At 37.1% G+C, this 288,358-nt stretch overlaps 1 protein-coding gene and 2 long non-coding RNA genes across 4 annotated transcripts; 2 read left to right on the plus strand and 1 right to left on the minus strand.

Annotated features, from left to right (window-relative positions):
* Nucleotides 1-51,507: 51,507 nt before the first annotated feature.
* LOC125934443 (teneurin-2-like) lies at nt 51,508-140,211 on the minus strand. The gene is made up of 2 exons (XM_049647818.1): nt 139,918-140,211; nt 51,508-61,984 (listed from the first exon to the last, which is right to left on the minus strand). The coding sequence occupies exons 1-2, from the start codon at nt 140,141-140,143 to the stop codon at nt 61,692-61,694; spliced, it is 519 nt and encodes a 172-aa protein (XP_049503775.1). The 5' UTR covers nt 140,144-140,211; the 3' UTR covers nt 51,508-61,691.
* LOC125934446 (uncharacterized) lies at nt 95,830-114,696 on the plus strand. 2 transcript variants are annotated; one of them, XR_007461401.1, is made up of 3 exons: nt 95,830-96,728; nt 103,019-103,128; nt 113,027-114,696. It is a non-coding gene; the product is annotated as an uncharacterized LOC125934446 (long non-coding RNA). The 2 variants fall into 2 exon arrangements; XR_007461400.1 differs by lacking the exon at nt 113,027-114,696 and adding an exon at nt 111,414-111,661.
* LOC125934447 (uncharacterized) lies at nt 122,352-141,660 on the plus strand. The gene is made up of 2 exons (XR_007461402.1): nt 122,352-123,156; nt 140,821-141,660. It is a non-coding gene; the product is annotated as an uncharacterized LOC125934447 (long non-coding RNA).
* Nucleotides 141,661-288,358: the final 146,698 nt, after the last annotated feature.

Genomic DNA, 288,358 nt, shown 5'->3' on the forward strand with positions numbered 1-288,358 from the left:
CATTTTGTGTAATTAAAAAAAATTGCAAAGAATATGAACATTCACCATTAGTTAAGGGTTAAATAAGACATTATTCATTAACGTAATCTAATGCTATACATAAAAGGAATATAAACCTAGTGATGTATTTCTTCCCTCTAATTTTGACATGACCCTCTCTCAGAAAATATTAGATGAAAAAACAAGTCAAAGAATGATAGGGATTTATTAAAAAAATGATTAGATGCAGCAAAGTGAAGGAAGAGAAGGAAGAGTTTAAGCTGGCCTATAGAGGGTTCTCAGAGTGGAAGAGATTTTTTTTTTTAAGAAAAGGAAGAAGCATGCATTGTTTTCCTCTCGCCGCCCCCCCACCTTTGTTATAACTGAATTTTTAAAACAAAAACCCGAGGACCAGGAGCTTAAGAGGTTGACCCATGGATACATGTCAGTAAGTGGCAAAGAAGTCATCAGATTCTAGGCAAACCTGACAATGACACTATGAGTATGATCCTTCTCTGTAGCTGCAGTGTCCTTCCAAGAGAACACAGACCAACTCTCTTCCACTGACTTACCCAGCTTCACAAGAGGATCACAGAAACTCATATTCAGAAGAGGAAAATTAAATTATTATAAAGTAGAGTAAAAAGAAAGGATTCATTAGAGAAAGCCTTTTCACACCTTTCACCAACACTACGTATGAAAGGAAGAGATCATTTTCTTTCCCTCCCATTTCTGTGTAAGAGGAAAGGTGAAGACCATACCACAGAACAGCAACTTATCTGCTGATGAAATAGGGAACAAAAGTACTTTGCAATTGATTGTCCTCATTAGAATACAATAAAAAGGGATTTGATAGTAAAATAAAATAAAATAAAGGGAGTTGATAGTAAAATAAAAACATAGCTGAATAAGCCCAAATTACACTTAAGGGAAGCACATGCTGATAAAGTGTGCAAGATGCACAATAATATGTTTTATACTTATTTTGATGAATGACTTCTAAAAACTATCCATAGAGTTATAGAGAAGTTTTACTTCAAAAATGGAGAGTTGAGAGACTGTTAAGAATAGAAAATTATGATTAGTCATGTCTAATGTAGAGATAGGTAACGGCCACGGGCAAATGTTAAATTGCCTTAGAATATCACTTTGGACCACCCCCACCAGACAAACAAACAAACAAACAAACAAACAATCTCTGCTAGTAACATTACTTTTTGGTATATGGTTTGCATTATGGCAGAAATTGCCTTTTGGCTGAGCTTGCAAAAGAGTTAATACTCAGGTAAATGTTAGATTAATACATAGGAAGCCCAAAGGGCAATTAACTTTCCATGAAAGAGATCAGTCCTGGAAAGATTATATGCGTGGGTGAGCATGCAGCATTTTCAAAGCAGCCAGTTCTCAATTACATCTAGGAATGGGGTGGGAAATGGATGCCTCCTGGGTCAATGGCTTGCTAGGAAGTTGAGGAGGGGGTTAACAAACAGTGGTTTGGAACATCTGTATGCTGGTCAGGAAAAGCTAGCTGGAGTCCTCTGTGTGATCAGGACTAATTACAAATGACCAATTAGATACAACCAAACAATGCTACTGTTCTAATTTGGCACAGACTGCTGATTTACTTGGGCACCTGGCTTAATATGTAAGCACATTGTAGATGCTTAAAAGGCTTGAAGAGGGGAGGAAAATGAAAGAGGAGAAAACCAAGGTAAGGTCATCTAAAAGCAGAGTAGAAGGGGTAAAGAAGGAAGAAATACGAAGGAAGATGGAGATATAAGACATAAGGAAAACAATTAAAAGCGGGAAAAACGTCTGCCCATGATTAATATTACATGAAACTTTTTCTTGTCAGGGAGTTGAACAGTCACTACATTATTGAAGAGAAAATATTCTCAGTATTTCATTATTTTACATTTCCCCAATAACTACAGATATTACATATATGACTAATTTGGATAGGGAAAATGAACACATGCTCAAGAGCCACCATACCCTATTCCTAGATTCACAACAACCGTGGCAGCACTCTTGGTATGTAAGCCTGAATTAAGCCTCATAATCCTTTTCACAGCAAGGACTCGGAAAGCCATTTCCAATGGGCTGCAATTGGCACACTACATTGACGCTATCTCCCCTTTCCCCATTAGGATCACTGTCTGACTTCTACATTTCACTTAGCATTGAAGCTTTTATCTCAGGAACCTCATTGTATTATGGAAATTCTATTCAATAACAAAAAAAACATTCATTTTCATTAAATTGTTATAAGTAGAATGATCTCAATATATTATTTAAGAGACATGAAAATATGACTGTGTTATCTATAGTTATCTCATTAAAACAGGATCTGGTTATAACATATAAAGAGCTGGGTGGACATTTTTTAAAATAAAATCTATTTACTGCAAATAAATTATGTCTGAAAACCAGACAGTGGTAATTGGGGAAGGGTTAGAGCTACCATGTAAAACAGGACTTTTTCCCTAGTCACAAGAGATGGTCCAACATATAAATTAAATTAGATAATGCCTTTATACTGTAACTGAATTTGAATTGGCAGTAATGCATTATAGATAAAATGTTCTATCTTTTTAAATGTGGCCTTGGTAATGATTTAACATTTTATTCTTTTCAAGAAAAATATAGGTAGTTAAGAATGCTTCATGACTCTGAAAGTGGTGAATATTCATGAAATGCCATTGAATTCTTTGTGACTTAGTCTAACAGGAGTAGCATAAGGAAGAAGAGGGGTAATGTTATTAATAATAATATTTCCATTTCTAGACAACTTCCATTTGCCAATCTTTTGTGTATTTATATACAGTGTATTATTCATTCATGCATCGACTCTAAGAAAAGGGTATCTTTACTCCAGTTTTCAGAGGGAGAACCCAGCCTAGGAAGGTTAAGTTAGTCTCCTAGTATCACAATAGAAAGAGACAGGATTCATTTCCAAGTGTTTTCACCACTTGATTTTAGTGCCCTTAGCAGTTGTTGAGTCATCAAATCATCGCTCAGAAAACAACCCATAGAGATTATTCATGTTTGTTAGCCACAAAAGCCGGTAGAGCATCTTTATAAAGCAAACCATCTCCTTTCCAAGTCTTCCAACTCACCACAGACAGATGTCCTATGATTTGAGAGCTTCTGATCACATTTGCAAAAAGTTCTCAGCCTACCTTATTTCATCAAGATATAACTCAAGTCTCATTCTCTCCATGAAACCTAACTCAATCATTCTGCCTCCTGTGAAAACACTCAGTGCTGACATACATACAGTACATATATAACACCTTACTTGGTTGTTTTCTCATAATAATGCTTGACATAAAACACTTTCCTCAGAAACCATTAAAAATGTTCTTTTTTTCAAGTTTCATTTCATATGTTGATTGCACCACTGCACACCTAGAACCCTCATATTGGCAAATTGTTTATGTATGTGTATGTACGAAGCGACTACCATGTACTTGGTTTGGAACATGCAGAAGTAAGAGGGAGAGGCAAAAAACATTCTGTAAGGATGAAATGACATGAGAAAAGCTGCATAAGAGGAATATCTTGGGGATTCAAGAAAAAAAAAATGCATAGTTCATTCTGGTTGGAGTACAAATTTCCTGAAGTTGGGAAGAGGGATTTAAGGCATATTATAAATAGCCTAGATTATCAGGTAGTTAGCAGAATATATTTTCTATGGAGGAATTTTTATACACTATATTAATCTGCAGAATATTTGTAAGTAATGATTGGTAAATGATATTTTGGGAGACACTATGTTTAAGCAACGACTTCTTTGTTAGAACTCTGAAAACTTCCAAGGCTCCTGGGTGGTTCAGTTGGTTAAGCATCCAACTCTTGATTTTAGCTCAGGTTATGATCTGAGGTTTCATGAGATTGAGCCCTGCATTGGATTCCACACGGACAGCACAGAGCCTGCTTGGGATTCTCTCTCTCTCCCTCTCTCTCTGCCTCTCCTCTGCTCATGTTGTCTCTCTCTCTCAAATAAAGAATTAAAAAAAAAAAAAAGGAACTCTGAAACTTCAATGTGTTGAAGGTATTAAATACATAGTATTCTCCAAATTTCTCTGGTCATACTATACTTCCCCCTCCCAATGATACAATCCATAGGACACATAATGGGAAAGTGGTCTAATGGAAAATTGTTTAAAATAATAAACAGGTGATACAATAAGTAAGACACACATGGAAGCCACATCTTTATTGGAGCACCTATGTATATGGCCACCATGTCAGTATTCAACCACTGAATATGTTCTATGTAGCCAGGTGGTTCTATTTGCTATCTTGGTAACTTTTGGACAAGAGAGTAGTTAGGTCAAATGTCATATTCAACTCAACCCTCAAACTAATCTAAATCTTATCTATAGTTTTCTTTTCTCCCGAGAAGGTCAGAAAAATTCACAGAACTTGATCTATTTAACAACCTTTTTTGTGTGTGTTTGAGTAGATATTGCCAACAAATAATAATATATTCTAATGTCACCTACTTTGTTAATGTGGAACGCTGAACTAGATGTCCTGTCAATACATCTGGAGTCTTCGTTATACTAAACCTGGATACAATTCAGGGGTAAGACATTTTCTGTTGTATATTTCTTAATGATTTTTAATGTTTTTTTATAATTGTTTTATGAAGTTCAAAAGTTCAGTAATAGAACAAAAAATCATTTTTTTGTGATTATTAAAATACTAAATAATGATTTATTTAGAAATAATTTGTCTTGCATATTTTGAGAATAGAATATTAATGAAAAATATTATATCTTATGGTTTAAAAATGTTTCCATGTATTATTAAATTTTTGATGATCTTAATGCATTACTATAATTTCAAATAGGTTTTTATTTAATAACTGTTTATATATTTTCAGAATATCTAAAAGGTGCCCTGTCCATCATGTTAATTAAAATTAAAACCATATTCATATAAAAATTTTTCCTTGGCAAAGAGATAAAGGGATTCCAAGGCAAAATAATTCAAAGTATGTTATCACATTGATAGTTCTGTGGTTCACATAGATATCTTTTTAATTTTAAATAAGCATATTTGCATTATTCCTGGATGGTTCAGAGATCTGGTCTATATTGTACCTTTTGCAAATACAATGATTTAAAGATTAGAACGTTTTTTCTAATAAAAAGGCAAGATCATAATGCGTATTATGGTATTTTATACCAAAAAAATTCTTAGACTTTATCTTATTATTTTTTGAATTACATTAATATTCATATTATCTTCTCACTTTAGACGCTAGAGATAAATGTACAACTAAATAGAAAGACTGTTTTCTGGAAAGATACTAATAGTACAAATGTTCCATTGTTCTATGTTCAAGTATTAATCATACTCGGGCTTTAACTCAGGAAAAAATAAGTTCAGTAAAAAATATTACTTAATTTGCTTCAACTTCCAGTTAGAAGCTCAAAAAATTTAAGAACATCAACCAAAAGCATAAAAGGAGAAATATTCTTCAGAGGAATAGTATAAAAGGAAAGTGTCTAAATACTAAGTCAGACTCACAACCTGCTACTGTTACCCTTCCTGAGTCTAAGTTCTGAATTTAATTTTAGAGCCTTATTTGGTTATTCTCCCTGTAATAGTGCCTAGAATAATACACTGTGCACATTAGCCATTAAAAAAATGTTGGTTCAAATTCTAAACTGAGTAGAAAGCTCACACAGTTTCTGGAACATAGCTACAATATGTAATCTGTGGTAAATTGATTTGAAGCCAATCAATATCTTATAAATTCACTTTGGGGGCAAAGACAATGAATTATTTGTTGTTAATAAAAATATTGTTAAGGGGGAAATATGGGAGTTCATGTGCCTATTATTCAAAATTCATTCAGTGTTTATTAGCAATATTCAAATAATCTTTTAGGAAGTAAAAGAACAATGTATTTTTTTCCCTTGGCAGAGTAAAAGAAAACAGAAATTTACTAATCTATGTGTTACGTTTTAGAACCACCTAATGGATTCTGAGATTCCCCTTAAAACACTAAGGCATTAATTTGTATTTATTTCATTTATTGACAGGCTAACATGAGATTCAGTCTTTGTCCAAAGGCTCATAATGTGAAAGTTTAAACTTCAGGGGCCGGGGAATGTTTGTGAAGGATTTTGCTCTATCTAACCACCTTGACATTTGCTGAATATAAAGTTTCATTTTTTCCCCTCTTTTACAAATAATTCTCAGGAGTGTTGAGGAAATGAGGGGGAAAGGTAGCATTTAAAAGTTAACCAGAATAGAAAGGAAAAAAATGTTTTTCACTTATGAAAAGCAGCACCAATAATTATTCAATGAATTTGGAAATCAACTCCAGCAGAGAAGTATATGAGATTCCTGCTGATATTGGTCATCTGAGAAATAATGATTTATTGCTGTTTGGTATATGCTTACTTATGTGAATACAATTTTCCACTGTGGAATCAAAATAAAATAAGTGTTCCAACTGCTTGCAAGGTTTCTTCAAAGAGACGAAGAGAAACAAATTGGGCACTAATGAGTACGTTTAGCAAAACTGATTCACTCTGTGACTGTGAAGTGTACAACAAGCAGAAGAAAATATTCAGTAGGGTTACCTTAACGCGTTTTTATTTTTTAAGTGCAGAGAAGAAATGATAAAGGCTGTATCTATGGAAATGATAATTTAGAGCGATATTAGAAACCATTGCTTTTCAATCTTTTGTTGCTTCATGCTGCAAAACTCAAATGTTTGTAATTCAGACTTAAATACAGAGAGCTCATGTCTATGATGAGCTGTTTTGTGGGTATAAACCACTCACTGTGCTTTTCAAAACTTGAAATATCTCATAAAAAATCTATGGTGGCGAGTGAGTAACTGAACAGGGGTAAAAGTTTATTTCCAGGGCAGCTTTTATTACATTAGAATGTAACTTCTATATATTCTCTCTTGTCTTGGTCATTATTTTCCTCAGGTGTAGATATACACTTAAACTTTCAGTTCACAGCAACATATAACAAAAAATACCCTAGAATCATAGCTTAAGTGTCAAGTGGTAATGATTCTCACTGTAAATAACATAAATGATTAAAATTCTTACTTTATTCTTATGATATAGTAGTGAAAGTATTATTTGCAGGCATTCTGAATGGAAAAGGGAGGAAAATCGAGTTTATCCTGTACTTTGTACGTTATGATAAAAATGGACATGGATATATAAATCGATACATATAAATCCCTAGCGGTGCATAGGGATAGAAGTGTGTAGGTAAGTATCCATATGCATTTCAATAGCAGGTGCGATCTATTTTGCAGAAAACTGTAGCTAGGTAAGGAGGAGAGAGAAATATAGAGATGCAAAACACGTGGTTTTTTTCACCCAATCTTCCGTTTGTAAAGATATAATCCCATTTTTTCAAGTAATTTTCTTCACTTTATACCAGATTTTTAATGTTTTTTCCCCTTGTTTTTCTTAAGAGCTGGGATATGATTTTGTCCCAGGTTTAACATTCTACAGAAACTCTCCTGCCATCTTAGCCATCAAGTTAAATATAGGGGAACTGACCTCATCTACTTTACAATTCTCTTCTGAAAATACCCTTCTTTTTCATAGGCTGATAAAACTAAGCAATGAAATGAGGTATGCCATTTGCCACTGCATGCAATGACTCAGATAAAAAGAAATTAGTAAATGTCTTAATAACCTGCAACCTAAATGTTATGCCCTCACTATAAAAATTTCATAGCAGTATTATGGCCGGGTGAACAATACAAATTTGTTTTATATTGAAATGTTTAATTTCTTGATTTCTGCGAGGCTTTAGGTGTGGGACTCCCCTCAAGTAAAACAGAAGACAAAAATACACTTCTCAGTTGTTTAGATGTTGTTTCTATATATAAACCACCCAACAACATATTTTGAATCATTAAAAAATCTTGAGTTTTTCGGGTCCAGCGGAGTGGTTAGCTTGTTTAGGAAGACTGAAAGTATGAAATAGCAGCAGATTACTTATTTCCACTTGCTATTACCTGTACCCTTGGACACCGTGGACCAAATTATCTACTAGGTGTTGCAGGGCCCTGACGTTTGTAGGCGAAATGAATGATTTGACTGGATTTGAAATGGTTTTGTTACAAGACACTTTTTGAGAGCTGTCATGTTAGAGTTTAACTGATATGTTATTAATGGGAAAATGTCCATTTTAAACCCCCTAAAGCCCAAACCTGTTTTGGGACGATGTTTGTTTGTTTTGATTTTTGCTGCTAGGGCAGCCCCATGGGGCCACTTAATAGGCTGCACCACCTCTCATTCTCTCTGGTTATTCTAGTTGTGATGGTACTTCCAGCAGAGAATAGCTAAAATTAACAGACAGTAAACCAGACCCCCTGCCATCTCCAGAGGCCCAAATGCCAGGAATCTCAGAGAAAATTGTCAAAAATTTCAGATATTAAGGGAAAGGAGGAGAGCACAAAAGAAATTAATGAATGGTCCAGTCTAGAGAACTAGAGGAGACACTTAAGGGAGGCCTAAGTGTTTTTGTGACTATCTCCATCTGAAGGCTTTCAGTTGATGGGTCAGTTAATGCTGATTATCTTACTGTGTAAGTTACAGTGATCATAAAGACGCCCATTTCACAGATAACAAAATTGTGACTTGAGAAGTAAATGGCAGGATCAGGATTCGATCTTGGTAGATTTTTACATACATTATTATTATTATTAAATGTAAATTACACCATGCCACTCTGACCCCAAAAGCCCTCCAGTAACCGCTTTATCTATTAAAATAAAATTACAACTCCTTATACATCATGGCCTTATGTGATTTTGTCCCTATCTCCTCAACTGTCTCATCTCTTACGTCATTCAGCTCAGTCAGGGTTAGAGAATTTTCTTTCCCCTCAATCAATACTCCACATCCATTCTTCTCAGGAAACTTGGGCATGTTTTCTTCCCCCTCAGGTTTGACCATGGCCGCCTCCTTCTCATAATTTGCCTCTCTGTTCAAATGATATCTCGTCAGAAAGGCTTTTCCTGACCTTCCTGAAGAAGATCTCCACTGTTCTACTCACACATTACCATAGTGTATTTTCTATTCTGCAGTCCTCACTTGTGAATTTTGTCTTGCTCATTTTCAGTATCCCCCCGCTAGAACTACATCCCAGGAACACAGGGACTGCCTTGTTCACACCTATGTCTGGAGCACCCTGAAGGGGGCCTGGCATGGAGTAGATGTGCAGAAGGCAGTTTGGGATGGGTTAATTTAGTCCTCACAACAATATTTTGAGAAACATAGGAGGCAAGCTTACAAATGAATTCTCTACTATTCAAGCCACAAGCTTGCTGCATGGAGAAGAACAATTAAAACAAACCCAGAGGCAAAATCATGACCACTTTTCTATAAACTGATGCTAGACCCTCATCCCTGCCAGGAGCAGTCTTAATGAGAGGCATTGATTCTGAAGGAGAAAATGGCTGATTGCAAAGCAGGTAAAACTATGAGAATGCGTTCAAAGATATTAACATCATAGGATTTCCATTCAAAAATTCCATTTATAGATTTGCCAGGACAGGGAAAAAATACACAAGTGCATATAAATACTACTTGGAAATGTAGGTGGATTTAACACCTAGAGGACATTACTGATGAAGAAGGATTTTTATTAGTGATGGAACATATTATCAGTTAACTACCATGAGCATGAGGGAGTCCAAAAGAACACAACACAAAACTGCCTTGTTTGAGGCCCTGTCCACCATTAAGAAACAGAGAAAACGTTTTCTTCTCTATGCACTGAGCTCAGCTTCGACTGAACAAGTATTCAAGGTGGATATCATTTTTAAGGGCAACCAGGGATAAAGATAATGAACCCCCCCCCCACCCTGTTCAGGGTTTTATACTAAAACAAGGCTACTCAATTTCAAGATAAAATCGGATACATCATTCAAGACTTCAACATGACAGCACAGTTAAAGCAGCCCAGGCAAATTAATCTTTTTTTTTTTTTTTTCCTGCAAAGGCACATGTGAAATTTCAAATTTTTTTTTTCTCAATTTTAAAACTTCTTTAAGTAGTCAACTGTGGATGAACATATATGAATAAAAAAAAAAAATTAGTTGTTACCCTGGCTCACAGGTCTGTTAACACATTTCAGGTACTCAACAATTAGGTGCTACTGATTACGAACATACTTTTTAAATGTTTTTAATGTTTATTTTTGAGAGAGAGACAAGCCACGAACAGGGTAGGAGCAAAGAGAGAGGGAGACACAGAATCTGAAGCAGACTCCAGGCTCTGAGCTGTCAGCACAGAGCCCAATGTGGGGCTTGAACCCTTGAACCATGACATCATGACAAAGATCTGATGCTCAACCAACTGAGCCACTCAGGTGCTCCATACCAAATTGTTATTTTTAAAAATAGAGGCAATTAGCATCTTTAAGAATTTCAATCATTAAAGAATTCCTTAAAGAATTTAAAGGATTTAAATTCCTTAAAGAATTTAAATCCTTTAAATTCTTTTATTTTTAAAACATTTTTTAACGTTTATTCATTTGAGAGACAGAGTGTGAGGAGGGAGGGGCAGAGAGACAGAGAGAGAGAGAGAGAGAGAGAGAGAGAGAGAGAGAGAGAGAGAGAATCTGAAGCAGACTTCAGGCTCCAAGCTGCCAGCACAGAGCCCAATATGGGGCTTGAACGCATGAATTGTGAGACCATGACCTGAGCAGAAGTTGGACACCCAACTGACTGAGCCACCCAGGCACCCCTAAATTCTTTAACTTTTTAAGGAATTCTTTAAGAATTTCAATAACCTGTAAAAGTTTACCAAAAAAAAAAATTACTGAAATGAAATGTGGTTGTGCCAATCCAAAGCACAGACTTTAAGGCCCTTGGGCCTTATTGCTTTAGAAGCTGTTGGGATCCATTTCCTACTAATCATTTCAATGTAGCCATCATAGTAAGAGTAACTGCTTTTTCCAAAAGCCCTTAATCTACTGGGGAGATAGCATTATCTCTATTTCTATACCATTTCATCTTCTCCAAGAAAAAAGCATTTATTCAAATTTCAGATGTTTAGAGATTTGCAAAAATTAATAGTCATAGGAAAAAAAAAAACAGCACAGAGAAAATTTTCAATTAGTGTATGTGGATGGAAAAGTATAGAGTACCAGATGTTGAAACCAGAGGTTGGCATAGTTGATTCATTCTCTCTCAGTCTCTCTTTCTTTCTTTCCTTCCTCCTTTACTCATCCCTCCTCCTTTCTCTCTTTTTTCCTCTCTCTCTTTAAAACAAAAATTGAAACCATGAAAACATCCCGCCTGAAGGTTGTCCTTTCTCCACTCCCATTTCTCACAGAACTCCAGCTGGGAAATGACAAGGAGAACACATCTGCCCGCGTGGTTTTTATTCTAGGATCCTGAAAGGACAAGCTATTTTTGTGACTGGTGGAGCTTTTTGTAGTGAAAGTGATCTTTGAAATAATCATTTATGTATCAAAATAAATCTACAGCATACATGCCTTTTCTAGAATTCAACTCGCTGCCAGATCTCCAAATTCTCAATGAACATTTGCTGACAAACTCTCAAAGTAAACACTTCCAGGTACAAGGAACAAATAGTTCCAATTGTATGTACAACTGCTCACGCTTTGATAGAGTTGACAAATCGGCTCGGTTAAACACTAAGTTAATAAAATACAAAATGGTTCCCAATCATGTCAAAGCAGTTAAAACAATAGCTGTGATAGGAGACATGATCAAAATGCTTATGTTTAGGTATTTTTAAATGAAATGTTCGCAAGATTGTTTTAAAAAGTATTATTTTGAATAGCAGTACACATTACCTGAGGTGATATTGTAGTGTTGTTTTTATACGGTACAGCAAATATTAGGATTTTAGAAATCTATCTTACTGGAAGACTTGTAGAATTTAATACTCATAGTAACTAGCTATTTATGTCACAAAGGTACCCAAACACTTGCATAATTCTTGGGAAAATCATAATAACAACAATTGGGGATAGCAATAATAATAAATGCACTTTTAAACATGAATTATAAGCCAGGTAATGTATAAAAAAGTAAAATACTACAGTAATGATGAAGCTTGATAATTTTAGATTAGGCTTAATAGTTTCCCCAAGATCATACAGCAAGATAGTGGACAAAGTGGATTTGCAACCAAATCAGTCTGACTCTAGAGACAAGTACTATTGGCTAGAATGTGTTCCTTAATAGAACATTCTCTGTAATCTCTTTGTAAAACCACAGCCCTATGACAATATTTTTCTTATGCAATATTTTCTTCTTCAGACAAAAATACCACACTGCCAAAAAGCTATACGGGGCAGATAGATGAGGAGTATACAAAATGCAAAGAAGTTATTAGTAATAGGCCTTTTTTACATAGTGGGGCTAAGGTTCACCTCCACTCATGAAGATATAACACGTCAACATGAGAGCTGATGTAAGAGTAGTGGAGAATGGTGCTCGATTACTTTAGTATGTAATTTCTCACAAGGAAGAATTTAAATTTTGGTTGATGAAGTAGTTGAACACATGTGTTGGGCAAAGGAAATGAGGAAAGTGGATGACTGGAGATGCCCAGAATATACAGAAAAACAAGCAGCTTTGTTTTGTAAGTGTTTTCCCAAGGTGGGCATTTGCATTATTTCTCCCACATGACTACTAAGTCTTTCATAGCATGGCCATTCTGTAAACTCGTGAAGCCTTTAATAATGTTTAAAGAAATCCTAAAATAATGCTGACTCTGGGCTCCTCTCTCCATTAGAGTGAAAGATATAAAATCTCACACCTACCGCAAATGACCAGTAGACTCTCAGTTGCCTGTTAGAAGTGGTGTTTACAAGAGTCACTGAGGGAAGCAAAGCCAACATGTTTGGCTGACTTTGGGGAAGAGATCAAGAGAAAAGAAAACTGAGGCGCCCTGGGGGGCTCAGTCGGTTCAGTGTCGACTCTCAATTTTGGCTCAGGTCATGCTCTTACCATTGGAGATGGAGCCCCAAGTTGGACTCTACGTTGATAGTACTGAGTCTGCTTGGGATTCTTTCTTTCCCTCTCTCTCTGCCCTTCCCCTGCTCCATGTGCGCACGTGCGCACGCTCTCGCTCTCTATGAAGATAAATATACGTTTTTTTTAAAGAAAAGAAAATGGTGCCATTTTAAGCAGGGAAGGATGTATTTAGAACCCCTGAGACTTCTGGAGGATTTGGGATTGTGGGCCAGAGTTAAAAGGCAAGATTGGAAATAGGACATCCACTAACAGTACGGAAGCTCATGAAAGTCTGAGTGATGTGGATTTAAAACCACTTTTAAAAATGTAGATTAACTAGAATGTTAGAGATTGACTTCAGTGCACTCCTCAGGGACATGGTGTCCAGAGTCAGCACCAAGGGAGTCCCAGATCTTGAATTTATTTTGAAGCCCCTTCCATTGCTAGCCACAATGGTGAAGGGGAAGGAAGCAAAGAAAAAGCTTCTATTACCCAAGACTTTTGAAGGTTTTAAGGTTGTAGGACAAGGGAAAAACAGGATGGCTCATTGCTCTGTTACTCCAGGTTTTCCTTGTCCTTCATATTACGAAGGATAGAGTCCTAAGATTGGAAGTCTAATAAAAAATCTGAGAGGAATGTGATATGGGCACAAACGACTAGCTGCAAAGTATCCCCAGTTCCTTCTCTTGACCTCTTGCATATGGCAGGATTTCGAAAGATCACACTATCCTTAATAATAGTAATAACAATGCTAAGGACCTTTGCAACTAACAACAGGTGGCTGAGCATTTGCTGACTGCCAGGCACTGTGACAGGGATTTCATCACTGAATCTGCACCACAGCCCTGTGAAAGGGGCGCCATCATCACAGACAGGGGCAAGAGCACTGCTGCTCCAGAGCTGAGGAAACAGACACAGTTCCCAAGTTCATATAGTTACAAAATTGTAGAATTAAGGACTAATAAAATATAGTACCTGTACTTTATTTCTACATAAAATGCACAAATGCTCAGGAAGGTAATCTAAAAGTGTCTAAGAGGGGAAAAAATGAGACACATATCGGATATCAACCGCTGTATGTTATGTAAAGATTAAAATACTAATATTGAAGTGTGCATTAGACTAGTGCCTGGCATACAGCAAACACTTATTATCATTATTAACCCGTCTACTCCACAAGGCCATCCTAAGAGCCAGGCGCTATTTCCACGTTTTTAGAGATGAAGGCACAATGACCTAATAGGTCAAGACACTTGTTGACTCCAGAGCCCAGCTTTTTCCATCATGCCCTCCTGTTTGTCAAAAAGACCAATTCACTTTTTTTCTTTTAGTTTATTGGATAATTTCCTTTCATTGCCCAGCTTGTTTTATCAGTCACCAGAATTACAGTTTTATACTGCCCTCATCTGTCTTGGGAGGAGTTAAATGGTATTTAGAAATATACATACTTACAACTCTTATATTTACATTTGCAACACTTACAAATAGATTTTTCAAACTACAGAGCAGGTATTATAACCAGACATATAAAGCCATCTATATTCTTCCTGGACATTAACATGAAACTGCACTGTGCAAAACCTTATGATAACTACATTTCATTGGCAAATATTTATTGCAGTTTTGATATTCTTACAATAAAACAGCTTAATCTATCATTTCAACTAGATACGAATTCATGATTTTTTTCTGTAGATTATACTTCTTTTATGAAACATTATACTCCCAGAGCTGAGAGTATGAGGTTAATAAAAAAACTGCAAGAAAAATATTTTCAATAATTTTGGAATAAGAAATATGATAAAAACTGTACAAGTCTCCATGCTCAAAGACGAACAGATTTTTTTTCACATAAAATACCAGTTTCAAATAATCAAAACATGACTTTCACAAAACCAAACAAGATGTAATTTTGTATTTCTGGGGGAATATTAAGAGCCTTTAAAAGATGTCTACTTTAATTGTACTGTGAGGTGAAGCATTCTTCAAGGATTGCTCTCTCAAAATAACTGTCTGGATAAAGTTCTGATCATAACAATTAAAAATAAAAGAGAAGAGACTGCAGTAAATTATAAATATTGGGAATCATTTAATAACTTTAGTTTTATTATAAAACCTAAGTCTGAACAGAGTCTCTTCAAAAGTGTCATGGGGTGACTTTTTTCTAATATGGAGAAACGTGATTCATTAAGATGGCTATGAGGAGGCCACATTGTGAAGGAGCTCACGGTTTGTATGTGAGAAGGGTTGGTTGGGGTGGTCATAGTGGAGGACACTCAAGTTGTTTAAAGTACTCTGGAGATACTGCAAAAGAGATTGATTTACTCTTCCTGTGGGAGGGGGCAAGAACAACTATAGAGAAAAGGTAACAGTTGCATAGGTCCCTGAAGGATGCATATGAATGTATTAAGTATATTAGGTAAACAAATTCAAGAACATATGAAATGAGGAAAACTAAGAAAATTAGTGGGGTGCCTGGATGGCTCAGTCAGTTAAACCTCTGACTTTGGCTCAGGTCATGATCTCATGGTTCATGAGTTCGAGCCCTGTGTTGGGCTCTGTGCTGACAGCTCAGAGCCTGGAGCTTGCTTCAGATTCTGTGTCTCCCTCTCTGCCCCTTCTCCACTTGTACTCTTGCCTCCCTCTTCTTTCTCTCTCAAAAATAAATAAAACATTAAAAACATTTTTAAAGAAAATTAAAAAAAAAAGAAAATTAGTAGATGTGCTGGCCACTGGCCACCAATGGGGGTATGTCTTCTGGGGTACATGGAGAGAAGGAGATGTTTGAAAGAATTATTATCCGTTAGACAACTCATAACTACTAAAGGATTTGTACTAAAGAGGTATAATCCTGAGTACTACAAAGAGACAAGGGGTTTAGCACAGCTAACATTAGTGCAGGACACTTAAGAATTGGCAGTGGGGAAGCAATGATTTCACCCCAGTAGACAGTCTCCAATGGGAAGAGAGGGAGAAATGTATGTCCCACATGAGAATCTAACAGTTACCTGTGGATTTCAAAACACTTCAGATTGAACTTCACTTATGGCTGAGGCTCAATGAAAATGATTCCAGAATTGCTAACATAAAGCAAAACACCTCCTAGAGATGGATGTGTCCTGTTCTCTGTGCACATCAGTAAAGAAGAGCAAATGGACTGTCCTTTTCTACAGTGCACATCATGGGAATGGTTCGGTGGTAAAAAAGAGCAAATGTTTAAGGACAGTTATTAAAAGAGGAATTATTAACTTTGTAATATTTCAAGGAGGCATTTTTAACTCTAGGCACATCAATCCTTCACTGTCTCTCTCCCTGATCTGCATAAACACCATAATTGACAGCTTGTTAACAGTTCATTAAGAATACTAAAACCTTGTGATAAACAGCAGCCTGCCAACAGCACGGTGGATGGAATATGTAGCCATGCATTTTATCCACCTCAGAAATCAGCCTAGTTTACCAACAATAAGTCCAAAAGGTGGCTTAGCTAATCGATACGTTCATACAGACAAGCACTCAGACATCATGTCATAAAGCTCTCATTAAACACTGGTTAGCAGTTAATTTATGTCTTTCAAGCTAGCTAACTTGGCTGAGGAAATGTATCCATGATCGCTAAAAATGCTAAAACAATGTCATTTAAGTAATTTCAAGTATTAAGAATACCCTCTGAATCATAGGAGGGTATTGAAAAGATAAAAGAAAATGTGCGACGCAAAAAAAAAAAAAAAAAAAAAAAAAAAGCAACGAATAGAAAAGAAATGTAGTTTCCTGTGAGCCTTTCTTTTCTTACTGGTCCAATATGGAAAATTTTCATGATTGAAGTTTGAAATATACTGTACAGGAGTCAACACAGAGAAATCTATTTGTGTTTTCCTGGTAAGAGTGCATCATAAAACTACTGGATGTTGTCCTTCCTTATCTTTGGATGAAAGCCTGATTATAAACTCATTTTAGTTGAACAAATCTTTCCGGACTCCCTGCTGAGCAGGGCATTTAAACTTTAAAGCTGAGAGGTCTTCATTTTCTGGACCCTGACAGCGTGTTCCTTGCAGCTCTGGCACCAGGATTCACGTGGATGCATTAAGATTCATGGGGGCATCTCACATTAAGGCCTTTAGCTGTTCCACTTTACATTTTTCTTCTGGAAAAGCACATCAAACAGACTATTGCTATCAGTGGCATGCATCCTAGTAACTCCCTATTCTCCCCACTGGCGTTGTCTTTTCATAGCAAAGGGAAATGTGAAATAAATACAGAACCATCATAGAGAACACCCTAGCATGGACAGAGACACAGCCTGGTAACGTATTGCAGCAAAGCCCTTTTGCAATGTAAGATATTGAGAGTTGAAAATCCCTTAAAAGGGTATGTACATATCTTTCCACCATTAGCTCTGAGCTACTGAAGTTCCTAAAGGCTCACAGCTTAAGCCATGGACGTATTGATTTGCTTGAATAAATAGGATCTCCCGGGATGTTAATTGGAAAAAGTGAAAAATTATTATGTTGAGCTGCATACTGTGGGCTTCTAAAGTAGTCTGAATATTATGAAACTGCTAGCCGTGTGTGTGTGTGTGTGTGTGTGTGTGTGTGTGTGTAATTTATTTACTTTCAGAGAGAGAGAGAGATAGAGAGAGAGAGAGATCATGCATGGGTGTGTGTGTATGCAGGCACAAAGCAGAAAGAGAAAGAGAGAGAGAGAGAAAGAGAGAGAGAGAGAGAGAGAGAGAGAGAGAGAGAGAACGAATCCCAAGCAGGCTCCATACTACCAGTGCAGAGCCTGACATGGGGTTCGATCTCATAAACCATGAGATCATGACCCGAGCTGAAATCAAGAGTTGAATGCTTAAATGAATGAGCCACCCAGTGCCAATAAATAAATAAATAAATAAATAAATAAATAATCAAAGAGCATATTAGGTTACATCCAAATGGGACAGAATAACTCTTCTAATCATCAAACTATCATTACCACTATCATAAATGCCAAACAAATATGATGATTACTGCTTAAAGTCATGAGTATACTCTATCAATGGAGCAGGTAATTATAACATTCCTAGGAATACTTCCAAAAACACAGTGTGGTACTTGAGAACAGTGTGTTAAGGAGTTTTATATGCATCAGCTCATAATATTCACAATAATCATCTGCAGTAGATTCTCCCATTATCTCTACTATACATAAGGAAACTGAATCTCCCAATGACCTGTTCACAGAGTTCACAGACCTAGTGGAAGGGGAAGAACCATTTTGAACCCAGACTACTGGTCTCCAAAGTCTATGCTCTGGATTAGCACATTAAACTGGCCATTGAGTAACTCTCCCTATATTCACTGAAGCTTTCGCTAGAGTTACAAATAGGGATCACCTGTTGAACAGACTTCACTCCTTTTAAACACAAGAATGACATCAGGTAAGATGCCATCCCAATACTAGTCTGAACTCTAGTTAAATAGAGCTATAATAGACACTTAATTTTAGTTGATTGAGAGCAAGGTTAATTTGTATACAGTGGAAGTGTTAATTTTGGTTTAAGTGACTACTCTGTCAGAACAATGTTTTTTTTTTTTTTTTTTTTAAATTTTTTTTTCAACGTTTTTTATTTATTTTTGGGACAGAGAGAGACAGAGCATGAACGGGGGAGGGGCAGAGAGAGAGGGAGACACAGAATCGGAAACAGGCTCCAGGCTCCGAGCCATCAGCCCAGAGCCTGACGCGGGGCTCGAACTCACGGACCGCGAGATCGTGACCTGGCTGAAATCGGACGCTTAACCGACTGCGCCACCCAGGCGCCCCTCTGTCAGAACAATGTTTTGCAACACAACCACTGATACTCAAATATAATTATCTTTATTGTGATTGTCAGAAAAACAACACTGAATAGCATGAATTAGTGGCCTAAATCAGACTATTTCTTTTGAGGTGTCAACAATGTTTTGTTGTTTTTTTTTTTTTGGTATGACTTTACTTAGAGACTATGTTTTATCATAGGCATTATTACTGTTTAACTGTGACCTCAAAATACTTATATGATTTCATAAGCCTTTTCTAATTCTGAAAATTTTGGCCCCTAAATGTGAAGGCACTTTCTGATCTAATTAATTTAGATTAGTCTTGAATTTCAAAAACATCAAGAGACATCTATCTTTTTCCATAATGGTCTTTAAACCATAAAAAAATTAATTCACTCATTTGTTCAACTATTTTTGCAACTAATATTTTCAGCATGTACAACATATGTTCTAGGTATATTAGTAAACAAAGCAAAGATTCCTGCCCCAGGACATTCTTCTGGGGACAAACAGCAGAAATATTAATAAATAAATGAGTTACAGAGTAGGTTCAAGGGTGATAGTTCTATGGAAAAAAGGCAAGGGATATGGATGGCAAAGCAGAGGTGGCGAAGGAGTTAAATTTGTACATACAAATTTTTCAGAAGGTAGCATCTGAACTTGAAGGAGATAGTACAGGACATGAAGATATCCAGGGGAAGAACATTCCAGACAGGGAAAACATTGAGAGAAAATTCCCTATGTTGCAGTGGGTCTGGCTTGTTAAAAGATAGTGTGCCTGAAAAGGAGAGAGGCAGGGAGGACTGGTAAGGGTGATGTCACAGAGCGTCTGGGGTCCCACTGCAGAAATACTGCAGACAGCTATATCACACCTGGGCCACACTTACAGGTACTCATGGTCCTCACAGTGGAACAGAGAGTCATATAGTGGTCTACATGAGTATTTGATTTGGTCCCAGGATGATTTAACAATCTAACATGATTCAAAATCAGAGAACTTTTCAAAAATTTAATGTGAGGATTCTCCAGAGGAATAAGAGAATCTGATAACCCCAATTTCATTCTTATGGGGCAACAGCTGAAAACTTTTCACTGATGTGCGTTCTAGGTTGTGAAAACTCTTAGTTCTAGTGTTCTTATTTGCTAAGTGAGTGGCCATAGTTTGTAGGATGTAAAATTCTGTACTTACTTACATTCTTACCTTTTTACTCTCTGTCTACTATTTTAACTACTATTTTTCCTTAAAAATTCAACTTAATTCAAACCATCTCCATGAAATAAAAAAAAAAAAAATGCCATTGAAATGTCCCAACCAATGTTCTCTGTGGCTGCAAAGTCCTGGCTGGTGTACTATTGATAGAGCTTGGAATGAGTCTCCTCTTGTTACTCATAACTTGTCCTTCAACCTGATCTCGATTGCAATGAAACCTGGGTTTTTCCTCCTCAAATCTTTCCAGCCTTATAACATAGATATTTTCATTCATAGTTTACCTAAGAGAAGTTGCATAACTCATCCAGAGAAACAAAAAAAGTGATGTGAAAATTTAGGATTGTAAGTTAAACTGTCTGGCTTTTGAATGAAAGCCATTTCTATGGTGTTAGGCATGGAATATGTAAAAAATATATAATGTAACTTTATAAAAGCCATCTCTTTGTTTCAGTCATTCATATTGAGCAGGACTTTTCAGAGCACTAAGCAAAATGGAAAACAATGCTTAGGAAATTTTATCTTTGATCTACAAAGATAGGTATCTAACCTAGCCATCAACATATTTAAATGATTATCTCTTTATATTTGTATATATATCTTTCAATTTATATATATATACATATATATATATATATGTATATATATGTATATATATAGTGCATTTATATATAAAATTTTAAGTTTGGATTAACATAATTATCTACATTATTTAATTTCTACAAAATGTTTTATTTTATTTAATAATAACTACTCTGAAGCAATTGTAATTTTAAAAAAATGACACAAGTGTGTTTACTCATACATATATAGGATGACTCGTATTCATTCTTGATATCAAAGGTCAGCATATAATTTACTCTTCACCCTCATCACCAATTGATGTTACCAATTTGATTTCCCCATTCTTGACTTTCCAAAACAAAACAAACCATAAGAATAATTAACTTTTTCCTCCTGTTAAAAATGCATTCTTAACATTTTTTATAGAAAAAAAATTATAGAAAAGAAAAGTACAGATTGAATCCAACATTAATCACATAAAATTTTGGAAGAATCCAAATCTCCATGCCTTCCAAATAGTCACAGATTATATTTATGCCCTGCTTCTTGTTCTGGATATGGTTGGATGGTCAGGGATTTGTTTGCCAAACTTGGCTTTTCTCATGTTTCACTGTGGAATAAAACATAATTAGTCTTTGGTTTACCAAATGGAAACATTAATATAGCATTAAAGCCATCCTTTCAAAGTGGCACAATCAGTGAGTTCGATGATCACCTTCATTAGGGACTATGGGTACAAAGTATTGTAGTGAAGAGTGGAAAATATTTTGATTCTACATGTTTCTATAAAACAGTTTGACCTGATAGGGGTGAGGGTTAGGATGCACATGGATGAACACAAATATTAAGTGATACATTATCCAATGCAAATTAGTGCAGTAAAATAAATACAAAAATGCCAAATGAAAAGTGGGGTCAGTCTTTGTGCACAAAGGGAAAAGGCACACATATTATCAGAGAAAAGACGAATAAATGCCAACTCAAACAAAGGTACTGGCAGTACAGCCACATCCAGCCAGGGTACCAGTGTCATATAGCTGCCGACCACATCCTTGCAAAGTCAGACAGACCTACTTCAGACCCAGGCTCTCCCTCTTATGGCTGTGTATTGGTTGGAGAGTTGTTTGACATCTCTGAGCCTTTATTTCCTTGATTATAAAGAGGGAATCATTCCACGTATCTTTAGAAATGCTGAGAGACTTAAACTGGATAACACAGAGAAATCACTTAGCAGAGTGATTCTACGAGAGAATGAGAGAGAGAAACAAGTAAGTGCCTAAGTTCCCTAGGCTGGAAAAAGGATACACAAAAGGCTTAGTGCCACAGGAAGGCAATGTGAATGGATATGATCAATATTTAAGAGACCCATCTGGCAGTGTGAATTACAGAGGCTCCACTGGCCTGGGGAGAGGGGTGCAAGAAGATGGGCTGGGAGGGTGGGTGGGAGAGACCTTCAGGGGCAGAAAAAAATGATGAAAAGGGACAAGGATAAATAACTACAGAGATGTAAAAGAAGGGGTGATCTAAAAGACTCTGCTGGGAAAGAATCAGCAGGTGTTGGTGATAAATTGGAAGTGGAAGGTGAAGGAGGAAAATCAAAAATAACTCCCAGATAAGAGCTTTAAGGAGCTAGAAGAACACTGGTGACAGTAACAGAAGGGAGGGATTGATAGGTGTCCTTCTGTTACCTTCAACTTGAAACACCCAACTGATAGACTTATCAGGAAGCTCTTCTAAATTTGTAATTATAGTTAATTAAAATTAAGGACAAGGCAAAGGGGCTGAGGCATCAATTAAGACACTAACACTGCATTTTCTTATAGATTTGCTTTGAAATTTGGAGATCAATTTAGCAGTCCGTGAAAACAGTGACTACAAGAGAAGCAAAAAAAAACCAAACAAAAAACAAAAAAAAAAACACCCCACTATGCTTCATGATCAAATGACAATGCTGCTTGAGAAATAAAAGGGATCTGTTACATGTGGCAAATTTCTATAGCATACTTAAAGAAAAATATTGTGGTTTTCTGCGTGGATCTGGTTAGGAGTAGGGATGTTAGTACTCAGTTTTATTGTACTACTCTATATGATCTCAGTAATCATTAAAACAAAAACAGCAGGAGAATAATTCTCATACAAGAGTAGAATCGAGGCGACTTCACAGTTGTACATGTTTTGGTAATCCTGCAATAAATTTGGCCTAATGTGGTGTTGTGCCAGTATTTGCATTGCCAACCACTGTCATCAGAAGCTTTTTAGAGGCATCTGACAGTCCGTTTATCTTGCAAATCGTTGCGGGAAAAAAAAAGTAACGTTATAGTTTAAGTTGCTTAAAAACTACTTGCAATTAGGAGCCCCAAATGTATGTAAATCAAAACAACCCCAGCAATGTTTTCAGGATTGCTGTAAATGCAATACATGGATGAGAATTTACAGTGTTCCATAACCAGGGAAATTGTGATACCAGATTGCATTTACTTTTATCTTACCCAAAGTAACATTATCTTCTGCAACCATAAAGAAACTGCGCTATCATATAAATCTATTTAAAGGAACTGGCACCGTTACAATAAAGACATCCATACACTGTGGTTTATTCTCCGAAAACTACCCAAATGCTAGTGTCTAACAACAGACTTTGGATTTCTTCTTGAATTGCCACTAAGCGCCCCCTCACGCTTACACACATATCTCTCAAACTATATCAAAAGCAGGAACAAATTTCCTAACCCAAACTGAAAAGTCCTTGGCTCTCCAAATGACTATAAATTGCATGGCTAAGTGCATATGGCCACAGGGCTGTCACAGTTACTTCTCCTGACAATTCATCATAGCATACTAATTCTATAATATCATTACAGCGTCTCTTCTCACTGTACTGATCCAGCCAGTTAATTTAATCAACTAATAATAGATTCAGAAATGGATGCAAGGGGCCCTAGCACTTCAAATTATATTACTAGAGATGTACCTCGGTAAGGAGGATACATTCCTTGCCATTCAACATAACCTCCAGAAGTTAGGTTTGCCTAATAAGGTAGGTGAAGTTACCTGTGAATATTTCAGTTGGAAAATTAGAACGATGTAACTTTCTTTCAAAATCAATACATTTTTGTTATTGAAATATATTAACCAAGTCAATAGGAGAAAAACGAAACTCTTTGTAAGTGCAGGGTTTATATGGGGTATTAATAAGACATATGAAACTCGAAGTTTTGGTATAAGTAGGAGAAATCAGAATTCTATGATTAACTGCAAAATGAACCATTCAAGGATGGACAATTAATTTTATTAAATTTTAATCTTCTCTGCAAATGTCAATGATAATTAGAAAACATTATTCTTTAACATCACAGTCCATCTTGCATGTCATGAAGAGTAATAACTTAATTTATTATGAAGAAAAATAGCCTGAAAATGCTAGAAAACATAGAACAGGTAAAATAAATGTCACAAATATCCATATATAACTTATTCAAGTATACAGTAAAAGCTGTAGTATTTTTGTAGAACACTATTTGAAGGAATAATAGGACTTCCCTTTAACGCCTTTGTATGACAAAAGAAGTTGCCTATCTATCCTACAGTTAGACAGTGACTGACAGAAAAGTTCGAGTGTGGTAGGTCTGTCAGCCAACTTTCCATCTAGATTTGCTTTGAAATTAACATGTGGATTAATTAAATGCTACTCACTTGTCTTGGTGACATTTTTTACCTGTGAAGACATGTAAGGAAGGAGAACCTGCTGTCAAAGAAACTTTTATAACCAGAGAGTGAGGAAGTCACCACCCACTTGAAGGAAACTTATAATATGTTGTCCCTTTAAAACATTAACTGATGTTTTATCAAGGTGGTATCTCCCATGTAGGTTATTAGTATTGGAATAGATCTGATCCTTCCACTGATTTTTCCACTAACAGAAAGGATAACTCTTGTTTAAAAGAAATGCTTATTTATTTATTTTGAAAGAGAGAGAGAGAGAGAATGAGAGAGAGAGAATGAGAATCAGTTAGGGAGGGACAGAGAGAGAGGAAGAGAGAGAGAATGGCAAGCAGGCTCTACGTTTAGCCCAACATGGGGCTCGATTCCAAGAACGCTGAGATCATGACCCGAGCCGAAATCAAGAGCTGGACGCTTAACCAACTGAACCACCCAGGCGCCCCTGAAAGGGTAACTCTTGCTTTTCAGTATGGAGCAATGTTCTCACAGGGCCTGAGATGAAATAACATACACCAGAAGCATAAGTGCTGGGAATGGACGTAGGATGGATTAAATTTTGTCTGCACCTCTTATTTTGTATTTCAATTTTTAATAATTTAAAATCGAGACTGCATATAAAAATCTGTATGTCTGTCTTTTATGGCAAAGTCAAGAAGTGGGACACTCACTCACCAGTTAACTAGGATCCCTAGCACTTCCAAATGGTTCCATAAATCAGTGGTTGAGTGTTTACCACTTTTCACCTCATAAAAAACAACTTTATCCATTTATGTCACCTACATTATCTACAGATCTGCAAGCTATTAAAATTTCCAAATTCTCCTTAAGCCAATCAAACTTTTATAACTTGATTCTTCTAATGCAAGAATGTTTATAACACATGTATTTATTGTAAGATTGTTACTTCTCTCTTAAAAGATCCTTTTAGATTTTCTAACTGTGATGATAATTTTACAAAATAGACTCAAGTATGCAGAGATATTGACCTTAAAACTCCATGTGGAATTGCTTTTATCATTATCAGAAAATTTATAGCAATATGTATTTCTACAGAAAGTCAGTACCTACCTTCTATGAATTTTTCCTCTTTGTTAAAAAAAATTGAGAAAACTGCCATCATGATAATGCTTCTGTATTGCTATTTTGAGAAACAAGTGTAAATTCAGTAAAATGTCCACCCAATGTCACCCTCTGCTAAATGTGATTCAAATCATGTTTGCCTAGCCTAAATGCGAGGCATCTCCATGAGCACTGATATAACAAAACAAATAATTTTCCTTTCATCAATATACAACAGCTTTGTTCATTATTGAGAAACGTTAGGTGGTAAAGTATTGAGTGCTATGCATTTTATGCTTAAATCAATGTACTGTCTTGCAGTTATGCCACCTAATGTGTTTTTAAGTCATCCGCTACAGAGATCAATGTGATTCTTATTTGATATTCAGTGTTAAGTTCAGCCTCATAAATTTAGAATTGCACTCTGTTATTTTGATGGTTATATATTAACCACGTACTGAAAGTTTTATGATTTTATACTCAGCCTGGCTGTAAATCATACCGGTTCCATACGTGAAGCATAGGGTCTGGCTTCATTTTTATTGCTCTGCTCAGAAGGAAATGGATGGATGGCTGGATATTTGAGGGAGGTAAACCTACAATGTGTTTGGGTAAATACCTGAGGTCTGTGAGCATTAAAGGCATGGCTCAGAAAATTTGAATTAGACAACTCATTGCAACCGGCCTCATAGGCATGGATAATAATGAAATAGCAAGGTGTCAAAATTGGCAATCTTTTATATTAGTACCATCACTAGGAGGGGCCTTGACCTCTTATAAGTTCATAGGGCTCACTCTGTGGTGAGTGAATCTGACGAACATGGCTCCACCTGCATAAATGTAAAGGGAATGGCCTCACAAGGAGAGACAGAGTTGTATCATACTGTTAATCTGACAACTATACCTTATTTTAGGGCTTAAAAAATAAGAACAGATATGAACATTACTTCCTTTAAACAATAAAATGGGTTGTAACAGTGGAATAAATTTATCCTGTCATACAGCTACTTCTTATTTATGTAAAATTGAATCAATAATGATCATCAAAACCAGTAAAATGATAAAAAGAAATCCCACAGTAAAAGTTTTAAAAAACATGCCAAAATGGTGCAAAACTCAATGCAATAATAAAAACCTTCTTTCATATACACAATATTCCTCGGCTACAGTATAGATATTAGTCCAGTGTAGATTTTTAGTCATTAAATTCTATTGCAGGTTGTGAACATTTGGCAGGACTTCAAACACTCAGGCTCTCTGAAGATGCTTATTTAATCCCTTTACTGTATTTTTGTCATAAACTGAAGTCACTTTTTTTCTTTTGGTGGCATATTTTCAGACTCTGCACTCATTTTCCTAAGTTAAACATGCAACATCTTAAAGTACGACTAAACTGACAGACATGACAAAACATTTCAGAGGGAATTATGCTAGGCTGGGCCAAAAGTTTGATCAACCTTGATTTAGCAGCATTTAGCAGAAAAGTAATGGTCATTTTTTTTCCCCAAACCATTGGGGAGTACAAATTGACTGACCTTTCTATTTTCCCTGGAATGGTATTTCCTTGATTTCTGATTCAAGGGAGAAACATAGTTAAAAGGTATTTCCTTATTTTTTTCATTGCTTCCAAAATTGATAAGAGACCATCTCATTATGACAAAAAAGTCTGACCTTACATACAAACCTAGGTGGTAACAAGTCACCCAGCAGTCACTTTTCTTACTGAAAGGCCATCTGTGAAACTTTTTGTGGGGCTTTCAGAAATCTTTCAAATAGGTTTGAAAGAAGAAAAATAAAAAACATGTTTTATTTGCAAAGTTTTGCATTTCGTTCACAGAACTGACACTGTGTCAGTGGTTCTCCAACTAGAGTGAGCATCAGAATCACTTGAAGAATTTATTGACACATGGATTACTACCCACTCTCCCCATCACCAACCCCTGTTTCTAATTCAGGAGGTCTAGGGTAGATGCATCTTTAACAAGTGCCCTGGTGATAGACTTGAGCCCCTGGCCTGCGGATCACACTTTGAGAACTACTACTACAAACACTTCTCAATAACTCCAACTCCTCTCCCTCTGTGAGACTCCTTTGCAAAACAAAATTTGGTCAGGATGTAAAAGCTTTGGAAATTATAAAAGCTTGCTGACCTGGAGAGACTCAGGTCACCTGCTAGTGCAAAATAAAGTTTCGATATAGCTTCTAGGAGAACATTCAAGTCCCATTACACTCAAAATCATAGAGATTTATGTATAAATCAAATACCCACAAAACATTTCTTGGTCAACCTTCTGATAATACCTTTTAATGAAAATACTCACATTTAGGAGTGAAATCCTTTTCTGGTATTTACATTTCTATATTTTGTCCTTTTCCATATATATATATATATATATATATATATATATATATATATAGTTTAATCAATAGTAATTTGGTCAAAACAGACATTTAAATATGAACATATTATAGATGTGTAGATATTGTAAACAGACCACCTAATAATCAAGCTATAAAAAGTTAATTCCTCATGTTTTCAGGTGCATTTGACACATTGAGGATTATTCTTGCCAAATTGTTTGAGTTCTGACATAATTTAGTAGACTGATAGAGTGAGTCATTAATGTCTTCTAGATTATTTTATAATTTTGACTCTTCAAATCTCCTTGAACTCCATGGAGAAATCATTCATTCTCTCTGTCTCTTTCTCCACCTCCCCCCACACAAACACACACACACACACACACACACACACACACACACACACACACACAAATGGGATAACAAGTATTATAGCTGTCTAAAACTAATAATTTAGATCATATTCTTGATCTTGCCTCTGAAACTGATATTCTGTCTCTTCAGTTGAAGACTGAACATATTCCAGAAAGATTAGACTTCTATTTGTATTATATGATTAAAAGGTAAAGAAACATTTTCTCAAATACTGTGTATTTCTAGGGGCAAAAGAATTAATAATTGATATACTAATTTTAAATCTACTTTCCTAGGTTATGAGAAATAGCCACATTTATATAAGTATATACTCATACATGTAAAAGTAAATATAATTTATGTTATAATTTTACTTTAGTTTTGATGACTTACATCACCATGCTCTTCTACACTTTCTCAGCCTCAGAGAGTTCAAGTAGGTTGCCCAACATCACACAGTTAATCCCAGGGTGGTTCAGAATCCATTTTTTCTAGAACACCCACTCTCATTCATTTCATGACACTACTTCTCTAAATTGACTGAATCTTCTCATGTAATATATACTTTTAAAGAATTTTCTGGGGAACACAATATTAAAACAAAGGAGCACCTAGCCAACTTTGGTTTTCAAATACTGGATCATTTGGATGCGGCTGGAGGTTCACAGCTGCAGTCTCCAGTCAATCATACACACACATTGCTGCCATTCTTTACAATACTAAATATGATGCACTAAAAATGTACTTTAAAATACCTAAAATTAAAAATTAATGAGCCCTTTTGTTTAAGAACCCAGAAACATTCTAAATTCCTTTTGAGCCCATGGTCAACCTCTAACTTAAATAAGTAAGAATGACAGGGAAGTTGCATTCCTCTCAGGGATTCTTTCTAGAATAATTTTAGGCCTGCTTTATGTATACCAAGGAGGCTGTCAGTTTATCTGACCTTCAAACACACTGTGAACTCTATGGGGAGAATCTTTGGGAAATCAGGGACTGTTCACTTAAAATGAATTTAATCTCCACCCCCACCTTTCAATACAAAAGCTGAATTCTCTATAATAGTTTACTTCTTATTTGGAACCTTTTGCTAATTTTTATAACTGAGTTGGCAGAAAATGCAGATATGATAAAGACATTGCAAAGAAGAGTTGTACGTCTATACCACAGAATGGAATAAATCAATTCATCGAGCATATGGCTTATTAGGCTTAATAGCTCTTTTCCAAGATGATTCTGAGCACCATGTTTTGAAAGATAAGGTAGTGGGTTGTTGTTTTTGGATATTTGCCTTCATAAAGACAGGCCATCTGTCCCAACAAGTGAAAAGAGTCGAATGCTTTGATTGCTATTTTCCTAATCAACACCAATTCTAATATATTTTACCACACTGATTAACCAGATCTGACATTGTATCTTGGAGATGTTTGCTAGTATCATCACTGAAAGAATTTCCTGCTGTCCACAAATATTTCTACATACTCCACGCTGAACATGTAGGAATTTTACAGCTGTAAAGAAGAATGAAATCTTGCCACTTGCAACAACATGGATGGATCTAGAGGGTGTAATGCTAAGTCAAATAAGTCAGTCAGAGAAAGATAAATACCATATGATTTCACGCATGTGTAGAATTTAAGAAACAAAACAAATGAACAAAGAAAAAAAAAAAAAGAGATGAACCAAACAACAGACTCTTAAGTATTAGAGAACAAACTGATGGTTTCTGAGAGGTGGGTGCAGGGTGGGTGAAATGGGTGAAGGAGATTAAGAGTACACTTATGAGGAGCACAGAGTAATGTACTGAATTATTGAATCACTATATATTTTACACCTGAAACTAATATAATATTATATGCTAATTATAATGGAATGAAAATAAAAATACATAATTAAAAAAAGGGAAATGTAGAAAATTTATTTTCTTTAAACTTTTAAAAAATGTTTTATTTATTTTTAACACACAGAGAGACAGAGCATGAGTGGGGATGGGGCAGAGAGAGAGGGAGACACAGAATCTGAAGCAGGGTCCAGGCTCTGAGCTGTCAGGACAGAGCCAGACGCGGGGCTTGAACTCATGAACCATGAGGTGATGACCTGAGCCGAAGTCGGACACTCAACTGACTGAGCCACCTGGGTGCCCCTGAAAATTTAATTTCTAATGGAAGGGAGAGACCATGCTAAAGCAATGCTGTTATACTATAATGAAAACATAGAATTTATACTTGGTTTAAGTGGGGGATGAAATTAATATTAATTACAAAGTTTGAACCCCCAAATTATTCTTTGATATTTTCCTTGTGACCTAATATTTTAATTTAAAAACACTAACCAAAGCAGAGGAATTTCAAAACCACAAGAAAATTCCACTATGAAATACCAACGTCAGTGTTAGAGATTTCATCAAAGATCACTCCTACAACTATGTATTTTCCTTATCATCAATGTGCTAAAACAAACAACAAAGAAATGGCATAAGCACATTTAATGCCACCAATATATTAAAATTTTACTTAAAAGTGTTTTCTCTATGTAAAGGAATTATATTCTCATTATTTATCAGAAAAACAGAACAACATGTAGAAATCATCCATTATTCTCTGTGTATGTGTAGCACAGTTAATATTTTTGAACCATGCTTCTAGCCTGCTTTATACATGGGTTTATCTTATTTTTTTTTGAAGCTTAATTGGTTCTATAATGTGCATGCCAATTTTTAGACTGCTTATTAACTTAACAATAGATGGGTGAGTACTTGCCTATGTTATTAAAATTTCACAATTACTTTTAAAATTGGCCCTTCAGGATATGGAAGTTTCTAGTGTTGTTTTTGTGACTTCTGTAAGTTTATCCACTTTTTTCTGCCTAAATCTTTCCATCTTATTTTCTTGAGCACTAAAAGCTAAAAGTTCCATCTTTTTTCACCCCACACAATCAATAGTTACTCCTTGTAAAAAGAAAAAAAAAATTAAAAAATAGGAGGGGTTTAATTACTTATTCCCTAATTCTTTTCAAATGACATGTCTGAGGTTCTTCCTAGGTAGGTAGATAGGAGTTCATTTTTTTTTTTTAATATTTCCCAAATGACTTGTGAGTAAAGTTGTCTTTCAAGCTCTATGCAACGAAATTACTTCATTATATTAAGTGATAGCACGCTCTATGAAATAATTACATATATGTTTTTTTTTAAATCATATATGAATTAGATTTTTGGAAAAACACATGGAAACCATGCCTAAAATACTATTTCTTGGCAGATACCTGGCCCAAAAGTAAGTACTTTAGCACATCTCTAACACACTCAATAAGCTTGCTATTATTAACTAAAGACTGCATTTCAAGTACATTATGGCATCACTTGAAGTAATAGCAACTGAAATGTACCTACTTAATGGAATCGATCTTTCATAAAGACTGCAGTAAAGTATTATCAGAAGTCACTTATTGAACTTTATTCTCAATGATATAATAAAAAGTAGCATGTCAGGAATAAAAATGTCATTTGTCACCTGAATCTCTGGCACCTCAGAAATGTTATCAAGAAGTAGGGGTATTCCTTGAGAAATACAATGAAAGTAAGGATTACTCATCTACTAAAGCTTCTCGCCAAAAGATTCCGAGTTCATTCAATACTCAGACTCAAACACTGAAGTCACACATATACATACAGATTATTCTTGAGAAAGAGTGATATTTATTGCATTTCTTTTTCCAAGCACATTCCTTAACAACTCCAGTTCCAAGATTCCCCTGGATTTGGGGAATTGAAACAATTCTAGAGATTATACTTTCATGGAGACTAATTTATTTTCTCTATGGTGTTTCTCCAGTTTTTCTCCCGTATGTTTGGTTTTCATAATAAATTTGTTAGATTTGATTCTTTGAGTATTGCAAAGAGATCACAATCGACCATAATGGAAATAAAGGGATTCAATGGAGTTTAGATCTTTTCCCAGAAAAATAATGAGGGTTTGATAAAGTCTGACTCTTTGAATGAATTACTGAATACCAAAGTGATCAGAATGCAAGCACTAACAACTCTTTTCACTTATAGTACCTCAGTATTAAACGGGATGGGTTTTCTCTCCAGGGGGAAGGTCCAGTTAAGTAAAAGTCAAAAATAAATGCCCCTTGGGCCAATTTCCAGCAATTTGTGCTTTTTGTTTGTCCTACAAGGAATTTTCTTTCATAAATTTAATTAATTCAAATATTAAAAGACTTTATGACTTTAAAACATATGTTAATTTCTGTCCTTTTATGAAAACCACAAGATCTGGAAAAATCAGATGCTAAGTTGTCAAAGTGGCAACAATCAACCAAAGGCATGTCTCCTTTAACTGGTATATATGTTTCAGCTCTTTACTGTTCCCATCACCTGCAGAACACATGCAGCAAATGTATTTATAACCACCACACATTCAGTCATTTATATTATCTGCCTGGTTCCTATAAGCATTTGAATTTGAGACTACTGTTTTTAAGTACCCTATATCTCTATAAATCAGTCACCACCAGCCATCACTGCTATAGTGATATTCCAACACAAAGACAATAGTCCTGGAAAAGAAGATGAACTTGAATGTCCCAGAAGCAAGGGCAAAGTAGGTGATATATTTCAAATGTGTATAGAATTAACCTACCCTCATTTCTTTTGTTTGCTTATTTGCATTCAATGTTTTCTCAAATGAATTGCTGGTGTGTATTTTTCTTGAATGTTTAATTAATACTGTAAACAAACACCTTATTTTTTTATTAAATTATTAATCAACAATTACATTTATCTGGCATCAGGAAATCCTATATTCTGTCCACTGTCAAATGTCCATGTGGCTCAGTGGCCTGGCAGTTAAAGTGGCAATAAAAGGACATATACACAAGATAAAATAAAAACTTAAAGTAGGTAGGTACCTTCAAACCTACAGGAAGTCATTCCTCAGGGAGGCAGTAGGAAGCAAAAAATGTAACGAAGAACCAGAAGTCATAAGTGTCTAGATTCTAATGTTGCTTATGTAATTACTAAGTGTGTGATCGTAGATAAGACAGCCTTCTTGGATGGCAGTCAGTTTCCTCATTTGTAAAATACTTTTCGCTCACAGTTTTATGAGGAAAAAACTGTGCTCATTATAATCTAAGACATTTTGTGAACTATAAATCAAGAAATAATATTGATGGTAATAGTCTTAAAAATCCAACTGATAAAGTAAGGATGGTGGTTTCCTGCTGATATTCATTTTCTTTTTATATTTCAAGGATTTGACCAGGCCCTGAAATATTCAATCTATTGTACTTCAGCATATGCAGCTAAGCATGCAATTGCAAAAAATAATTGAGCTCTTTAAGTCCATCGATAATACTTAATTCTATGAATATTCATGTGGAGAATAATGAAATTTCCACAGGCTGCCTAATGTCAGTCTGTAAAGAAGGAAAAGCTGATTTTGATTTGGAAACTAAAGCAAACCCATCATTAAACATCCTGGATGAGAACTGACAAGGTGAATTACTATACACTCTAAGCAAACTTTACAAGTTTAATTAAACAAAAGTCTATTCGTTTTCTGCAACCTCATTTAGAAGCATTTATTTAGGCACAGCATTTCTACTTAGAGACTTGGCAAGCCACTATCTTTGACTCAATTACTAAAGAAACTCTAGGCACACTCCCAGACTTCTTTAAAGGGTCCCATTTGTATCCTGTGTATTCTTCTCTAGCTGAAATTAAAATGAGAGTTTTAACAGCACATGACAACCAACACTTTAGGTCTAAAGATGTAAAAAGGCTTAGTTCTTGGTTATCTGAAATCCTGGATTACCTAGCAAATCAATTACTTTATCTTTGCCTCAACAGATAATGTTATGAAATGGGAAGACCCAAGCCAGTTTCTCTTTTGGGCTGGTTGCTGGCATCGATCTGGTTTTTGTGAATTGCACTCCATCTAAGGCCAAGGTTTGTGGGGTTTACTTCCTGGAATTACAAGGTAAGGCTGAGTTAGGAAAAGAGAAGCAGAAAACAATTCTCGTGGAGCTTTGCTGAGTCCTTTGCAGAGCACACTGTCAATAACAGATGTCTGTGAAGCCTTCACTTGCTTGATTTTAAATAGAGTGTAATAGCCTGGTATTACTCAGATTACTTTTATAAAAAACATACAAGAGCTCCATGGGAAGGCTCATATTATGTGACTACCGATTGAAGAAATGGAAAGCTGCTCAATGGTTATATCATTTAATCCTCACATGAAGCCAAGGGGGGCAGGGTGAGTGGCGTGTGGCAAAGAATGTCTATTTGTAGAAACTGAGGAAGAGAAGGATCACATAGGCAATACAACTTGACCAGGAACCCAGAGCTACTCAGCAGCAGAATGGGGGTTTGAGCCCAGGGGTAGGTAACCCAGTGTGCTCTTGACACTGTATCATTTAGAGATCACGCATGAAGCCAAGGGTCAAAAATCACAGGAGCAGTCAGACTGGAAACAACTCAAATGTTGGGCAACTGGCAAATGGATAAATAATAGTACTTGTCAATAATAAGGAATGAAACACTGATATGTTCTGTAACATGCATAAACTTTGAAAATATTATACTAAGTGAAGGAAGCTAGTCACAAACACTGCAGATTGCACAATTCCATTCATATGCAATGTCCAGACGAGGCCAATCCATATAGACAAAGTAGGTTGCAAATGGCTTGGGGTTCTGGCAGTGGGGTGGGGGGGTTGTGGGAGCCACTGCTAATGGTACTGGGTTTCTTTTGGGGACGTGATAAAAGGGTTCTAAAATTGTGCTGTTGCACAACTCTGTATATCCTAGAAGCCACTGAATGACATACTTTAAATGAGTAAATTGTATGCTATGTGAATTATATTTCCATAATGCTGTTACAAAAAAAAAAAAAAAGTTAGAGGCACAGCATAAGAAGTATGAGCAATTGTTAAAGGGCACCAAGAAGTGAAAAGATAATACCCCACACCCATACACAGGATCACCATACATTTCACCAATCAGCAATAATGAGTTTCCCTTCACTGGAGGATGTGATGAAAAATACACGCAAGTTTCACGCAAAAGCAATTGTGACAAACTTGGGAGGGAGTCGCTGAGGACTTGCTGACCAAAGTGGTTAAAAGGACTTCCTTCAAAGGTTTCTCTCTCTTGAAGGGGCTACACCAGAGCATTATCAGTTTCACTAGCTTGAACTCACCCCGCTTGAGGCGCAAGTGATAGTCAATCATAATATTTGCCTGCAGGAATCCTGCATTCACTGTAATGATAGGATCTTCTGATCTTACCCTATGCTGATGGATAGTCAGTCATTTTTCATAACCCCAAATCACCATCATTAGTTCTTTCTCAGGGAAATGCACCAGGAAATTCTCCAATTTCAGAGGCCTTTCATCTCCCCTCATGGCTCTCAAACACTACAGTGCCTCTCTCTACTACTCTTCTCTTCTACCCATCTTCAAGTTTAATGACTTTCTCTTGGCCTAGAGACAAGAGGAAAGGCACAGATGGTACATTTTGAGAGTTAAATTGGTTTCAAATTTAGGTGTCATTTTCTTCATGAAAGGTAAGTAAAGGATGGAAATAATTTACAATGCTCTATGAAACCATTATTTTTAAATAGAAGGAAACGACTGGTGAGGGCATCGTGTTTCACATGTTTTAAAACATGTAGCTGTTCTCATGAATTTTGCTTAGAATTGAAAAGGAAATTTTTTTATAAGAAAATGATTTTTTTGTTTTGTTTTAAACAGTAGGAGTATTCTCTGGTAAACAGATTCAGCCAAGGAGAGAAGGAGGTTAGTATTATGTCTATACTAATTTCAAAGTCACCACCAACTTTCCGTGCTATTCCCTAGTGCAAGTTTGTACATCTTTATAATGCCTTCAGAATAATTTATCACATAGTAAAGATTTTAAAAAATCATTATCCTTTTGATATAAAAATCCTTATACTTCAACTTTAATATGTTCTTTTTGAAGAAGTTGCCACGTATATTTTACTCCTCAGAGAAATCAACAGCAGAGCACAAAGCAAGGTTTTTAAGATCTTCCAATCCCATTTAAAAGAAATTATCAAAGTTTTTTGTTGTGTCTATTTAACATGACACATACTTTTGGGTACAAAATATGAAGCCCTGTGCCACCCTAACACAAAACCAAAGTTGGTGGAATCATTAGAAGGAATGTCCAAACACTTCAGCTAATGGTTTAAAGTTAGCTTAATATTTAGAAGTAGTTCTTGCCCATGGCAAATATATTAACAGAGCATGAGTAAGCTATGAACAACACTGATTTATGTTTCTGTCATTAGGGTACTTCAGACTGTCCTTTATTCCCCAAAATCAAAGGTGGCCAACACTGAAGCTTGGTTTGATCTTTGTAAAAGCAGTTACAAAATGCCCAGATGTCAGAGTATTATTCTCTCAATCTCAAGGATGTATTCTAAGACAATTTTATTAACCAAAGGTAAAAACCATCTCACACACACACACACACACACACACACACACACACACGCATGCACATACATACACACAATGTCTAAGCTGGGAAATCTTTGAAGGAAGGAACTCGAACCACAACCAAATCCATTCTCCCTTGTTCTTTGTAAAAGGTTTACCTCAAATCCACCAAAAGCTGTGCAATTTGGAACTTTTAGGCCTTCCTTTGTATTAACTTTAAGGAAATGTTCCTTTTATGAGGCTCTCAGAAGACTTCAGAGAGAGATCAAAATTCAGTCAAATGATCACTTTGCAGCCCAATCACACTGAATGACTGCATTGTCTGAGCATGGTCACCCAAGGGTGGATTAAGCAACAAGGCTGCTGGTCTCAGAGTTCTGATACTTCTGGCTCTGAAAGAGGCTCTTTAGACCCTTTGTAAGCTACAGAGTAGTGTTTGTTTGAAAATCTTTTCTGCTAGGAGAACCAAAAGGCATTAAAAATAGTAATGGCTATTTATTGAGTATTTAGCATGTGCTGGGAATGATAGTATGCCTTTGGCTCATAGTAGTATCCCACCATGTGCACTGGAGAACTCCCTTTTGGTGGAGAATGGAGAAAGAGAAAGAGCACATCTATGGTTCAGAGAGAGTGTGGGGTGGGGAACATGAATCTGTTCATATGTTAGATATGGAGTTTCTTCCTAATGCTCCTCATATGTGTGTATCCATGTAGTAAATATATCCATGCTTGATATATGTTTACATTATTATGTTGTGTATTATTGTAAGCATTCAACTATTATACATACTTCTCACTATATAGGGTTGCACATACCTATGCACTGTGTACTTTAAATCCAGTTGAAGGAGTTTTTCAAGGCTGATTGTTTCTATATATGATTATAATGTTACCTCTTGGTTGAGTATAGGACTAAGGAAGTATAATAGATACATTAGCTTATATAATCTCCACAATTGTAGAATAGTTATTTATATTCTTTAGTGTTATTTTACCAATGGCAAAAGAGAATCTCAGAAAACTTAAGAAATTGGCTGACTACCCAGCTTTAAAAGGGAAGAGGTGGGATTTCAAATCCAAGTCTGTTAGAATCTAAAACCTGAGCTTAACTACCTATCTCTTTTTTTGACGTTTATTTATTTTTGAGAGAGAGACAGAGTGAGTGAGAGAGAGAGAGAGAGAGAGAGAGACTGAATGAGAATGAACAAGCAGGTATGGGCAGAAAGAGAGGGAGACCCAGAATCTGAAGCAGGCTCCAGGCTCTGAGCTGTTAGTGCAGAGTCTGATGCAAGGCTCGAACCCATGAACTGCGAGATCATGACCTGAGTCAAAGTCAGACGCTTAATCAACTGAGCCAACCAGATGCCCCCTAACTAATTCTCTTATTTTAAAGAGTGGTAGTGCCAATCTTGTCTTACTTTAGGAGAATTACTAAAAAGCTGTAAAAACCGAGGACATGTTCTATTAAAGAAAAAAAAAAAAAAGGAGGGCAGAGCCATTAACTATGTATTTGTTGGAGTGGAGAGAACATACTCTCTAGAGAGTTAATTGATCTCCACCTTAGTTTCTCTTCTACCACTAGGGAAATGACAAAGATAATCTCCAGTAGAACTGAAAAAAGTCAGAACCACCTACAACAAAACTAATGTGTTAGCGGTTTTTTTTTTTTAAGTGTTTTAATGTTTATTTTTGAGAGAGAGAGTATGAGCAGGGAAGGGACAGAGGGAGAGGGAGAAACAGAATCTGAGGCAGGCTGCAGGCTCTGAGCTGCCAGCAGAGCCCAATGTAGGGATGGAACTCATGAACTGTGAGATTATTACCTGAGCCAAACTGGGACTCTAAACCAACTGAGCCACCCAGATGCCCCTTGTTAACAAGTTTTTTATCTATCTATCTATCTATCTATCTATCTATGTTTGTTTTTATTTAAATTCCAGTTAGCTAACAAACAGTGAGTGTTAGTATCAGATGTACAATACAGTGATTCACCACGCCCATACAACAGCTGGTGCTTATCACAAGTGCAATCCTTAATCCCCATCACCTATTTCACCCATCCCTCCGCCAACGTCCTCCTTTCTGGTAACCATCAGCTTATTCTCCATAGTTAAGAGCCTGTTTCTTGGTTTGTCTCTCTTTTTTTATCCCTTTACTCATTTGTTTTGTTTCTGGAAATCCACATATGACTGAAATCATATGGTATTTCTCATTCTCTGACTGACTTATTTCACTTAGGATGATATTCTGTATTTCCATCCAGATCGCTGCAAATGGCAAGAGTCCCTTCTTTTTTATGGCTGAGTAATATTCTTATATATATTATGTGATTCTCACACACACACACACACACACACACACACACACACACACACACCACTTCTTGATCCATTCATCAGTCGAAGGATACTTTTGCTCTTTCCATAATTTGGCTACTATAGATAATGTTGCCATAAACATCAGGGTGCCTGTATCCCTTTGGATTAGTTTTGTTTGTCTGTTTATTTTGGGAATAAATGCCTAGTGTGCTATTGTACTACTGGGTCATAGGGTAGTTCTATTTTTAACTTTTTGAGGAAAGTCCATACTGTCTCCCAGACTAGCTGCACCAGTTTGCATCCCACCAACAGTACAAGAAGGTTTCCCTTTCTCTGCATTCTTGCCAACATCTGTTGTTTCTTGTGTTGTTGATTTTAGCCTGAGTTTTATGTCATTTCTCAAATTTTGGAATGCCAGTGCTCTGAAAGGAAAATTCACAACCACACCTTAACTTGGAAAGCCAGGATCTTCTTAGAAAAACATTAATAATTTAGTTTTAAATGGATCATTGAAGCCTATTATCCAAAATCTGGTGCAATTTCTGAATGACTACATAACTACATTAATTGAGGGCAGGGGCTTTGATTAGAATTCACTTTTGAAGCTTGCAGAGGAGTTACATTTTTAAGTTAAGCACTTTAGCTTTTTATTGACAATACTTTACACTATCTCCTTTAAAAAAAAATAAAAACTTCTTGTTTTACAATAATGCCCTAAATGCTATAAAATGAGACTCTTGCTTACTGTCCATGATTCTCAGTAAACATAAATCCTAGAGTCCTGATTTGAGTAATTCTAAGCATCAGTCCCTCTCCCTACATTTCCTTGCTCTAGATCAAGTTTCTCTTGGACAGAATATGATGAAATTGTCATTTCTTATCACTCTCTTTAAGCTGAAAACTCCAAGATACTCATAGTAAGAGACCTGTTTAGATCATTTACCTGTATATGAGACATTAGCACATGAAATGCTAGGTCTTTACATGTGTACAGGGTATAATTCTTGATCTCTGCTTTCATTTTCTTTGCACTCTTCTCTCCCTTAGCCATTCTAATCAAGCATCTGCAACTGCCTCACTCCAGAATGCTCCATCACGTTATCAATGTCAAATCCAAAGACCTCTATTCATTCTTCATTGTAATTAAACACTTCGTAGCTTATGATATAGTTGAACTTGCTCTTCCTGATATCCTCCCAGGAAGAGAACAGATTCACCCTTCTTTTTTTCTGAGCACCTTTTCTTCATCAATTCCTCAGACTGTCCCCTAAAAGGCAGCATTTCTAAAATCCTGTCCTTGGCCCTAGTCACTCTGAACCCCCTGTCCCAGACATCTTACCCCCGACACAGCCCCACTTATAGCTGATAATTGAGATAGGGTGATAGTTTCCTTATCTCTGTTCCTAGGTTCATACTCTGCCTCATTTTCATTAGAACACTTCCAAGTGCCTATTTCATATCCTCATACAGAAGTCCAAGAAAATCTATACTCAATATTTTCCAAAACTGAACTTATCTCCCTGACAGATGTTCTCCTTTTCCTGCCTCTGGGTCATTTATTGACTTTCTCCTAACCTACTTATCCCAGTTGTTGTCCTTAGAATAACCCGTGAATCAGCCCACTTCTTATGAACCCATCTCTGCCCACTCTAATCAGTTGTTAGCCATTGTCAAGGCCTGGAAACTCTGCCTTCACTTCCTTCTCATCATTCTCACTGCCCTAGATGGGACCATTATTGACTCAGACTTCTCATTCCTCTTTCTGGCCCAAACCTTCCTTCTCCCAATACATATTTACATTTAGAGAGATTTTTTTGGAAAAAGAAAATCTAACCAAGTCACTCCTTTGTTAATAAACTCCACTGGACCCTACTTGCTTATAATGGTGAAGTCAAAATGCTTTGCCATGCAATTCTGTTTTCCAAAATCTGGCCCATGGTGATCTTCTCAGTCTTCCCTTTGTTTACTTACAATTTCTCTCCCAGTGCACTATTCTCTTCTCTATTATGAAGCTGGTCTTCATTCCCTAACCATATAAGTATATTCACAGCTCTGAATCTATAGTTGTATTGTATCGTCAAATCAAGATGTCCCCATTCTCTTTCCTGACTGGAACAATCTCCTGCTAGCTTCAAAGCCCCGCCCCAATATTAACTACTCTGTAAAATCTTTACTCATGGAAAAGTATGTATTATTGCCTATAATAATGTTATTGCTCATATTAGATAGTAAGCATTGCATTAAGACCATTCAATCTTTCACTCATTTGCTTTTCACAACAAATCCATGGGCAGATACTTCCATTTTATCAATAAAGAAATTCAGGCTCAGAGAGACAAAGCAATTTTCCATGTCCCAAGGGCAAGGAAGTGGCAGAACTGAGCTTTAAACCAGACAGTCTCATTTCAGAGAATTGTGCTTAATTACTGTGCTATTCTACCTCCTATCACCATTTAGGTCTTTGTCTTCCTGCTCGGATGTGAGTTACTTGGGGGCAGGGATTATGTGAAATTTATCTTTGTATTTCCAGTTCCCAGCATGCAGTAGATATTCAATAAATGTTTGATGACTTGTATTCAGGATGAGTGGTGCTGCCGTGTTCTCCGGTAGTTAAAGGTGCTAAGCACTGCAGACTATGATTGGGTGTCTTGCATGGTTTGATCTCATCCCACATCTTGCTCTGCCCCTCATTCTGCTCTTTCTGGCTTATAATTGGCTTTGATCCCTTTCACAGCTCCTTTTATCACAAATTCTGTGAGTCTGGGATGGTTGCATCTCCATATTTACTGGATTAGACTTCTTAATTAACATTTAACTCCCTTTCCTTGAAGAACAAAATGAAAGCACAAATGAAATCACCTTTTTAAATCCCTTTTTGATATATAAGGCAGACCTCCCACTTGTGACAGGTTCCCAGAAAAGGAGGATGACCACTCTAAATGAAAATGATCTAATCCCCATTACTTTTACAGCAGGATCAATGTAAGAACAGGGATTTAAATTTCTGTCCAATGACCTGATAGCCAAGGGTTATGAAGGAGACATCAGAAATTATGTTGAATCACTTGCATGTGATAAATCTATAAATTTTAAAAGCAGCCTAAATTGATTAAATATGGCAACAAGGAGAACTGTTTTAAAAAACACTAATAGAAGAATGATCAGTACTATGCATGGAGTGTATATCATGTGCCAGGCACTTTGCTAACCATTTCACATACTTCACCTCATTTAATAATTATAAGAATAAGGGCAAGGTACACTATCATCCCCATTTTAGCAAAAAAGCAGCAAGTGTTTCAAGAGCTTAGTGGTAACATGGCAAGGGCTGATAAAAACAGAGCTAGGTCTCAAACCCTTGTCTTTCTGACTCCAAGAACCCTTTACTTAATAGTCATGCTACCCTGCCCTCGATGTGTCCAAATCACAAATATGGTATTGACATCTAGTGAGATATGGTCTGTTGGTCACTGCCATAAAGCTGGTTAGTGACAGAGCAAGGACAAGAACCTAGGTCTCCAGACTTTTTCTTCTAAAGCCTCAAGCCTATTATTATTAACCAATATTAATATAACATGAAATGCATATTTTTTTGTATTATCTTCATAATACTTTTTTTTTTACAGGAATAAACTCAAAGTTGAAAAAGGTCATGATCATGGATATAGGCACAGTTTGTCTAGGGGAGACAGCAATAGAAATATTTCATATTTTTAAAGCATTAAGCCCACTTAATTGAACCTGGAGAACCTGCTTTTTTGATACATATTTCAGAAAATCCAACAAGGCATATAAGAACAGGTTGTCATTACTGTGTCTTCAAAGTGCAGACATCCCTCTTTCTTAACTACTATTTCAGCAGAACATTACTGTGCAATGTATTATATGCTATATATATTTCCTTAGAAGATATGAAATGATCTTCCTGTTATTCACTGTATGCCTAGCTCATTGGTTCATTCACGCACCAGATTATTGCCTAGTCAGAATGAGGAGGGTTGGTTTTATATCAGGCCATGGACACACATAGACTCAAAACATTTGATTCTTAATCAATAAAACCTATCTTTCATAGGTTCCATATGTTGCTTTATAAAGTGTATTGCAATGACCTATAAGCCACTATTGTTATTTTTTATTAATTTGATGCTTAAGATATGTTTTTCCATTTGTGAAACAAACTTTATTAAATCAAATATACAAGGACTCAGGTCTCCTAGCAAGTATAGTTTTATCAAGTGACTTTCCTAATCCGTTATCCTAATCTGTTGCCTTTCTATTTTCCTTTCTCCTCCCTTCCTTCATTTTCTTGACTTCTCTTTTATCCTCCCTACCTCCCTTCTATAGTTTTATGACTCAATCAGACAAGCAATATTCTATATAATGTAGAAATATACACAAATAAGATGCAATCCCTATCATCAAGATTTCCTACTGTTTATTATAAAATGGTTCTCCCTTCCCCATACAGGAAATATTGTACACGGTCTGTACTTTCCAAGAACAATTATTTCTATTTTTTTAAGTTTATTTATTGAGAGAGATGGGGGGGAGGGGCAGAGAGAGATGGAGAGGGAGAATCCCAAGCAGGCTCTGCACTGTCAGCAGGGGCTCAATCCCACAAACTGTGAGAATGTGACCTGAGCCCAAATCAAGAATTGATGCTTAATCAACTAAGCCTCCCAGGCGTTCCCCAAGAGCCATTTCTTTTTAATAAGGGGTGAATCATGCCTTCTCCAGAACCACAAGCTGACTACTATTTTAAATGAGAGAAATGGATTGAGAACATTTCTTTAGGATCAACAGTAAACTACATACTGGGATTAAACCATACCTCTCCTGGTGTTTATAATCCTATCATCAAGGATTGAGAAGTTCAAGAGATCTACCTCTCCTTACCTCTTAACATCCAAACTCCTGTCCTCACTATTCATAACCTTAAATCCTTTTTATGTACTTTATCACTGAAAAAAATCTCAACCACTTCCCCAAATTTTTCTTTCACATCCTTGCTCCAATAGAAATCTACTCTCCCTAAGGACACTGTTCCCCCTGGAGTGTGCTCAACTGGTGTGGTTCTTCCTTGTTGTGCCCTCATACCACCAGGACTGCAGATGTGAAAAAGGGATTTGCTCCTTGCCACTAGTAGAACATGCTCCCTCAATGTTCTGCAAATATCCTCAACTTTGAGACTCTTGCCATCTGATTATAACACACATTATCCCTCATTCACTGATACCATATCTCAGCCCTGCCATCATTCCTCCTCTTTCTGGATATATTCAACTCTTGGCACTCCTTCACTTAACATTTCAGTGGCTACTTCAGCACACACATAGGTGATCTTCTAGTACCTTCATGTTCATTTCTTTGAACTGCTTTTGCCTGTTCTTATCTTCCATCCAGATTCAACTACTCATGCTCATGGTCTTACTTTTTCATTGTTGGTATCTACAACCCCTCTTCAATCTTAATGTCATGCGATTTACTCTGTAATCACCACTGCCTATCTTCCTAGCTCAGGGGTATGAGAGACATGCCCTAACCCCATTAGTCTTTTGAGGCCAACGGGCACCTTCAATCAATTTATTTTATGACCTACTTATTCTATCATTTTTCCTCTAATCTTTAGCTTAACTTTCATGGTGAATTGTAATCATTCTATTTACTCCTTGTACTCACTTCCCCTCTATTGTTTTATGATATTTGGTATTGGCTTGGTAAAAACTACAGCCTTAGTCAAATCATACTCTACCTACTTTGTGTCTGCACTTAATAAAGTGTTGAACAAAATACACACACACACACACACACACACACACACACACACACACACAGACACTGACCATGAAGAGTAGTGAAGAATAGTATCCTCACTCTGTTAGTAACTTCTTCACACTTCTCTCTTTAACACCTCCCCCTCTATCCTCTGTCTCAGCTGATGACCATCACTGAAAAGACAGAAGCAACTACTGGAGAAATTCCACAGAATCCATCATGTATATACCCATCTACCATAATCTGCCCTCTCCCTTTACAACAGATGAACTTCCCATGCTCTTGCATTTATGAAAAAAAAGATCTTATCCTTTCATCTTTTATGAACAGATCTTTCATTCCCTAGTGGATCATTCTCACCACCACACCAATATATAGTTATCTCTTACTTAAGAAAAAATAAACAAAAGAACTCTTCTGACTCCTTCTGGCAGTTGCAGCAAAACATACGGAAATTGTTGTCTTTATTTGTATCTTTAGTTCTTGTCATCCTGTTCTCTATTAATGCCACCACATTCAGTCTTTCACCACTTTCCACTGCAAAATTTGTTTCACGTCAGTTTCAGTTAATAGAACTTACCATTTCAGTTGGCAGAAAATCCATACCTCCAGTTGCTCAGGCCAAAGCCTTAGGCATCATCTTCTATTTTTTTTTATTTGTTTGTTTATGGTAGTAAGAGCAGAGAGCTTGAGCTCTGCCTTCTTAACAAATTCTTAAGTGTACAGAACAGTATCATTAACTATAAAAACAATGAACTTATTTGTCTTGCATAACTGAAACTTAATACCCATGGAACAGCAAATCCTCCCCTCCCTTTTTTCCTCCCCTCATCCCCTGGCAAGCACTATTCTATTTTCTGATTCTATACCTGATTAGATACCTCATGTAAATGAAATCATGCAGTGTTTGTCCTGTGATTGGCTTATTTCACATATCATGTTTGTCATCCACGTTGTCACATATGTCAGGATTTCCTTATTTTTTATGGCTGAATAATATTTCACTGTATGTATATGCCACTTTTTCTTTATTTATTCATCCATCAGTGGACATTTAGATTGTTTCTACATGTTGACTGCAGTGACTAACATGCCATAAATATGGGATACACATATCTCCTTAGGATCCTGATTTTCATTCTTTTGGGCAATAGCCAAAAGTATGATTGCCAGATCATATGGCAACACTATTTTTAATTATTTGAGGAAATGTCATACTGTTTTCTACAGAGGTTACAGCATTTTCTATTCCTACCAATAGTGTATAACAGTTCAAATTTCTTCACATTCTTGCCAACACTTTTTTTTTTTTTTTGCTAATGGCCTTTCTAACAAGTGTGAGATGATATCCCATGGTGACTTTTATCTGTATTTCCTTGATCATTAGTAAAGTTGACCATATTTTCATATACTTTTTGTCTTGTATATCTTCTTTGGCAAAACTGAAATCTTTCCTCTAAGAACAGAAATAAGGCAAGAATACCCACTCTTAACACTTCTATTTAACGTAGTACTGGAAATCTTAGCCAGAGCAATTAGGCATGAAAAAGAAATTAAAGGCATCCAAATTGGTAAGGAAGAAATGAAATTATCTATTTGCAGATGACATATTCTTATATGCAGAAAACTCTAAAGACTTTACAAAAATCCTGCATCAAACAAATGAATTTGGCAACGCTGAAGGACACAAAATCAACATGGAATAGTCAGTTGTGTTTCTACACACTAACAATAAACTAAGTGAAAGGAAAATTATGAAAATAATTACATTTATAATAGCATCAAAAATAATAAAATACTTAGGAATTAACCTAATCAATTAGGTAAAAGATGTATATGCTGAAAACTACAAAATTTTGATAAAAGAAATTAAAGAAGACAGAAATAAATGGCAAGACACCCCTTATTCATGGACTGAAAACAATATTGTAAAATCATCCTTACTACCCAAAACAGTCTACAGATTCAATGCAATTCCTCTCAAAATCCCAATGATAATTTTACAGTAATAGAAAAAAATCCTAAAATTCATATGGACCACAAAGAACACCAAAATAGCCAAAGCAATCTTGAGAACAAAACTGGGGCCATCACATTTCCTGATATCAAAATATAAACTACAGTAATTAAAACATTACAGTATTGGTGTAAAGACAGACATATAGACAAATGAGGCAGAACAGAAATAAACCCACACAAATATGGTTAACTGATTTTTAGCAAGGATGCCAAGAATATACAATGGGGAGAGGCTAGTTTCTGTAAGAAACAGTGTTGGGTAAACTGGATATCCATACACAAAAGAATGAAATTGAACACTTATGCTACACACAAAATCAACTAAAATGGATTAAAGATTTAAAAATAAGATCTGAAACTATAAAATGCCTAGAAGAAAAAAACAAAAAAAATCATGGCATTAGTCTTGGCAATATTTCTTGAATATGATACAAAAATCACAGGCAACAAAAGCAAAACTAGACAAACTGGTGGGGGGGGCACATGTAGTGGCTCAGGAGGTTGAGCATCTGAATTCAGTTCAGGTCATGATCATGTGGTTCATTAGGTTGAGCCCCACATTGGGTTTGCTGCTGTCAGTGCAGAGTCTTCTTCGGATAATCTGTCCCCCTTTCTCTGCCCCTCATCTACTTGTGTGCTCTCTCTCTCTCAAAAATAAATAAACATTAAAATAATAAAAAAAAAATACCTAGACAAATGGGACTATATCAAGCTAAAAAGCTTCTACATAGCAAAGGAAATATCAACAGAATGAAAAGGCAGTCTATGTAGTGGGAGGATATATCTGCAAGTCATATATTTGATAAGGGATAATATTAAAAAAAGAAACAAGTCCTACTACTCAGTAGGAAAACAATAATAACAACTAAAAACCAATAAACCAACGAACCAACCAACCAACCAACAAAAAAAACCAGATAATTACAAAACAGGCAGAGGATTTGGGAGTCATTTTTTACTTCTCTTTTTCACACACTTCCCAGCTAATATATCTGAAAAAACTACCACCTCAACCTTCAAAATATATTGAGAATCAGACAATTTATCATCACAACCATTGGTCCTAGATACTGTCATCTCTTGTCTTGGTTACAATAGCCCCTTAACTGGTCTCCTCACCCTTGCCCCTTTCGCTCCATTCTAACATAATAGCCAGAGTGATATTTAATAGGATATTTAAATAGGAAATCAGATCATGTCACTCTTATGCTCAAAACTCTGCATGGATATCCATTTTCCTCAGAATAAAACCACAAATTAAAATTATCTATGATGCTTTACATGACCTAGCTCTGCCTCTGTCCTCACGTCCTACCTTTCTTCCCAGTTTGCTTTCTGATGCAATCCCTTTGATTTCCTTAAATGCACCACGAATATTCCTGAATTAAACTTTTTGAATTAGCTCTTTCATTTGCCTGGGAGGCCACATCCCCAGAAATCTGCATAGTCTTTCACAACTTAATTCTTTGACTCCTTTAAGTTTTGGTTTGTTCAAATGTCGCCTTTTCAAAGAAGCCTTCTCTGACATTCCCCAGTCTATTTAATACTGCAAAAGTACAACCACATACTCCTATTTTAATTCTTATAGCATTTATCAGTTTTTAGTATAGTGTTTTATTTACTTCTTTCTTTCCCCTTCCTTCTTTCTTTCTCTCCTCTCTCCCTCCTTTTCCTTTCCTCCCTTGCTTTCTTTCTCTCTCTCTCTCTCTCCATTTTTATGGTCTTTATCTCCAAGTAAAATTTAAGTTTCAAGAGGGTCGTAATCTCTAGTTTGTTACTGATACATCCCAAGCACAATACATAATAGGTACACAATAAATATTTTCAATGTAGCAAATGTTTATACTTGTTGTTAATCATTACTTAATATATTTAAATTGCCTTAGAGATCAGTTTACCAGTCATATGGGGAAGCCATTCTCATTTATGTTCCTGACCTACTCTCTGTTTTTAAATTAATTTATTTCTCCCTGAAATGGATAAGTTCTTCCAGTTTTTTCCCCTTTAATTAAAACAGCAGTAATGGAGAGGGGAAAAAAAAAGATTTTGGATTGAGAGAATATGCAGACACACCAAAATTAGAAACCATTAGGAACCCCTAACGAAAATTATATAAGCAAAAATGGATACAGAACTACCAGGTGCAAACCAGTATGCCTTCAGTCTCTTTTCTTTGTCTTCTATCCAACTATTAAGAGCTATTCAGAGGTTGCTCCTGGCCGTCTACTCTTATTGCTCTGTCTTTCTCCTTATAAGCTCAACTTCCAGAGATAATCTATAAACCACTATTCTGATGTTCATTCTCAAAGTGATGTCTCCAGTTCAGAGCTCTCCTCTAGGTCCCATTCTTAACAATTACATAATTATTGACATTGACTTTCTATTTGAATGTATTGTGTTACATAGCAACATCCAAAATGGAACTCTTGGTCAGCCCCTCAATTCTATCCTTTCCAAGGATTCCCATTTTAGTACATAAGTATCCATCCAATTGCTAAAGACAAAAATCCTTGATATCTCTTGTTCATCATTTCCTACATTCAAACCATCATCAAGTTCTGTATATTTTATCTTTCAAATGAATTTCAAATCATTTGCTTCTCTACCTTGGTAAAGACTATACCATTTCCCCAAAGGCTACACAATTTCTCCCAAGTTCCAAAAGAAATGGATAAATGAAATGCTACAGAATTCAGAGGTGTGGGAATTCACATATAGTTAAAGAGACTAGAAGGGTCTTGATTCCAAGTCTAAGAGGACTTGGCATCTTAGATAATTCTTTGATGATAATGGGAATATTATTGATGTGTAGATTTGGGATAGCAGTCAAAGCAAAGGCAACAGTACAAAGACTCAGAGGAGGAAAGAGTATGCTCTAGAAAAAATACACAGCCCAGTTGGACTAGATCCGAAAATATATTTAGAGGAGAAGTGGGAGCAAGGGCTAAAAACATAAAATTGGACTATATTGTGGAGGGCGTGAAATACCACAGAGGGACAGATTAAGTTGATTTGTATACTTCCTGCCTTCCCAATGTGCCTTTTTGTTCATAGCCATAAATGTGTATCAGTGGAAGTGGAAGACAGCTTGTATTCTCTTAATTATTCTGCATTTCACTAGGGTCTTTTCCATTCTGCATGTACAAAGGGATGCTCCAGAATATAGAACTTTTTCTACTCTTTTATTTCTATAACATCAATTATTAAGCAACACTCTACATTAGTAGAGCCATATGCTTATTATAATAGTAATTGCTTCCACATGATTATTTTCAGAGACTTTTCTTTATGTACTGAGATATTTATCTTTCATGCAAAACTACCTATTTTGTAAAAATACCAATAGCTGGGATACCACTGTGTTTATGATTACTATCCTCATTGAATCAAAGGCACCATATAGATGGAGAAAGTTTTAAGAATATTTAATACATCATTTACTCGATTCTATCTCCTCAAGGTGCCTTGCAGATTGTCTTAGCAGATGTGAATTTCCTTTTATCATGTGGAATGCAATTCTGTCCTTGGTTTGTTATAAATTAACAATCTGAAATAAAGTCCCACATTCTGAACAACAGTTAAAATATTTAATATGTCTTATCCTACAAAGGGCTAGTTGTTTCCCCCCCCCCTTTGGTCGATGCAATCATTTTAAATAGTTTTCTAGCTTTAGACTGATGAATTAAATGGATTTCTGAGATCTCCAGGTCAAGCCTATGTATGTATATATGTACGCGTATGTGTGTACGTGTGTATACACATATATGATGTTCCACCCTATAGGAAATAAGTTGCATAATTTTGAGAATGTAACCCAGTGATTTTCACACCTGTAAATGAACATTTTCAACTATATTATCAAGAACAAAGTACAATAGGACTTATTCTGGGATTACTGTAGGCATCATAAAAAAACTAAAAAAAAAAAAAAAAAAAGTGAGCATAATCCAACATCTTCTCATCTGGAGAAGAAATACAAAACATAAAATAAGACATATAAACATTCAATAAACACATGGAAAGTCACTCAGCCTCACTCATATTCAAGTAAATGAAAAACAGAATAAATATATTTTCATCAAGAAATAGAAAAAATATTGGGAGAGTTTCCAGTGACTCCTGACCAATACTGTGTGTGCCCACATGATGCTAACACAGTGCCGGAGCAAGGGGCAACTTTCCTGTTGGGAAACTAGTGGAAGAGAATTACAGTTTTGGATAACCATGTATGTCTAAGTTTTTCATGAATTTATTATAGGATGAGAATTAGGAATGTGCACTGGAATTTAGCTATAAGGATTTTATTCATCACATTGTTCTTTACAGCTTCTAAAAATAAATAAATAAGTGAAAGAAATTTGAAAAAAGGTATTATGCTAAAGGAGCACTATGTACCCCTTAATTATTATGGAAAATACTGAATGTCATGGGAAAATGATTATATTTACTAAAAAAATTAAGGCTACATAGGGCATGCAAATTGTGATGCCAACTCTGTAAAAATATTGATATCATGCACACATATATTTTCATATATTTTACAAGCTTATGTTATGTGTTTTACACATATGTATATTCCTATATCTATGTATTATATATTAATATGTTAATATATGTAACCATATAATATATATACTTACTATAGACATCATAAGTATTTTTTTTTTCAACGTTTTTTTTTTTTTTATTTATTTTTGGGACAGAGAGAGACAGAGCATGAACGGGGGAGGGGCAGAGAGAGAGGGAGACACAGAATCGGAAACAGGCTCCAGGCTCCGAGCCATCAGCCCAGAGCCTGACGCGGGGCTCGAACTCACGGACCGCGAGATCGTGACCTGGCTGAAGTCGGACGCTTAACCGACTGCGCCACCCAGGCGCCCCTAGACATCATAAGTATTAACAATAAAAATTTGGCCTTCAATAATTGTTAGTACTAAAATGAAAGGTTGGTAATGTTGGGATTTATTTCAAGAGTCCAGATTGCTAGGACTCTTTAGAGAGCAAGGAAAAGGACATTACTTTGTATCACATCCTATGGGACTTGGCTAATCTATGTATTCTTATTAAATAAGGAAGACTGAAAGTACCAAAACTTAGTACTTATTTTAAAATGTTAGACAAAAATGAGGCACCATCTGAGCATCCATTTGTTGATTTTGGCTCAGGTCATGATCACAGGATTGTGGGATGGAGCCCTGAAGAGGGCTCTGCATTGAACATGAGCCTGCTAAGATTCTCTCTCTCTCCCAGTGCCCCTTCTTTTCAGCTCACACGCTCTCAAAGTTAGACAAAATTAACAAAATATACTCTAAATTTTAAACATGAGACAATTAAAATTAAAGGATGAACTTGATGAAAAAGAAAGCGTGAGAGTAATACAGACAGGTAGAAAGCTTGAAAGAAAAATAAATATATTCACATCAAATCTGGTTTTTAAAAGATCTGAAAGATAAAAATACAAGTATAGGGATGAGAAGAGAGACCCAAATGAAGTTACAGAGATTATAATAAAGTATATGAATACAGGACTCCAGAAGCAATAAGGATATAGAAACAGAAAGAATCTTTAAGAAACTGTTAATCAACTACAACACACTGAATGTTCCTATAAAAATAATGTTATGACCTATCTTCCTTGTATATAGCACTATTTGATGCTATTATTTAATCATTTGATTAAGTAGTATCAATGCTGGGTTATGGCTGTTGTAACATGGTATTGTATGCATAAGCATAACAGATAAATGTCAAGAATATTTCCTATTCTCCAAGAGCTTCAAATTAGATGCTTTTCAAATTTTAGTATTTTAATTATATCCAACATTCATATGCTAGTTAGGGGTTAATTTCTCCACTTGAAATACCAAGAAGCAGGAATCAAAATCTCTGTAATCCAGGGATTGATTTTTTAAGAACTTCTACCTGGATTACTGTTTCCTTCTCTGATATCGCCACTTCTAATTTTGTTACCTTTCTGTCCAAACATCTGTGTGTGTGTGTGTGTGTGTGTGTGAGTGTGTGTGTGTGTGTGTGTGTGTGAGTGTATGTGTGTGTATGTGTGTGTATGCATGTGCGCTTTAATTAGATACTTTCTAAAACAGAAAAGTCTCTGCTGAAAGAAACTTTCAGTAATTTTCTCATGCCTTCTTGGTCAGACCTTATTTCCTTAGGGTAAAAGTCAGCATTCTTGATCATCTGATCCCTACATATCTACTGATATATTTCTACTGCTGTCTAATAAAAGTCACTATGTTCCCATTAGTCTGACTAGAGTTGGAATTTTATGGAAAAAATATTCCTGAAAAATCATCATCATTTTTACATATCTTCCCTTATTCTCCAGCTACCATACAAACTTTTTAATTCATTTGGAATATCCATCATCTAATTTCCACTCGTATAAACTCTCTCATTTATAACCTAATTAAAACTCCACTCTTCAAAGCTGCCCCTATTATAACAGTCTGCTGACATATGCAATGTTTATTTTCTTATTTCCCTACCGAGAGTAGATGGAAATTTCTCTATAAATGTACAGAGGCGCTTGTTTTCTTCAATAAACAGTAAAGTACATATTTTTATCTATCCATATAAGAAGTGAAAGTTGACACAAGGAATTGAGAGAAGAAAATAGAAACTCAAAAAAATAATAAGGTATGATCAGTACAGATAGCTATGAACAACAAGAAAGACAATCTAACAGGTTGCCACAAGATAATGGATTATCCACATATTCCAAGGGGAGTCTGGCTCCTTAGACTTCATCTCCTGGGAAATAAAATGTCTAAAACAATATTCACTTAACATTTTGTCACAAGCCCATATCAATATAAAACTTTTGGCTACAAATCCAATGTATATAGTTTTGCATTTATATAATCTATCATTTATGTGTGTTTGTATATATACTAATATATGCATGATAAAACATACTCAAAAATAGAAATTTTAAAGGAGAAATGAACAGAAAAGCAAATACAAACAGAACTTTTCATATCTTTCTGTACCCCAATGAGCCTTGATGCTCAAATCAGATTTTGAAAACCTAATCCCACTAATTTTAACAAGAGGGCAGAATGAAATAATAAAGAAATGAGCTCACTGATGCTGTGACTGATCCTAAAGTCCTGAGGGCAGAGGTCAGGGCTGGGAATGGAAGAAGGACATAGAAGAATATATTTTATGTTTTGCAAATAAATCAGCCTTCCCACCAAATCAAACACCATATCTCTGACAGACCCAGGAGAACTGGGTCTGAGAACTCCCAGGAGGCAAGAATTCTTATGAGGGAACAGAGAGAAAGTGGGTACTTTTAGGTGCATTCTGACTTGAGTGGATAGGAAAGCATAACTGGAACAGTAGCCTCGAGTCTTTAAGGGGAAGGCACATTGGTCCTAGAGGGCCAACAGAGGTCAAGTCAAAAGAGGGTCAGCGTAGTCCTCCCTTCTCTCTCACCTCTAAAACTGTACAGTACCAAAAGTTGACAGTACTCAATTGGGCATTTTCATATATGGCCTTATGTTGCCATCTCCCTGGACTCTGATCAATTTGTATTTCTTGATGTCTGTCCTTCTCAATAATAACCCTCATCCCAACTGAACTCCCCCCGCCATGAACTTAAGCAGACACAGACATACAAAGACACATGCTATGGTCTTGTGTAATGCTGACTATCTAGCAGCCCTTCCTTAAATCTTTTCAGAAATAAAATAGGAATCCTCCAAATTAAAGTGTCTTCTCATCTGAGATTACTTAGCTACTTTTCATCAATTCTAAATAAAAACAAGAACATAGTTTTATCAGCATCATGTATGTGTGTATTTTAAAATATACATATTTCACCAATATGCATAACTTTCTAAATACCAATTTTCTTTCTTTTTAAAATTCATTTCAAAGATCTTTTAGGATCAGTGAATGTGTGGTAGCATATTTCATGCATAGAATAAAGAAATACATTCCAATCCTCTTCCTATGTCTAGATGCTCTATGTAAGTCCATGACCCTCTTTTTTATGTTTGACCCAAGGAGAGATATCGCTGTGGTGTCAGTCTTTTCCTATTCCCCTCAGGCCAGGGTAAATGTCCATGAATGGAATTCTCAAAGAATGCCAACTTGGATATTTCAGCCCCTTCCATTAGTAAACATGCTTGAATTTCAATTACTTTTTCTCCTTCACAAATACCCTTGGGATGCTAAGAGAACTGGCAGTATACTACATTGTGTGTGAGCAAAAGCCACCTCTGAATAACACTCAGGAATCCTGCTGATACACTTGTAGAAGAGCTTTTCTTAGTTTGTGGAGCACTGTTCCCAGTTCTTGTTCCCAACTCAGCATTATCCAACATCGCTCCAAGTCCTTCTCTTTTGAGGCACTGGAGGTCTTTGTATATCACTGCATTTTTCTCTTCTAGCCTTTGCTTTATTGTCTTTCACGTCATTGTAACAGACTCCATAAACCATTTGCCTGATCAAAACTGAGCATAATTAGAACAAAGTCATTTTCCTCCTCTTTAAATGGCATCCTCCTATAAAGCCCTGGGGTTTTCCTCAATCAGCTGAAATAGCTAAAGTTTTTAAAGTAGGTTCTCCCTCCATCTATTTCCTAAAAGTCCACCCAGATACTTTTACATTAAAATAGCTTTCAATATATGTGTTGAAATCAAAAGTTCTGACTTTAATTTTTTAGCACTGCAGAAGATAGGGATGGCGAATCATCCACTCCCCCTCCCTTCCCACATGCATATAATTATTTTCTTAATTTTGAAATGAAATTTATTTTCATTTGTATGATTTCATCAGAATACCTTAAAATTACTTCAGAAATATGGTAAAGCAAAATTAAGCCCATTTTACAGGTGAGTCAAACTTATTAAAAAAACAAGCAACATCAATATTTTAAACACATGTTAAATTAAGCTAACGTTGTTTCTAGCTTTCTTTCTACCATTTTCATCATCTCTGGTTGCCCAGAATTTTGTATAGAAGTCAAGGTTGGTAACTTGAGTGCTCCAAAAGCTAAGCATACTTTAAATAAGTGGAGTACATTGAAGGGAGCTCAGGTAAATCAGATGACATGGGCCCATCTGGAGACACTATGGTTACTATTTCTAACCCAATTCATCCTGAAGGAAAGCTGGACAAGCATTACTGGACCTTGTACATTTCAAGAGAAGCCAACAATAAAAACTTCTACTTAAAATTGTTGGTTAGTAATGTCAAATTTTTTAAACATTGGGATGACCAAATAAAACAACTCATGAACTACAGTTCATAACCTCTAGGTTAATGACTGTTCTGTGAATCTCTTCCCTCGACCTTTGATGCCTTTAACATTCCTCAAACTGAGTTTAGGGAAACTGGGAAGGGCAATCTTCAAGGTAGTTCTTTTGGCTAGTGCTGAATAATACTAAACATTAAATCACAAGTAACATTTTTAGCTTCAGGTATAAGCATTTGTACATAATACCTACATATCTGCAATTTCTATCCTGCTTACAAATCTATTACTTGAAACTTTCTCCTTCCCCTCACTGTGTCCTAGTTTCAGAATGGGTAAATGAAATGTCTCCTTACTTGGCATACACCTTTGCAAATGCTTTTTGCCTCACATTTTATTTTGCACAGGTTCATCCGGATACAGTTGTCTGTAGAAAATTTATACTATCAACTTCCTTGGCTTTAACCCATTTTATTTACAGCTTTAATACGTGATTGCATCTCTCTCCCAAATTTAAATTTAATTTGAACCTTGACAAACAACAACTAAACTAAAAAGTGACTGAACAATAAGCAAAAAAGTGAAGAGTTTTCGGAGTGAATAGGCTTCTGGGGGTGAAGTGACAAGAACAGTTTGCCTCTCACCCAGTGACTGCCTTTGCTGCATAACTGAAGTGAAAGTACAGATATCAGGAACTCAGCAGCTTAAAACCAAATGATTATCCACCAAGCCCAATGTCTCCCCGAAGGCCTAGAGATTACACGTGTAATAATCAGGCTGCCCTTGCCAAAAGTAAGGCTTAGTGCTTCATTTTATTTATTGTATTTATTGAATGGAGCCATTCCTTGATAGCCCCCGGGAGCATTAACAAACATGAAAGCAACCACCAAAGGAAAGAAAGAAATATATAAATAACTAAAAACCATGCCACTAAAGTTTATAATCTGGAACATGCAGTACTGACACTCTTTCAAGTCCTCTGTTCTACTTTCAAGTAACGTAAGCATTGCTTCCATTTGCCAAAAACCTAAATCTTTAAAGTCTTGGACAGGTCCCTCTGCAAAACTTATCAGTCCCTCTTTTTAACGTACCAAGCGATGTGACAATGTGATATTCCTAAATTCTGCATCTGGTTCTACATTATTATCAGTTGTATTTTAGCATTGTGATAACCATATATTTAAGACTCTCATTAACAAACTTTTTGCAAAATAAGGTGCCTCTAATATCTGAACTTTTAGGGAATTGAGCAGATATTAAAATCATAGCATCCTTTCATATAGGAGTAGACCAAGAATCTTTTGACAGGTGATATTTTTTTCTCCTGTCTTTTATTTTTCAATCCATGGACGATTCATTTCACATTCCTTACAAATATTACTCTTTCAAATTTGCAAGCATAAAAAAAGAAAGCTTAAAAACACAATTTGGTATTCCAAATTGTCATCAAAATGGATTTTAAGTTTGTTTTGTTTTCTTCCATGTTTTTTGTTTTCTTTTGTTTTGTTTCTAAGGAATCGAGACAGTATTTTTTTCCATGGAAGGTTTTTTCTATAAAGTTTGGCTGGAAAAGAAATCATCCCTGTATCAACATCGAAAGCACAGTCAAGTATTACTATATTTCTGTAGCTCATTTACTATTCTTATTCCCAACTTTAAGAGCAAAATATGAGCCTTTGGCTATAATTATCTGGTGCTTATAGTAAGTTTTTACATCTGTTCCAAGCATTCTCTGTAAATTTTATATGTGCAATGATAAGGAAGAAGAAAGGAGTACAGTGGATTATAAAACACAAAATAAATTCAAGAGTATGCAAGCATAATAGAGTGGGGCAGAAAGAGAAACCTGGTAGCAGGTCTTACATGTGCATACATATAGGCTACTCTAACGAATTTATCTAGGGGCTGAAGAGAAAAGAAGACTTAAGAAACTCACCTCACATGATGAATGAACGCACTGCGGTTGGTGGCAATAACCTATAGATACTGTTCCTGGTTTTAAAGAAAAATCCTTCCTCCCCTCAGAGTTCTGTCTTCCGGACTCAATTAACATGCAGAGAGTACCTGGGTGTGTTCAAGCCCTCAGGAAGAGACAGGAACACTGCAGACCTCTGCCAACAGGACTCACAATCTAATACAACCTATGTTCCCCAAACACACTTTACACAAATCCATTATGTGCCAAGAGCCAGCTTGTTTTATAAATGCATTTTGCAAAATGCAATGAAATTAACCCAACATTTGTATTTTCAACCTCAAAGTACATTATGAGAATTATAAATTTCCCAATTGACAAGAAATGAAAATGAACATTGTCTTTATTTACTTTGGGTGGAAACAGAGAAGGTAAAGGGAAGGCTAATCTTCTTCTTTATCCAAGGCCAGATTTAGTTTTCTCTAATTTCTGGCTCTCTGTTCCACAGACAAGCTTCTTTCCTTTGAGTTTTCTTTTTTCTTTATGGATTTCTAATAAAATAACTAAAACTAGAATTATGTTGGAAAAAAAACCCACTCAAGGATATTTTTAAGTCCCCAAGGTGAAGATATTGCCTAAGGGAGTCAAGAGTACACAGACCGAATTTTTTACAGTGTGTGCTATTCTGCATTTTTAAAGAGGCAATTAGTTATTCTTGTGTATTAGTGACTGCCCCATTTTCTCCATAACTCAGGTGATACAAAGGGCCTAAGAGAGGACATACTTTAAATGGGACATTTATTACCCCAAAAAAGGGATGATTCTAATTTAAAGTCACTGAGAAAGCTATTTCTATAGATGCAGTCAAATTACACAGCAGCAAAAACTTGGCCTTGCTGTTCTGAACTCTCACTGCCATTTCTAACTATGCCATCTTTAACTTAAAGACAGAGTCAAAGAACCTGATAAAACCACATGGGCCTGAGAGCTGTATTTATTTAAAGCAAGTAAAGCCAACACAATGTTAACTTGGTGGCCAAACTGAGTATAAGATGCAAGGCTGTGAGGAAAAAGGGAAAAAAAAAGGAAAAAAAAAAAGAACAAATTTATCATGTGTTCAGTGTGATGGGACTTTCAAGTTACCAGGTTACTAGTAGATCATTTTTGTCACAGTAGCATGAAGGAAGAACTCTTGGTAGGAAAGGCTTTTATTACACGAGTCTGAAGGTTGGTTACCTGTGTCACACTATAGAAAGAGAATTTGGTTTTAGAGATCTGCTTTTGCATTCTAACTCTGCTTAGCAAAACCACAATTGGAATTTTTAAGTGCAATGTTTAAATAAGCACTGTGAACATCGAGTTACCCCCAAGATCCCACCTTGAAAATGAAATGAAAATATATGGGAGACAAAGAAAAAATTCATTTTGTGAGCACCTATCTTTAAAATCTAAAATTGAATCCGAGAGCTTCCTTCTCAAAGTATAGATTCTTTAACTTCCTCTTCAGGAGAGGCATACCTAAAAGGTTATTGATTTGGTTCTGAAGGACAGCGTGTTTATTACGGAGGAAGCCATTGCAGGGTACAAGTGTGAGAAATTAATGATGGCTTTGTAAGTGTCCACGCTGTGGTGTGGAACCAGTGGGGCAACTGTCAATCTATATGATAATACATTCCCAAACTTCATAAAATCAGTCATGTGAAAATGCATTGATTTCTTTGTGAGCTAAACAGAATTTGTCAAAGAGAAAGAACAAGAAGTTTACTGAAGTTAACACCTCAGCCTGCAGAGTGGCTCACAACTCACTTTTTATTTGCTTAATGAGTTTATGATGGGATGTGCAAAATCTCTTATTTTTATTTTTGGCCCCAAATGAGAACAGAACATGCATTATGTACATCTTGGGAATATGTGGAATGCTGAAAATTTTTTAAAAAGAGAGAAAAGGACATACATTTTATCTGTACATTTTTAAAATAACCCTCTAACGCCTAAGCTTGAACTCTGGCTTCCTTACCTCTTTTGTGCTCTGCCAGATGCAGGCACAAAAGAGTCTCTCAGTACTTTCAAGTACAGATTTCTTTATGCAATTCTGACTGCGTTATAACTAGCATTACAGGAAAATCTCGAGACACTAGACTCAAGGGTTTATTTTTTACCCATATATAGGGATTTATATAGACTCCCCAAAGGTGGAAATTGTTCATATATGATGCCTTAAAGAATACTGGAAAAAAGAGACTACTTTTGGTCTACCAAATACATTATTAATTATAAAGTTCTCCTACCCATAACAGTTCTAGGTAAATTCAAGGCAAGCGTTTTTTGCTCCCTTTGTTTCACTAGAAAACTCTTTTTATTAGGTTTTTAACATGTATATAGATTTTAAAAGAGAGGGTGCAGATTCTACCAACATGTTTAAATTTTGTAGAGATGGTTCCCACGAGACCAGTGAGAATACCACCGTGGAAGATTTGCCAAAAGACCTTGTTAAAATGTGCCATATATGCTTGGATAACAAGTGATTTTATTTATTAAGCAATCAAACTACTTCCATTTAAATAGTATTGGACACACACAGACTTGAAAAAGTACATCAGTAAATGGATTCAATGTATGCCTTTATGAAAACTTCCAAAAGTAATTTCCTATCCGATAAGTGCCTTAGAGTGTTGAATGTGCCAAGTGTCAAAAATTTTGTTAAAATTCAAAATGAGTCAAGTACAGATTTTTCCTTGAGTGTGCACCTTGATTAGCTACATGAACGGAGGCATAAGTAAGACACATCTCCTTGTCCCCACTATAGAATAAATTATTTCCGAATTAAACACAAATTAAAATGCAACAGAGTGACATCTTTTTGGATATATGCGACTTACCCAGGAAATGATGTATTTTCAACACAGTTTTGAGATTAAACGATATTTAGCCATGCTTTTGCATTCACAACAAGCTGTCCGCCTGTGAATTTCTTTTTCTTCTTTTAAATGGAAGAAAATACTTAAAGCTGCTCTAGTAGAAGTTTATAATATTTTACATAAACATTCTTAACTGATCTGTTGGTAAACAGTTTAATGGTAATTCTTTCCGCAAACACACAATATATTCATAACAAATCGCATAGCATTTGATGTTTTCTTCATAAATCAACTGTACCTAATGCAATTTATCTTTTAAGAGATGTTTTTGACTAAACACAGTTCTGAGTCACTAAGAAATCCAGAAATAAGCACCTTATCTCTTTAATGACTTGCCGAGGCTTCCCTATATTTACTGCTTAATGATCGGAAGCATTTAATTTTCAAAGTTTCATTAAAACCCATCTACAAAGCTGATGGATAAGCAATAGTGATTTGTGACAGAAGATGTGGGAAGCCATTAACCTACATAGGTACCAAGGAGGAAAGTGAACACAGAAGAGAATACTTTTTTGAAGACAAGTCTCTTCCTATTTGTCATTATTAAACTCCAGAGCATCTGTTCCAGGTTTGATCTTCAATACGGATATGAGGCATTGCCGCCTGGAAATGAAAGTCTAAGATAAGGTAGGATTCTTAAGAGATCTTCATGAAAAAAAATAACCCGGGTTGCCATTTACTGGGAAGGGGAAATCAATACGAAGACCTAGAAACTTGTGGCAAGAGGACATTTTCTAGGTATAGGTCATAGTTTATCAAGTTGCCTCTTTTGCAATGTAATTTACTTGCTAATAAGACCAACTGACTATAGCTGAATACTGTGTTATCATCAAAATGTGATTTTAAAATTCTCTCCTCATTTCTTGTGTGCTTGAGGTTTGCCGGTTTATTTTTCCCGAGCTCAGAGTGGGTAGACAAGGTCGATTTCAAAGAAAATGAATGGTTTTGTACTCCTCTTTATTAAAACACAGACATCCCAAACGCCACATTGCGCCATACCCAGAACATTAAAAGGTATTTAAGAAGCAGGCCTACCGTTCTCATCATCTGACTTATTTTCGTTGTCAGAATCGGTCAAAGTAAGGGCTGAGTTCTCACGACTGGACAGGCCGGAACTGCGTCTGGATTTTATCCCTCTCCCCCACAGTCTGATGGCGTGTTCTGGAGACATCCCTCCCTCTGTGTCGGAGTCGGCGTCAGACCCTGTGCTCAGAGAGTAGCCCTGATGAAGGATCCCCATGTCAGAACAGTAGCCACTTCGGTGTGGGGAGGGCTCACACATTCCCAATTCCGCAAGGGTGAAGTTAGTTCCTAAGGTGACAGCAACAGAGAGACCGATTATAAATTGTGAAATGCTTTACAAAGTTAAAATGTATTCTTACAAAAAACAGATGGATGCTTTTCCCATCCAAAAAACATATCAGATTCCCATGTTATACAGGAATATATGAGCATGAGTATTTAGGATATTGGGATACATTTGAGAACAAAAAAGTAAACATCTAAGATTAACTTTAATCCTAGGCCAGAATGCTCAGCTTTTGCTTCAAAAATGTTACAGCATTTACTGTTGTCTAGGTAGCACACGTAGCTGGAAAAAATACTGGATTTAGAATAATAGCTAATATATACCAAGTGCTTTCTTAGCTCTGGGCATCTTTTGGTTTGCAACTTTTATTTTACATTTTTATAGGTGACAATAACTTAATGAAGAAGATAATATTATGTAATCATTTTGTAAGGAAACTGAGGAACAGAGGAACAGAGAATTTAAGTGACTTACCCAAGGTCACACATCTAGATTGTAGCAAAACATGGATCTGATCCTTGAGCAGTCTGTCTTCGTGTCAAAGAACCTTAATCCTCCAATAAATGTGAGTGGTGGCCAGGAGACCTGGGTACCAGTCCCAGCTTCCCACTGGTAAGTCTCATTGTGGCAAGTCTCTTACTCCTTGAGCCCCAGTTTTCTCATCTGTAAAATCTGGGTATTAATCTCTTAAATTCCTCTCAGGATCACTGTGTATCTTCTATGTGATAATACCCACCGAACTCTTTTTTTTTTTTTAAATAAACTATGTAGTGTATTATTTAATTCAGCGTCTGAGGGATGAAAAGTCAGTCCTCATGTTTTTAAATGATATTAAACAATGTCTGTTTGCTCACACAACTTAGAACCACAAGTAGGTTTCAACTATGGAGCATGAATGTGTGCACAAATGGGAAGCAGAAGCAAAGAGGCATTTATTGAACGTTTATATGTTACCAGTGTTGGGCATGTGGCCAGGCAGTTGATAGGCTTTCAATCTCATTTAAATCTCATAATAGCCCAACAGTTTAGGTGTTGAGCATTTTACAGAGAGGTTAAATACTGTGTCCAAGGTCATGCTTAGGCAAGTGGCAGATCCAAGATACACCGCTAATCTGCCAATTCCAAGCCTTTGCTCATTCTACAAGGTGAAATGATCTCAATCAAAAACCAGCCTGTAACATTCTGGCACAGTGAATGCTCTATCTATGTGTGTGCTTTACTATTACAGCTTCTTAAAAGACATTTTAAGGTTTCAATGAAAATTAGATGGAGTCATGCAGTACATTCTATTTACTGACATATGAAGCTGATATTTCTTTTGTCTTTACTCAAGCTATGGACAATGGGGGAAAATGCACTGAAGAAATGCACTTCAATGCTATAAGTGAAAAAAACCTTATAAATAACACCAAAGCCATGGTTTATGTTATGTACATTGATTATATTAGGGCCAGTCCCTATCAATCATATCCCCAAACTTATGATATAACTTAACTCCTCTATGATACTCCAAATACATGATGTTATTTCTTAGCTTTCATTTTTAAAAAGCCTTCAACAGCTGTTTGTATTAACCTAGTGTGACTTTGTACTAGACATATATTTTTATTCTGAGGTTTTACTTTCCGTTCTTTACTATATGTTGATGTTCCACAGCCTTCCTTAGCTGTGTAAATGGGACCAAACCCAATTTTATACATAAATGTCTCTGAAGAGTGAAACCTATTCATTGGAGAGCTAACCCAAGCAAAATTTCCTGTGGGAATGGGGTAACTTCCTGCTACCTGGGTAGGAAAGAGGGACATCCTTACTGCCACCAGCATGGTCCCAAATGCTGTTCTGCCCAGTGTACTCTGTTTCAGTTTACATCCTCGGTAATTAGGTATTGTCTCATAATTGTACAGTAAAATGTATATTTCCATTTTGGTAGTCTATAAAACAAAAGTTAAGTTCATGTATGTCTGATATTAAAATACTTTTCTATTTTTATTATCTCATTCTTAAGTAAACTAAATATTAACATTCTCCCATCTTGTTTTTAGAGCTCATGTTTGCTCTGGACAGGCATGAAATATAAGGCTTCCTTTACCTTCAATAAAAGAAAACAAGTCAAACTAAAACATACATGTTTTTATTCCACATGTGGGAATTTTAAGCTATATGATTCCATTTGAAATGGAGTGTGTATGCATTAAGGCAACTTTCCTGATGGTTTTCCCACACCTCATTATCTGGAACAAGCTTCAAAGACCTCCTCAGGAAAAGAGAAACATCTGTGAGAGGAAAAGAAGCCTCAAGTTTTCAGAGCATCCCATGTGCTTTTCAATCTTGAAGTAATAGGCAATAAGCCTAGGGCATGGAAATACATGGAATAAATATAGTCTCCCTTCTTTGGTTATCAAATTTACTTGATGATAAGAAATTAAAATATTATTTTTCTGTTAAAACAAACTTGAGATCATCATAAATCAGTTAAAATTTGCATAATTTTTTAAAGTAATCACAAATGTTAGAAAAAAGTAGAGTTCAAGAGTTTCAGCTTTAAGCATACAGCCCCAAAGCCACAAACAAACAACACTGTAAAGAAAATTGGAGGTATTGTACTCAATTCACCAGGAAAAAGTAACCAAGTTCACACTGGCTTACAGGAAGCCAGATTTTCCTCTAAATTCAGAAAAATTTTCCTGTAGACTCCTCAAAAATATTACCTTCTAAACTCCTCATCTTCATCTTCCAGTAGGACCACAGTCCGCCAATGTTACCCATTTCTCACAATTCCTAGTTAGGTGCCTTTTGTCCTCAACTAACTCAAAGAATAGGAATCCTATTCTAAGTATCTGGGACAGATTCTGGACCAAGCCTTTCCTAAGTGAGCTGGCTTAACATATGAAGCCAGTGAGCCACATACACATTGGAAAGGAAAAGCTGATCTATCATTTATTAAATCATTCAGCAAATATTTATTGTTCCTGGTGCTGTGATAGGCATTGGGGATATAACAGGGAGCCTTATAAAAATGGAGCCCATGACATTTACAGTATAATCGGGAAAGAGGCATCAATCAAAGAATCACATAAACAACGTACAATTTATAGAGTGATAAATACTATATAGGAAAAGGACAAGGAGCCATGAAAGGTCATCCTGTGGTCCAACTGTTCATTCTTTTACAGCTTGCCCAACAGATGTTCATCTAGTGGTGGACTCACTAGTTGGAGGGACCATGAATTTGCTCCATGAGGTTATCAGGCCACCTTCAGTTTGCTCTTACCATACCATTCCCAAACATTCCTCTATATACATTGATTTCAGACAAACATTTTTCATGTAGTTCGTCTTACAGTACAAAACCTTCGTGTCATACCCTTCAGCTCAGAATGTAAATAGTATAGGGGAATTTTAACACCATGCCAACTTATTGTTTTGCACTTACTTTGCTCATTGATGGAAGGTTGATTTTGCTTTAATTCATCTTGTATAATTATGTCTTTATTAAGCTCCATGGCAGCTTTGAATGGAAGAGAGAAACTAGTCATTGTGTGATTCTCCAAGCTAAGATTTCTAGTGGAAAACAGTCAACATTTCTTTCCTTCTTTACTTTCTTGCAGAAAGATAGAAAGAGTCATAATATTTCAGTATTCATGAAATACCTTCCATCTTCCTCTAATCTCTCTGGTATCACATTAAAGTGGGAATGTAGATAATGTTTCAAACTCATTTCATTTCAGGTATATGTTTTATGGTTGCTACTAATAAACTTCCCAGTGTGGCCTCATACTACATTATCAAGGCCAAAGTCACTATTTCTATAGATGAATGATTGCACAAAATCTGTTTTTACATCATGGAATTTTAGTATAATTTAAGGTGTTGGGAGAGAACCCCAATGTCTAAAAATTGTTAGGTGGATCAAGATAGCAGAACACAAGTGTTTAAAAATAACTTTCTTGAGAAGTCTCTTTTACTTTAAGTTGTCTTTTTCTTGATCATAATCTCAATGTGTAACCCAGATCCTCTCCAAAACTTTTTTAGGGATAAATTTGCAATAGATATCAAGAGTCATCCATTGACCAACTAGTTGTGCTTGGGGACACAATTCAAAGGAAAGATATGCCAGCACATTGTGATCATGGCTTTATTTTCTAAGTTTTTACCAACTTCTCACACTTTGAAATAACCTTTAACTAGGAGAAGCACATATGTCGCTAAGTCAGAATTATCATGTCATGGTAATACCAGGGAATACAAATAGCACTGGAAATGTCAGCATTTGAACAGATTTTCTACTATGAGGGCAGGAAGATAAAAGTTAACTGTAGTAATAGAGGAGTACAATATAGAAAACTTTTATTATCTAAATATTCACTATGCAAGTCCCCTGAATTTAAGAGATGAAATTCTACACACAGAAGAGTTACTATGAAAACATGAAAGCAGTCACTAATGATCACTTATAAAATTAATCCCCCCCATCCCCATCCACTTACTGCTAGCATCTCTTCTCATATCAACCACCATAGCAACGTCTATGTCATCAGGTAGTTAGTGATAACAGAAAGTAATATGGTGCCAATGTGAGATTAAGTTGTAAAGCTTGTGAAGATGCAGATTTCCATGAAGTCAATAAAAGTGATGCTAAAAAACACTAGGATCATAAGCAAGGCCACATAATTACCATGATCTAACATAATTAACCTGTTAACAAGAAAAACTAGAAACACATGTTGGCATGGTGGATTCTTCAAAAGATGACTTGACAGACTTCCAGTTCTGGATCAAGATAAAATTCCTCACTTCTCTCTACTTCTCCCACTAGGTGCAGCTAAAAACCTCTGAACAGTACATATAAAAACACATAAAAAGAGTTTAAAAAGGGTTGAGAAGAAGATAGACCTATTAGGATCCTAAGACCTGAGGAAGGATATGGTTGTGAGTTCCCTGGAGTTTCTTTTTGCCTTGTATATCCCAGCCCTGGTGTTGGAGAAATCTGCAGATTAAAAACACCAGTGCAAGCAGACAAAGTCCAGAGTAAAGCCTACTGTAATTAAGTGTCCTCCCTTACCTCCACAAACACCCCAGGATGGAATCGAGTGGTAAGCCAGAATTTCATTCTTAACCAGTAGGAATAAACCTTCCCAGACACCCCACACAAAGGTGTTATTGGTGGCTATAAGGGGATCCTGGACTTCTATCTCCACCCAGTGGGGTGGTCATGAAGCACCCCTTCCTCTCCCTGCTGGTGTCAGAGAAGAATTAATGTTAAATTTCCTTTCACCACCACTGAAGGATTTGTGGGGGAGCTGTAGTAAAGAGGTGCCCTTCTCCCTCTAAACCAAGTTGGTAACTTCAGAGTCGTAGTGAAAAGTCTGAAAACCCAACTCAGCTCAGGGGCAAGAGGGCATCACTTCTCAATCCATACGCCTTGCCTTGTCAAAGTAGGCCAAGTGAGGGACTTGGACCTTCCCCTCCACCTGGCAGGCAAGCCTCAGTGTCTCATTTTTCCCACTGGCTTGGTAGCAGAGGAGGCCTTCTGAAACAGAAGATTTAAATAAGAGCCAGAGTTTCAAAACGTAATAGCCAGGATACAATAAAAAAAATCACTCATCATACCAAGAATCAGGAAAATCTCAACTTGAATGAGGAATGATAATTATTTAAGTAAAAGGTTAATGAGCAGTCCTTATGAAAATTAATGAACTCATCAATTTTTTTTGCAAAATTCAACTCTGATTATGATGCAAAATTCAATGTAAAGTGAAAGATGTATAATATAGTCATGCAATTTTGCCATAAAATGTGTATATTATGCCTCCCACAAAAATTGTTATTCTATATCCTTTTGAATAATTATAGCATAGTTCGAATAATAAATTGTATTAAACATAAAATCAAATATACTTTTGATAATCAGTTTTATTTTCTGAAGATAAAGCTACAATAAATTATCTTTACTATTTAATATGAAATATTGATTCTTTTAAAAAATTGAATCCATTTTTAAGTGCCTTTTTCTAGCATCATTTATCCTAAGACAAAGAAAATCTCTTGTAAATAAACATGGGTCACTTTTCCTGAGCAAATGTTAGAGTCTACATTTTCAAGTCAGAAATGAGTATAAACTCCAAATTTTCTAACAAGTGTTTAAGAAAAGGATATAAATTGCAATGTTGTAGTTCTTTTTTATCACAGGAAATGAAGTAATTTTATCCGATGCCTTAAGCTTTTTCAGCAAAAAGTTATCAAGAAAAATATAGCAATTATAAGTGATAAAACATAACTTTTAATTTTGATCAAAATGTATCAGCAGATTACTACCTTATATGTAATATCGATACCTTACATTGAAATTTGAGCAATGATTGATATGCACAAGCTAAAAAGAATAATCACTTACCAAAAATTTGCCAATACTATCTAAAATATTATTTTCAAAGTCTAAAATCTACATATCTGTATATGCATTGATAAAAATTTTGAAAACTAGTGAAGAAACTACTTATGAATTTTAATGTTTTATACTTGTGTATACTAAAATTCTTCACATAAACTCCTTCTTAATGCCCTTCTAAAGTTCATCTGATTTTACATATTCAGATATTTTCCCAAATGTTGACAAAACTATTCATGAAAAGTCCTGTGGCTTAAAACTACAGAGTAGGTATACATGCATTATTACTCATAAAAAAAATTAAGTCAACTATTTAGATTTCAAAAATGCACTTTAAGAATAATTTTTTTTACATATAGCACTAAAATGTTAATATTTTGAGATTTCTAAACTTTCAGATGAATTATGGGCTAGATGGGTGATGGGTACTAAAGAGAGTAATTGTGATGCACACTAGGTATTGTATGTAATGAATCATTGTATTCTACCTCAGAAGCCAATACTGCACTGTATGTTAACAAACTAAAATTTAAATAAATAAAAAAAGGGGAAAACATCTCCATCTAAATGCATGATGTGTCACAACTTTCACAATTTTTAACTAGAATCATCCCCATGTCAATAAACTCATTCTAAATCAAGGAAACATCAAAATGGTTAGTGACGACAGGAGAGTTTCCAATATCCTCCGTTTCTCTGTAAGCTTTCTCTGTGACTTCAAAGTGAAAGGTGAATGCAGCATTCTCCTCTGGTATGGTGGCATTTTCACTGTTCCGAACTGAACAATGCCCAAATTGGAAAACCCAAAGCAGCTACAACAAAAAGTTCTGCAGAGCAACTGCCAGTTCATAAATAGAAATGAAATACCCAGTAACCTAGCTAGTTCGAGACTCCTTTCTGCTGATGAAAATTTCAACAAAACAAAACAAAACAGAAAACCCAATTCCGGTATTAAAAACTATGTAAATCAGTTGTCCTACGTAACAGCATTACAAAGGTGTATAGTCATCTGACCTCATGAGACTCTGCCTCTTCAAACAAATTGCTTTTAGAGAGAGAAAATAAATAAATAAATACAAGTCAATAGTGAGTTAGCAGTAACGGTCTGGCTGTCCTATGTTTGAGAACAACTACCAGATTAGCTTACATTTACTGAGGACCTCATGGTGTGGCAGGCACTGTTCTAAATGCGTTCACATGCAATTTTCAAATTAATTAGGACAGCAGCCCTATAAAATTGTCACTAGGTAGGCTAGGGTTAAAGTGGAAATTCCTGAATTTGTTTAAAAAAAAGTGCGTGTTGAACATAAATTCTTAGAATTATTTCTTCAGATGAGTCCCCATTTTATGCATTTATAAAATAAACATAAAAATAGCATCCACCTTCATAGGGTTGTTGTGAGCACTGAATTAGACAACGCAGTTATAAAAATGCTTCTTAAAACATTGCCTGCCACAGAGTAACCTTACAACAAATATAGCTATCATGATGATCATCAGCTTACAGAAGCAGAAACTTTATTTTTTTTAAGGGTTAACATTTTCTATTTTCTGAGTTGATTTTACAACTCAGAAACAATATTTGGAACAATCAATATTTACAAGTTTTGGAACAATCAATGTTTCTAGGAATCTGCTCATTTCATCTATATTTTCAAATGGACTGATACAAAGTTATCAAGTATTTTTGAATCCTTTTAAATTTTGTTATACTTGTAGAATATTGTCTTTATTTTCATTTTTGACATTACTTATTTGTGCTTTCTTTTTTTAAAAATAAAAAATGAGTATAGTTGCCACATTACATTAATTTCAAATGTATGGTATAGTGATTCAACATGTCTAGTGTTATGCTCTCCTTACCAAAAATGTAGCTACCATCTTTCACCATACACTATAATTATATCATTGACACTATTCCCTTTTTGTACCTTTTATTCCCATGATTTATTCGTTCCATAATGGGAAGGTTGTATCTCCCTATCCTCTTTCCTCATTTTGATCATCCCCTCTACCCCTTACCCTATAGGAACTATAAGTTTATTCTCTGTATTTATAGGTCTGATTCTGCTTTTTGTTTGCTTATATTGTATGGGGGGCTTTTAATTCACACATGAGTGATATCATATGTCATCTGTTTATCTCAGTCTGATTCATTCATGTCCTCTAGACTGATATATGTTGTCACAAATGGCCAAAAAAAAAAACCAAAAAACAAAAACTCATCCTTTTTAATGGCTGTATAATATTCCTGTGTGTGTGTGTGTGTGTGTGTGTGTGTGTGTGTGTGTACACACCACATGTTCCTTAGTAGAAATACCACATGATCCAATAATTCTACTACTGGGAATTTACCCAAAGAATATGTAATCACGAATTTTAAAAAATATATGCACCCCTATGTTTATTGCAGCAGTATTTATAATAGCCACGACATGGAAACTACCTAAATATCCACCAATAGATTGGTGTATTTTCTTTATTTTAACTGGATTTTCACCAATGACTGCTTTTGTCTTTCAAAAAACACATTTTTGCTTTTCTGATTCTGTATGTTTTTTAGTTTATTACCTTCTACCCTTATATATACAAATTATTCTTTTCCCCTCCTTTGAGTTTATTCAATGATTCTTTTCCATACCTTTAAAATTTGAATCTTTACATCATCAGTATTTAGCCATGCTACTTTTTTATTATGAATATTTCACACTATAAATTTTTTTAAGCACCACTTTTACTATATTTGTCAAGTTTTGATTCATAGCATTTTCATTGTTGTTTAGATATAAACATTTTACATATCTATTGCACCTATTTATTAAGTTTCCAAATGTATTGTGATATGTATTTATTTCTGTTTTTGACTTCTAATTTAATTCTGTTTGCCTAGAGAGCAAAATTTTTATGTTACTAAACCTTTGAATAATTTTGAAACTTGTTCTATAAACTGATAAACTTTTTACAAGTATTTTCTATGTATCTAAGAAGAACACATGTTCTCTAATTACTGAGTGCAAGGTTGTATATCTGTCAATTCAACTAAATTATTAATCATGTGTTCAATTCTTCTATACGGTAGTAATTCTTCTCTATGATTTGCTGTTTGCTTGTCTTATCAATAAATGAAAGATGTATGATAAAATTTCATACAATAATTGGTGTTTCTTCCCATAGTTGTATCACTATCTGCTATTTGTCTATTTAAGGCTCCATTATGCTAAGTGTATATAGGTTTAGAATTATTACAGATTTCTGATAGATTGAATATTTTATTATTAATATACAGTGACTATCTCTAATAAACATTCTTGAAATAATATCTGATTTTAATATCAATTATATTTTAAAATGAATTTGTCCATTTCATCCAAATTACTATAGTTTATGACAATACCTATGAATATGTGTAGGATCCATAACAATATCCCTTATTTAATTCTTGATTTGGAGTATTTGTGTATTTTCTCTTTTATCTTGATCATTCTTGCTAGGGATTTATCAATTTTATCAGTTTTTCAAAGGACCAGCTTTTGTATTCAGTATTTTCTTTTATTGTTTATTTTCTGTTTCTTTGATTTTTGCCCTTGATTATTTTTCTTTACTTAAGTTCAGGTTTTATTTGCTCATTCTTTTCTAGATTCTTGAGCCTGAAACAGGCTCCAAGCTCTGAGCAGTCAGCACAGAGCCCGACAGGCTCGAACTCACATACCACGAGATCGTGACCTGAGCCGAAGTCGGACGCTTAACCGACTGAGCCACCCAGGCGCCCCGGAAGTGTGTAATTTTATTTCCACATATCTGGATTTGTCGAGATTTCTTTTATTGATTTCTCACTTAAGTACTTGATGGACAGAGAACAGATTCTCCAGAATTTCCTCTTGAAAGTCATTGAAACTTACTTTGTAGCTCAGAATATAGTATATGTTGCTGAATGTTTCACTGTAAGATAAAGTATATTTACAGTTTTATGTAGTGTTCTATAAACGTCTATTTGATTGAGAGGAATAACAGTGTTGTTCTATAGACCTTTACTAATAATTTTGGTATAGTTCTTCAATTAGTTACTGAGGAAAAGATTGAATCTGTAAGGAAGTATGTTTTTTCTTTCTCTTTATACTTCTGTCAATTTTCCCTCCATTGCTTCCTCCCCCTCCTGTACCTCTCCCTCTTGTCTTTTTGAAACTGTTATTAGACACATATAATTTTACCTTTCCAGGGTGAATTAACACTTTTATCAATTTCAAATATCCATCTTTTTCTTTTGTAATACTTCTAGTATTAAAGCCTATTTTCCTGATATAAAATAGTCAAGCCAGCTTTCTTAAGTTTACTGTATGCAGTAAACATATCATACATCTATTTCTGTTCCTTTACTTTCAACTTCTCTGTGTCTGTATTTAAAGATATGTTTTTGTGGACAGCATGTATTTGGGACTTGGTATTTATCTGAGAATCTTTTCCTTTTAATTGGTGGTACAGCCCATTTATATTCATGTAATTATTGATGTGGCTGGATGTAGTTTCATCATTCTGCTCTGTTTTTCCTATCTGTCCCTTTTTTGGTCATTCCTTTCTACTTTCTGTCATTTTCTTTCCTAGCTTCACTTGAGTTAATATTTTTTTAAAAAATTCATTTTAGTTTTTCTATTGATTTTTAAGCTATCTCCTCACATAATTATTTAGTGGTTACTTTAGGGATTACAATATGTATGCTAGGTCAGTCTATTCTGAATTCTGATCTTACATGCTGTTCCTTCAATTTCTGTGAATTCATAATTCCTTTATTCTAAAAATTTCTCAGCCATGGCCTCTTAAATATTTACTCACTTGTAAACTCTTCATTCTCTTCACTAATTAAACTAAGTATTATCCTCCTTCTCTCTACATGTCTCTATTATATTTTTTAATCTCTTTTCTTTCTGTGCTGTTTGTTGCTAATTTCTTCTTGCTATTTTTTCCAGTTGACTAATTCTCTCTTTAATTGTGCCTGATCTCATATTTGCTGTATGAACTCAACTATTATTTCAAAAATTATGTATTTCATTTATAAAACTTATATAGCTTTTTAAGTATTTCTGTTCAGTTTTTCTATTATCTTCTTACTTGCTAATTTGCATATTATACATAGTTAAAAGTATGGATCTAACAAATCATGTTTTAGAACTTCAAAGATCAAAACTGGTTGTTAATTGATTTGCTTGCTCTTAATTATGAAGGTCTGTTTTCATATGAAATTAAGTATATTTATTTTAACTGACATTGGTTTAATTTTCAGAACTCATAAGGGCCTCAAATGAAGATTTTTTCCTTCCTGAAATATTTGCATTTGCTTCTCTCTAAGACATGTGGTACTATTATCGCATATCTCTTTCAGGATTTGGTTAATGCAGGAATCTTAGTTTCATGTCCTCCTTCTTGTTCTAAGTCCAAGGTCCAATCTCCTAAATGCAGGTCTGATATCAGTGCTTACTCTCAGTGAAGACCCACCATGAGCATGCAGTTCAATCTTCAGATTTCTGGTTTTAGCTCATTTTTTATTTTTATTTTGTTTTCATTTAGCTGCTTGGAGATTTATCTTATTTACTGTGAGGACTATATTATTGTTGTTTGGATCAGGCTACTTAATATTCCTATGTTTCAATTATCTCAGTTATAAAATGGAGGAAATTATAGCACTGCTTGCCTCATATGGTCATTGTGTCAACGACACAATGGAATATTTAGAATATTCCAGAATAAAATCAAAAGTCAATAAATATTACCTATTATTATTATTACTATTATTACATTACTAGTAAGTATAAAAATATGAAATGATGGGCATGATTCCCTTTAAAAATTTTTTCTACCTCTATATAAACAGAATACTCTCCCAGTTAAACGGCATATATTTAGATATATTTAATGTTTATTCCATTAAGTAATATAACATTCTGCTTTCGTAAAGGAAAACAGAGAATACTTGCTATGTCAGTAGAGAAGCTACCAACATTAATTAAAATTTTGACAAAGACATGACATTTGCATTCTCAGCACTCATGAAGGTCCCTGTCTCCATCATGGACTTTGTTTTGAAAACATTTTGACTTTCCCATCACTGAAGGATTATTCTAGATCTCAAGAGTTAATTAACTCATCTACAGTCTGACATCTAATGAGATAGATAGATTGCAGTCTACCATCAGGTGAATATATGTATAGCAGACATTTTCCTTCAGTAACTAATCAGAGTCTACTCTGTAACCACAAATATTGGGGAGAAATGTTAATGATATACTCTTATTTGTAAATCAATTCCTTTAAATCAACTGCTTCATTACCAATTACGATTTCGATACTTGTCTAAAACCATGTTAAGCATCCCACCCCAGAGCTTGTAGAGAATGGCAAGACCATAGTTTCCTAGTGCCTGTTAGCATCATTAAACAGGGAGAGGATAATTGAAACTGAATCAAGAGTATTCTTTTTCTTCCTTTCCCACCTTGCTTCCTGTGTTCCAAACACATGTTGTAGGTTACAAGTACATGTAAAGCCTTAATTACATTTAGCATCTGGCAGCTGTTGACTTACAGAGAGTTGTTGAGTCACATAAACTCAAAGTCAAAAGGAAATTCAGGAATAGAAGGCAGAAGCTTGCTCAGTGGAGTAAAAAAAAATCTTATGTTATCACAGCTGAAATACTCTAACCATCAGCACTATTATGTTCATGGTGTGAGTGGGTGATGCTGTAACTAATCAGTTTCAGCAATATCAGAGACTAACTCGCCACTAAAATACATCATTCCCAATGTAGTTAGAGCCATCAACCAAAGGACCTTAGAAGCATTGCTTTTAATACGAGATGGATTCACGCAATGGAGACAACAGCTTTACAAGGATTTCAGCATATCTAGAGGCATCAACTGATGACTTTTTTTAAAAAAAGATCTTCCAACCACTCAAAAGTGTCACCAAAGTTAGATGTGCCAAGTAATTTAGTTCTACACTGTTTATTTTGGGAAGAAATAAGTCTCTTGAGAACTAGCAGTAAGAGATAGAAACCTTTAATACTGGACACCATTTGCCACACATTGGCAATTATATGAGTAGAGAATTATCAGAAATAACAGGTGTGGTCTTAAGAGAGATAGTCCTCAAAACGTAAATGTCAAGTTATAAAAGCATAATAAGAAAAATATAATGAGTGCTATATATTGTTTTTAGACACATATATACTAACAAGTTAAATTTGGACTAAAAAAACATACACCAAATTCTTCATAGCAATTATTTCAGAGAAGAATGCAATGGGGGTGGGGGGGTGAATAGAGGGAGGAAGAGGATTTGAAACAAATTTGACAAAATATTAACACTTGTTAATTGCAAGGGATGAGTGTTTATTGTCTGTACATTTCTGTGATTTAAAGGCTTTTCTCCCCCCTAAAAATTAAAAGAATCTAAACATATAAGTCTTGGACCAGTCTACTTATATCCCATTATTAAACATATTTACAAATCATATTTTTTTCTATTAAGTCATGTCATTCAAAATTTTCATGGTTACATTTTGAAATAAACTACAAAGAAAAGCCTCTACTTGCATGCCAGGAATAAAGTTATGAAGCAAAAGTAAATGCAACCAATGGATAAGTAAACTGTGGTACATCCATACAATGGAACATTTTCAGGAATAAGAAGAAGTAAGCCATCAAACTGTGAAAAGACATAAGGGAAAGTTAAATGTATATTACTAAGTAAAAGAAGCCAATCTGAAAAGTCTATATACTGTGTGATTCCAACTGTATGACAGTCTAGAAAAGGCAAAACCATGGAGACCGTAAAAAGATCAGTGGTTGCCAAGGATTGAGCAGGGAAAGATGAATATGTGGGGCACAGACAACTTTTAGGGCAGTGAAAATACACTGCATGATATTGTAATAATGGACACGTCATTTTACATTTGTCCAAACCTATAGCATTTATCGCATCAAAGCAGAACTTTAATGTAAACTATCAACTTTAGGTGATAAAGATGTATCATTGTAGGTTCATCAATTGCAACAGATGTTTATTACTCTGGTGGGGAATGTTAATAATGGAGGATGCTATGCGTGTTGGTGGGGGTGGAGGGAGGAGGTATATGGTAAGTCTTTGTTCCTTCCAGTCAATTTTGCTGTAAACCTAGAATTGCTCTAACTAAATAGTCTTAATTTTTTTTTTAAAGAAGTAAATGCAACCAAATCATTATATGACAGATATATAAACTCATGTACTTTTCTCCCTAGAAGAAAGACTCCAGATCTGTGTGTTTTAAAAATACGCCAGAAACACATAATCTAGAACTTGAATCCCTATTCCACCACTTATGGTTTAATGATGTCCAAGTTAATTCCCTGACCCCTGATCTTCAGTCTCCACATCTATAAAATAGGTTTAATAATATCTATATTCATAAGGCTATGGAGACAGCTAACTACGTGGGAGCAAACACAGGAATACATGAGAGGAGACATAAACATAAAAGAAGAAAATCTAGGCAAGTAGAACAAAGATAAAGAGCCTCATTCATTCATTCATTCATTCATTCATTCGATCACTATGTATAAAGTGCTTACTAGCTGCTAAATCTTGTTCTAAAGCCTTGGGATATATCGGCAAACAGAAGAGATATGTATCTCTGTCCTTATGAAGCTTATATTTTAGCTGGGACAAATAGAAAATAAACAGTTGACATTATGAATAAGTTAAGTGGGGGCCCCTGGGTGGCTCAGTTGGTTAAGCAACCGACTTGGGCTCAGGTCATGCTCTCGCTACCTGTGGGTTCGAGCCCCGCATAGGGCTCTGTGCTGACAGCTCAGAGCCTGGAGCCTGCTTCAGATTCTGTGTCACCCTCTCTCTCTCTGCCACTCCCCCACTCATGCTTTAAAGATAAAACATTAAAATAGTAGAAAAAAAAAGAATATGTCAAGTGTGTAGTGTCTTCAAAGGTGTTAAGTGCTATGAAAAGAAAACACAGAAAGTAGAGTGGTGAAAGTCTTTTGTATTTTGAATAATTTGATCTGGTAAGGCCTCATTGAGAAGATGACATTTACACAAAGACTTGAAGAAGTTGAGAGAGTCAGTCTTTCCAATACCTGGGGCAAAAAGGAAACCATCAGTGTAAAGGGCCCAGGCAGGAATGTGCTGGTAAGTCCCAGGAGTAGCAAGAGGAACTCTGTGGCTGGAAGGCAGTGAGCAAAGGTGCCATCTTATAAGAAGGGGTCAGAGGGTTAAGGACAGCTGAGCCCCAAAGGGTTTGGGAAGTGATATTAAGGACATTTATTTTTACTAAGGACATTTATCATTTGGGGGGAGAGAGGTGATTTGTCCAATTTTCATTGTTAAAGAATTGCTCTACTAGGTTAGAATACTTAAGGAGGGAACAAGGACAGAATCAAAGGGACCACCAGAATGCATTTGTGAGAGACGATCACAGCTCATTCCAGGTGCAAGAAGCAGAACGGTGGGCAGGGCGGGATTTCCTAATGGACTGCACATAGGATATGGTAGAGAGAAGTTGAAAGTGACAATATTTTTGAACTGAAAATCAGAAGGATGGAGTTGCCATTAATTGTGATGAGGAAGACACACACAGAGAGCAAGTTTTAATCCTGAGTATCTGAGTTTGAAATGTGTATAGTGCATACAAATTGAGATGCTGGGTAGGTAGCTGAATATGTAAAATATATAGATATTTGAATGATACAGATTTGGGAGTCATTGGCTTGTAGATGCTGTTTAGTGCCATGGAGCTGGACAATAATATCACAGTGTGAAATAACTATACTTAGAAATAAAAAAGAATAAAGGACTGAACACTGAGTCAGTTTTACATTCAGAGTCTGGAGCAAAGAGGAGGAAGCAATAAAGGATTATGAAAATGAACAACCAGTGCTGTAGGAGGAAAGCCACAAGCATATGCCAGAATAGAATCTAAGTAATGAAAGCATATCAAAGAGGAAGAGGTAATTAACTGTTTCAAGCACTACTGATAGATCGTTATGAGAACTGAGAATGTGGCATGATGATACAGAAACATGGTAATCATTGGTGACATTGTCAAAATAAAAGCAAAAAAACAACAAAAAAACAACCAAACAAAAACAACCAAAAAAAAAAAAAAGAAAAAAAAACACAAATAAAACCAAAACCAAAAAAGAAAAAAAAAAGTTATGTGGAGGGGTACATGTGATAATCTTATTGGATTGTGTTTATAATAAAATAGGGGAGAAGAATCAGTGGCAATAAGATAGACACATCTTCTGAGATGTGCTACAATAAGGAGTGAAGGAATATGGTGGTAGCTGCTGGGAAAAGTCGGTGAATAGAAGCTGGGGAAAGTCTCAGCATGTTTGTGTGCTGGTGGGAGTGGAAGAATAGTTCATTTAGGAAAGAGAGGTGGGAGAATTCTTGAAGCAACATTCTTGAGTAGACCAGTGGGAATCCAATCTTCCACAGAAGTGGGGGTTTCACCTGGGATAAGAGTAGAGATTGTTCATTTATAGTGACAGGCAGAAAGCCAGAGCATGTGCACACAGATGGTGGGAGTGGGTGGATGGTTGATATGGATTTGACAGTTTTCCTTTGAGGATGGGGAGGAGGTGCTCGGGGTTAAGGAGAGAGGAGAGGAGATGAAGCTGCCATCTAAGAAGCAAGAGACAAGGCACAGATCAGACAGTATGTACAACTGCAGAGCAGAATTAAGGTACCACTTGAAATTTAATAAACTTCGAAAACTTCGGGAGCAAATTTATTACAGTGCACATGTAACAATGAACTCATCATTCACTAGGGCTGCTTTGATTCATATAAAAAATTAAATTATGGTGACTATATTCAGTCCTTAAAAATGAGAAAATATTAAATGCAATGTAAAAACACTGTTCTTAAAATGAATGGTTCTTACGTGAGGGGGAAAAGTAAAGCAATTAGGGTGATGTGTTATATGCGGACCATATTATCCCTTAAAGGGTAAGTGGTAACTATAAATTCTGAATCCACAGAAATTAATTCATATTATATTGCAAACTTCTACTTTTCATCAGATGGTTGTACCTTTTTTTCTGACAAGAAATCTTTCTCTCAAAACATTGAAATTCACTTTTTTAGATCCATGAATGAATGTAACAAAAAGGCATGTTAATTTCAAACGACCCAGGGCCAGCTTATATAGTAGGCACAGTAGACACAGTCACTAGAGGCCATAATACCTTTAGGGGCCAAAAAAATTGTTTAATTTCTTTTAAAATCAGAAAAAAACAACCTTTAGCTTGCAGAAAATGTTCTTATCTTTAACAGTAATATGTTGGTTTTTATATTACGTAGTTGTAAACTACAATATTAAATATTTTTCAGGGAGGAAGAGGCCAACAAAGGCAGAAATACACAAGGCCCAAGAAAGCCATGGTGCAGCCCTGCCCCCTCCATGAAATCCTTACACATAGGGAAGGCCAATATCACAATGAACCAAAACACGGACCTCCTTAAAGGATTTTAAAAAGAAATGTGGATTGTGCTCTAATAGCGTTATCCTGAAACGCACAAAGAACATCTTCCCGTGCACAGACATCAAATGCTCTGGCCACTTGGCTGTTTTAGAGCCACAGAAAAAGTGCCTGGTCTTCATTTTCAGGTGTTCTGGCAAAGATACACCCAGAGTTAATATCATCCTGCCTCTTGTAATTAGTGGAACAACTGTTTAGCCATTACTGACAATTTCCTTGGCGATCCTCATTTTCCCAAGATGTGTCCCAGAATCCAGTGACTGTACCACGTCTCTCTTCTATTTGGTATTCAGAGAGCACGTTTATTGAAGATTTTCAAAGCTAACTGCCTTAGGATTCCACATCATCCGTGGTAAGTTTGCAAGAATTACCTCCCCTGAGCAGCAGGAAAGCAGGGAGGTTCCTGAGCTTTCCAGAAATCACAAAGTGTATCTCTGACAGAGCTGAAAACTGAGATGCATCTGTCTTGCCTCTCCCTGCCTTTTTGTTTTTTGTTTTTTAAATCAGGGGTCACTCCTGGTAGACTGCTTCCTTTTTACAAAGTCAACTTTTCCCAGCAAAACTGCTACTTCTCTGGAATGATGGGCAATGAAATCCAAAGGGACACTTAATTGTCCTCTATTGAGATGTTTCTCTTTGCTGAGGTTTTTCCAGGTGCTTTATGAAAAACATTTGCACTACCTGGCACTTTGTGAGCCTTCATCTGAAAAAGAACCTTTCCCTTATTAAGACAGCTTCACTTTCAAAGGGGACATCCGTTTTGTTTGCTTGCTCACAGGCCGTGAACAGGCCACCAGGGAAACTGCCGCTTCTCTGGTGGAAGTCCCACATGCCTATGTCACAAGGGGTTAGGAGCCTCATTAATTCCTGGGCTCTCATTTCAGGTTGTTTAGGGATCAGCAGCAGATTATTATTTCAAACACTTATTTCTTGCTTCAATTTCCTCTCTCTTAGAATTGGCTCCAAATCATTTTCTCTTGTGTACAGTGTGCTCAATCTCCATTCGGATAAGAAAATCAAAATAGTCCTTTCAGAAAACCTATCCATCAGCATTATCAGGAACACACCCCACAAAGGCTTTGGTTGACATGCCTGCATATCTGGCAGGTTTTATGCTTCTTGGTACTTCAGTCTCCCTCAGAATCATTGTCATTATGTGGCTCACACAGACCCAAGGGCACCCAGCGTTTGTGTTTCAAACTGATTAGTTCAATTCAGTTCCACAAAGAGACAAAAGGGTATGCTAGGGACCAACCAAAGATAGAGAGACAGAAAAGCTGTGTCCCTGCTTTTGGGGGATCTCCAATAGGCTAACAAGTAAGACACACACACAATTACAGTATCCTGTTGTGTTCCTGGTAAATTTATTTTTTACTCTACCTACATTGGTGGGTGTGGGAAGGCAGATGCAGCGGGGGAAGTAACTATTTCTTTTTTCTCCAGAAAACCTGATTCTGAGTGGCAAACATATAATCTTGGGTAAGCCCCTTAATCCCTTGACTCCTCAGGTTTTCTTTGAAAATAAAAGGATGGGATCAGAAGGGTTGGCATCCTTCATTCAGTCACTCAACAAACATTTATGGCTTAATATTTACCAAGTGTGTAGTTGGTATTAAGACTGGTTATAAACACATTACATATAAAATCTCATATAATCCTCAGAACAAAGCTAGGAGGAAGGTATTAGGCTCAAAGAAAGAAATAACATTTCTAACTAAGGCCATGTGATGATGAGGTAGAAAAGCCCTGATTTATGCATTTCTATTTTTGGCTCCAAAGCCTGGGTGCTCTCTTACATGTCATGCTTTCTAGTTGAATCTAAAGACTTTCAGCCTTAAATTTCTTTGACGAGGGGCACCTGGGTGGCTCAGTCGGTTGAGCATCTGACTTCAGCTCAGGTCATGATCACATGGTCAGTGTGGAGCCCGCTTCATATCCTCTGCACCTCTCTCTCTCTCTCTCTCTCTCTCTCTCTCTCTCTCTCTGCCTCTACCCTGCTCACTCTCTCTCTCAAAAATAAATAAGCATTTAAAGAATTTCTTTGATTATGTAGTATTTCTAGTGAAAGTCTAGTCATCAGTCACTTTTCCAAATTAGGATACTAAGAGGTGGGGAGTGGGAGATGGGGCTCCTGGAAGAATCTGTAGAAAAAAGGCAAAACAGGAAAGTAATTATTTTATAAGAGAATGGCTTATGAATTCCTACAGTTTATGTTCACCCAACTGTTCAGATCAATGAAATACTATATAGATTATAAAAGTGAATTATTTCTTTTAACCCCATTTTGTTGGAAATATATGAGACAGAAGTACAGACATAAGGGATCCAGTGTAAGGAAGTAGAGAATTGAGCATCCCTTGGTCATAGTGAGTGACTGATATGTGACAATAACATTGGCTTGTTGACTTGTCAGCCTCGCTCAACACACCAGATCCTCCTCAGCAACATTGGCTGATGCTTACTACCACAAAGCCAGGATGTAGTGTATTAGCTGCTCAACGAACATTTGTTGAGTTAATGAATTAAATGAAGTTAGAGAGATAAAAGACAGAGAAAATGTACCAGTGTCATTCATTAAGAATGTATATTTTATCTGCAAAAAGTGAAAGCTTGACCTCATCTTTGCCAATTTTGATGCCTTTGATTTCCTTTTTTGTCTGATTGCTGATGCTGGAACTTCCAACACCATGCTGAACAACAGTGGTGAGAGTGGACATCCTTGTCGTATTCCTGATCTCTGGGGGAAAGCTCTCAGTTTTTCCCCACTGAGGATGATATTAGCTGTGGGCTTTTTATAAATGGCTTTTATGATGTTTAAGTATGTTCCTTCTATCCCAACCTTCTTGAGGGTTTTTATTAAGAAAGGATGCTGAATTTTGTCAAATACTTTTTCTGCATCGATTGATAGGATCATATGGTTCTTTTCTTTCATTAATGTGATGTATCACATTGATTGGTTTGCAAATGTTGAACCAGCCCTGCATCCCAGGAATGAATCCCACTTGATCATGGTGATCTTGTACCCCAATGTTTATAGCAGCACTTTCAACAATAGCCAAATTATGGAAAGAGCCTAAATGTCCATCAACTGATGAATAAAGAAATTGTGGTTTATATACACAATAGAATACTACATGGCAATGAGAAAGAATGAAATATGGCCTTTTGTAGCAACGTGGATGGAACTGGAGAGTGTTAGCTAAGTGCAGCAAGTCATACAGAGAAAGACAGATACCATGTGTTTTCACTTACGTGGATCCTGAGAATCTTAACAGAAGACCATGGGGGAGGGGAAGGAAAAAAAAAGTTAGAGAGGGAGGGAGAAAAACCATAAGAAACTCTTAAAAACTGAGAATAAACTGAGGGTTGATGGGGGGTGGGAAGGAGGGGAGGGTGGGTAATGGTCACTGAGGAGGGCATCTGTTAGTATGAGAACTGGGTGTTGTATAGAAACCAATTTGACAATAAATTTCATATTTTTTTAAAAAATGTATATTTTATCTTATTCTCTGCACCCCTTTCTTCACTGTCCCTGACATTTCTACCTATTTTATAAATCTTAAAATACATATGGAGCACTAACACAGATAAAATATGTAAAACAGCTTTCTGTTTAATGCTTTCAACATCTTGGCAGTGCTATGTTTATAATCGTTCTGAGAATTATATCTTTATATATATATAATTATATCTTTATATAAATAAATATATATATACATATATATATATATATATATATTTACATATATAAACAAAACAACCTAGTCACTGCCATCATGTGGTCACTTAGACAGCCCCAAAGCCTTAGACCTTCTGAGACGTCTATGTAAATATTTGTGTATTTTTATTTCTCTGCATTCTACCAGGTTTTATTTCAAGCAAGAAATTATCCACCCCTCCCTTCTTTTTGCACATCACAGAGCCAAGTTTCCTGTGTTACACCGATTTCAAAATGTTCAGCACCATTTATCCCTTTTTTATAGTTCATATAAAGACATGGCTCCAAGACCTCAAATAACAAAAAGTTTATTTATGTATTTATTTTTGCATGGCATGCGCTGATGAGCTAGTCTGCTCAGCAAGCATTTCACAGATTAGACGCATGAGTATGGTTTCAGGCAAGGCTCCCTCATGTTTCTGCGCATTGGCTGATAAACACTTCAAAGTAAACCGCTCATAAATATGAAATGAAAAGCCGAGGAGTCGTTATGCACAGCTTTGAGATACAAATCTCTTTATTCCCTTCTGAAGTGGGGTTTGATTGACATAATGAGTCATAGATCCTGTCCAGGGACACACTGCCTTTTCCCCTTTTCTCTGGAGACAGGGAGACTTTAAAGAAATCCACTTTAGAACTTGGTGATAGACAGCTTACTTGAAAAAATAATAAAGTTGAATCCTATATTAAATAACTTATTATTTTGTGTTAATGCTGACTTTGACAACCATGACATATGTCAAAGTTTCACTACACATCAGAAAGACATTATTAGCTACAACTCTTAAGAAAAAGATTGCCAAATTTGAAAAAAAAAAAAAAAAGAAGAAGGAGTGCCATTATGTCTTTTGTCATATATATTGTTGCTATACAGACTCTTTCTCTGGTAAGAGAAAATCACTACTTAAATTAATTCAGAGAAGAAATCTAAAATCCTGTAAGCCGAAAGGCTATGGGGAGTAATGAAGGGGGATAATTATTGTGGAAAATTCATTTTATAAATAAATATCTTCCAAAAAGGAAAGGATCACGCAGTGTAACTTGCTATGAAAAATAGGTTGAAGAACAATTGGAAGTGGAGATTCAATTTAATCTTGCCCACAAGTTCTTAATAATTATCTGTTTGCCTGAAAAAGATAAAAATTTCAACAAGGTCGTACAATTTTCCACTAGATCGTATTTTGTAAATTCAAATGACTTACAGAAGCTAGGTAGTTAACATAAAGGAGCTAAGTCAGCTTATTGGTAAAGGCCAATAAGGAGCAGTGGGGGCCTGCAGAAAAAGAAAGAAGGTTTTGATAAGGTAGCTGTTATTCAGCTCCAGTAGATATCTGCCATTCAAAAAGATAGAACTAATGTTGCCCAATTTTGCATTGTTTTTAGAAAAGCCTGAAATCTAGACTCTATATGATATTTATTTATTTATTTATTTATTTATTTATAAATAATGGCCACAACATGTAATTAAAAAAAAAAAAAGTACAATTCAAATAAAGTAGGTCTTTGGGCTGCTAGACTTTAGTTTCTGCTCTAGACTTTCTATACTGATTAAAGAAGATTTTATTAAGAAATAAAAGAGGAGGGAAAGAGAATAAAAACCTTAAATCAGAGAATGTTGAGACAGGAAGGGATTCTGAACTAATCTACACCAGTGGTTTTCATCTACCTGTCTAGGATCCCTAGGGATTCTGTTGAGAGCCTGCAGTGAGTGAGAAGGACCTGTTTAGAGCTGTCCCTTCCCCCAAACCCCTTCGAACGGAGCAGTTGAGCTTTTTTATTTAAACCATGATGTGGGCCAGAAAATTTTTGAAAACAGCTAATGGGACCATGCCCTCATTTGAGAGTTACCAAGTTACCTACTATCATTCCCCTACCAACATCTAATTGGCTCAGGGTTCAAGATTCCATTAAGTTTCAGGGTCAGATCTCCTTTAATTATTTGCCTAGAGATTTAGTTTGAGAGTCACAGATTTAGTTTGAGAGTCTACTAAAATTAGGAGACAGTTTTCTTTTTTTTTTAATTTTTTTTTTAACGTTTATTTATCGTTGAGACAGAGAGAGACAGAGCATGAACGGGGGAGGATCAGAGAGAGAGGGAGACACAGAATCTGAAATAGACTCCAGGCTCTGAGCTGTCAGCACAGAGCCCGACGCGGGGCTCGAACTCACAGACCGCGAGATCATGACCTGAGCTGAAGTCGGCCGCTTAACCGACTGAGCCACCCAGGCGCCCCGACAGTTTTCTTTTTATGGTAAAGAACCAGATTCTAGAAGGTGGTCGTCCAGCCAGGAACTATCACTGGGCTCCCATGGCATCTAGGTCAGACCATATCTAGTTCTTGTCAACCAAGTGAAGCAGAAGTGATGTGTGTCATTTAACCCTGGAGTTTAAAAAGCAAATGATCCTCCTCCATGTCTTCTTTCCCGTATGATGCAGAAGATCTAGCAATTATAGATTCAAGATGGTAGTGCCACTGATGAAAGACACCTTGTCCCCACAGTCATCACCTGGAGGAGATGAGCCCAGTCATCAGCATTACTGATTTCTGGCTTCACAGGAATGAAAAATAAATTTTGATTGTGGCTAATCCTTTATATACATTTGAATTTCCTTGTCCAAAAATCTATAGATTTAACCAAAATAATGCAGTCAATATTGAATTGTTTGATGTTGTGTTTTATGGGAAACATCCACAACTATGAGATCCAAAAGATAAAATAGCCACTTTCTCATGGGAACTTGTTAATAACAATAGACTACTATTTAGTCAGACCTATTTTGTAGGAGCAGGAAAATGATATGACCTGTTAAAGGACATGGATTTGGGCAGTAGAAAAGCAGGAACTCAGATTCAGATTCTGGCAGTTCACAAAGCTCTCACAGCCCTACCTATGGTAATTTCTGTTGCAATGTCATGAGTTGGTGACTAAGATTTTATTAAAATCCTTACCAGTCCAACATAATAAAATTTAACATCATTCTTACATGTCAGATGTTAAATCTCTAATTACTTGTATTATAAATTTAAAAATAAAACAACTTTGACTAATGTACCTCCAAGTAAACATTTGGAAATAAAGAAATACCTCATCAATATGTAACATTATACTGTATTTCAATACTAGCAATTTATCTTTCAATAACAGCAAAATGTTTCATGAGATGTTTTCATACATATGAGAAAAGGGATAATAGCATAACTTTTTAATAGAAAGAAAACAACAATTACATAAGTTAGCATCTTAAAACTGTCAGATATTAAACCCTAATACAAGCCAAAATAAAAAAGGAGATATGCTATACCTATATGTGTACATGTACATATACAGTACATATAGTCATACAAATAATAAGGCAGTTGAGAAATTGGAAACGTTAATATACACATCCACAAGAATAACAAGAATCCTCTTTGATTCATCTCCAACTTCTATTAAGACCCACAACCAGATCATTCTCAAACTAAGAGTGATCATGCAACATAGTGCAAAGGGGCTTTGGAGTCAGACTAAATGAAGTTCAAATCCTCCAGATTTGTAGCTCTGGGACCCTGGGTCAATTTCCTGGCTTCCCTAAATCTATATTTCCTCGTTCATAAAATGAGGATGATAATATCTATCTGTCTTCAAAAATACAGACTAATGCCCACATCTAAGGAAACTAAACCTAGACCTTCAGATGATGAACATAAACCATTATAAAGTTAGATGAAAACTAAACCATTGCTTCCTGGGACTGGAGTGGAGAACAAAAATCCTTTGGAGTTGACAGAAATATTCTAAAGTTGTATTGTGGTGATGGGAGTACAACTGTGTTAATTTACTGAAATTCATGCAACTGTACACTTGAAATGGGAGCATTTGTGATTTGTAAATTATACCTCAATAAAGCTGTTAAAAATTAAACCAGTTGCATGCAAGTATTTCTATGTGTGTAGCTGAAGGTTGCACCTGTCAGACCCAGAAAATAACAATAGAGTCAACACTTGAGATTTACAGAATGTGGAAAGAACTATTTGAAGCTAATCTACTACTCTCATGTGAATTGAAAGGAGGTAGGATCTCTGGCTATGCAAAGAAAGCAAAATTATTGTAACAGGGTGACTTCTATTTTGATTCCATCACAAATTTTAGTGGCTAAAATATTCCTAGAATAATAGTTTACTCATTAACTTTGCTTTGAAAATCATGAAGGCACAGGTCTCCTGAGAGTCAAACACCATGCTAACCGTGAGGGGAAAAGAATAGCCTTCCTAAGGATAAATCTATACCAGAATACTTTTCCATCTTGAGGTGTTTTAATCCTCTAGACTGAAAATAGTTTGATTAAAACAGGCTGCACTGGGATCATGCATTCTGTCTCAGTCCAGGAAGAAACAGCTGTCAGTCACATCTCTGTCCTCCTCCTCTAGTCCCTGGAGGACAACGTAAGCAAGCTGTCTCCAGGATAAGCGCTCCTCTGAGAATTGGCAGCTCCTCATGGCCTGCAGCTGAAAAGCAGCCATTCTGCTCATTCGTTCTATTAGCCCTTTGACTTCCCTCCTTCATGCACAAATATAAATATAATGCTTAAGTGAATGATTACTACTGTCCCCAAAGAAATTTCAATTAAACACTTGGAATCCCTAGGAATGGTACCTAGGGAGATTCCCCAAAAGAGCTGCAATTTGTTATGTATTATTAAGTCTGGCTTCGGATTATAAATCTTCTATTTTTTCTTTTCATGTTAGCTGGGGCTTCCAAAGAACCACCTCCCATATGATTTGAACAATTTTCCCCAAACTCTAAGCAGGACAGGCATAATGGAGTTATTCCTGAATAATAAACTCCTGGTCTGTTAAAAAGTTTAAAAGGTGGATGGGAGGATTTCTTTGTCTGCTACTGGAGTATGGGATGAGATAATCTTTCTTCTCTTCTCAAAAAGAGTGGAGGACATTAGGAAATGCATGGTGAGTATTGGGGTGGATTCTTTCAGGGAGTATTCAGTGTTTCAACCCACTACAATCCTACAGTATTGTATGCATGGGAGCTGATTACTAGAATTTAAGTTCCATGAAGGGAGTATTTTGTGTAAATGACTTTGGTGTTCTCAGTACCTACAACAGTGCTGGCTATACAGACAGATTTTCTACACACAAATCTAAGTGGAAGGAAGGGAGGAGTGGAGGAGGGGAGGAAGGGCAGACTTGAATAGAAGTCCCTTGATAACTAGGACAGATGTTTCTGTTCCACGTCTGGCAAAATTTCATAAAACATTCCCTTGGGCCACATTTACTATTGTATTATTTTGGAAGAATTTACCTAAGAACCAGATATTTGATAAAACTTACGTTATGCTATCCTTTTTCTGATTGTTTGTTGTGTTTTATTTACTGTGTTTTGTTCAGCTGAATTAAATGATCAGAGCTAATTAGACTATACTCAGAACAAAAAATTCATTTTCCAAAAACAAAAAACAAAAACAAAAACAAACAAACAAAACAAAACTCAACAGAGTCAGTGGATTGTCAAATAACATTCTCTCCTATGATGACATTCTATGATTCATCTTCTTTTGGTGTGTCCAAATACAGTTTCTAAAGAAATCAAGAATATTAGTTCCTTTCCAGTACTGTAGCTTATATCAATTTTTTAAAGTAATATTAAAAAAAATGAGAGGCCACTGAAAAACCTTATTTCTACCAAAGGCAATGTCTGTATTAATAACTCTCTTCAAGTCTTCATTCTCCTACTAAAGAAGCAGTTTCAAATCTTCAGCAAATAATGATTAAAAAAACTTCAGTTGAGAGAAAATGTAAATAAATTTTCTCATTTTAATTCCAATTTTCTGTTATCTGCAATTGTTCCTGGTCTCCCAACTCAACATAATGAATACATAAATAATAAATGATTGAAGGTGAGCTTTTTGACATTGTGACTACACTTTTGTCCCCTAACAATGAAAGCTATGTGCTCCCAGCACTTGGTCATGGGCTAACTGATATGTGCAGCCACCAAAGCTGGAAGGGAGGGAGGGTCTGTGAACATTGGTTTCTCACCTAGTAGTGATATCAACACGTGCTACCCTGCAAGCAGACTCTTTACTCAACTCATGGAACCCTTAGTGATGCCTGCTTTTGAACAACTGACTCTAAAGCTAAGAGAAACATCTCTTAGGAATCAAGTTTCTGTGTCCTCTGTAAAATACTCATCAGTAATGTAGCAAGAAAATGCTTAAGATAGCTGAAATTCTCTTTTTACCATCAAAGGAGGCAGCATTTCTAGCCCTTCTGTCTCATGGCCTGGGACACCAGAAGGACAAAGGAGACGTGTGACAGGCTGATTTTAGTTCAAAATGGGCACTGTTTACCTACCTCGCACCCTGATATAAAGGCTGCAATGTTCCTTTTCTTTCTTCTAGCTCAGGATTGAGGATTATTACTCCAAGAAATTAGAAAGCAGACATGACATCTTAATCCCCTCCAAGTTTCTGCTGTGCCCAACCTTCCAGGATGTTTTTCCTTGTCACCAATGCCGAAAATCAGCAAGAGGGAAGAGGAAGGAATGAGACACTGAGTTATGAGAGCCAAAGTTCCTGGGCAATTGCCAGGAAGGTTAAGGCAACACAATCATATTAATGACTTTCTTTGGGAAACCTCTATTTTCATTTTTAGTATCACTTGAATGGATATATTCTTGGTGATTCATCCAAAGCTGTGGATTTTATTTTCCTCTAAATAAAGGAATAATCAATCAATAATAAATAATTTCCCTTTGTACATTTGAGTTCCAAGCAGAGACGAATTTCTTTTCAAAATTTCTTGATTCTACCCAGTGAGTCTTAGATTAAAAATAGCAAATGTGGGGCGCCTGGTTGGCTCAGTCAGTTGAACGACCGACTTGGGGTCAGGTCACGATCTCACGGTCCATGAGTTCGAGCCCCGTGTCGGGCTCTGTGCTGACAGCTCAGAGCCTGGAACCTCCTTCAGATTCTGTGTCTCTCTCTCTGCCCATTCCCTGCTCATGCTCTGTCTCTCTGTCTCTCTGTCTCAAAAATAAATAATAAAACATTATTTTTTTTTAAATAGCAAATGTAATTTGGATGGCCATGCCCTCAGCCAACAAAATGCTTTACTAAATCAAAGTTTCTTCTCTCTGCAGTTGTATATATACATACATGTATGGTGCGTGTGTGTGTGTGTATATATATATATATACATACACATATATACATACACATATATACATATATACATACACATATATTCTTGAAGTAGTTGAATTCTGGTTCTAGTTTTGCAGCTACATAAATAAATAAGGTCAGATAAGTCACTTTACTCAATATTAAGATGATGAACTTAAATAATAGTTTTTAAGATTCCTTTCAGGCCTAAAATTAATATATTTTATGATGAACGTAATTATTACAATAAATATTTGCCTCAGTGATACTGCCATCCCATGCACTCTGCAATATGACATTTCTTACAAAGATCTGCCAAAAGGCAGATCACTGTGACACAAAGTTTTAAGAAAAATGAAACCAAAATACAATTATCTCAGACAATTTAATTAATAATGATCTTATTAAGGAACAAATTCCTTTATTAATTCATTTTCTAATTCAACAAATGCATTTAGTTATCAATTCTAGTTTGATTTCTATTTTCCTTACACCCAAGTAAACTGAAAAAGAAGGATTCCTTCTCCTGAACTACAACAGAAGCACAGATTTGTCATAGTTAAATAACTCCAATTCTAGAGGTCCTAGTAGGTAAAGCCAAACATCTGGAAGCAACATATAAAATTCATATAGTTAATAAATGAGAATGAAACAAAGTATGGCATTTCCTTATTGTGTGGAAGAAACATCAAGTTCTCAATGGCCAACCAATACTGTAGCTAAATTAAAACACAGAATGGAGGACTTCAAATCATATCTAGATTTTGCTTTCTAATACTGTTCTCAAACAAACAAAACTAACAATTCCCTTTGCAGAAATGGCTGACTCCAAGGCTGGAGCAGAAAATACACAAAAGCCTGGAGTATCCTGTAATATCAGAAAGTGAGAAAATGCTGAAAACAAAATAAAAACCCACAATGGTGGGTGTATGTCCCAGGGACTCAAGAGCCAACTAAGAACTCTCAGGGGCCAAACTGGAACACTATGGTCAACAAAGTAAATCAAGTAGTACTGACTTATAACCTAAAGTATAAAGTAAGTACCCAGGAGTCTGTATTGACATAAATGAAAAATGAATAAATAAATAAATAAATATAAAGAGAAACAACTCTCTCAAAACAGAAGGATTCCAAGTCATTTATGTGGACACTCTGCACTCAATGAAGTGGAATAGAACTTCTCACTCCCTAAGTGTAAGGTACTTTCTTTGAAACACTTCAAAAGAAATTCGTGTGTAGTACCCTTCTTTTAAAATGTACATTATAGAAAGGAAGACAAAAACAATAATTTTATAGTGAAGTACTTTTAAAAACACTAACTCGGTCAAATAATGATCAGGGTTAATATTAACAGTGATAAGTCATGTTGAAAGAATATGCTCTTGGGGCACCTTGGTGGCTCAGTCTGTTGAGTGTCTGACTTTGGCTCAGCCCATGATCTCACGGTCCATGGGTTCAAGGCCCGCTTCAGTGCTGACAGCTCAGAGCCTGCTTTAGATTCTGTGTCTCCCTCTCTCTCTGCTCCTCCCCTGCTCGTGCTCTCTCTTTCTCTCTCTCAAAAATAAACATGAAAAAAAAAGAAAGAATGTGCTTTTGATATGAGATGATGAGAAAGGCACTTTTACCTCTATATCCCTCCTACTAAAATACATTACCACACTCTAATGAGGAGAAAAATATCGGACAAATCTCAACCAGGGCTGTTCTATAAAATACCTGACCAAAACTCCTTAGAACTGCCAAGGTCATCAAACATAAGGAAAGTCTGGAAACTGTCACAACCAAAAGAAGCTAAAGAAGATAGGACTACTAAATATGATGTGGTATTTTGCATAGGATCCTGGACCAGAAAAAGGACATTAGGGGAGAATGGAGAAAATCTGAATTAAGTATGAACTTTAGTTAAAAATAATGTATCAGTATTGGTCCGTTAATTGTAACAATGTGCCATACTACTGCAAGATTTTAATAATAGGAAAAATTAAGTATGGGGTATACAGGAACTCTGTACTATCTTTGCAATAATTCTATAAAATAAACATTTTAAAAGCTTAAATCCTTTTAAAATAGAAAAGTTTATTTAAACATTTTGCTCCAAATGTGTTCTACTATGTCATTCTATCCAGGAAAAAAAAAAAAAAAAAAGAGAGAGAGACAAATAAAAGTGATAGAAAAGTGGAAAATTATCAGTATTTAGGGAGATGAAGTGGAGATACTATTTGGTTAAACATAAATTTTACTTTGTTTCTTTCATTCTTTCTTTCTTTTTTTAAACCACAGGTAAATTAGCCAAATAATGTCTCAACTGTAACTTAGCCCCCAATCACAGGTGCCACTCTTTGGTTAAGAATAAGAGATCTATAGGTTATCTTAAACAATTACATGATTACTCCTTCATGAAATTTAGGACAGAATGTTCCTTCAATCATCTGAAATGTGAAATACTTCATAAAAGTTCATGTACTATCTTCATATGAATCATTTAACAGGGTAGTAGTAACCAGATGACTGAAATGTTCACAAAAAATTCAAGAAACAACAAAAAAAAGCAGTTAAATTTATTCTTTGCTGAAAGAGGTACATGGTTCAGTTTAAAAATATCAAATAAATAAATCTAGTGATATCGTGACATTTTGAGGGGAAAAAAATACTTCAGCAGGAGCAAGAAAGGAAAGATAATTTACTCTTAGGACAAACCAACAGACTAATTGTTTGACTAATAGATACTGAGCTAAAATGAAATAAAATCCTATTTCTAATTTTAAAACATAAAAATGGAAGGAAAAAAAAAAAACCATGCAATTAAATTAGAACAACTCAAGGAGGAGCTTGCCATGACCTGTTCAAGAAGAAATGGCACACACCTATCACTTATCTAAAGTTAGACCCAAACAAGAATAGCAGAGACCCAGGAAGCTCACTGACAATATCTTCAGGGATGGCCTCATACTGAATAAGAATCTGTAGTGTGTCAGCAGAACTGCCTCCATTTTGCAAACAGAGAGGGAACAGAGGAAAGATGAGGAGTGACAGATGAGCAGGTTCCCATTTCTACATCCTTCTTACTTGCCTTTTTTAGAACCTTGTTGAAATAATCTTTTTTTCTTAAAAAAGCCTATTCAGGAATATTTTAGGTTATAAATCTTGACAGTATTTACTAACAATTTTTAGAGCACATAAGTTTAATAATTTGCCAATATAATTAATATGGCTTATGCCATTGTAGCACCAATCCACCAACAAGCACTACATTATTTCGACAGTGTCATTCTCAAAGTCTATATTCAGTCAAACTTTATCAAAAATATACTATGTGCTATAGACTGAATTGTGTCCTCCCTCTCAAATTCATATGTTTAAGCCTGGATCCTCCATGAGCTTAAATTAGACACAGGGCATTGAAAGGGATGGCTAAGTTAACATGAGGTCATAAAGGTATGGTCCTGATGCAATAGAACTGGTACCCTTAGAATAAGATGAGACACCAGTGGTCTCTCTCTGCTATGTAAGTACACAGCGAGAAGGTAGCTATCAGAAAGGTGGAAACAAAAGCTCTGAACCAGAACCCAACTCTGCTGGAATGCTTATCTTAGCTTCTCGCCTCCAAAGTCCAAGAAAATAAACAAGTTTCTGCTGTTTAAGCTACCCAATCTATGGCATTTTGTTATGACCATTTAAGGTAACTAATATTATATAGGCAACTTAGAGTGGTCTCTATGTAAGTGGGGTTTTCTTCCTTCTTTTCTGGGGGGGAGGTGGGTTCTCTTCCTTCAAGGTATATGGTAAAATTGTACTTCCTAAACCTCTCTTACAAATAGGAAAAAACACCTGATATATTTCAACCAGTGAAATGTCATCATGACTGACATTTGTTAATTTCAGTGAGCATCTTTAGTAAGAAATCAAGCATGATTCTCCATTTTTTTTTTTTTTTTGCCTCTGCAAATGCAGTGTTCCAGATGTTCAAGTCTTTATCAGCTATATGAGTGAGGACCATGAGAAGCAAAGTCCCTAGTCAACCTACAATGGACACAGTGTGATTTAGAAATAAACTTGTGGGTTTGTTTTTATGTTTATTTATTTTGAGAGAGTGACAGAGAGTGTGCAAGTGGGGGAGAGGCATGAAGAGGGAGAGAGACAGGGAGAGGGCGAGGGAGAAGGAGAGGGAATCCCAAGAGGCTCTGCACTGTCAGTGCAGAGCCTGATGTGGGGCTTGAACTCACGAACCATGAGCTCATGACCTGAGCCAAAATCAAGAGTCAGACGCTTAACCAACTGAGCCACCCAGACGCCCTTAAACATGTGTTGTTTTAAGTCACTGACACGTTCCGTTGCTAACTGAAAGCAAACTTAGTTCTGCAGGGGAAAAAAAGTAAAGAAAAGAAGCAAGCAAACAAACAAAAAAACTTAGCCCTATAGGAGGGAAAAAAGAAAAGCAAACAAGGAACTTTGTAATTCTCTCTTGTAGCTCATGGAATAACCACTGCAAGCATATATATTACAGATACAATACTAAATACAAATGATTAACCTTTGTAACAACCTAAAGTGTTTCTAACTATCAACTGATATGATAACCTACTGGGAAAGCACAAAATGTTATTTTTGCATTAACATTTTATTAAAAATATCTATCCAGATCCAAGATAATTTTGGAATAGCATTTCAATTTCATCTCATCTTGTTGAACATTATTTGCAAAGTCTTTATTATTTATAAAGGTAAACAGAAGATTAATCTTACTTGATTTATGATAAAACATCCTGACACGTATTGAGATTGACATTCAAATTGGTCATATTTGGGGGTGCCTGGGTGGTTCAGTTGGGTTCAGCATCCAACTCTCGATTTGGGCTCAAGTCATGATCTCACGGTTTGTGAGTCTGAGCCCTTCATCAAACTTTGCACTGACAGTGGGGAACCTGCTTGGGATTCTATCTCCCTCTCTCTTTATGCCCCTCTCCTGCTTGCACTCTTTCTCTCTCTCTCTCAAAATAAATAAATAAACTTAAAAGAAAAATAAATTGGTCGTATTTTGGTGTGAACCTTTTATATTCCCAAGGTTAACTTAGTCTCCTTCCTCATTGCCACTTTCTGACATCACCTCACCATTGTGAACAACCTACGTCACCCTCAGTGGCCACATTATTTTGTGACATCAATTCTTTACACAATGAGCTTCCTCTGCCTTGAAGTTTTTGTATCCCCCCATTCACAACTGGATGATGACTATTCATTCTATAAGATTCACCCTGCATGTCAACTGCTCTGAAAAATCTTGATCAAAATCTCCACCAAAAATTACCTCCTTCTTTACATTCCCAAATCACTTTGTGGCTACCTTTATTATAGCATGTATTCCCCTTAATTATAATTTACCTGTTAATGTGTCTGTTCATTTTATTTTTAAATTCTAAGTGAGCTGAAAACATCTCTCACTTACTGAATTAATGTAGCTACAATATACTTGTGGAATGATTGGGTGAAAGTGTAAAATTAGAAATTGTTTCTGCCTGAAAATGTTGGATACTGAATAAAGTATACTCATGTTCATAATGTTTAGTTTAGTTTTTTTTTTTCCTTAATTGTCAAAGGGAAACAGGTTGCAAGCTCACCTGCTTTTATTTTTCTTGTTTCTGTTCTGTTATACATGCTTTTATAACACAGGAAGTTTAGGTATACTAGCATTTTAATTTGCTGGACTATGCTTTGTAATCACTGATTAGAAAGAATACAAGGAGACTTAGAAGTCTCTACGGTTCTGTCCAAATTCCCCTTTGCAAACTTCTGATATGATTTATATTCCTCAGGTAATAAAGGAGCTTTCCTCAACTTTCTTCACAGCCAGGCTACTGAACCTCTTCATTCTCCATCTGTACCACTCCTGTGGGCAAGAACAAAAGCAGAAAAAAAAAAGCTAGGGAACAGAGATGCCTTTTCATGCTCTTAATCAAAGGTCTGTAGCTGCCTGAACTTGGCCTACACTCCAAGCAGCTCTCCCAAGTAGGGACAGTCCAGATCAGCTGGCTACAGTGGCCAGCAAAAACAGAGGAACTACAAATTACTGCACCCACTCTATATCCTAGTTCTCCACTCTGACAAAACAACAACAACAATGACAACAACAAAAAACAAAAACACACACAGAAATCAAAAGGACCGACATCAGATGAGAGGGTGGAGAGACTATTGTGGGTGCAAGTACAAGTTTACATCTGTTGCAGTTTGGGAGTGGGGAGAAATGTATTGAAAACTCTTTAGGGGGCAGCACTGCACAGGTGTTGGCATTGGTAAGATGGGGGTTAAAATTAAACTCCATCACTTGTGAATGTCAAGAAGTTACTTCACCTGATAAGCCTTCATTTCTTCATTTCTGAAGGTGAAGGGATGGTGATAGCTCCCCAGTTATGCTTGAGTTGACTCAGAGAGGTGTTGAACACAGCATGTGGCACACGGATCACACCTCACTCCCACTGAGGCGTATATGTGTTATTTGGCCCCTTAGATGAATATACAGGATCAGAGCCTTTGTTATTAATAACCATTGGCATTAAACTAGCGACTAATAATAGTTTCATTGGTTTGATTTGTAGGGATAATATAGGAAAATAGCTGGGATAGAATTTGGAAGAGGAGAATTTGAGGCATGGCTTAACCTCTAAGTAGCTGTATTATGATTCACAAGTCTGTCTTCTAGTTTCAATTTCCTCATCTTTACACTAAAGGGGTTAAAGCAATTGGTCTCATGTATAGCACTAATGTTTGACTCTCTTGGATAAGCCAGATTCTCTTACGTTGCATGCAAAATGAAATAGTGAGAATAATGGAGGTGGAAGGGAGAGGGCATGTTCACAAACAGGTGTCACACAGCAGAAGGGTGCTGGTCAACCAAGTTAAAATAGGCAAGCAGTGTTCACAATAACTTGAGAGGCTCTAATTTGGCAACACACAAGTTGAATTTCTATTCAACAATAGATTTTATCACCTTTCTCTTCTGTTACATTTTTAACCTCTAAGCCCTGCACAAATTTTGATTTCAAAAGACAAAGAGGGCTTTGGTGACAACTGCAAAATGCTTGCAAATCATTGCAATTCAATTCAGTGCCTTTTTTAAGATATCAGCAGAGATTTCCACTACAAATAACATGCCCATGTATCATAAGAGGAGCCATTACTATGAAAATGAAATGTACCGACAGCATGTTAGCACAGAGTTACAGGGCTAAAAGAGATTATAAGCACAACGGAAGAAAGGAATCAAAAAAAAAAAAAAAAAAAAAAGGGAAGGGAAGGGAAGAGGAAAAGGAAAGAAAAAGGAGAGAAGGAAAAGAAAGGAGAGGACAAGCCATTACTGAATGGGAATTCCTAGAACAGTAAATGAATTGTCTGTTTGGCCAAGTCTAAAAAGTGGCACTTAACTCCAACTTTCAGAGAGAGATGGGGCTCACGCATATGCTACTTATTAATTTTATACCATAAAATGTATGTGAAAATAAATTGATTTTATTTTCAAAAGACAAACTTTTAATATTAACATTGAAGGCATATTTTAAAGTTCCTCAAGTACCTTTAAGGAATTTTAAGAAAGTTTCACTGTTCTTAAATAATTCAAATGGTGGCTATTGGTATGTTTAAGGTTAGTTGATGTTTTTAAGTTTGGTTAAGATCATGGGGCCAGAATGTAACTTCTTGGGCTATAATGCAACTCCATTATTTTGTTTGTTTAATTCCAGTAAAGTTAAAATATAGTGCTATATTAGGTTCAGGTGTGCAATAAAGTGAGTCAACAATTCCATACAACACGCAGTGCTCATCACTTAAAATGTACTCTTAATCCCCTTCACCTATCTCTCCTATTCCCCTACTTGCCTCTTCTCTGATAACCACCAGTTGCTCTCTATAATTAATAGTCTGTTTTATTGGTCTCTTATTTTTTCATTTGTTTTGTTTGTTAAATTTGACACATGAGTAGAATCATATGGTATTTGTCTTTCTCTGACTTTTTTCATTTAGCATTTTACCCTCTAGATTCAACCATGCTGTTACAAATGGCAAGATTTTATTCTTTTTTATTACCGAGTAATATTCCAAGGTGTGTATGTGTGCGTGCGTGTACACACACACATACACACACACACACACACACACACACACACTACATGTTTTTATCCACTCATCTGTCGGTGGACACTTGGGTTACTTCCATATTTTGGCTATTGTAAATAAAGCTGCAGTATACATAGGGGTCCATGTATCTTTTCAAGTTAGTGTTTTCATATTCTTTGGGTAAATACCCAGTAGTGGAATTACCAGACCATATGGTAATTCTATTTTTAATTTTTGAGAAAGATCTACACTGTTTTCCATAGCCAACTCTGCTCTTTTCTGACTGTGCGAACTTCAGCAAGCTTCATCTTAGCTTTCTCATTGTCAAATGGAGATAATCAAAGTATTCCATTCACAGGTTTTGGTGAAGTAATAAATAAAACAATTCATAAAAGCACTTGACATAGTAGGCACATAGTACGTAGTCAATAAATATAAGCTGTAATTATTAGTAGAGCTCAAAACACTTTAAAATGCTATATATTTTGTGATAAAATATGTATGCACATCAACTCATAATCAGATTCAGAAAAGATAAAGTATATCACTGACTTAATAACTTTATTATAACTCCATTGAAACTATTTACTCCAACACAGCCACCATATAGAGTAAAGCCAAGGTAACCATTGGACTACTAAGTCTAGAAGGTGAGGTGTGACACAGATTTTCTAAAGCTCCTTGATTTTTGAAGGGACCAAGCTTATTCCAGCCTTGCTCTTCTGAGTCTTACCTTTTTAAAAAAGTTTATTTATCTGAGTGATACAGTGAGCATGCCCATGTGTGAGCTGGTAGGGGCAGAAGAGGGAAAAAGAGGATCCCAAGCAGGCTCAGCACTATCAGCACAGAGCCTGATATGGGGCTCCAACTCACAAACCTTGAGATCATGACCTGAGCCAAAATCAAGAGTCAGACACTTAACCAAGTGACATCCCCAGGTGCCCCTAGAGTCTAACTTTTAAAGACATTATCTTCTCCACCATGCAAGTGTATCTACATCCCCCACCATGGAGCAAAGGGGCAATAATATCAAATATATCCACACAACCACAAACTAGAAACAGTCTCCCATCTCTCTCCAACCCCACTGGAAGTAGTCTATCCAGTGCTAGCACCACGAAGCAGCCCTGAAAGAATGTGCCTTATATTACCTGGTCCAAGGACACAGAAAATAGTGATAACTCCCAAACTCTTTGCAGTTATTTTTTAGTTAAAAGAATCAAAGAGGTTGGGAGAAAGGATCTCTGGTAAAAAATGTCTAAAATATTTATTTTTCTAATAAAAATAATGATCTTTATATTAATAATAACAACAACAGCTACCACTTAAAATATATACTAGGTATGGGGTGCTTGGGTGGCTCAGTCCATTAAGCTTCTGACTTGGCTCAGGTCATGATCTCACCACTCGTGAGTTTGAGCCTCACGTTGGGCTCTGTGCTGATAGCTTAGAGCCTAGAACCTACTTCAGATTCTGTGTCTTCCTCTGTCTCTGCCCCCAGCTTGCTGTCTCTCTGTCTCTCAAAAATAAATCAACATTAAAAAAATTTTTTGGGGGCGCCTGGGTGGCTCAGTTGGTTAAGCGACTGACTTAGGCTCAGGTCATGATCTCACGGTTCGTGAGTTCGAGCCCCACGTCAGGCTCTGTGCTGACAGCTCAGAACCTGGAGCCTGCTTTGATTCTGTGTCTCCTCTCTCTGCCCCTCTGCCTCTGGAGCTCTGTCTCTGTCTCTCTCTCAAAAATAAACATAAATTTTTTTTTTCAAGTTAAAAAAAAAACTAGGTGTTTCTTTTAATTTTTTTTAACGTTTATTTATTTTTGAGACAGAGAGAGACAGAGCATGAATGGGGGAGGGTCAGAGAGAGGGAGACACAGAATCCGAAACAGGCTCCCGGCTCTGAGCTGTCAGCACAGAGCCCGACGCGGGGCTTGAACTCACGGACCGCGAGATCATGACCTGAGCCAAAGTTGGCCGCCCAACCGACTGAGCCACCCAGGCGCCCCAAACTAGGTGTTTCTTTAACAAATTTATCTAAAGGTTACATCATTAAACAACCTTACAGTGCTTGTAGGGGTCCCACAGCTAGAAATTGATGATACCATAGCCCTGAAGCCACTAGGATGTTCCCTGTCCCATTTTCTTTGATTTGCCCTAATAATCCATTAGGAATTCAGCCTAGTTTTCTTGTTCCTCAGCAAAGGCTTTATCCAATTACTTTTCATCTCCTCGTCCATTTTACTTACTGCCTCTATCACTGATACAAGAACTGCCTCTATCACTGATACAAGATTTCTTTTATCTTTGTTAATGACCTATTGCTTCATTTTGGAGTTTCTATTGCATGCACAATTATTTCTGGAGTTTAAATTCACATCCATTTCGTCCAGAGTGTCACATTGCCTTAAAAAAAAATCCTCACCTGGTTTTACACTTGTATTTGCACATAACTCAGAAGATGAGTTTGTCTCCTCAATTTGGGACTCAGCCATGCCTATATGCAGTACCTTCTATTCCTGGCTTCCTTGATAAGTGTGTCTCTATAGAATATTATTATTTTACTGCAATGTGTAGGACATGAAATATACAAGATAACTAACTGAATCAACAACGCTGAAAGACTATTCATAACTACTCAGATGTTCAGTGCTTCCATTTTCACTGTTGAGCTAATTAGTTTTTTGTGTGTGTGTGTGTGATTAGTGTTTATGAACTCAACCCAGTACAAGCAAATAAAATACTGCACAGGATATTTCTGAAGTGATAGGTCACATTAAGAATCCTATGGAATGAATGCAAGCTACTCATGGGGATGGAACTGGGGCAAAGCCAAACGTCCCGTGCCAGATAAAATGAATTCTCCTCTCCCGACCATCTCCCCTGCAATACTGAAGCCTCTGGTTCAGTTGTCACAAAGCTGTTCTCCAGGGAACAAAGCCTGTTTCTGTTGAGGCGGGTGCAGCTACCAGCAACGGAGCCCTCACCATGATTCAAGTGCAGTTTAGACGTGCTAGAGGCAAAGGAAGCAATTTTCACGAAGAATAGCAGGAGCTATCTATACAAATGTAGAACAACATAAAAAAGCATAAAAGGTATTGATAATTAATTTAAAATACCATAAGGAAACCATAGCTAGAGTGAGGGGAAAAATAGAGCCTCAACAAAGACAAACAGAACTGCTGAAGCCATGAAAGAAAGTGCCCCAACACTCTGGACTGCAATTGCAACGCCCAAATTTTTTCCTGTAATTATGGTTCTACTTATCCCATCTTAGATTCATAGAAAAACTTGAGTGGATAGGGAATTATGTCATGCTGGGAATATAGAAATAAGTTCGAACAAATTGCCCATTTGTGATTATTTAAATAAAACATCATAATTGGAATATGTTGGTCGATAAAGGCAATTTTTTTTCCTTCTTTCTCTTTTGTATAAGAACAATACACTAAATGCTATCTTGATTTTTTTTAACTGCATTTCTGTAAATACAGTATTTAATGCCAGGTGCCCCCTCAATTTTACATTGTGATAGGCTACATAAAAGGAGGAGTAAATGCACTCCAAGTTGTTTTCCACACCACTTGGGCTCTGACAAGTCATTAAGAACATTCTCTGCTTGTGTATTGTCTTCCATGATAATTATATGCAGCTTGACTCAGTGGTACTCACATATAATGGGTCTCACTTTTACCACTTTTATTTCAACTATGGTTCACTTGTTACTTATGTTTATATTTGCTGCTTTCACAGACTCTTTAAAAATATATCTCCCAAACGGAAGAGGTTCTCCTTCTCTTTTACCCCAAAACAAATTATACTCCCTTTTGCTCCCAACAAAGAAAAGATAGTTTTTGGTTATCGAATAATGATAGAACTTTCTGTACTGAGTTTTTTCTCAGATGTGCCTAAAGAGGTGTAGATGCCCTGCATCATCACTTCTGCAGGCACACACATGCATCCAGGAAGGTTAAAAGGGCTTGGTCTTATATCCTTAGGCACCATCTGTCTTTCAATCCTGAAAAAGTCCCTAGTTGACAGGATTTTGCAGCTTTTAGATAGATATTTTTGAAATAATTTCTTATTTCAACTAGCATTTGGTAGAATCAAATGAGTTATTTTCTTTTCATAATATCCTTCAACAGATAATAAATGGAAAGCATGATGTAAATGCCCACTGTGAGCAAAGTTTGGGTCTACACACTGGAGGAGACCTGAAGAAGAATGCAGTCGAAACCCTGCCCTCAAAATTAAGGTGAAGACATAGATAAAAACATATGAATGTTAAAAGTGCCAGAAAGATGCTGTGGAGCCTAAATGTTATAGGAACGGTGAGAAAGCAGAAATGATGGTGGGTAGGGGAAACACACGCCACAGCTGACCCTTTGTTCTCAGATTTAGACAGGAGCATGAAGGAATTAAACCACCTAAGCCAGCTACTATTTTAGGTCTTAGATCTTGTTGGCCAATGCTTGGTGAGTGGAAGCAATAGATGTCCATAGATGCCCAGCTTCTGCTTGAATCTCTCCTGTGACAGGGAGATCACTCTGTCACAAACTCTACTTCTCTGCATTTTGAAAGCTATTTCCTATGTGGCATTGGAACTATGTGAATATTCTACTTCTACCCCAGAGGTTACACAGTTTATACCTATGTGGCCAAGAGCATGAGATCTGCAGTAAGAGATAATGGGTTCAAATGCAGACCTTGAAGACAACTCTCTGGTGTCCTCTTTCCATGATGTTCTTGTATACCATAAGGTAATAATAATGTTTAGAGAAGTGACATGCTCAAGATCTCATATCTCATTAATGACAGAAATATAGTAAGAACTGAGATATCTGAAAAATCTGGTGACTTTGTCATTATGAAACAATTCAGGAAAATTCTAAGCTTTTAGCCAGGAAAATAACATGTGTTGTTCCCCCTCCGCCATAACAAGTAGTACCACAGGATTTAAGGTAGATTTTAATATTCCTAATGATTAACTGACTCAAATTCTTGGTTAGAAATTAGGGATATGAAAAACTAAACAAATTGTCTTAATGAGAAAGCAGCTCATTCAAACCAACAGTGATCACTACTCTAAGTAAGAACCCATGATTTCCATTCTCCATATTTATTTTTCTTCTTTCCATTTCCATTTTCAAAACTGAAGTTTGGCCATTGGATATACACCTTCTAGATGGTTTAATTCAGTAATTTCCTGGTAGATTCTTCCTAATTCCAAAGTCTACTCACTCCTACTTCCTCCTTCACACCATTCATCAAACTGTTAACATAAAACACAGAATAGAGTATGATACCTCCCTTCTCATGAACCCCAATTATCTATAGGACCATGTCTAAACCTGTTGGCAAGCTACTCAAGATTTTTTCGAGTAGGCCCAAATCTACTTACCCAAATCCTGCCTCAACTCACACTGAGAGGGTCTATTGTTGCACAAAGTCAATGAACACTTACTCCTTATATTCCAAATGGTCAATGAAGTTTAGCTATCATAACATTTATCCTGGAAGGCAAAAGTTCTTCCATAACAATTGTCATTTATTTATTTAGTCAACCAATGTGCATTGATCATTATTATAGACACTAGGGATAGGCTAACAAAAAAATAAAAATAAAAACAGACCTAGTTCTCAATGAATTTCTCTTTTAATGGGGAAACAAACAAATAATAAATAAATAAATAAATAAATAAATAAATAAATAAAATATATACTTTGTTAGATACTGAGAGATACTAAGAAGAAAAATAAAGCAGAAAGAGAAGATACAGTATACTGGAAAGGAGGGTTTGAATATTTAGGTTGACAACTTACCGGATGATCAACCAGGGAAGATCTCAGTGTGAAGGTGATATTTGAGCCAAAAGCCAAAGAAGGTGAAAGACTGCTTCAATTGTTTTTCAAGGGAATTCCAGGGATAGGAAGGGATAGCAAAGGCAAACGCATTGCTGTGTTTTGTATTGTGGAAAGCCAGTATAACTAGTTCAGATTAAGAGGGGAAGACACTAGTAAGAAAATGAGTCCCAGATTCACATCTCTGTGAAGAGCATTTAGGGGTTTGTAGATCATATTGAGGATTTTACGCTTTTCATTGAATGATGTGGAGGACTATTGGAAGGTTTTGAGCAGAAGAATATGTCTGATTTATTTAAAAAAACAGGGTTACACTTGATGCTGAGACAAGAACAACTCCGTTTTTACTTTGAACCTTGGCAGAAAGAAAATATGTCATCCCACTACATCTAGAGACTGTATCTGGAAAACCTTTGGATGCATCCATTTTTATCTATCTACACCCTCACTAGCTTAGCCTAAGCCACCATCATGTTTTATCTAATTTAAAACAGTATCATCATAAATGGTTTTCCATCATTAGCTCTTGTCCCCACTTAATCAATTCATTTTGCAGAAATTAAGATGATCAGTTTAATATATGAGGCCCTGCAATGACTTACCTATTGATTTAGAATATAACTTAATTCCTCATGGCCTGAAATGGCATATTGAATTGCTCTATTTCACCATGTTCTCCCTCTCTAATATCATCTCTGTGGCATTCTGAGGTATTCTAGAATTCTTTCCCATCTTTAGACCTTCACACAGTTGTCCCTCAACCTAGAGACTCCCCTTCCCCTCAGTCTTTTGAAATGATAATGCCTTCACTTTGTCCTAATGAAGTTGAAATGATAGTGTGTCAGGGAGGCTTTTTCTGAACATGCTATCTAAAGTATGTCACTCTGAGGACACCTGGGTGGCTTAGTCAGTTAAACGTCTGACTCTTGATTTCAGCTCAGGTCATGATCTCAGTGTTCTTGGGATCGAACCCCATGGTGAGCTGTGTGCTGACAGAATGGAGCCTGCTTGGGATTCTTTCTCTCCCCTTCTCTTCCTCTCTCCTTTCTCAAATAAACTTAAAAAAAATTAAAGTATGTCACTCCCTACTGTTCTGTTATAAACCATTCATTCATTCATTCATTCATTCAATTGATATTTATTAAGTGCCTATGTACCAAATACTATCTTATGTACCATTCTTTTCTCTTCATTGCTTTATTCTAATCTGTGACTATATTTCATATTCAATTCCTGCCTTCCCAACTGGACCCCAAACTCCATAAATGTAGGAGCCATGTGTGTTTTGTTCACCATGGCATTTTTTTTGTGATATGTGACAAGTAATCAAAAATATTTGTAGAATACATGAATAATGTTATTCAGAATTTGTTGGTTTCTCCTTTAGGCTTCTACAGTAGAAATTAATTCATTAAAATTTCATATCTCAGGTAATTATCAATAGCTCTTTCTTCAGTAGGATGTAGCTAATCTGAGATATAAACGATTTCTTTATCATTACTGTTTCTTTCAAAAAGCCTAGCTTAGTAGTTTCATAAGTATAAACACTTCTTGAATTGAAATGATGACTGAGTAGAGCTTTGAGGTTTTCCCCAGTATCTCAACTTGACTTTATTCTGTTTTAAAAGGGTATGTATAAAATTACTAAGATTATTGGTCAGTTCCAGAAGTATAACAACAAAGCAGATGCACTTTCCATGCTTCAAGTCTAAGGGCTTCCCATTATAATTTCAAAAAGTACTGAACTATGGCCTCTAAAAGCCTATAAAATATATCCGGCTTTCTTCACCAAATTCATCTCGTAGGATAATTTTCCTCCCTCATTCACAAAGGTCCAGCCACATTGGTCTTTCTCTAATCATGAACTACGCTGAACACCTTCCCTCCTCAGGCTGGTCCACTGACCATTCCTCTACCCAGAATGCTCTTCACCCCGATCTCCACTGCACAGGCTTCTGCTTCTCCTCCAAGTTTCAGTTCAAATGTTACCTTTTCAGACAGGTCTTTGCAGAAAGCTCAGTCCTTTACTTACTCCTCACCATAGTGCTGTTTAAGTTCTCTATTATTTTTTTTTCCTTAATACCACTGAGATTATCTTATTTATTTGTAAATTCATGGTTGATGTCTCCACCATAGAATATAATGTTCAATGCAGCACAAATCTTGGTTTGTTCACTGTTACTTACCAACTTCTGTGTCTAGATCAATGCCTGGCACATAGTTGAATGTACACAACAAGTATTTGTGGAATGAATGAATTCGTGCATGCATAATGAGCATACTCCATTAGCATTTATTATAAATAGTTGGCCAATGTATAGCTCTTGAACTGTGTGTAAGCCAAAATCCACAAGACATAATTAAGAACAGGAGTAGAACAATTCTCAACTCTAATCTGGAAGTCATATAAGCGTTCCTGGATGAGATGTTACTTAAGGAAGAGTGGAGATTTCCTGAAGTAAAGGATGATGGACTCTAATCTGGGCAATTAGTTACTAGATTTGAAGAATTGGGCTTTTCTCCTCTCTAGGTCTCTAAGAACTAGCACACTTCCTGGCTCAAAGAAAATCTACAATAGATGCTTGTTGAATTGATCTGAAATTAGAACAAAAACCTGCACTAGGACATTTGCTGCTATAAACTCCGGCATCACTCAAACTATATTTAAACCATGTTTACTTATTTATAAGTATCATTTAAATAGATGAATATAAATTCTTGTCAGCTAATTTCCAGTGATTTACTGAAATGCTCTATTTCAAAATGTCAAGTGGCCATTAGCAGTAAACCTCCAAGAATTTATCTGCCATAATATTCCTACTTAAACATTGTCATTGCATTACTTCATTTTATCGGTTTATTTTAAAAAATCTTTCTGAAATCATTGAAAGTTTCTAATAGCAATTCATTTTCAATTTAAGGTGATTAAAATACATAGAGCAGAAATGGAAGGGAAACCCTCTACAGGGATACTAAACATCATTATACCTAATTGCCAGTAGGGGCTGCTAAAGCCAGGCATGTACTTGAATTCATAAGAGTGAAAGGCACAATTTTTGAAATTTGATATCTTATGCCAAATTAGGGAAATTCAGTCCATCTCAACCCTTCTGGAGAGTTAGAGAGAAGTTATTTGGCACCTCACTAAATTCATCTTGTTTCCTTTAATCAGTAACTTATTTCAATCATCTTTCTTAAGATATATTTACCTTGTCATTCCAATATGATTAATATCTCAAAGCATTACATATAAAATGACAAACACAGTCATATTTATTATCTTTCTCTTTTATGTTTATTTATATAATTTTCTTTGGTTCTATCCAAACACAGCGTGAGCCAAATAACTGTTAATTCTCCTATTTAGGTCTTTTTAAATGAGCAGATAAAGAAGGATGGAATCCTATACACTCCCATATCTGCAGTTCACACTTTTATGATTAAATTAGAGTTCTCCTGGGAGAATCTCATGTCCGTGATTATGAGCTCAAAATGTATAGGTTAGAGTATTGAGAGAAAATACCTATCCTTCTTTAAGTAGAGACTTAATTGGCAAAGAAGAATCACTGCTTCTGAGGAGTACAGATTGTGAGATAGAAAGTAATCACATATGTGTCTCTGTACTGCTATTTGTAAATTTTAAACCTTAACAACAGTGTGCTCCTCTCCTAGAATGCATACAGCTCTATCACTCAAAACTAAGTTGTACAATTGAAAGGTGAATGAAAGCTACAAAGGACTCATATAATGGCTAACATTGAGTTCCTACCATGGACCAATCACTGTTTTCAGTACTTTCCATAGTCTATGTCTAATCTCCACAACAACACTTCAAGGTAAATATTATCTTCACTTCACCATGAAAACCTGGACTTACAGTTGGGTGACCAACTTACTCAAGGTCACAATCTAATAGTATCATAGCTAAGAAGAATTCAAACTTAGATCTCTCAGACCATTATACAAAATGTTCTCTAACTTGATCTTGCATCAGAATAGTCAAGTGGGCCTGTTAAGACCCAAAACACTGGATCTTATCTCCATAGTTTCTGATCAGTTGGCCTTGGGTGGGGCCTGATGATGTGTACTTCTTTCAAGTTCAAAAGTAATGATGTTGCTGATCCCAGACCACATTTGGGGAATTATTGTCCTACATCATGCTCTTGGTTAGAATGTCAAGTCCTGGTAGTAAGATTAACTAAATACTGGTCTTATTCCAGAGTTTTGTATATAGTTAACATGAAATTTAAAATACATCAACATAACATTTATCAAAATATTTATAGATGTTATTTCTGGAATTTCAGTGAGTTTTAGCTTCGTTATACTCTTGTAAATTATTTGACTTTTAAAAATTGAGCACATATAATTTTTATTATTGGCAAATAGAAATCTGATTGCATTTTGGAAAAAAATAAAACAAACAAACAAAATCCTCAAAAGTGTGACATTTACAGAGGTGGTAGGATCTCAGCACCTTTCCTAGGGAGAATATACATACACACAGACACACATAGTATATACATACACACAATACATACACAAGTAGGAGCGTGCACATGCGCGTGCGCACGCACACACACACCCTAATCTACAAAAAAAAAAAAAGATAAAACCTTCAGTTTTCAGCCCAACCTGCTTAGTTGTCCCCAATAAATTCACTGTTTTAAATCTTACTTTCCTTATCTGTAGATTCAGAAGATTGGGCTAGAATCATAGTTAAAGGACTTTTAAAAGACTGGATAGTCTCAAAAGTTTAGTCCAGCTCTATATGCTATACTAATGTAAATCCTCCTTTCAGAATGTGAAGGAGAAAAAGGCCAAATATAAGTCACTTTTCTATGTGAGGGTCATTTAGATGAGACCAGAACAAACTGAAGGGTGTTGGACAAGGTGCTTAAAGTTGCGGGGCCACTTGGTCAAAATGCTTCCGCTACAGTTTTACATTTTTAAATGATATCATATTACATAATGATAGCACATGGCCATTTCTATTCTGCAAATTATGCCAGCTAAAGGAAATACCCTGGTATTTATGAGATGCTTAGTGCATCTGTCACCATGACCTTATGGCCCAAATCAAAGTGATCGGAGCTATTAAAATGATTTCCCTATTTGGCTGAATTTTAAAGACTATAGTTTTGAAGTCAGTGGCAGATGACCTACTAATGGTATTTAATGGTTCTCTCAACAAATTGTGAAGTACCTTAAATGACCCACTAGTTAAGTACATAAAAGGAAAATTCCAGCTTGAAACATCAAATCTTTCATTCCCTCCTGTTTTTCTTTTGGACAACAGCATTTTATTTTCCACCTTCAAGGAGGAATGGGGAGAGTAACAAAGGGAGTAAAAAGGGAATTAAAATTTCTTGAGCACTGATCTAAACATGTGATATGAACCATGGTATCTGATCTTCACAAAACCACAAAAGAAGAAAATTTTATCTTCATTTTGCAAATGAGGAAAAGGTGAAGAGAATTTACATAACTGAGGTCACATAGCCAGGGAGTACTGCTGTGAAATTTGAATGGCATCTATCTGAATCTAGAGTCCAAGTGTTTTCATGATGCTTCCCAGAAAGAGAAAAATGCTGACATTATGCCTCCATGATGTAGGTGGGTAAAAGGGACAAGATGGGACCCGGAATCTGCTAAAGCTGGGATGTAACACGTGGTGAGCCCTTTAGACATGCTCTTCGGGTTTCATGTTTGTGTTAGTTTATTTGTTTTTTACAAATGTTTTTCAGCACTTAAATAAATGAGCTCATGAACAAGTAAATCAAAGAGGATCGAGAAGTTATAAAAGCCAAGGCAAGAGATTCAATGTCCAGGCAGACTTTAAGGGGAAATAAACAAATAAAGGGTTAAACAGGAAATGCCACCTTGAGCTGAAATACAAGAAAACCATAACACAAAGAAGGCACAGATAACAGAATAAATTGCCCAAACTAGCCTTAGCTGCCTTTATTTCCTCTACCTTAGCAAACAACCTAATCATGGGCCTGGAAAGGAACAAGCAGTTGTCTGAGGAACCAAAGTCAAGGAAAGTTAGAGCAGACAAATTCCTGCCAAAGAATTTTGTCACCCTGGGAGTTGTGATAAGTCCTACAAGGCTCATGTCTGCAGAAGGGGAAAAAATGTCCCCACTCTACATAACATTAACTTCAGTATAACTTCTGGGTGATCCCTGCCTATCAGCCTCCACATAGAAAACAGGAAAAAGGCAAGAGAGAGAGACAGAGAGAGACAGAGACAGAGAGACAGAGAAGCTTGAAGAATAACTCCCATTTCTTTTCCCATCCTGGTGTGAATGTCCCTAAAATGCCCTATTATTTTTTTTTTTTTGGCCTGTTTTGATACATTGACCAAATAAATGAGCTTCCATTTTATTGTTGAATTAAATATTTTTCATTTTGTGAATATGGATCACAGCTAGAACTGTAATATAATTTCTGGTGAAGAGCATCAATTTTTTAAAATACAAGTCTTTTTGACTTATATAGCAATTTTCTAGTCTCTTCTCACTTGCAAGAAAGTTCCTTTGAAAATGGAGAATTTATTTCAGAGGACCTAAATAATCAGGAAGTAGGAACTGTTTATCCTAAGGAGGAGAGTTTAAAGAACAAAACAGGGAATCAGCATTGCAGATGGGTTTCAGATGTGTTTTTGTCATTATAGGAAGAGGTCCCTCTGAATATAAAAGGGATACTTGAAAATGAAGGTCTAAACAAACCCCAAAAGAAGTTCTTCCTATAGTGCTACACCCTGAGTGATCTGCCTCTGAGTCCACCCAAAGACAAGGCAAGAACTGGGATGTGTTTTAAGACGGGATTCATCTTCATATTTAAGAATCTGTTGATCCAGGTTTTTTTCCTGAATGAAGTCCATTTCCTTTTTTGAATCCTAACTATATTTTGATGTTTTGGTTTTTGTACTGCCTAGAGCAGTTTTAATGCATCATTTTTTTTCATACATATTTTAGTTCCATTTGACTATAAGCCTATCCATTCAACAAACATTTTATTGAGTATCACCTATGTGCCAGAAGACAAACACTGTTAAGATAGAATGAAGACTTGTATCTTACTTGATTTTGATTTTTCTTCATATGATTTATCTTCACATGATAAAAAGAAAATAACTTCTATTTCCTAGAGCTTCTGTTCGAATCAAATTAGATAATACAAGCTTATGGCCTGAAATATAGTAGTGTACAACACATTTTAACTATCATTTTTGCTAGCGGAGAGCCTACATATAATTCTAAATTATTTTCATAGTAAGATTCTGTAAGGCCTTTAAAACATGCAGATGGGTAAGTTGAGTCTGCTTTCGGTTTTCCCTCCATGACTTTCCTAGGCTGTATGGGTAAATGTAAATAACATAATTACATTTATGTAATGATCAATAATGATCATTGCTAACATGGCCTAAGGACTCCTAAATGCCAGGCAACAAGTGCCTCTGCATGTGGTTTTTTCATTTGACACTAACAACAGGCCAATATAAAGTACAGATGGTCCCTGACTTACAAGGGCTTGACTTAATAATTTTTCCACTTTCTGATGGTGAGAAAGCATTCAGTAGAAACCATACTTGAAATTTTGAATTTGGATCTTCTCCAGAGACAGTGACCACGAGGGGTAAAGTGCCAACACACTTATAACCATTCTGTACCCACACAACCACTCTGGTTTTCACTTTCAGTACAGCATTTGAAAAACTGAATGAGAAAGTCAACATTTTATTATACAATAGGCTTTGTGCTAGACGATAGTGCCCCAAACTGTGGGCTAATGTAAGTATTCTGAGGATGTTTAAGGTAGGTTAGGTTAGGCAACGATGGTCAGTGTATTAAGTACATTAAATGTATTTTCAACTTAGTGATATTTTCAACCTAATACGGGTTTATCAGGATGCACCCCCATGGCATCTCCATCCCGTGAGGGAGATCTGTATTATTAATATCTCCATAAAAACAAAAATAAACTGTAACTTATGGAAATTTTCTAACTTGCCTATAGTCTTACAGCTAAAAAGCAAAACTAGGAGATGTGACCTCATGGTAAATACACTTACTACATCATCTTTTACAACAGTGAAACAAAATTCTGCCTGTCCCACAGAAATACTCTAGGTCTAAATCTCCTTTCACTGATTGCTCCTTAATGAAGTGAAGTCACCACTCTAAATTCACCAACTGTATACAAATCGATAAATACCTATTTTTAAATGTCTAAACGTGTATGGGTTGGCTAGTATGCATGAGTGCACATATGTGTTCCCCACAGGGAGCTGCAGTGTGGGAACTGACATGGATGTGGGAACTGACCTTAATGGACAAGATGACTTTACAAGGCATAGCTAATCATTCTACTGAGAAAATACTTTTTCATTCATTCTCCAGTTGCTCTTTTCTTTTTCAACTTCATGGAAGACAACTGTAAGTAGTCTCAAAAATGCAATTTACAATTTAAAAAAAATTCACTTTCTAAATAAGTCTCACATGTACAGGTCTCACTTGTTAGATTTCAGTCACTTGTTAGAAAGCAGTTGATAAGTTGAGGACACACAGAAGAACACGGGATATCACAAATAGCCAAGGACCTAATTTTCTCAACTGGCGACTAAGGCTGTGTGGGGAGAGAAGGCGAATGTTCCTTGAAATGAGAAGCCTGTAAACATGATTTCTAAATAGAAATTATTCTTTTAGGTTCAGCTGCCATTGGAAAAATAGGCCCTATTCTAACAATACATCCGCAGAGGCCTTAAAGTTAATTACAGCCTTATATTTACTCTGGCTCTATTATACAGATGAAAAGAAGATGGTTTAATCACTGAGGAGGTTTTAACGTGCATTTATCTCATTTTCTTCTTGCTGTGGGGAAAAAACATACATTTGTATTTTATAAAAATAATGAACTATTTCATCTACTCTTCAATTATATGGCATACATTAAATGAATCCAAGTTATTATAGTCACCTAATATATGCAGTAAAGCAGTTTTTTGTTTCTCTAATGTGTAACATACCTAAGACTTCTCCATTCTGAAATGGTTAATTTCAAAGTTTCCCAAGGTCTCTCCTCTGAGCCCCATTACCAACATATGATTGTCACTGCAACATGGCTTTACTGACACATTGGTGTTAAAAGGCAGTGACAGAGCCAACAGAAGAGAACCGAAGCCATTTATATATACTGTAGAACTACTCTGACAATCCAAAGGAACACGCCATCTGCATTCTGTGTTGCTGCAACCTACTGAACTGTGGGTTTGCAATTTCAGAATTCAGAATGTCATGCCTGGCTCCACTTTAGGGAGCTCCCACAGCTGCTACTTTTGCTTCCCTGCCTTCAGAATTCTGATGCTGAAGTTAATATGTGAGGACATCCTTGTGTAGTGATGGAGACATGGCAGTAGGGCATGCTAGAGTACCATATATTTTTATGTATTTATTTATTCAAGCTGTGTGGCCTTTTCTTCCCCCCTTTCCCTTTGCAACTTATCAACCTGAGCCCTCAGATGCTCACACCCACACAATGATCTCAGCAGGCAAGAAGCAAAAGCAAAAGCAAATGCACTTTAGGAAAGAACAGGAAACCGACACTGAAATGGCCATTACTGGGCATTTCAATTTTACCTGTGGTTTCAGCTTCTGCTCAAAGTGCATGCAATGAATGTGGCCTGATTACCTTAATTCAGTGATATCGGCAATAATCACAATGACAGGCAGTGCCTAAGAGATTGCCCTTGACAGCAGAGTCACAGAAATGGAGATATGGAAAATTTCCGTTGAGCACAACACACAAAAGGAATAATGGAGAGATGCTCAGGGATCCATTTCCTGGTAGAAGGGTAGATGGTGACAGAGCTGAATTCACTTTGTGATTAACAGTAGGGTTGATGAGTGGATCTTTCACTGGTATCTTCTAGCATTTTCATTCTCAATTCTATGGGAGGATAAAGGAAGAGCTGAGATATAAAACGACCACAGAGACAGTTTACTGCTGATTTGGCTTAGCATGGGAAAAAGAAACTTCTAAAAAATGAGTAAGAATCAAATACGAAAATAAAATCAACTGATTTTAAAGGCAAAATACCAAGGACTGTTCCTGGAATAAGAATCATGAGCCAAGGGAAAGGATCCTTTCAGGTTACATTGTTGACCACTAAGAGGAAGGAGATTTTCTGCCCTTGATGACCATGCCATTTTAAATTAAGGAAGCCTAGGGATGACTGGGTGCCTCAGTCGGTTAAACCTCTGACTTCCACTCAGGTCATGATTTCAAGGTTTGTGGGTTCGAGGCCCGCATCACACTCTGTGCGGACAATTCAGAGCCTGGAGCCTGCTTTGGATTCTGTGTCCCCATCTCTCTCTGCTCCTCCCCCACTTGCACTCTCTCTTTCTCTCTCAAAAATAATAAACACTATTTTTTTTTTTAATTAGGGAAATCTACTGAGCTAAGGGGTTTATAGATGAGATAAAAGTCAAGGGTTAAAGATATCCCAAGTCATTGACATAATGGGAAGAATGGCCTAAAAAAATCACCAATGGATCATGAGAAGACAGATATAAGAAGACATTGATAGTAAGGAGTGTGAAGAAGAAAGGGGGAGGGGATGCATCACCAGATGGCACTCTTTGTTTTAATTGATTAATTTACTGTGGCATTCTCAGAAAGGCATCATTTGCCACAATGAAGCACAACAATTTATAGGCTGCTTTACCTCTGGCCTACACAGGTATGACACATCAGAATTCAGAGTGTGATTAGCACATCAGAATTCAGAGTGGATGAAATCCATTTGTTCCAGGCTTTGCTTCATTGCAATATCTCAAAAAATTCTTAAAAAAACTTTTAAAAGATAGGAAACTATTAGCTGAGATTAACTAACTCCACTTAACCTGATACCCCTACAGAATTGACTAGAGTTAACTTAAATAATACACGCAGGAGTGTACATGTGTGTGAGTAGGTGTAAATGTGGAGATATACTTGTAGCTATGTGTATTCATAGACATATACATAAATATATGTGAAGGTGTGTGTATATCCATCTCTAACAGAAAATAATACACAGTGAGAGGTTCTCCAATGTACCTCTGATCCCTTCACAGAAAGAAATGAAGAGACACCTAGTTGTGACTCAGGATCCAATCTTATCTTCCGTTTCATTGATTGCCTTTAGTCTGCATCATTTGCTGCAGGGTCTTGGTCCTAATACTGCAACTCCTTGTCTGTGACTCTCTACTGGAATGGCCATTTATTTGTATCAGATTTGATATGTCAACTAGAGTTTGGGCAATTCCTCCATCTGTGATTTTCCACAATTCATTCATTCATTCATTCCTTCACTCAGCAAGTATTTATGAAGCATGCAATAGGTGACAGGCACTGTTCTATCAGGCCCTATGGGCGGAGCAGTGATTAAGAGATAAAAACAGAAACAAAAACAAAATACAACCCCCCACCAAAACAAACAAACAAACAAACAAAACAGAACTGTGCCCTTATGGAGTTTATATTCCTGTGGTATTTTTACAAGTAAAAAGCATGAAGCCTGATAAAGGGGTACAGGGGGTGAGTGGCAAGGGGATCCCATGCAGTTTTTCAGTTTTAAGGAGTAGGCAGGTCTGTACCCAGGGATGGTCTGTTCACTTCAGCTGTGCCCTCTATTTGTTAGGCTCTTTGTCTTTCTCTGTTTTTCCCTCCTCTTTGCTTGGGAACAGGAGGTATCGTATAGCTTGTGCAATACTAATAGGAAGGGTCCATTTTTAAGTTTATTAGTACTTGAAAAAACATCATCCCCACTCTGCCGGTTACTGACTTTGTAACAGTTCTCTAAACAGTTCTGCATTACTCTTAAATGTTCCTTTCAATAGCATATTCATCCTGTGAGGACCTTCATCTGAGCTAAACTTAATCTCAATTCTGTGAAGATCTCAAAAATCTGCTAACAGAAAATTACGGCATCATATGCTGGTCACCTTACACGTTACCACTTGTCAAAGAATGAGACATAGAAAGCCAAATTAATGGAGAAAAATGGTCATGTTCTTTAACTACCTATGAAATTATTGGGGCAGACTGGTTAAAAATAAGTTAACAACCATATGGTACCATCTTACCTATTAATTTTGCAAAAATTATAAAATTGTGATGTAATCTGATGTGGCTCAGCTTGTAGTTGAATTACAACGGTACCTAAATTACGGGTGGTAGTGTAAAATCATAAAAGCCATTTGATCATTCTCTTTCACACATTAATCCATTTCTGGAAACTCATTCTAAATACATATGCAGTTGTTTATTGAATATTATCTATTTTAGTACAAAATGACAATGGTCTAATTACTTACTATGCAATGAATGGTTAAGTAAAATTTCATACATCAATTCAGTGTGTGGCATTTGGTGATTAAAAAGGAAATCGTTGAGGGTATATAAGTCTGATGGATAATTGGAAAAAAGGATGCAAAAGTATAACTATTCTATGTAAAGATGTACCCACATGGATGAGATGAGACCTAAAATAAAAATGGAAAACTAAAAATTTGATTTGGCAAGATGGGTAATATACAAATGTATATGTTATTAATGTATATTAATATTATACATATAATGTACATAATAATAATTTATGTACCAAAATAATTTCAGGTACTAAAATATTATTATTGCTCTAATATTATCACTACTATTAAAAATATAATTTTAGTGCTTGATGCAAGAAAATTATTGACCAAGCCTATGAAATTGTATTAGATGGCAAATGTCCCACTTTTTGCTAAGTGTGTCATGTCATCTTTAAGATGACATCTATCTCATCTTATGTAAAGATTCCAGGGCTTCTAACTATATTAAATCACATATTAAACATATTTTCTCATTTCTCCAAATTCAAGATTTTAATTCTCTTTAATGCCCTATTTTAATTGGAATGTTGCTAAATCCGTTGACAGTCTTACCAACCATTTTAACAGCCTTTTAATTTGTCGTCTAGAAAATTATAACTCTTCATTAACTTTGGGAGACACAGCATTGCAGTTGTGATATATCATTCCTCATTTTATTAACAATCTACTTAATGAAATTCAGGCTTCGAGCAGATGATGGTGATAATGTAAGCACTTGCCCTGGATTTTTTTTTTTCCTTTAACAAAATTAAGAATTTACTGATAAGCATAATAGGAGAACAAACATTCAATTCCTCAGGAGTGCAAGAAGTAAAATCCTAAAGACAGAGATTTTTGAGTCCTCATATGTATAATTAATATCCACAAATTGTTTTCTAAAATGTTCAATGTCTTTACAACGCCCTTTGCCACTGTAAGGTAATACTGAAAGGTTATGTCAGTCCCTCAATATTTATAAACATAAGTCACTTGGCTCAAAAATGGGGGATGACATAATCTGGTAGAGGATCTTAGTGAGCATGAAAATGACAATGAGGGCAGAAAGAAAGTGGAGAAGAAAGGACATTCCTTTGAGGATAAGTCTGGAGGTCTTTACTCTGAATAGCATTCACCTGCCATTGTACATTTAAATATAGTTGTAGTTCTCACTCAACAGATTTCACAAACTGTGGTATTAGTAACGTGAAATTAAAGACTAGATGTATTCAAAGATCTAACAAGTCAAGTGAAGAGCTGGGACTGAGTCCGGTCAGAAGCAGAGATAGACAGGGAGAGTGATCTGAGAGGGATCTTATCTTAACGATCAATGGTCCCTTCCTTGGCCTCATTTTAGGAGAAAACGGAGGCTTACACAGGGTAAGTGACATGTCAAGGTGACAAAGTAAATTAGTGTCAGAGTCCAAGTTAGGGTCAAGGCTTCATGAGGACAGTGTTGGCCTCTCACCAGGGTCCTGTCCGGTAGCATATATGCTCATGGCTTAGCTGCTGAACCCTCTACAAATGTCATGCTTTATCCTGCATCACCTTGGCAGCGTCATCCAAAAACTAGAGATGGTTATGAAAGATAGTTTCAGAGGGAAAAAGCATCTCTCATGAGTTTTTTTTTTTTTTTCCTTTTGTTCAGGTTTATGTAGCAAACATTGTAACACACTGAGATTAATTTTCACATAAGACCTATTTTTCCCATGGGAATCAGATATCATTTCATTTTTTGTTCCTTTCTCATATCATGACACTGCCCTCCCTAGGGATGATTTGTTGTATAGGTGGAAAGCTGCCCACAGACACATTCAAAATGAGACAGAAAAATCGAGCAAGTCTTGCCTTTGTCTCTTGACTCCATCTTTTCTGTTCTGGGCATTTGTGTATTTTGGACCGAAATTCAGGAGCTCCTTTTGAAATAAGTCTAAACAATACCTTACAGTTAAGGTAAATGGAGACTAATAGTACAGCAGATTACTAGATGGCCTACGGTATTTATTGTTCATTGTTCTAATAGTCATTTGATTAAAATACACCACAACCAGTCCCAACCAAATCACTTAACTCTATGCACAAACTCTTTAAATAATTTAATGCACATTTAGCATACGTGATTTTTGTATATGTTCATGAACATAAATATATAAACTTATTTATGTATTTATAAATTTATAATTTTTATTATTTTAATATATGCACTTTGTTCTGTGATTTATATAACATACATATTTAATATGTGTATATTTATGCACATATGCATATGTATATAACTACATACATGTGTATGGTCAAGTGAAAAAATTAAGAGTATATTCATGCTACCATTTCAATTATTGTAGGATTTAGTAATTATGATGCCATTGCAAAAAACGTGAAGTCTAAGAGGTAGTCATTTGACCTTTTAATCCCCTTTAATTGGACTTTAGAGAAATGAGACATAGGATCCCTACAATCATAACGTTTAAAATTGGTTTAACAAAACATCATTGTAACAATATGGTACACTATATAGCATATGATGTTGGGATAAGATTTGTAAGGGGAATTTTATTTTAAGAAGTATTTGATTTCTGATGCATGCCTAAAACATTTAAAATTGTATTAAATTACAGTTTGTTATTTTTTCTCTTGACATTAGCATAATTTACAAGACTCACAAACTTATTCTGGGGACATTAGTGTCATGCACAAAAATTTATGTAGAATGATGGTTAGTGAAGCACCATAATAACCAAAAATACACAAAAACTAAAATTCTACTGGAAAAAAAAAGATTCAGAGGAAAGGATAGTGTGGATATATCCCCGTGACAATGACATACAGTTAATGAAATCTTATTCCAGAAGAATATTTCAAGAAAAAAAGAAAACATTCATGATGTGATAAGTAAAAAGAACAGAGTACTAAAAGTACACATAATTCCAATTTTGAAAACACATTACATATATGCACAAGGAGTTGAAAGGCCAGAAAATAAACACACTAAAATGATAATAACAACTGCTGTCCAGACATAAGATGATACGTTGTTATAATTTTCTTCTTTATATATTTGTCATTCTCAAATTCTTTACAATAGAAATGAATTGTTTTTATAATAAAAAAGAATGCAATCCAAGTAATTTAAAAAGGCTCTTAAAGGCTGACTCCCAAATTATCCAAAAGCCCAAGTAGCAGCCTGAGCCCTATTCCCCTTCTAAATGAAGCTTGATTATATCACTGTATTCAAAAGTCCAGGGTTCCCCAAAGGCTGGGCCAAACCAGGCACTAATGAATTTGCTATTTTCTAAAAATATAGTGAAATGAAGACAGACTCTAGTAGTGAGCACTGTATGTTAAATACTCTAATCATTAACAATACAATTAATTCAATTAAAAGGATACTTAATAAAATAAGAATAAATGGGGTTTAAACTAAGTCCCTCTCTGTCTAAGGTTCATTCAGGTCTCAGCGTAACAATTATTTACATTTAGTTTAAACTAATTTACTGTTATTATCATTTTTATTAATGTCATCAATTTCTCTGATTCACTTTCACACATTCAAGGGGAATCAACAACACTAATTTTCCAGCCTATAATTTGTAAGTAACAACCAAGCCTGGTGTACATCTCTCATATGAATTTAATTTTTTTCTTTTTTTAGTTGTTTTGAGTTCAGTCCTGATCAAATGAAATTCAGAATGCTATTTATTTTTTTCCTAAAACACAAAACCTCCTACTCAAGGGTCACTGCAACTGTATCAAAGGAGAAACTAATTAATGTGTTTATTAAGTTTACTCGGAAATAAACACATGTATGCAAAAGTGAAAATGCTTCTTTCTCTTTTTCTTTTTTTCAAACAAGTGCCAGGTGATAGCAACTATATACACAAACACTGCATACTCTAAGGAGGACTTTCTACAAATATTTTTAAAGGCTCCTTTTGGCTCTGAATAAAGTAATATACTGGGACTGCCACAGGAGCATGAGTCGGGCTGTGAGAAGCCATAATCCGAGTATGCTAAGAAAATGTAAGCAAAAAATTGCAAATAAAACTGCTTATATTCATGTAACTTGTTTGGCGACAGCCATATAGCATAAGGAAAGCTGCTATAACTCATAACAGCATCTTGTAATAAAACAGCTCTATGCATCCCTCTCAAACTGTTCAGTGCTCAGAACTCATCAGATGGCTGAGTAAGCATTACACTTTGGGACAGTAAATCTGTTTCCAATATGGTGTACATTCACAGATAGGCGCTTTAGTATTCATCCTAAGACACTTCCAGCTAAGTACTCATAAAGAAAGGGTAATCATATATTTAAATATCGGGATGCTATTTTCTCTGTCTATTTTAGTAATCTAGTTCACACTAGAGCAAACCTAAATGGATCTTAGGAAACCTTTAGCAAACTCAACCCTGACTCACAGCATAGAATCTCTACCTATAATGGTCTCCAGGAAACCTTCCCTTCTGCTCCCATAATATTCTGTGCTTCTGTGTGCCATGGTAGTTTCTGTGTGCTACTAGCATTATATGGCTGTTTTATCTCTGTGGATTTCCTGAGTGCATGAACTGTACCTTTTCCATGTCTGTATTTCTAGCTCCTAAACAAAACCAGAGACAAAGCCAGACATAGGTAAGGGTTTGATGATTGACTCAGTGATTCCCCATGGTTTAAAGTGACTAGTCTGGTTTGAGGTCCTGAATCCTTTCCACAGTCCGAAGGTTTGCATAGCAGTCAGAATAAAGCAAACAGCACATGAGGTTTTCAAGCTGTTCACAGATGTTCATTTTTCTGAGGGATACATCCTGGTTTGAGCTTTGGAAGAGACTGCTTCTCTTCTGCTATCAGAGATAGGGAGAGTGGCTGTCTTACGTGCCTCAGGTAAGAGACACAAAATGGGAAACTTATTAGGGGAGACAGGAACATTCGCTCAGAAAACTAATTTTTTAATTTAAACCTCCTCCCATACAGATAAAGATTTAAGCCCTACACAGTTAGATCCTTTAGAACTCCAGGCAATTCTAAAGGTAAATTTATTGAGTGGTTAGGTCGATGTCAGATGAGCGTGAGCTCTGTTTAAGCAGGAACGTACACACCTCCCTGCCCCCACTCTCACCTCCATGGTGAGATTTTACTTACCCTTGATTTTACTTTTTTTACCCAAGACTTACCCTTGATTTTACTTTTGCATGTCTGCTCCCAGGTTGGGAACTGAGAACACTGTGATCTCAACGTTAAGTCTACTCCATGGAAGATTTCTGTCTTAGAAAAGGAACACTGCAGGCAGAGCCTCCTGATGGCATATTTACATGTGGGACTCTGGGAGATGTGGGCCACAGAAAATGCTGCTTTACCATCCAGTGGAAACTGGAATTCAAAGGGGAAGGCATTAACCTTGGATGCACAGAGAATGGCTCCAGTGAAGTGTGAGGAGAGAGGAGACTGGGTGTGCCCTGGTACCTGGAAGATCTCACGGTTTGGAAACTCCTGGGCTCAGTCTCCTGGGCTGGACCATCCCCCAGGAGCTCCCTGTTAACAAATGAATGTGTGTGAGCACATGGCATTGTGAAAGAGAGTTGTGGAGTTTACAAAGTAATTTGTCATAGGTATTTCAGCCACCATGACAGTTTGGTGGTAACAAATACTGCTTACAAAAATTTTCCTCATTATAAACTTCACCCCACAAATCAAACTTTGGAGTAGGTACTAGAATGCGGACTGTACCCAAGAGTGTACTTCATCCCAGGGGGTCTTGTCTAAGACCTGCCCAGAATCACATGGCTCATCTGTCCAGCAAAGGCTTGAAGCCGTGTCTCCCTGCTTCAAGTTCTGTCCTGAATTGCTGAGCGGTTGGAAAATCTGAGTTGCTGAAAATCTGTGTGAGGGAACAAGGGAAGCAGGAGGCAGGAGGTGAAGAGATGGGTACTTGGCTTTCTCCAGAGGCAGGGAATCTGACTTACCCTGATTCACCCTATCTATTCACACAGGTAACAGCAGGAGAGAAACACAGGGATGAAGAACTTGAGGTAAGGATGGGTGAGGACTTATCAAGGAGGCTGCAGCAGTCAGAGAATGGTCCCGCCCATCACTTAACAGGGGTGAAGAGGTGAGAGCTATCTCCTCTGGGTTCAGAAAAAGGAAAGAAAATAGTAAAAGAGAAAAAAAAAGTGAGGAAGTGAGGAGAGCTAAAACCACGGTTTTGGTGTTTAAATAATACTTGCATGAATACTGCAGAGCAAAGGACAGAGTTTCCACCTCATGTCTTCTACTTTATCCTTGGTAAATATAAACAGACGCTTTGCTCAGTGTAAACTCAACTTCGTGACTTTAGGGGAAAGAACAATGAACTTAACCAGCAGCTGATTTAGCTGGATGTATTCTGAACCAGAATCCTAACTCTAAACCTAGAAGCTTATGTGACCTTGGTGACCTCAGAGGCTCTCTAAGCCTGAGTTTCTTTATCTGTTAAATGAGTGGTTTGAAACAGATGGTCCCTAGAGGTCTGTCTGGTTCTGATATTCTATGTTCACAGCACTTTTGAGAGACTTACCATACCCTCATCATCTATGGTTTCCAGAGAAATAGCATCTGTCACATCAATGACACAGCATTTGTATCCCTCCCTTTATTTTTCTTCTGCTAAGGTGTTTTAATCCTGACAGTATAATAGAATAAATCACAGCCATCAGAGATGGGAGTGACACTGGCCACACACATTCGAGATAAACAGTCAAAAATCACTCACCCATGTCTTCCCCTTTGCCCACAGCCTCTGCTGTCTGACAACACTAAGGTTGAACTATGATTTCCATCTGGCTGCTCACATCTGAACACCAAAATAACCCTCTGCATTGTCTTAATAGCTGTAATGATACTCTGCTTTCCAGCAGCCTGTCCAGACCATCTCAATATTTGGATTTGATTTCTTCCCTCCAGCAAGTGTTGAAGGAAGTATGGTTGTTATAGAGTCAATCAACAAACATTACTTAGCACCTACAAATAGCAGCACTAAAGGTAGACTGCTTAGGTTTGATTTTCTTTCCACCACTTATGTACAAGCTGACTGCCCATGGGAAGGGTAACTAACCCTTCAAAACCTTGACTGTCCTTAAGCATAGTGATGACTTTTATTTATGAACCTCATAGGTATGAGACACATAGTAATCGTTCAGTAACTTTAGCGATTAACATTACTGTTACAAGTCCTTTGTCTCTATCTTAGACAAGACAAGGACATTATTACAGTGGTACAGAACTGCAGAAACAGATGAAGGTGATAAAGAGCTTCAAAAAGACAGAGTTCTCAGAATAATTGGCCTGGGGGCTAATAAGTCACATCAATGGATGATTTTCAAAATGAACTCTTACCCCTTCTTTGCTTTGTTTTCACAATATTTAACTTTGGCTGGCATTCCTGCTTCTATCTGGGAAAGCTATCTGTGAATGAGAAGCTATGATAGTCCATACAAATAGCGATAGGTATGTTTGTGTAAGACAGAGGGTATTTTGGTCTTGAAAAAAAAAATATTTTTCCCTCTTAAGAAAAAAGGACTGTGACACACCTGAATTAAACCACCTTTAAAAAGCCAAGGAATCACTGTCCATTAAGGATGACTGAAGAGCAAGAAGTCAATAATACTCACTGTGCCTTCCAAGGGAAGTGGCATGGGGTAGGAAGCTAGTGGAGGGTACATGGTCTAAGATAATGGAGAAAAGGATTGGACCCACTGTTCTGGTCGGAAAAGCAAGACTTAAGGATAAGGGCCATGATCTGACTGAAACGTGCTTTCTTCGTGCTCCGCAAGACATCCATTGCTCATATCTGTAACTCTCAGCAAATTCAGTTCAAGGAGTGAGCTTATTGCCTTCAGTGTATAAATGAACTCAGAGACTCCAAGTTTCTGTCAGACACACTTGAACCACCTCTAGGAAGTGGAAGGCTGTTTCCCCTTAAAGTATTCCTGGAGGGCTTTTACCTGTTCTTCCTGCTTACACTCTTCCTTAGGATTTGTTTCTGAGAAGTCAGGGACTTCTTTGTACCTTAGTAACATTCTACTGCTCTCCAGCTGAAAAATCCTCAAATGAATTCCCACTGTCCCCTTAGCTCTGATTATCATGATCTTTGTATTTCAGTCTTTCCATTTTTAAAATGGGGTGATAGTGAATTGATACATCTAAGGTCACTGAAGAATACCCAGTGTTTCAAAAGTATGCAATGAGGGGTGCCTGGGTGGCTCAGTTGGTTAAGTGTCTACTTTTGGCTCAGGTCATGATCTCACAGTTTGTGGGTTCACACCCCACATCGGGTTCTGTGCTGATGGCTTGGAGCCTGGAGCCTGCTTCAGATTTTGTATCTTCCACTCTCTCTCCCTCTGCCCCTCCCCTACTCATGCTCGCTCAGTCTCTCTCTCTCTCTCTCTCTCTCTCTCAAAAATAAACATTAAAAAAGTATGCAATGAGAAGTATTATCATTTAAAAAAAAACAACAAAACTCTATGAAAGAAGATTCCTTCTGTTCATTTCATCTCTGACCCAGCCCTTTATAAAATATGCTGAATCCCTGCCTTAGCATGCTGAATCCTTCTAATTCTGTTAAAGACTAAAAGCAAGTAGCTTACAGTATTAAGCTACTACATAATTAAACATTCTATGACAAATCATTTTCTTAAGATGTAAACTGAGGTTGAACAAAAGCAAGTTGTTCACACAGATATTAATTCTAGTTCTTACAGCTTTGAGATCAAGCCATTTGAGTTTCCTGGAAAGGGTTAATAAAAGACTTTATAAAGGTCTCTGAAATCTGAAGCTGAAATTACAGCATGTGCTATTATTACTGTTTTTGTTAGTCACCCAGAAAACAAGTAAGATATGTGCTTAGAGGATATAAAAAAGAAACAAAATGCATGTTGGCTTTCACTCAGAGTTTGGCTAAAAATACATTCTGACATGCAGTGCACAGGCATGTCCTAGAAAGCTCTCATGGTACCGGGGGCTGCCAAGAGGCAGCTCTGGCTTTGTTTGGCAACAAAGATCACTTGATCATGCAGAGAGAGTAGGGGGTCTAGCAAAGTCAGCTTTGAGTATAAAAACTTGCCTTCCAGTGCTCCTTCCCAATCTACTGTAGCCAAACTGAAATAACACAGATGCCCTATGAGGAGGTGGAAAGGGGGTAGGAAAGGGTGTGGGAGAAATTTTGGACCAGATATGATCCCTCCAGATTCTAGTGTATGATGGGAACCTCTGATCAACAAACATGTATTAAATGTCTCTGTGAATGGCACTGTAGCTGGTACAAAAGGGGAAGGAAAGATGAATGAGGCACTGTGTTCATCCTCGAGGAACTTAAAGGGCATATTTACAGCTTGCTATTCTGCACAGAGATCTAATGTGATGGCTTCCAAGGGGGAGAAACCAATATCATGTTTCCTAGGCATGTAGTGAGAAATTGCACATGAACTAAAAGCAACAACAACAAAAACAACCAACCATGGAACTCTATATTTTTGCAACTTTCAGAGAAATCTAAAAGTATTCTAAAATTAAAAGTTTATTAATTAAAAAAAAAACTAACCAGCCAAACAGAAATCATAATGTTTCTTATGTAAAACAAAATAAAAAGCAAATCACAAACATTCTAAAATTTAGTAAATTTAGTAAATCTGTAATGCAAGCTCAGCACCTTCTTGTTAAATCAACCATTTCCCAGTGAAGATGTCCTATGCTGGCAGTTTTGGGAGCTACATCTCCCAGATAGACAGTCTTGATTTGGCCTACATAGTGTACCTCAAAATTATTTAGCTGCCAAAGGTCTTAACACACTTTGCCCTGAGAGCAAAGGCTGAGAAGAATTCTTGTGAATACACTGTATTTAGGAAGTGATTCAAAAGAGAAGTAAGGGACGGGGTGAAAACAGGACAGGAGGGAGAGCCAATATAAGGAAGAGTGATAGACTTGTCCACCGCTGTGGGTACCTGGTATTGATGGTGCTGGAACCTTCCAAGGAGCCTTCGGCTGTGTTTCTCAGGATGAAGGAGAGAAGCATATATCATCAGCTTCCTATCCATTGACTTCTGAACCCACTGATCAAGGTGGCTCTATGGGTGCTAATTCTGGGATTGCTTATATTTGACTGTCTTCATCCTCAAGGGCATTCAGCAACTTACTGTCAGAAAATTCCAGGGTGAGGAAAAAAGCCAGCATGCTATGTAGAGCTTACTTAACATGCTCCAAGAGTACATTACAACATTTAAAACCTGAGGATTTTATGGAGAAAAAGATCCAGATTTCTCATTTTCTTGAAAAGTTGTGACATCTAGAACACTAGACTTGAATTCTCCAAAAGCACCAAACTTCCACAGCTGAAAGGCACTGCCTGAACACACACAATCCAAATTGGGACAGTATCCCCCATGATACACAGTTGAAAACACAGCTTGCTTCATTCCTTAACCTTACTGGTGTTCTCTTATGAATGTTGGACTTTTCACACTTACTTGAACTATTCCTAGACTTAACAAATATTCACAGTGAAAAGCAAGTAGGGACCCCCCATTAACATGGTCTTTCCTCACTGGCTTCACTTTCAAAATAAACATACTTTGATGGTGTTTCTTCCAATAGGCTTCAAATCACCATTACTGCTTTGATGGTGAAGATGTTAGATCCATTGATATAATTAATTGATTACGTGCTACATGCCAAGCCAGATGCTCGAATTAAATCCTCACTTTTAATGTTTAACCAAATGTCAGATAAGAAGTAGGAAGGCTAGGGGCACCTGGGTGGCTCAGCTGATTAAGTGTCCGACTTCGGCTCATGTTATGATCTCAATGTTTGTGAGTTCGAGCCCCACATCAGGCTCTGTGCTGACAGCTCAGAACCTGGAGCCTGCTTTGGATTCTGTGTCTCCCTCTCTCTCTGCCTCTTCCCCACTCATGTTCTCTCTCTGTCTCTCAAAAATAAATAAATGTTAAAAAAATTAAAAAAAAAAAAGAAGTAGGAAGGCTAAAAGAATTGGTCCACTTGCTTCTTCTGACTCAGAACAAAGAGGTGGATGCTGGCAACCGAGGATGTGCAATACTTGGGACACAGTGAGCAGATGCCTGCTCATTCCTGGTTTGGAAATCCTGTGTAATGAGCTCCTCATTACATGGCATTTACTAAGCAAAACCCTCTAAGAATTAGGAAGCTTGACTGAAACTAGAATTATGGGCTTTTGAGTAAAAAGTGAGATTCCAAGTCACTATGCTAAGCATGAGTCCCTGTATGTTTGAAATGCGATCAGTTACCAAGGAAATGGTTATACTCTATATAGAGTTTGTCCAGTTACACTCAATCCCTTGAGATGTTTATATAAAAATATTGATACCCGAGTACAACCCCCCAGTGATTCATATTTAATTAGTCCTGGGAAGGGCTTTAGCATGGGAACTTTTCAGAACTCCCCAGAAGCATCTAATGAGGTTCCCCTGATTCAGAGACAGAAATGGCAGGGTGCTGTGGCCACATTCACTGTCCCCTCACTGCTCAGCTAAGACAACTCAGCACTTTGCTGTAGGCTCCCTGCTGTTCAGTCTCTGGGTTTGTGAAGCAGAAAGTGTTAAGTGGGTCATCTCCAGGCAGGGCTTTTGCATCACATACAAATGGGGGTCAGAATATAAACATTCACCGAATTGTCACTGTAAACTAAGAAGAACTTGAACCCAAGGCTGTCAGGTGAACAGAGGTATTTTTAAAGTTGGTAGTGTCACCTGAATTTGCAGTCATTTTGAGAAGACTTTGTTTTGGCTATGGATATTCATCCTGAAGTTGACTGGATTTTTTTTTTTTTTGAGGACATTAGAAGTAGTATTTCTCCTTTCTATCAATGTTCCAGCAAACAGATCCATAGAAATATATTTAATCCACTGGAATTACTCTCTAAATAAATTCAACATTTTAGTTCAAAGTGCTACAAGTAAATTCTGTGCTTTAATTCCCATACGTGAAATGGACTTTAACTGTACAAGGACGAACTGAGAAACATGTATTATACAGTCAAGGTGGCTGTAGACGTGGAGGGATTTAAAAGGAAGTGTTTCAAACTATTTTTAAAATAAAATGCATCCCACTGGGATAGCAACTGCCCAATGCCTACTATTCATAAATCAGGGTGAACAAAGAGAAGCTTCACATTTTGTGGCTCTGGCCAAAGAAAAAGACCTAAAAAGGAAGGAGGATAACAGGTTCAGCTGGGAATACAACAGAGCCCATCTGATTTGTTCTCTTTTTTTTTTTTTTTTTTTTCTTATTCCCAAAAAGACCATTCTATCTTGGAAAAAAATGCATTAAAGATAATGCTCATTGTAATGTTGGGAAAATACTCCAAATATTATAAAAGACTGTTGGACATTATTAAATAAGTCTGTGTTGCACTTATTTTTAATATCTATGTGCACACTCAGTATTTGTTCTGATGGCTCCCAGCAGAGATTTATTACTAAAGTAGATCTGACTTGAGGTTGAGTGGAAAGGAAAGCAGTCAGTGCAGGAGGAATATTGAGTATCTTGGTACAAGGGAGTTTGGCTGCAGCAGAGAGAGAGAAAGAGGGCTTGTGAGATATGCATGCCAATTAAGGTGCTCAAGAAATGAACACAAATTCATTTTGGGTACACACCAGCCTCCTCCTCTTCATACGTCCCTGGGGATGCTTCTGGAATTGCCAGAGCTGAAAATTAAATTATAAACCTAAAACATGACACTGAAAATGTAATGTCTCCTTTGATAATATCAGTGGGATGATTCATCAGTGGGTGGGGCAGCACCACTCCCAGACCCAGACTGTAAGGCATAGTGAGTCCGACTTTGGCAATTACTCCATTTCTCCCAGCAGTTTCTCTAAAGCTTCCAGTTGGAATTACATCCTGTCACAGATCACACTGCACCAAAGGCCTCCTACACATATGACACAGTAGGTCTCCACAGAGGCATAACCGCAGTATGTGGCACCAGCGTGGAAAATCTGATAGTATTACCGTGATACTCACAAAAAGCAAATGTTCACGCAATTCAATATGTGAGCGTCAGAGTGCATTGCAGAAAACTCTTGCAAGCTGGCATTTCACAATGTGGGATTGGATACTGTCATGATGGACAGACACACAACCCACATGTTTAAGTTCCTTTCTGAACTGTGCTTTAAATTCTTTTTCTTGGAACAGGAAACAAGCCACTAATAAGAATAAATTCTCTTGTAGTTTCATCCATGAGTCACTGCACAAAACTGCAGAGCACTTTGTTTATCTCTCTAGTCACAGGAGTCAGAAATCCATGGGCTGGGTATGCTGAGTCACCCATACAGAGGATAGTAGTAATAATAACAGCTTGTGAAGGGCCACCAGAGATCAGATGGCAGAGGTTTCACCGAAGAAGTGGTCTATACATTAAGCCTTGTGTGAAGAAAATATTTGGAATGGGCAGATATGTATTCTACAAAGAAGAAATGGACATAGGAAGTACACACTATATTTGCTATCATTAGAGCCTTTGGGGGTCGGGTATGTAAAGTCAATGACTAAAGGGGAGAACTGGTATAAGACAAAAGGCAAGAGATGTGGCCTGTGGCAAAGAGGAATGTGAATAGACTGGCTACAGGCACTGGATTCAAAATTTTTAAGGCAATCTATAAGCCCAGCTAAGTATATCTAGGGGCTAAGTATGCCTGTGTGCATTAACTTTGTGATCTCTGATTTAGGGGTTCAAAAGGAGGCCAACTCTGAGTAGGGGAGTGGGAAATAAAACTAGTACTGTTTTATTTATTTATGCCTGGAAGAGTCGGTCAAGTTCAGACTGAGTAGAGGATGCAAAGTAAGTCCCTCCCTCCCCACTCTGTTTGGAGGATCTTCTTCTTTTTCCTGTCCATTGATCAGCTGTGCTCCTATGTGGGCTTCTTATTTCTTTCCTTGCACATTTTTCCTGGATGATCACACTGAGTCCCATGAACATTATTAGCTGTCAACTCCTGAATCTCTATCCAGCACAAATCTCTCAGCAGAATTTAGAACTGTACATTCAACTGCCTATTAAGCATCTACATGTGCATGGCCTAAGGGCACCTCCAACTCAAAAGGTCCACAGTTGCACATACTAACTTTACCCACACATCAGCTCATCCCCTGTTTCAAAACCCCAGTGATTAGTACTAACATTTGGACAGTTGCCATAACCAGAAACTTCAGTCCTTGAATCTTCTTCTCTCCCTCACCTTGCTTGTCCCATCAGTTGCCAGAAAGTTTTGATCCCACATTCTAAACATCCTCAGCTTGGCTAGTCAAGTTATCAATCGGCAGAAATAAAATACACACTCACTTGTACACACACACATATGCCCCCACACACATGCTATGAGCTTTTTTTATTTATTTAGCCAAAGACAGAGAACAAACAAGGTATTGTGATCATGTGGAAAGGAGGTGGGTAGAGCATGATGCTTTTTTTTTTCTGTATTTTACTTGCCCTGTATCCATAGGAGGTAGTCTGCTGCTGATGCTACTCTTTGCATAAGCAGGCACCTAAAAATGTTGAGGGGAAAAAAAAATCCAAATTCTTGTAACAATGTTACATTTTTATGCTTAGGCTTATGTAACCATTCCAGGAGAATTTGAACTAACAATCTATGCACTTACATCTAAGGGCTTATTTACAGGCCTATGTAACCATTCCAGGAGAATTTGAACTAACAATCTATGCACTTACATTTAAGGGCTTATTTACAAACATTGACCTTTCCTGTATCTTTAAGTAAACTCAACATCAAAAAGGTAATATTCTCTTTGCAGGAGAAGAAAGCAGTCAATGCCCAAGAGTCCCAAAACAATATAGCTGCCTCTAATTTTACAGTGTCCTAAAAAGTCAACAATCTTTGTAGCACAACATTTTTCAAACCATCTCCATTATTCCAGTTCAGACTATTAAACTCTCTTGCCTCAATGAAACACACTCTCCTAATCTACCTCACTGAGCATCTTGTCTCTCTGTAATATATTCTGGAAACAGAAGCCAGAATTATCTCTTCAAAAAGCCTTCATGACCTGGTTTTACGCTACCACTCTAGCTCATTTGTCCCCACTCCACATTCAGCTAACCTGAACTTTTAGATTCTTGGAATGACCAAGTTCTGCCATCTTTGGACCTTTGCATATGCCTTATCTTTTGCCTGAAAACTCCTTCTTGCCACTCTGAGCATCCAACTCCTTATCCTTCAAGTGTATGAAAGGACGTCACAATTTCTGAGATTCCTGATGCACAATTCTGAGTTAGATGCCACTTCAGAACCAGACGCTATTTTCTTTTGTGGCGTTTATCAGAAGTACCTAGGTACATGTCTATTATATCTTTCTTCTCCAAGATTGCCAAGCTTTGTGTGCTTACAGACCATGTTTGCATTATTCGTTACTATATTCTATAACCTAACACAGTTGCCTCATGGGTACCACAAAATATATTTAATTAGGGTAAAGGGGCAAAAACAGAGTGATGTTTTAGAAATGCAATACTATCTATGATACAAAAAAAAAAGTATCAGGGAAAGGACTAAGGGAAGGAGGCAATTTAAATGTTGAAGTAGTTTTCCAGTCTTGAAATGCTGGACGCTTAACATGGAATGAGGAAATTAGACAAAAAGATAAGAAAGAATAACCATCATAATCTGGTGAATATCAATATAAAGGAAAAAAAAAAGATAGAGTCTTCTTGGAAGACCAAAATGTAAGAGTTGTGAAACTAGTTACCAAAAGCTAGGATATAAAAATGGAAACAGACTTTGAGGAAAAGACAATTAAGTTTCTTACTGGACTATTTCAAAAGACATACTCCAGGAGCAGTTAGAAAAGTCTAAATGGACCTTGGGAAGACCATTTATCTTAGACTTGAGCATTAGCAGGGTAGGGAGCATTTGTTATGAGGCCAGTTAGTATTCCTTACCCACTCCTGATATCAGAACCCGACTTTCCTATTTGGAATTCATTCCACCAGCTTTAGGAGGCACTTACCACAGCTATCTCCAAGCACAAAGTAGGCTTAAGTCTAAAACATGACCAGGTAAAATCCGAGTGACACATGCCCCATTTCTCTGAATCTGACTCTTTCCAGTGATGTTACAGAGGGCAGAGAATATGGGAGTGGGGTTATCATCAGACATCTTCAAATACATATCTCCAAGGAATAAAGACAATTATAGAGAATGAGAAATAAGAGATGGTATGTGTAAGCATTGTTAGATTCTCCAGTGATATAAGACAAAGCATCATATTTTTTGCATAAGCTCATTTCAGCAGGAATATTGTCTTACATTCACTTGTAACTGAAAAAGCCTTGCAGAGTGGAAACAGTGAATGTTGAAGTTATATGAACTAGAGTGTTACAGAGAAAGTGCCGTGGAAAAGAAAAAGCGGAGGGATAAGGGTGAAAGTGGAGAATTACCACAGAAAAAGAGCAGAAAAAGAAATACAATTCAAAAAAGTTAGATCTACAGTTGAACGCAGAGTTGACAATAGAGAACTGTTTAAAGGACAATAATTGGGCAAACATAAAGAGCAGAGTTTGAAAAATATATATTTAATCCTAGAAGAGCAATAACTACAATAAAGAAAATCCAGAGAAGACGGAATCACTAGGTGACAAGGACATAGAGTGATGACAATGGATTACTTTTCTCTAGAGTTTATATGGATAAAGTCTTCTCTTAATTAAACCCAGCCCTAAAATTCACGTTTATATGCCATAAAATGAACATCATTAAAAAAAAGCTTGTATCCAATGACACTGCCTTAGAGCATCTTTCTTTCTTTCTTTCACTTGTAAAATTGTCTGACTAGCAACTCTCTTACAGTATGTTGAAATCAGCTGACAGTTGTTAGATGGTATCTTTCCTTCCTTTCTAAAAATAAGAAAATAATGTATGACTTATGTTCATCTTTGGTAGCAAAAGTTATGGCACATAGGGAGTCAAACACGCTCTATCAATGACTGGAAGAAAACTTCTGGATTTGAAGATGTCAGAGTTTTTACAAGTCATAAGAAACAAATCTGAGGCAAAAAATATTTCTCTTGCATGAAATATTATGAGAGGCGGAGACCAGATGATGACCACTTTTGTTGGCAACAGGCTTAAAATGACAATCATGATAACCACCAGCATTTATTCAGTGCCTATTAAAATACTGGCAGCATCCAAAGAATGATGAATGCATAATCATAATGATCCCAATAACTATAATGGTGGGAACTTTCACGGAGGGGGAAAATAGGATTTAGAGAGTCTATGTTCTAGAAGTGGATCAAGCTCACACTAATGGAACCCATCAGTACTGGAATACAGTTTAGCTGTGGGTCTGCATTCTTAACTGCTCTCCCCTATGCCTCTCAAAGGAAGCTAAAAGGATTCAAGTTAGTCAGCAAGGAGACAATGGATCATATTACACTGAACGGTTATAGATTCTCTTTTCCTAAAAAGAAAAAAAAAAAAAAAAAAAAAAAAACAAAAAAAAAAACAAAAAAAAAAAAAAGAAACATTTTTTTATTCTTTTTTTCTAAAAAAAAAAAAAAAAAAAAAAAAAAAAAAAACTCAACAACACAGCCAAAAAATAAGAAGCAGCATTTTATTCTCAGCTGAGTTTATGAAAAGAAGTTCTGCCTAGAGGTGGGAGAATAAATGAATAAATTAAAAGCAATCTTTTCAAGGTACTTTTTAGCCTTCCAAATACTCACCTGACAAACTTTTGAACTTCACTAAAACTTAAAACATGTTCTTTGTAGGTAAAGTTCTAGGGTTTTCAAAACAGAATCTTTCTAACTGTTGCTTTGGGTGCAGTGGAAAAATAACTACTTTAAGACAATGATACAGGCAGAAATGCTCACAGGTTTCCCGAGTATTTCAACAACTCTTCTATACACTGATTGAATGAATTCAGATAACACTTTAGCTTACTAGTGAGTTTTTAACTCATTAACACAGGTTAAATTTATGCTATGCCAAATTACACAGAGTAAAACATATTGCCCGAATTATTTTAAAGACCACAAGAAAGAAAATTGGCTTATAAACTACCAAAACCAAACTTAGCCTAAAATGTATGTGTTTATGTCTTTATGGATTTTTTCAGTGCATCAAAGGGTAGGTGAAAGTGATTTCTGTGCTAGAACCGATTGAGAGAACTGATGGAAGCATATTTTCAAAAATCCAATCTTCCCCCAATTCTTTCTTCAACCTTGACCCAAAGAGACAGCCCGAGATGCAGAGAAAGAATTCAATCTTGGCCCCCTCTCGAGAGACCTGAGAGCTACTAACTGGAAAGAAAGGCTTTTTGAGCCATGAGAAGCCTGGCTGAACTCTCTGGCCCACTGGGCCTTGCCTAGCATAGAAACCAGTCAGTTCTGCTTACCTGAGCAATATCATTTAGATAGCAACACGTTTCTTGGTTAGTGTTCCAGGTTGAGAGGTTGTGCAAAGAGGTGATGACTATAGGCGAGGGCCAAGAATCGGTGCAGACAGCCTAGCACACATTCTGACAGCAGGAACTTTTTCCTACAGCAGTGGTGGAGAGCTAGTATAAGTGGGCAGGCTCGCAGGGAGTCTGGGACAGCCATGGAAATGGAGGCAAATGGGTGAGAATAGGAATATACATCATCAGAGCTGGTGGTCTTGTTCATTGTACATTCAATCAACGTTAGCAGCTGTAGTTCCTATAGTCAGAAATGTTTAAAGGTGTCGATATTTAAAAATTTTATAAACTGAACACCATAGCTTTTGACTTAGGCTTTAATGTCTTATTTTTGTTTATTTATTTACTTATTTGGGAGGTGATCAAACACAGTGGCTCAAGTTCCAAACATAGCTCTTGAATCCAACTTCCTGGATTTAAACGCTATCTTCATCAATTCCTACATTTATGACCTTGGGATGATTTATTTAACCTCTCCATGCCTCAGCTTCCTTATCCATGAAAAAGGGGATACTAATAAAATCCACTTCACAATATTGTTTTGAACATTATCTGAATCAATATAAGCAAAATTCTCATACTGACATCTAACATATAAAAAGTGCTCAGTGAACATCAGCCATTATTCTTTTGTTGTTCTTGTTAATCATGTTTAATACACCTGAAAATGGTAAGACATAGAGTGTGGACCAGAGTCACAGGCACATAAATATGCAAAGCAGAGCTCAGCTCTAACTTTAGGCTCCCAAGCCACGGGGAAATGTCTTGTGTGTCGTGCTGCTCTACACCCTAACGTCAGGGTCCCAAAGAACAAGCTCAGACAATCTGCCTGGGCACTTGGCTGACCTTCATTATTTAAAGTGGCATCTATTTCACAGGTTATCCTGGGGCTAGGTCTAACCAGAGATCAGACCACTGGTCAGTTTTGTCAGGTGCATTAACTCTCAGACTACTAGGGTGCTATTCAGTGCAGAATTAGTCATTTACTAATTACTAATTACTCCAATGGCCATAGACCTAAGGTCAGCATTTTTCACCCTTCACACCAGGAGGATCCAGAATAATAGAGGCCAGACAGGTAATTTGCATTGTCTCTCCTTAGCAGCAGAGGCTGATTCTGTGCTGAAAGCAAGCAAAGAAGATATAATTTGATGAGAGCTTCCAATAAGATTCTCATGGGAACATCTAGCCTATCTCTCCTGCTGGGATCTGGCAGCTTCTTGCCTTTGATACTTGCAGATACTTGCAGGGGAACTGGACAGGGTCTGACCCTGGCCCCACATCACTTTTACTAGCTGGCAATTCTTTTCCACTCTGAGCAACGGAAGAGTCATCCAACTGTGTTTGCCAAACTTGCTTGAATGTGAGAAGCATGTTTGTTTTATGATCAGTGTCTTGGGTTTTAAATAAGAATACCACAGGAGATGATCCCACCATGATCCTTGCTAATGTATCTCTAGGCTAATAAGTTCTGAAATGATCCTGCTCTTTGATTTCATGAATAAGAAAATAAAATGAGAAATGCATGACATTTAAAAATTATTGTTATTGCTGAGAGTAAAATTTATTTTAACCCTCTCTGTAGTAGCTAAGTTTCACATTGAATGTGATGCTCACCAGATTGTATCTCCTGTTCTTCCTCTCTTTAAATATGTGCTTATTTACTTCCTGAGTTCAATTTTAGAACCCATCAAAGTAGATCCACTCAGACTCTGACTACACTTTCATGCATAAATTCATAGATGTCTTCAGAAGGAATTGCACTTACATATGCAAATACTTTCCAATGCCTTTTCATTTCTACTTTTGGCCTGCACAGTTTTTAATTCATGCAAACACATTACACAAACAAATATGGGCTCAATAACAACACACGGCATGTGTGAATTGTTAATTGCAAAGCTATGAGTTTGATATGGCCAAGCAACTTCCATTATTATCAATGGAGAGGAACAAGATTAAACAGGAAGAATAAAGGTATATTTGAACATAAAATCCCAAGCATTTGATTTCATTTTATGTAAATATTAATAAGGGAAAAGGTGACAGGACAATCTACAATTCAACAATAATCTAGGATCTACAGCTCACTGCACAATGATCCAGAAACCAGGATGCACCTTTAATGAGACTAAGGAAAAAGGGTCTACATTTCAGCACAGAATCATAAGAAACAAGAGTGTATGCAGTAACACTATAAATAAAACCAAAAATACAGCAGAAAATGAAAGGCTTTCAACCATGCTGAATGTGCATCACCTTTCAGAATATTTGTATTTTGTATTAGAGATGCTCTTGGAAATAACAAATAAGGGTCCTATTATTCTATACTGGAAATTTGAACACTCCCTTAATTAATTAAGCTGTGATTTTTCATATTTTCCCCCAATTCCCACTCATGCACTTTGGGGTCAGGAGACAACTCAGTGAAATAAAACATTTGTTGAAGTTACTCACAGATCAAAGACATGTGATACAGAGCAATTTTCAAGTAACCCACCCCTTGTGTGAAGTGTGCTTTATTTACATGAAGATAACTCAGAAAATGAGAGTGTAGATTAAATAAAAATTGTATCCTGCAAAGTCTACAATTGCAGTGAAAATACAATTTTAACTGTTTCTATGCTGAATTTTTAAATATTCTGTTAAATATAAAAACTGGAGGTAGGCTATGGGAGCATAGGAGAACATGTGTTTTAGAATAACCACTGGGTTAGGTGTGTGTGTGCGCACACATGCATGTGTGTATGTATGTGTATTTGTGTGATGGTATGTGTGTAACAGAGAGAAAATACACATGCATGGTGTTTTCTACCAGGAATAGAATTTCAAAGCTGCTATGACTGAATGTTTGTGACACACACCCCTTCCAAATTCTTATATTGAAACCTAATCCCCAGTGGTATTTGGAGGTGGGGTTTTGGGGAGGTGATTGAGTCATGAAGATAGACCTTTATGAATGCGTTTAGTGCCCTTATAAAAGATGACCCAGAAAACTCCCCCTGCCCTCTTCAGCTATGTGAAGACACAGGAAAAGACAGCTGTCAATGAACCAGGAAGCTAGCTCTCACCAGACAATTAAATATGCTAGCACATTGGACTTCCTATCCTCCATATACAAAATAAATTTCTATTGTTTATAATCTACCAGTTTATGATCTTTTGTTACAGCAGTCCTAAAGAACTAAGACACAAGTTGAAGTATCTCATGAAGTATCTCATTAGCTGTTATAGTCACTAACAGAACATGAAACAAGAAATAAAGAATCAATGTGATAAACAATGATGCTATAATCTAGCAGGCAGGGCCTCCACCCTTGGTACTGGTCAAGTGAACCTTCCCAGCTCATTCACTGTGTTTTTGTGTATTCACTTGTGATTTTGCTAAGCTGTTAATGTAAATCACACACGACAAGGCTGGTACACAAAGCAAAAGACATGGAGCTAGTGAGTCAACGTAGCCATACTGCCTCTCAGCACTGTTTATGCTTTAGTCTATATATCCATACATTTACAGCAACCCCTGACAAGTGATGACAAACTTCCGCATGGATATTGGATATGAAGAGAATGCCAACTGTTAGCACTTGAGAAAAATATTCTCCTCCCTTAAGAAATCAAAATACTGTAAGACAAATAAGATTTGGTGTAAGTAGCAGGGAGAATTATATATGTGGAATTGGTTAAATAACATACATCAGTTCACCTATGCTCTGAAACACCAAAAGACAAATGCATAACTCAAGATTAACACCACATATGAGGTGGGAAGAAATTATATATTACACAGGACAGGGGAGGTTTGAATATGTTATAATCAATTTACCATTTGTTCAAACAGAATCTGAGAAGCTCACCGTGTAAAACAGTAGAAATTTGAACTCTTGGAAGTTTGTATCGGGGCGGGTTCAAGGGAAAGGAAAAAGAAAAAAAACAGTTTAAAAACCACAGCTAATTTTCTGTTCCTGAGGACAGGGATTCAGAATGGACTCAGGACTACTCCTTATGGAGCCCAGACTTTGCTGTACCTTATTTCATCTATCAAAACCTGCTACTGTGGGGCTCCAAAGTAACCACCAAATTGTCAAGGGATACAGTGTCCAGGACAAAAAAGGAACTTCTATAATTCCCACAGGATTCTGATACAGGTCAATGAAAGAATTGTTCTCTTACACTAAACTCTAATGGGGAGATGATGCCAGCAGGCTGTGCTTCGGTTTTTACCAACCTCAGTGATCGACGCACAACTGTACAAGTCAAAAATGTAAGGCAGCTCAGAGCAACTCAGTGAAGTCAGCTCTACATACCTTGTCTTGGAAACTCATCTGACTCCCGGTGAACGAGGTCTGTGACTCGGTTTCCATAGTGCATCCTGCTGTCGTGGTCATAGGCCTTCAGAGTCTCACTGGAGCTATAGGACTTTTGCGTGGGCACACGGCAGTCTTCGCTGTCCAGGGAGGAACTTGTGTAGCGGCACTCTTTGCCACACCGTCCCCTGGTCAGAGAGCGATGTCGCCTGTCCTTTACGTCCATTATCCCAGATCTGACAGAGAGCCGATGCTTTCAGAAAAGGGAGGCCAAAGTTTTGGTACTTTTCACTTGGCCACCTAAAAACATCAAAGGAAAACAACAAGACTGTGATTATAAGAAATGCTGCCTTCAGTTTTGACTCATGCTCTGACTCAGATAAAAACATAAAAAGGAAATGTGGTCAGAGCACACAGTCTCTTTTTGCAACTTAATATATATTGAAATAATCAGCCTAAATAGAATGACTTGATACAGTAAGTTAATTATTTTGCTGTTTAATAGATTTTGAGAAAAAAGAGTAGTGAAATAATTCATGTTTTGATTTCCCTATGTGAATACAGATGACATGATAAGTCTGTCACTACTGCAAGATTTTACTATGAAGCAGTTCAAAGCAAAACTGATTTTACCCATCTTTAATTATATTCTCTTTTTGCTAGAGAGGGTTTGGGGTAAAGCAAATATCAACATTAAATAAATAGAAGTGAAAGAAAGGTGTATAAGGCATAAATACATGCTACTGAAGCTTTGTGATGGTACCAAGTCATATTTGACTAATATGCAATTACCTAGTTGGGTCTGAAAAAAAGTAACATAAGCCATTCTTCACAGGCAAACAATACTCTTCTGATTTCTTTAATGAACCTTCAGCAAATTCTAATCAGTTTTTTTCTTTGCAGAACTGTGTCTTAAACACACCCGGTCCCTCCCTTCCTTAGTCACCTACCAACAGAGATCATGCTCACAAGAAGTCTAACTGGTACCACCACCCGATCATCAACCTACGCCTGCACATGCTGTTCTCTTCATTGCTGGGATATCTGCTGCTAAGAAGAAAAATGGGGAAGAGCACTGAATGCAATAGATAAGCTGATGAGAAGGAACCTCTTTAACATATGAACTGGCAACCAGAGAGCCCTTCAGTCTGTCACTTGACACCCTTAGCCTGAAAGTGTATGCTAAACATCCTCAGAAAACACTAGCCTTCTGCCTAGCAAATATGACAAAATAGCTTAGATGCCTCTAAGTTTCAAATGATAGGCTCTTACTGATTTCATTGGCCATGCAAAAGAGCATGGACCATAGGGCGAGGGCCTGGACAGAATGGACATACACAAAATTTCATTAAAATGGGAAATACAACCCAGACCCAGCATAATGATTTTTCTCCAGGCTACTGTTGCTCACTACCTCTTCAATACATTAGAAAATATTAGGTGAACAGATTTGTAGCTTAGAACCCTCTGCTCTTCTTTGGCTATTCACCACATTGTAATGGGATGCCTATTTATACCAAAGAAATAGCCTGTATGCATAGTAATGTGCATGGAATCTGTCCCAGGACAGCAGAAGCCAAATTATCCTTCTCTTGTCTTTATACAGTAAGAATCCCTTCTGGATCTCATAAACGCTCCTACTTTATATTATTTATATACTTTAGCAAATACTGCCTGTTATCATGGACAATTTTGTTTGAAAATCGGCAATTAAAAAGAGAGTACACCTGCTCTGAACACCAAGCACAGTGGTGTTGCTGCCACAATCACTCATAGGAGAGCGAATCCTTAGTTTCCTGGAGCCTATAGTTCCTGACCCAGGAAGCTGAGAAACATCTTTGAGAGTCACCTATCAAGACCCCAAGACCTGCTTGAAGGACACAAATACTCAATGTTGGAATGGAAGTTTTTGCTGCTATGTAGCCAATCCAAGTACCTTAACATTAATGCAATTTCTAGATGCCAAAAATCACCTTCCCTAGTTTAAAACATGTGATCTCAACACCTTGGAATTCATATTACAGACTGGTTAAGAGCATGACCACTGAAGTCTTGATTGGATGAAAATCTTATCATGGTGACCGATTAGCCAGAGCTTTTATAAAATTACTCATAAACTTTTAAGTTCAATTTCTCAACCAGTTAATATGGAAAATAACAGAATCTGTTTCCTAAAGTTGTCATAAAAATTAAAATAAATACTGTGGTAAACCTAATACACTAACACATGGTAGGGACTCTATAAGAAGTAGTTATTTTTTTCCCCTCTGAATAATTATTTTTTTCTTAGCCAAGTAGTTATAGACTTGCATAAGACAGAGGGTGGCAATAATAATATAAATGCCTAAAATTCAAAGTTCTCATTATAAATATCAATACTTGAACTGCACACAGATTAAAGAAGACCCTCAGCACCTATTAAAAGTATACAAGACTGTGCCTACCAACACTGTGGAGCCAGTGTTTCTTTGGGAAATTGGCTGTTTTGAGTAAATTTTATGATTTCTCTTCTGCTTCACTGTAAATTTTTTCTTTTTACTTTTTAATGTTTTTGGTGTTCCTGACTCAGGAAATCCTATCTCCTCTAATTTGTATTGTGTTTTGGAAAGTGGGCTGACTTTCTGTATGTGGTTATGTGATTTTATTTTATATATTAAAAAAAAATCATGTTCTAAGTGGAAGCCTAAATGCTTATTATCTATTCATAATGTACAAGAATTTCAGTGGGTGGACATTTTGACATTCGGTTGTCCAGTGATCTTTTCCTGATAAATTCCTCTTTCTTGGGTATTCCCTTGATAGTTAAGTTTGTGAGCAATGCCATCTCTGGACAAATGAAATTTACATATGAGGTAAAAAATCGCAAATCTTAGTGAGAGAAAGTTAATTTCTTAATGAACTGAGCAGAGTACACAGACTGTTGGCCAACAGACATTTTGCACTCAGCCTGCCTCTTATTTAAATTTTTTTTAAATTTTTTGTTTATTTTTGAGAGAGAGACAGAGACAGAGACAGAGTGTGAGCAGAAAGAGGCAGAGAGAAAGGGAGACAGAATCTGAAGTAGATTCCAGGCTCTGATCTCTCAGCACAGAGTCTTATGTGGGGCTTGAACCCATGAGCTGCGAGATCATGACCTAAAGTCATACATTTAACCAAATGAGCCACCCATGTGCCCTGAGCCTACCTGTTATTTAAAAATTAGTTTTCAAGATTTAAAAAGACAACACAGGAGAATTTATACTAAACTTGGATCTCCTGCTTATCATGAAAATTTGGCAGTCTAGAAATTTCTGCTTCCAGAAAGTTGTAATAAACATATTTTATCTATTCTTCCCACTAGGTACATTGAAAACCCCTGGATATAATATATAAAACAAATATAAGAAGAATATGAGAGGAAAAAGAGAAGGCAGACCAACTAGGGCCTTCAGAACTCATGAATAATACTGTGGCAAGTTCCTGAAATTTCCTTTTGCCCTGTATATCCCAGACTTGGAGCTAAAGATACTGGCAACCCAGAAACATCAATAGGCACAGACAACAAAAGCTCCAACAAAAGCAGGTTGCCTCTCGCCAAAGGATTAACAAAGAAAAGTCCAACAAGAAAGAAAATGTTGAGATAGTAACCACTTGCCTCTAGCCAAACAACATGGCAAACACAGTGGTCTGAATCCCACTTTCACCAGCAAAAACCAGAGGAAGAGCCTAGATTTCCACAATGCTGAGGTGACAAGGCATCCTCATCTCAAACAGTGCTTTCAGAGACAGCTAAGAAGGCGGCCAGGATTTTCATCTCTTCCAAAAAATAATGAGGCCATCCTCTCCTCCTAGGGAGCTTGGCCTTCCATCCCCACTGAGAGTAGTAAGATGCCACTCTCCTCTGCTGGAGTGGCATAGGAGGAGGCCTAGTGGAGAGTTAGGACCTTCACTTTCTCTAGCAGTAATGAGTCCTTCTGCCTCTTGTTGGTAGTTGTTAGTGTCACTTGATATTGGTAACAGTGGGAATAATAAGGAATAATGAGGCACTCCTATCCCTAACACCAAGGGTAGTATCAGTGGGAGCCAGAACTCCTCCACTGCCTCCCCACCCAACAGCTTCTAATAAGGAGCTCCCTGCCCTTGGGTATTGGCAGAGACTGAGTGAGGAACCTGCACTTTTATTCCAATCTAGCAGTAATGAGGTGGGATCTCTCTTCTGACAGAACAGTGTCAGAGGAAACCAACAAAAACAGAAAACTTAAGTAAGACATAGAATCTCATAACATGATGACACCAAATGTGTAGGTTTCAACAAAAAGAAGAAAAAAAATATACCAAGAACTAAAACGATCTTAAGCTGAAGGAAAAAGCAATCAATAGATGCCAACACTGAGATGACAAGACTTATTAGACATAGATTTTAAAATAGCCATCATAAAACTCTTCAGTGAGCAATTACAGACACACTTAAATGAAAAATATAGAGACTCATAAAAAAGACAAGAAGTCTCAGGAAATGAATAGAAGATATAAAGAAGACTCTAAAAGAAATTTTTAGAACTAAACAATTCTAAATTGTTTAGAATTATTATTAATTATTATTATTAAATTATCTAAATATATACAGTAGATGGGTTCAAGAGCAGAATGGAGGGATGAAAGAAAGAATGAGGAAATTTGAAAATTGGACAATGGAAATTACTCAAACTATACCACAGATTAAAAAATAGCCTAGGGAAAAAATGCAAAGAGCCTTAGGGAGCTGTAGACCTAATATTTATGTCAGTCTCATTATGAAAGGGGAAAGAGAGAGGGCTGAGAAAGTGCTGAAATAGCAGATAAATACACACAAATTTGCAAAAGACATAAAGCTACACATTCAAGAGGCTGAACAAACACCAAAGAGAATAAATCCAAATGCATCCGTATCAAGACATATCATGGTTAAACTTCAGAAAAGTTAAGACAGAGATAATTTTGAAAGCAGTGAAAGAAAAATTACCTTAATACAGAGCATAGCAATTTGAATGAAAATGGTTTTCTCATCAGAAACCATAAAAATCAGAAAGAAATAGCACAATGTTTTTCAAATGCTGAAAAAAATTGGAAGTTTCAATCCAGAATCTTATAACCAGTAAAGATATCCTTCCAGAATGAAGGATAAAACATGGCATCACAAATAAAGAAAAAACTAAGATAATTTATCAATATCAAAAATAGACACACAGATCAATAGAAGAGAATAGAAAACCCAGACATAAACTCATAATTACATGGTAAATTAAACTTTGACAAATAAGGCAGGAATATGCACGAGAAAAAGTTTCTTTCTCAACAAACAGTGTTGAGAAAACTAGACAGCTACACACTGGACCACTTTCTTACCCCATATACAAAAATAAACTCAAAATGGATTAAGGAGCTAAATGTGAGACGTGAAGCCATAAATATCCTAGAAGAGAGCATAGGCAGTAATTTCTCTGACATTGGCCCCAAAACATCTTTCTAGATATGTCTCCTAAAACAACGAAAACAAAAGCAAAAATAACATATTGGACTGCATCAAGATAAAAAGCTTCCATACAGCAAAGGAAACAATCAACAAAACTAAAAGACAACCTACAGAATTAAAGAAGATATTTACAACTGACATATTTGACAAATGGTTAGTATCCAAAGTATATAAAAACGGAGACAACTCAACACCAAAAAAGCAAACAATCCAATTAAACATGGGAAGAAGACATGAACAGACATTTCTCCAAAGAAGACATATAGATAGCCAACACAAATGAAAAATGCTCAACATCACTCATCATCAGGGAAATGCAAATCAAAACCACAATGAGATATCATCTCACACCTACCAGAATGGCTAAAATCAAAAACATAAGAAACAAGTGTGGCAAGAATGTGGAGAAAAAGGAATACTCGTGCGCTGTTGGTGAGAATGCAAACTGGTGCAGCCACTGTGGAAAGCAGCATAAAAGTTCTTCAAAAAATTAAAAATAGAACTACTCCAGTAATCGCACTACTGTATATTTACCCAACGAACACAAAAACACTAATTCAAAGTGGTACATGCACCCCATGTTTATTTCAGCATTATCTACAGCAGCCAAATTATGGAAGCAACCTAAGTATCTATTGATAGATTAATGTATAAAGAATATGTGGTATATAGGTATGTATGTATACATACATGTATACATGTATACATGTATGTATACATATATATGTATATGTACATATACGTATATATGTATATATACACACATACATATATATGTACATATACATATATGTGTGTATATATATAATGGAATATTATTCAGCCACAACAAGAATGAAATCTTGCCATTCACAACTATGTGGATGGAACTAGAGGGTATTATACTAAGCGAAATTAGAGAAAGACAAATATCATAGCATTTCACTTACATGTGGAATTTTAGAAACAAAACAATGATCAAAGGAGACAGAGAGAGAGAGAGAGAGAGAGAGAGAGAGAGAGAGAGAAAGAAACTGAAAAACAGATTCCTAACTATAGAGAAAAAACAGATGGTTACCAGAGGATAAGTGGGAGGAGTGAAATAGGTCAAAGGGATTAAGAGTACCCTTATCTTGAAGAGTACTAATATATGAAATTGTTGAATCACTATCTTGCACACCTGAAAGGAATTTAATACTACATGTTAACTACATTGGAACTCAAATGAATGAATGGATATATTTTTTTAATTAAATGCCTGGAGAGAAAGACAGATACCATATGTTTTCACTCATGTGGATCCTGAGAAACTTAACAGAAGACCATGGGGGAGGGGAAGTGGGAAAAAAAAAGTTACAGAGAAGGAGTGAGGCAAACCATAAGAGACTCTTAAATACTAAGAACAATCTGAGGATTGATGGGGGTGCAGCAAAGGGAAAGTGGGTAATGGGCATTGAGAAAGGCACCTGTTGCTATGACCAATGGGTATTGTATGGAAACCAATTTAACAATATATTTAATAAAAAAATAAATGCCTGGAAACATTTAAAAAAAACTAAGATAATTTACCACCAGCAGACTTAATTCTAAAAGAATAAACAGTTCTCTAAAACAGAAAGGAAACAATGAAAAGAGAAATTTTAGAAATAATAAAAGGAGAAATCAGAAAGGAAAAAAAGACATGGTAAGCAAAACTATGAGTAAACCCTGTACATTTTCTACTTTGGAGTGCTCCAAATTATTTTCGAAGGTTAAAATAAAAATTATAACACTGTATGATGAGGTTCTAAATGCATACAGAGAACATATTTATGAAATTATATGATAAATGGGGACGGTAAAGTGACATAAAGGGAGGAAGGGTTTCCACAATTCACTCAAACTGGTAAAATGATGAAGGTCATTAACTGTGATAAAATATGTAAGTATAATGTAAAAACTAAAAAAGTTATACAAAGAGATGTACTCAAAAACACTTTAGATAAGTCAATATGGAGTTTTAAAAAACATTCAATACTCACAGGAAAGTAGGAAGAAGAGAGAAGTAAAAAATAAAACAAAAGAATAGAAAACAAAACATAAAATGGCACACTTATTCATGAAATAGCAATAATTACATTAAATGGTAAGTAGTCTAAATATACAAATTAAGAGACAGAGATCTGCAGACTAAATTAAAAAAATACGACCTAACTCTATGCTGTCAACAAGGTCACTTTAAATATAATGGTGTAGGCATGTTGAAAGAAAAACTACAGCAAAGATACATAATACAAACATTAAAGAAAACAAGAGGGTTTATATTAATATTATTTAAAGCAGACTTTACAGAAAGGAAAATCAGCGGAGACAGAAAACAAAATTATGTAATGATGAAAGGATAAATCCTCCAGGAAGAAACAGCAACTCTAAATAGGTATGTACCAAAAACCGAATTGTAAAATATGTGAAGTAAAACATGATAGAACTGAAAAAAAAAAATAAATGAATATACAATTACAGTTGGAGATTTCAACACTGGAGTCCCACTGATGGATAAAGCAACTAGACAGAAAATCAAGAAGGAGACAGAAGAATTCCCCATGGCACAAAAAAAGACACTCAGATAAATGGAACAGAATAGAGAACCCAGAAATGGACCCACAAACGTATGGCCAACTAATCTGTGACAAAGCAAGAAAGAATATCCAATGGAATAAAGACAGTCTCTTCAGCAAGTGGTGCTGGGAAAACTGGACAGCAACACGCAGAAAAATGAACCTGGATCACTTTCTTACATCATACACAAAAGTAAACTCAAAATGGATGGGTGAAACACATAAATGTAAGACAGGAAGCCATCAGAATCCTTGAGGAGAAAGCAGGCAAAAATCTCTTTGATCTTGGCCGCAGCAACTTCTTACTCAACATGTCTCCAGAGGCAAGGGAAACAAAAGCAAAAATGAACTACTGGGACCACATGGAAATAAAAAGCTTCTGCACAGCGAAGGATACAATCAGCAAAACTAAAAGGCAACCAATGGAATGGAAGAAGATATTTGAAAACGACATATCAGATAAAGGGTAGGTATCCAAAATCTATAAAGAACTTATCAAACTCAACACCCAAAAAACAAATAATCCAGTGAAGAAATGGGCAAAAGACATAAATAGACACCTCTCCAAAGAAGACATCCAGATGGCCAACTGACACATGAAAAAATGTTCAACATCACTCATTATCAGAGAAATACAAATCAAAACCACAATGAGATACCACCTTACACCTGTCAGAATGGCTACCATTAACAACTCGGGCAACAAAAGATGTTGGCAAGGATGTAGAGAAAGAGGATCTCTTTTGCACTGCTGGTGGGAATGCAAACTGGTGCAGCCACTCTGGAAAACAGTATGGAGGTTCCTGAAAAAATTAAAAACAGAACTACCCTATGACCCAGCAATTGCACTACTAGGTATTTATCCAAGGGATAGAGGTATGCTGTTTCAAAGGGGCACATGCACCCCAATGTTTATAGCAGCACTATTAATAACAGCCAAAGTATGGAAAGAGCCCAAATGTCCATCGATGGATGAATGGATAAAGAAGATGTGGTATATACACAATGGAGTATTACTCGGCAATCAAAAAGAATGAAATCTTGCTAGTTCCAACTATGTGGATGGAACTAGAGGGTATTACCCTAAGCGAAATTAGTCAGAGAAAGACAAATATTATATGACCTCACTCATATGAAGACTTTAAGACACAGCACAGATCAGCACAAGGGAAGGGAAGCAAAAATAATATAAAAACAGGGAGAGGAACAAAACATAAGAGACTCTTAAATAGAGAAAACAAGCAGAGGGTTATTAGAGGGATTGTGGGAGGGGGGATGGCATAAAAGAATCTACTCCTAAAGTCATTGTTACACTATATGCTAACTAACTTGGATGTAAATTAAAAAATTAAAATAAAATTAAAAAAAGAAAAATCCCCCAAAACATTATCAATCAACAGGGTCTACTCAACATTTATGGAATATTCCTTTCAATAACAGCAGAGTATATACCCTTTTAAGTGTCTCTGGAATATGTATCAAGAGAGAACACAGCCTGGGCCATAAACAAAAATTAAAAATTTTAAAATAGGCCTTTCGAAGATGGCGGCGTAGGAGGACGTGGGGCTCACAACGCGTCCTGCCGATCACTTAGATTCCACCTACACCTGCCTAAAGAACCCAGAAAACCGCCAGAGGATTAGCAGAAGGGAGTCTCCGGAGTCAAGCGCAGACGAGAGGCCCACGGAAGAGGGTAGGAAGGGCGGCGAGGCGGTGCGCGCTCCACGGACTGGCGGGAGGGAGCCGGGGCGGAGGGGCGGCTCGCCGGCCAAGCAGAGCCCCCGAGTCTGGCTGGCAAAAGCGGAGGGGTCGGACGGACTGTGTTCCGACAGCAAGCGCGACTTAGCGTCTGGGAGGTCATAAGTTAACAGCTCTGCTCGGAAAGCGGGAAGGCTGGAGGACAAAGGGAGGGAGAGCTGCTGAGCCCCCGGACGGCAGAGCTCAGCTTGGCGGGGAACAAAGGCGCCAGCGCCATCTCCCCCGCCCATCCCCCAGCCAAAATCCTAAAGGGAACCAGTTCCTGCCAGGGAACTTGCTCGCTCCGCGCAAACACCCAACTCTGTGCTTCTGCGGAGCCAAACCTCCGGCGGCGGATCTGACTCCCTCCCGCTGCTCCTCCTGAAGTGGATCACCTAAGGAGAAGCGAGCTAAGCCTGCCCCTCCAGCCCCCGTGCACCTTGCCTACCCACCCCAGCTAATACACCAGATCCCCAGCAACACAAGCCTGGCAGTGTGCAAGTAGCCCAGACGGGACACGCCACCCCACAGTGAATCCCGCCCCTAGGAGAGGGGAAGAGAAGGCACACACCAGTCTGACTGTGGCCCCAGCAGTGGGCTGGGGGCAGACATCGGGTTGGACTGCGGCCCCGCCCACTAACTCCAGTTATACACCACAGCACAGGGGAAGTGCACTGCAGGTCCTCACCACGCAAGGGACTCTCCAAAATGACCAAACGGAAGAATTCCCCTCAGAAGAATCTCCAGGAAATAACAACAGCTAATGAACTGATCAAAAAGGATTTAAATAATATAACAGAAAGTGAATTTAGAATAATAGTCATAAAATTAATCGCTGGGCTTGAAAACAGTATACAGGACAGCAGAGAATCTCTTGCCACAAAGATCGAGGGACTAAGGAACAGTCACGAGGAGTTGAAAAATGCTTTAAACGAAATGCAAAACAAAATGGAATCCACGATGGCTCGGCTTGAAGAGGCAGAGGAGAGAATAGGTGAACTAGAAGATAAAGTTATGGAGAAAGAGGAAGCTGAAAGAAAGAGAGATAAAAAAATCCAGGAGTATGAGGGGAAAATTAGAGAACTAAGTGATACACTAAAAAAAAAATAATATACGCATAATTGGTATCCCAGAGGAGGAAGAGAGAGGGAAAGGTGCTGAAGGGGTACTTGAACAAATTATAGCTGAGAACTTCCCTGAACTGGGGAAGGAAAAAGGCATTGAAATCCAAGAGGCACAGAGAACTCCCTTCAGACGTAACTTGAATCGATCTTCTGCACGACATATCATAGTGAAACTGGCAAAATACAAGGATAAAGAGAAAATTCTGAAAGCAGCAAGGGATAAACGTGCCCTCACTTATAAAGGGAGACCTATAAGACTCGTGACTGATCTCTCCTTTGAAACTTGGCAGGCCAGAAAGGCTTGGCACGATATCTACAGTGTGCTAAACAGAAAAAATATGCAGCCGAGAATCCTTTATCCAGCAAGTCTGTCATTTAGAATAGAAGGAGAGATAAAGGTCTTCCCAAACAAACAAAAACTGAAGGAATTTGTCACCACGAAACCAGCCCTACAAGAGATCCTAAGGGGGATCCTGTGAGACAAAGTACCAGAGACATCACTACAAGCATAAAACATACAGACATCACAATGACTCTAAACCCATATCTTTCTATAATAACACTGAATGTAAATGGATTAAATGCGCCAACTAAAAGACATAGGGTATCAGAATGGATAAAAAAACAAGACCCATCTATTTGCTGTCTACAAGAGACTCATTTTAGATCGGAGGACACCTTTAGATTGAGAGTGAGGGGATGGAGAACTATTTATCATGCTCCTGGAAGCCAAAAGAAAGCTGGAGTAGCCATACTTATATCAGACAAACTGGACTTTAAATTAAAGGCTGTAACAAGAGATGAAGAAGGGCATTATATAATAATCACAGGGTCTATCCACCAGGAAGAGCTAACTATTATAAATGTCTATGCGCCAAATACCCGAGCCCCCAGATATATAAAACAATTACTCATAAACATAAGCAACCTTATTGATAAGAATGTGGTCATTGCAGGGGACTTTAACACCCCACTTACAGAAATGGATAGATCATCTAGACACACAGTCAATAAAGAAACAAGGGCCCTGAATGATACATTGGATCAGATGGACTTGACAGATATATTTAGAACTCTGCATCCCAAAGCAACAGAATATACTTTCTTCTCGAGTGCACATGGAACATTCTCCAAGATAGATCATATACTGGGTCACAAAACAGCCCTTCATAAGTTTACAAGAATTGAAATTATACCATGCATACTTTCAGACCACAATGCTATGAAGCTTGAAATCAACCACAGGAAAAAGTCTGGAAAACCTCCAAAAGCATGGAGGTTAAAGAACACCCTACTAACGAATGAGTGGGTCAACCAGGCAATTAGAGAAGAAATTAAAATATACATGGAAACAAACGAAAATGAAAATACAACAATCCAAACGCTTTGGGATGCAGCAAAGGCAGTCCTGAGAGGAAAATACATTGCAATCCAGGCCTATCTCAAGAAACAAGAAAAATCCCAAATACAAAATCTAACAGCACACCTAAAGGAAATAGAAGCAGAACAGCAAAGGCAGCCTAAACCCAGCAGAAGAAGAGAAATAATAAAGATCAGAGCAGAAATAAACAATATAGAATCTAAAAAAACTGTAGAGCAGATCAACGAAACCAAGAGTTGGTTTTTTGAAAAAATAAACAAAATTGACAAACCTCTAGCCAGGCTTCTCAAAAAGAAAAGGGAGATGACCCAAATAGATAAAATCATGAATGAAAATGGAATGATTACAACCAATCCCTCAGAGATACAAACAATTATCAGGGAATACTATGAAAAATTATATGCCAACAAATTGGACAACCTGGAAGAAATGGACAAATTCCTAAACACCCACACTCTTCCAAAACTCAATCAGGAGGAAATAGAAAGCTTGAACAGACCCATAACGAGCGAAGAAATTGAATCGGTTATCAAAAATCTCCCAACAAATAAGAGTCCAGGACCAGATGGCTTCCCAGGGGAGTTCTACCAGACATTTAAAGCAGAGATAATACCTATCCTTCTCAAGCTATTCCAAGAAATAGAAAGGGAAGGAAAACTTCCAGACTCATTCTATGAAGCCAGTATTACTTTGATTCCTAAACCAGACAGAGACCCAGTAAAAAAAGAGAACTACAGGCCAATATCCCTGATGAATATGGATGCAAAAATTCTTAATAAGATACTAGCAAATCGAATTCAACAGCATATAAAAAGAATTATTCACCATGATCAAGTGGGATCCATTCCTGGGATGCAGGGCTGGTTCAACATTCGCAAATCGATCAACGTGATACATCACATTAACAAAAAAAAAGAGAAGAACCATATGATCCTGTCAATCAATGCAGAAAAGGCCTTTGACAAAATCCAGCACCCTTTCTTAATAAAAACCCTTGAGAAAGTCGGGATAGAAGGAACATACTTAAAGATCATAAAGGCCATTTATGAAAAGCCCACAGCTAACATCATCCTCAACGGGGAAAAACTGAGAGCTTTTTCCCTGAGATCAGGAACATGACAGGGATGCCCACTGTCACCGCTGTTGTTTAATATAGTGCTGGAAGTTCTAGCATCAGCAATCAGACAACAAAAGGAAATCAAAGGCATCAAAATTGGCAAAGACGAAGTCAAGCTTTCGCTTTTTGCAGATGACATGATATTATACATGGAAAATCCGATAGACTCCACCAAAAGTCTGCTAGAACTGATACATGAATTCAGCAAAGTTGCAGGATACAAAATCAATGTGCAGAAATCAGTTGCATTCTTATACACTAACAATGAAGCAACAGAAAGACAAATGAAGAAACTGATCCCATTCACAATTGCACCAAGAAGCATAAAATACCTAGGAATAAATCTAACCAAAGATATAAAAGATCTGTATGCTGAAAACTATAGAAAGCTTATGCAGGTAATTGAAGAAGATATAAAGAAATGGAAAGACATTCCCTGCTCATGGATTGGAAGAATAAATATTGTCAAAATGTCAATACTACCCAAAGCTATCTACACATTCAATGCAATCCCAATCAAAATTGCACCAGCATTCTTCTCGAAACTAGAACAAGCAATCCTAAAATTCATATGGAACCACAAAAGGCCCCGAATAGCCAAAGTAATTTTGAAGAAGAAGACCAAAGCAGGAGGCATCACAATCCCAGACTTTAGCCTCTACTACAAAGCTGTCATCATCAAGTCAGCATGGTATTGGCACAAAAACAGACACATAGACCAATGGAATAGAATAGAAACCCCAGAACTAGACCCACAAACGTATGGCCAACTCATCTTTGACAAAGCAGGAAAGAACATCCAATGGAAAAAAGACAGTCTCTTTAACAAATGGTGCTGGGAGAACTGGACAGCAACATGCAGAAGGTTGAAACTAGACCACTTTCTCACACCATTCACAAAAATAAACTCAAAATGGATAAAGGACCTGAATGTGAGACAGGAAACCATCAAAACCTTAGAGGAGAAAGCAGGAAAAGACCTCTCTGACCTCAGCCGTAGCAATCTCTTACTCGGCACATCCCCAAAGGCAAGGGAATTAAAAGCAAAAGTGAATTACTGGGACCTTATGAAGATAAAAAGCTTCTGCACAGCAAAGGAAACAACCAACAAAACTAAAAGGCAACCGACGGAATGGGAAAAGATATTTGCAAATGACACATCGGACAAAGGGCTAGTATCCAAAATCTATAAAGAGCTCATCAAACTCCACACCCGAAAAACAAATAACCCAGTGAAGAAATGGGCAGAAAACATGAATAGACACTTCTCTAAAGAAGACATCCAGATGGCCAACAGGCACATGAAAAGATGTTCAACGTCGCTCCTTATCAGGGAAATACAAATCAAAACCACACTCAGATATCACCTCACGCCAGTCAGAGTGGCCAAAATGAAGAAATCAGGAGACTATAGATGCTGGAGAGGATGTGGAGAAACAGGAACCCTCTTGCACTGTTGGTGGGAATGCAAATTGGTGCAGCCGCTCTGGAAAGCAGTGTGGAGGTTCCTCAGAAAATTAAAAATAGACCTACCCTATGACCCAGCAATAGCACTGCTAGGAATTTATCCAAGGGATACAGGAGTACTGATGCATAGGGGCACCTGTACCCCAATGTTTATAGCGGCACTCTCAACAATAGCCAAATTATGGAAAGAGCCTAAATGTCCAAAAATTTTAAAATAATTGAAATCATACAGAGTATGTTCTCTTAGCATAATGGAATCAAACCTGAATCAATAAAAAGAAGAAAATCTCCAAACACTTGAAAGCTAAAAAAACACTTTCCTAAATAATTCATGGGTGAAAGAAAGATCTCAGGTGAGATCAAAACATACATTAAAGTGGAGGAAAATGAAAATATAACATATCAAAACTTGTTAGAAACTGCACAAGCAGCGCTGAGAGGGAAATTTACAGAACTAAACACATCTACTGGAAAACAAGGAAATCCTCAAATCAATAATCTAAGCTTCCATGTCGAGAATCTAAAGAAGAAAAAAATAGACCCAAAATAAGGAGATAATAAAAAGCCACATTCAATGGAATTGAAAACACAAAAACAATACAGAAAAGCAATGAAACAGGTTTGATCATTGAAAAAATCAATAAAATTGGCAAACTTCTTGCAAGACTGACAAAGAAGACACAAATTACCAATATCAGGAATGAAACGGGAGATCACTAGAGACCCTGATGACATGAACAAGATTCTTAAAGAATACCACAAAGAAATCTACAAAAATAAATTTCACAACTAAGATGAAATGGACCAACTCCTCAAATAACTAAGTATCCCAACTCACCCAATATGAAATACATCATTTGAATAACCTTGTAACTAGTAAAGATATTTAATTGTATGGTATATTATGTGTGTATATATATGGTATAATATATACACCATAAAAAAACAGGGTTTATTTTGGGGATGCAAGGATGGCTCTGTATTTTAAAAATAATAAATGCAATCCACCGTATAAACATATTTCATAAAATGAGATACATCATTTGAATAACCTTGTAACTAGTAAAGATATTTAATTATATGGTATATTATGTGTGTGTATATATATATGGTATATATATATATCATAACAAAACAGGGTTTATTCTGGGGATGCAAGGATGGCTCAGTATTTTAAAAACAATAAATGCAATCCACTGTATAAACAGGCTAAAGAAGAAAAATCACACAATAATATCAGTTAACGTAGAAAAAGCATAGGGCAAAAATCCATATCTACTAATGATAAAAACTCTCAGAAAAACAGGAATAGAGAAAACTTCTTCAAGTTGACAGAGTTAACAACAAAAAAACCTACAGATAATGTTACACTTAATGGTGAAACACTAAAGTCTTTCCCCTACGAATGAGAACAAGGAAAGAATGTCTGCTCTTATCACGTATTCAAAATAGTGCTGGAACTTCTAGCCAGTGCAATAACTTAGGAAAAAGAAATAAAAGCCATATAGAGCAGACAGAAGGTACATAACTGTCCCTGTTTATAGATGGCATGGTTGCCTATGCAGAAAATCCTAAGAAAACTCCTAAAATAAATTAATTCAGTGAGATAATAGGATATAAGATAAACATACCAAAAAAAAATGAATTGCATTTCAGTTTACTAGCAATGAACACACGGGTACCAGAATGTAAAATATGATACTATCTTTTTTTAAAAAAGAGAGAAATCCTTAGATGTAAGTCTAACAACACATATATAGAAATTAAAGGGTAAAAACAGCACAACAGTGATGAAAGAAATTAAAGATGTAAATAAATGGAGAAACATATTATGTTTATGGATTGGAAGAATCAACATAGCAAAAAAACAAAAAAACAAAAAAACAAAAAAACAATTTTCCTCAAATTGACATACAAACTGAATGTAATTCCTATCAACTCCCAGAAAAAATTTTTGTAGATAGAGACAAGATTATTCTAAAGTTTATATAGAAAGGAAGAAGAACTAGAATGACTAAAAGTTTTGTTTTTTGTTTTTTTTTTTTAATAAGAAGAAAGTAGGAGGAATCAGTCTACCCAATTTTAAAACTTTCATAGCTGCAGTAATCAATCCTGTGTGACACTGGCAGAGGGACAAACACATAAATTAAAGAGAACACCATAGAGAACCTTGATACAGACCCACCAATAATACACCCAATTGATTCTTTTTTTTTTTTTTAATGCAAAAGCAATTCAACAGACATAAGATAACGTTTTCAATAAATGGTGCTGAAATAGTTGGACATCAGTAAGCAAACCCAAAAACAAACAAAGAAAAGAGCCTTGACTTATTTTCCTACTTACAACAAAGATTAACTCAAAGAGGCACCTGGGTGGCTCACTCTGTTAAGTGTCTGACTCAGGTCATGATCCACTCAGGTCATGATCCAGCCCCATGTCAACCTGCATGCTGGGCGTGGAGCCTGCTTGAAATTCTTTCACTCCTTCTCCCTCTGCCCCTCCCTCACTTGCTCTCTAAAAATAAATAAATAAATTAATTAATTAATTAATAAAAACTCAAAATGGATCTAGTTACTTAGATATAAAGCATAAAACTTTTAGGAAAGGCTTAGAAAAAACTATAAAACTTTGGAAGTAGAAAGGAGGAAATCTTTAGACTTGACACCAAATGCATTATCTATGAAATGAAAAATTAATTAATTGAACTTTATCAAAATGAAATACTTGCTCTGAAAAAGATCCTGTTAAGAGTATTAAAAGACAGTCTACAGACTAAGAGAACCTACATACAAATCATAAAACTGGTAAGAGGTTAAGTATTGAGAATACGTATGTATTTCTCAAAACTGAACTGTAAAAAATCCAGACAATCCAATTAGAAAATAGGCAAAAGACAAGAAGCAACATTTCACCAAATAGGACACACAAATGATAAATAAACACATAAAAGGTGTTCATCATCATTAGCCATTAGAGAAATGCAAGTTAAAGCCACAATGAGATATTACTACAGCCTTGTCAGAATGGCTAAACATTTCTTTCAAATATAAAGTAAATAAAAATAGTGACAACACAAAGTACTGACAAGGATATAGAAAAACTGGATCTTCATGCACTGCTGCCCTAATGTAAAATGGCACAGCCACTTTGGAAAACAATTTAGCTATTTGTTTATTCTCCTATGTGTGTGCACACCACATCTTCATCCATTCACCTACTGATGGACATTTAGTTTGCTTCCTTATCTTGGCTACTGTATATAATGCTGTGAGAAGCAGGGGGGTGCCTAGGTCTTTTGGAATTAATGTTTTCATTTTGGTGAAGAGATAAACAACTAGAAATGGAATTGATGGATTGTGTGATAGTTCTATTTTTAACTTTTGAGGAACCTCCATATTGCTTTTTGTAGTGGACACACCAATACAATGGTGAATAAGGGTTCCCTTTTCCCCACATCCTTGCCAACACTTGTTACTTCTTGTCTTTTTGATAACAGTCATTCTGACCAGTGTGAGATGATATCTGATCATGGTTTTGATTTTTCTCTGATCGTTAGTGATGATGAGTATTTTTTCATGTGGCTACATGTCTTATTTGGAAAAGTACAGTTTTTAAGAAACACTGAATGTGCAATTGCTATAAAACCCAGCAATTGTCCTGCTGGGCATTTATCACAGAGAAATAAAAATTTGTGTTCACATAAAAACTTGTCCACAAATTTTTATGGAATAATGTTTATTCTTGATAGTCCCAAAGTAGAAGCGACCCAGATGCCTTTCAATGGGAGACTGGTTAAACAAACTCTGGTATATCCATGATATGAAATCTTTCTCTGCAATAAAAAGGAATGAACTATTGATATACATAAAAATGAGGGTGAACCTACAGAGAGTAATGCTGAGTGAAAAAGCCAATCCCAAAGGTTATATACTATATGCTCCATTTATATAACATCCTTGAAATGACAACATTATAGAAATGAGAAGACATCAATGGTCTTCAGGGTTAAAGAGGGTGCGAGGGTGTGAGAGAAGTGGGTGTGGCTATAAACAGATAATAGGAGGAATCCTCTGGTGATGGAAATGTTCTGCGTCTTGCCCTGCCTTAATGGAGTCAATATCCTGGTTGTGATATGGTACTACAATTTGGCAAGATGTTGCTAGTGTTGGAAATTGACTAAAAGGTACTAGGGGATGTCTCTGTACCACTTCTTGAAATTGCACATGATTCTACAGTTGTATCAAACTAAAAAGCTTAATTTCTTAAATTTTAATCAGGCAATCGGGAAAACTTGGGCTCACACTCCATATCATGGAAACAAGTACCTAATCTGTGAGGTTACTCATTATTAGTATTATTAGTACTATTAGTATTATCATTTTACCACTCCTTTTGATTTTATCACCATTGTGCTTCACTTACTTGAACCCCCCCCTCCCTGGAAAATACAGGTTGTTATGTTTACGACTTTTAGTATAAAGAAACACCATTGTAGCCACTAGGAAGGACCACAAAGAGCCAGTTACACTGTGAGACGAAGCATTTGCTGACATATATTTCTTCTTAACACAGTTCTAAAGTAATAGAATATCGGTTTTAATCCAAATATGGCTATATATCCATCCTTTATCTAATAAAATGCATGTATTTCCTACTGTGGACAAGCACTCTGTGTATAGCTGTCCTTGAAAGTGAAGGTCAACAATTCATGTGGGGAAATGCAAGTTTAGAGACTGATTTTAAAAAGTAATTAAAATTGCCTTGAAGCAGTAGGAAAGATGGTAACCAAAATTATAAATCTTTTCCCCAAGCCTCTGCTTTTTCCGGCACTGACAAATGGCAATCATTGGATGGCAATGCCTTTGCCAGCTCGTTACTGCTATGCTGAGGTTTTATTCCGTTACATTCCACATTTCCTCCCTTGAAGAGTGTTCACACTGCTTTTTTCATCAGTTGCCTAAGTGGGTTCCATCACTTTCACAGAACAGACTACAGAGATCTTGCCTGCAAGCCTTTGTCTAATTAACTAATCCTATGAGCTGTAACACAGTTCACTATGAACTTTTCAGATTATCCTTCTACGTAAAAAGGTTGACTTGTTAATCACTGACAGACCATTTGAGATGTGTGCGTGTGGATGTTATTGTATTTGTGTGTGTACCTGTGTATGTATGTATGTATATGTGTGCATGAATGATGGATGCAAAGGTGAATTTTAAGGATGTCCAATGGAGAGCTACTGTGTCCCTGTTATAACTAATACTGTAGGCAGTTGATTAAACTTGCCTCACCCTCATCATCATTGGTCTTGGATCACACCCTGGGCATTGTTTCACTGTGCTTAAACATTTGTATCTCATGAAGTGACTGGAGACCTTTGAGAGGTGTGGTACCAGGAAATGTCCACATGATTTGGAACTCTGTCAATTCTGAATACAGATTAATGTGACCACCTTTCTTTCTCATTTCAAGTTATGATACATCATTGAATAAGTTTGTCTAGGAGGGAGTGGGGGAGTCAGTACATGAACATCAAATAGTCTTGTTTCCTAATTTGAGCTGGTGTCACAGGTATATTAGAAATCCAATAAAAAGTTTCATTATGTGAGCATGTTTGTACTTTAAAAATATATTTTTTAAAAGCCCAATCAGAAAACTCCTGTAGAATGTCTTTCTTCCTTCCGATAACATGTTAATTGGACTGACTACTTGTTTCTTAAATATTGTAGGAGCCATGTTTCTATGTTTAAAAAGATATAATGGATAATGCATGATCCTTTTATCCTTAACTCCTTTGCCAGTTTTGCCTATTACCCAAATCAGAAATGCTAAGTCAATGTAAAAACAGTGCATTCACAGATTACTTTCCTGTGTATTAGAACTCCTTTGTGAAAGTGGTTTATTTTAAAATCTTTAAGGCACCAAATGCAATGTAATATAGAACCTCAAAGATAAAAGAGAGAGAGGCTGACACAGGGGAGGGAGTTAGAGACCCGCTCACTAACCCACACCACCACCCCCAAATAGAACTCCCATGGGCAGAATGTAAAAACCAGAGTGTGTACTCAAATATTTACAGTCTCTGCTCCTAGAAACATTTAAAAACAAGTCTGAACATAGGCATACTCCAACAGTTCTAGAGACAGAATATCCCTGTGACCTCTGGGTGGACTACAGAATATCTAGTTTAAAATCTACAAAAGTAGAAGACAGTGCCCTAGTAATTTAATGCACTAGTAAATAAGAGGTCAAAAGCAATTTGCTTTGTGTTCCCCTGTGCTGTTATATTGATATGTCTGGGGATAAAAAGCCAACTCTGGTTAATGTCCAGAGCAAGAAAGGATAAGCAAATTCACAATTGTGTTTTGCTCTCTAGCTTCAGAGCTACATGTTGCTGCTTTTAGAATCTGTTGGGGTGTCTGGAATCATGTGCACAGGAGATGGTAAGAGAAGTACCAAGATTATCTTCTGTCTATGAATTTTATAAATTGTGAAATGCAAAGACATCGTGGGAGCCAGCATACCCCATGAACAAAAACCATAAAAGGGCAAAAACATACCCTTACAAGTCTAGAGATTTGCCATCATAGCACAAGCTCATGTGTTTATATTCTTACTTGAATAGCAATGAAAAATCAAAAATCTATGTCAGATTGGTATTTAGTCTAATTCCGTGCCTTTTCCCCCTCTCCCCTCCAAACTGTTTAACATTCAAGAAAGTCAGCACGGTTATACCTCCTGCTAAAATTTCAATATGAAATGTGCAAGTTTAGTGAAGTCTTTGCCTCCTCAGCTCCACCTTCCCCACATGCAGACCCCTCTGCTCTCTTCCCATTTTCCTATGTGCCTCCTGAGATCAGAAGTCGAACAGATGGCTGTACCTTAGGCACTGGCTAAGTTACCGTAACCGGAAAGACAGTCCCTCCCCTCTACTCCTCCCTACCATGCAGACAGAGCTCAGAAAGGCAGTAGAGCAGACACATGAGCCTGCAGACTCAAAACCTAATGAAGGAAAGAATTGAACACTCTCTTCTCATCCCGTTGAGTGTGCTCTTCTCATGCATGAGACTGAAAGCAGCACCAGATAATCAGAGGGTGCAAAGGATGTTGGGCCACAGGTTTCTAGGCAAAACACTGAAGTAAAAACATTGTCAACTCACGATCTTATTTACTGAATGCCTACAAAGTGTTAGGGCTTGAGTTAGCTTCCTTATGTAAGTTAGCAATAATTGCACAATCCTGCCATATAGGTTTCCTTATGTGTGTTTTACAGGAGAAATGGGGACTCAGGAGGTTAAGTGACTTGCTGACTCCATTTATCTAATAAGTGTTCATGCTGAGATGGGGGCTGAGAGCTGTCTGACTCTGAGGCCTACCTTCATTAAAAAAATAATAACTCAGAGAAAAGGGCAGTCTTGGGACATTCTGCCATGTCCCTTTTAGATATTGGATTTGTAGTTGTCTGAGAATGCAACGTAATTGTCTCATGAAAGTCACTAAGCATATCATAGTCCTGATGTACTCAATAAGGAAAACATCTGATCAACTGACCAGTATGTTCTTCTATACGATGAGCAATGGAAACAAAGGAGAGAGACATTATGGGAAATCTCATGACAAGCTGTAAGGGACAGACCTCAGTTTCCACATCTGGAAAAGGAAAATAGCATGGCTACTTGGAAGTGTTAATGTGAAAATGTCAAACCGGCACATGTGAATCCCCTAATGAGAGATGCTCAAATTGTGACAGACTTCACCACTGTCACCATCATCCTTATCACTACCCTCGATCATCAATATTATCTAGCCACTAAAAATTATAGTAACTGTTACTTAGTGATCCCCAAAGTACAAATTAAGTACTACTATTCCAAACAACATCTGTTAGGGTTAGTATCATAGCACTTTCTGAGGACAGACATATAGATACTAATAATCCCATTTGGTAAGCAATCTTTCCTGCATGAAATAGTTTCACTAACACTGAAAATGTGAAACTAAGATGGTCTATTACTACCACCCATTCTTTAGCAAATAAATGCACTTTGCCCCATATTTAATTTTAAATTTAATTTTAATTTTTTAAGGTTTATTTTTGAGAGAGAGAGAGAAAGACAGAGACAGAGACAGAGCATGAGTGGGGGAGGGGCAGAGAGAGAGGGAGACAACAGAATTTGAAGCAGGCTCCAGGCTCTGTGCTGATAGGGCTTGAACTCAGGAACGGTGAGATCATGACCTGAGGTGAAGTTGGATGCTCAACTGACTGAGCCACCCAGGCGCCCCTGCCCCATATTTTAAATAGACCACATTAAGTTCATCACCAAAATGATAATACATATAAGGGGAAAAGGACACACAAAGGACTAGTTGTTTATAATGAACTCATTAGCTGTCCAGAAAAGTAGATTCTGGTAACTGGGAATGTTGTCTGCAAGAACTAAATGTTGGACATAGAGATAGAGGCTCTGAGGAATTGGGATAAGTCTAAAGTATTCTGCCTAATAAAGAGAGATCCAGAAAGCTCTTAAGGGAGTACGTAAGTGCAGGAACTGGACGCAGAGAAATCTAGACATCATGTGAGGAAGGATGTAAAAGAGGCATATTCAGAGAGGGAGAGGAGGATGTGATTCTCCCCTGGGGACTCTCAGAGTAGAATGCTGGGTAACATTAACCCTTTGTGCCCTATGCCCGCACCTAAAAAAAAAAAGATTAGGGGGAGGGCATTCACAGCACAATCTACAATCACCTTTTTGTTATAAATTTGATTGCACATGTGTGTGAGGATGAAGTCAGTACTTTCTATTATTTTACTATTATGAAGAAGCAGATAGCATTCATTGAGGATTTACTTCAATTACATGGTATGAGAAATGAGGTAAGAAATTCAGAAAAGGATTATAACAAGAACAGTATTTTGGTCTGTATCTGAGATGCTTACTCCTTGAGGGCAAGGACCTTGGCTCCTACCTGTAATCTATCTCCAGGAGCTGGCAGAGAACCACTGTCAAAGAACACTCAAAAAAGCTCTGTTAAAAATAGCTATGCATTTACATAGAGGCATCTGAATAAAAAAAATAGGATAAGTGTTTAAAAGGGCTTTGGCCATTTTGGTCTTTCTTAGTGTTTAAGTGTCCTTAACATATTTTTCAAGTCTATTGTTAATTTGCATGATTTACATGAGAATTTTCATATGAATTTTGTGACATATTCCCTTCTGCTTCATCAAACAAATACAATGTAAGTGTTCTCTTTCAAGATAGCCTCTACTTCCTTAACTAGGAAACAAAATACAAATACTGCTTTGAAAATTTTAAAATAGTACTCAAAGAATAGGAACTAGCCCTATTATGCAGAGAAGTCAGAATCAATGGTCTACCTTTGAAACATTTTTTCTGATTTGGAAAGTATGTGCAGAGTCCTAGCATGACTCTATGTCAGGAGTCAACAACATTTTCTGTAAAGATCAAAATAGTAAATTATTTTCCTCATCACAGGGTCTGTCACAACTAGTCACTACCACTGTAGCACAAAGGCAGCCTGAGAAAATTCTTAATAGGCATGTTTGTGTTCCAATAAAACTTTATTTCAAAAAACACCCAGTGAGCCTGATTTGACCTTCAGACTGCAGTATGCCAACCCTTGCTAGGTAAACAGAGAGTAACCAAAAGAAAGAAGTCTGGAATTCTGGCCAATTATCAGCTTGAACCTAACCATGTTCACCAAGGATGTCTCAGATGAGGAAGATTTCCTTACCAGAAACTTCCCAACAATGTTGAAATAACAGAACAAGATATTCCTGGTGTGGCAGCAATAACCACTACAATATACCTAGAGAAAAGTGATTTTATTTAGGTTGCTGATTTGAAATTGATACAGCGTCTTAGGCCACAAGCCAACCAAAGCTGGGCATCTCTTGAGAAGATAGTCTTGTAGTTAACTGCTCTCATGACAAAAGTCTGAAATTTGACCTTTTTGCATATGTGTTTAGATCTTGCTTGACTACTCTGGCCAATTATTATTTTGCCAATTATTTTGTGGCATTTAGATTTGTCAGTGAATATGAGACACAGTGAAGATGATATTAAATTATTTCTTATATTACTCTTCCTCTTGTTTTATTGGCCTCTCTTATTCTGCATGTACGAGACGAGACAGAAGATGATAATCAATTTACCAAACGGCCAAAAATACTGAATGTGGAAGTTTCAAGATCCCAAAGAATACAAATCCCCAAAAGAAGCTCATGTTCATTCTGGCTGAAAAGAATATTTATTAAGAAGTAAGGAATGAGAATTTGGGTAATAGCTTAAAAGTTCATTTATACAAACCTCAACTGAAAGGACTCTTTGTAGCCTGTGCTTACTATTGTAGTTGGTTTGTAAATCAATAGGTGACTTGATACAGAAGATTAGAAAATGCAGAGCCCAATATAAAATTTTGTGCAAATTTAAAAATAACTCAGTAACATCAATCTCAAAATTATGTACTTGCATTCCTGCATTTCCTAATGATCCCTCAAGGTATACGATTATATTTTTACAGCCATTAGCACTGCCATTCACCAGAACCATAATGGTATAATCACTCAGAGGTTCAAGGAAATGAAAGTCTCTCACATTTGCCTACTACCCTCTGTTGTCTAATATAGTATCAAATGTTACAACAGTGTAAACTCTTCCATACATGCAGATAAAAGCCTCTGCGGGAGACAGCCGTGATGAACTGCCTAAAATATTGAGGTAACTTCTGATTTTTGAGAGGGGAATGTTCCCTCCCAAAGCAATTACCAACATCCCTTGTGCTATAAAATGTTTGTGTTCTACTACAACTGCCTAGAAAGTGAGTCTAGCTTCTTCCAGGCCTTTCATTATAAAACTGGAGGGTCAATCTTTTGGAGGAAAGAATAAAGGCACAAAAAAGTCATCGAAACCCCTAGAAAGACATACACTCTTTAAGTCCTGGTAATGAAAAAGAAACCCATGCTTGGTAAGTTAGTATTGGTCCTCAGTGGAGATTATGAGAAACCCTAAGTAGTCAGGATTGTAGGGAACAGCAGCTAAGGACCCAAAGCACAAATGGACGTGTAAAAAAAAAAAAAAAAAAGAAGGGCACACACCAGAACTGAATGCCAACAGATTCTATCAAATGCTTTCCTGGATTCACCAGCAGCATGATAAGCTACTTCCTATGGAAACTCAAATACAACTTTCTAAGACTTTATGGAAACAGTAAGATTTTACAAAGTACCAGGTTGATTTGGCCAACAGGACCATTTGATGACAGAGAGCAGAGACAACTCAAAATAGAGTTAAAGAGGAACAAATACAGCACCATGCATCCTATAAAAACTCAACTGAAGTGACTGCAAATGGGATTAGACTATCCCTACTTATAAAAGGTCACACATGTATCAGGGCACATTCACATTTTATGATTTAACATGAGTTTCGTACCAAATTATCCTTAACCTATGTACCCAGATATCTGAGACCTTTTATTTACAAAAATGAAAATGTCCAAATTACTGCACCATGCTAGGGACTCCATATCCTCTATGTCTTCAAAAACCACAACAACCATTTTATTTAGGTACTCCTATCTTCATTTTATAGATAAGGAATAAAACAAGAACATTAGCTTAAGATTATAGAGCAGAGGCCAGATATGAATCCATTTACTTGGTTTTAAACACAGATTTCACCAACAAATGCCAGATCCTTTTGTTTCTCTTTCATGTATTTCACTATTTTTTTTTTTTGCACCAGGTTAAATTTCTACAATGTGAAAAATGACCCCAAATTTCAAGAACTTAGAAAGTACTACACTGTATACACCTACCTCTCATTCTTATCTAAACTTTGGAAAATTAAATTTTATCTCCAGTAGGAAGACACTTCAAAAATAAATGAATGATTTTCTAACTCTTAATCAAGGTTAAATTCCATGACCTCTCTTTCTATGTTAGCCCCCTTTCCTTTATACCCAAGTGTTTTGTGTGATTTGATAAAAAATTAAATGTGAATTAAAATTCACTCCAGGGGAATTTTGCACCTCTCCTTCAGGTGACTAGTGACAATTTGCAATCTCACAATCATGATAAAGGATCATTGTAATAAGGAGAGCTGAAAGGAGAGGGTCAATTGGTTCAAGCAGGAAAAGAGTCAGACATTCGATAACTGGGACTTCATTTAGTCTCTATGCTTTTTCCTTAGCAAGTACTTACCTGCTCCAAAAATGTATGAACTTTACTGAATGTTGTGGATAAAAAACAAGTAACAGATGGGCTGTTGCAAGGATCTCACCCACTCTTCAGAAGCCAGGCCCAAGCACAGATCATGGATATAAGTTCCTTGCAACGTCAGTGCCATAGAAAGATAATATAAGGACCACATTATAAAGGTTATGCAATCCCCATATCTGAAGTTTGACTGGAACAAAAGTGACCATATCGCTCAAACTAGGCTAATCAGAATAGACTATCTTCTCCAGGAATACAGAAATATTTCGAGATAAAGGAGACACTGATTAAAATGGGATGGCTTCAAGTAGTTGTATCTGCAATGTACATACTTGGAAAATGTGAGATCAGAAACCCCTACTCATAAACAGATAAGCAGTTGCAGAAAAAACAACAGTTTGCAGAGTGAGAGAAGAATAAAGACGCTTTACAGAGATGTAGGACGGAGAGTCTGCACAATTTTCCAATTCCTTGTTCTAGTATCTTCCAGGCCTGGGTATAATTCTTCACTTGGATTCTCAGAGACATCTGTATACTCTTAGAATAAATCTCCCATTTCAGCTTAAACCAACTTGAATTAGTTTCATTTATTGGGACCCAGAAAATTCAGTTTAAGAAACCAACACCTGGGGGTGCCTGGGTGGCTCAGTTGGTTAAGCATGCAACTTCTGCTCAGTTCATGATCTCAAAGTTCATGGGTTGGTGCCCCATGTAGGGCTCTGTGCTGACAGCTCAGAGCCTGGAGCGTGTTTCGGATTTTGTGTCTCCATCTCTCTGCCTCTCCCCCCACTCATGTTCTGTCTCTCTCTCTCAATAATAAATAAACCTTAATTTTTTTAAAGAAGCCATCACCTGTACTTACATAAAGTAAAATTTTTTGATAATACCATAACACAACTTTCATCTCCAATATGCTAGCATCTTACTAGCAAAAAACATTTAAAATGGCCATGATGCTCACCCTTCCCTTTGTTTATCCATACTCTGTCTTCATCTTGTTGGGAAAGTTTTCACCATCTTCCATTGTACTTGGCTCACATACGAGTTAGCTGTTTGAGATAATAAAATCTTAGGCTGCAAAAGCTATTTAACCCATTTGCTATCTCACCCTGCACATATCTTGGGCATCCAGATGCCTCAGTACAATTTGATGATGCTAACAAGTCTGTCTGCCAGTTTCACTTGCTAAGCAAATGTCAACAACATTAAATGTTCACACTATGTATACCACTAACGAAATAATATTCAGATGGAAAAAAATACATGGCAACACTCTGAATAGGGGAAGACATATAGGAAACATACAGGTAAAAACATCTTGACTTAGTGCTTGTTTGTATCCTTCATAAGGAAGATCCTACAGTGTGGCAATTCCCTACCCAAGACCCCAGGGAGGGCTTGTGTTCCTTTGCAGCTGTTGGGGGAATTGGAGGATGTGACACACAGTCCATGGGAAAACAGCCCAGAGTTTAGGAAAAAACACACACTACTCAACTGTCACATTTCCTAAATCACTCATGAATATATTTCCATATGCACTAACAGTGAGATTATTTCAAGGAGGCCCCATCTTGTCTACCACATCAAGATTTACAAAAAAAGAGAAGCTGAGAATGTGGGTGGAGGTGGGAGAGAATGTGTCCCCTGGGCCAGTAGCATGGGTTCACAAGCCTACCATGTTCAGGCTAGCCCTAAAGCCAAGGATCAATCTTTCCATTCCTTCTGCAAAAGAAACAACAATATCTAAAATATAAAAACACAGTCTCTTTATTTTCAGACCAATCCTTCAGCAAAATAAGCCTTTGGGAGAACATGAGACCTTCAATTTTGAAACTAAAATAGACATTCAGGCTACTAGGAATTCTGTGTTTGACCTAGTCCCAGCCACCACAGATACAGTACAAACTAAGAAAATAATTTTTATTCTTTACTGCAAAATAATTCCCTAGCATTTCTGAAGTTTTGATAAATCAGGAGAGCAGATACCAGAATGGTGAAGGCTGACACATAAGAGGGTGTTATAGAAATATTCAAGAATTGGTAATATACGATTGATGGAAAATTTACTATTTTATCATATGGGGAATCACCAGAATATATATTAAAATCTAAGTAGGATGTGTAAAAATTGGTGGGTGGGTAGAATCTACAGAATTCTACTCTGAGGTAGAAACACTGAATTGTTTACTTCAATCTGCTCATTTTCCTCCAAGATAATATGCAAGAGTTGAGACTCTGACTCCATACACATGGATTTGAATTCCAGTTTGAATTTCCTTTGTTATCTGTGACCGCTGAGCAAAATTCTTAGTCTGTCTTAGTCTCTCTTTCCTGTTCTGTGAAAAGAGGATGATAATCCTCACTTGACTAGGTAGTATTATAAGGACTTACAGAGACTGTTGCACAAAATACTATACAGTGCCTAACACAGAGTAAGCACTCATACATTCTAGCAAGTCTACATTAATTTGTTCATGTTCTTAAAATGGAAGAGGGAAGTGAAGTGATTTGCCCAAAATCACAACAGGACTGTGACAGACATTAGCATAATACTATTCAGGAAATCTATAGCCTTGTATTATACTCAGAAATGTCCCCAGAGTATCTTTCATAGTGTATATATGAGACTAGGAAATATATCTCCTTTAACCCCTTTTTTTCACCAACGTTTGCTAAGCAACTATTGTGTCTGCAGCAATTCTGCCCCTTGATCCTCCACCCCTTACCTCTCCTATGCTATCCTTTTCTATTCTCACCCACTACCAGGGTATACACATTTTATCATCTAGGAAAAACAATGGAAAGAGTTGGCATTTACACACCGTTGCCTCTATGGCCTGCCTTGCTGAGTTGCACCATTTTGGAATCTCACAAACCCATGAACAGCACGCTTCTTGAACTCACTGGGTGCCAAAAGAAAGGGGAAACGATGAAAAAAAAAAAAAGAAAAAAAGAATCATTATTGACAGCTTCTTATCTCTCAGACAATGAGATAGGAGCTTCTTTTGGATTACTTCTTTTTTTAATTTTTTTTTATTTATTTATTATTATTATTATTATTATCATTATTATTATTATTATTTTGGATTCCTTCTTCCAATAACCTCAACAATCCCATCCAAAGATGCCCCTATTTTGAATTTGGAAATTAAATTAAACATCCCAATAATATTTTCTTAAACTTGATTCCATTTTAAAGTTGATGAACCTTGGGCCCCTGGTCCAAAGTCAAACAGCTCATGAGTGGTGGAAACTGGTTTTGAATCCAGTCTAACTCCAGAATAGGAGCTGTTCAACTCTCCCAATGGAGAACATTAAAGAAATTGGAGGTCCAGGGGACTTGGTTGTTTACCCAGGTTGTTTATTCTTGGTTGTTGTGTGTCTTTCAAATTGGAGCAATTACAGGGTAACATTTTAAAAAAATGAGAATTTATTCAGGACAGGCTATATCCATACATGTTCCAGGAAAGTATACATGCACACACACACACACACATACTCCATGGGGAAGATTAATCAGACAAGGTTTTTGAAGGATATAAATATTGAGGCTTTAATATTTCCATTCATTATTTGTGATCCGCATCTGCCACAAAAGAGAAATCTTCCACCTAGGAAAACTATCTACTCCTTCCTCCTGGACTTAATTCAGGCCGTCTCTCTACCTGAATGGGGATGTCAATGATAACAGTGAAGACAGTGACGGCAATCACTGTAACAAAAGCTACCATTTACTGAAAGCTTACTTTGCATCAGAACCTATGCTAAGAGTTTTATGTGTATGATCTCATGTAATGCTCAATAGCAATGAGGAGTAATAACAACTGTTCTCCCCAGTTTACAGATGACAAATCTGAGATTTAAATAGGATAAGTAACATATTTAAGGCCACACATGCAATAAGGGGCAAAGATAGGACCAACTGCCAGGAATAAAAACCTCTATGTATTGTACGCCACACACTTCACTGTCCTTATCACCCTTTTCACCTAATGCTGGTGTTCTTCAACCTTAGTGAATATCAGAATCACCCAGGCAGCTTGTCAAAACAGACAGCTGTCCCATTCTCCATTTTTCAGTAAGTTTGGGATAGGGAGAGCACAAGAATCTGTATTTCTAACAAGTTCCCAGGAGATGTTGATACTGCTGGTCCTAGGATAATACTTTAAGAACGACTGACCTAATAAAATCTTTTGTCCTTGTACCTATCAATGGGACAATACCAGTACCAAACTCATAGAGATCCCGGGAGGATTTAAGACTTAGTGTATGGAAGGCTCTTAGAGCTAGTGTCCCAGGCAGAGTAAATGATACACACATTATGATGTTGGTCTTTATTGTTGTTTTTATTGTTCAAGGCTAAAGACAAATTTTCTAAACAATCTAATCAGAATAATTTTCCTTTCTATATCTTAATATTGCCTTTGTGCCATTGCACACCAGTGATTATATTTTATTGTATGTTGCATGTATAGATATTTAACTTTGATGATATATTGTCAACACTACAAGTCAGCAAATATGCCAATTTAGACTGTTTTCCTGTCCTCCATAGTGCCTAGCATAGTGCTCCACAAGCATACATTAAATTGTTTGTGGCTTAATAATGAAATAATTCAAAAGCAGAGAGTGAATCTAGAAGCGATTTAAATTATACTATTAGAATCAATTTAGCAGAAGATTTAGTAAGATCCCTTAGGTCTCCTGATTCAGAGTCTAATGCCAGCCCTTAGTTTGTTGCACAGACCTAGATATAGCCATGGAAGAGGAGATAAACAGCCAATGTAATTACAGTGACATAATGGTTACACTTTTATAGCTGAGGGGAGCAGCAAATAGGATTTTAAAAATCAAATTAAAACTGTCATTCCACAACATTAAGTTTCCAGAATTTTCATTTTTTAATATTAATGATTTTTTTCTTCAAAAAGGAACAAACAATGCTAATTCTACTGCTACAATACTGTTAATGAAGAAATAAAGAATAATTTATCATTGCATAATTAACACAGTACAGTTAAGCATGTTTCAATGATTTTGTATAATGGCCTCTCATAACTAGATGATACTTGTTAGTCATAGTGGGGAAGGAAAACTATCCAAGGAATCATTAATGAAGATGGATAAACTGACCAGGTTTTTATTTTACTCTTTTATATAAAGTGTTTACAAGATTTTTGTATTTTGGCACTGTTTTATTCCTGAGCCTGTAGGTGACCAGATGGTTAATAAAATATTTTAACTGATTCAAGAAATGAAAGGCTAAGGAATAAAAGGCTAAGAATGCAACCCATGCAAGTCAACAGGCTTTCTTCTTTGCTTCCAAATGGTACCAACTCTTAACTTTGCAGGTGCATGAGACTTTGAAGATAGCAGAATACTGTTATCTTTAGCCATCTATAATACCTTAAAATTATCAGAATTAATGACGAAATTTATCGGAATTTTCTGTTTAAACCATTTTGGGAGTCAGGAAGTATGAAGAGAGGAAAAAATCAAAACATGAGTTAAAGGTGATAATACACATGATCTTATAGCTACTTTCTTTTAATAGTGTTCCCAAAAATAGACTTTTGAGTTATTGATGGTTGTATCTATAGGAAACGCTGCAAAAATTTCAATACCTACAACAAACACCTTTCAACATTCAATCAAAGCAGGTGCATATTCAGGTTTGACTTATTATGTGGTAGGGGGTAAATAGTTGTGGTGGACAGTTACCTTTTGCCCATTGGAGAGGTTTTCAATAAGTGATCTACATGGCCACATCCAGCCTGAAGATACATTTATTTGACTCACATATTACTGAAATCCTATTTTAGTGTTCAACATATGCAATTTGAGAAATTACACTTATAAAATATATATTTCCAGCTGCTCTTTAGAAATCAGTTCATTGAGCAACATTGAACCCATTACATACAATCTACAGAGCAGTGTTGAGGGCTGTCCCCTTTCAGCAGGGACTTGTGTCTCCAGATCTCTAGATTTACATATTTTCTGTTGTATGACACTCGACCCTATTTCATCATTTATATTACTGCTTGACCCCTATTGACATTTATATTTGTTATCCTGATCTACTATATCTCTAGCACAGTGGTTCTTATGGTCCCCAAACCAGTGGCATCAGCATCACCTGTGCATTTGTTAGAAATACAAATTCTCAGCTGTATATCAGACCTACTGAATCAGAAACTCTGGAGATAGGATCTACCACTCTGTGTTTAACAAGCCCTTCAGGTGATTCTGAAGTCCATTTAAGTTTGAGAATCATCTCTTGCATATCCAAGCCTTAAGATGCGTATTTATTCTTGGCTTGCTTTCATTTCCAGAAACCTGTGAAGGTTCAAAAATAGTGGGGACATTATTTTTGTTGTTATCATTTGTAGCAAAAATTTCATTGCACAAATTGAAAGAGAGGAACAGAGTCATCTCATGAGTAAAGCCATAGCCTTCTAATGCTTAGGTTTTCTGTATTCTAGCTGAAGTGTGTTTTTTTTTTTTTAATGTTTATTTACTTTTGAGAGAGAGAGGGAAAGAGGCATTGAGAGAGGGAAACACAGAATCCAAAGCAGGCTCCAGGTTTGAGCTGTCAGCATAGTCAGATGCAGGGCTTGACTTATGAACGGTGAGATCATGACCTCAGCCAAAGTTGGATGCTTACCAGAATAAGCCACCGAAGCATTCCCAGTTGAAGTTTTATAGAGAGTTAGGAATATCAAGTTTCATCCATGTCTATACATATTCCTAAAAATCTTTTTAATGTTTATTTTTTGAGAGAGAGACAGACTGAGAGCAGGGGAAGGGCAGAGAGAGAGGAATACACAGAATCTGAAGCAGCTCCACGCTCCGAGCTGTTAGCACAGAGCCCAATGTGGGGCTCGAACTCACAAAATGCGAGATCATGACCTGAGCCGAAGTCGGCCATTCGGCCATTTGTGCCACCCAGGTGCCCCTATACATATTTCTAAACAGCAAGGTGTTTTTCATGATAGAGAGAAGCTAAGGGAGGAAGGAAGAGCCTGGTTTTGATACCATGCAATTCTAAACTGCAAAGTTCAAGACCAAAATATTTTGTAAAACTTACACCTCACTTCCTCTACCTCCTCAAAAGCTAAGCACAGACCCAAGGGCAGAGGATGACAAAAGAGTATGGACAGCAAAAGAGTGGTTTATTTGGTAGATAGTAATGCAACAGACTACTACAGTATCTGACCACATCTCTGAGCAGCTCAACTGACATCAGCAGCCACTTTTCTCTGGACTTTTTGTTTTATTAGAAAATTTAACCTATATTTTTTAAGGGCCTTTCATTTGAATTTTATTTGCAGCTGAACACATTCCTAACTGGTATGGATACCCCATCCACCATACACATAAAAAAAGATAAAAAACATTTCATACAAAAACATATAAAACATACTCTCTTCAAATTATGGTTAGTAGAAGACTATGGAATTTCTGCCTTTTTTTCTTAAAATTATCAGTATTAAATTTTCAATAGTGTTCTTTGTCTTTTGCTTTATGAAATATGGAAAACAAATGGGTGTGTATCTCCCTTCACCTTAGATTACAATTTCATTAATTTTGACCACATAAACTCTCAGTTTTCATGTTTCAAAATGTGACAGTATAATCTTGGGAATCCATATAAAAACTTATTCTCTGTTAGCCAACTTGACAATAAATTATATTAAAAATAAATTAATTAAAAATTAAAAATTTAAAAGATTAAAATAAAAAAAAAACTATTCTCATGGATCTTAACTCTTACTCTCTCTGGATCTTTTCTAGCTCCTTTTTGTCATTCTTGACAAGTTTTAATTACTACATTACTTTGTACTTCTCTGTATTATATATATTTTCTATTTTAGTTATGACACATTTATATCACACTAGTCCATTTAACTACGGTATAAACTTCAGGAAAGAGGTAATGATTGAGAACCCTTCTTTGACTCATTTTCTAATGTTTTTATGAGTTTTCTTTGCTTAATTTTCATATTTTTCTATAATGAAACTTTTCACTTATTTTAGTTGTGATTTCTTTGCTTTGCCTCAATTAATTTGGCATTTCATCCCCAGAAAATATTAGATACTTACAATTTGATTCTTTTCTTTCCAAATAATTTATTCCTCACCAATTCTTGTCCTAGCAAAACAAATTAGGATATAACCAAGTCTTAGCTACAGAAATAGGTGTTGCAATACTGTTTATAATAACCAAATGTTTGGAAACAATCTGCTATCCAAAAATGGGAGAATGAATTAATCAACTGTAGTACCTCAAACAATGCAATATTTTATAACCTTCAAATGGAATGGAATGATATGTATCTGTATATAAATATAGCTAGTGGAAAAAGCAGGGTACAAGGCATTACATAGGGTCTGATTTTATTTTATGGTGAGGTAATAAAGGAAAGTTGTATTATCTTTTTTGCATATTCTATTTTATCTGTATAACCTAATTTATTGATATAGTGCCTTAAGCTCTTCCATCAAAATCTTGATCTATATGTCTGTCAAATAGAAAGATCCCATCTCAGCATGGTGATATATGAGAAAGAAGCACAATTTTTAACTCTGAGAGTATTGAAGAAAAATGTAGATATCTTTACGGAAATGTTTTCAAAATATATGGAAGGATTAATGGAAAATTGCATGTTACAATATTCAGCAAACTTCCTTATCTTCTCACACAGTAAAACTCCCTAAAAGTTGTTTTACCACTTGATCTCCCCCAAATCTCACACCACATGGTAGCTACTCCACTTCTCTCTTCTTTCTCCTAGAGCCCTCCAAAATGTCTCTCCCTATCTCTGTATTAGTTTTTCTTTTCCTAATGCCCCCTCCTCTTCCTAGCTACTTTTTCACTAAGTAAATCAATCTAAAGATAGTATTCTCTTTCTGTTTTGTGTACTACTATCTCTACAAATTTTGGTACAGAAGCAGTCAAACAAAAGACCTCTCTTAACAATGTGGCAGGAAGGGGATTGGAGAACAAAGAATAAATTGAATTGGTTCTTTAACACCTGTATTATACTTTACTAATGGTCCTTATGTTACATTTTACTTTGAGGTTAATACAGTATTTTCAGACCAAATTACAACTTCTATAAGCATCTATTACCTTTATAATCAGTATTAAAAACAAAACAAAAAAGCAAAAGTAAATGCCAAGAGAAATTACCTACCAGTTTCCATTATTCCCCCTGTTCTATTAAGAGAAGTACTCATCGTCTCCACCCTTTGTTTCTTTGCTTTGGGTGAGTCACTCACAACATAACATGCTTGACCAATAGATTTTATTTCTCAACAACTGGAGACTTGTTTTAACTCTGCAAAGTTTTCAACTCACCCATTGTCAAGGGTCACTAACCCCGAATGCCTATTACATTTGTAGCCAGGGACTACGAGAATACAGAAACCATATACATAGTATCTTGCTCATTCACTTGCATCGCATGCAGTGCAAGTGGGCCTGCTCCAGAAAACATACCCAAAGGCACTTCATCATATACAAGGTGGGCACCACTTAGTGCAGGATCACATCCAAAAACTGAAAACCAAAGCCAAAGCTAAAGCCAAAAGAATGCATAATGCATGGGAATAAAGAGCATTTAACAAAACAGCAATCACAAGCCTCATCAAGTTTCCCAAGACATTTTAGGAACTGCCATCAAAAACTCATTGTTTCTAAACATGTCTTTAATAATCTTGAGTTCGAAATAATTCTGCAGAGAAACAAAATTGTGATAGCATGTGTCCCAATGGCATCACCATATATCTAATGAAGAACAAACAAAGCACAAAGTAAAAATAAAACTTAAATCACACCAAATTTCAACTTTTGAACACATGTACCTCAGAGCTACTATTTCATTTAAATCAACACGACATATTTGCTAGTAGGAGGTTTTATACCTTAACTGAAAGAGCCTATAGTTTCTTGTTCTCTCAAAAAGACATTTACTTCTTGTAAGTGGACAAACATCAAACAAATATAGCACTAAACATCACAGCACCCAACAATTGAAATCTATTTGAAATAGAAAGAATTTATAAGTGCCAATGGTTTGCATAAAACTCATAGAAAAATATACCAAGAAGAAAAGGGGGGCAGGACTTTATAGTCAGCTTGTCATTCCCAATTAGCACCAATTCCCTTAACCATTTCATTCATTCTTACAAAGATAAGTGCTTTTAAATGGAAAACATGCCCTAAAGAAAGAACATGGCTTTTAGCAATCACCCTTTGGAAATAGGACCTTTATAATGGTGTAATTTTTGATACATTAAATAAAAGTCCTCATTACAATCATCTAGAAATTCTACAGTTATTCTAAATGTGGAAAAGATTACAAAGAAATAAAGTTTACCATTCGAGAGTTTGCAATTTGCAAGTGTCAATAAGTATTATTAAAATTCTTTTAATGATTCTCCATTTCTTCTGCAATGACAGACTTAGGAACTACAATTTTGAGTGCAGAGCTCAAGACAGCGGAAAAAGAACTTTCCAAAGCACAGAATATTTAACCACATTGAATGAACACAAATAAATAAATTCTTAGTAGGTGCAAATGATTTCTTATCACACAGGAAAAAATCTAAACTCCCTTGTTCCCATTGCCTGGGAGGAACTACTTCATCTGACGTCTGTTCTCGCACCATCAGCCGTACTGGCCCCATTTTGGACACAAGAGTCTTCTTTCTATTCCTTGAACCAGCCAAGGGTATCTTCACACATGTGTATTAGCACTTGCTGCTCCCTCTTTCTAAAGGGGTCTGGATTTAGAGCTGTGTATGGCAAACTGTGACTCCTCACCATTCAGGTCTCAGCTCACATGGCCTCTACACAAAAGGACCTTCCTGGGTTGCCTTATCTGAATTCAACACTCATTCATTACTTCCTTTCAAATAGCCTTTTTTTAAATTATTATTACTTCATCATCAGTAGTCATTACTCTCCCTAATAATCGACCTATTTGTCTTCTATTTATTGTTGAGACCCTCCTTTTCTTTGTAATGTAACTTCCATGAGAGACAGAGACTTACATTTCTTAAGTCCAGTAAATACTTGAAGACTGCACGAGAGAAGGTAGAGAAATTCAAGACAAGGGCTGGTTAAGCAGCTGACCCAGATAGAATCTGTACCCTATCCTGGAAGTAGGATAGCTGGATGAAGGAAAGACTTTGACACAAATGCATAATAGAGAGCTTCCATTTCATCTCCATGTGGAGCACAGCAGGGAGGAGAGCCCTTTCTCTATGCATTCAGCACTAAACATGGTTCTAACACAATTGGCTTTCTTCCTGAGCGTTGTTTGAAGACTTTGAATGAGGCAACTCTTAGGTGGGAAAGATCTGAAGAAGCATATGTTCCTGAAACTGCCCTTTCTCTCTTGTCACCCTTTCTCTCCCTGCTTCTGCACACTTCTACTGTGATCCTTGGAAGCTCCGAAGTTCATGGTCACCATGCCAGCTGATCTCTAGGAGTGTATACTGTTCTCTGGTTAATCCATACTGAAGTGTAGAGCATGTCTTTTCTGTTCCCTATGCGTCAATCAAGCAACTTGTACTAAACATCTCAGAGAAAGGAAAAGCAGGAGATAAAATAATTTGCCAACTTCATTTTAAATTGATTTGGCAGGCAAGCTTTAAATGTGCCTATCATTTTCCCCTTCCAAGTTCCTTTGCCTTGTATATAATCCCATCTGAGGTAGAAAAAGTACACATCATGGTCACAGCAGAAGCTTCAAAATTTTAGCTTGTAATAAATTTAGATTGTTCTTAATTCCAGAGTATTGATTTGAGGTCAGGCATTCAACAAGCATTTAAAGAGCACCAATTAACTATGCACTGAATGTGGCCCTAGATACTTCATGATTGGCAGAATTGGGGGGGAGGATATAACTGACTATTAATATATTAATCATCATAATGAGTAGATAAGAAACTATTACTGTCTTCATAAATGCTAAAATATCATTTAAGAAAACTCAATCTCTACTCTTGGTTTAAAAATATATATTATTTGAGAAGTAAGTATCAACAACTATTTCGGCATGAAAAAATTGCTAGGATTTTAACTTTATTGCTTCTACATTTAAAAATAATTTGATTCTCTTGACAATTTTAGGAAGGAGGGTTTTCATTTAGGGTTTTTTTTGTCATTAAAATGTCAAATCTAAGCCTCAAAGAGGTTAAGACAGTTACCCAGGCATACAAAATTATGAGCCAAGAATAAGAACCCAAACTCACGTTTATCTAATTTCCAAAGACATGGTTTTTGCATTCATCATGTTGCCTCATGGTCACAGTATGAATAAGATTATGTAATACTATAGAGAACTGAACTTCTTCCCAGAGAGCTATGTGAGGTCAGGTTAAGCATCAAACTGAACATTTGTAAAATGCTTGGTAAAAACTGGAATGTTACAAGTGTTGACTTGGCATGACGTATTGTGTTAACTCTACTCCAGCGTGATCTAAAGGCAACAATGAGATTGTGCTGAGGGTCCACAGAATCTATGCTCAGTTGAATGAATCTAGCAGGGATCACTAGTTGCTGGCCTTTGCCTGAGTTCTCCTTTTCTGCCTCAGTGCACATCTAGATTATCTTTCACAGTCTCCTTTATAATCAGAGGTGACTATATAATTGAGATCTACCAATGGAAAGGAAGCAGAAGTGATGTTGACCATTTCCAGGCAGAAACCACAAAAATCTCTTAGATGCTCCCTTCCCTATATAGATGGACTAAATGGAAGTGATCTTGGAAGATATATATTGAAAATGGTAGAGTTTCTATCAGCCTGGGTCCCGTTGTACCCCAAAACAGTGAGAAAGAAAGCCACCCACTGCTATTCACCTGCCTACTACTGTTACTGAGGAATAAATGATTTCTTTGAGCTATTTTACAAGAGTAGTTGGCCCATCTTCGTAAAAAGAACTAGATTCCATCATACTTGTTGAACTATACTGAAGGCTAATATTTACCCAAGTTTTGGGCTCAGCATTTCCTCCTCCTCAGTACTTTTCTTTATTACCTTTGGCACTTCTATTCTTATAGCTTTCTTAGTTTCTGCAAAGTTTTCCTTAACCTCAAAGAGGATATTTCATAGCCCTCTAAAATTTCCTCCCTTGTGTTTCAGAAGCGGAGAACAAATTAACCTTGTTAACTCTTACTTGAGCAGGTGCCAGGAGAATTCCATATACCAGGTCCCCAGAAAAGGCCTGACCTTGGCCCTGAATACATTTTTCTGCCTTGTTTAGTTTTCCTGAGCAATCTAAGCATTTTTTCTGTATTTAAAGTGAGTATAATGCTTTATCTCTTATGATAGTAAACTGATACTTACCTTGGCACATAGTAGGCATTCAAATATTCATCAGATATTATTTATCATTTATGACTTTAAGAAGATTGAGATAAAATTCCAATGTTATAGCTCTGTACATCAAGACAACATCATACTCAAAGTAAAGCTAACAAACAAAATCTCAAAAATCTACACAATGGACAAACTCACTGAACTATGGTCCAAATCAATGTGATTTTCTTAATCAAACTGAAAAATCTCACACTGAGGTCACTGAGGTGTCCTCCACCTTTTACCAAGATGAGATAGGCCCAGACACTTGGCCATGTTTTGGCATCTTTGGGGAATACAAACCAGATATCATAAATGTGCCCAAATTGGTTAATCTGAAAGCACTGAGACAGCCTTACCTCATGTCACTTCCTCACTAGGAAAAACCAAACAAAAAAACTACTCCTTGGTCCCTCCTAATTTCACATGAATGAAGGACAGAATGAAACCATAAAAACATTATCTAAAAGTACAGCAGATAAATAGCATTAGACATTAGCATGCATTTTAATTGTTTTAACCCCATATTATTACTGTTAGTCTTTAGGTTTGTAGATTTCCCTATAGAATAGTGTTATTGCATTGCTTTGTTTTTGTAGCTTTGTGTGCTATCACATTTTGCTAATTTAGTTATTTGTTATTTATTTGAAACCAAAGAGACCCCTCAGCCAAAAGCAATTGCAAATACACAGCCAGTTCTCTTGCTTCTATTTGCTCTATAGGCACACACAGCTGGACCTTGGGATTAACTTTTACAACACATTCCCTTTCCTTCCAGATGCCACAATCCTTCTGAATGTATTCAGAATACAGTTTCTAATCATCAGTACTGCTTCCTATTCAAGGATCTAAACACCTATAAGCTAAAGTTGTATCCCTAGAGAATGGTCCCATACTCTACTTCCATTTCTCATAGTTTATTCTTTCTCCGAAGAGAGAACCAATTTGCCTCAGTATATCACCACTTGGTCAAATCAACTCAAAACTGTCCAATCAACATAACCTCTCAAGCAAACAAACTAGGAATTGGGCTCATGAAAGAAATACAGTTAGCATTTACATCCATCACCACACTACTCAGAAGCTGTTCACTACATCTATTCACTCAGCAGCATTCTTAGATGCTACAATTTTTGTATTGAGATGCACAATACGACAATCCCAGAACAGGTCAACACAGTAAGCTTTTATAATGCAATAGCTTTTCAGCAAGACAGACATTTCTCTCTGTATAGGGACTTGCCACAGTTTAGGCAGAAGTGGGATGGAAGGGTCTCCTATTTCAGACTAGAGAGCAAAAGTGTGTAATGCATGTCAGACTCCCATCACGTAATACTTCCATGGAATAGAACCATCTGGATGGTTTACTATGCATCAGTGCTGTGCAAGAGAGTATAATGGGGCACAAATGCAAGTCACACATGTAATGTTACATTTTCTGGTAGCCACGTTCAAAATGTAAAAAAAAAAAGAAACAGGTGAAATTAATTTTAACGACCTATTTGAATTTACCCAACATATCAAAAATACAATAATTCCAACATGTAATCAATATTTTAAAATTTATCAATAAGTTATTTTAGATCACCTGCATGGGTCAGTTGGTTAAGCACCCGACTCTTGGTTTCAGCTCACCGTTCATGGAATTGAGCCCCACGTTGTGCTCTGTACTATAAGTGCACAGCCTGCTTAGGGTTCTGTCTCTCCTCCCTCTCTGCCTCTCCCCTAGTCACGTGCATTCTCTCTTTCTCTCTCTCTCTCTCAACATAAATAGACATTAAAAAATAAGTTATTATACATTTTTTATTTATACTGTCTTTAAAACCTGTTGTTTATTTTATAGTTACAGTGTATCTCAACTTGGATGAGCCATATTCCAAATGATAAATAGCCACATGTGGCTACCATATTGGACAGCCAGCTTTATGTTTGGGCACAACATCATGTGTTGGGCACAATATCATTTCCTGGAACAATCCCCTGTACCACTTAACTCTCCAGTTAGCTAGCCCTATTCACACTCAAAGCTCAGAATTATTCAACACATATTTATTAAGTGTGTACAATATTCCAGGCAGAGCTCTAGGGTCAAAGGATAAGGAATGGACAAGACAAAGTCTCTGTCTTTCAAAGCATAGCAAGTACAAACATTCACCCAGAGAAGCTTGGTCTGATTCCTTGATAGAATAGGAGAGGACCTGTCGCTCTGTTAAATGCTTTTATAGTACATACTCTTCCTTCAGAGGATGCTTCCTAATTTAAATCATTTGCCAAATATCTACCTTAATAGACTGCAAAGATTCATAAAAGTAAAAATAATATCTCACTCATTGCTGCACCCCAAAGCCTACCCAGCAGTCTGTGCCTGGCACAGAGCAGATGTACAAAATACTAGTTGAACATAAGAAAGGAAGGAGAGAGGAAAGAAGAGAGGAAGGAAGAGAGTGAGGGAGGAAGGAAGAGAGTGAGGGAGGGAGGAAAGAGGAGGGAGGCAGGGAAGGTGGGAGGAGGAAAAAGAGGGAGGAAGGTGGGTAGAGAAATATGCAAAGATAGAAGTGAGGCAACTCTAAATATCAGTGAGGTTCATTAGCTAAATGGCATAGCTAGCTGCCTTAATTTACCATTATCTACCTCTTTTATACTGAGCCCTTTCTGAACTCTCCCAAGCTTCATACAATCAGCACTACATACCTTGAATTTCATATACTATTTTCCTGGATTTACTTCAACAATGTTTCAATTCTGGACATGTCCTAAAAATATGTATGAAGGGGCTATATATTTTATAGCCACTCCAGTACATTTTGAAAACTTTTTATCCAGTTTATATTATATCATATGCATTCAAAAGAAGCTGGCTGGCTTTTATCACTGTCATCTTGCCAAGGATCAAAAGAATAGTTGTAAGCTGCCCACACCTAGCTCTAATTACAGAGATTCGCAGATATTTCCTTGTGACGGCCTATTAACTCTTCACCGACTTAGTCAATCACAAGAATTTCTTTTTCAGGCAGTGATTTTTTTTGTTAAAGCTTTTTAGTTTTTGCTAGAGCATACCATATATGCATATTAGACACTTTCAAATTTATGTTTCAGTCAAAACTTCAAAATGTTTTATGACATCTGTTGGGTTTTTTAATCTCTTTACTCTAAATCCATATTTTAATCATTGTCTCATTTATTTCATCTACCTATAGATTCAGCTAAGTTGGTCGACACAGAAACTCTTTGCAGGCCTCCATCCCCACCCTTCCACCAACACACACAGCATCAATTCAGAGTATATTAATGCTGATATTCATGAAGATCCATGGAAGCAATAGGCAAAGATTTGGATCCTCCTTCTCTACGAAGGTAAGTGTGGTCCAAGTACCAGCAGCACAGACATCACCTGGGAACTTGTTAGAAATACATACCTTCAGGCATCTCCCAGGCATACCAAATCAGAGAATCTGGGGATGGGACCCAGCAATCTGTTGTATTATGGAGCCCTGTAGGGGAGTCTCGTGTACAATCTGATGCAGAGTTGAAAAACCCTGCTCTCAGTCAACCTCTTGTTCTGTGCTAGGGTGCAACATTGAGACAAGAGTGAATTATCCCACTGTGGACTTGCTTTTGGAAATGAAATGGGGTACCATGATAGAGAAACATATTTAGAGAGCATATTTAAACTTTGGAATGATAAAAAAAAATAAAACTATAAACTGAAATTTACAAAGAATGGCACAAGTATTGGGGAAAAAAACACATACAACCAACTCTTAAATTGAAAATCCATCAAATTTCATTGTAAAGGGGAAAAGAAGTCACTGGGACTATTTTCAAATCTACAACATTTCTGAAGTCAGATTCCAAGTTGTCTTTCAGTTTTTGTTTATAGTATTTTTAGATCTCTCTCTCTGCATGCTATGTTTTCCTTTAGACACACTGCCAACTTTTTGTATCTGTCATCTGGTTTTGAAAATGAGGTTTCTCATCATTTTTTAAGCATTTCACCATTTCAATTGTCACACTAATGCTTGGTACATCTGGAAGTTCCTATGATAGGATGGATTTAGAATCTACATTTAAAAGCGTGTCAAATAATTACCAATATTTAATTTCATGTTCCTTCAGAAAAAAGAAAAATCCATTAGAGGTTCTACAGTTCTTCTTCCGTGCCATCTCCTAAATTAAACTTCATATTAAAAAAAACTAGATTCTAGGATTTCTCAGGCTTCACATTTTCAAATTTAAATTCAAAAAAGCAGAAAGAAATGATATGGAATGAAGTGATTTATCCTAGGGGTTTGTTCTTTTTAAGTATAAGATAAACCGAGAATCGCAAGGGGAAGAGGAGGGGAGCAATCACATGAGCCGGGCTGGCATCCTCATGTTATTTCTGTATGTGATTACATATTGCTTTGGGGTTTCTATTTCAAGAACTAGTCATTTATTTTTTCCTCCAATACAAATGTATTCTTGATGACTAGGATATCGTTTTAATTATTTTTAATAAAAATCATTTGGCATCTGTGACCTTTTATAGTGTTTCTGCAAAAGGTTCAAAGTATTAAACAAAAGTATCCTTCCATCCCCAAACTGTAATATGACTTCAGAAAGTTAATTAATGTCACATCCTGAAGGATTAGGCTGTGAATGTTGTTTGGGATGGTAGCAAAGAGTATAAACTTGGGAATCAAATTGCACAGGTATGAATTTAGATTTGCCACTTACTTGCTAGATGACCTTGAGCAATTCCTTAAACTCTGCATTTAAAATTTATCATCTAGGGGCTCCTGGGTGGCTCAGTCAGTGATAGGTCAAACTCCTGATGTCAGGTCAGGTCATGATCTCATGATTCTTGAGATCAAGCCCCATATCAGGCTCCATGATGAGCGTGGAACCTACTTGGGATTCTCTCTGTCTCTGTCTCTCTCTCTCTTTCTCCCCTTCCCCTCTAATGCACTCTCTCTCAAAATAAATAAATAAACATTAAATAAATAAATAAAATTTATCTATAACAAGTGAATGGAAATGTATTTAGCTCTTGAATTGTTGTTAGCAAAGATCAATAAATCAGCACATGTAAAGGGTCTATCACAATGTCTAATATATAGTTTCAAATATTTATGGACATATTTTACTGATAAAATTTAATAAGCCTCTTTGAAAGTATGCTTTGATAAGAAGTTCTTTCAGTTAGGGACAAGTTTATTAATTATTAATACCTTCTGTCCTGGTATTAGCTGATTTTCCATCAATTTGTCAAAATGAATGATGGATAAGTAACTGCACAATTAGTGGGTGTGTCCAAGAAGATCAGATTAAGGGAGCTTTCTTGGGAAATTGGTGATAAGATGTGCCACATTCCCTGTAATCATCCCTTCCTATCCATAGGTGCCATCCACCTGTTCCTCTATTCCATACCCCACATCTCCAACACAAAACTACTGTCCATCATATACACATGCGGAAGCAGAAAGGTTCCCACTGCTCAAGAATCTGTGGGCCACATGCAGTTCTCTCCTGACTACTCTCTCCACCTAATGGACAAACGGTGCCTTGTTATACCACAAAGAATGCTTGCCTTTGCTTGTTTGAAAACATCCCAGAGTTTGAGGCCATGACATGTACCAGTTCAACTTAGTCATTCCACCTTTTACTTTTCTTCTTAAATATATAGATATTTAGATATATGTATTTAATATCATAATATGAAAACAATAAAATATAATATAGTATAAAGGAATACTGACAGCCTTCAACTGATGATGGTTCAACTTACACATTTTTTGACTTTACGACAATGAGAAAGCATTATGTAAGTGTACTTTGAAATTAGATTTTTTTTTCCTGGGCTAGCACTATGCAGTAGGATACTTTCTCCACACGGTGGACAGTAGCAGCAAGCAGCAGCTTCCAATCACACACGCAATCCCCAGGATAAACCACCTATACTCGTACAACCATTCACATTTTACTTTCAGTATAGTATTCAATAGCTGACAAGAAATCTTCAACACTTAGTTATAAAATAGGCTTGGTGCTAGATGACTGTGCCCAAATCTATGGTAATGTAGGTGGTCTGAGTAAATGTGAGTGGGTGAGGTTAAACTATGATGGTGGGTAGGTTAGGGGTATTAAATGTATATATATTCCATAAAACAATGAACACTCATTTTAGAAAACACTGTGCATGAGTATATGGATATTTCCAGCCATTACATATAAATACACACACACAAAATTTTGGTAACCCACGGATATATATTTATTACAGTTTACAGAAGTAGCAATAACAATATTCTCTTCTCCTGAGTCCTAAACAAGACAATTAAGCAGCAGTTAAAAGATGCAGAACAGTAAATGTGAAAGCCTCTGTCCCTACTCCTTTTTAGTCATAGAAAAGAAGAAACTTCTATATCCCAGATAGGAAAGGCATCTCGCTCCAGGAACCAGTGTCACCCCTTCCCAATCCCTTGGTTCCTTGTCCTTAGGAGAGTAAGAGGAACTCATCTAATTGGTGAAAATGGGAAAAGGAAGTAAACAAGGGATCTCTGTTTCCAGTCATGGCTGGGAGGTCTGGCATTGTTCAGGTCTACCTGTGACTGAGTGCTTGGCTTCCATTGGCACAGGGGAAGTTCGACGGATGACAAAGAGTATTATGAAGCTGCTGTTTTGAGCTCCATCATCTGGCTCTTTCTTTGCTGGTTTCTACCTCAGGGAATAGAATGGAGTTATTCTTCGGTCCTTTATATGTCCTTTGTAAGATCCAAATTACTATTCTACAATATGCCTGTCTCTTAATGAGTTGAGAACATTTTCCCCTGTCATTAAATATTCTTTCTTCTATAACACCATCTTTAATTGCTATTCAGCATTTTTATTCTATGATGCTTTTATATCTTATTGAGCCAGTCTCCTATTATTAGATAATTGAGATTAAAAAAAAAAATAAAATAAGTTGCTGTAATTAAGTTTGTAAATAATACAAACATACAGTATTCTTTCTATACCAGTCTGTTCATTTACTGAGAATAAATTCTTAAAAGGACATTGGGTAGGTCAACATAGATGACTATTTGAAATATTTTTTAATGTGCAGTGCAAAGTTATCATCTAGAAAGTTTGGGTCATTTTATGTTTCCCCTACAAGTAAATGAGAATACTTATTTCCTTGAATACTTACTAGTGTTAAGGAATGGGATTAAAACAATATGTCAAATTTCACTTCCTGAGATTTCATATGCTTTAGGTAGTGGAAAAAAGCCAGGGTGCATCCTTTGTTTGGAAGGCACTGTTTAACTACAGTTTGCCCAAGTGTGAAATGCCAGATTTCCTTAAATCAAGTTACCTAATCTCTTGACATTAACAAATATTAGCATTTTAAGACCTGTTTTGAAATTAAGACAAAAGCAAACATCATTGCTAATGTACATCTGAGAGAGGAAGGAGAAAGAAACCATGGAAACCAGCAGAGGAATTAAAATGGCAACTAAGAATTAGACACCAGAATAGAACCAGCAATAGGCCAGATGAGGATTTTAATTAGAACCGATTTGACAAGAATTATAAGGTGTTCCTTTGCAGTTTTCTTTCTTTTTTTTTTTTTTTTTTTCTCTTTTCGTCATGCTTTTTAGGAAGCCTTGATAAATCTTACCTCCACTGTACTTTTGCTTCTCATAAAACTCCTTAAAAATACCACAGGCATTTACTACACACAAACACAGCTCAGTTTTTAGGCCACAGGATGGCACTCTGGGTGCATATAAATGATGAAGTGCCACTCTTCCCCCTGGAAAAAAGGCTCTCTGTCCCTAGGGAGGTTCTGACAGACATGACTCCTGGTCTTAACTCTAAGTCCAGCACCTATCCATGGGAGGAGTTTATAGTGACTAAGATTTCTCCAGAGAAGCCCAAGACTTCTCTCAGGTGTTTGTCTCCATACGTCCAACACTGGCAAAGCACTTTCAAGAACACCTAACCTGTTAGCCTTCTCATTTCCTTGAAGGTTACACTTACAGGGAGAGAATTTTCTTCACAGAAAGCAGCTATATCCCCGAGATGAACACCTCAGGAAATGTAACCACTTCAATGCGTATGGATCACATGGTTAAAATGCATTTCCATATGGTTGACAGTTCCAAGCACCAAAAATAGCAGTGTTGTTTCTCTTTAAATATAATTAATATTCTGTTGTGTGGGAGTGAGGTTAACATGTGTTAAATGCAGTTGCAGGTAAAACATACAGAAATTTTTACCCATATTTGGACAAATGAAGTTGTCCTTATTATAGTTATCATCCTTATTATTGTTTATCATTAAAATGTGATGTAAAAATAAAAGTATCCTTAAGCTTTAAATGTTGGCCTCTGATATAGTCATCAGAACATTAAAAGACATAAAAGATGACATAAGTCCTTGGAAGACAAAGTGCATTTAACCAAATCTTTAGTAAACTATAAATAACGGTAAAAAGATTTAGATTGAAATTACAATAATGATTTACACTGATGGCAAGAAAAAGGAAGGAGTTGCCAGGCAAGCCATGGGACTGGTGAGTGGATGACAAGGAGATACTGTGGGTACAAAGTGAACTCCAGTCAAGGAGTTATCACAAAATAATACAAAATTTAAAATATGACAAAATGACAAGAAGCTTTGAAAGCCAAGCTAAGGTTTCTTTAAGACATGATTCAGACACAGAATGGAGGGACATTGTGTGATGGAGATACTGTTTTAAGATCAAGCAGGTATCTGTGCAGAAAAAATTGAATTAGGAAAAAAAAGGTAAAGCATAGAGACTGAAGGCATGGAGGTGTGTTAGAAGGATCCTGCAGTTGACTAATGTAACAAGAACTCAGGCAACAGTGGGTCAGAGGAAATGGAGAAAAATCTGCAGGTTAGAGAGATACTGGGAGAAATATGGACTGTCCAGACTAGGTGACTAAGTGACACTGGCAATGCAGCCTTCAAAATTGCAACTTCAGATATCCCAGCATCTGAATGAACATAACCTCCAATCCTGTCAGCCCAGTACAATAATTATCTGAGCTGATCTCCAAGGACTCATTTTTCTTCTTCTGTAGTCCCCTCCAGGCTTCATTCCTTTTCCTGCTTCACCAGAACAATATCCTCAGAAATATCCTCAGTTCCTTTGCCCCTCAATTTAGTTGGCAAAACCCTGGATGAACCCACCAGCCATCAGGTTTTTCCCACCCCTACTGCATCCATGCAGATTGATAATGATGGGTCTTTCCCAATGAGACAGGAGGATATAGGTATAAATCCATGAGACATGGCCTTAAATTATGCAGAAATTTTACTTTGCTATGTTCCACCTCCACCCTCAGCAGCTGTGGTAAGCATTTTCACACGCCCCTCCTTACTTTCATCTGATAATCTTGCTTCACTCCCTTTAAGAATCTCTGGAAACTGTGAGATGGGAAGTTCATCTCAAATCTAGATATTAACTGGGTCTACACCCATTTTTTTCCTGCTCTTTCATTACGATGGGGAAAATTTTCTTCCTCTCATTAAATGATATAACTACCACATGTGCACAGGATCTGAGTCCTGTTCCTTCTGAAAGATTTCTCTTTTGTATTTTTGGTCTCATATTCTATAACTGATAGTTCTCATTCACACATAAACATAATTTAGAATATCACTCATTTAATTGTCAAAGTTTTTATGAGTATCTACTACGTGTCAGGTGTTCTATGAGTCAGGAATAGATCAATTAAAAAAAAAAAAAAAGACCAAAAGAATTGCATGAAGTTCTAGACTTTGCTAATGCTAATTTGAGTTTCATCTCAAAACAAATAAAACAAAACATAAAAATAAAACAATCTAAGTCCCATTACTACACAGTCATCTTCAGTGACCATTACTCTGTTCCATTTCTAGAAAAACTTCTTCAGAGCTGTGTATATATAATGTCCCCACTTTTTCACTTTGCAATCACTAGCAAACCACTCCAATCTTGCTCCTGTTCCCATCAGTCGACTAAAACTACTCCAGCTGAGGTCTGAAAAGATATCGTGTTGTCAAATCCAACCACTGCTTTTCAGTCCTCATCTCATTTGACCCCTTGGCAGCATTTAATTGTGCCGTCAATGCTTTGTTCTCAAAGTATGCGTCTTTTGACTTCTGTTATACCGTACTCTTGCTGGGATTCTTCCAGCTCCTTAATTATGACACTGTATATAATTCTCTCTGTGTGAGCAATGATCATCTTTCTCTTAGTCTGCCTATATGCCTCCACTCTTCAGGACTCAGCTTACATATCACTTCTTCCAAGAAGTCTTTTCTATCCACTGGATAATGTGAACTTCAATTTTTATTTCATGTTACCCTATTTTTTCCTTCCAGAACCTTTGTCACAAATTTGTATATGAGCAAATTATTTACTGTTTGTAAGGGACAAAACTGTAAAAAAAAAAATTTAGCATTATATGCCAATCTTATATTGCCAATCTAATAATGGCACTGTATACAATTATATACCTAGTGCCTGATATACAGTAAATAGTAGCAGAATAAATGGACTAGGTACTTTGCTCCCTTTGTATTGAACCATGCTTGAAATTGAATGAGACAGAGTCAAAAGTAACTTCTTGTCTTTTAGAGTGGATAATAATGAAAAGTTAGATGAAGTTCATAGTGCAGGAGAATTTCAAAGTGGACTAGTTCTAGGAGGAAATAATGTGATCCACTGGGGGACATGTTGAAGTTATCACTGGAACATCTAAAGGAAAGATATAGCACACTGATGGAGACACATGACTTCTTCATATCCATTCGACCCCTTTCCCATTGTATAGAAGCCATAATACTTAGTGGTTTGACCTCTCCTCAAGCAGTAAGCAACTTATGTTACTTTCATTCTCCCTTATCAGGGATTTGTTTGTGAGTCCAGATCTAAGCCAATTGGTACAATACATTCAGTGACAATAGGGATTGGTTCAGGAATGAACATGAGGCCCAACCAATATAGAAAGACATGAAGAGGTTTCTTACAACATATGGGAACAGTTTTCTTGTTCAGGGAAAGTAAGAAGAGATGTGTCCTTTATCCCATTGAGCATAAAGGAGGAAGTATGTGGCTCTAACTGCTACTATTGATTATTCCATGTACAGCCAAAGGAAAGCCATGCTTGGGAAAAAGCCAACGTATGGATAGCAAAGCAAAAGATAGAGAAAAACTGGCTTCCTGATTACACCATGAATGGCTGGGTCAACAAACCCAGAAGCTTCCTAGCTCTGCTATTTCCTATTATGACCCCATAAAAGTATGGATAAATTATATACATAATTCTTTATCTTTTTTGGGAGTGAAAACTTCTTACCTGATACACATAAAACAAGGGCTTTGGAAAATGAGTAAGAGTCAACCTAAGAAAATGGACAAGTTCACTGAAAGAGCAACATCACTGTAAAAAAAAAAAAGGGGAGGAATGAAGCAACAAATGTATTATTTGTATTATCTATAAAGAAATGATTAATAATTAGAAAAAATAGTATAAATGTGGACAAATAGGGTAAAAAACAAAAGCCACCTATCAAAGTCACTTAGTTATCTTATCCTGTTCCTTACAGGAGTATTGTTGGTCATATTAATCATATCAGTACAATAATATGTAAGAGAAGCCCCAGTGTCAGGTTTGTGAAAATGTATTTTTAGAGAGAAACTTCAATAAAATTCTAAAAAGGAATATTACAAATGAGTTCATTAATTTACCCCTTAATAAATATGATATAACTTTGCATACAGTTCTCAACTGTTTTACCAGGATCTTCCTAGTACTGGGTCTAAGCAACACATCTGACCTCACATTACTCACAGACTTCTAGTAGAGGAAACAGACTAACAAAAAGTACACCACAGTCTGGTTAATCCTGTTAAATGGAGGCAGGGGTACTGTCACTATGGCAACTACACTACCCAATGTTAATGGAGGTGGGCTAGGTGAGGCAACTTAGGGAAAGAATGCCTGAACTTTATGTCTAAGGAAGAGTAAGAGTAATCAGGCAAAGGAGAAAGCAAATTCTTGGCAGAAGGAACAAACCTAGAGGATTGAGAAATGCATCATGACATAGCTCTTGAGGATGAAGTGTGACTCTTGCATCCTGACCTGAATTGTACCTCTCTGGTTGAAAACGGTGCTCTTACATAGTGTCCCCTCAGTCTATAAGAGGCCAATCAGCCCATTCCAAATTGGAAAATAAATGGAAAGTGTCTATTAGCCATGATGTTGTACACTACCATTTACAGTTAGATAAATGAACACAAGATACCCTGAAGATACCAGATCTGTTTGTTTTCATTTTGAAAGGCAATGACTCAGATACCACTTTCTCTGGGATTTATCTCATCTGCTTATAGGAAAACCTATAGACTCAGGCGCATAAGGCCATTGCTCTGTTTATGAACCAAGTATGCAAATACTGCTATCTAATTACATTGTATACAACTCAATACAATGTACAATGGGCCCCCAGAAAGGTTTCTCTCAGAATATCTAATCATAAGTAAATAGCAGTCTCTTATTTTCTAAAATAGAAACTGAGCAACAGAAAAGCAACTTTTATCTGTGATCAAGAACATCTTTTCCTGATCAGTGGAGTGAGAATCCAAACAAGTTGACTATTTTGAATTCTTCACAGGCTTCTGATATGTTGATTAAGACAATCTGCTATCCTGATTCTTATTATTTCAGTTGCTCTCTTTCTTGTGCCTAGGGAATCAGGAGGGAAGGCCAGTTTGCCTAGTCGTTTCATGGAAGGAAGTGTCCACTTTACAAAGGTAGCTGTACTATGCGTGTAAACATAAGCAGATCCTGGCCATCAGTGGCACAGGAAAAAAATCTCCCTTGCAAATCACAGAGGCTGAATAATTCACAATCTCCCTCAATAGCTAATTCTTGTCTTCAGAGTATTCCAATTTTGGAGAAACTCTCCTTCACGTCTAATCCAAGTCTATCTTCATGGAAAATAACTTCCTATGGTATCAGGGAAGCTAAAGAAAATATTCTGTGTGGTGAGATTCAAGGGCGGGTAACTGAGTTCTTGTTCCCAAAATATCTCTCCTACTAATAGGACCTCAAATCTATGGATTGTAAGATATACTATTACTTTGCAAATGACTAATAAAAAATGTTGGCAATCAAACTACGGACAAATGCCTTATCATTTAATTTATTAACTTATTGAAAGAGCTCTTAAGACTTATGTAGACATAGATTTTGATTATTATTTTGTGGAAAATATAAAACAAATTCCTAACGCTTCTTTATATATGGAATCTCACGCTTCAATTTTTTTTCTTTTTTTTCTTTTTTTTTTCTTTTTTTGGTTAGAGTTAAAAATATCTGTGTTTTATCACATGTAGGTATTCTCTATGCTGGAAAGCTGATGATTCAGCATTTCCTAAAACAAAGTTCCACATAGTCTTTGTGATTTTCCTCTAAACTGTTGACAACTATTCTCTAAGTTTTATTGTTGATGCTTTCTTGATCTTAGGTTTAAATGGGAGGTTATTAGGGCTGCCTGGGTGGCTCAGTTGGTTAAGCATCTGACTCTGGATTTAAGTTCAGGTTATGATCTCACGGGTTCATGAGATAGAGCCCCACATCAGACTGCACTGACAGTGCAGAGCCTGCTTGGGATTCTTTCTCTCTGCCCCTCTCTCACTCGTGCTTTCTCTCTTTTTCTCAAAATAAATAAATAAACTTTAAGAAAATGGACTCCATTAAAAAATAGATGAAATAAATGGGAGATTATTAAACAACTAAGACAAATCTTTTTTAAAATGTTCACTAAATGTCAAGTTGCTGCTTTTAAAATACAGATAGCAATTAAACTCAATCTATATTACTGATAATGCACATGACCTGACTGAATTTTGCTCATAATTCAGGTTTATTTAAATTACAGTTAAGAACTTGTAGCATAATATTAGTTTCAGGTGTACAAGACCTGATCGAAGTTTTTACTATGTGTATGCAATGACATTTCCATTATTATGGTCTCTTGCCAAGAGTGACTGAATGCAGTTATCAACTGTTTCAGGGATATTAAAATGCAAAAAATATAAACTTCTTAAAATTGATGAAATACGGACCTCCCAATGGAAGCTATTTATTCATTTATCTATTCACTCAGTCATTAAAAATTATATTTATTGAGCATCTACCATGTGACAGGCACGTGGATAAGGGTCACAAAATGAGGAAGTGAATGGACTGGTTTCTCTAATCAGAAACTGAGAAAATAATGGATCTAAAATTATATACTGTTAGAGTTTATGACCTAATCATAAATGGGAGTTCCTAGTTTCTCACAAGGTATTTGTTAATGAAGAGAAATCCTGGGAATTACAAGAGAAACTTTTGCTATCCTGCCAAGATGCAATTTAACCCTAATTGGAGAAACAATAGATAGGTTTCTGGAAATAAATAGATATATTAATCTTAGATAATGTTTACTTAGGGCAGAGAAAGATAAGACCAGACAAAACTAAGTAGGCCAAGGCATTTCTGCACTTGGATTGAGAAAAAGAGTATAAAAGTAGAGGTAGGCTGGGGGAGAGACATGTTAATACCACCCATCTGGGGCTATGGAAAGGGACTGAGGGCATCTTCACTTCTCTCTGGACATTCTTAAAACTTTTGGGGCACCTGGGTGGCTCGGTCGGTTAAGCGTCTGACTTTGGCTCAGGTCATGATCTCACAGTCCGTGAGTTCGAGCCCTGCGTCGGGCTCTGTGCTGACAGCTCAGAGCCTGGAGCCTGTTTCAGATTCTGTGTCTCCCTCTCTCTCTGCCCCTCCCCTATTCATGCTCTGTCTCTGTCTCAAAAATAAATAAACGTTAAAAAAAAAAAATTAAAAAAAAAAAACTTTTGTGAGCTTCCCAAATTCTATAAATTTCTTGCCTAGATATCATATATGGACACTCAATCCCTATCTCATACATATCCCTGGATTTGGCACATCTGCCTGCTTCATGCTGTATTATACTATCACCAAGAATCATCAAATGGAACTCCTCAAAGAATTCTAAAGTGTAATCCAAACATCAGATTGTTTTAGAAATAGGGAAACCAGGGCCCAGAGACAGAATGCAAATAGAAAAAAAAAAATAGTCCACTGTATTCCTGTCATATATTCTTTTCTGACAACGGAGATATTCAATTTTTACACCTCCAGCATCTTCCGGCCACTGATTCAATGACATCTCTGTGTCAGATTTCTAAGAATGATAGTAAGTTCCCATAGAAGACATAACTTCCACAATTTGTGGTTCAATGAGTTAAACAGCTGAAAATACATACACACTCACATGTGCATACACACATATATCATTCCTATATGTTAAGTACTGCCTTGGAATTAGATGTATGAAAGACATAATAATGATATTCTTCTTCCTCTTACAGATTCCATTCTCCAGAGAGAGAGAAGAACATGCCAAAAGTCCATGTAATCATTACAGTGTGATAAGGTACCATTCAGAGATGATCTCAGAAATTCAGAGATGATCTTAGAGAGGAGGAGATGCCTGAGCAAAGATAATTAAGAGTTTATTCTATAAGAGGGAGAAAGGTTGGTGCAATGAATATCTTGATTTGGCCTAGTGGCCCTTCCTCCTGCATCTGAAACAGCAATTTCAATTTCCTAAGAGACCTCACCACTCCCTCACTTGTATTGCATGTGATTCACCCCACCCTTGATTTGGAGCCACACATATGACCCAGGTTTCACCCATCAGAGTGAGGTCCCAATCAGGTCATTGACTTGACCAGAAGATTGGTTTAGTAATGGATGAAGACTTTAGTCATACAAATGAGACCTGAATCTGGGACTTTTACTAAAATAAGTGAGACTAAAAGCAATCTCTCTTTCAGCTGGTGTTACCAATAGAATAGACTATAATTTGGAGCAGATGGCAGCCATCTTGTAATCATGAGGAAGAGCTTCTCTGAGAATGGAACCATTACAAAGGAAAGCAGAACTGACAGATGGAGAGTGAAGTCAACACCTGATAAAAATCATTACAGTATCTGGATACAGCTGTACTATGTCTGCCTCAAATTTTTCAGCTGTGTGAGTTGTTTCCCTCTCTTACTAAAGCCAGACTGAGTTGCACTCTGTTTTCTGCATACAAAGGACTCCTAATGGTGGGTGTGGGTAGGCAATGCTCTTAAGAAGAGATGGATTTTGGGGGCCAGAGTGTAGAGTGTTATGGGCTGAATTATTTCCCTCAAAATTCATATGTTGAAATCTTAGCTCCCAGTACTTCAGAGTGTGACTATATTTGGAGACAGCATGTTTAGCTTGGAGATTAAACTTAAATGAAGTCATTGGAGTGGACCCTAATCCAACATGACTGGTGTCTTTATAAGAAGAGGAGATGACGACACAGACATGCACACAGAGAAGGCCATAAAAAGACACAGGGAGAAAGTGGTATCTCTCAGCCAAGGACAGAGGCCCTCCAAGGAAACCAACCATATTGACACCTTGGACTTCTAGCCTCCAGACTGTGAGGAAATCAATTTCTGTTGTTTAAGCCCCCCAGTATGGAGTACTTTGTTAATGGCACCCTAGCAAACTAATAGAGGCCGGCTCCTGGGAAGAAAGAATGTCAAAGATAAAGGACACGGATTGTCAAAATGGGTACATTTAGAAAGACTGAGGTAGAGAGGAAATAATGTAAAGTATGTCCAAGTGGACACAAAGAGTGAAAGGGGCATATGTCAGCTTCATCACGATTTTGTTCTGTCTCATTCTCTCTTCTTTCACATATAATCTCTTTGTCCATGATGGAGAACAAGCCACACTGCTTAGTCTTTAGACATTGTGACTCAAGTCTTCAAACAGTTGTTTTGAAATGTTTCATGACCCACTTCTGCTAAATATAATCAGTCCTTCCTGCTAAGTTTATGGAATAAGCCCCTTTCACAAGGGACCCGCGATTGTGATGTGCAGTCTGATAGAAGTCTGGCATTTTCAAGTTGGTCTCTTCAAGTAGCCTGGCTTCTAAGAATTGGGTTATTGTTGATTTTTGCTAAAATGGTTTGTGGCTCTATTTTGTCTGTGCACAACAGAGTACTGATGAAACAAAGTATAGTGTGGCCTTTAAACAATGATGACAAAAAAGCCTCAGTTTTTGAACTTTCAAAAACCTCCCAGCCTCAAAAACATGTTCTTCACTGTTACCATAATGAAGTCCTCTAGCTCCGGGAGTTAGAAGAAGAGTAAAAGTGAAGGGTGATCCAAAAGCTAGAGGAAGAGAAAGAAGAAAATTCCGTTCAAAACAGATTTTTAAAAATTGTATTTGTTTGCCCTTAGCCTGGGTGTGAGGACTCATTATGGACTAAATTCCTCATGTTTCATCTGGATACACAGAGACAGAGCTAGGGCTGTAGCTCGAGGGAACCAGTCTCCTGTGTTATTTCCAGCTCTCCACTTGTTAAAGTTAGGCCAATGCTATTTTCTCGGCACCGAGTTCTATCAGAGACGTTTAAAGTGCTCTTTACTAGCTTGATAGAAAGCATCTGGGCATTCTTGAGTGTTTTCATGGATTTTTACCCATGCTCATAAAAAAACCATAAGGTTCTTTAAAAAAAAAACACCATTTCACTTCCTGATATAATTGTTTATTAATTTTCAGATCACTCTATAAATCATGTCCTTCATATGAGGCTGTCATGCACATTCAAACTTCTACATAGTAAACAAAAACAAAAACAAAATGCCCCCCCCAAAAAAAAAACAACTTAGAAATTATGTTTCTGTCTCATAGTCATTGATGCTAGCTTTCAATTTTGCCAGAGATATTTTCTTCTGAGTCACTATAAAAACAACTCCCTCTAAATGCTTTTTATACTTAGGAAAAAATGAAATCAAGTGCGTTCTTATCATAATAAGTGAATGCATTATATGTTAATAAGCATTTTCTCATTTTTATAATGGAAAAAATTGTTAAGCACTATTTCACTCTCCTTAATTGTAATCAAGAAGATTTGCTTTCAGACTGACATACAATAAACTCCCCGGTTAACAGCAGTCAACCCAAGGTGAGGTTGAAATCCCTGGGAACATGCTGACCCTCTCTTCATAAGTGCCTGTCATTCTATAGATAGGTCAGGGCTTTATGGCCTCCCTAAAATATATATTTCCAACTGGTTTCCTGCTTGATAGTTTCAGACACTGAACTATAAATGGAAAAAGAAGAAGAAAGAAGAACAAGAAGGAGGAGGAAGACAACGACGATGAGGGGGACAAGGAAGGGGGGGACATTATTTTGGTAAAATCCACAGTTGCACATACAATGATACAACCTTCTATTTATAAATAAAGTTTCAGTAAATTTGCAGGAGCATGCAGCCAGCTGCAGCTATACCGACTTTTAGAAAAATATTTATCTAATTCCTACACAAACAGCAAGGTCAGGCTTTTTTTTTTTTCTCTTTCTTTCTTTTTTTTTTTTTTTTTTTTTTTTTTTTTTTTTTTTTTATGTTCCACCTTCTCTATCAGGCTTCTAACCTCAGAGCCAGCCAATGATGGTCTCTCTCCCCAAGTTCCTGGAGTATTTATTCTTGCCACCACTGGTTGGCACTTAGCATATGCTAACAAACTTTGTTAATTATCTTTTTTACATACATGGCCTGTTTGTCTAAATAGCGGACTCTCCTTGACCGTAAAGGCAGTATCTTAGAATGTTTTCCATCTCCAGCACACAGCAACGTGTTTTGCTAGAGTAGTTTCAACATATGTTTTTGGATGATGGTGGTGATGGTGCACTCAAGGAGAGGCATTATGCAATGTGCCCTGTGACACGAAGACATCTTGAAAATTGCTATAATCTACCATCCAGCTCGGTATGTTGTAGGAAGTTAGCACATGTTTGGTAAATTTTAAGCAATTTTTCTTCAGTCCAGGTAAGTTGGTATTCAGCTATCGAACTAATTCACATTGTATTTCTGTGTAATTTTATTCTTCTAGGATGTTCTTACTCTTTAAACGCTTCTTAGTGGCTCTCCATCCTGGCTTCATATCTGCATTTGCCTCCAAAGCTTTTTAAAATAAAGGTGGCAGAGCCCCACCCAAGATCCAATATACCGAAACAGATGGAGATGGAGATGGGATTCAAAATCTGCATTTAGAAAATACCTCTGCTGATCATTTCGATGTGCAACCAGGTTTGAAAACCATTGAAAAACCCAAACACTATTTCCTTGCCAATATTTGGCCTCTCCTTCCTTTTCTAAACTTTTTTTTTCAGACTTTACACATCAATTAAATCATACATGAAATAATGGTTAATGCAAAAAGAGATTAAATGGCTATAATTTGTATGTGAATAAAATATTTAATTAAATATTTAAATCATTAAATGTGAACGAAGTAATAAAATATGTTAATGCAATATTCCTGCATTTCTCACACTGTTTTACAAAAAGATTTAAGGCAGCTTTCAAAACAATTTAGAATAAAACAAACTTTGAGGGAACTGAAGCTGAAGGAATATAAGGGCAGAAAATAAGCATCTACAGAAAGAAGTGAGGGTAATGTTTGCAAACTGAAATGCATAGTGTCCTGTCAAAGGCATAAGGTAGTCCATAAATTCACTTAAGTCTGTGTTTCCTAGAATCCAAAACAAAGAGAGAAACACAGGTTCTGTATAATCTCCATGAAATAAAAGCAGTTCATTTTTCCAGACACTGACGGATCCCTATCAAAAATGAGAACACTTGTAGCTGTGATTGCACCTCCCACTGAGTCATTCCTACAGACAATAGTGTTTTTTCTCCCACAATTTATTTTTTCAATTTTTAAATGTTTATTTGAGAGAGACAGAGAGAGAGAGAAAGGGGGGCAGAGAGAGTGAGAGAGAATCCAAAGCAGGCTCCGCACTGTCAGCCCAAATGCTGACGTGGGGCTTGAACCCACGGACCGTGAGATCATAACCTTGCAACTGTGTTTTTGATATTGATTCATAAAAGTTTAAGACTCTCTTTAAACATGGAGCCTGTTGTGTCAATATTCTCTATGTTTAAGGACATTCACTTGATCATCATCTCTGTAGAGGGATAATTCTGTTCTTTTTATGAAAAATAAAAATTGGGGGCTCCTGAGTGGCTCAGTCAGTTAAGCCTCTCGCTCAGGTCATGATCTTACAGTTTGTGAGTGTGAGCCCTGCATTGGGCTCTGTGTTGACAGCTCAGAGCCTGGAGCCTGTTTCACATTCTGTGTCTCCCTCTCTCTCTGCCCCTCCCTCACTTGCACTTTGTCTCTGTCTCTCAAAAATGAATAAACGTTAAAGAAATTTTTAAAAAACTAAAACACAAATTGAGACACATGCTGGAGATGCTGAAACTCCATCTCTAGTGGTAATAGGAAAAGAAGGTTCCCTTTGAGTGGGCTAAACTTTTCCTCAGAAAACAGTTCTCAGTCAGCTTTCACACTGGAATAGTGCTTACTGTATAACCTAAAATGCCCTAGAGTTGAGCTATGCACTGCATTTTCCCTTAGATATGAGATTTCAATAAATATTCTACTGTTTCCTCTCCTTACTGGCTTTCCAGATAGAAATCTAGAGGTGATGGTCACCTGAAACTAACCTACAATACCTAGTCATGTTGTATATGTCTTTTTTTTTTTTTAATGTTTATTTTTGAGAAAGAGAGAGAGCACGAGCAGGGGAAGGGCAGAGAGGGAGACACAGAATCCAAAGCAGGTTTCAGGCTCTGAGCTGTCAGCACAGAGCGTGACACGGGGCTCGAACTCACAAACTGCAAGATGATGACCTGAACCAAAGTCGCATGATCAACTGACAGAGCCACCCAGGCGCCCTTGTATATGTCTTTCTTTAGTGAGTACATTTAACTGAGAGATTAATCCAAAATTATAGGATCTGGATACAGAAATGTGAGCAGCTATAGAGCTGAAGATTCCTGAGGAACTGAAGTTCTGCCTCCCACTACGCAATGGTCGCACGGCCTTGAGCAAATCCATTCCTCCCATACAATGTTAGGGTTTAACTCTATTTCACCATTTTTCTTGGCATTGTTGCTAAAATTAAATGTGAGGATGTCATTAAACATTTTTTGTAATGTATAAAATGCTTGCTAATTACAGGTATTAATTTTTCTTTGGATTCTTTATAAACAACACTAGCACAGAGGCTGAAGAGGAAAACCTGATCTGAATCAATGGACAGCAGCCACCTATAAGGTTACACACACACACACACACACACACACACACACACACGAGACCTGATTTTCTCCTCTTTCCTCAGTTTTGCACATGAGTGCCATGTGGTTCTATTTTCATAGTCCTCATGTTACTAGCTCAGTCCTAGGCCTAAAGTATGAAATATATCACTAACTCCAAAACATTCTTTTCATGGCTTTTCATTTGCGATATCTGGACATTTATTGTGTGCTTATGATTTGCCACATTGCTCACAGGCACTAACCTTCAAATTTGACTTCCCACATAGACAGTAAGTCCCAGGAAGACAGAAGTCACCTATGGGGAGTAACTGCCTCCCCAAACCCTTGCAGAGTGTGGGACACAAAGTAGGCATTCAATAAGGAGATGTAACAGGGTTTCTCATGCATTTGTTCATATAACATTAGTATTATCATCATCCCCATCCTTTAGGTGAAGAAATTGAGGCTCCGCGAGCTGGTGTAATTTGGACAAGGTAATGAGGCTAATGTGGCAGAGTTCAGATTTGAACCCACTTCTACAGAGCTCTCATGACCCTATTATGTATTATTTGCCCCTATATGATGTAAACCCTCCAAGAACTCAGGGGCCCCTTATGCAGCTAGGGTTTCATGTGTCATGCATCAATTCTTATTTGTGATGAGATAATCTAGTTGGATTTATATGTATGAGCAGTAAGTAAAATAACCTTATAAAGTGTACAGTCTTTAAAAGAAAAATTTTGTATTGCCTACTGTGTTCTTGTACATATTAGCTGAAATGTTCACAAATCGGCTCTTCACTCCCTTGTTACTAAAAGAAAGAATCTAAAAAAAAAAAAAAGAAAAAAGAAAAAGCAGGGGGGTGCCTGGGTGGCTCAGTCAGTTAAGCATCTGATTCTGGACTTAGGCTCAGGTCATGATTTCACAGTATGTGAGTTCAAGCCCGGCATTGGGCTCTGCATTGACAGTGCAGAGCCTGGCTGGGATTCTCTTTCTTTTCTCTCTCTGCTCCTCCCCTGCTCTCTCACACACATGTGTGGTGCATGCTCGCTCTCTCTCTCTCTCTCTCTCTCTCTGTCAAAATAAACTTAAAAAATGAAAAATAAAAGAATCTAACACTATTGGCTATAGGAATTATAGTGTCTATGAGCCACTAAAAATTTACAAACTGAAAGAAAAAACCTCTAGATTTTTAAAAGAAGCATTCATTTTTCAATAGTAAAAATTGAGAGTCTTTTCTCCATGAACTTTACTAAAGAGATATCATCCAAGAGCTCTTCTGTAGCACTGATTTTTGGGGAAACAAACATTGGAGTAAGTGCCAGGATAGTTTGAAGGCCTCAGTAAACTTGTATTTGACCCAAACCCTTGCATTGCAAAGGTCTGGCTTGATTTAGAGGTACAGTTCTCCTCGTATATGCTCAAATCATATCTCCTTTGTGTGGAAAAATAAGATTTCATGCACAATCAAGTTTATCTACCTCAAATCAATAAAAGCATTAAAACAGATATAAAAGAAATACAGTTAACCAATTTAAATATTATTGAAAGTCTTGTAGAACTACAGATATGCTGAATGTGAAATTTCCTAGTTGAAAGGTGTGTTGAAAGCGTTTCAGGCAACACTAGAATGCTTTCAAATGATGCGCAGCCACTTATGAAAACTATTCAGGTGCTTTCCCTAATCTGAAAGGGAGTGCTTTTTCATAGCATTAGTTTTATAATGAGCCTTTTCAGGCAAATTTCAAAGGGTGCATGGTTCACATACTTTAAACTAAATTCACTCATAATTTAGCATCCGACAAAAGCTAATGCTTAATTGTCTCTAAAGAGGCTATAGAAGGAAAACATTTTCCTTATTCACAAACACAGAGCCAAACAGTGGGGCTCCCTCGCATGACCACCCCTCCCTAATTTTCATAGGAACAATGGCTCTGTAAAGAGATGGCCATGAGGAGACAGGGAACACAGATGCCAGGGCGACTCAGGAGGCTGAGACTCACTGGCTTTGCACAATATTGCCTGCCACCCCTGGTCTGAACACCCTTGGGGATAAAGACTTTGGCCTGGAGAGGGGAGGGGATCGAGATGTGTAATTTATGTAACATGGGATATCTAACAGTTTACTATTGGCTGACACCTTGAGATAAGTCATTTAAATTTGCTGAGCTCCACCCAGCATCCTGGATGCAAAATGAGTAGGCTGTGCTTGACAGATGGTCTCAATTATCACAGTGCTTAATAGCACAGACAGACATGAAAGCCAGAGGCTGAGCTTCAGAGTTCTTGCTCTGCCACTCCCTAAGTGACTTTGGACAAGTAAATACAACTCTCTTTGCCTTGACTGCCTCATCTATAAAATAGGATAACAGTACAATCCTCCAAGGCTACAGTGAGTATTAAATGAGTTCATGGACATAAAGAACTCAGAACAATATCTGGTTTGGGTAAGGAAATGCTCTATACATACATGTTAACTATTATTATTACATTCCTCCCACTTTTATATTCTGAGTCTCTTGGAAAAGCAACAAGCCATTCTCTCACTTCTATTCATTTATTTTTCTTTCTCTCTTGTGGGTCTTTGGATTAGTGGCATCCCTTGGTAAAACCTCTGGATGTCCTGTTTTTCCCTTTGTACTAGAACTTTTAGTTTAATATACAAATGCCTTTTGAGGTATAGGGTGCTGGGGAGAGGGAGTTCTTTTAAATGACTGCAGTAAGGAAGATGGCAGCTCCCTTGGAACACGATATGTCAAAATATAATGATTTGACAAAGCTTTCTGCAGAAAAAAAAAAAGCAGCTTTTGAACCTGTCTACTCCTGAGATAACTCTAGAATAAAGCAAATGGGAAAAAAAGTATAAGACAGAAAACATAATATCGCTTTTGTAAATCTTTAAGATCTGGAGTAATTTTCATAATTGTGACACTTGGTACAGTTTGATAGTATCTTATATTGATTCTCAGGTTTTAAGACAATAATCATTACATTATTATCTGCAGCCTAAGCAGTGTAGCATAACCTCCTAATTAGGATAAAAAACAGAGCCAGGAGCGGCCACAGCAAGTCACAACAAGTCAATATTTTTAATAAGGATTAATTAAAAAAAAAAACTCTACAAGGTTGTATTAGAGGCAGTTCTGGCATGTCTATTGATTAACAGTTGGCATTACATCTCATAAAGGGCTCATTATGTAAAGCATCAATCTAAGTGTGATGTCCCCCCCACCCCTTAAATACTATTGATTTGTTTTGATGTGTCTTTTAAAGCACTGTTTGGGAACCGAGAAGATGGAGAATGGGGTCCTGGATTCACATTGTCCATCACATTGCAAGACACCCAAAAGAAACGGCAAAGGGGATTAATGTCTTCTGTTTCTCCCCTGTAGCCAGCTTCTACGGACTTCTCAGGCTGGCAGAGAAAATCTGCTTCACCACACTGTCAACCAAAGGGATCCAGATTCGAAATAGGAGCCATCAACTCCTGAGAAGGTTGTCTGCTAAGGGTGGCATTGTCCTGAAAGAGGATGGAGTTTTTTTCCTCTCCCCATGCCAGAATAATTTTATGTGTTTGTTACCCACTCCCCAATATTTCCTTTATATATTTATTTATATGCAAATAAACAATGGTGCCATTTGGAAACAACCTCCAGTGCTTCTAAAGACAGCAGCACTAGGAATCCACAGGAAGACAGTAGCCACAGGTGCCTGCAACTCATGAATATGCAGCTATGACATTTGAAACTCTTCAGCAGATTTCTCAACTCCTTTCTTCATTGACACCAATTCACTCCCAATCACAAGGGTTTTCAAGTAAACAACATTGGTTGGAAGCTGCTGCAAATACTTCCAGAAGTAATCTCAGTCCCTGCTTCTTAAAACAAACAAACAAACAAACAAAAAAACACCTTTGTGGTTGATGCTAGGTGGCAGTGCTGTGTAATTAAAACTCACAAAGACTCCACTAGACTCGTGAGTCAGGCCACCTCCCCTCTAAACACAATCATAAGGTATAATTATGAGTAAAATACATTAGGAACTCATAGTTCTTTCTTAGAAACTCATTAAGAAGTCATAACAAAGCCTTTGCCACATGAAGGTCAGTATTTTTCAAAAACAACTTAAAACAGGATTAATCTAAGCGTATATGTTATGCATTTTTATTTTTTATTTATTTTTTATTTTTTTTGGGGGGACAGAGAGAGACAGAGCATGAACGGGGGAGGGGCAGAGAGAGAGGGAGACACAGAATCGGAAACAGGCTCCGAGCCATCAGCCCAGAGCCTGACGCGGGGCTCGAACTCACAGACCGCGAGATCGTGACCTGGCTGAAGTCAGACGCTTAACCGACTGCGCCACCCAGGCGCCCCTGTTATGCATTTTTAAAATGACCAAACTAATACCAATAACTTACCACAAAATGTATTATTTAGATAAAACAAACTATATTTTCTGTTACCTGTGATATCATGCATGTTATTTGAGGAATCTTCCACCAGTAATCTTTTAATGATGGAAAAATCTAGAATACCTGCTGTCTAAATGTCATACTGTAGCATCACTAGGAATCCTTCATTCATTTGTTCCAAAGATTTATCAAGACCTATTATGTAGGCTAAGTATAGCAATAGGCATGATGAAGAAAACAAATGTGTATAATTCATGGTCCTCACACTCAAGGATATTACACTCTAAAATGAGAAAACTAAATAGCAGGTCGACAAAGTAGAATATAAGTGAGGCTTGCAAGAGGGCATATAGCAGCTTTGACAAAATGACTCAATAGGCTAGGATAAACCGTTAGTGGAGGTTACAAGACTTTGAGACTTGCCTCTATTCCTTCTTCCTCCCAGTGAAATCCTTTCCCCATAAATGATCTGCAGGGGGGAAACAAATCTATTTACTTTTTGTCTAAACTGAATCCTCTCCCACACAGTGTGGGAAAGGAACACTGGATTAGCTCTGGTTTTGAATGGAGCTTTGGAATATGATCACTTTAGTTTTTCATTCTGGCTCTACCTTTAACTAGACACATGACATTGAGCAAATTGCTTAACCTTTCATGTCTTAGTCCCATCATTAAGCAAAATTATACTGGACTTATCTCCTATGACTGTTATGAGGGTTAATGGGATACCAGTTTTCTTTCTGAGGTGATAAAAATTGTTCTAAAATTAGATTATGATGATTATGCCACTCTATAGATATAACCCATAGATATCACTGGATCATATACTTTTAACAGGTGAACTTTGTGATAAATTTTCTATTAACAGAGGTGTCAAAAAAAAAGATTAAACTATGGTATATCTATACCATAGAATACTACTAAGTAATAAAAAGGAAAGAAGCATTGATGTATGAAACAAAAACTTAACACATATAAAATGGTTTTGCAAAACCAGTGTATCCATTTAAAAAATATTAACTCATCTTTTGGCCCTACAACCATAGGTCACATGCTCTTGGGAAAGTCATGTAGGACACTGGGAAAACCTCTTGATGCTTCAATCTCTTTCTTTTTAAAATGAGGCATTGGACTGTATTTCCCTATAAGAAGTTTTAGCTCCAAGATTATTGTAGATCAAGGAAATGGTTTCTGAGTTTTCTCAAGTTCTTATGCCAATGATTTTCCCTTCTCACAGGTAAGGCTCTGTATTATTGCTGCCCAGAAAGTGTCTGCAATCTTCCACTGAATGTATAGATTTTTTTTTTCCACCTAAAAAAAATCCTTACTTTTATACAGATTTTGGAAGCTGGACTGCTCCAGGAAGAAGCAGAAGGAAGAGGAGGAGGAGGAGGAGGAGGAGGAGGAGGAGGAGGAGGAGGAGGAGAAGGGAGGATAGTATACTGTAGAATAGTAGTTCTCAACTCTGACTACATATTAGGGTCACCACTTTTTAGAAAGCTTTTTAGAAGGTATTTTTAGAAAACATACCTACCACTACCCACACCACACCTTATGCCAATTAATTCTGAATTTTTGGTGGCTCCTAAACAATGACTGTTTTTCAAAAACTCAAGTGATGTCCATGTACAAGGAAGGTTGTGAACCAATGCTAAGTAAGTCTAGAGCAGGGATGAAATTTTGTTCACCTAGAGTGATCATGAAAGAGAAGGCACCATTTGATCTGTGTCCTCAAGGCTGGTAAGAGATAGATGTGGAGATGGGATGCAGGAAGGGAATTTCTAAGGAAGGCAGACCACCCTGTTGCATCTTATTCTAGAAGATGAAGCATTCTTAGAGGTGAACAAATAATCTAAGAAAGAAGCAGAAAGAAATATATTCTGAAGGTCTAATAGGCAGTCGAAATCCAGATCAGGATACTGGCAAGGAAAGGGACTTAAAAAGAAAGGAAGAAGAAAATGGACTCTGTGGTCAGAGAACAGGACGGTATGGAGAAAGCCTCCCAGCTAAGAACTATGTTTGCATGATAAGGTAAATCTGTCTGCTGCTAGCCAACTTCAGGGAATCCATCTTATTTAGTCAATGGGCCCCTTAGTCTTCTTGTGCTGGCTGTGACACCATACCTAATGTCAATCTCCAATTCAACCACCATCATTGCTACTCAAATCAGAATGTCAAATCTATTTAATCGGAAGGCCCATACACAATTTTCTTCTGTTCTTAAAGGAATAAGATAGCTAGAGAATACTGGTTACCTATCCAAAGAGAACACTGTGGCAGAGATACTGATGTATAGACGAAGAACAAAGCAGGCCATAAAGGGAAAATGGGGTTCTATTTTGTGCCTCTGAAATATGAGAAATGGGGGAAGAGTTCTGAATCACAATTTTGCGGTAGCCCACAAAAGGGTTAATTTGTCTCTGGATAATTGAGGATTGACTGTACAGTTTTCTCATGCATCTAGGCCCCTTCAGACACTGGAGCGATCTGTTGCAGCCAGCTAGAACCAGCTCAGAAATGGTGACTGTTACATTTTCAGGGATTGGGTGACCTAACTGATGTCAGGTTGGTGTCCTGAAGCTGATCATTCTGGGAATATGTGCATGATAAGAATTAGCAAATGCCACAAATCAGGGCTTCCTCACTCCTAGAATCTGTTGCTAAACATTTACCAGCACACCACTGCTTGAGGGCACAGCTCTGTCTAGCATGCCATCTACATAGACTCCAATGTGAACATCTCCCCTTGAAACTACCATGTGAATTTTCCTCCTGAGGTAATCACCATGATGACTTTGCATCCCTTTATTCTGATGTGTCTTTGCTAGAAAAGTAGGCTTATTATTCTATTTCTGTCCAAATAATTAATCCTTGTAAAAATGGCCTACAGTGGCCAACTTGGCAAGACATCGGTTACTAGCTTTGCAGTGGTTTTCAAACTCTACTGCACTAGTAGGTCACTTTTATTCAAACTGCAATTTCTGAAGACCCCATATAATTCAAAACTGGCACAATTTGAGGTAAATTTCCCCATAGGAATATAGATCTGCAACCAATAGTAGCATAATTGGGTTTTATTTCCACTTTTAATATTCTCAATATTGCTTCTAATATTCTATGGAGGCCACTATTCCAAATTAATAATATAGGGTTTTAGTGGTTGTTAGATCTTTTTTAAAAAATATCTCTTCTAGCTCCCTTTTCAAAATGTGTGCTTAGCATTTTTCAACATGAGTGAGAGCATAAACATTTAATGAATACCTGGATGGCATGATTATAATATAAAAGATACAAAGCAACAGTGAATATGGCAATGATATAGCAGAAATTGCCAACATTATTTGAATGAAAGAAACAATGTGGTTGAACGATACAAAAAAATAGGTATTTGAAATTACCAACTAAACTAGCATTGCTGATGGTAGTTTATAATTCATCTGATCTGCAAGCTTTAAAATTGCAAATCTCAACTGTAATTTTTTATAATTTGAAAGAAACCCATTGTTTCAAATTTTGCCTACAATATGCATTTTGTTTTATTATGTTAAAATCATACTATTTCAAATTCACACAAAATGTGGCATACTAGTCACAAGAATAAACTGGGATACTTGTTAAAAATGGAGATTCCTTGTTTCTACCCCAATGTATATATGGGATAGAGTATATTTTTTGTCAAGCAGCTCAGATAACGTTAGAAAATTCTGGTGTGGGTGGTATAGGTGGTCCAATGAAACACTGATGTAATTCTTCTACTTTTTGAAAATCTAAGCAGAAAAAGCCTTAAATGAAAGGCTTCTGCTTATATAAAATGAAGTAGATTTATTTTTATACAGTTCTTCAAGTTTAACTTTGTATAAAGCAAATATACTTGAAATGCACTTCATCATCTGGGGAATGGTTCAATAAGCCATGGTACATCTATGAGCCAAAGGCCAGCTACCACTTTGTACCTTATCAGTCTTAAAAAGCTCTACAGGGAAAGCATTGTATCTGAAAGATTCATGCCACACCTCATTTTAATCATGGACACAATAACCCCCATCTCTTCAAAGTCATTTAGCTGTGAATTTTCAAGAATACATCAAGAAGATTTTCTATGGGCCCATCTGTGCGGCACATTTATTTTCTGTGACTGTTTTGCTGAGCACAATGAAAACCTTGACTACTAATGAACGAGGGACCCAGAGAATGGCAGGGCTGCTGCCGCCTCTGCGGCTCTTGGTGAGAGAAGAATCCGTTTCACCTGGAGCGGCAGCTGTAGGTTGATCTGCGGAAGCTGTTCAAGGAAAGCCTTTTAGTTGAGATGCTTCTCTTCTCTCTCTTCTACTCTCTGAAGGAATAATTTCTAGATGTTCTTTCAGGCCATAACGCCAAAAAGCTAAAAGCAACCTTCTCTACTGTGTTCATGTCAACAAAACTTGGGGTTCAATGAGACATCAACCTCTGAAACTATTAGAGAGAAGGGAACTGGTGGGTAAGCACTATACATTTAGAAGAATTTGGAATTTGGAGACATATCTTCTATAACCTGCACAGATTTACTGTCTGTAAAAGGAGACTAATAAAATTTACCTTATGGGATTGTTGTGGAGAAAAGGAGATAAAGCATGCACAGTTCTTAGCAAAGTAATGACAACTGAAAAGCATACAATCAGTTAATATATCATATATATGATATACAATTATTTGTAATATATATGAATCTGATGTTAATGATCATCAGTATTACTAAGAACAGAAACAAACTATAATATCAAAACATCACAGCTAGTCAGCCTATGCATAGGACAGCCAATAATAATCTTCTTTCAAGGTACTAAATATGAAACACCCACTGCTCCTGGGATTATAGTCTTGGGGACGTGGGATAATTTATCAGGTTAGCACTGGATGAAAGAAATAGTTACTATTATGTTATCATCCTGCTGAAAGAGTGAGGAAAACACATTCCTGAGCCAATAACACTTCAATACAGCATTGTGAATAATAAATATATTTCTAAGGAAACTCATATTATAGTATGGGCTCTGGCATCTGATATGCCCAGCTGCATTAAAAATGATTATTCTCTGAGTCCACATGGATATCTCAATGATAGATGATGATCAAACTATATAATTTCATCAACTCTTAGATAAATGTTTATAGTATTTTATAGAATTTTATTCTGAGTTAGACCAATATAGAATTCATAACCCATCACACAAATTTTATCCAGTTGGTTGAAATATAATTTTTAAAATATTCATAAAATCTTAGTAGATTGATTATAGTTCCAATTTAGACACAACAGTTGTTATTTATTTATTTTTTTTCAGAAGGGCCTAGGAAACTGGTTTAACCAAAAGCAGAACTGTGAGATAATTTTTTTGAGGAAGACATTAATCAGGGGACAAGAAAATATTTCAAAAGAGAGACTGAAATGGAACCTTAAAGTCCTTCAAAGCTCCCAAAGCTTCCGTGGACCTCCCCCAAGTTTGTCCCCTTCACAGAGTTCCCCCAGGTATTTGTGAGTCCAGTAATTACCAGGCTACTTTGTTTTATCATTATTTGCTTATCTGGGTTTATTAGATTGCAATATCCTGAAGGAAAGGTAATACACTCTCATTTCTGTATTTTCTCCCATATTGCCTAATATACAATTTTGCTGGTGTTTTCTCCATATACTGTCACAAAACTGAATTGAAGTGTGAAGTCTACTGCTCAAGCTTCATAGAAAAACTTGTAAAGGCAGGCATTTAAAAAGGCAATGGAAGTGCAAACAGATTTGGCAGTTCAAGAATGAGTATTAGTTTAAGAAAAGGGAAATTTATTTCTTTTTAGGTCGGATAAATATTTTAATATTCAGAATTGCTTTCTAGAATATGATTACTTCCTTTCATGCATGCATTCACTAATCTCACCTATCAGGAAGAAGCATAGCAGGCTGAGTAGAAATGGACTCTGCTCTAAATTGTTAGAGTTTCAGCCTTGTGTCAACCACTATTGGCTACTTGATTTCTGGTAAGTTATATCACTAAACCGCAGTTTCCTAGTATGTAAAATAGGAATAACACCTACAATAATACCTACCTCATGGAGTTCTCATGTGAGATTCATGAAATAATCCATGCAATGCACTAAATAAATTTAGCCATCAATTTTACTTGAACCTATTATATTTATAGCACTGTGCTATTCAATGCATGAAGTTTAAGACATTAAGGCATGATCTACTCCTAGAAGTTTGCAATATACCTGATAAGCAAGGCACAAAGGGACAAGTTTATTGCATATGGCTAATTGTCATATCAATTCAGTGGCCACTGAGAGTTGGTATAGCTGAATAAGGGAAGAAAAGCATATACTTATTGAGCTTTATTAGTATCAGACATTATCCAGAAAACCAGACCTTGCTTTCTCTCTCTCTCTCTCTCTTTCTTTAGCAGTTGGGCTACTTCTGGACCTGAGAAATGTGGGATTTCAAATTCTGGCACTTCAACAGAATTGAGTGAATTATGTGAGGGAAAAAAGTGGTTTTACAAAAAGCAGGAAAAACTATAAAAATAAATCATTAGCTGCCTTAAATTAGAAACCTTAATCGCTCAGTCAATACAACTTAAGGAATAACAATATTACTAAAAATAACTAACACTTAATTGAGTTCTTTCCATATGCCAGGGAAGCTCAAGTGCTTTTCATATGCATTCTCTCATTTATCCCTTATAATAGTGCCATGAAGTAGGTACGATTCTTACTCTCATTTTACAAATAAGAAAAAGGAAACTTGAAGAACTTAAGCAATTTACCCAAAGTGCCAAGATAGTGTGACTGCCTGCCAAGACCCAGCAAGAGAAACATGAGTAGTTCTGAAGCAAGTTGTGTGTAAGGGGCAGAGCTTTCTAATTCTTCCGGTTGACTCCCCTTAGGAAGCTAGAAGCTGCTGTGTTCACTGCTCCCTCCTACCCCAGGGTGAAAGAAATCTCCTCAGAACAACTTTGTTTCCATTCTGACTACAGACTTGAATAGAACAAAAACCAAAGACAAATGGCTTCCAAAATGTAAACTAGAGGTAACATGTTTCAATAGTGTTAGTGTGATCTGAGGTTCATTTATTTGGATATCAGGAGCAACGTTTATGGGGCCCAAAGATCTCACAAGAACATGAACAAACCAAGACATGGGAAAACATCAAGGTCTTCATTAACTTAGCTTAAATTACACTGGTCTTATCAAGAGGAGGAACAGGTAAGTGAGGCTAAGTAAAATCCCTGTACCTTTCCATCTTTTAGAAATGAAAGCCTTTAAAAGAGCTTTAATCCATGCCAATACACCAAAATAAAGTGACTTGCAGTCGAAATCTTAAGGTAATGTACACATTCTCTATGCCTTAAAAAAACATTAATTATGGGGCGCCTGGGTGGCTCAGTCGGTTGGGCGTCCGACTTGGGCTCAGGTCATGATCTCGCGGTCCGTGAGTTTGAGCCCCGCATCGGGCTCTGGGCTGACAGCTCAGAGCCTGGAGCCTGTTTCAGATTCTGTGTCTCCCTGTCTCTCTGACCCTCCCCTGCTCATGCTCTCTGTCTCAAAACTAAATAAATGTTAAAAACAAAACAAAACAAAACATTAATTATGTCCATGTGGTTCTAGAGTTCTCTGGTGCATATGCCTGAGTTACTTATGACACTTCTCACTTCCAAGTTAGCAGTTCAAATTCATGAGACCATTCAACTGCTTTCTGCCCAGGATGTGGTACCTCAAAGGGTTTTCCTCTAAATTTCTAAAGGCTCAGTCATCTACTATTAGCTCAGAATGATTAAAAAAAGACATTAAGCTGTGTCAGTTTATCTTAATCATATCACTGCAAAGAATGAATGTTTACTTGTCATAAATATCAGAGACAATATTAAATGTCTAGCGAGAACCAACTAAAAATTTGTATACTGTTCCTCTCTCTCCCCGTTTCTCTCTTCTCTCTTCCTGTCTCTCTCTCTCTCTCTCTCTCTCTCTCTCTCTCACACACACACACACACACACAGATGCACACACACAAATTTTTCCAATAATGCACATCTTTCTCATGAGTTGATTTCAATTAAAAAAATTGTATTAGCTATTTGGGGCACCTGGGTAGCTCAGTCAGTTAAACGTCCAACTCCTGATTTCTGCTCAGGTCATGATCTTATGGTTCGTGAGTTCAAGCCCCTCGTTGGGCTCTGGGCTGACAGTGCAGAGGCTACTTGGGATTCTCTCTCTCAATCTCTCTCTCTCTCTCTCCTCCCCTGCTTGCATTCTCTCTCTCAAAATTAATAAATATAAAAAATGATAAAAGGTAAAAGAATATTACTTCCTTCCTGAAAGACTTAAATAAGAATATCCCTCTGTAGTACTCATGTAGCCTTTTACACTTTAGAAAGCATGCTTATGTATGCTGTCACATCTTGCTATAAGGAAACTGAAGCCCCAGGAAGTTGGGTGGCCAGAGTCTGAGAACACATGGCACAGACTGAGCTCTAAGTAACCGCTGGCTCCTATGTGCCTCCAATAGTCTGACCCTACAGTTGACTATAAACTCAAAGCCCATAGGCCTCAATTGACTTACTGATATGTTTTACATGGTCCAAACATAATTTTTAAGTTGACTTCCTTGCCAATATTTAAAAACAGTTCTTTTGTAACATAAATAAAATCTTTATCTCTGATTAACTTTAAAATCAGAAGATCCAACACCTCTAAGCCAGTATCACTCAAGAGGACAGTGGGCAGGTGCTCAGTCGCTCTGCCTAAGTGTTTTCTGCCTTGCTTTGGCTTTGGCCCATTTATCTGTGTAGCCTTATTGAGGCATCTGAATTTAGACCCTGCTCCTATCATGTGTACTACAGCAAAGATTCCTAATCCATGGAGAAATGTCACTGATGTCCCATCAAGAGAGAATGGAAACAGACTGAAATTTAGGAATCAGAATTTTAGAACTGGAATCAACTTTTATTCAGTCTCAAATTTCACCATCAAGTGTTGTAAGGCTCTGGGGCAATCTTAGAAGACAATTCCTTGAGTTTTTCTAATATTAAAATCTAATTACCCATGCACTAAATTGGCTTTATTTTTCTAACATAAAGTTATCTTATTTAAAACTTGATTCTAATGCTCTTTTTTTATATCTTACATCTTCTTTCAAGATGCTCTTCTTTTATGCATTTTTTGATGTAGCAATAATTATTTCAAGTCACAGTAACTAACATTAGTTGAAGTCACTGGTAATCAAATGTTTCAATGATATGTACCTTAAGGTAACATATGATTTTGACAGATAAACATGGGGGGAAATTTATTTACTACTAAATATAATATGGTATTAAAAATATTTCTAAACCTGGGTCTACTGGGAGATTAAAGAGAGAGAGAGAGAAATCTTTGATTAGTGAAAAGATTGGGAAATATCAATTTTTAATACCTTATTTATGGAATACAGAAGAGACAGTTGTAGCCAAAATAAATCAAGGGACTAGATAAGATTACATAATGGCCAAAGCTTAGAACTAAAATTTTAAGTTACATGATCTGCCTAAATTATTTTCCATGAGATTTGGGACATGTTTAATTCTCTCTAGTAGAGATTAAAACATTCACTCCCCTAGCATTGTATCAGATACTGTGGCAGGCTTTGGGAATCCCAAAACTAATAGTTCACACTTCCTCTTTCATGGGACCTTTTCCAGTGATGAAGGCAAGCAGAGAGATAATAAAATAAGGTGTCATAGGTAACATGACAAAAAGGGGCAGAAGAAAAAGACAGCACAAACATTTTTGTCCATGTTAGGAATGGTCATGAGTTCAGTATTAAGTGGGATAAAGTCTGAGGGGACTGAAATGTAGTAGGCAGGGCAGGTGGGTATCTGAGTATGGTATGCAGAGTTCTTCTCTCCATCACCCTTAACTCCTGGTGTCATATCAATAAATATATTCCACAGCAGAAGGGACTTGGGAGATGTAATTAAGGTTGCTAATGATTTAACCTAGGGAAATTATCTGGGATTACCCCAGGTGGTTCCAATGTAATCACATGAGACTTAGAAGAAGAGCTTTCTTTTGGCTGAGAGAGTAAAAGAAGTCAAAGTAGTGGTAGGAGAGTTGGAAATCTTCCAAGAATGAGAAAGATTCAAGACACCATTGCTGGCTTGAGATGAAGTGAGCCACATGTCAAGGAACTGGGAGGTTCACTCTTAAACCACAAGGAACTAAATTCCCCCAATCACTTGGATGAGCGTGGAAGTAGATTCCTCCTCAGAGTTCCAGAAAGGAATGCAGACTTGCTGACATCTTGATTTCAGCCTTGTGAGACTTTAAACAGAGAACCTTACTTAGATACACTGTGCCCAGACCTCTGACCCATGTACACAGTAAGATAATAAATAAGCATTGTTGGGGCGCCTGGGTGGCTCAGTCGCTTGAGTGTCTGACTTCAGCTCAGGTCATCATCTTGCGGTTTGTGAGTTCGAGCCCCACATCGGGCTCTGTGCTGGCAGCTCAGACCCTGGAGCCTGCTTCAGATTCTGTGTCTCCCTCTCCCTCTGTCCTTCCCCCTGCTCACGCTCTAACTCTGTCTTTCAATAATAAACGTTAAAAAATTTTTTTTTAAAAATAAGCATTGTTTTCATTTACTAAGTTTAAATTGTTAAGCAGCAGCAGAATACTAATATGGTATCTTAACTAACATTTGGGAGATAATGTAAAGGAAAAAATTCTTCCTCATCCTCTAGCATCTTGCAGTTCAAAAGGATAGTTATCTACATGTAAATCTGATCTTTCAGCTGAAGATTTACATTATTTAAAGTGGGGGTGGATGTTAGAAAGAAAAAGAACTGGTATCAAAGGAAAACAAACATTTAGTGGAAAGAGTCCCTTTACACTTAGTGGGAAGCATCCCCTAAGGTGCTTTGCATTGTTGTTTAATCTTCATACAAAAGTGGTGGAAGGATATATTATTCCTCCCATTTTACAGATGAGAAGACTGGGGTTGATAGGTATGAGTAACAGATCAAAGACCAAGAGCTAATCAGCGGGCAAGTCAGGATAGGATTTCAGATAAATTGGGTCTTCTTGATGAGGAAGCTCTCATGGTTCATTTGTAACATATGCATGAGGTCTGTCTGTTATTCAGACCACAGTTGTGTGTATTTACATGTATACAGCAAAAAGGGTCACTTTAAAAGCCCTGCTTGAAACAATAATTCCTGAGCTTTTGAAGAAAGCTTTTGGCAAATAGGCCTCTAATCTGCAGGAGACGTAGTTCTCCCTGAGTAATTATTTCATTTTCTCTGCCATAATGTCCTCAGACAAGGACACCAGGCTCCCCTGGACCTGGCATCATAGTAAATTTGGCCACTGCAGCATATGGTGCCTGGTGCTAGAAATGTGGCCCCCTCAATTCCAGAATTAAGATTAGCAATCCTAAATGGGATTTCACTGAGGATGTCTATGCATTTCTAATTCCTGTGTTGAGGGGCAAGAATCTTCTGGCATCTGCTTCAGGAAATCTGTGCATGCATTTCATCTGGAAAGCTGAAGGGATTTTCTCACACTCCGGTCCATCTTGCTCCACTGTGGTTTGTCCACATTAATCTTCTCGCTGATTTATCTCTTCTCATTCTGAACAGCTTGGATGCTATTGCTTCAATTGCTTTCTTTGGGAAATTATTCTGTTGTCTAATTGACCTACTATTAATTTTATTTTCTATTACCTAATTTATTCCACCCTCCTCTTTCCCTCCACCCCATAGTTTCAGGCCATTACTTCTTATTTCTTTCAGTTCCATTCAGTTGCCATTTTTTTCTTTCCCAGGCCTTATAATCATCTCTAACATTAGCAAATACTTAACGGGGAACAGAGAACATCAACAGCGAAGACAACACAGAGACGCAAAAACTTTACATTATCCACTCACTCCTTCCACTGTGAATATTAACCTCTCCTCATTATTATTTAAACATGGCAGATTTTCTTCTCCTGGACATTATAACTCCCCACATTTTTATAGCGTTCAAATTATCTCTTCTTTTTCTTCCTTCCGACCCTCCTTTTTTAACTTTCCATTCATTCTGCTTCCTTCTCTCTCTTTTAACTCTCTTTCTGTCTTCCTTTCTTTCCCTCTTTATGAAAGGTGCACTATTCTCATGTGGCCTGCAGAAGCAAAATGTGTATTTGATATATTTTAGAAAATACAAGAAAGTGTAAAAAATAAAATTTGAAAAAAATCCATAATCATAAAGACCAAGATAACAGCCAATAAAATTTTACTAGAGTCCTGTTACAAGTGCATGTCTTATTCTAATCCACTGAGGGCTCTACCAAAATCAATGCTCTCTAACCTTTTGTAAAGAAGAGTCTGTACTGTCCACTGTCTTCAAATGCAGAGGACTTTCCTTCCTACCCAGCCAGAAAGTTATAAATTTCTACAATAGTTCTAGGCAGAAAATTATTGTTTCAGTCTGGAGAGATGAGGGCCTGCTTCAGGAAAGTGGTGATAGGTAAGTGCTACTATCAAGAGGGCGTATGGGGTCAGTTCTTGAACTGTCATTGCAGGTAGGGAATAGGAAAGGTATTTGAGAGAGAAACTGTGGTGTGAGAAACAGAGGGACAGATTTTGACCAGGAGAAACCATATCTAAAGAAAACTGAGTAGCCCTTCCTACGTGGGCAGAAAAGGTAACAGAAGGGATCCAGTGGAAATCTAGACGAGCAACTTACATTAGCCAGAAAGTATAAGGGTGGTGAATGTCAAGGAAACAATGTAGGGAACAGAGAGCCCTTGAATATTTCAAGCAGAGTCAAGACTCCACTATGCAAAATTATTCAATTAGCAGTGAGAAGTGATATTGTATGGTGAAAGGAGTATGTGTTCTGAATCGTACTGGGGCAGGTTCCAATCCCAATTTCTCCCTTGATAAGATGTGTGTGGCATTTGGCAAACTGAATGTAATCACTATACCACAGGTCCCTCATCCATAAGATATGAATAATAATACCATACAGGAACTTGGTTTGAGTTCCCTGGAAGCAGAGCCTGAGAGGAAGAGTCATGTGTAAGTGACTTATTAAGGAAACTTTTCCAGTAGAGATTTCTCAGGACATCAGAGAGAGGGAAAGGGAACACACCAAGCAAAGTTTCAGACTAAGGCCATAGAGATTAGCTTCAACCTCCTTCTCCCAGGTGATGCTATAATACAAGTTACACCTCAGATATATCCTGACCCAAAGCAAGGGAGCTGTTTTTTGTTTGTTTGTTTGCTTTTTTGCTTTTCTACTCCTAGGTGTCACACCAATGACCAGGAGAATGGGAAAGTCATTCACTGAAATATGCTTGTCAAGGGGCAGAATTGTGAGGAGGAAAGCAAGGCGATAAATCTCACTGTGGACGTGATTACACAAGCCAGCAAATGAAGAAGATACATTGCTTTCTTCTAAAGGATACCTAAGCATAACTATGTAGTTAATTTTAGCGTGATAAGAAATACAACTGACCATTATTGGTTATTTAAATGCTTTCCACTCCTCCTGCAGAGAAGAATGAATCCTGAGGAAGGTAAGCTCTTTGCTGAGCAAGATGAGGGGGTGGGGATGCAGTATGGATATATTCAGAGAGAGGTAGGCAGACAGAAGAGGTAGGGAACGGCAGATCTAAAGGGAAAAAGTGAGAGATGCTACAGAAAGATCTAGAGGAAGAACCCAAAAGGATAGGAGATATTCTAAGAAAGTCATGACCACCGCATTGAGAAAGGAAATTTGGGGAACCCAAGAAATCTTTACCAGAATGTTCATAGAGTTTTGCTACATGGTATTTCTTCCCATAAAAAGTCAACAAAACTGGGGTGCCTGGGTGGCTCAGTCGGCTAAGCGCCCAACTTCGGCTCAGGTCATGATCTCACAGTTTGTGAGTTTGAGCCCCACATCGGGCTCTATGCTGACAGCCTAGAGCCTGCTTCAGATTTTGTGTCTCCCTCTCTCTCTGCCACTCCCCTGCTCGTGCTCTGTCTCTCTGTGTCTCTCAGTATCTCACAGAAATAAATAACAATTAAAAAAAAGTTAACATAACATACATCTTCAACTGGCATCTTTAGGAGTAACTATTGGGGCGTGCATGAATGTGTGTATTGGAGGGAACATTGGGTTCCACCTGAGACCTGGGGACCCCTCTTTGTGCTTCTCACAACTGCCTGCCTTGAAGTCAATTATATTTGGGTTATGCAAGAAACCAGTTCACTATAAGAAAATGCTAAACAGCAGCTCTCAAAGCATGGTCTCCAGGCAGTCAGAAACAACCCAGAACAGAGCAGAGAGTGGAAACAGTGGGGAGAGAAAGGAAACTGCATCTGAACTCAATTATATCAGCCAGCCAATCAGTTCTTCAAGGCACTGCATATTATTCCGAGTAAAAGTTAAAACAAAAAAGAAAATAGAGACTAATCATAAAAAAGCCTAATCATGAAAATAGAGCACACGCATCTCTAAACAAAGAGCTCTTAGAGCCAATCACAAGCCCAAAATGAAGAGATATACAGTACAGTTGTAAACTGGCTGAAGCATCAAGAAAAAAATCTCAAGTTAATCAGAAGGCATTCTTTCTATACAGTAAGCTCATACCCATTACAATCCAGTGTGTTAATGACCATTACTCAAAATGACAACATCGTAACTAAAATCACCATTTGTTCAAGTTAATTTCTTAAAAATCTCTGATTTTCCTCCATTACATTTAATATTTATGAATCCTAAGTCACTGGAACTTCTCTATTTTCTGCTTATTACCATCATTTTCAGGATGTAAAATGAAGGTCATTAAAGTTGGACTTCTCCTTTTCTTTCTCATTTACCTAGCAGTGCGTCTTTAAAAGGCAATATAATTCCAATCAAGGGTTTGGCATACAATAACAGTTTTACCTTTGCTTGAATATTATGTTATTGGGAACAAAATTCAGGTCCCATTACCTTAATCAGCTACAAACAAATATTTCTCACTTTAAGCACAACCACTTTCTAACAAATCTGGCTAGAAAGTGAATACTTGAGTTAGGTAAATCCTGATTCCACTCTAACTTCTTTCATAACAGAGGGAAAAAATACTCAAAAGAAATTGAAACCCACTGGGGAAGAAGAAATGAAGTTGGTAGGAAGGTTAATGGCATGCTGGACATAATATTCTGTGGTTTTCTTCCTTATCCTTTCCTCTTTCCCTGGAATTTCTCATTGGTATCAGGATTCCTTTGAGATAGAATGTGTTTGGTTCTTGGAAGTCAGGGCCTCCCCACGTTTCCTGGGCATTTAATGTGTAAATGAAGTAGGTTCAATATGCCAATGGGTTCCACAATCAAAGAAGATACTTTACAAATTTAATTTTAATTTTACAAGTCCTAGGATTCTAAAAAGGAAATGTATACCCTACGACAGAAATTACCTAATGGAAAAATCTCCAAAATTTAATCCTGTTGCACTTAAGATTGCCCCATGCACTCATTCACATGCTATTCCTCTCATGGCTTGGCATCACTGGGGAGACAAATTTTAATTAAACACATTAAATAAAAAGGGAGATTTAAATCTCCATAAGATCCTATATATTGGGGGAAGACTTATTCTTAGACCTTGGTTCTGTGTAACAACTCTCCACTCCCACTCCTTATCCAAATTTAGAAAACACTTTTTGCAGGGAGAAAATTCCAGAAAAGTTTCTCTGGCATTGCCTTTGGACCCCTCCTGTACATAGTTGAGAGAGAGAGTGAGAGAGAGAGAGAGAGAGAAAAGGAGAGAGGAAGAGGTGGGGGAGAGAAGAGAAGGAGAACTTAATGCAATAAAATGGTGACAAAAATAAGGGCTAACTGAAAAGTAAAAGGCTCCACTCAGACTGAACTAATATGGAATGGTCTCTCACGCTGGGAAAATGAGTTGAAAAGAGCCCATACTGCGAATCAACTCCCACCATCACTGTAAAAAATAAATATGAAAAACAACAACAACAACCAAATGTTTAATGCCAGTTTTTAGTTTCAAACTAAATGCTCTGCCTTTGGAGAATTCACATAGAAGAAAAAAAAAAAAAGTTGGGGGGGGTTGTTGGAAGGAATTTCCACTTTACTCTAAATTCGGGAAAAGAGTCAACCTTTTTCTATGGTTGGCTCATTATCATAGGAGGCAGTGGGTGGTGAGGAAAATAGAGCCTGGTGCACACCAACCTTGCAAAAAAAGTACCTCAAAGTACCAGCACCTTCCAGACCAGTAGTCTATGCCCCTTCCTCCTCAGCCATGTATAAAGGAGACAAAGTTATACCTCAGCCCAAGGACAATTTATATACCAAGGACAAAGTAGGGTGGGGCTATCTCTTGGGCGCCTAAAAGAAATTCCATTGACATTTGAAACAATAAACAGACAAGAAAGAAAAATGCAGTCTCTTTCTCTAGGAGCTCATATTATAATTTAGGGACTTGACAGCCAGTTGAGAATCATGTCAAAGGGAAGTAAGGTAATGCTACCAACCTCAATGAGTTTATTTCACAGCAGGGAGAAGATGCGAAGAGAAAGGATGCAACTTAGAAGGGTCAAGCCAACAGAAATAATAGCAGATACTGAGAAAGATGACACAGAGAAAACCGGAGCTCACTGCTTTCCTGAAAACGGCAGAGTCTCCCGTCAGTTACTGCCATGGCAATGGAAGGCAGATTCGATGCATGGGAGGGGATGGAGGGATATGGCATTAAAAGACTCTTTAAGTGCTGGGCCTGGGAAACTCAATAGATGGTGGTAACTCAAACAGTGGCCCAGAAGTTGATCGTGAATTTGATCCTTCCCTCCAGGGAAAAGATGAGAATGCCAGCTATAAGAAGGTATAAATTGCACCACCAGATAGCAGGCCGATTAAAGCAGAAACATATTACTCTTCGTGCAACTGAAAGTATTCACATGTCTTTATGTTCACAGTCCTTTAAACACAGAGCAACTCAATAAATTCTTATTTATGTGATGCCATCAGCAGCAGTAGTGCCTAGAGAGTCTCCTTCTTTGTTTATAGGCAGAAGGGGACACAATGCAGGGGATTTTTTTTTCCTTTCATATCAGCCAGCCACTGCCCTCCAAGTTGCAACTGTAAGATGGGGATCGAAAGATTTTGACAGTTTTACCATACATCTTTCTATTCACAAAGACTTCTAATCTTGAAACCGGTCCTTTGTTTTAAATCAGGCATCTATTGATTAACCGGGAGACCCAGCGCAGCTCACCAGGGGCTGAGGTGGGGTATACACTATGGAATTAGGACAGTTAAACACTGAAATCGATCCTGCCTTTCTCCTGCCACTGTTGCTGTAGCAAGCAGTTTCTCTAAGCTATTAATTTTATTATTAGCACACCTGGAGGCATTGCTTCCCTCAGGGAAAAGCAATTCAACTGTGTGTGCTACACGGCTAGTGGCGGATGATCAATGGCATAGCTGGGATGGGACAGGGAGTTGCGTCCTGTCCCCACCTATGTGAAATGTGGGGGTGATCTTTCTTGCAAAGCCGGGGACACAGAATGAGATGTTGTTTCTGATCTCCTGACTCCACTCTTTCAGCAAACTCCGGTTACCCAAAAAAATGTGCTTTGTGTTTGTGAAAAAAGAAAATGTGGAAAGAGAAGTCCTCTAAATTTTAGCTCCAACCCTGCCATTTCACCGTGTGGCTTCCTACAAGCCATTTCCTATCTAGTCTTTATGTAAAATAAAGAACTGGGAGGGATGTGTGTGTGTGTCCCACCCAGATCTGAGTCTGCAAACTGGCAGCTCACAGGCTTAACTGTCTTTTCCAGGGCAATTCTTTTGGCCAGTGTAATGTTGGTCCCCTAAACTGTGTAAAATTTTATGCAATTTTTGAAAACATAAATTACTTATTTTCAGAAAGCAGGATATTTCCTATGAGCATCTGGATATTTGGTTTCTCATTAAAAAATTGGATACATGCACAACACTGGACCTCTGTGGCCTATTGTGCAGAGGAGTAGCTGTCCCTTTTAGAGAATGCATGTGCTCTCTGGTTCCATGTCTTCATTCAGCCCACACCACCCCATAAGGGTATACGTTCAGCCCCTGTACAGTTGAGATTGCCATCTCTTGTGGAGATTACCTCTCTAATAATTTAAATCACCTGAGAATATTCCAATACAAGCAACTTCCTTCTCAGACTATTTCAAGTCTCTGTCTTCCCTCATTCTTTCCTTTTCCCCCTTTCTTTCTCCCTCCCTGCTTTTCTCCCAACCCCTCATAGTCCTTAACACAGGTGCTTAACAAGAGTTCCTTTTATAATAGATAATATAGCGTGGGACTTAGGGTATGTCCAAGCCAATATCACTGTTTTAAAGATATCTAGGTGATTGGGTTGAGGTTTCCTGGTTCATAATCATACGGAGAGATAGTTATTATATGTTCCCATATAATAGTGTACACAGTACTGAACCAAGTGACCAGAGAAAACCCAAAGCACAGTATATTCATTTTTCTTGTCCATGTCCTGGTGTTCTGCACTGGCTGGGGACGTAGAAGTGCACCTTACAATGAGGAGAAGGTTTTGCTCCCAAAGACTCTATCTACTGAATTCTGACAGTACCAGGCAAAAATACGAAGAGCGTCACTGACCCTTGCAATCCAATTTCTGTATCCTCTAAAGACCACGCCTCTCTTTCTTTTAACTAATGTTTTTTGAGCAAATACTACATGCTGGGTTCTGTTCCAGAAACAAGTAATGTGGATTAGGTGAGATCCCTGCCTGGTTTACCACCACCAGAACTCATGGGAATCCACCTATGGCTTCTAGCAAACCCTGTTGTACACTGTAAAAAGCCCATGCTTTGGAATGAGACAGATGTGAGTCTGAAGCCTGGTCTTGCCACTTATTAATTGTCCCTGTCAGGTCACTTAATTTCTCTGAGCTTACATACTTTGGTTCTTACACAGAACACTAATGGAATTGGTCAAATGATACTCGTCTCTATTAAAACAGTAGAAAAAGAAATAAGTGCCCCATTCTTTGGTGAGTCCAGATGGGATCTCACTGAATTTACTGTCCATCTTGGCATTCAGGATCTCAAATCAGGGAACAACTTCATAGGGTGCATGGTAAAACATGTTATAAACATCGGAGTAGTGTGATTACTGTTAAATACAGTCAGAATTTCAGTCAAGAGTTTTGCATCTATATATATGTACATAGTGTATATATGTATATACATAAAATAAATGACAACAATAAAAGTGTGGAAGGAATGGGTACAAAATGGAGCTATAGATGATATGGTAGAATACTGATAATTATTGAAGTTAAATGATGGGTATACAGAGGTTCATTATTCTATTCAGTTTATTTTGAATTTAAACTTTTTTAATATTAAACTATCCATTATCTTACAAAATGAATATAACAATATCACTAATAACAGCTATCATTTATCAAAAATTTAGTACAGCCTAACTCTGTAACTAGTGCATTATCAGAACACATCATTCCTTTATATATTGTCTGTAGCTACTTTCATGCCCCAAATGCAGAGTTGAGTAGTTGTAATAGACATTGTATTGCCCACAAAGCCTACAATATTTGACCTTTTACATAAATAATTTGCCTTTATTCCTGCCATAATATATGCTCATTAAAAGCTTCCACCTTTTCTGTATGAAAGACCAGTTCCCTCAGGTCTCTTGTAGGTGACTGAGAACTAATTGGACACATTAATTTAAGCTATTAATGGCTGATAATGGTTTAATATGTCACCACTCCCAGATAAGACACGAAAAGCCCCCCTTAAAATGCAAATGCTAGCACAAGGACACAGCTAATAAATCAATTCCAGGAAGTGAGATTACAGAGCCCTTTTGTGGTAGTGCACTTTTTTCCCCACTGAGATTGTCTTTACTGACTTCCTCCAATACATCCCACCAGCTGCTCTTGGTGTTTATTCTATTTTTATAATTTCACAGATCAGCATAAATATATCATAAGCCCACATAGGCTAGCTGGAATTCGCTACAAGAGTTAAACCCTTTTAGGAAACAAGCGAAGGGAAGTAGTATAGTTGTTAAGAGCATGATGTTTAGCAACTGAGAGACTTCACTCCCTGCTCTGTTAGTAAATAGCTGTATAGCTATTCCCATCTCCAATGTCCGGATGAGGACAGCATTCATCTTCAGGGGTTTTGTAAGGATTAATAGGAAATTGCGAAGGAAGTGCTTATCACAGCTAACATTTATGGAGCATTACTATTTTTACACCTTGTGTTGCAAATGTCAGTACCTCCCAGGGATAATGATCCCTGCTAAATTGGGTTTGTCCAGGGACCAAAAGTTAGTGTGCGTGACCTTCAAGGGCTGCTCCCTGTCCATCCCCCCATTCTTTCTCACCTTTATGAGTCCTTGACTCAAAACCCAATTTCAGAAGAAGGGGAACAGCTTTCATAAAGTCACAGGTGCCTCACATGGAAATCTCTTCCAAATTTATAATTCAGTTACTCTGCATGCTATCTTAATAGTCTACAGTTCCAGTAATAAAGATAGGTTAATTTTGCATTAGATGAGCTTTAATGTACATTTAGAAATCAGAAACTAGCTTATGTGTTCATTAGTGGAAATCTTGCTTAAAATGGGTCATGCTGAACTAGAGGAAATTCAGAGGGTTTGGGAAGAGGGAAGGTGTTTTCCTTCATGTGTCATCTTCCATTATTTATGATAAATGGAATGGTTGTGAATCAGAGGAGCCTAATATGTGTCCCAATATGTATCACTGGTGCATAATGGTGTGAGAGATCACCAGGGAAGCAGCTCTTCCCATGACTTGGGTATCCTGTGCCCAACTTCAGCAAAGGGTGTGTGGGGGCTGCTATGATTTCACCTCCAGTGAGGTAATGCTTGGTAAAACCTTCCCACTTGACACAAAAGCAGTGAGGCATCCTTAGCAGTGATTTGGTCCTATCTGGAGATGTCGTGCAAAGAACTTAGCCTTGAGATAAAACAGATCTGTAGCCGGTTCCTGGCTTCACCAGGAGTAATCTTGGGCAAAGTGCCTCACCTTCGGAAGTCTCAGTTTCCTCATCCAAAAAGACAGAAATAATGTTTGCTAGGACAAAGAATGGTACCTGTAGAGCACAGTGCACAATTTCTGTGAAATAAGCTATAAATAAGCTTATTATGTGTGAAGGTCCTTGAAGAGTACTTCAATACAGTAAACACTCAGTAAAGGGCAGTTAGCATCATCCTCACCACCTTCATTGTCACTGTCGTCATCAAAAGCTGACCGACAAGATCAAAAATTACTTTTATAGACCTCATAGTCTATCACACTTCAAATAGAAACAGTAATAGGCTCAAATGACAGTATGAACTTCACAAGTTAAACCCACACCTACAAATAGCTATTCCTCCCCTGGGTCTATGACTGACTAAGGTTAGAGGGAGTTGTATGTGAAAATGGAGAAGCCCTTCCTAAATGTTGAGAAGAATGTTTTTGTTTTGATTTCCCCCCACCACCTTTTGTCTGATATGAATTGTGCAGTAGAGAGATTCCCCAGGCTGTATACAAAGGAAAGAATTCACAGGCTCCAGTTAAAGTGAGCCAAAACACAAGAAAACAAAGATTTCTTCTGCCTAAGTTTCCCAGGTGTACATAGGGAATCAGATTCACACTTCCACTTAACAGTCACAGGACTTGCACACCTACAGTGATTTCCCAGGGGCTCAATGCTGAAAATGTACCCCAAGGTGTCAGGAACAAATGTGTATAATGATGTCTGTCTTTCCTGACTACAACCGCAGTGTACGAGTCTTAATGGATTTAAAAGAAATGGGAACTGACACTAAAATGACACTTTTTGTGAACAAGATATATTACATGTTCATTCCACACTCCTCCCCCCATAGGCGGCATTTTCTCCTTTGAGAGAAAAATGCTCAGTCTGTGCCTTAATACTGTGGTAGCAGCACAGATTCAAATGTGGGTGTTTTCCATTACTGATTTCAACTTTGCCTGAAAGGGAAACTGGATACCACACATAAAACTTCTGTGCTGCCTCCCCCCTCATGTCCACTGCATGTACTTATGTCCTACCATACTGTTTTTCTTTCTTTCTTCAACCTCCCGTAACGTCAGACAGGTGCAAAGAGCATCAGCGCCCATCACCTTCCTGAATAAAACTCCACGTTTGTAAAACTCACAGTGTCAGAAGCCCTCAGTCTTTATCCCACCTCAGCAAAGTGTTCATGTGCTTTGATTTCCCAGCCCTGGTGGCAATGGTCAAAACCAACAGAAGATAACCGGGTTCCTTCTTCATTATCCTCCCTCACTGATGCAGTGAAAGACCACACTTTTCATGTGGTTTGTTCTGACTAGTGTAAGTTGTGTCAGAAGTCTGGAAAGTCCGTTGTCACTCCTGGGTCTGCTGTGGTTAACTGCAGGCATGTGGGGGGACTTCCAAATCTTACCCAGACCTCACTGTCTTCACACATAGAGTAAGTGGGGATGAGAATTTTTTTTCGTAAAGTTTTCACGTCTTTTACCGACACCAATGCACTGAAAGTCACTGTTTGGATAGCTGTGTCAAATGATGGGTTCCAGGATTGCAACCTGGAACTCAGCAGAAATGCCCTCAAGGTTGAGGGGTATTGCCTGCGCTTGGATGGGGGAAAAGAGGGGGAGCAGAGAGCATCAGCTTTGCTGTACCTAGGTTATACCTGAATGATATATAAAAAAAACTTACCATCCAACTTCAGCACCGAGGGCTACTAAAGAATTTCTTGAGAATAAAATCATCATTTTCAATCCTGGGAAGCCATGTATGGATGTTACTAATGGATCTGGTAATGTGTCAGCATGTCAACAAGACCACTTCTCTGTCTCTAACACAAAGTCATGTTATTTTTATGCAAAAGAATCAGAATTCAACTATTAAGAGGTAGAATAGTTTTTCACGATTGCTGGGTCTCACCTACTTCAAACCTTTATAAGCACACCTAAACAAATTGCCCATTTGATCTCATTGCAAGTGCATTTTTAAGTCCTTAAAATAATTATATTACTTTCATAGTGGCATATATTTCATTTTATATATATATATATATGCATATGTAAATGTCATAGACAAATATGCTATGTCTTGCTCTTTGCCTCCTTGCCTACACCATATAGACTTCAGCTACACCCATCTCCCCATTTTCAAAATGACAATTTCCTATTACTAATATGCATTTTCTTCTGTGCAAAGGGGACAATAAAATTAACATGTTGGTGCCCATAATCAAAACCTTATCCTCAAATATTAGTTACTATTAAAAAAATACTGACACAAGAATTCTATTTGAATAAAAAGGTTCCTTTTACTGGACTTCTACCATCCTGTGTGTGGTCTTTGACCCTTCTAAGTACAAAACCCATTAAATTTAGCAAGGGACATTTATGAGTTGGTTCCAGGTATTTGACTGTAATTTTTTATCAAGAAATCACTCAAAGGAGAATGAGGAATGACAACTGTATTAGTTTTCTATGATTGTGTAACAAATTACCACAACTATGGCAGCTTAAAACAAAACATTTACTATTTCACAGTTTCTATGGGGCAAGAGTCTCGGCATCATCACCTGGGTACTCTGCTCAGGGTTTCACAAGGCTAGGGTCAAGGTGATGACTGGACCTGAACTGTCATCCAAGGCTTGAGGTCCTCTCCAAGCTCATAGGTTACTGGCGGCATTCAGTCCCTCGCGGTTGTAGGACTGACGCCCTCAGCTCCTGAAGGCTACCTGCCGTATCTTTCATCCAACCTTTTCCACACCATGACACTTATTCCTTCAAGGCAACAGGAGGATATCTGTTTGCTCTCCTTCTTCCACAAGTTTCACCTAATTAGGTCAGGCCCTCCCTTAAATTTAAAGTTAACATATTAGGGATTTTAATTATGTCTGAAAAAATTCCTCACATTTGCCATGGAAGGTAACTTAAACAAGGGAGTGTAATCCCATTTTATTCACAGGCCCCACTCACACTCAAGGGGAGGGGATTACATAGAATGTGGATACAAGAGGGCAGGAATCTTGGGGACTATCTTAGAAATGTACCTACTCCAAGTATATGCAGAAGCACATGAATTGTCATTCACAGGAAGAAATGGAACAGTAAACAAAGAATTCCAGGAATGACCAGAAATAGAGTTTTCAACATGCAACCAATCTTATTCACAAAATTATATATGTATATTTATTACCTATAAGTATCATATATGTGCATGCATGCATCATGTTATGTATTCCTGGCACCATTTATTCATGTACTAATGAGCCCAAAATACAAAACAAAGGAAAACAGAAAAATAATTACTAGTTATACAATAAAAAAGCAGAGAAGAATTTAAACACATCTATACATGTATAGATTTTAAAAACTGAAGCACAACAAATATTGCATAAATAAATCATATAGAAAGATTCAAGCTTCTAATAATACAAAAGAGACAGTGTTGCCTACTTGTTTAATAAGGAATTTTTTAAAATTCTTTTTAATGTTTACTTATTTTTGAGACAGAGAGAGAAACAGAGCTCGAGTAGGGGCAGAGAGAGAGAGAGAGAGACACAGAATCTGAAGCAGACTCAAGGCTCCAAGCTGTCAGCAAAGAGCCCAAGGTGGGGCTTGAACTCACGACCCATGAGATAATGACCTGAGCCGAAGTCGGACATTAACCAACTGAGCCACCCAAGAGCCCTTAATTAGCTATTTTTAACAATGAGCCTGCACAGGTCTATATGAGTGGCTGAAATGGGCCCCCCTCAAACACTGATGCTGAGCGTGTAGCAAAAAGGAAGCAAGTGGGCCTTAAAAATATTTATAACCTTTAGGGCGCCTGGGTGGCTCAGTTGGCTGAGCATCTGACTTTGGCTCAGGTCATGATCTCACAGTCGTGAGTTCAAGCCCTGTGTCGGGCTCTGTGTTGACAGCTCAGAGCCTGGAGCCTGCTTCAGATTCTGTGTCTCCCTCTCTCTCTGACCCTCCCCGGTTCATGCTCTGTCTCTGTCTCAAAAATAAATAAAAAAAACATTTAAAAAAATTTAAAAAAACATTTGTAACCTTTAACAGATGATCATAGGGGAAGGGAAGGAAAAATAAGATAAAAACAGAGAGGGAGGCAAACAATAAGAGACTCTTAAATACAGAAAATAAACTGAGGGTTGCATGGGGCTGGGGTAAATGGGTGATGGACATTAAGGAGGACACTTGTTGGGATGCGCACGGGGTGTCATATGTAAGTTATGAATCACTGGGTTCTACTCCTGAAGCCAAGACTACACTGTATGTTAACTAACCTGAGAATAAAAAAAACATAAAGCTTTTGACCTAGAAACTGTATTAGGCTATCTGGTTCCTTCTTCCTCTGATGCCATTGTCCTTAGAAACCTGGGGTAAAAGATTAAGGGGAAAAATTTACCTAGATAAATCCTTAAGAGATTTTATTGGGCACACGGCTTAAGTCACACCATGAGCATCAAGCAAAATGCAGATTCCAGCCTGGCCCCACGATAAAGACTTCGGCAAAAACAACAACAAAACAAAGCAAGCAAACAAAACTGCCAAATTTCCAAAAATATATGATTTCTAGAATTAAAAAAAAACACAGACATAAGAAATAATATTCAGAGCAAGTGTACACTTGGCTTTTCCACCTAAAGATCCCTTCCGGCTGTGCTGAATTATTTTCATCACAAGCAATTGTTTCAAGGCATACAGAACTGGTCATATTGCTTGTCAAAAATTAAAAACCTTGTCAAACTCTTCCCTTTGTAGCATTATAAACAGTCAGTTGTCAAAAGTGAGCTGTTTGCAAAAGCACCATAAAAAGGGGGAAATAATGGTCTATTTCCCTTTTATACTAAGTGAAGGGTTTGCTATAATTTTTAGCAGTCATTAAGATTTACTAATGAAGACTTGAGATGGAGTCTAAAAAAGGAAATATAAAGTTAAGTGGCTCATTTTGTGTTTTGAGAGGTAAAATATTAAGAGGAAAAAGAAGTGCTATCTCATCAATCACAAACCACATAAAGCTGGAAAAGTAATGCGGCCCTTTCCAGCAGTAGCCTCCGCTGAAGAACACCGTGGGCCTAGGGAGACTACCTTCTAATAGGTGAGAGGCTATTTCAATCTCCATACCCATTTAATCACAGGGCTGTTTGAGCACCGACTGCCAATTATCCTGAATTATGTGTCATATAGTAGGTTTGTGATCCGAGCTACAGTGCATTAGGGACCCAGCAGAGACCACCATGTTGATTTGACAAGGTTCTTAGAGCCGGGATGAATAAATTAACGCAACAGAATGATTCTGATGAACAGAAGATTGGAGCCAAGCTCCCAGAGATGGAAGATTAGTGACTAATCAGCTCTAACACCTGGTTTCCATAACACTCTAATAACAACTCCTTGCGCTGCTGTAACAAAACACAACAGCCTCTGCCAGGGGGAGAAACGTGAAATAGCCTCAAAAGTTATGGCTTGGGGTGTTTTATTCATGACGGGATGTATTTCACCTGTTCTTGGAAATTAAGAGCAGCAGTAATCCCTCCCCCACCCCACCCCTGCCCTCTTTACAATGGGATGGAGGGCAGGGATGGCTGTGAATTCCAAACAACCAGGTTCCCAGGAGAACAGACTGGATGAGAAATCCACTGCCACTAACTTTTCAATTCAACTTACATCAGCTAAAGGGGGGGAGGTGGAGGGAGAAGGAAAGGAGGGGGGAAGAAGGTGGATGAAGTATTAGGAGAAAGAATCCTAATAGCTAATGCTGATAGGACTGTAGAGTCACATCCTACATTGAAGAGAGACCCCAGGTAACAATCCGGTCTGGCTTCTTACCTTTAAGGTTCAGGGTAAACAGATGCAAAAGCCCCCAGACCAGTACTTTGGTTAATCTGGAGAAAATGCCAAGCTCCTAACATCTGTCATGTATAGCGAAGATGGAAGACAACGGCCAGACATCTCATATAAAAGCAAGCTAAGATCTTCAAATATACTTGGCATTGTTGTTCCTCACCAAACACGTGAGGGAGTGTTGTTTCGGCCAGTGCTGGTAATCAACATCAGAGAAGGCGGACCTCCAAGACCAGGTCGACCCACTGTCAGTCATCCTTTTGGCCACCCCTTTCACTTCTTGAAAGGCAAGTCACTAATTCTGACATGTTTTGTTAAATGGGAAAGCACTTAACCGAGAATAGTTGATTCTCACAGAACATCCAAAATGTATGCTGAAATAGCATTTTGACATCTAGCAGATTTGAGATATCAAAGCATTAGCATGATTCTCTCACGACTGCTTCAAAATTTGTTGGTGCGTCTCTGTACTAACCTCACCGACAAATCTACGAAACTAAGAGAACCCGATTAAATGACAACTATGTGTCTGAAGGCACAGCTGAGGGTGAGGAAACGTAACTCGCATTGCAGAAGAAACAAAATCTGTTTAGCAGAAGACACATCATTTATTCTCCTCAAATTTTTCAAACACGATTTGCTGCACAAGAAGGAGATCGACACTCAGCCTCTCCAAGAAACGAGGCAGGTCAGACCGCCTTTGTACCTGCCATTCACAACTACAATTTCTATCCACACAACTGGACTTTCTAGTCAGAATCTGTTTAATTCTGTAACTTAATCTCTAGCCAGGGGTCGGAGCATCAATTTAGATTTCGTGTTTCTTTTTTTATTCAGGTTATTTCCTCGCATAGGACACGACGCTGTGCCCCACATTTGGCTTGTCAGCGTGTGAAGACCCACGCTTTTTGCCGTGACTGACAAGAGAAGCCAACCGCACGTTGTCCCAAGGGCTGTTTCCAAATTTGGCCTCCCAAAGGGAAGCTCGCTAAACTCCTCTAGGCTTGCTTTAATACCGACCCATATTCACAGCTTCATTTGTTCTAACACCTGATTCCTTCTTTGCCTCAGCAAGCCTCACTGAAGGCGGACTGGAGGAAAGCAGCTGTTGTTTAATCTGTGCTGCGCTAGAAATCATTTCCTTCACCTCTTCTCCAGTTTTTCACCCCTGAACTCGAATTCCAGCCTAAATGTCAAAGGGGAGAGACACCTCCCTCAAATAAAGCGTGTAGCAACCAACCTGTAAGAATTCATAGGTAATATTCTTTTAACTGTTTTATTTTCTTTGTTGAAATATTTCAGTGAGTATTGTTAAATGAAGTAAAGCTTCCTCTTGAAGCAGACGTTCAAAGAGAAACTCGGGGTGGGGAGAAAAAGGAATCTTTAAAAGGGCTGATTGAACTTGTAATCATAAAAGCCACACTCTGGGACATTTGCTGAATGCCAGTCTGTTAAATGTTCCATCGTCTTCCCCCAAATTATAAATGCCCTAAACCAGAAAGTAGAAAAAAGGCAGATGTCACCAATGTTCTGCTGAGGAGTTACCCCTGCCACCACCAAAGGGGACCGAAGATATATTCACAGGAGCCAGGGAAGCTTCAGTGGGAATAGTGGGGAGCTATGTCATGCATACAAAGCATAGGTGAGGACACAGGTCTTAGGATAGCAAAATCCTCAAACTCTGAAGAGAGGCCTTGTCCGTGCCCCTAAAAGACACACTGGAGCTCTCTGAGGGGTATGAAAAGAGCATGGAGGTTTGTGGCTAATCTGAAAACATGCCATTTTTCTAAGCAACTGAAGCTCACAAATGATCTTCAAGAGATGGAACCAAATGCTATTCCAGTCTTGTCTTTTATGCAGTTCTACATCATAAAGTTTATGCCACACTGAACAGGCAGGAATTCCATATAAGGGCTTGAAACCTGAGACAGTGACTGCTGGTGGGTCGTGGAGCTTTTGAGAATGTGGAGAAACATATAAAAACCTCACTCCAGAAAATTTCAAGTATTCGCAGACACATAACCATGCATATACTGCTTCAGGGTTTTTGCCAAAGACAAGACTCACTGTAGAAGATAAAAATAATATAATTTATTTTGGTCATTTACAATGTCTTAGAAGCACACTAAAATCCCCAAATCAACTGAGTTCTTAGCTTCAAGATGCAGGAGGGAAAATGGTATGTTTGATGGGTTATGGTACACACAAAAAGGAGCCCTAATTATCACCCCTCTCTGCCCAAAGCTTCAATCGTGAAACACTGAAAGGGGAAGGGCAGGGAAGGAGAGAAGTTGCAAAGTGGAATCTATTGCTTTGCTCAATTTGCTATCATAAGAAGGAAGTCAAAGAAATACTTTCTGATTGTGATCCCTGTATCTGAAAGTTTAAATGATCAATGGGGGCAAAAACATTAAGGCAAGGAGATGCCAAAGGAGGTACCTTTTCCATGGGCACTAGATGGTACTTCATAAAATGGGGAAGATGCAATTCTTTACTTATAAAATCAGCATGTTGAGTGTACCTAACAGGTAGATATGGAAGATTAAATGAGTTAATGTGTCCAAAAAATATTTGCAGACTTTTAGGTACTATACAAATGTCAGCTATTATTTTTACCAAAGGGCTGCAAACTTATAATAATAATCAGATTGGACAAAAACACAGAAGGTGCTGGAATCCCTTCTGCTTGCTCCTACATTAGTCTAATGACCCGCCAGCAGAATATGTGCTCTGAACTCTGGTTAGAGTGCTAAAGAAGTAGAAAGTTATTTACCCCAACAAAATTAGTGAAGCGGCCGAAGTTAGGAGTTCAGCCTGCAGCCATGTTAAACTAGTAATAACTATGTCACTTACACCTTGGATTTTCCAAATTATTTAAAAGAGGGATCTCCAAAGGAGATGGTGTGCTTCAAGTTTGGTCGTAAGAAAATCATTGGGGTGAAGGGAAGAATATATGAAAACTACTATTCACTTATAATTCTTTCTCTTGTTTTTGAGAAAACTAATCATTTTTATTTAATAATATGCAGAATATATTAGTATAGTTACATACATATTTAATTTGTATATGAATATATATATATATAGATACATACATACACATTAGAGAGTCTGGTTCATTATTCTACTGCTTGGTGTGATGCTCAAAAATTTTTAATATACAAGTTCTTTTACATATGCCACAGTATTTCATCTCCTGGATGTATTAGATCATTATTCCCACTATAGAGTCAAGGAAACCAAGTGTAGGAAAAGTGATTTCTACATCATCTTATCTAGCAACACCAAGATAAAATTCCAGGTTTTAGCTCTAAGACCTACACTTCAGATCTTTACAACTAGACTGCACTCTTCTGAATTCAACTTTTGGCAGAAGTCAACAGATTGGAGCCAGAGGACTGTGAAACAGAGTGGTGTTCTATCAGCATGCAGTGATCTCCAATCAGTGCAAAATGATCACAACTACTATTACCATGGATAATCCTTTAAGTGCTCCAGATACTCAAATATGGAAAAAGGAGACTTCTCTCAAATCCCTCAACCAAAAAAAAAAAAAAAAAAAAAAAATTAAAGAAAATGAAAAAAAAAAAAACCACAAAAGAAACAAAACAAAAAACAAAAGTGAAACAAAAAACCCAAAAACTTGTTACCATCACTATGTTTACGTGTTATTTATAAATGGCATTTTCAGTCTTTCTTGCACTTTCTTATCTTAGTGTAAGGTGCTATATAAATGCTAACTATTGTTTGTATTTAACAAGCCTCATCCAGAGGAAAAATGTATACCTTGATTTCTACAGTAAGGACAAAAAAAAAAAAAAAGCTGAAAGGAAATTGCCTATTCTGGGTTACAACACATAAACTTGACTTTCTCAACCTTGCATCCTCCTCCCTGCTTTCTGGTTCAACACTGTTCAGAGCCAAAAATTCATTTTCTTGGATATCTTCAAAAGGTATGTTTCAACAACAGGAACTAGTATAATTCTTGAAAACACCGAGTAATCTGGGTTTTTTTTAGTAAGTTTTGTGAGCACAGGTTGAGTGGCCAGAAATGGGTCTAAAAATACCCTATTTTCCTGAACGTGGAGATTTCAAAGGCATATGTGCTTCTGGGAAAAATAAACGTGAGAAAGCTTTGTCCTTTTAGAAGTCAAAAAGAAAATGCAAAATCACCTTTAATGTAAAATGAGATGGGTACTTAATAATTAATTTACTATATTAGTTGTAGTAAATTAATTATATTGGTACATTTCCATTTCTGAAACCTGTGTCTGAAATATGTCTTAAAAATTCAGTAACTGGCCATTTTTTGCTTTATGGTTCAGATGGCTCATATTGCTGATTCTGCAACTTAGCGTGCTTGGATATGAGCCACTTACATATAAAATACATATATTACAAAATCATAGAATCTGAAGGCTGGCAAAATCTTTAAAATAAGCTACTGATCCCTTATTTTGAGAGTAAAGAATGTCCCTTAACTGGAAAACCAAACAGCTGGGTCTATAAATAACAAGAAACCTAAATACGGTGTATTTAATCAACAAATAATTGCTGAGTAAGAAGCACTGGTTTGAGTCTGGGTATAGAGTTGTATTCAAAAACAATAAGACCACATTAATGATCAAAATTAAGAAAGACATTAACTGACAAGGAAGATGTTTAACAACATGTTATTAGGTCTTTACTATGTAAATAAATATTCTCCAAAAGGGCAACTTCAATTTAAACACCTGTTTACTAACAAAAATTATACCTATCAGATTTGCATGCCAGGAAATTGAAGGGAGATGATTTCCTAAAAACTGTATATCAAGTAAGAGGTAGAGTCAGGACCACGATAAATATCAGTTATATGGAGCTGAATGCATCATCAAAACAGCATCATTTTCATGCTTGACCTTTCATACCATCACCTCTAATCATGTGTATGAATGTGAGGTATCAAATAGACAACAATGAGGGATGATTTATAGCACATCACAGTGAAAAATGCCATAATGGGCCTTTAAATGCAACCTTGCCTAAGTTGTATAAATAATGTTAGTTCTCCTTGCTTGAATTTCCAGTAAAGAAAAAAAAGGACAGAAATGAAGACCTAATGGGAGATAAGTTAAAAAAAAAAAAAGGGGGGGGGGACATTTTGCCATCAGAATCTCTTCCTGAGTTTAAACAAAATGTTAATATTGTCAAAATTAGGTATAAATATTTTAAATGCATCCATATTAATGGAAATACACACATTTCATAATATCTCCCTCAAATAATTTTGACCTCAAAATAGCATAAGGCTGTCATTATTATTATTAAATTTGGGGATGATTTCCTTGTAAAAGCAACAGAGGAAAAATGGAATCATAGATTACCATGTGTCTGAAATATTATGAACATAGGAAATGGGTAGACTTGTATGAAAACTCCTTTTATTTGCATACCTCCACTTAAAAATATAAGAAGATACTTCTCTGACAATTTATTTGGTGACAGAGTAAAAAAGCAAATGGAAAATTAGAAGTTCTGCATTCTTTTAAATTTAGGAATGTTCTAAAGTTGTAAAAACAATAAAGAACATAAAAGTTTAGAAAATATTTTAGAAAGATTTCTAAAGTCTTTTTGTAAAGAACAGGTTTTTTTATTCACTGTTACAAAATAGTGTAGTAGAAAATGGAAGGAAAAAATCAGAATGAAGCTCAAAATTAAAATACAACACAATTCAAAGAGTACTTTTAAAAAGCAACAAGAGTCTTTCAAGAAAATAAGAAAGATTTATGTAATGTTTAATGGATGCATTGAACTGCTGTAGCAGCCTATTTGGAGAATAATTTCACATTCACTCAAATGAATTTAGAAAAAAAAATCATTATAAATATAGAGATATTAGAAGAATTTTCTCCCATGCAGGAATTCTTTTTTTTTTTTTCCCAATTTAAATCAACATCACAAGCAATGCTGTTTTCTGGATGGAAAATCTAAGCATCCAAATAGCAAATGCTATAATAATGTTTAACTGAAATGTTTTGCTACTTTATTTAAATTTTGTTAAGAAAGCGAATTGCACCTACATACTAAATTTGATAGGGGTTATTAGTTATCAGAAATTACAGAATCTTCCTTAATTTAACTCACATTATGAGTGAAATCTCAAGATGTGCTACTTAAAATAACCTTTTTTTTTTTTTTTGGAGAAATATACAGACTACCCATACATAGTACCTAGACATGAAGAGTAAAGAGAAGTGTTTTAATTCTAAGTCCCTTCTAAAGAAATCTAAGATTTCAGGCAAAATGCAGTACTATAGATTTTCTGAATGCATAACAAGACAAAAAACTGCAAGAGATGAAAATTATTATATGTTATATGTTGCTCGTTTGCAATGAAAAATTACTCAGTGTGTTTGTCCATCACTCCACCAAAACCAATGTATCTCACAACTTTTACTATATATAGAATTGACTATATAGGATTTTAATGTTTCCATTAACATATTCATATGCAAAATTAGGAAGGCATTTATATATTTTGTCCCATACAGTAATATTTCTTTCACCCATGTTGAGCCAAAGAAACACACAGACCTTTTCTGCTTCACAATATTATATCAGTTACCTATGTTAACCTGAAGGTAGGATATGTGGAACACACACACACACACACACACACACACTCACACACTTGCACACACACATGCACACATGCACACACAAATTAGCTGCTCCCTAGAAAACCCAGAGAATCGAGAAAAATCAAAGATTTAAAAATACAAATGTCCCTGCTGTTTTGAAAGAAAGAATGAAAGGAAGGAAGGAAAAGGGGAAATTAGGAGGGAGGAAGGAAAATTCATTATGATAAGGAACAGAGAAGAGTAAAGGGCTAACAATAGAGTTGTTTCTAATAACATTGACGGTCTCATGTTAATGAGGGAAAATCAGGCCAACTGGTTCAGCATTTTTGCTGTCATAGGTTCTAAAATACTATTGCTGTTGTCTGCAAACTTCCTACAAAATCTTCTAGGAAAACCATTGCTCACATACAGCCCGTGGTTATTTCCAGCCACTCTCTCTGCCGATCTGCTTGAAGACTCTCCTCACGCATCTAAGAAATCCAAAGGTTGAGGAAATGAAACACGTGCTGACAGCAATACTCAACCAGCCTGCAGGTAACTGGGCATGTCGGACTTAGGCGAGTTATTTCTCCAGAGGCCATGAAGAGGAGCCAAGGAAAGGAAGGAGCAGAGGATTTGTAGATAAGCATTTAATCTGAGAAGAGCCACGGAAGAGGGAAAGGTGGGGAGAAACAGTGAAAGCATCCTGTCAAATGGTACCAAAGTTGACAGCATTCTCAACCCTGCCATCTATGAGAATCCCTCACGTCTGCTCTGTTGTCTTGTCCTTCACTCCTGTTCTCCCATCTGGGAAGAATATCATCTTCATTATTTGAAAAACTTCTTCATGAAGCTGCTATCAGGGCATTCAAGCTTCAACTCCGTGCCCCAACCATAGGGGAACCAACTCTCCTGGTCTGTCCGGGACACTGGAGCTGCCTGGCACCTGGGACTCTCAGTGCTGAAGCCAGAAGCGTCATGGAAAAACTGGGTGGCAGGGTGGTCAGCCTACTTAACCATTCATTTCTTCTCTTGTGCTCAGGTCCCAAGAGTCACACAGACATTCTTAACTAAATCAGGGCAAGAAGTAAGAAGGAATCAAAAGTGACGTTCTAAGTATATAACCAGAAGTTCAGGGAGGCCTCGGGAAGCCTATGCCATCAATAAGCCTTATTTACTAAAGGGAAAAAAAAAAAAAATGCCTGCAGCGTTTAAATCCTATGGTAACTGTTAATCCTCTCCAGAAAAAATAAATAAAATAAAAAAGAATGCAGCTGATAAATTACTTAACCGAAAACGTAATGTTCAAAGCAGTAACCACAATGCAATAATTATTGGACTTGATTAAACATAAAAATAAATCTGTCTTTTACTTCTCTCTCATCCCATTAGTACGTACAATGAAAAGAAAAGCCTTTTTAAAAGGTACCTCATGGCCAATTTTTCCCCTTTAATTCTGCATTGTAACAAACAAAGGTAAAATCAAAAATCATGCAAGCAAAGTATAAGCTTTTCCCCATTATCCTTAGAAAGGTGACAGTGCCGATTGAAAACATGTTCCCATGAAGCTCTCAGCATATGCTTTTTTTTTTAACTCCTTGATAGTGGAATGCCTTATTAAGAGAAAAGAATCACAAAGTATATGGCTTATAAATCATCAATATTTCTGGCAAACTCAATCTATTGGTCTCATTTGAAATGTACAGAACCTCTCCCAACCTCATTGACATAATGTTGCCTGTTCAAATGCCTGAGACTAAAATAACCATTTAATATCTAAAAATGAATGCCCACAGCATTGCTTTTCTAAAAGCAACAAGAAAAAGTTAGATTATTCAACAAAACATAGTCAAATTTGAGTTATTTCTGCTCTAAATGGAAAACTGTGGCCATATTTTATACGCATGTGTGCAAGTCTCAATGTGACTTTTTTCCCTCTGTTGAGATACTTGACTTTGATTTTATTTTTATCATTTACGCTCTGAAATGCCAACACCACGCCATTCCTACAAAACACACTTTTATCCATTTTTTTTTAAGTCTGCGTTCAAGTTAGAAAGTAAGTCATATCTCCAGATCTCGTTTTGTAAAGGTTGTACTCGCCACAGGCTTAACACAACGGTTGGAGACAGTGTGGAAGGGATCGATAAAGTAGTATTACCCTTTGTGATGGTGAGTCTCTGCAGGACATTCCGGCTTAACTCTGCTGTCTGCGCTAACACTCCATCCTTACCCACTGGGAGAGTGCACTAAAGCACAGCTACGGACCAAGGGCTCCAACGAGGATGAGAAACTCACTTCCTTCCCCTTGTTCTGGAGCTACTTTAATAAAGCTGGAGAAAATCTGGATGCCATAAGAAAGAGTTTCAAATTTGAAAGACAAATGTATAAACACCCTGAAGTCTGAGGGCATAGGCCTTGACATTCAGACAGGTATAAGCATCATTCAGGAAGTTTCACTTTGGCAGGAGGCCTATCAATGCAGCAATTCTTCAACCTCAACATGTCACTTGTGATTTGAAAAAGCTAACTACTGTGGTTGCAGGGAGGCAACAGTGCGATGTAATGAGCTTATATTAATTGCCTCCTTCACTTGCCAAGTGGACTTAGGGAAAAATATATTAAATTTGCCTCCAAATGAAATGTTTATAATTTTTCACTTGTCACTGTAAGAGTGAAATTACAACTCTATGGTTATGAATGCTGTAAGGTGTAAGGATATGATCACACTCTTCCCATTCATGTTAACAAAGAGTAGCTACCGCTCTGCAGGCTGGAGACTTGGAGGCTTTCATGCTGTACAACGTAGATCTGCTATAGTTCTTTTTTATTTTTATTTTTTTCCCCTAATAAGTGTTCTGAGAGTTTCATTTAATTCAATAGACCTCACTTTTTTATTCTGGCAAAGTGAGTGATAAGTAATACAAATTCACACGTATGGCCTTGTGACGCTACAACTAACCTCAATCCTTTTCTGTGCCCCAGTGATCTTTCAGGCCACATTTTAACTATTTTCTCTGATACAAATATGGGCAGCTGCCTGTCACGTGTATTCCCTCACATCAAATACTCCTCCCATCAGACATGAACTCTTCTCTGAGCCTTGATATCCATCCTAGCTCCTAAGATAAAAACCAAGTCTCTTCTCAATCTATTGTACATTTTCATAACTGACCCAAACAATGACAGACACCGTACTCTAGAATGAATGCAAGTGAGTAAAGGAAGTTCTGCAGAGAACTTTACTTCCTGCCTCCTTAAGTAAATTAACTTCAAGGGATTTAAAACCAGCTTAAATATGACATTTTCAAAACCAAACAACTGGAGGAACCCTTCTCCATTCTAGAAGGAGAGAGGTAGGTTTTAGATTTTGGTATAATTACCTATTTCCCGTACTAGTTGGTAGTGGCTCCCTTGTGTTCTAATATTTGATAACTTATATTTACACTTTTCTCAAATGATACTATGATAGATAACTACCATCCATTCAGCATAAAATCCATTCATTAAATCTTATAGGCTGCCAGATGAAAAAAAAAAAAAACAACAGAGAAAAGAGATCTTTGACTTCATCATGCGGAACAAATTTATTTCCCCTTTGTCTCAACTTCTCCTGCCTGGACTACACCTGGCTGTTACTTTTATAACTTAAAGTGCCATTAACATGATTAATGAGAGAAACAGCTGCCCCGAGCCAACACCCTCAGCAATACTGAGAACTTGCAAAAGCTTGCACGCTGCAGTTTCTCTTTACCATGTCCCAGATAAAATTGTGAGGTTGAGCTACCTACAGTCTCCAAAAGTGACAGGGGAAGTATTAAAAATATATTCCCCCTCCAGATCATGCCACAGGGATCACACAGAGACTACTTCCTTTTTCCATTCTGATAGCTATTATTCTCCCCAACTTATTAAATTGATATCTTTTGTATGATTTTCGGAAAATATAAAATTATGTGTAAGGCACCTTACATAGAAGATACAATTGTAAGAGTAAGGCTTGCCCTCAAAGAACATAAAATCTGACGGAGAAGAGAAGTCACACATACGAATGATTATAATTGGTAACTTCAGAGAACAGAGGTTTTGAAGTCAGATAAGCATGGTAACCTGTGCTATTTTGGAAGCATAGGGCTAACTTGGATTTCTGAGTGACAGTGTACTTACCTTTCAAAGCTGGTTGAGGAATAAACGAAATCCAACTGTAAACCCTCTGATCCAGTGCTCCAAAATAATATATATTTAACAAATAGTCCCTATTTTAATAAAGTTATTACAATGCACAGGCCAGTGAGGTAGAATACTAAAATGATAGAAAAAATTTCAAAGATGTTGGGAGGTAGAGGATGGCCCTACCTGGCTGGTAGCTCAAGGAAGATAACACAGAAGGTAAAGGGCTATGTTTAGTCATAAACACATTTGGTAAATAGAATGGGGTGGGGAGAGTCTCAGGGGAGAAAAATAGGCACATTAAAAAATACATGCTTTAGGGGCTCCTGGGTGGCTCAGTCAGTTCAGTGTCTGACTTCGGCCTTGGCCATGATCTCACCGTTCCCGAGTTCAAGCCCTGTGTTGGGCTCTGTGCTGACAGCTCAGAGCCTGGAGCCTGCTTCGGATTCTGTCTGCCTCTCTCTCTGCCCCTCTCTGGCTCATGCTCTGTGTGTCTGTCTCTCTCTCTCACTCTCAAAAATAAATAAACATTAAAAAATTTAAAAATACAATTGCTTTAGGGGCGTCTGGGTGGCTCAGGGGGTTAAGCGTATGACTCTTGATTTCTGCTTAGGTCATGATCTCATGGTTCATGAGTTCAAGATCTGTACCAGGCTCTGTGCTGACAGCGTGGAGCCTGCTTGGGATTTTCTGTCTCCCTTTCTCTGCCCCTCCCCCACTTGTGATCTCTCTCTCTCTCTCTCTCTCTCTTCCCCTCTCTCAAAAAATAAATAAATCTAAAAAAAAAAGTATATTATTCTACATTCTACATCCATGTTGCTTATTTATTTATTTATTTATTTTGAGAGAGAGAAACAGAAAGGGAGAATCTTAAACAGATTTTCTGTCTCCCTTTCTCTGCCCCTCCCCCACTTGTGATCGATCTCTCTCTCTCTCTCTCTCTCTCTCCCCTCCTCCTCTCTCAAAACATAAATTTAAAAAAAAAAACTATATTATTCTATGTTCTACATCTATGTTGTTTGTTTGTTTATTTATTTATTTATTTATTTATTTTTGAGAGAGAGAGAGAGAAAGAGAAACAGAGAAAGGGAGAATCTTAAACAGATTCCATGCTCCAGTGCAAGGCTTGATCTCACAACCCTAAGATCATGACCTGATCTGAAATCAAGAGTCTGACACTCAACCTACTGAGCTACCCAGGCACCCCTCTACATTTTAGGTTAATGTCAAGTACCCACAAAGAACGTTCTAGAAGATCAGCTTGGGAAAATAGGAGAAAGCCTCATTTAGGGGATATCACTGAAGATTTACTCTTTATTTGAATGAGGATCTCTGAATATTTTAGATATTTACCAGATCTTTAGAAAGTAATATGGTAACTTTGTGCACGAGTTTTGAATTGGGAAAGACCTCAAACAAGGAGGTAGGACCCCAGTGATAGTTTAAGCTTGAGGAAACAGGGGCCTTTAATCAGAATAATGACAGAATAATAAAAAAAAATGACAGGAGAAACACTTAAGTTGTAGAAAACAAAGGACTTGGCAATTAACTGGATGTGGGATAAAACAGAGGGAAGGAAAATAAAAAGTACATGCATTTCAAGAGGGGACATCTGAGAATGTGACAAAATGTTAAACAGAAAAGAGTCATCAGTGTTGGAGATGTTATTAGCTTTCGGATCACATAGGTTAGCTTTGCTCTCAGGAAATTTGTTACATTGTTGAAGATTTGAAAAGCAAATTATCCTACCACTGGCCCTCTGAAAATTAAATTACTGATAATATGAACTTCCAAATAAGTATAATATCTTTGATAATATGCTTCAGGGTATCTTTAGAATCTAAGACACAGGGAACTATTTTTAAAAAAAAATAAACAAAAAAAACCCCACTTTTTTTTAATTTAAAAAGGATGAATGCATTTATCCTTAAACCCATCTTAAAACAAAGCAACAGGGCATCTGCAATATTTATACTGGGTACAAAATGAAACCTTGTCACATGTTAAGTTTTATTTACTAACCATTTTTCATCAGGATTTCATGAAACAAGGTCTGGATTTAACAGTACTAACAATGTGTCAAAACAGCAGTGTGGGAAGTGAGGGCACTAGGGAGTACCCCAAAACAAATCCACCCGATAAGAGGAAGCATTTGCTTCATGTGACAGAGAAAATTAAATCTTCATGCCTACATAAGTACATAAGAATAAGCCCAAGTTGAAGGTGGCATTAATCTCAATCACTGTTTATTTGTGGGTGTTTAGACATATTACATGCAGGGTATGTTTCCATTATTGTTGTTTTGAATGGAGCATGCAGCATTTCATTGTGAGGAAACCAGGGAAAGAATTTTCTCAGTTGCAGAACTCTAGTAACAAAGGAAAGAAAAAAAAAAAAAAACTACAAAACTCAGTTCACTTTATAGCCTTGCATGCTTAGCTCTGTATTTATTTCAAAGGATGGAGAAAAGAAATCAAGAATAAACCATTCCCTCAAAATGTTACTAATAACAGAATTTCTTTACCTTATTATACATTTTATGTTTTAAAAAATCACACATGGATCATTAAAAAAGATTAAGATATGTCTGAAAAGAATTTCAGTGAAAAAGTGGTTAACATTTATCATAGTTTTTCGAAACAAAATTGAATTCTACTTTATCTGAAAACTTTCCAATGCAATATTACTTTTTCTTACATATACAGCCTGCAACTTACCTAGGGCACTATTTATCATTTGGACAACTTAAGTACGCCACACACACACACACACACACACACACACACACACACACACAATCACCTTGAGACAAACGACAAATTCTCTCTTGGGAAACTCAAAACTGTATTAAAATGATAAGTAGAAAGTCTTCACTCTTCCTTCACTAACTTAGGCAGACAAGTGTGATATACACACACCAAAAAAATCAAGGTTCCAACATGCTCCTGGTCATAATAATCATCTTTGCTTCCTCCATTCCACAAAGTTTGTTCATTTTTACAAAGATATTATAAGCTGTGATGGAAAAATCAGTACCCAGAGGAGTCTTCCAATTATCCACACAGGTAGCCTAGCCCATGTGGAACCCCCAATTGGTATGGGTCAGGATTTAAGGATTCAAAATAATCATTGCAAAGGAAGTGCTTGAATGAGTAATTTCTCTTCGGTATTCTATCCACCTATGGTAGTAAACCAGAGAGAAAGGAAGCAGAAATTTGGGTCTTACAAATGTAGCAATAACACTGTAAGTGATAAAATTCAGGTTTGTCAATTGTTTTATGTAGGTGGTACACAGATTCTACAAAAACACTTTCCAAACTACCAGCAATCATACCTCACAAGTATCTCTGTCAAAACAGTATATGTGCCACCTGCTATAAATATTCACACTTCTGAAATCTGGGCCCCACATCATAGACAATAAGCCAAAAAGAAATCTATTTCCATAGGTAACATGTATACTTTAGGTGCCTTTTGTATACAGAGATTGAGGCAAGGGATGTGGTCAGAAGGAGAAATACATCATATCTTTAGATTCTGTTCTAGATTTTGGTTGAATCCAGGAATGAATCCACAAACTATCCATAAGATAAAATCATACAGGAAATAAAAAGAGACTTTCTTAGAAAGAAAGGATTTATCTTAAAAATATCCAAAATTAAAAACTGAAGGCTAGAAACATTAGTAGTTTCTGCCCTCAAACCACCACTGTCCTATCTAGGAGGCAGTCCGAGTTTTAACATTAGTCACGAACTAGTAACTGCACTGTCAGCCCCAGTCTAGGTGTGAGTCCTAGTTCCACTACAGCTAGATGAGTGGTCTTAAGCAAAATTACCCTTCACTGAGCCTCAGGATCCAAACCCGTGAATGCAAAAACAAGGAGTATTGTTGTTAGAAGTTTAAATGAAATACTCTACATTGAACTTAGCACAACCTATATTACATAACATCACATAAATTCCTAGATATAAGGTGCACTTTTCTCAAATGTTCTTAGAAAACATCTCCCCTTTTAATATTTATGTTCTGGTATCTTTTATCAATGCTCTAGATTGGACTATATATTCCAGTATGGTATACTGTTCTCAATTGTTGAGCTACTATGATTTTTGAGTGCCTGTTTTGTAATGTTGTTAAATATTTTGAATATCACTCCTGTTGTCTGGAGAAGATATGCTAGCTTGTGACTTCACCCAATGTTCATTTGGATGCTGTGGAGGTTAACTTGTCAAAATGGAGATGACAACATTTAATGATGATTTTGTAATAATTCCCTGGGGTATGACATTACAATTCTAAGTGCTAAATGAAATATGCCCTCTTAAAGATCCTCTGCTAGTTTATCTTTGCTTGTTCCCCATATCCATCTTCTACTTTTCCCTGCTCTGATTTGGAGGCTAGGAAAATAAACTCTAGAACTGCCTACTCCTACCTTATTGATTCAGCCAATGGGAGGCAAGAGTAAGATTTCAGAGGGAAGCCCAGGGTATTATTTCTTCCCATTCTGCCTTCCCTCTCTGTGCTTCCCTTAAGTCTTCATGGTCCTGAAATTGGCTGTGTTCTTCTTCAGCTACACTTCTTCTGAGTAGCCCCTCCTTCATAGCTCCAGCTTACAGAGAGGTTCAGATAGCATGGTTTCCCTCACTTGTTCCATGCCTGGGGTAGCAATGACTGCCCCCATAGTTGCACTCCACTGGGTGCTTTACCATTCTGTACCAATTCCCTTAAGCCCACCTAAACCTTCATACATACTTCCTTTATGAACTTCTCCTTACTGAAACCTTTAGAGTGTGCCATCTGTTTCCTATTAGGCTCCTACCTGACAAAATTACTTTAAAAAGCATTAGAGTGACTAGGTATGTTGTGGAGATCATATACATAGGCAGGCCATCGAGGTTCCACTGAGAAAATGACAACTGAGGCTTGAAGGAGGCAAGAGTGAGCCATGCAGCTACTAGAGAGAATAATTGTACAGTAAAACGATGGATTGCAAGTAACTTGTTCTGCAAGTAGTTCACAAGACGAGCAACCATTTCTAATAAAATTTAACTTGATAAACAAGTGATGTCTTGCAATGCATGTAGTACATGATGCCAAATGTCACATGATCACAGCTGTGCCAATGGTTCTTGAAATTTGCTTTGATATGCAAGTGCTTTGGATTACAAGCATGTATCCGGAACAAATTATGCTCTCTAACCAAGGTTTTCCTGTACAGTGATAGTGAATAGCAAGTTCAAACGTTTGGAATTTTCAAGGCAGGGAAGGAAACTGGTGTAACTAGGACAGAGTTGAAGGGCAACGGCTCTTGGCATGTAAAGAATTAGACACATGGGCCGGCATGAGATCACCCAGATATGGAATGTTAGAAAAAGAAGATAGGAGGGCTCAGGAAGGAGCTACAGAGCTGTAGAGGGGAAGAAATTGACCAGCAACCAGCAAAGGATACTGAGAAGGAGAAACCAAGGTGGTCTAAGTAGAACAAGAAAGAAGAGTATCCAAGAAGTCAAATGAAAAATGAATTTTAAGGAGGTTTAAGTAATTGTATGAAATCCTGGAGTAGATCAAGTAAAATGAGAAGAGACTACTAGGTTTAGCCATTTGGTTCATTGTTGACCTTGACGAAGGCTGCTTTGGGGAAGTGGTTGGAAACACAAATCAAACTGAAGTGGCTCAAAAGAAAACAAAGGAGAGATATGGGTCAATTCTTTGGAGAATAAATTCAAAACGAACAACCAAAAATGGGCCTCATATTATGCCAATGGATTTCTGTGTCTTGGCTTAACATTCCCAGTTAGAGTATCCTATAAAAGCTTAAACACCCTGTGTCTCAACAACTAAGATAGCAAGTAACTTGCCATGCAAAACTGTTAGATACTGAATTTAATCAATATATTAAATATTATAAGGTATATCATTATTCTATAAAGTTTATACACTCAATTTGGCCAAAACAACTGGTTTTGTTGTAAGAAATTTCTCATACACACACTAACACAGAAGTGTGCGTGCATGCGTGCATGCGCGCGCGTGCGCACGCGCGCACACACACACACACACACACACACACACACACAATTATACCTGGGTAGCATTTATGTAGTAGGGTGCCATGTTGCATCTGAGATTCAAACCAAATTCTATTTTGCAACTGACCTGCAAACCAATGAAACTTTACTAGGTTAAAAGAGTACTAACAACTAGATTGTACATCTTTCCCCTGAGAAGGAATTGAAAAGAATCATATTTGTTAATCCTCCTACAAGGACTTCTACAGTGTCTTTATCCCTCCTTAAAAACAATACAGGCTATTCTCTAGGAAGGGAAAAGCAGATTCTATATAAATATTTCAGTCAATATGTACACTCCTTGGATGTAAGCCTCAAGCAAAAGTGCGTGTGAGCCCTGTCATAGGTAGGTGGCATGCACACTGGAGGAGGCATCAAGACCAAGCACACGTAGTGTGGGTCAGCAGTGTCCTGCTGCGTTTCCACATACTTTCCATGGTGACAGATGTCCAAATCTACCAAGAACTGTGCTAAGCATCAGATACATATAAGTCACTTAGGCAAGGCTACTCCTTTCAGGGAGCTCATTCCTACAGGTACACAACAGCACAAAACAAACACATGAAGCAACAAATACTTTTCATATTAAGTCTAACGCCAGCCCATGTTCCTTTTACTCCGTGGCACCAATAGACAGGAATATGAATCAAAATAGGATTTTCTTTTTGGAAAAATAATGTTTTATTGTATAGAGAATAACATTTCCTCCATAAAAATGTCTGTATGGGCAAGTGAAATTTTTAATTAGCATAGCTGTTACTGTGAACAACAGCAGCTAGTATTTTTTTTTTATGTTTTTTTTTTTAATTTTTCTTTTTCAACGTTTTTTTTTTTTTTTAATTTTTTTTTATTTTTGGGACAGAGAGAGACAGAGCATGAACGGGGGAGGGGCAGAGAGGGAAGGAGACACAGAATCGGAAACAGGCTCCAGGCTCCGAGCCATCAGCCCAGAGCCTGACGCGGGGCTCGAACTCACGGACCGCGAGATCGTGACCTGGCTGAAGTCGGACGCTTAACCGACTGCGCCACCCAGGCGCCCCAACAGCAGCTAGTATTTATTGACTATTTAGTATGGTCTATGCACTGAGTATACAAGTGTAATCTGATTTATTACATAGGAGAGTACTTCCTACCCTTTTGTATTTTACAGAGAGAGAAACAGAGGCTCACGGGTTAATATTCATAAGTGGCAGAGTAGGGATGTGAGCACTGGCAGACTGACCTTAGTATCTACAAGATATAATATCACTAAAATACTGGCTCGTATTTAATGGATACTTACTATGAAGGATAACCTTGACATGGGTTTTATTTCCATATTTTCCTTTCTACAACTACTATCATCCCATTTTACAGATGAGAAACTTAAGCCATAAAGAGTCAAAGTAGGTTTCCCTGGCTTACAATGCCAACAAGGGAACAGAACTGCAGTTTAAACCCAATTCTTCTGGCTCCAAAGAAAGCACCATATCCCACTGCACAGACACTTCCACTCCAAAGTTTAATTTAATATTATTATGAAACACAAGCATCAGGTTCAATATCAGGAAACATTTACAGCACACTTATTATTGCCAAGGCCTGTGCAAGCTACTACAATTGAATGCAAAGAATTTTGGTTCCATCTATCATTAATTCTTTTTAATTTTTTTTTAATGTTTATTTATTTTTGAGACAGAGAGAGACAGAGCATGAACAGGGGAGGGGCAGAGAGAGAGGGAGACACAGAATCTGAAATGGGCTCCAGGCTCCGAGCTGTCAGCCCAGAGCCCGATGCGGGGCTCAAACTCACGGACCGCGAGATCATGACCTGAGCCCAAGTCGGACGCCTAACCGACTGAGCCACCCAGGCGCCCCTCATTAATTCTTTTTAATGTTTATTATTTTTGAAAGAGAAAGAGAGTGTGAACTGGGGCGGGGGGGAGGGGGCACAGAGAGAGGGAGACACAGAATCTGAAGCAGATTCCAGGCTGTCAGCATAGGGCCTGACACAGGCCCACGAACCACAAGATCATGACCTGAGCTGAGATCAGATGTTCAACTAACTGAGCCACCGAGGTGCCCTCCCCACCCCATCTGTCATTAATCATAAAATAAAGATAAGAAAACAAAGCACAAAAGCTCATGAAAATATAAGATACATTAAACATGATTCATAATATATTCAAAACATATCAGAAGTAAGCATGTTATTATTTGAATGGAGAAGAAAATTCAGAGGATGAAGCTATCACTGGGGACTTGTACTGCAATTTTCCAAAATGAAGCTTTAATCAATCTTAAAGAAGAGAGATGCACTTTCAAAAATGGACAGGAACAGAATATGGAGAAAGACATGTGGACAGTTTTAGCAAAGACAGCTGGCAAATACGGAGGTAGTCAGTGCAAACTCAAGAAGAGTTCAAATGTCAGTGGAGTATGGACCGTATCCTGTAAATGAAGAGATGTCTAACCTCAGGCATGAAATGATATGAAACACCACTTGGAGAAAATAAATTTTCTGTTCTAGGTAAGTACAAACAATTCAAACATATACATAAAAAGTAAAAGAAACTACAACTAACTTGAGGGTTGATGTAAGATTTTTCAGAACACCTAGATGGCATCCCCTGTCAGCATGTTTATGCTTACACTGAAAAACAGGCAGATTGATTTTCCCTGATTAAGGCTGCTTCAGTCTGGTCTGATGAGTAAATACCCAAAGCAGCCACATGCTTAGCTGCCCTCCCTCTGCAATTACCACAAATTTCCTTCCCTCCACCCCATCCGTACTCAAGGTGTGGATCTAAATTTATAATTCTTAATTTTTTCAGAGTAGGCACACATATCTGTCACCTGATGTTGTAATTTCCCTGCTCCTAATAAGAGGGACACTCTTTCATTCGTTCATTGTTTACCAAATACCTACAAAGTACCAGGCCAGGTGGTAGGCTTTAAGAGATGCAAAAATAAAATATCATCTTGGTCTTTAAAGAGCTCACAATCTGCTTGAGGGAAACAAAGAAGTGAGCAGTCACAATATGTTGGCTGAAGTGCTGTAACAGTCCTGCATACAGGGTGCTATGTGATCACACATAAGAAAGCCTTAACTCTGCCTCGTGTGTTCTGGCATGTCTTCCAGAGAAAGAAATTTTTAACTGAGGTGTGAAGAATAAGTAGCCATTCTCCAGGTGGCTTAGAAGGGAAAAGATATTTCTAACAGAAAGTGAAGACTGTCCAAATGCCTAGGAATCTGGGTAACTATCAGAAAGAATGCTCCAGAGCTGAGTTTGAGGTAGGGGAGTGATCAAGAGGGACTTAGATAGCACAGTGTGTTTGAATTTGACTTAGTGGTTACATGTGAGTTTACAAAAATACATGGAAGGAGACCTAAAGAGTGGAGGGAGAGGAAGTGACCAGAATAAAATTCGTGTGCACCTTAAAGTTACGATTAAAAAGATAATCTAATTTTATCATGTGATGTTCTCCCTAGTCCTAAAAAATTGAAGATACCACACCTTGTCAGAATTTGGACATAAAACTTGTTGATTAAAATACAGATAGACAGATAGATAAATAGATAGATAGATATAGATAGATCTATCTCTTTGTATTTCCCAGCTCTAAGTCAGTAATGTCAGCTAGAGAACTGCCATTACACCTCCCTAGGTGTTAACTCTGACAACTTGTCAGCAAAGAATGTTTCTTAAATAGTCATCCAGGTGGCCACAGGTGGAAAATGAAGAAATGATAAGAAAGGTTTGGTCTTGCCAATTTATTGGAATTTTAGGTCAGATTCGTGACCTGGCTTTGTTTAATCTAGACCCTGGGACAGGCTTTTAAACATAAGTCTTGGAGTGCCGGGTGGCTCAGTTCAGTTAATGGTCTGACTCTTTATTTCAGATCATGTCATGATCTCACAGCTTCATGGGTTCAAGCCCTGTATCGGACTCTGCACTGGCAGTGCAAAGCCTGCTTGGGATTCTCTCTCTCCCCGTCTTTCTGCCCTTCCCCACTTGCAGTGTCACTGTCTCTCTCAAAATAAATCAATAAACTTTAAAACAACAACAACAACAACAACAAAATCCCCACAAGTTTTTGCTGATCCTAGGCTCTGAGGACTGGCCAAACTAAATTTGACACTATTGAGAAATGTGTACTCCTGGACTCCGACTCTCTATGCTCTGCACCTCCAGAAAAATGTCAAATTATTAGAAAGGAACATTATAAGATCATTGAGAACAGGCAACTTGGGTATTTAATGACCAGAAATAAGAAGGTTAACAAAAATAATGTATACTGGATACTGAATACCTTCTCTAGATTTGCTGCTTTAATGTGTTATTTAAAGCAGACTCCATTTTGGCAAAAAATTTATATGGAGGTGTGATTTAAATAACTTTTCATAGCGATGACCAAAATTAACTAGGAAAAGACTTGGAACCTAAAACGGTCAAAATAACAGTAAACCTCCCTTCCACATGTATATTTCTTTACATTTATAGGACATAATCACAAACTTAATTCTGCCTGAATCTCTCAACAATGAGGCAGAAAGGATAGATTTTTCACATCCAGCCTACCTGAGCAGACACAGATAACGGACGGTACTTTCCAAGGACAGGCTGTAACATTGGTACAGGTGCAAAAATTATCACTAATCAGGAAATCAAATATGTAGGCATCTAATGTCAGCTGCATTCTGAGGACCAAAAAAAAAAAAAAAAAAAAAAAAGAACATCTGATTCTTCCCCTCCCATCTGAAAGTGTGTGTGTATGTGTGTAACAAAGTTTTGTCAACATAATTGCTACCTATAACCATGAAATTAAAATAATAACGATAATAAGAAGAGCAACAAGTTTAATTTGATGTATGAGTGACGATTTCCAAAATATTTCTCTATTCACTACCTAATACAAACCTCATTTTCATAACATGAAACATGTAGGCATCATGATGTTTACTTTACAGACCAAAAACGTGAGATTCAGAAATTTCATTCAGGATTTTGCAGCAAGCAAATGCAGAGGCAGCTGGAGTTGTGTAATTGAATCTGCAACCCAATGTCAGTAGTATTACAAGAAAATTTCCCAGTTCTCCTAAATTGTTAGAAGTGATCCCTTCCCTAATCTCCCTTAAACTGTATTCATACCCCTCCACAGGCAAAGCTATAGTCTACCTTTTATTAACAGTATGATTATTTCCACACCTTACTTTTCTTATTCTCTACACTAATACCACAGGAAAAGAAAAGAAAAGAAAACAAAACAAAACAAAAAACTTCTGTTAGGCCCAGTGTAAAGCTTTCATGTATTGTGTTCACCAAACCCCTTTAATTGACTTCAATTTGGTGTCTAAGTCTTGTGGAAGGGACAGTTAATGATCATTAGTATCTGTGTCCTGTCTTCTTGATGGTCACTCAGCCAGACCACCTACTCTTCTTCTCCTGAAGTTCATGTCAGAGATCTAGCCAATGGAAATTGAGTGGAAACGAGGCCTACCATTTCCAGGTTGAGCTAATTAAGAAAACCCCCCATCTATAATCTTCAGTTCTTTTTCTCAGCCACTCATTAAATAAAGAAGACCCCCAATACCTAGAAAGACTGAAACCACAATACAGAAAGAGCTTGGGTCCCTGAATAACATGATGGACACAGTCCATTCCTCTGGCGTCCCCCACTCCATCCCCTGCTTCCACCAACCTGTAGTGGACTGTGTGATGTGAGCAATAAGTAAACTCTTATGATGTTAAGCCAATGAGTTCTGGAGGTTATTTATTATACAGCTGTTAGCCTACCCAGACTAATACAACTCTCCATTATAAAAAGCTAATATCTACAAAGAACTAATATTCAACAGATCCAAAAGAGCATACATTGTGAAGAGATTTTAATAAGCTATTTCATATTGCTGACTGTGAGAATACATTTTTTGGGGGAAGAGGAAGCCCCACAATGCTACCCTTTCAAATAAAAACCTTCCAAATAATCATGACTTTTATGATCAAATTTTCTTATCATAAAAATCTTTAGGTCATGTTACATAAATGCTATGAAGCACACACATTGTATTATAAGACTAGTATCAAGATATTCAAGACATACTAATAAGCAAAGCATGGATGGACAAATCTAATTTAAGGCAGTCTTGCTGAGTCATTTGAGATATCTATCTACCCAAAATGAACATAATCCATTAGCATCAAAATAACAAATTCCCCCAAATGCAAAGGGGTCTAGTTCTGTTCATGACTTTTATCAGCACAACATGTGGCTAATATTCATTTATCAAACAGTAAGGGCAGTGTTTTGCACTCAAATCATTATCAGTTAATGAAGCTTAAAAAAAAAAAAGAGTCCCTTACATCTAGATTGAATTATTCTTTCTATGATGCTTACCCTCATATTCCTAAATACTTAAAATGTTCCCATAGCAAACGAGGACAGCTTATGTAAGCTAAAGAGCAATAGAATATTTTAGCCTCAGAGCATAATAGCAAGAATATGAGAACACATTCATTCAATTCCAAAATGGAGTCTATTATTCCATACTTGGGTACATGCCTTTTACGGTTACAAATATAGTGAAGGTACATCATAAAAATACAATCTCTAATGTCCTCATAGAATAAAATTTGAAGGCCCAACAATCCTACTCGATAGAAAAGATAACAAAGAGATAATGTGGTTCACCCAAAGCCACACAAGAACCTCTTCCTGAACTAAGGAAGACATCTTCTGAATCCCATTGTGGTGTCTGTTTGTCCCTGTGCCTTTTTATTCCCACCCTGCTCCAATGACAATTGAGATGACAGTTCTTATTGTAAGCTATGATACTTGCCATACTAGGACACACAGTTTTCTGGTTTGGAAAAAGGGGGGTTACTGTTTCTAGCACTATTATTGTGACCGCACTTGCACACTAAGGCAAAGGGTGCTGGATGCATAATTGCAAGGAACCCCAAAAGTTGGCAATAGGTTGGAAGGCTCAAGGAGGAAGGCTATGATATGACCATTCCTTTCACAGAGGATTTGGAGTCATAGCTTCCTCTCATATTTCTTTACCTCCAGGTCACCAGAGGACTTGGCTATGGAGGCTATGTCTACCAAAATCTTTAAATAAAATCGATGTACAGAAATCAGTTGCATTCTTATACACTAACGATGAAGCAACAGAAAGACAAATAAATAAAGAAACTGATCCCATTCACAATTGCACCAAGAAGCATAAAATACCTAGGAATAAATCTAACCAAAGATGTAAAAGATCTGTATGCTGAAAACTATAGAAAGCTTATGAAGGAAATTGAAGAAGATATAAAGAAATGGAAAAACATTCCATGCTCATGGATTGGAAGAATAAATGTTGTCAAAATGTCAATACTACCCAAAGCTATCTACACATTCAATGCAATCCCAATCAAAATTGCACCAGCATTCTTCTCGAAACTAGAACAAGCAATCCTAAAATTCATATGGAACCACAAAAGGCCCTGAATAGCCAAAGTAATTTTGAAGAAGAAGACCAAAGCAGGAGGCATCACAATCCAAGACTTTAGCCTCTACTACAAAGCTGTCATCATCAAGACAGCATGGTATTGGCACAAAAACAGACACATAAACCAATGGAATAGAATAGAAACCCCAGAACTAGACCCACAAACGTATGGCCAACTAATCTTTGACAAAGCGGGAAAGAACATCCAATGGAAAAAAGACAGTCTCTTTAACAAATGGTGCTGGGAGAACTGGACAGCAACATGCAGAAAATTGAAACTAGACCACTTTCTCACACCACTCACAAAAATAAACTCAAAATGGATAAAGGACCTGTATGTGAGACAGGAAACCATCAAAACCCAAGAGGAGAAAGCAGGAAAAGACCTCTCTGACCTCAGTCGTAGTAATTTCTTACTTGACACATCCCCAAAGACAAGGGAATTAAAAGCAAAAATGAACTACTGGGACCTTATGAAGATAAAAAGCTTCTGCACAGCAAAGGAAACAACCAACAAAACTAAAAGGCAACCAACGGAATGGGAAAAGATATTTGCAAATGACATATCGGACAAAGGGCTAGTATCCAAAATCTATAAAGAGCTCACCAAACTCCACACCCGAAAAACAAATAACCCAGTGAAGAAATGGGCAGAAAACATGAATAGACACTTCTCTAAAGAAGACATCCGGATGGCCAACAGGCACATGAAAAGATGCTCAACGTCGCTCCTCATCAGGGAAATACAAATCAAAACCACACTCAGATATCACCTCACGTCAGTCAGAGGGGCCAAAATGAACAAATCAGGAGACTATAGATGCTGGAGAGGATGTAGAGAAACGGGAACCCTCTTGCACTGTTGGTGGGAATGCAAATTGGTGCAGCCGCTCTGGAAAACAGTGTGGAGGTTCCTCAGAAAATTAAAAATAGATCTACCCTATGACCCAGCAATAGCACTGCTAGGAATTTACCCAAGGGATACAGGGGTACTGAGGCATAGGGGCACTTGTACCCCAATGTTTATAGCAGTACTCTCAACAATAGCCAAATTATGGAAGGAGCCTAAATGTGCATCAACTGATGAATAGATAAAGAAATTGTGGTTTATATACACAATGGAGTACTACAGGACAATGAGAAAGAATGAAATATGGCCCTTTGTAGCAAGGTGGATGGAACTGGAGAGTGTGATGCTAAGTGAAATAAGCCATACAGAGAAAGACAGATACCATATGGTTTCACTCTTATGTGGATCCTGAGAAACTTAACAGAAACCCATGGGGGAGGGGAAGGAAAAAGAAAAAGAGGTTAGAGTGGGAGAGAGCCAAAGCATAAGAGACTCTTAAAAACTGAAAACAAACTGAGGGTTGATGGGGGGTGGGAGGGAGGGGAAGGTGGGTAATGGGTATTGAGGAGGGCACCTTTTGGGATGAGCACTGGGTGTGTATGGAAACCAATTTGACAATAAATTTCATATATTGGGAAAAAAAAATTTTAAAAACCAAAAAAATAGCATTGTCTTATTATAGACACATTAAAATATTCCAGAGACAAGGGACTTGCTGGGAAGCAACAACCAGCTGGAATGAATGAAATAGCCAAATCTTCCTGGTAATGTTGTAGTAGGGAGCATCAGTAGCATAGCCTGTGGTTACCATAATCAGAAATCCCCATGGAAGAGCTGATTTAAAGGAGCTTTCCAAGTTACTAGTGAAACTGTTAAAATCCAATACAGTGGCATGTAACAGGTATAATAGAAGAGTCCAGATCATTCACAAATAAATTATCTTTTATTTCTTCATCATTACAATTCTCAAGTTTTCTTTTTCTGGAAGAACTTTTTTTAAGTCATGCACATTTCCAGCATGATTTCATTACTAACAGAGGTGTGTGTATTCATATTAGAAGGGCTACCAAAAGTCAATTGTCTTTCATTTGGTGGTCCCACCGAACAAGGGCTATCATTTTTCAAATCCATGTGGGCACCTCTACTTTCAAACTTCCCTTAAGTCTGTGCCCCATGACTAGAAAAGGCCTTTGTAGCATATCGTGCCCATTCAATTGGCAGGCAAGTTCAGCCAGCTTTAGATGAAAACACTTCACTGTAGCTATTATTTTTAAAAATCTTGCCTATCACTCTATGCTGATAGTGTGACGCCTGGAGTCTGCTTCAGATTCTGTCTCCATCTCTTTGCCCCTCCCCTGCTCATGAGCTCTCTCTCTAATATAAAATAAAAAAATTAAAAAATCATGCCTATCAACAGATCGTACTATGGCACTGGCAAGATGTAGCTAAAAGCTCTTTTCTCCTCATATAGTTCCACCTTTTTTTGAAAGGTGCTCTGCTTTCTTTATGATGAAACTGGTCATGAGTGTCAGTTTCTGGAAATAAACTTTTTTTCCTTCAATTAAAAAAGAAAAAAACATTACTTGCTTTGTTTTGGGCTTGGGGTCCCATCCCCCAGTCGCAGGGAAATATTTCTCATAAAGAAGTAAATGGACTTTCGAGACGTATGAAAGACTCTATTTAAAATTCCAAATAGTGCTATGACTCATCCACCTAGCTCTTGCAAGACTGACCATATGTGAAATTTGAACGTAGATTACAGTATTTAAATTTAACAAGATTAAGGTGTGATTACATTGGTTATTTTGTAATTTCATACTTTCTCCATTAAAGGAAGTCAGCATTTAAGTTCCTCTCAGTCATTTTTAATAGCACGCTGAAGTGAGGAAAAAATGCTTACCATTTTAAGTTACGAGCCACTTAGTTTTTATCTTTTAATCAGTTATTTCTTAAAATACATCTATTTCACATCTTCTTCGCAAATTACAAGCCACTCTACTTTCTTCAATTTCTACTTTCTAATCTTGTTTTCTTAAGATAAATCTCCCCAATATTCACAGTGGAAAAAAAGAGCTGGAAGCCAGAAAAAAAAATTAAAAAATATATTGGAATATCTATATTCAATTGATGATAGAAATTTCTATTTAACCATTTCTTAGAGAGGAATAGTATATAATAGAGTGATTCCCATCCTGGCTTTTGCTGAATACGAGTATCCCACAAGATATTAGTTTAATTCAAAGAAGTAAATCATGGCCGAACCCTAGTGAGAAATGCTGAATACCTGATCAGTTTCTTGGAGAGTCATGATGCATATTTGCATACTAAAGTCTCTTGGATGTCCTCCAGGAAAGAAATATATTGAATTTTCTTTAATTATATCATATCCCAATATATTTGAACGTATATCTTTTTTTTTATTCTTGAAGCATCTATTAAGATTTATCAGAACACTAGTGTTTAAGGAACACAGTTTGAAAAACAAATTACAGTTGGAAAAACCATAGGTTTTTGCCTGTGTTTCAAATCTCTAGCCTTGATACATCCAAGCTGTGTGACTCTGGACTTGTTACTAACCCTCTCTAACACTCTTTTCAGTTTTACAGTATTTATTATCTATGGTGTTCGGGGGGCCTGAGCTTTCTAGGCACAGAGAACACCACAGTAAACAAAACAGACATACCCCACCCTCAAGGTAATTTGGGGTCACGTAGAAGAGATAGATGTTAACAAATACATGTATAATTAAGAGTGTTGATAAGTGCCAGAAAGGGAAAAAAAAAAAAAAAAGTAACTGGAGGAAATAATTACAGGGAAAAGCTAATGTAGATTGAGTGGGCAGGGAAGTTCTGTGAGGAAGTGACAATTAAGTTGAGTCCTGAAAGAGATGTTAAGATCTGGCAGTAAAATGTTTCAGAGAGAGAGAAAAGCAAATGTAAAGGCCTCGAGACTAGTGTTGAATGCTTGCATGCTGACTTTCCTTAAGAGAGAAAATAAACCTACCAAGCCAGAGCTTCCTTAATTTCATTAGGTGAGCTTGTTGTATGTGAGGAGTAGCAAGAAGGCTAGTATGGCTGGGGCCCAGTGCTGGGGGCAGTAGTGGGGGAGCAGTAGGGGCAGTTAGGGGCACTAAAATACACCAGGGTCCGACTTAGGTCCTGTTGATCAGTACTCACATGAAAGAGTGTTAGTTTTACTCTAAGTGCAAAGGACACTGGAGTGGTTTCATCTGATCCAAGTTTTTTAAAAGGTTGTACATGGAAACAAGGATATCTGTTAGAAGATTGTTTCTTGAAAATAATTTCAGCTTCCTCAACAAAATGAGGGTATTAACTCTTAAGTCATATTGTTGTGGGAAAGAATTAAAACCTATCCAAAAGCTTGGCATAGAAAAGGTGCCATATAGCGGCACTCTCAACAATAGCCAAATTATGGAAAGAGCCTAAATGTCCATCAACTGATGAATGGATAAAGAAATTGTGGTTTATATACACAATGGAATACTACGTGGCAATGAGAAAAAATGAAATATGGCCTTTTGTAGCAACATGGATGGAACTGGAGAGTGTGATGCTAAGTGAAATAAGCCATACAGAGAAAGACAGATACCATATGGTTTCACTCTTATGTGGATCCTGAGAAACATAACAGAAACCCATGGGGGAGGGGAAGGAAAAAAAAAAAAAAAGAGGTTAGAGTGGGAGAGAGCCAAAGCATAAGAGACTGTTAAAAACTGAGAACAAACTGAGGGTTGATGGGGGGTGGGAGGGAGGGCAGGGTGGGAGGGAGGGCAGGGTGGGTGATGGGTATTGAGGAGGGCACCTTTTGGGATGAGCACTGGGTGTTGTATGGAAACCAATTTGACAGTAAATTTCATATATTAAAAAAAAAAAAACAAAATAGACATTGTATTGACTATGTACTAAAAAAAAAAAAAAAAAAAGAAAAGGTGCCAAAATAGAGCTTCCTGCTCACATTTCTCTCCTGAGACATGGAGCCAAACCCATCTAGAGACTTCCATAGACTGCATTGACCTGCTCACTCCCAACCCTGTGCATTCCATCCAGCTTTCTGAATTAGAGCCTCCTGAGACTGTGTGCATTTCGAATGGGCCACAAAGAATGCCTTCTCTACTCTCCCACCTCTTCCCAGTGACAGGTGGGAGACAGCAGCATCGACTTTTCCTTATGAATTCAGAATCCCATCATTGGGGAGGGTGTCACCATGGCTATTTGGGGGTTCAAATGTGCTTTACTGTTGAAGCAGAACTAAAATGCAGGGTGTGAGGTAGAGAAAACACCAGAAACGAATCACAAAGCACCTCCTAGAAAATCCCTACGCTGGCCATTTGGATGCTTTGCCTTTTTAAGGTAAAAACTACTGCTTTAAAAACAAATGACCCACTTTTTTTAACAAATAAATTGCAAGGGCAATAAAGGGATTCAGGGAGAAAATATGTATTTAAGAGACTTAAAAACAGTCCCCAGGCAGACAAATCTAAACCCTAGCATCTAGGAATACACCTCTGTATGGTCATGAAAAGCAAGAAAGTGAAAATATAAAGTCAGATTAGTGGTTACTTTCGAGGAATGCCAGGGATTTATGATGTGATGGTATGTCATGTGTGAGACTCAGGTAGGAGTGGCGGGGTGCAGGCCAAATTCTATTTCTTGACCTGAATGGTAGTTACAAGGGTGCTGCCTCTTATTAACTTATTAAGTTATGTATTTGTTTTATTCATTTCTGTATCTGTGTTTTTACCTTAAATGATTAACAAGTGGAGAAGAAATTAAGAGCAAACAAATAATAAATTTTACATGTCACTTATTTCAGTCAAAGCCATGACACATATTTTCAAAGTCAAAAGGAAAACAGAGCCTGAGTTTCACAAAATGACTTGATTTTTCCTGCAATAGGGGGAAAAAATGAGAGTAATGATAGTGCCATATTTTCTGCAGAATTCTTTCTTTTCTGACTGTACATCATAAATCACTAATTAAACAGTTATTTCATTACAAAGTTTAATTTATATGTCACTTAGCTGCCCCCATATCTTGATATTGTAAGACACAAGTAAATAATTAAATGAGCAACAGGAAAGCATTCCTGTTAATAAAACTTTTGAGATAGATTATAAAAAATCTTACCTTGCAAACTGGACGATTATTTTCATAATTCCTCATTTTAATTTCTAAATAGTAATTCTACATTAGAGTTGACAGGCTTTAATATGACAATAAGTAACAACTTTAGCCTTTCAAGTATATATATGACATATCATATATATGTAAAATATATGTACATATATATGATATACATATATATCATATATATGCAAAATAAAAAAAAAATAAAAAGGTTTAGAAATACCTCCCTAAACTACCTTTTCCCATCCCAGACATCAAAAGGGAACATATAGAATTGTAAAAGTCCCTAGTGATTGTGAAAGACATTTTACTTGTGGAAAATTTCCAGATTCTTTGATCATGTCATCTTTGGTTATTTGAGCACAAATTCTCTTCATACCCTCATGATATAGCAATTTGGTAGAAATTGGGATGTCTCATATTTGAGTACTCTGTGAACAATATAAATCATTACCTGCTAAGCAGGTAACAGAGCTCACTCTAAATGAGTGGCTTATCAATAAACAAACCACCCTCATTTCACTTTGATTTACTCTATTTTGGAATAGGTGTTATCTTGTTGTCTTCAACAAGGAGAGGACTTTCAAGACCTAAACACTAGAGAACAATAGCACGAGGGAAGGCATTCTTTGTACAAGGTAAATGGAACTACTGAGGCTACTGTATAAGATATTTTTCCTACTATAAGTGACTGCCAAATTATCACAGCATCAACAGTATGTGAGTCTACAAAACTGCTTTATTAACTCAGAATGCTGGGATATTATGAATCACACCTGCATGAAAACAAATGGCAATGCTTAGTTCATAAAAAAAATATATATGGGATTTCAGAAGTTAGAAATACTACAGTATTAATATATAAGCAACAGGTTACCCTATTTTACCATTTCTTTTCCCTTCAGTTTTAAACCCCCTTACAATACTACAAACACGCGAACTTAAATATTTCAAAGACAGCAAGAGATGCCAAGTCTAGCCATTCGTACAGAAAATGCTCATAGACCAAGGAATTTTTAGAGTCATTTTACTCTGGATAAGGGCTTGACAGAGCCAGGTGTACAGCCAGGAAAGCATATTTTGCACTCTGAGTCTCTCAGCATGGAAGAGAGATCTGGCATGTGCTCATTTGCATGCCAGTACCCACAATGCTTTTCTAGTCACTTCCCCTCTCTGCATGCCCACCCCCTGCAGTGTGAGGGCCCAACCTCATGTTGTAGTGAAGGGTTTGGATGCACCAGTCACTGAGGGCTACTCTCTGACTTGAAAATCAACAAAGATTGTGATGAGAAATACGATGAGAAATAAAAAGCAGGAAAACTCTCATGGCTTTCCCAGAAAAACTCCATGGGTTAATTTCCATTACAGAATAACCACTGGTTAGGACAAATGTTAAAAAAAAAAAAAAAAAAAAAAAAAAAAGTTTGCCTCTTTCCTTCCATCCTATTTGGTTAAAGTGACAATAGTTCAAAATTTGGGAGTCCCATATACAATTCAGTATTTGTAATACCAAAAATGAGGTGAATGGAAGAGCCTTTGCCAGGTGTCATTTCTATAATGGCCATCAAACAACCAGGCCTGAAGCTTACCTGAAGTGTATGAGCAGTATTTGTGCATGCTACCTAAACAGTGTGGAGCGGGGGCTATCAATAAATCATTTTATTTGAAAAATCTCAGGTATGTCCAAAACATATGCATATTTTTCTCTGCAGGCACCTCCTTCAGAAATTTATAAATAGATTGTCAGCGAAGTAATAAAGGCACTTGTTATTTTTATTCCTTAGCAACTAGACAAAACCCACTTGTCCCATCACTTCATTTGCCCACTAACAAGACAGCTGAAAGTCATAAAATTAAAGTGCTTTGCTATAGCCATACCCAACAACGCAAGAGTGACAACAGAAGCAGTTAGTAAAATGCAGGGCCCAGGGAATCATTTAGAAAGGAAAGAGCCTGAGAAGTCCAGTGCTGCTCAGACATACTGTCATTTTCCACACATGCTGCGTGACCACAGAAGTGCAGCAAAAGCCCTGTCAGCTTCCCAAAGCTTCCCGCTTCGCACTCGAGGAGTAAATGCAATGAAATGTAAATTAATAACAGTGCCAGAGTTACAGAGATATCTGTGAGTTGGCTCTTTTTATTCTTTTTTTTTTTTTTTTTTTTTTGTAAATCATTCTAAAATTTCAATCCTTAATTGAGGAAACTTCGTGGTGCAGAACACTGCCAAGGCACGGTGAAATCACTGATGAAGACCTGCATTGAGCCTCTGGTCTGGTCATGGTCATGGTCATGGTCATGGTCATGGATTTAGAGTAGCACTTCCCAAATCGTTTTGTTCACTGTCTCAAGCTCAAGATGCTCTCTCCACAGGTTCCCTTCAAAATAGGCTTTGGGGGGAAGTTTGAAAACTGCTACCTCTCCTTCTTGAATTATCTCAGGGCACACTAGCACATTAAAAGGCTCTGAGAATCCTTGAACAACAGGAACTTGCTTAATCCACTTTCTCAACATTATTTGACCATGGGACTCTTGGGGTGGAGGGACTTCTTATTACATTTGGACACAGTATACCATAGAGGATAGTTTGGAAAATGTGGCTCTATAAAGCATGATGATATTTTAGCATGACACGACAGGGTAGGTTCCAAAATAACTAAACATTTTTTGGTTTCATTTCTTATGGTAGTCTTCTTGACAGAGCAAAACCTATGTACATTTTCATGAATTCCTAATGTTGGAGGCACAAAATGGACCCTGTTACACAACTGATTCCATCTTTACCACTTCATTAGCAATATCAAAGAAATGATAGGCAAGGGAGGAGCTCTGAGGGGCTGCCGACAAAGGCCTGCCATGCTTGGACAGGTACTCCTTTATAATCGAGGTGGTTATGATGTGATAGGTTCCTCAAATAAGAAACCATGAAAGATTACAAGGCAACATGCATGACCTTTATGCTGTTGTAAGGCAAACAGGATTGGGATATTTAGTAAAAATAGCTTATATCTATTTAGCACTTTCGAGGTGCCCCAAACTCTTCTTATTACATTATATGTAGTATTTCATCTGTCCGTAAGTGGAAAAATGCAAATTAGATTCTAATTTTCCCCCATTTTACAAATAAGGCAATCCAGGAACTGAGAGGTCACACAGCTAGTGAATACCACAATGGAAAAAAGATAATGCGGGACTAGTTGGAACATGGTTATGGATTTGAATTTGCAAGCATTTTAAATCCTAAAGAAATTTCTCTATTTTAGTTTAAGAATCTTCTTTCTGGAAGACATCATCTGATTCTGTCATTGTTTTATCAGAGTGAAACATTTTTACTATCAGCTGAGATAATTTCCCAGCTATGTTTTATTGTAATTTTTTTAATTTGTATTTTTCAATAATGGAAACACTAGAATCCTTCATGCTTTCACATGTATTTCCTTCATTCACATGCTCAGATTCATACCAGACTGCATAACTTACCAAGGCAATGGAGAGGTACTGTCTATTCTATAATTACCTGTGTGGTTCATGACCTGCCAGTAAAGTACAAAAATATAAATATTTTCAGCCCATGGAAAGTGCTTGCAAGTTTTTAAATACATGTTCCAAACAAAATCTGTCATTGGTTCATTTGCTTCAATAAGCGTAATTTTCACATACAAAACAAAGGCCCTATTCATCAGCACATAGACACAAGAACAGATCCATTTGTCATCTTTATCATTTAGCTTTAGATCAATTGATTATTGGCAGGCTATCTCTGGTGTGAACAATATAAACAGAAATATTCATCTCTAGAAGAAACTCAGCACTCAGTCTCATTTCATGCACAAAGAGACCTTGCCCTTGTATTTCACTGAGCTGAAAGCAGCTTTTATTGATTTCACATTGGACTGAATTTGTTACACTTTCTACAGCAATGGCAGAAACACTATTTGGTGATATTATGAACTTAAAAGTGAAACTTAGATTTTAAAACAGAAAGGATGAAAATTAGAAAATGCTATAAATTTCTGGGAAGTCTGATAATTGCATTAATTTCAACAAAGTTCTTTTTTTTCTTAGATCTTTTACAAAAAGGGAAAGAGGATTAAACATTTATTTCATTACCTGATAAATGTCTAATAAACATCAACAAGTAAACCCATCCATCTTCATTCGTGTGTGCCATATATATATATAGGCACTTCCAAGTCTGGATACATCAAAATTTGCAATATATATATAATGCAGGTAAAAGGAATATTTGTATGCATTTACTGTGATGTTCATATGATCCAAAATAATTACACTCCAATGTAGTCCAAGTCACTAAATATCCCCAAGAGAAAGCAAACTAAATCTCTGGTAACTAGGACACATTATTTGTGTTGGGGCTTTTTCAGACATGTCTAGAAATGTCTGACACACATATCCTTAACATGGACTATATTTGAGAGCTTTCTCTTCAGTTAAACACTGTATGAACAGCTGAGAAAATTCTGGACTTGTAGTAAAACTGTACCCCTGTTTTAAACCTGTAAAACTGAACACTGAAATATGCTTCCCACTTTGAGAGGCAAGAAACTCCCTCTTACTAGCTTTCACATTACTTTTACATAAAGTCTTTCACCACAAATCACACCACAAATTTGTGATTTCACCACAAATCTCTGGACAAATTCATAAGCAAGTCTGAACCACACGTGTGTAAATGTACATAAAATTATTATTATAATGACATTTGAAGTTCAGTTAGGCTGTTGCCAAGCCTTTACTTCTTCAGGTCCTTAAAAGTGAATAAACTTCATAAGAAAATTTCTGTGCCATTCCATGTAAGTTTCCTTGGAATAAATGAAAAAAAAAAAAATAGAGTGCATGGTACATAAATAAGTAGAAGAAATCAGAACAGCTTGAAAGCATGTATAGTGTCTTGCTTTTCCAATGTGATTATTTCCTCGATAAAAAGTAGCAAATGTTGTATACAAGTGCCTCTGCCCGTGGTTCAAAATTGAGCCCCACACACTACACTGGCTTAACTATTAGGCATCTAAATGGAGCATGCGAAAAAGCCATAGTGCGTGCAATGCCTGGATGGCCGCGGTGTCTTTCTCTTTTACTTGGAGCTGCTGAATGCAAAGAGAGTCAACAGGGATTTATTGACCTCCCACAGAGTGGAAAACCGTGTATTACCAAAGGGTTTGAGGTACATTTTTGAAGAAAAAGAAAAGAGCTGGCTCTTTAGCTATCAGCACGGAGGGTTCTAAGCTAGTGCTACCAAGATGTGAAGATGATCGTTAGGTAGCAGCTTCCACACAAGTGCTCCTCCACTGTTACCCGAATTATCCTCAGAAGTCATAAATGCCAAATGTTGCTGTGCATTGTGATATATAAAAAGAAATTTATATTTGGTCTTTGTCCTCAGTTCCTGGCAAAGAGCTTTAAAACCCTTGGAATTTCACAAGTGGTAACAGTGAGAGGAGTATCTTTTGCTCATCATAGCAAGCCCTTGCAACCACCAGGGAGTTTATGTTAATGAGGTGATTTTTGGAAAGTCTTTAAGGACTAGGTGGGGCTGGCTGCCAGAGGAGCCAACCACAGGATTCCAGCCCCGTTCTGAACTGGAAGGGAGAAGGGCTGGAAACTCGAGTTCAATCACATGGTCAGTAATTTAATCAATTGTGTATTTGTAATGGGACCTCCAAACAAACCTTCAACAATAGGGTTTGGAGCACGTCCAGGCTGGCGAAAACACCAAAAGTGCTGGAGCAGTGACCACTTGGAAGCTCTGCACCCTCACCCACATACTTGTGCTATACATTTCCTCCATTGGGCTGTTCGTGAGTTGCATCCTTTTTAATAGGCCAGTGATCATAACTGTTTTCCCGAGTTCTTTGAACTATTCTATCAAATTGTCAATCCCAAGGAGGGGGCTGTATGAATCTGTGAATCTCCTAATTAATCACTTGTCAGTCAGAAGTACGGAAGACCCAGAATAGCCCTTGGTGTCTGAAGTGAGGGACAAGCTTGTGGGACTAAAACCTTAACCTATGGGGTCTGTGCTAACTCTAGATGGTTGGTGTCAGAGTTGAATTAAGTTGCAAGACCTCCATTGGCATCCACAGAGAATCAGAGAACAGCCTGGTGTGGAAAACCTACTATTTGGTGACAAAAGTGCTGTGTAGCTAAAAACTAGACTTTAAGAACTAAAGAGTATTACAAGGTCAACTAATTATTCATCTACTTTTACCTTACTTTACTCAAAGGACACCTTGTTGAAAGCAGGCATTGTCATAAAACTTCCCTAAATGAAAAATAAAATAATGTTCAGAAATTCCCCTATACTCCATTTTTAATCGATCCCCTTACTTTCCATTTTAAATGATCCCAAGATTTCCTTCATCATTTCCTGTCTTCTCAGTCTGCTTTCTAGGAATAGACATCTTCCAATACGGAGTAATCCCTGTTGGAGAAGAGGTTCACTAAAATAAACTTTAAATCCACAAATTAGTAAAATAAGCTAGGAAAAACTCCAAGGATATATGTGTTATAGTCCTGGATCAACCACCTGATGTACCCTGAGTTACTCTGAAATGAGTTTTGGGGAAGATCATCACCAATCTGCTAAGACTGTTCTGATAATTACATTAAATAATGCAATTTTGTGGCCAGGTTCACCCATCATTTTCTTGAAAATGAAATTTTAATCATACTATATTGGCTTATTATATTACACATAATTTTACTTACAAACATTGCATTGCCATGAAAGAACTTTTACATTGTCCTGACTGAAGAATAAATTCCTATGAGAGGTGTGTATAGGGTTAGCCTGAAATCAAAGCTGCCCGAGTTAGAATTTTAACAAAAACTCAGATAATACATAGGACCATGGACAAATCATGTAAACTCTATATGCCTCGGTTTCCTCATCTAAAAAAGACAGAAATTATATTTAATTGGGTTGCTGTGACAATTAAATTAGTGGATCATGTTAAGCACTTAGAAGAATTGCCGGCATAGTAAACATTATATAAGAATTGGCTAGGATTGTGAGAGCTTAAAGCAGTCAATTTGTAAAAACTTTCAATTCTAGGACCAGTACACTGTTCTGGTCCTAAGATATGTTTTGAAAACAAGATGATAAGCTAATTAAATTTAATTGATCCCAGGCTTGAATTTTTAAGCTTGTTACAAAGCAATAATTCTCCCCCCCCCATAATGATTATCTTTCTCTGAACTGTCAGAAACAAGCTTATAACAATTCTAATACTAGCAGAAATTAAAACTGCACCACTAGTTTAACAATATAGGTGACCATTAAAGTGCACTGCAATTTTATGGTGAAGGTTGCCCAAGGAAAAGGGGAACAGACACAATCAGAAATGAGCAGGACAAAGAGAAGATAGAAGGAAATAGTGTATTTCATAAAATAATCATAACACCTATAAGTAATTTTTTAATCCTATATTTGGTTCCCTCCCTTTTCTAATTTCTAGCTGTTTCCAGGGAGACTTCTTTATAATAGTCGTTGCAGAGTTTTCTTTGAGTGTTTTCTCTTTCTCTCTTCCTTCCTTCCCTTTGCTTCCCATCCTTTCCCCCTCCCTCCCCTCTTCCTTCCTCTCTTCCATATAATAGCTGCCTTGTGCCACACTCCAATAGGTATTAGAGCTACAGCAGTCAATCAAACACAAACCTGTCTGCAAGATACTCACATTTCTAAGTGGAAGAGATTGGCACACAAGCAGATCATCACAGTCAATGCAATTAGTACACAGATAATCACAGATGGAAGCAAAAAATGTGGAAAGAGTAGAGTGAGGAGGGTTGGAAAGAGAGGTAAGGCAAGTTTTCTGAATGAGGAATTGATCAAGTTGAGCCTTCAAGAATTAGTAGAAAATGACTTGTGGGCACAGAAGAAAAGGAATCAGCATGGTAGATGATCCACACAGAAGGGAAACCTGAAAAAGGCAAGGAGCCATGTGACCTGGGTAGGAAACTGAAAATCAGGTCTATGTTGTTGGACTATCTATACTGTGTGAATGTGTACAGGATTTTATGTAACATGTACTGTCCTTTAAAATTTCCCACACAATATAATATAGAAATAGGATCTTTATCTAGTCTTCTTGACCATGTACATTTTTCAGAAACACACTAGGTCATATTTCTGATTAAAAAACCTACTAGATAAACAATAAAGACCTAACTTGTGCCAGACTGTTCTGGGCACTAGATACAGGAGTAAACGGGACAGGATTGATGGAGCATATAACCTAGAAGGGGAGAGGGAAAATAAATAGATACAATTCAAATTGTATCTATTTTGTATTTTAAAATAATTAACTTCTAATTTAAACTATCAAGGGGAATTCATGAATTCGCTTAATATTTATCAGGGTCTAAGTTCCTACCTAAGCTTAGTGGTAAGTTTTACTGTTCAGATTTAGTTCAGCTATTCATTCAATCCACCCATATTCATTGAGCACTTATTATGGTACAGAATATTCAATTAATTAAGCTGCTTGGACTAGATCCACAAACAAATGGGCAAAGAAAAACTTTGAATTCCTTTTTTTCCTCCTTTCGTTCCTCTGACAGTAGCAGCAGAAAAACAATCTTTGATTCCTGTCTCATCATAAAGATTTCATGAATCTAGAAATGTGCGTGAGTATCAGGAAAATAATTGATTAGAAAGCAAGAACGGCAGCAGTTGGGTCATATTCATGATTCTTTCTCTTAATAAAATCTACCGGTATTGCATTTTTTTAATGCTTCATTTAAACTATCTAAATAATAATAAAAAAAAATACATCAATGTGTCTATGTAAACACTTACAGCCCAGTGGCATTTTTAAAGAAATACATAATTCCAACATGGGATCCTTAATGGACACAGAAGTCATGAAACCACAATAAGAAATGTAATGCCAACCACAAGTTATCTAATATTTCAGAGATAACAACATCCTGTAATGTTGTACAATAATTTTAAGGCAGATTGAACATAGTTGTGCAATTATCATAGGGGGAAAAAAAGTCTGCACATTTTTGCGATTTTTCTTTTTTGACACATTAATTGCTCCTCCATACACAAGGAGAACAAAAGCAGCAGCATGCCATATTTATTCAATGAAGGGTGAGCCACAGGGGTTGGGGAACATTTTTTCTCCAACACTAGCCAAATTATCTCAGTGCCCAACTTGTAAGAGGCTGCAATAATACTCGATCATTTCAGAGTGCTGGTAGGGTTATGCATCATTTTAACAGCACGATGGCAGATTGTGATCATCTTCATGTTATAGGAATCTAGGGATAAGTGGCAGGCATGGTGAGTCATTTTCATACATCCTCATTCTGCATGGAAACCTTAAAGAGATAGTCAGAAATTGTTCTCTTCTGGCATGCCATGCTCATTAACTCCAAGAGTAAGGAGGCTTGTGTATACCTGAAGGGTCACTGGCGAAATAATCAAGGCTTTTGGTATTCATTTTAAAGAACAACCCAAGGGAGAGCGTATAGTCATTCAATTGATAATGTGTTATCTAGTAAAAATAGGTTTCAGAACAAGGAAACTGAAATAAAATGGATAGGAAGCTCCATCAGGGCAGGAGTAATGTCAGTTGCCTTTAGGGATTTGTATATTTAGCACCTGGCATGGTACTAGAAACATGTAGGTGTTTAGTAAATATTGTTTACTGGATGGATGAATGAACAAACGGATATATTATAAATGTTCAGTGTGTATGTTAGTGTTAGCTTTGCTCATGGAAACTATTCTCTTTAAGTCTGAGAAGTTGGCTATTTGGCCACTAAAATACATCTTAAAAAGAATTTTTTTTTTACTTGTCATCATAATATATTTGTATGCACTGAACAGCTACTGCTTAACCACTTGAATAAAAAAGATATTCAGCATGTTTATGCCAATTCAACTGCCATCAACATCCGAATACCCACAAAAAATCATCATCAGAGATAATCAGTTCTTTTGGTAAAGGCACAAAGCAGTTTGGAAAAACTTAATTGAAAACTGGACACAACTGGATGATGATTGATGATGAATGCAATGGTGATGAATTAATTTATTTCTTAATGAGCAGGCTCAGCTCCTTCATTTCCTCTAAGAGATTAGCATATTTAAATACAATATGTTATGTTTCCCCTATAAGATCTAATCTTTTAAGCACTAAAGTACTATGCGTAGTTCAAAGACTATTTTAATAAAAAAGAAAGGGATAAAAATAATGCCGTGTACAAGGAGAGCTGTGGAGGCACATGTTTTAGGAAAAGGTGTGTCTGTAAATAGGTTCTATATTTGAAATACAGATGTTAGATTAGGTTCTGCCAAGCAACTAAATCCAAACATTCAAACTAAAATGATGTATTACTGAAAAGGGGTTCCTCCATTCCCTCTAATGCCACAAACATACCATCTAGCGTCCTAAAAACAATACTCTATATTTTATATTAAATGATGAGCATTCTATTTTTCTGTTTATCTCTTCATTGTGTCTTTTTTTTTAACTTTAATTTCTTTTAGGTTTAATTAGTTTCCTTTCTTTTCAGTGTTCTGTGGAGGCATCTTAAAAGCAGAGATGAGGGATTTGATTTAAAATCGGTGTGACACAAAAGTTAGTGAAGGATATCAGAGAATAAAGGAGTCACTTCACTGGAATGGCATTTGAGTCCATTTTCAGGCTTGAGGCAGTCTAGCTGTACTTGGCTGATATTTATTTCTCTATCATCTGCTTTGGTAAATATAGATTTGGGTTGGATTGTTCCCTTATTCAATTATAAGCACTTTACAGAGAGAGCCCAAGTCTTCCATTTCATTTCCACTCCCCACAGTACATGGTAAACTATGTCCATGTTACACTCAGAAGACAGGCCATGCCCAAACTTAAAAACCAAGTCTGCATTACACAGAAGCCACAGAAACTAAAGTTATCAAGAGATCTCCCAAGTCTGGACAGAAAACAATATTGAAATAGAACTTTCCCCATGGATCTCATCAACTCACTTGGGGCACCAAGGGATCACCTGAGGCGATGTGAATTAACTCTTAGTTAATGGAATTTTTGACCAACCAGAACTCCTGTTGCCTTACCATTCAAGATAGCAAAGCTTTCATTGTAATAGTGGCATTCATAACAAGACAAGTTAGCCCATATTGTCAGCTCCATAAATAATTGGGTCCCAGAAGGACTGGCAGAGAGCTTTGGTGATATATAGCTACCAAGTACACTGACAAATTGTGATCAGGCTGCCTTTGTTCGAAAAGCAGCCCGTCTCAATATAAACTCAGAATGGCAGGGGAATTGTGCAGCATAAAGCAGTCCGATAAATGAAGCTCCCATCTGTCACAGGGAGTTCCACCCCAGGACAGAGGTCACTGGATAATAATAATAATGATGAGAGCAATAATGTGAATAATGACATCATCATAATAATAGGTGAACGAGCTGTAAAGAGTACAAGGGGTGCCTATTGTCAACTCAGTGGCACTGAAGGGGAACTTTGACTGTCTTCCCAGAAGATGGGCAAATCAAATTCAAATGGCTATTGTTCTCAACAGGGGCAGAATCAGTCATAGGATTTTCAGTGCCATTGGCATCCTGTGACACAAGGCAGCTGGGTGACAGAAAGAATCTGTCAAAAATCACTAGTGTGCTTGACCCAGTACTGGGAGGTGCAGTGAGAAAATGCCCTGGTTCATAGTAATACTAACAAAATAAGAATGTCTTAAACCCCCTATGTGCATTAATACTTATGCCTTAAACCCCCTATGGACATTAATATTCTCTAACTATCCAGTGCACTGAAGGAACAATAAAAGACTAGCCATTTCTATTGACTGATAACTTCACCTGGTAGAACTTGTGGAATTTTTCATTCCTTCTCCATTTTGTTCTCAGAAGTGAGGGGGTGAATTAAATTTGTGAAACACCTGCTACGTATACCCTCTTGTTTTACATAATCTATGGAGTTGGCAGTATTGACCCATTTTAGGGGTGAGAAACTGGGAGAATTAATAACTTTCCCAAGGATATGTGATAGCAACTGGCCAAGTTAGAATTCACATCCAGATCCAACTCCCTCCAAAGTTCATACTCTGTAGTAAGTAGGCTGGATAATGGTCTCCTGAAAATGTACATTGTCTGAATCGCCCGCACTGTGAATATGCTACATGATAAAAGGACCTTGCAGATATAATTAAGGATCACAAAATAGAGAGAATACCATGGATTATCCCGGTGGGCTCATTATCACAGGAGTCCTTTTAAGAGAGAGGCAGAGGGTGATTCTTGGAAGAGGCAAAATTGTGGCAGAAGCATGGGTGAGAGTGAGGCGGCAAGAGGCAAAGAATGCCCATATCACTTAGAAGTTGAAGAACCAAGGAAGAGATTCTCCCTTGGAAACTCCAGAAGGAAAGAGCCCTGGTGACACGTCAGTTTTGTTTTTTGTTTGTTTTGTTTTTATATTTATTTATTTATTTTGAGAGAGAACAAACAGGAGAAGGACATAGAAAGAGGGACACAGAATCACAAGTAGGGTCCCCGCTGTCAGCAATGAGCCCTAGGCAGGGCTCAAACCCACCAACTGTGAGATGATGACCTGAGGTGAAATCAAGAGCCTGACAGGTAACTGAGCCAGTCAGGCGCCCCCCGCTGGTGACACTTTGAATTGAATTCCCTAAAGACACTTTGGACTTCTAACCTCCAGAAATGAAACAGAATTCATTTGTGTTATTTAAATCCACTAAGCCTGTGAAGATTTGTTATAGCAGCAGGAGAAAAGGAATACCCCAAGTAGCAATGCCTTTTTAATAAATGACTGGGCAAATGGACTGCTCTTGCATTAAGACACAGAAGTCATCTCTATCTTTTTTCTTTTTTTGAAAGTTTATTTATTTTGAGAGACAGTGAATGAGTGGGGGAGAGGCAGAGAGAGAGAATCCCAAGCAGACTCTTTATTGTATAGACCAACAAGGGTTGAACTCACCAACCATGAGATGATGACCTGAGCTGAAGTCTGACGCTTAACTGACTGAGCCACCCAGGCACCCCCATCTTCAGTTAACTAATAGCATATAGCTGGGTGGGTGGGCCACTAATAAGCTATTTCCTCACAAAAGTAGAGGGAAAGAGATGAGGTCCTAATGGATCCCGTTGATTTCTTGGTCTATGGAATCTGAGTCACCCTCCTGGGAGTGTCAGCAGTTTCGTAAATCATGGACAGCACATAACTCTAATGAATGGAGGAGAGAAATAAAAATAAATAAATAAATAAATAAATAAATAAATAACTTCAGAGAAAGGAAACTTTCTAGACTTGCCCTTTTTTAGACTAAGCTTGTTGTACTTTGTAACTCAAAGAAAATGAGGAAGGGCGAGAACAAAGCACCTGGGGTTCCTGAGTAGTTTACCTAATTAAAGTTATCAGACAGCTGGAATGTGCACGCCATGTTTCTGAATCTCCCGCCACCTACAGCATGGAGCTTTAGCCCTCAGACTCATGTTTGTAGCAAAAGTACACTCCACGCTAGTGACGAAGTTTAGACGGCTCCCACAAGCCCACACACAAATGCCAGCCACTGCCACCGCCAGTGTAGTCACTGTCATTTAAATATTTTTTTTCCAAATTAAAAATATTTAATGAGATGTTTACGTCACACCCATTTGGGGAAACTAAGCTTTTATTTTAAGTATGAATAATACAGCTGCGTGGGTTTTAAAAATCTCCTAATTTCAATGTGAATACAGCACAGCTGCCTTGATGAGTGATCACAGAAGGGTGGCGGTGCCATTGGTTCAAAGTTGGAATATGTAATGACGTCTTATCATCAATGGCTCCTTTTTAAAAATAAACGCTAATCTGCCAGCACTGCATTGGTCCACAAAGGTGTCGGTCAACTGTGGCTCATATATAAGCCAGGCAAAGCAAAGCATGTGCGAAATGTGAAGTGTTGAATATATATGTGGATATATTTGGTTCTTTTAAAAGCACAGTGGTCATCCTTCCTCATATGGCTTTGTAAGAATCGGCTTCGTTAGCATCAGCTGCACAAGTTACTCTTGCATGATGTAAAGCTCCCATCATCTGACATTTTGTTCTAAAAACTATTTTCAAAATGTCAGCAAGTCTCCAGACTTCAACTCACTGGTTAAGGCCTACTCAAAATCTGCTACTAGCAACCACTTCGTGGTCGGTGTGGGTTTTTTTCCCCCCTCAGTGAATATTCATACAGGAAAGAGTTCACTGTTAAGACACCAAATGAAGTGATTTTTTTTTCCTTCCTTTTAATCCCACAACATATAAGATACTGATTTCTAGCTCCAGAAAATATTCACAAAGGCAAATCAGACTGAATGAAATTATAACGGAGGAGATAAAATATGGGCATTCCAACAAATGGCAGTAAAGCATATAAAAACCATTAATGATTTCCCACTACTGCTAATTTTGAATTCTAGGTAAAAGCAAACACAATTAGGAAAATCCATAAATTGTGTTTCTGTTTGCACGTTATTGCCAAGCAAATCATTTTAGAGCCATTGTCTCAATTACCCACATCCATGTCATATCTGAGCCTCATGATATTCATCAGGAAATAAAAGTTCATTCAATGCCTATAAGCACCACAGGACTATACTAATTTGGATTTCCCTAATTCACAATTTGAGGCTAGTTGATACAGGTAACAAAGTTTACAATGACAGCAAGCAAACTGATAAAATGGACCATGCTTAAGGGAATAAGTTTCTGGGCTTCTGCCTCTTACACTTGAAATCACACATTGCTGCAGTGTGGGCCACTTAGGTTTGCTAGCTTAAAAGTACGGAGAAGAGTTAAGAACAGGACACTCAGAAAGTGTCAGGACATTAAGTAAAATTGAGCAAAAGGTCCTCAAAATGGTGGGTGACTAGTCCTAATGACTTGAACGCAACACACACAGAAAAGGAGGAAGGGCCATTTTCGTAGCCTAACAGTGAGGGTACACATAGATAGGGCTAGGTGTCTGGGCAGGAGTGACAGCTTAATGAGCAAGGGGGCAAGAGTCCTCCCCCAAAAAGGCCCTACCAAGCTTAGAATGCATGGAAAAAAATCTTTTAGAAACACATGTATCTATACACCCACAGCAACATTCTCACACGGTTTTCAGTGCTTTTATACTAAGTCTGCTCATGGAGTTCAAATGTGCTAGTATATAAGGAACTAACTGTAGGCAGTGTTAACATTGCTTCATTTTTTTCCCCCCAGTTTGCCACTTCATGAAGATATTTTAACTACTTGTCATTGATCATGATTACACACAAGTGAGTACTCCTCATTAAAAACCTGGCACTAATACACAAATAATTATTGACACAATTAAGCTTTGACACCGTGCCCGTCAAATTCCTTTTGTCCTCACTATGCATCAGTCCCACACTATTCTTTTTTAAAAAGAAGAAAATTATCTGTTTTAATCAGAGCTAAACTCTCTCAAGTTTGTTCACAGTATAAATATAAGGAAATGCTGAATTACTAAAAATAGCCAGTGCTCTATCCAGTATATTATTAGCATTCATAAAGGGGAAATGAAAAAGCAATGTTCAGACAATGAAGGACAGACATCTAACACAATAAAAAAGAGTAATTCAGTATGAGAGTCCCCAAATAAGAGAAGTCTGTCATTGCCAATGACTGCAAAGGCAGTGTGGTGACGGTTATTTAAACAGGCTATATGACTGTATGAACGTATAACCGAATATATTATCCACAACCTGTTTAATTTAATTTCCCAACTTCTTAAAGTTGACAGAGTTACATGTTTGCTAATATAGTCAGTGCATAATTACTCTGGTCAGTATGAATATTTAACAAGTGTTGCAAAAGAATGATAACCATTCTTCTTTCTAAAATAAAAAAAAAATGGTGAAAAAATTGTAAAGCCCTACACAATCATTCCCATCAAGAAACATAATACCATCTCCTCTCTTCCAAATATTGTTTAGGCCACATCTGCTTCGAGAGAGCTTGAAATATTATCATAGAAATGTTTGGATAATTAGCAATTAATTTCCGTTGACTGATATACAATAAAAATAGAGCTGTGTATGCATGAAGCAAATCGCAGCGTGTGGTTTCCCTTCCCTCCTGATCATATTTCCACATGGGAAGAATCTGGTAGATACAAATTCTAAAGCCAGTCTGAGTCAACCGAATGGAAAAAATCTACCAACTACATTACACTGAAACTGAAGGAGGCAGAAAACAAAATAGATGTCCCAATATAAATATGGAAGAGGGTACTGCTGCCAAGCTCTACACCCCAGTCCTGCCCTGATGCACTCTGCAATCCACCTGGTTTTAATGGCAGGCAGAGAATAAAGCTTGAACGCTGATTTAAGTGTTTGTCTTTATTCTGCATTAAGCCATTGATAACAAGCATTTTAAAAGAATCCCTATTGCCCATATGTATACTGATCCCATCTGGTGTCACTCTGCCCTTCAGTCACCTGATACCTAAAGAATCAGAGGGCGCCTGGCTGACAAATCAGAAGGCAGAGCCAGAGACACTCACTGTGATTTACAAGCGCCCAACAGCAGTTCTGTCAGCACGCATACCACATACCCCACGCTATGTAAGATTCCATAAAAAGGGATTTTTTTTTTTTATTACAAAGCTCCTTAATATTCTCCAATTAATACTATCTGGCATTTATGTCTCAGGCAAAATCTGAGTATTTATTAATATGAAATATTTAGTGCCAGCTTCTAAGAACATACAACTACCTGAGGTAACCATGGTGGTGAGGGGCAGGTATTAGCTATGGAGTGAAGACGGCAAATAAAGAATGAATTAAGAGTAATCAGATATTGTGTAAAGTAGTGTGTGTCAAATGTCAAAGCAGCATTGGAATTAGCATTGTATTCAATTTAGAATTTTGCCACTTTTTAGCTGAGAAACTTGGGGCAAGCCATTCAACCTTTATGAAAATAAATCTCATCACCTGCGAAAAAGAGTGAAATCCTTTTTATGATGTTAGTGTGGTAATGAAATGTAAAAATGTATGTTAAAGTGACAAGCATCTTTCTTTCTAACCAATAATAAAGCTGTGCAGAACCAAGTGTCATGAAAGCAATTAATGGCATTTCCGAGATCATCACAATCTCTGGTTTTGACTTTTCAGTCTTATTTACATTTCTCTCATCCTGAATCTTTTTTTTTTCATATCTGTATCTTCTGTTGTGTACGTTCAATATGTCAGTTTCATGAAATCTTTTATAGTTTATGTAAAGGATAGACAAATTGTACATAAAGAATTACATTGGGCATTGTAATAAAGTTTTCTGTATGACAAAATAATTTACTAACATTAGCTGGTGATTGACTTCACTCAGGGAAAAGTGTTTCTCATATAAAACTATATATGTCAGAAAGCCTCCTAAAATTTATTTTACCAAGATCATTACAGATAAATAAAGAAGAGCTTATGTCCAGAAGTTTATGAATTTGTTTGAAGTTCAGTGCTTTATGCCCTAAACTCTTTTTGACATTTGGTTATACACCCAAGATGCAAATCTATATAGCATACAATTTGAAGGTTTACAGATCACAGAAAAATAGATTTTCCTTCTTTCAAAACAACTACCATATAGGAAAACTATTTTAATTCTTATTGTCTTCCTCTTTGTATCGGCTGTGGAAATGTTGACACTTAAAGGTAGATCACATAAAGCAGAAGTGATAAAAGGAAAATAGATGTGCACAATAGATCACAGCAACTTGGCCATACAAGTACAGTCATAGATGAAAAAACTGAGGCTCAGCCAGGTTCAATGCCTTGACCAAAATCAGAGTTTGCAAGTGGCAGATACGATTTATAAGACATTGGTCTACTACTACCTCAAGGTTCTTGCAACCAACCAAGTTGTCCCCTACATAAACATCAAATCATTTCTGGGAAGTCGCTGAACTCCCTGTCCCTCACACCAGCCCTGGGTCACGGCGGAGCTTCATTAAGAAATGTGTTCTGAGTCAATTAAAAAAAAAAAAAAAGATTTTTTTTTCATTATCTTTCAAGTACTAGATCTTGCTCTTAGAAACACAAGATATGCCATTTTACCTACAGCCAGATGTCTCTTTGATTCTTTTTTAGGTAAACATTTCTTTGATTCTTTTCTAAATCTTTGGAAGCAAACATTAGAGATCCGAGCAGACAGTAATGAGGCTGATTCTGCTGCTGCTTCCCTATGTCTAACTTTCAAGCAACATTGGCTAAATCACTTTATAATATTACTCTTGAAGTAGTTATTTCAGAATTGATAATATAAATATTTTAAGCTATTAATATGAATAGACTTTTATTTTCTTGATTCTTAGTCTTAGAAAATGGATTAGATGAATTTTCTGGTCAGTTTGCTACCCCATCAAGAATGCAATGGCATCAAATTTTGAAATGTGAAAATGGCTGATTGGTCTTTAATGAAAGACTCTAATTTATACCAGTTTCTTTGAAAACACATGACTAGTTTCTGTTAATAGCCTAAATGATCACAGTTCCACCAATTAAACTTAACAAGCCAGTAGTCATTACAGCTCATATCAAGAAACAAATATATATTACTCACAACTATAAATATGGACTCAGGAAAAGTGATGGAATTAATATGAATCACAATTCTTCATCTCCCTTACTCTAGATAAGTTCTAAACTAGATTAGGGTCTCTTGTATAGTCATACCGAAATCTCATGGCTTGAGTCAACTATCAAGCTGTAACAGTAACCAAACATCTGGGACACCTGGGGCAATTCCTAAATTTAGAACCTGCACATGTTTTATTTATTCACTAGTGTTCTTCAAGTACAGGATGTAATAGGGTTCATATCTTTTTTTTTCTGCATCGTTTTATACTTATGAATTCACTTTTTACTTATGACAAATGATACTGATCTACTTATAGTACTAGCATAAAATTTCCTTTTAAAAAGATTTTAAATAAAAAGAAATGAGTCCAATTTTAGTAAAAACACTAAGTAACATTGAAAAGGAGGGGAGGAGATGGGGTACCTGGGTGGCTCGGTTGGTTAAGCGTCCGACTTCAGCTCAGGTCATGATTTTGTGGTTCGTGAGTTCAAGGCCCACATCGGGCTCTCTGCTGACTGCTCAGAGCCAGGAGTCTGCTTCGGATTCTGTATCCCCTATCTGCCTCTATTCCACGGTGTGCTCGCTCTCTCTCTCTCTCTCTCTCTCTTTCTCAAAAATAAACAAAAAAATAAAAAGAAATAAAAAAAAAGAAAAGGGTGAAGGAGAGATCAAAGAAAATAGAGGAGGTCTGTTGGTGCTATAGACTGAATTGTGTTCCTCTCCCCAAATTCATATGTTAAAGTCCCAATCTCCAATGCGATGGTATTTGGGGGCAAACCTTTAAGAGGTAATTAGGGTTAGATGAGATCATGAGGGTAGCACCCTCATGATGGAATGGGTGGCTTTATAAGTAGAGGAAGAGAAAGATCCTTTTTGTCTACTATATGTGGGCACAAGTGAGAAGGTGGGAAGGCAGAAAGAGGACCCTCACCAAGAGCCAAATAACCTAGCACCTTGATCTTGCATTTTCCAGCCTCCAAAACTGTCAGAAGTATTTGCTGTTTAACCTACTCCATCTGTAGTATTTTGTCATAGCAGCCTGACAAGACTAATACAGTCATAGAATTTAGAGAAATATATAGACTAGAAACACAACCAGCACTCTGGGATGAAGGACACAATATGAGGAAGAGAATTGCCCACCATGAGGCTGGGATGAGCCACAAATTCAAATGAAATCAAATAGAAGGACTCCCCGAGGCTGCACTGAGCATGTACCACTTTTGGCCATCTTAGTAACAGGACCTATCCCCTTTACAATGTGAAAAAAATAACATAGGAAGGAAGAAAAATAGAAGTGGCACAACATTCTATCTTAATTAGCTCCATCCCAAAGGTAGGTCTGGAGAAATCTGGACAGGTATAAGCAAAAACAAAAGCAAAACAATGAGCAAAAGATTTAACATGGCTACATTCCCAAGAGTTTCTGAACCATCGTGTTCCCGTTATTTCATCCACTGGTTTATTCACAACCAGTACCAAGAAACCAACCTAGTGACACTTCTATTGCTTTTCATCCATTCTATTAGTGTCAATACCTAGGAGGGAATTGGGGCTCGCTCTCCTGAGGACCGAGGCTGCGGACTGGAGCAATGACAGCAGTGTGTTGATTAGTTCAACCAGAAAGAGACCACAGTGAGGAGGAATGAGATAAACCACACGTCAAATAATAAAAGCTCAGTTGGATTGATACGCAGATATGGGAAATATTTAAAGCAATACCTTAAGGGACTAAATTTAGAAAATATTGGTTTAATGGCAAGCTTTTAAAACATAAAATATAATAAATACATTTAAAAGTTAATCACCTTCTTTCATCAAATATAGAGGTCAGAAGTTGTCCATATTTGTGTAATATATTAATAAGTGGGGTGGGACATGAAGTTGGAAGCTACTTTGTAACCTGTCTCATTAAAAATTGAAAATCCGTGGGGCACCTAGCTAACTCAATTGATAGAGCATGCTACTCTTGATCTCAGGGTTGTAAGTTTGAGCCCCACATTAGGTGTAGAGATTACTTAAAAATATTTTTTTTAAAAAGGAAAATCATTATGTACTAACATAATACTAGAAATAAAATTAATTTTTCCTTTTTTTACTTTATGCTTTATACTACTCTCAATGAACCAGGATAAATAACCAAGTTCATTATATACTTCTGTAAGAACTGTGAAAATACATGCCATTTGTTTATCTTTTAAGAACCAAGGATATAAGGATTTACCTAACAGAAGGAAAGAAGGAAGGAAGGAAGGAAGGAAGGAAGGAAGGAAGGAAGGAAGGAATGGAGGAAGGAAAGAAGGAAGGAAGGCAGGCAGAAAACTTTGATACATAAGACAGAATGAAATTTTCTATTTATTGGCAAACATTTGTTCTCAGTGGACCTATAACTCTATGCCACATTTAAGGAAGTCTGTTAATAGCTTAAAAGTGTATGAGGGTTCTACTCACTTAAAGGTGAAGTGTAGTACTTAAATTATTTGATGAAATAAATTCATATATTGTTCCTGTTTTGAAAGTGTTACAAAACCAGGATCAGTTGTGACAGTCATAGAATGAGATTAATAAATAACAACAATAATAAAAACCAAGCTCTAAACCCCAGAAAACCAATTTTGAAACAATTACACACAACTATTATGGGGTGCCTCTAAACAGTTTTTGCTAAATTCCCTCAGCACAGCTCTGATGACAATAATGTGCACTGTGTATGCAATTCACTGCACACACTTGAAAATGTACTCTGCTGTATTTTGTATTAATGAATAAAGCTACCAGCTTAATATACCATCGTTAACAATAGAATCGTTCACAAGTGTGAGGGTACAATAATGTTTTTCCTTTGTGACTTCACATCCAGGAGAGAGGTAATTTTTTGTGTGGGTGTTTTAAAGTCATTACTGAGGCCTCTGTGGCTACTGGAGTTACACCATTATGCTTAAATTCAAGCTACCAAAAGCCTAGAATCGGGAGGGGAAATATGTACTTAGAAGATAGTACTTTCTATACCCAAGATGGTAATGGTCCTTGGCAATGAAGTCTGTGTTTGGCTACTAAAACAGTAAGAAAGGGGGTCAGAGACAGGTGAATAATGGTAGGTCTCTAACGTCTAAGTCAAAGAAATACTCAGCCTCAGTCAGGTCAGGCTCAGAATCTAATTCTGCTTTGACAGGCATTTTGTAAACTCTCCACTTGCTGAATGAAATCAACATTCGCAACAGAGTCCTCAGAAAAATAAAACAAGTAGAATGTAACAAGTGTAAGTTGTAAAATATCTACTGCTAATAATGAATGCTAGGAACAGTCACCTAGTTAGAGAAGGCATTCACCTTCACTAATTTTTATCATTTCTCCTTTCAATGTTTCATTGGATTTTGTACACATATGCCAAAAAAATCAAAATTCATTAGAAAAAGTGATGTCACCAAGATAATAGTTAGTGAAAAAGTTGTCCAATATCTGTCTATTAATGAGTCTTTGACCACATCAACTGACAGTTTCTTTTTAAGTTTCATATTAAAATGTTTCTGCTGTTAAAGCAATTATTTTTTTCCAAATCAATAACCATTTCTTCTCTTGACTTTCAAGAATCCCAGCTTTGCTGTTATTGTTTATTTTCAAACATGTTATTTAAAATAGCAAAGTTGTCACTATATTTTGTTAAATAGCACTATTATATTTGATAACTATTCGATGGATAAATATTCTGCAAACCACATTTCTGTAGAGGATCATGGCTTTCTATCTCTATGGTCTTGTAGTAAACATCCCTCAGAGGTTTGGAAGCTCTCAAATGGATATCACAATTTAAAACTTCTGAAATTAAAAAAGCAAAAAAAAAAGATCTTTGGTTTTAATCAAGTCTTAACTTTTACTGGTTTTGTGGCTTTGGGAAAATACCTAATTTCTGGGCCTTCATTTCTCTTTCTGGAAAATGTGAATAATAGCATGGCTTCCACTGATTATTAGGGGAATTAAATGAAACAACCTATATGTTGAGACTACGGGGGGGGGGGGGAGGAAGGTCTTTTGGAGGTGACAGGGAAGATAAAACTGAAGTCCTGCAAACCAAATACAACAGAAAAGCTGAAGTGGCTAGCCAGCCAGGTTTATTTTTTGTTTTTATCTCCTTTGTTTTTCCATTTGAGTGCCTTTAAACAATGCACCCACCTTCAAGTTTACACAATCCCTTGCATTTGCAATAAATAATAGTTGGCAGGCTTACCATAATTCTGTCTGCCTTGCCTCCACAGGTATTTGAGTTTCAACTTTGGGCAGCAAGTCCTGCTTGAAAGGATCAGGATTCTCATCCCTTCTCTTCTATGGAGTGGTCAGATATGATTACCAGGTATACATAGGCTAAGCTGCCAGGTAACAAGAGTGAGCACCACCTTTCTGCAAACAAATCCCATGCAGCATACCTCAGTCAGAAGGCACCCCTGGCAGAGCTGGGCAGGGCTGTGTGGCATGGCTCCCTGGATCACAACAGCAGGAGACAGACAAGGATGCATGTGTTTGCCTCAGCTCTGACCTTCAAGTCCTTCGCCCTCCCTTGTTACCTTAGCCATTCACTGTCTTCAGACTTTATGTTCTCTCTCTCATCCTTCCTTTTCCTTCCTTCTTTCCTGGCCAGTGCTCAGCTTACCCACTTGGGGCTGTGCTGTGTATCTGCCTCCTGAACCACATGATTCTCTGATGACTATCTCTCCCTAATGCTGAATCCCTCTCTTCCCTGCATTTCAATCTGCTAGAATTGCCAAGTTCATGCCAGTGCTTTGCTAAAGGTTTCACACTCAGTGTCCTAGGAGAGCTTCCAGACTGTTTCCACTGAAGTTACCCTAGGCAAAGGAATGAACATATACCCCTGGGGGACCTGAGGGCTTAGCCCAAAGCAGCCCAAAGCAAGCCTAAAAGAGCTTTAAAGTATTATGTTTTGTTTTAAAAATTCATGTGAATTTTATATTCTGTTCCATAAATATCTCCATATTTGTGTTACTATTAAAATAATACATCTCCCCAATTTGTTGAGTAAAACTGATGCTCCTGGAAGATGTGTCATGTTAATCCTATGATATTTTGTACATATTGTTATAGCATCATCTACCCTCTAGAGATTTACATATCCAAGTATGGGTGCACTTCTTCAGTCTTGGTATTTCTTTCCACATGAAGGGTGATCTATTAACATAATTTCCCTGGCAACTCTGAGTATACCTCCCTCCCCCAGTATCTTCCAACGGGAGGCCAGAAGATTTAGTCTGCTTGGTAAATTTGAAAGGAAGAACTACTCAGCCATCACCCAGTCCCTTTCTCTCTCTTCTACTCACTGTCTGTCTCTCTCCTTCCCTCCCTCCTTCTCCTCCTCTCCCTTTCCCCCTCCATAGGAAGCTTCTCACAAGATACACAATGCTACTTTGTTTCTCTAGATTTTTTTTTTTTTTTTTTTTTTTTTTTTAGCGTTTACTTATTTTTTGAGAGACAGAGCGCAAGTGGGAGAGGGGCAGAGAGAGAAGGAGTCACAGAATCTGAAGTAGGCTCCAGGATCTGAGCTGTCAGCACAGATCCCAACGTGGAGCTCGAACTCATGAACTATGATATCATGACCTGAGCCGAAGTTGGACACAACCAACTGAGCCACCCAGGCACTCCTAGATCATGTTTGAAAGGACCTGTCCAAACTCTACGTATGATGATAAAGGTCAGAACAGGGCTTACCTTCAGGAGGGAACCTTCTGGGATGCTGGGCAGTTGCTATATCTAGGTGGTGGCTACACATGTACATACACATCCAAAATATTATCAAGCTGTAGAAGACTTTTTACTTTTTGTAAGTTGTATAACACTGCAAAATTTAAAATTGCAGTAACAACAACAAAAACCTAATTTTTTTAAAAACGAGGGGTTTGATGGGGCGCCAGGGTGGCCCAGCCAGTTAAGCATCCGATTCTGGCTCAGGTCATGATCTCACGGTTCATGAGCTGGAGCCCCACATCAGATTCTGTGCTGACAGCTCAGAGCCTGGAGTCCATTTCAGATTCTGTCTCCCTCTTTCTCTGCCCCTCCCCTCTACCCCTGTCTCTCTCTCAAAAATAAATAAACATTTAAAAAAATTTTTAAAAAGGGGGGGGGGGTTGGTACTTCTTCTCCCTGAGGCATTTTTATGAAATTCCAAATTCTGTCTATGTCTAGCAGAGCATGTTTTTCCATTTCTGTTTTCTAATATCAGTTTTATCAGTAAAGAGGGTATTATTTTGATCTAATATTCTCTACCTTTTTATTTGTCTGTTGATTCAGAACTCTGAAATACTGTTAATCAGTGCTACTCTAAAGGGTTTCAGTAACTAGGATGGAGATCCCTTAAGGAAAGAGCTGGCTGGCCCGTACCCTTCCCTATAGTGCAGGGTATGTGAGTTTGTGGCCTAGGACTCACAGTGGTATCTGAGACAAAGCCCAAGTCAGAGCTATATGCTCTGTCATAGGTGCTAGGACA

Source organism: Panthera uncia (genome assembly GCF_023721935.1).
Source record: "Panthera uncia isolate 11264 chromosome A1 unlocalized genomic scaffold, Puncia_PCG_1.0 HiC_scaffold_17, whole genome shotgun sequence".
Lineage (NCBI taxonomy): Eukaryota > Metazoa > Chordata > Mammalia > Carnivora > Felidae > Panthera > Panthera uncia.

Bases quoted from the DNA above. Each gene is read 5' to 3' on its own strand.
- LOC125934443 (XM_049647818.1), bottom strand. From the start codon at position 140,143: ATGGACGTAAAGGACAGGCGACATCGCTCTCTGACCAGGGGACGGTGT. The intron at 61,985-139,917 runs GTATGTAGAGCT...CTGTCACCTTAG, and splicing joins AGATGAGTTTCCAAGACAAG to GAACTAACTTCACCCTTGCG.